Here is a 288,358-nt window from a genome sequence, read left to right as displayed (position 1 = left end):
GATTGAAATTATTCAAAGCACATTCTCTGACCACAATGGAATACAATTAGAAGTCAATAACCATCAGAGACTTAGAAAATTCACAAATACCTGGAGGTTAAACAACACACTCCTAAACAATCAGTGGGTTAAAGAAGAAATAGCAAGAGAAATTGCTAAATATATAGAGACGAATGAAAATGAGAACACAACATACCAAAACCTATGGGATGCAGCAAAAGCAGTGCTAAGGGGGAAATTGATAGCACTAAACGCATATATTAAAAAGGAAGAAAGAGCCAAAATCAAAGAACTAATGGATCAACTGAAGAAGCTAGAAAATGAACAGCAAACCAATCCTAAACCAAGTACAAGAAAAGAAATAACAAGGATTAAAGCAGAAATAAATGACATAGAGAACAAAAAAACAATAGAAAGGATAAATATCACCAAAAGTTGGTTCTTTGAGAAGATCAACAAGATTGACAAGCCCCTAGCTAGACTGACAAAATCAAAAAGAGAGAAGACCCATATAAACAAAATAATGAATGAAAAAGGTGACATAACTGCAGATCCTGAAGAAATTAAAAAAATTATAAGAGGATATTATGAACAACTGTATGGCAACAAACTGGATAATGTAGAAGAAATGGACAATTTCCTGGAAACATATGAACAACCTAGACTGACCAGAGAAGAAATAGAAGACCTCAACCAACCCATCACAAGCAAAGAGATCCAATCAGTCATCAAAAATCTTCCCACAAATAAATGCCCAGGGCCAGATGGCTTCACAGGGGAATTCTACCAAACTTTCCAGAAAGAACTGACACCAATCTTACTCAAACTCTTTCAAAACATTGAAAAAAATGGAACACTACCTAACTCATTTTATGAAGCTAACATCAATCTAATACCAAAACCAGGCAAAGATGCTACAAAAAAGGAAAACTACCGGCCAATCTCCCTAATGAATATAGATGCAAAAATCCTCAACAAAATACTTGCAAATCGAATCCAAAGACACATTAAAAAAATCATACACCATGACCAAGTGGGGTTCATTCCAGGCATGCAAGGATGGTTCAACATAAGAAAAACAATCAATGTATTACAACACATTAAAAACTCGAAAGGGAAAAATCAATCGATCATCTCAATAGATGCTGAAAAAGCATTTGACAAAATCCAACATCCCTTTTTGATAAAAACACTTCAAAAGGTAGGAATTGAAGGAAACTTCCTCAACATGATAAAGAGCATATATGAAAAACCCACAGCCAGCATAGTACTCAATGGTGAGAGACTGAAAGCCTTCCCTCTAAGATCAGGAACAAGACAAGGATGCCCGCTGTCACCACTGTTATTCAACATTGTGCTGGAAGTGCTAGCCAGGGCAATCCGGCAAGACAAAGAAATAAAAGGCATCCAAATTGGAAAAGAAGAAGTAAAACTGTCATTGTTTGCAGATGATATGATCTTATATCTAGAAAACCCTGAGAAATCAACGATACACCTACTAGAGCTAATAAACAAATTTAGCAAAGTAGCGGGATACAAGATTAATGCACATAAGTCAGTAATGTTTCTATATGCTAGAAATGAACAAACTGAAGAGACACTCAAGAAAAAGATACCATTTTCAATAGCAACTAAAAAAATCAAGTACCTAGGAATAAACTTAACCAAAGATGTAAAAGACCTATACAAAGAAAACTACATAACTCTACTAAAAGAAATAGAAGGGGACCTTAAAAGATGGAAAAATATTCCATGTTCATGGATAGGAAGGCTAAATGTCATTAAGATGTCAATTCTACCCAAACTCATCTACAGATTCAATGCAATCCCAATCAAAATTCCAACAACCTACTTTGCAGACTTGGAAAGCTAGTTATCAAATTTATTTGGAAAGGGAAGATGCCTCGAATTGCTAAAGACACTCTAAAAAAGAAAAACGAAGTGGGAGGACTTACACTCCCTGACTTTGAAGCTTATTATAAAGCCACAGTTGCCAAAACAGCATGGTACTGGCACAAAGATAGACATATAGATCAATGGAATCGAATTGAGAATTCAGAGATAGACCCTCAGATCTATGGCCGACTGATCTTTGATAAGGCCCCCAAAGTCACCGAACTGAGCCATAATGGTCTTTTCAACAAATGGGGCTGGGAGAGTTGGATATCCATATCCAAAAGAATGAAAGAGGACCCCTACCTCACCCCCTACACAAAAATTAACTCAAAATGGACCAAAGATCTCAATATAAAAGAAAGTACCATAAAACTCCTAGAAGATAATGTAGGAAAACATCTTCAAGACCTTGTATTAGGAGGCCACTTCCTAGACTTTACACCCAAAGCACAAGCAACAAAAGAGAAAATAGATAAATGGGAACTCCTCAAGCTTAGAAGTTTCTGCACCTCAAAGGAATTTCTCAAAAAGGTAAAGAGGCAGCCAACTCAATGGGAAAAAATTTTTGGAAACCATGTATCTGACAAAAGACTGATATCTTGCGTATACAAAGAAATCCTACAACTCAATGACAATAGTACAGACAGCCCAATTATAAAATGGGCAAAAGATATGAAAAGACAGTTCTCTGAAGAGGAAATACAAATGGCCAAGAAACACATGAAAAAATGTTCAGCTTCACTAGCTATTAGAGAGATGCAAATTAAGACCACAATGAGATACCATCTAACACCGGTTAGAATGGCTGCCATTAAACAAACAGGAAACTACAAATGCTGGAGGGGATGTGGAGAAATTGGAACTCTTATTCATTGTTGGTGGGACTGTATAATGGTTCAGCCACTCTGGAAGTCAGTCTGGCAGTTCCTTAGAAAACTAGAGATAGAGCTACCATTCGATCCAGCGATTGCACTTCTCGGTATATACCCGGAAGATCGGAAAGCAGTGACACGAACAGATATCTGCACGCCAATGTTCATAGCAGCATTATTCACAATTGCCAAGAGATGGAAACAACCCAAATGTCCTTCAACAGATGAGTGGATAAATAAAATGTGGTATATACACACGATGGAATACTACGCGGCAGTAAGAAGGAACGATCTGGTGAAACATATGACAACATGGATGAACCTTGAAGACATAATGCTGAGCGAAATAAGCCAGGCACAAAAAGAGAAATATTATATGCTACCACTAATGTGAACTTTGAAAAATGTAAAACAAATGGTTTATAATGTAGAATGTAGGGGAACTAGCAGTAGAGAGCAATTAAGGAAGGGGGAACAATAATCCAAGAAGAACAGATAAGCTATTTATCGTTCTGGGGATGCCCAGAAATGACTATGGTCTGTTAATTTCTGATGGATGTTGTAGGAACAAGTTCACTGAAATGTTGCTATATTATGTAACTTTCTTGGGGTAAAGTAGGAACATGTTGGAAGTTAAGCAGTTATCTTAGGTTAGTTGTCTTTTTCTTACTCCCTTGCTATGGTCTCCTTGAAATGTTCTTTTATTGTATGTTTGTTTTCTTTTTAACTTTTTTTTTCATACAGTTGATTTGAAAAAAGAAGGGAAAGTTAAAAAAAGAAAAAAGAAAAAAGACAAACAAGGAAAAAAAAAAAAAAAAGATGTATTGCCCCCTTGAGGAGCCTGTGGAGAATGCAGGGGTATTCGCCTACCCCACCTCCATGGTTGCTAACATGACCACAGACATAGGGGACTGGTGGTTTGATGGGTTGAGCCCTCTACCATAAGTTTTACCCTTGGGAAGACGGTTGCTGCAAAGGAGAGGCTAGGCCTCCCTGTATTTGTGCCTAAGAGTCTCCTCCTGAATGCCTCTTTGTTGCTCAGATGTGGCCCTCTCTCTCTGGCTAAGCCAACTTGAAAGGTGAAATCACTGCCCTCCCCCCTACGTGGGATCAGACACCCAGGGAAGTGAATCTCCCTGGCAACGTGGAATATGACTCCCGGGGAGGAATGTAGACCCGGCATCGTGGGATGGAGAACATCTTCTTGACCAAAAGGGGGATGTGAAAGGAAATGAAATAAGCTTCAGTGGCAGAGAGATTCCAAAACGAGCCGAGAGATCACTCTGGTGGGCACTCTTACGCACACTTTAGACAACCTTTTTTAGGTTCTAAAGAATTGGGGTAGCTGGTGGTGGATACCTGAAACTATTAAACTACAACCCAGAACCCATGAATCTCGAAAACAGTTGTATAAAAATGTAGCTTATGAGGGGTGACAGTGGGATTGGGAATGCCATAAGGACCAAACTCCACTTTGTCTAGTTTATGGATGGATGTGTAGAAAAGTAGGGGAAGCAAACAAACAGACAAAGGTACCTAGTGTTCTTTTTTACTTCAATTGCTCTTTTTCACTCTAATTATTATTCTTGTTATTTTTGTGTGTGTGCTAATGAAGGTGTCAGGGATTGATTTAGGTGATGAATGTACAACTATGTAATGGTACTGTAAACAATCGAAAGTACAATTTGTTTTGTATGACTGCGTGGTATGTGACTATATCTCAATAAAATGATGATTAAAAAAAAAAAAAAAAAAAACCAACATAAAATAACCTTCTGTGGAATTTACTTATAATGTTTCCTTTTTTAGTTTGTTGTTATGATCTGTTTGTGCACCTCACTTTTAACAACACAATCTTTTCACAGGAATATTAATCAGTTTGTCCCCTTTGCCCACGGAGAATTCAAAGGCCCCACGATTGATGAATGGGTGTCTGCTCAGCTTGAATATTCAGTTAATTTAGAGACAGATCCTAACTTTGCTTCCTCAGATTAGGCAAACTTGGGGAGTCTGAAAAAGTCTAACGTCTTTGGCAAATGGCACTGCAACCCACAGCTGGAAAAGGAAAATTTCTTTATCAGTCCCCCAATTATTAATTCATATTGAGAAGAATCTGTTCTTGTCTTCCCTTTCTGATTCAGGTTTTAGATGCCAAATAAAGATTATCTTGGTTTGAGACATACCACTCCCTTTAAATGGTTAATATTATCTGAGGATCTCTGAGCATCTCTAGGTTTGGATGAGCACAACTTGTTACTCTGCTGATCCCTTCCTTCTGCTGAACAGCTAACACCACGCATGAAAGCAGACATTCAGTAGCTAAAGGCTAAGTATAAAGACTGGGTGCCAAAACCTGAAAAATACAGTCCATCAGTTAGGAAATGTCTAAATATATTTTATATAAACTTGAATATTGTGCAGCCATTAAGATGATTTGGTTCACCTAATACCCAGATTATGGTCTCTAAATACCATTTCCCATTAAACATGGACAAGGGCTCCTAATTCCATACCTGGAGCAGGAAATGGACTAGGTGAATCTGGAAGCTTTTGTATCAGAGAGCAAAAAAAGCACCCAAAGATCAACAGGCTTATTTCAAAAAGACACAGAAGCCAGCTTGAAGGATATCCCTCTGCCCAAAGCAGGGAAACAAAAGGGAAGAAGCAAGCATTTATCCAGCGTTCCTGTATGAACAATACCTCAAGGAAATCCAATGGTTGATGAGGGAAAGTATCTTTTTACGTAGGTATGCAAGCTACAAAAAAAAAAAAAAAAGAAGAAAAGAAAAAGTGAAAGTATGAGAAGAACATCATTTCTCAATCCATGATGAACAGATCTAGGCAACAATCATTGGCAGGCTGCTAAACTCACAAAAAAGAGAAACAATCAAATATTATATGGCCCCTAACAAAGTATATGATAAAACCAATAAAATATTTTTGAAAAAAAAGAATATGAATCAGATAAAGCTTCTAGAATTATGAGTCTACAGAAAATTTGGGTACAGCAGAACACTTTAAATGATACTAGAAGAGTGTAATCAATAAAATCCAGACTTAGCAAATTCTACAGCAATGCTACTCAAAGTGTGATCCATTGACCAATGTCAGTACACAAATTGTTTATTACTGGCTCACAATGAGGTAAGTATAGAAATCGAGGTTAAGTATTTAGAAATGCTTACAGGAATTTAACATTGTGGAGACATTCAAGCCCAGATATTGGACTCATCTCATTGAACAGATTATAGACCACTTAGGTCATCTGAACTCATGTCAGGCTCATGTGTGCTGTGAACTATGCAATAGTCAAGAGCAATAGGATCATGTTATAACATATGTTAGTTAAATGCAATTTGTCAACTATGACTCAACGTCTATAAAGTTGAGAATCCATTTCTCTCATCAAAAGACAACTGAGGGACAGCAAACATGTCAGTGGTTGCCAGAGTATAGGGGTTGAGGTTGGGATAAGGAGATGTAACTTGGAAAGAGGCAAGAGGAAAATCTGGGAGTGATGGATATGGTCATTATCTCAATTACGGTGATGGTTACACAACTGTATACATATGTCAAAATTCATCAAATTGTATACTTCAAATATGTACCGTTTATTGCACCTAAATTACATTTCAAAAAAGCTGTAGAATAAAAACAAAAAAATTAGGGATTTCCACTTCTGCTTAGAATGTAGAAATCTGCAAAGAACATCACTTCCCCTTTAACAAGAATAAAAGAAGTTGAACAATCTACAGAAGTATAACTTGCTTGAGCCCATCAGAAATCTGTGGTTAATAGGCAACCAGGTAAACCAGGCTTCCATGAGGAACAATTTCCTCCAAGGAGATATAAGACACATGAACTGCTCACTTTTGGCACAGCCTTGGAGAAAGAGGTGGACACCATACATATATGTAAGAGGAAATCAGATAAATTTTAACAAATTCTTAAAGGCCAGTGTAGGATAGATATCAGTGGGGGGGGGGGGGGGCTCCACATATAAGGGAAGTTTGCACTTGCTTAAAGCTCTTCTACCAAGGCCTCTACCAGTCTCATGTGAAGACTCGGGCAGGGCAGGAGACTGGAGAAAGGCCCCCTTGGTGGCACAGGTGTGCAGACATCCAAGGCTTCTTGATCAATGAAAGCAGAAGGGCAGACACAAAGCCTTGTCTGTGTTCCCACATACTTCTCTCATACAAATAAAAAGCCTTAAGCCACTGGGGGAAGGACAGTAAGCACTTCCACTTACATGGGAACAGACAAAGAACCACTGTTTCTTGGAAAGAACAGAAGCATCTCTTGCGTACCTTTGGGGAAGGGGTAGAAAACCCTTTTCCAGGACACAAGGGAAATAGCCCTTGTTACTGGAGGAAGAATAGAATAACAAGTCTGTTCCCCTGGGGAGGGACAGGAAACAGTATTGTGCTCAAGATCTGACACCAATACAAAGCAGAGGCTGTTACCACTGAAGGAGCATTATTAAACTCTCCCACCCAAGAGAAACAATAAGTACAAATATTGGTATGCTGGTAAATGATAAACCACCAATTCTTCAGTGGGAAAAACCCTGATTTGTAGTTTCTTCTGATTTCCATGGTGTAAATATCCTCACTACGGTCTATTTCAAACTACCAACATGGATCACTAAACATGGAGTTGGAAAGATGCATACAACTGGTTCTCATGAGCCTTATGAGCCAGCTCCGGCATTTCATTGAATACAAAGCAGAGTTTGGTAGGCCACCCTTCACTCCCCTCTATGGTTCAGGTGTGCAGAGGTAGCTGAAAGCTAAGGCAGATGCAAGGAAGTCTGAAAAAAACCCTTCAGCACCCCAGCTCCCCTTAAAATCTGAGTTAAAACATTCAGAATTAACCTACTGCTAGATTAATTTTCAGACTTAAATGCACTAATTTAACAACAGTAATGATAAAACCCCAACTCAGCTCAACTTCTAACTAGATTGGCTCAACTCCTCACACTAACAGCCTGGTAGAATAGGTATATCCATTTCCAGGCATAAATACTATTACCTCAGAATCTACTGCTCTATACACAATGTCCAGCATCCAATCAAAAATTACACGACATACAAAAAAGAAAGAAAACACAAACATTGCCAAGAGCTAAGGCAATCAGTAGAACCAGAAGTCAAAACTATTAGACAGAGACTTTAAAATAACTATGGATTAATATGCTAATTAAGCTATTGAAAAAGGTGGACAACATTCATAAATTCATGTGAAATTTCAGCAGAGAAATAGAGTCTATAGGAAAGAGCCTCATGGAAATGCTAGAAATAAAAACATGATATCAGAACTAGAGAATTTCTTTGATAGTTTTATCAAAAGACTGGATGCAGCCAAATAAAGACTTTGTGACCTTGAAGGTAGATCAGAAGTTTCCAAAAATGAAACACAAAGAGGAAAAAAAGACTGAAAAACAAAACCAGAATATCCAAAAGCTGTTGGACAATATTAAGAAGTCTAAGATTTTACTCCCAGAGAGAGAAAAGAAAGGGAATAAAGCAGAAGAAATATTTAAAATGATAATGGCCAAATATTTTCCAACAATAACATAAGAGAACAAACCACAGATCCAAGACATTAAAAGATACACAAGACGGATAAAAACAAAACAAAACACACACACACACAGACACACATACACACACACACACACATGTTGTTAGATATTTATGCTATATAAAAAGTAGCATAATATTATTTAGGTAGACTATGATAAGTTGAAAATGTATATTGTAAACCTTAGAGGAACAACTTAAAAAAGTAAAAACAGGTATAACCAATAAGCCAATAGTGGAGATAAAATGGAATCATAGAAAATACTCAACTATTCCAAGAGAAGTCAGAAAAAGAGGAAAATAAAAATACAGATACAGAATAAAGAACAGATCAGACAAACAGAAAACAAACAGCAAAATGGTAGCTTTAAAGTCAGTCATAAACAATAATTATAATAAAAGTAAATGGTCTAAATATCCCAATTAAAAGCAGAGATTGTCAGATTGGATAAAAGATGACATAAATCTAATTTTAAGGATTAAATGTTGGAACTGGCTACAGATAAAGCACTAAAAATGAATTTTGAAAATACAGCTTCACATTCCTCATTTCTGCCTCTCATGTATGTTTGAAATTTTTCTTAACGAAAAATTTAAAGAAATTATATTTACAATAACTGACTTAGAGGGATTCCATATTGTATTGCAGTGGGTGATGAACAAAGAAGAATTTTCCAGGCAAGAAACACTCATCAGGCCTTAAGAAATAGCATTTACTAGAGCAATTCACAGAGAGAAGAGGAGTAGCAGGAGTGCAGAAGGAGTGCTCTGGGACAGCACACAAGGTCAGCAAGCAAGCATCAGACTGAGAGAGCAATCTCTCAGGCTTTGGAGACATGATTAGGAGAATCATCAGCCCCTATGATGAGAGGCTGGGATTTCTCATCACCAGAAAAACACGAAGGAAACTTGGGCTGCAACCCTGTCCTGCTGCCTCAGCAGGCATCAGTTGGGAGAGCACCTGCTCTCCCTTGGTATTAAAAATAAAACCTGAGACTGGTGAGCTGTATGTTTTAGTTACTCCTCCAGGAAAGTAGGTAAAAAGCCAGGAACTGCGTGGACTGGACACCACAGAGCAATCTGTCTTTGAGCATACTTCATACAACACTCATGAAAACGTGGAACTGCTGAGATCACCGAAATCTGTAAGTTTTTGCGGCCAGGGGACCCGCGCCCCTCCCTGCCAGGCTCAGTCCCGGGGGAGGAGGGACTGTCAGCTCCAGGAAGGAGAAGGGAGAATTGCAGTGGCTGCTCTCATCGGAAACTCATTCTACTGATTCAAACTCCAACCATAGATAGACTGAGGCCAGACACCAGAGACTCTGAGAGCAGCCAGCCCAGCAGAGAGGAGACGGGCATAGAAGGAAAACAACACGAGAAGCTCCAAAGTAAAAGCAGAGGATTTTTGGAGTTCTGGTGAACACAGAAAGGGGAAGGGCGGAGATCAGGCCTTGAGGCGCATATGCAAATCCCGAAGCAAGGCTGATCTCTCTGCCCAGGGCACCTTTCCTTAATGGCCCTGGTTGCTTTGTCTATTAGCATTTCAATAACCCATTAGATCTCTGAGGAGGGCCGTTTTTTTTTTTTTTGTTTGTTTTGTTTTTGTTTTTTTTTTTTTTTTTTTTAAATCCTTTTTGCTTTTTCTAAAACAATTACTCTAAGAAGCTCAATACAGAAAGCTTCAAAGAATTGAAATTTGGGCACGTCAAGTCAAGAGCAGAAATAAGAGAGCTCTGAGACAAAAGGCAATAATCCAGTGGCTGAGAAAATTCACTAAACAACACAACTTCCCAAGAAAAGGGGGGTGTCCGCTCACAGCCACTATCCTGGTGGACAGGAAACACTCCTGCCCATCGCCAGCCCCATAGCCCAGAGCTGCCCCAGACAACCCAGTGTGACGGAAGTGCTTCAAATAACAGGCACACACCACAAAACTGGGCATGGACATTAGCCTTCCCTGCAACCTCAGCTGAATGTCCCAGAGCTGGGAAGGGGGAGCAGTGTGAATTAACAGAGCCCCATTCAGCCATCATTTGAGCAGACTGGGAGCCTCCCAACACAGCCCAGCAGCCCAGAACTGCCCTGGGGGGACGGCACTCACCTGTGACATAGCACAGTCATCCCTCAACAGAGGACCCGGGGTGCACAGCCTGGAAGAGGGGCCCACTTGCAAGTCTCAGGAGCCATACGCCAATACCAAAGACTTGTGGGTCAGTGGCAGAGACAAACTGTGGCAGGACTGAACTGAAGGATTAGACTATTGCAGTAGCTTTAAAACTCTAGGATCATCAGGGAGATTTGATTGTTAGGGCCACCCCCCCTCCCCGACTGCCCAGAAACACGCCCCACATACAGGGCAGGCAACACCAACTACACACGCAAGCTTGGGACACCAATTGGGCCCCACAAGACTCACTCCCCCACTCACCAAAAAGGCTAAGCAGGGGAGATCTGGCTTGTGGAGAACAGGTGGCTCGTGGACGCCACCTGCTGGTTAGTTAGAGAAAGTGTACTCCACGAAGCTGTAGATCTGATAAATTAGAGATAAGGACTTCAACTGGTCTACAAACCCTAAAAGAACCCTATCAAGGACAGCAAATGCCACGAGGCCAAAAACAACAGAAAATTATAAAGCATATGAAAAAACCAGACGATATGGATAACCCAAGCCCAAGCACCCAAATCAAAAGACCAGAAGAGACACACCTAGAGCAGCTACTCAAAGAACTAAAGATGAACAATGAGACCCTAGTACGGGATATGAAGGAAATCAAGAAGACCCTAGAAGAGCATAAAGAAGACATTGCAAGACTAAATAAAAAAATGGATGATCTTATGGAAATTAAAGAAACTGTTGACCAAATTAAAAAGATTCTGGACACTCATAGTACAAGACTAGAGGAAGTTGAACAACGAATCAGTGACCTGGAAGATGACAGAATGGAAAATGAAAGCATAAAAGAAAGAATGGGGAAAAAAATTGAAAAACTCGAAATGGACCTCAGGGATATGATAGATAATATGAAGCGTCCGAATATAAGACTCATTGGTGTCCCAGAAGGGGAAGAAAAGGGTAAAGGTCTAGGAAGAGTATTCAAAGAAATTGTTGGGTAAAACTTCCCAAATCTTCTAAACAACATAAATACACAAATCATAAATGCTCAGTGAACTCCAAATAGAATAAATCCAAAAAAACCCACTCCGAGACATATACTGATCACACTGTCAAACATAGAAGAGAAGGAGCAAGTTCTGAAAGCAGCAAGAGAAAAGCAATTCACCACATACAAAGGAAACAGCATAAGACTAAGTAGTGACTACTCAGCAGCCACCATGGAGGCGAGAAGGCAATGGCACGATATATTTAAAATTCTGAGAGAGAGGAATTTCCAGCCAAGAATACTTTATCCAGCAAAGCTCTCCTTCAAATTTGAGGGAGAGCTTAAATTTTTCACAGACAAAGAAATGCTGAGAGAATTTGCTAACAAGAGACCTGCCCTACTGGAGATACTAACGGGAGCCCTACAGACAGAGAAACAAAGACAGGACAGAGAGACTTGGAGAAAGGTTCAGTACTAAAGAGATTCGGTATGGGTACAATAAAGGATATTAATAGAGAGAGGGAAAAATATGGCAAACATAATCCAAAGGATAAGATGGCCGATTCAAGAAATGCCTTCACGGTTTTAACGTTGAATGTAAATGGATTAAACTCCCCAATTAAAAGATATAGATTCGCAGAATGGATCAAAAAAAATGAACCATCAATATGTTGCATACAAGAGACTCATCTTAGACACAGGGACACAAAGAAATTGAAAGTGAAAGGATGGAAAAAAATATTTCATGCAAGCTACAGCCAAAAGAAAGCAGGTGTAGCAATATTAATCTCAGATAAAATAGACTTCAAATGCAGGGATGTTTTGAGAGACAAAGAAGGCCACTACATACTAATAAAAGGGGCAATTCAGCAAGAAGAAATAACAATCGTAAATGTCTATGCACCCAATCAAGGTGCCACAAAATACATGAGAGAAACATTGGCAAAACTAAAGGAAGCAATTGATGTTTCCACAATAATTGTGGGAGACTTCAACACATCACTCTCTCCTATAGATAGATCAACCAGACAGAAGACCAATAAGGAAATTGAAAACCTAAACAATCTGATAAATGAATTAGATTTAACAGACATCTACAGGACATTACATCCCAAATCACCAGGATACACATACTTTTCTAGTGCCCACGGAACTTTCTCCAGAATAGATCATATGCTGGGACATAAAACAAGCCTCAATAAATTTAAAAAGATTGAAATTATTCAAAGCACATTCTCTGACCACAATGGAATACAATTAGAAGTCAATAACCATCAGAGACTTAGAAAATTCACAAATACCTGGAGGTTAAACAACACACTCCTAAACAATCAGTGGGTTAAAGAAGAAATAGCAAGAGAAATTGCTAAATATTTAGAGACGAATGAAAATGAGAACACAACATACCAAAACCTATGGGATGCAGCAAAAGCAGTGCTAAGGGGGAAATTGATAGCACTAAACGCATATATTAAAAAGGAAGAAAGAGCCAAAATCAAAGAACTAATGGATCAACTGAAGAAGCTAGAAAATGAACAGCAAACCAATCCTAAACCAAGTAGAAGAAAAGAAATAACAAGGATTAAAGCAGAAATAAATGACATAGAGAACAAAAAAACAATAGAAAGGATAAATATCACCAAAAGTTGGTTCTTTGAGAAGATCAACAAGATTGACAAGCCCCTAGCTAGACTGACAAAATCAAAAAGAGAGAAGACCCATATAAACAAAATAATGAATGAAAAAGGTGACATAACTGCAGATCCTGAAGAAATTAAAAAAATTATAAGAGGATATTATGAACAACTGTATGGCAACAAACTGGATAATGTAGAAGAAATGGACAATTTCCTGGAAACATATGAACAACCTAGACTGACCAGAGAAGAAATAGAAGACCTCAACCAACCCATCACAAGCAAAGAGATCCAATCAGTCATCAAAAATCTTCCCACAAATAAATGCCCAGGGCCAGATGGCTTCACAGGGGAATTCTACCAAACTTTCCAGAAAGAACTGACACCAATCTTACTCAAACTCTTTCAAAACATTGAAAAAAATGGAACACTACCTAACTCATTTTATGAAGCTAACATCAATCTAATACCAAAACCAGGCAAAGATGCTACAAAAAACTAAAACTACCGGCCAATCTCCCTAATGAATATAGATGCAAAAATCCTCAACAAAATACTTGCAAATCGAATCCAAAGACACATTAAAAAAATCATACACCATGACCAAGTGGGGTTCATTCCAGGCATGCAAGGATGGTTCAACATCAGAAAAACAATCAATGTATTACAACACATTAAAAACTCGAAAGGGAAAAATCAATTGATCATCTCAATAGATGCTGAAAAAGCATTTGACAAAATCCAACATCCCTTTTTGATAAAAACACTTCAAAAGGTAGGAATTGAAGGAAACTTCCTCAACATGATAAAGAGCATATATGAAAAACCCACAGCCAGCATAGTACTCAATGGTGAGAGACTGAAAGCCTTCCCTCTAAGATCAGGAACAAGACAAGGATGCCCGCTGTCACCACTGTTATTCAACATTGTGCTGGAAGTGCTAGCCAGGGCAATCCGGCAAGACAAAGAAATAAAAGGCATCCAAATTGGAAAAGAAGAAGTAAAACTGTCATTGTTTGCAGATGATATGATCTTATATCTAGAAAACCCTGAGAAATCAACGATACACCTACTAGAGCTAATAAACAAATTTAGCAAAGTAGCGGGATACAAGATTAATGCACATAAGTCAGTAATGTTTCTATATGCTAGAAATGAACAAACTGAAGAGACACTCAAGAAAAAGATACCATTTTCATTAGCAACTAAAAAAATCAAGTACCTAGGAATAAACTTAACCAAAGATGTAAAAGACCTATACAAAGAAAACTACATAACTCTACTAAAAGAAATAGAAGGGGACCTTAAAAGATGGAAAAATATTCCATGTTCATGGATAGGAAGGCTAAATGTCATTAAGATGTCAATTCTACCCAAACTCATCTACAGATTCAATGCAATCCCAATCAAAATTCCAACAACCTACTTTGCAGACTTGGAAAAGCTAGTTATCAAATTTATTTGGAAAGGGAAGATGCCTCGAATTGCTAAAGACACTCTAAAAAAGAAAAACGAAGTGGGAGGACTTACACTCCCTGACTTTGAAGCTTATTATAAAGCCACAGTTGCCAAGACAGCATGGTACTGGCACAAAGATAGACATATAGATCAATGGAATCGAATTGAGAATTCAGAGATAGACCCTCAGATCTATGGCCGACTGATCTTTGATAAGGCCCCCAAAGTCACCGAACTGAGCCATAATGGTCTTTTCAACAAATGGGGCTGGGAGAGTTGGATATCCATATCCAAAAGAATGAAGGAGGACCCCTACCTCACCCCCTACACAAAAATTAACTCAAAATGGACCAAAGATCTCAATATAAAAGAAAGTACCATAAAACTCCTAGAAGATAATGTAGGAAAACATCTTCAAGACCTTGTATTAGGAGGCCACTTCCTAGACTTTACACCCAAAGCACAAGCAACAAAAGAGAAAATAGATAAATGGGAACTCCTCAAGCTTAGAAGTTTCTGCACCTCAAAGGAATTTCTCAAAAAGGTAAAGAGGCAGCCAACTCAATGGGAAAAAATTTTTGGAAACCATGTATCTGACAAAAGACTGATATCTTGCATATACAAAGAAATCCTACAACTCAATGACAATAGTACAGACAGCCCAATTATAAAATGGGCAAAAGATATGAAAAGACAGTTCTCTGAAGAGGAAATACAAATGACCAAGAAACACATGAAAAAATGTTCAGCTTCACTAGCTATTAGAGAGATGCAAATTAAGACCACAATGAGATACCATCTAACACCGGTTAGATTGGCTTCCATTAAACAAACAGGAAACTACAAATGCTGGAGGGGATGTGGAGAAATTGGAACTCTTATTCATTGTTGGTGGGACTGTATAATGGTTCAGCCACTCTGGAAGTCAGTCTGGCAGTTCCTTAGAAAACTAGATATAGAGCTACCATTCGATCCAGCGATTGCACTCCTCGGTATATACCCGGAAGATCGGAAAGCAGTGACACGAACAGATATCTGCACACCAATGTTCATAGCAGCATTATTCACAATTGCCAAGAGATGGAAACAACCCAAATGTCCTTCAACAGATGAGTGGATAAATAAAATGTGGTATATACACACGATGGAATACTACGCGGCAGTAAGAAGGAACGATCTGGTGAAACATATGACAACATGGATGAACCTTGAAGACATAATGCTGAGCGAAATAAGCCAGGCACAAAAAGAGAAATATTATATGCTACCACTAATGTGAACTTTGAAAAATGTAAAACAAATGGTTTATAATGTAGAATGTAGGGGAACTAGCAGTAGAGAGCAATTAAGGAAGGGGGAACAATAATCCAGGAAGAACAGATAAGCTATTTAACGTTCTGGGGATGCCCAGAAATGACTATGGTCTGTTAATTTCTGATGGTTGTAGTAGGAACAAGTTCACTGAAATGTTGCTATATTATGTAACTTTCTTGGGGTAAAGTAGGAACATGTTGGAAGTTAAGCAGTTATCTTAGGTTAGTTGTCTTTTTCTTACTCCCTTGCTATGGTCTCTTTGAAATGCTCTTTTATTGTATGTTTGTTTTCTTTTTAACTTTTTTTTCATACAGGTGATTTGAAAAAAGAAGGGAAAGTTAAAAAAAAAAAAAAAAAAAAAAAAAAAAAAAAAAAGGGGAAAAAAAAAAAAAAAAAAAAAAAAAGATGTAGTGCCCCCTTGAGGAGCCTGTGGAGAATGCAGGGGTATTCGCCTACCCCACCTCCATGGTTGCTAACATGACCACAGACATAGGGGACTGGTGGTTTGATGGGTTGAGCCCTCTACCATAAGTTTTACCCTTGGGAAGACGGTTGCGGCAAAGGAGAGGCTAGGCCTCCCTGTATTTGTGCCTAAGAGTCTCCTCCTGAATGCCTCTTTGTTGCTCAGATGTGGCCCTCTCTCTCTGGCTAAGCCAACTTGAAAGGTGAAATCACTGCCCTCCCCCCAACGTGGGATCAGACACCCAGGGAAGTGAATCTCCCTGGCAACGTGGAATATGACTCCCAGGGAGGAATGTAGACCTGGCACCGTGGGACGGAGAACATCTTCTTGACCAAAAGGGGGATGTGAAAGGAAATGAAATGGGCTTCAGTGGCAGAGAGATTCCAAAAGGAGCCGAGAGGTCACTCTGGTGGGCACTCTTATGCACACTTTAGACAACCCTTTTTAGGTTCTAAAGAATTGGGGTAGCTGGTGGTGGATACCTGAAACTATCAAACTACAACCCAGAACCCATGAATCTCGAAGACAGTTGTATAAAAATGTAGCTTATGAGGGGTGACAATGGGATTGGGAAAGCCATAAGGACCAAACACCACTTTGTCTAGTTTATGGATGGATGTGTAGAAAAGTAGGGGAGGGAAACAGACAGACAAAGGTACCCAGTGTTCTTTTTTACTTCAATTGCTCTTTTTCACTCTAATTATTATTCTTGTTATTTTTGTGTGTGTGCTAATGAAGGTGTCAGGGATTGATTTAGGTGATGAATGTACAACTATGTAATGGTACTGTAAACAATCGAAAGTACAATTTGTTTTGTATGACTGCGTGGTATGTGAATATATCTCAATAAAATGATGATTTAAAAAAAAAAAAAAAAAAAAAAAATAAAACCTAATTCATTAATCTTTTTCACTATAGAAAAGAAAAAGACTCTTTACCATTGTAGTAAAGTATAACGAGAGTCAGAGAGGCTTGGAATCAGGTCTGCCATCAACCTTGTAACCTTGAGCAAGTTATTTAACCTCCAGGACCCTCATTCTTCTTATTTGTCAATTGTATATAATTTGGAGAATTATCATAAGGACAAAACGAAATGATATATATAAAGTCTTTAGCTCATATTAAATGCAAAAAGGAAAATACTCAGTAAATGTAGTTGATAATGTTTTCAATAGCAATTATAGGATTATGAGCTCATTAAAAGATGGAATTGGTATGACTAGATGGAATTAGTGCTGTAGTTAAGAAGAAAATTAATATCATATATTCAACTGAAAATACTGCTCTGTGGTCAATGCATTGGGTAGAACAATGCAGTTTGGGGCAGAGTGAGAATGGGCTTTGATGTCTGAGAGACCTTAGGGTGAAGCCGGGTCCATACACCTACCAAAGGTATGGCCTGGAAACTCTCCAAGGTTCCACAGCCTCTGGGTCCCACAGGGTTGCCATGGGAACCCAACATGGTCACTGACAGGAAGCAGGCTCAGTGACTCAGGTAAGGAATGTCAGCTTCTCCCCTTTTCCCCCACCCATCTATCTTACCCATCTTGACTGAGCAGAGCGCTCTCTCTCGGTGACAAGTGAGGTCACCCTTACCCTTATCCCCACTCCCGCCCTGGGAGTGAAGTCCCTTCTTCTACGGAGTTTATCAGAGAAGGACGAGATGAAAAAAAGGAATCCGGTCATCTGGAAAACTGAGATGAAAAAACACCTTGATAACTCTGTTTTCTTATTAAAAATCAAAAGTTTTGTTTTTGAAGTTTGATGAAATAACCAGGTTTATCCCTTAAAATATTTGTGTTTACCCAAATGTTTCCTTATCTAGAGAAAATGTGAAAAAAGGCAATAACCTAAATGCTTTGATGACTTTATTCCAAAGACTGAAATATTTTCCAACACTTCCATTTTGAAATGAACAACATTAATGGGCAGGATAAGAAGGACAAGAAACAATTTGATCATCTCCAGAGACTGCCATAATGAATGAATGAACGAACGAACAGACAAAAGGAAGGGTGGGAGGGAGGGAGTGGGGGACGGAGGGAGATGTTCAGCATGGTAGAAAAACATCCTCTTAGTAATGTAATGATCTTTGCATTTTTAATAAGACTATTTTATAATTACTACCATTCTAGAGCATTCTAATTTAAATTATCAGTAATAGTAATATTATTATAACCAGAAATTGGAAGGAAAGGGGGAAAACACACATAGAGATGCAAAGGCTGTGAACGGTTTTATTGCCTGTATCTTTTTGCTGCCTGCAAAACATTAATAAGCTTTTAGACTAGATGGAAAAGTTCTAGAAAATGTTCTTAAACATTTGGCACATGCTGTTTGTTTGCTAACAAGGGCAGACAATAACAGAAAAGAATAAGTAGCCAATTAATTAAACAGGAAAAATTCAGAAATATTAATTCTTAAAATGTGCTGGGAGTTGTAGGGTCTATGCATGCACTTCTGGAAGAGACTTACTTTCTCTTGGTACCACTATTTCTAGTTGGAAAGACTTAAATATGTGAATATTAAATTGCTTTCAGTCTCCATGGCCTCAAGAAGTTGAAAATCATTGGACAGTGAGCTCGCTTATGCAGAAGGCATCTCAACCTGAAAACTCCCTCCCCACTTGTGGCCCCTTTGTAGCCAGGCCAAGGGAGCTTAAGTGGTGCTGGGAAGGAGAATCTCTGTCTCCCCTTCTCTGAGTTAGTTCCTGACCCATGGCCAGCGGGAGCCTCTCATGGAGGCACACAACCAGCCCTAATATATAATCACATCTTAGTTTTAGTTCAGCTCTGATGGAACCTTCTACTCTCAACTTTATGCCAATGTCCTGTAAAATTTAATTCATAACCTACAACAATAGAAATCAATTGCTAAATGTGAACTATTACCCCTCTAAACTATTCTAGTCTATTTAACTTAATGAGCAACATATTTTCACAAGAAAAACCAGACAATCTATTAAAGTGACCTTAGAGCTTTAAAGGGCGCTAAAATGTAAGTACGGCATCGGATTTTTTTTTTAATTTTCCAGGTGGAATTTGCACTGGAGGAAGGAGCTAATCTTGTTGTTGCTGTTGTTGTAATATGCGGGATTTTCAAATTTATGAGAATTTTAAAGATCTAACAGCAATGTGATCTACAGCTACAAGTGAAAAAAGAACCAAGAAAAACCCACAGTTGTGGCACAGCCCTACAACCTCCTGATTCAGGGCTAGTCATGTCCCTTCTCAGTATCCTCATTTCTAAAACAAGCAGAGGTGGTTTTGTGCAAGACAGGGAAAAATGCCCCTGCTTTGGAGTGGACATACTTCTAGGTGCCAGGTACCTGCTCCAACAATCACTTGCTGTGCAACCTTGGACAAGGCTGGAACTTCTCTGAGCCTGTTTTTTAATCTATAATACTGGGGAAATAGTCCAACACTGTGATGTTGGAAGGACTAAACAAAATATCAGAATGCGAAGCAGGTAACACAGTCCCTGGCCTCCTGCAGAAATTCAATACATGGTTGCTAATGCCCCTTCCCTAGGTTAAATAGAAAAGGTGAGAGCAGACCTCTTTGTTTGATCCAATCTTAAGGGGAAAGCATCCAGTCTTAGGTAAGTATGATGTCAGCTGTAGGATTTTCAGAACTTGCTAGATTCTTGTTTGACATTGTGGGAGCTAACATCTCCCATCTTACAAGATTGTTCTGAGAACCAAATGAAATAATATGTGTGAGAGCACTCTAGGAGCTATAGCTTATTCTACTTTAGTTATTGACATTGATTAAATCCCAAAAATCAAAGGGAATGAAACAAAGAAGAAAAGTATACCACAATCTGTGAAAATACAATTGCCAAAATGATGTAGCTAAAAAATACAACCTGAAACCAATTTGGTAATTAATGGTCCATTCAGAGCCAAATTCTTTTACGCAGAGAACTTGTTTATTTATCAAAGGATGTCGTGATTGTTTTGTGAGTCCCATTTCATCAATCCTCCACTAAAGAATAAGTTTTGAGGCAAGCACAGAGTTAATCATTCTTGGAATCCCACATCCCTTTTCTTTATTCGACAGTTGATTAGAAATCAGCATCTGAGCAAGCAAGCACTCTGCTCAGAAAAAATGACCCAATATTTAAGATCAGGCACACTCTCCCCTTTAACCAGTCTCCTTCTTAACGTCACATGTTATCTCCCAGAGCAACATTCAAACTTGTCAACTTGTCTACACACAGGAATCTGGTGTTTTCCACTCTCTGGAGAAAGCTTACCTTCAAATCGACATATTTATTCTCTTCTTACATAGCTGGGAAGAAAAAGCTTTCTTCCCTTAGAAGAAAGACTCTTTGATGTTCCACTTTTCATTTGTGATTCAGAAACCTCCCTGCCCCCAAGAGTAATTTCAAATTCAAAGAGAACTTGTCTGATAGGGTTTTGTCTGTGTGTGTGTGTGTGTGTGTGTGTGTGTGTGTGTGTGTGTGTGTGCGCGCGCATGGGGGGGGTAATAATGATCAAACACAGATATAAAATCACCATAATTAGCTAAATCAACATCATGCCATCCAAGTGGGGCTCACTTTTAATTTTCAACCTTCGCCAGGCTATGTCTTCAAGCCTTTATAAAATTAGCCAATTTCAGTCAACGATGCAGCCTTAACTATTTCTGTGTGATCAGTTGAGTTCATTGTTCATCGTCATGGTTGTGAACAGTGAATGCTAGCTGGCTGTTGCAATCCAGAAATGTGTAGCTCACTTAAAAGAGGCACAAAAGGGTGAAAGAGCCATCGTCCACTGCAACCAGACAATGTTTGAAGAGGCAGTGGAGAAGGCAAACAGTGGCCACAATCCCCCCACAATGGCAGAGGCGTCTGCTGTGCCCACCATGTGGGGGCTGTGCATGTCCTGTGAGGGGGTCAGCACCCACCCTGCACAAAGGCTCTCTCTGCCCAGTGCCTAGCTCCAAGGGCAGGCTCTCCAAGCTAAGCAGAGAGGAAGGCAGGAGGCATTTGCAGAAAGCAATCACTGGAGGAAAGCAAGTCACACTATGTTTCCAGAATGTTCAATCAGGACAATTGCAGACAGATGAAGAAATTCCCCTCAGGGGCACAGAAACCACCAGAAAAACAGTGTTCATTCAAACTCCAAGCTGCCTGGGAGGAGAAAAACCTGAAAGACTGAAGGAGACCCAGCAGACACATCTAAGGGGCTGGCAAAAGATGGCATTTTGAAGGGGACCAAGACAGACTGGACTGCAGGGGAGCAAGCGGCAGTGAGTAACTGAACAAGCCCTCACAGTTTCAGTGCTTTAGGGGCCATCATTGGTTGGCTCAACCTTGTGGAGTGGGATTTAGTCTATTTTCTGTAGTAATAATTATGAAGCTGCAAATTGTTTAGGTGCTGACAGAAATAAGCATTTAGACTACCTGACAACTGAGTCAGTATTTTAATGCCTCCAAAGAGCTTCCAAGTTAAGGCCCAGACCACACGGGACGTTTCATCATGTTTGCAGGCTTCCCAATAAAACCTTTCTCACATGCCTGACACTATGGCAATTCACTCTCGGCCAAGAGTCAGACAGGAAATTATGACAAATAACCCTTTCTCATGAGCTCCTCAGAAAAAGGGCTGTGCAGGGGTTCTTAGTAGTCACAGTGTGGGGCAGGGGCCAGCCACTAGGAAGGAGCCCAGCACACAGCCCGGCCATGCTCAGGGGTGGTTACATATGATAGATCAATGACTCTAGTTCAGCTGGAAGACAGGTTGTAGTGGAGGGCAACAGGGCTTGACCCTGCGCAAAACCCTCATCAACCTGGAATAGGCCAGAGGAGTCAAACTCAGTGAAACTGAGCAAAGCTGGGAGGCAGAATAAAAATATCCCAGAATAGAATCTAATTCCAAAAGTAAATGTCTTTACAAGACTACCATAATTGCATGTGATGGCGTGTAATGTGTTGATGCAGATAAACAAAATGCTTCTCACGTGAATATGAAAAGCCAGTGGCACGTTCATAGGAAGGACGTTGGGGAAGGAATGAGATTTCCCAGCTGGGCACATGCAAAGGACTCCAGAATTTCTGATGTGAGTAAGCTCAAAATCTAATCACACCACGTCTCTGCTTAACACAGCCTCCCACTGGCCTTAGCAGACTTCAAAGACCAGGCTGGCTCCAGCTCTCCAGCCTCATCCTAGCTTCCTCCAGTCTCTCTCTCTGGTCCTGTCACACGGGACTTCCTGTGGTTCATTAGGCAGGCCACACCCTTCCTGCCTCAGGGCCTTTGCACATGCTGCTCCCTCTTCCAGGAGCACTCACCAGGCCTAAACTTCCCACCAGGTGAGTGTCTACACAGCCTGCAGGTCTCAATTTGAATGATTTTTGCCTCAGGGAGGCTTCAACCACCCAATAAGCCAGATTCAGCTCCAAGATCCATGGCCCCATAACTCCCCTCCTTTCCTCATGCTCACCACTGAGATTACTCCATCTGTGTGGGTCTCCCTCACCTGACAGGAAACTCCACACAGGCAGAGACCAGGTCTGCCCTGCTGGTCACCCTATTCCTAATGCCCAGCCCATGCCAGGACTCAACACATTAACAGACATTGATTAGGGGGTATTAGTGCGGTGCAGCTGCTAAGGAAAGCAAGAGGTCTTGGGATGCATTAAAAGAGGGACATCTTCTATGACAAAGGAGGTGAAAGGCATGCCCCTTCTGTGCAACTCAGACCACACACTGTGGGTTCATGCTGGGTGCCACGCCAAGATGGTGCTATGGTGGGGAAGAAGCTAGAAATCATGTCCTACCAGGCAAGGTAAAAGGGACCCAGCAAATTTCACCTGGAGGCAACTTACGGGAATTATGGCTGCCAGATGTAAGTACCTGAAGGGCTCTGCTACGGCAAGGGAGATTTCAACTCAGCAGAGGGCAGCTGTGGGGTGTGAGGACAAACGGACAACCTGCCGCGGCTCCCTGTCGCTGAAAACATTCACTGTTGGTCTTCACCGCCACTTGGCAAGGGTTTCATTGTGGGTTGGGCTGGAAGGTATTTTCTCTGTCTTCCAACCTGAGGGGTCCGAGCCTCTCAGTTCACCACTCATGGACCACAAGGTCTCATCGGCTGGACAAGACCATCAGACAAAGTCCCCTTAGCTCCAAGGTTCTCTGAGTAATGAGTCTGGTAGGCAATGATTGAGAGCTTATCAATTAAGCTGAAATGGAAACTGTCCACTCAAAACAATTCTCAACCCTCAGACAAACATTTCTTAGAATGGCCCATTTTCATCTGGTTTCAGGAAATTAACATTTCAGAAAGGAAACGATCCTTTGGAATCCAAATCTCTAACAAAAAATAGACCCACATTCCACAGTCATGCACAAGGCACAACACTCCTGGAAAGATGGTCCATCTCTGTCACCTTTTGGGGGCACAGCTTTGAGGAGGCTCAAAGAAGTCCAAGTGACAGTAAAGAGGACAGTGGGAGAAGCAGAAAAACCTGTCTGTTTTCAAATCATGGGGTATCACCTGCAGCTTCTCTCCCTGCTTTTGCTCAGAAAATTGGGAATACCACAAATTGCATTTGAATTTTAAAGCCAAATTCCCTACCAGAAATCCAGCGTATCCCTCTTTCCAAAACTCTGGCCTCCGTTTTAAACAATGACGATCTGCTGGTCAGTTCCCTAATAGCTATGTCTCTCAGTCTGCATGCTCAGCTCCCCTTCCTAAAAGCCCACACACCTGAACCGGTGTATTTTCTTTATATCTCCTTTCTCTTCCTGAAGTGTTAAAAGGGAACACTCTCCTAAGATCCATTTCTCTCTTTCCCCTCCAAATGCTTCATCCCCATTTGTAACAACCCCAAGATGCACCTCCTTTCGATTTTCCTTACCCAGCTTGAAACATTCTCATTCTAATTACGTTTTCAGTTTTCTTATATTTCTCCCTCGAGATGTCTCAATTAGCGTACTTTTTCATGCCGCCTGTCACCCCTGAGCTGCAAGGTGGGTCTAACTCCAACCGAAACCTTGTGGAAAATAAATGAGGAGCCGTTCTGGGCGGCCAGGCCGAAGGTGGGGTTACTTTACAAACTAGTGCACCTTTAATTGATGATAAATGGACAGGAAAGTAGCCTTATTAATACGGCAGCCTGGATTCGGCTGGCATGCAGTGTCCTTTCATTACTCAAAGAAACAGAAAAGGCAAGCCATGCTCAGTCCTGGGTGAGGAACTTCCGTTCAGAGAGAAGAAGAGAGAGAGGGAAGAGGCTAATTAACAAAGTTCTGGTCGAAATCGGAAATTAACTCACCTCTTTTAAGACCACAGTTAAATATGCCATTTGTCTTCTCTGTAATTAAACTTACAGGTAATTATGCCCGCAGAATGCAGCAAGTTAAACGAATGTAGGGTTTTCTCTCCCTATCAAATCACTCTTTTCATTCTAACCCTGTCAAAAGACTAAACAAAAATAAAGGTGACTGCCACAGTATATTTCTTTCATTAATGAGTGCTTTGTTGTCTTAAGGCTTCTCTAGAAAGCTGCAATTGTGTGGGGTTTATTCCTTCCCTCTCCTGGGAATCCAGAGTCCTTATCTGAACATTACAGAATTTCAAAACACACAGAAGGCAAGTGGTACTCAAAAGCATTTCCCAACCACAGATGCTTGGAGGTATCAAGGAAGTTTAAAGGACAAGAACCAGAGAAGGCACCCCTGTTCATTCCCTTTTCTCCCTGGTTATGGAGTGTGCCGGTTTGAGTGTATTGTGTCCCCCAAATGCCATTATCTTTGTGGTCTTGTGTGGGGCAAACGTTTTTGGTGCTGGCTGGATTTGCTTGGAATGTGCCCCACCCAGCTGTGGGTAATGATTTTGATAAGATGTTCCCATGGAGGTGTGGCCCCGCCCATTCAGGGTGGGCCCTGATCAGTGGAGCGATATAAATGAGCTGACTCAAAGAGAGGAAAAGGAGTGCAGCTGGGAGTGAAGTTTTGAAGAGGAGCAAGCTTGCTGGAGAGGAACGTCCTGGGAGAAAGCCATTTTGAGGCCGGAGCTTTGGAGCAGACGCCGGCTGCCTTCCTAGCTAGTAGAAGTTTTCCGGACACCATTGGCCATCCTCCGGTGAAGGTACCTGATTGCTTGGACGTTTTGTGGCCTTAAGACTGTAACTGTGTAGCGAAATAAACCCCCATTTTATAAAAGCCTATCCATCTCTGGTGTTTTGCATTCTGCAGCATTAGCAAACTAGGACATGGAGTGTTTAGGTATTGCTGCCACATCGTGTCTGACTGTGACCAGTATACAGCCCCTTCCCACCACTTCTTTTACTATCTTCTATTGCTATCATCTCTCTAAGTAGCTTTGGGGGGCCAAAGAAATCAAGACGTGCAGAGAGGGGTGGCATTTAGCATCACTCTAGCTGGCAATATACATATGTCCCTTGGATCCACTAGCCTGGGACCCATTAGCAGTGGCCTGGCTCTCAGCCCTCGTGGGAGCCTGGCTGGAGCTGGATGGGGTCCCAGATCTCCGCATGCCACTGGGCAGAGTATGTGCGAGCCCCCTTAGAAATCCACAGCTCCCTGGAGGATGTGCTGGGATGCTCAACTAGTCTGATAAATTAGTCCCTAAAGAATTCAAAAGGATGTTCGGCAAGAACAATCTCCAGTGGTAAATTCTCCGAAGAGATTAAGAACGGGCCAAAAGTGACGTTTGGGGCTCCCATGTGTGTCCATTTTCTGTCCCTGTTTCACCCTGTCTTGACTTTCCATTGGTTTAATGCCATCGGGATTTCCTCCTGCTGCCCATTTCCCCATTTTACCCTGGTCCTTTCAGCCTCTCTCATCCCTTTGCAAATTCTGTCAATTGACAGCGATGTTTCAACTGAAAGATCAACCAGGGCTTGTCTGAATTCCCACCTGTCTGAAGGTGTAAAGCTCTGAAGCCACATTGCAGTCCAGAGGTGGCAGTCGCCTTGCCTCTACTTCCATCGTATTAAGCTGGGCGATTCCATTGGAGGAATCCAGAATTAAAAAGTAAACATCTCTAGTCACACATTTGCTGGATAATTACTCATACAGCCCTTTTGTGAAGCAATTTGGCAATATGTATGAAGAGCAATAAAAATATTGACTGTGAAATTTTCATGAGGAAATAATCTTATATGCAGAGAAATGTTCAATACAGTGTAATAATTTTGTACAAAACGGCAGCAACGAAAAAGGAAATAACCTAAGTGTTCAAGTTGGAGAATGTTCAAATCGATAAGTGGTACATTCACTTGATGGATCAGTATGTGACCATTCAAAAGGACGGTTATATGTTCTAGAGAGTTTTGTGTGGTCTATCTATGTCCTACCACTCCCGTCCTCTATCTTCCATCCCTGGAGCATTTTAAAAATTTTTGTCACATCATTTATGTCTATCACAAATATTCATATTTTTTCATCTTCCATTTACTTTTAATCCCTGCCTTTCTACAGGGAATTCCAGCTCTTCAGTTGCTACAGATTCAGGCTATAGAATCCTAGTGTGTCTGATTCTCTGCTGTATTTCCAGAACCTAGAAATTCTGAAAAACAATGCATTCCAAAATATTAATTGAACAAATAAATGAATGAATAAGGTACTCTTCCTTAAAAAAAAAAAAAAAAAAAAAAAAGATGGTTATAGAGACTGTGCAAAACCTGAATACTCGGTTATTATATTATGTCAAAAAAAATCACAATATAAATGTGAAAACATCAACATGATCACAAAGTCACACTAAAACGTACCAGTCACTGAATTAAAAAGGGGGAGGGAAAATCAGGGTTAATTTTTTTTTCCTTTCCTCTATTTTTCAAATTTTCTGAGATACATTTGTATCCATTCTAAGGGGAAAAAATATATTACTCTGGTATGGGGGGAAAAAGAAAACATAATTCTTGTGAATGTGAATCTCTTGAGCCTGTCAAATGAATCCAAACCTAGAGACCTGTCTAAAGCACCATCCCTGACTGGAGTTGCTAAGACTTGTCACATGCCAGCCCTGCCTCTGACAAGCTGATGACCCTGTGGGAATCATTTAACTCTCTGACCTTCAGTTTCTTCAAGAAAAGGAAACAAACTCTCCTCATGGTGGCCGTCACGATTTTTCATGGCTGTCCATGACTCAGCTCTCTCTGGTTCTCCATCTACCTCTCGAGCTTACCCTTCCCAATCTCCTTCCCGGAACTCTTCTCTGCCCACCCATTACATGTTAGGATCTGCCAGGATTCCATCCTCTGCCTCCTCTCGCCCTTCCCCTTATCCAGGGAACCCACCTACTCTGTGGGCTCATCTACTCTGTCAAAGGCCTCTTGAGCCTCTAAACTGCATCTCCAGCTGCTGCCTGGAAGTCTGCACTCAGCGTCTTCAGAATGGAACTCATGATCTTTCCCCTACGCAGGCCTGACCCCACTACCCACTTTCTAGTCCCATAATGGAAACAGGATTCCTTGTGGTTGTGGCCCTCGTCACCTCCGGCATTGCCTGCTCACCCAGTATCCTATGCCTCATCCCTCCCATTGTCCTCTGAACCATCTCCAGACAGAACCTTTCTAAGGTGCAAATCAGCCAGGTCATTCACCCCCAAAATCAATGGGTGTTTTCTGATCACCCCTGGTGAGGAAAACCCAAGATCTATGCTGTGACTTCTCAGCATGCTCTACCTTGCTTTCTGGCCTCTTGCTTCTCCCCCACACCCACCGTGGGTGACAGCCCAACTGGACCTGCGGAGCTCTGATCCTGTCACCCACAGCTCACTCAGCTCTCACCAGCCAGGTCCACCCGGTGCCTCCACTAGTGACAGGACAACCCCAGATCCTGCAGACGGTGTTGGAATGACCTTGAGGACCCTGCCTCCCAACAAACCCCAATCATAGCCCGTGGTATGGGCACACAGCCCCTTCCCCGCCCCACCTCCAGGACTCTTCCCCATGAAATCCCAGCCCCACCCCTTGGGAACTATCTGGTCCAGTGCCAGTGTGACTCTGTGCCTTCTTAACAATGTTGTATTTTCCATATCTCTGGGAACGCACCATACCACCCCCCACCCCCAGTGGTGGAACATCTTCTTAGTAGTTCCTTAATCAAAGAAGCATCCAGAGACTTGTGGGATACTCAGAAAGTTCCACCTTCAGGAAGGTGCAGCAAGAACTTATCCAGGAGATGATTTAATAAACCATCCTTAGAAGATGGCAGCATAGAGAGGCATGGAAGACTTAGTCCCCCCCGGAACAATTCATAAATGACCAAAAAACTTGTAAATAACCTGGAATAACAGCGGGGAGACAAACGTGACTGCCCACTCATCATCCACCAACCTGAATTGAGAGGAATGCCCGAGATCGCAGCATAAAATCTGTAAGTAAAACTGCGGACCCTCACTGAGAGCCGAGAGCTGAGAGCCCCTCCCTCACGGAAGCCGCGCAGTGCTAGAGAGCAGCACTCTCTCAGCCTGGCTCCAAGTGAGGTTTCAATATTAACTGCTCAACACAGCGAATCCTCAACAAGCAGACAGAGGCTTTTGGTGACAACTGACCTTGGGAGAGTCGGGGGACATATCTGTCTCAGGACGGGGAGCCCAGAGGATCGGGTGCTATCTCTGGCTGACGGGTGAACCTGAGAGTTTTTCTGTCACTTTCTCCCTCTGTGGAGAAAACCTCAGCTGTTCTCAGCCCGTAATGCTTTGCAGTAAAGACAGCCTCAGACATTTTAAAACCAAAACACTTCAGTCAGCAGAGTCACAGAAGCAAAGAACTTATTGATATGCAAATGACATCTCTGGAGGGGGCATAGCTTCCCAAGAGGAAAGGGAGGGGCCCAGCTCTGCTGTCCATCTTTCAGTCTTTCCAGAACCAGACCCCAAAGCCTGGGGGAGGAGAGCCACAGGCCACACCCTCTTACACAGGCAGTGACAGGCTGACAGGTGCACCTGCCGGGCAGAAAAGCACAGGTGTCTCAATCCTCTAAGAAAAGCCATCAGGGAAACCAGATACTGAATATTACCTCCTTCTGTGACCTGAGCCTGTTCTCTTCTGGGAAAACCTGACTGGGGTGGCCTAGGAGGCCAGATGCCTAGACAACAGAAAACTACAACCTACACTAAGAAAAATGAAGCTATGGCCCAGTCAAAGGAACAAACGTCAACTTCAACTGAGATACAGGAATTTAAACAACTAATGTTAAATCAATTCAAAGAGTTTAGAGAATATTTCACAAAAGAGATAGAGGCTGTAAAGAAAACACTGGGCATATATAAGGCAGAAATTGAAAGTTCAAAAAAACAACCAGTAGAATCTACAGAAATGAAAGGCACAACACAAGAGATGAAAGACACAATGGAAACATACAACAGCAGATCTCAAGAGGCAGAAGAAAACACTCAAGAACTGGAGTACAAAACACCTGAAAGCCTACACGCAAAGGAGCAGATGGAGAAAAGAATGAAAAAAAATGAGCAACATCTCCGGGAACTTAAAGATGAAACAAAGTACAAGAATTTACGTATCATTGGTGTCCCAGAAGGAGAAGAGAAGGGAAAAGGAGTAGAGGCAATAATAGAGGAAATAATCAATGAAAATTTCCCATCTCTTATGAAAGACATAAAATTACAGATCCAAGAAGCGCAATGTACTCCAAACAGAATAGATCTGAATAGGCCTACGCCAAGACACTTAATAATCAGATTATCAAATGTCAAAGACAAAGAGAGAATCCTGAAAGCAGCAAGAGAAAAGCAATCCATCACATACAAAGGAAGCTTAATAAGACTATGTGCAGATCTCTCAGCAGAAACCATGGAGGCAAGAAGGAAGTGGTGTGATATATTTAAGATACTGAAAGAGAAAAATCACCAACCAAGAATCCTATATCCAGCAAAGCTGTCCTTCAAATATGAGGGAGAGCTCAAAATATTTTCTGACAAACAGACAATGAGAGACTTTGTGAACAAGACACCCGCCCTACAGGAAATACTAAAGGGAACACTGCAGAGTGATAGAAGACAGGAGTGTGTGGTTTGGAACACAATTTTGGGAGATGGTAGCACAGCAATGTAAGTACACTGAACAAAGATAACTATGAATACGGTTGAGAGAGGAAGGTTGGGAGCATGTGAGACACCAGAAGAAAGAAGGAAAGATAAAGACTGGGACTGTGTAGCTTAGTGAAATCTAGAGTGTTCAGCAATTGTGATAAAATGTACAAATACGTTCTTTTACCAGGGAGAACAAGCAAATGTCAGCCTTGCAAGGTGTTAAAAATGGGGAGGCATTGGGGGAGGGATGCAATCAATGTAAACTAGAGACTGTAACTAACAGAATCATTGTATTATGCTTCCTTTAATGTAACAAAGGCGATATACCAAGGTAAATGCAGATAAGAGGGGGGGATAGGGGAGGCATGTTAGACACTTGACATTGGTGGTGTTGTCTGACTCTTTACCCTACTTTGACTTGGGGTTGCTTTTCCCTTTGCTACTTCCTTTGCTGTCATTTTTTTCCTCTTTCTTTTCCCTCTCTACCTTCTTTGATGCTCCCTCCTGCCTTGTGGAAGAAATGTAGATGCCCTTATATAGATAGTGGTGAAGGTGGTGAACACATAAATATGTGACCATACAGAGAACCATCGATTGTTTACTTAGGATGGAATGTACGGGGTGTGAACAAAACCATCTTAAAAAAAAAAAGGGGGGGGTTGATGTCAAGACCTCAAGGGCAACATACTGAGTGAAATAAGCCAGACACGTAAGGACAAATATTGCAGGGTCTCACTGATAAGAACTAACTATAACATGTAAACTCATAGACATGAAATATAAGGTACCAAGATATAGGACAAGGCTTAAGAATGGGGAGCAGTTGCTTAGTATGAGCAGAATGTTCAACTAGGATGAACTTAAATGTTTGGAAATGAACAGAGGTGTCGGTAGCAAGATGTAAGAATAACTAACAGTGCCGAATGGTGCGTGAATGAGGTGGAAAGGGGAAGCTCAGAGTCATATATGTCACCAGAAGGAAAGTTGGAGGTCAAAAGATGGGAATGTATAAAACTGAATCCTATGGTGGGCAATGTCCATGATCAACTGTACAAATATTAGAAAACTCTTCCATGAACCAGAACAAATGTATAACAATACAACTAGAAGTTAATAATAGAGGGGCATATAGGGAAGAAATATATACCTATTGCAAACTATATACTGCAGTTTGTAGCATTTCAACATTCTTTCATAAACAGTAACAAATGTACCATACCAACACTATGAGTCAACAATTGAGGGGGGTTGGTTAGGGATATGGGAGGATTTTTTTTTTCCATCTTTCACTTTATTTCTTGTCTGGAGTAATGAAAAGTTTCTAAAAATTGAACAAAAATTAAGTGCGGTGATAGATGCACAGCTGTATGAGGGTACCAGGGGCAACTGATTGTACACTTTGGATCTCTGGATAATTGTATGGTATCTGAACAATCCAAATAAAAAAAATAAAAAATAAAAAATAAAAACAAATTAAAAAAAAAAAAAAAAAAAAAACTTATCCAGGGGTTGATCTATATATCCTAGGTTAAAATCCTCCCTCCTAAATGACCCGCACAGAAAAAGGAGGAGCAGGGGCCTAGATCTTTCCCTGTGACCCTCTCCTGTGTCCTGAGCACATTGACCCAGGAGCCTTTACGATGAAATGGGTGCTTCATGGCCTCAAATACATTTGGACTGGGGCCTTAGACAGGAGACGGGGAGAACCTAAACCTGGAATGCTCGGGTCCCATAACCAGCTCACTCTAGCCACTTAGGTTCTTGGCAAAGGCCTTTGCCCCTATTGCTTCCCATGCCTGATGAGCCCTTAATTACCCTGTCCACTTGAGAAACTTCTACTCATCCTTCAAAACCCAAATCACTCATTATTCCTCAGAGACACCGTAATATTTTCCTAGGACTGCCATAACAAAGCACCACAAACTGGGTGGCTTAAAACAAGAGAAGTGTATTCTCTCACAGTTCTGGAGGCTTGAAATCTGAAGTCAAGGTGTTGGCAAGGCCGTGTTCCCTCTGAAGGCTCTAAGGAAGGATCCCTGCTTGCCTCTTTCCAGCTTCCGATGGTGTCCAGCAACCATCGGCAATTCCTTGACTTGTTGATGCCTCACTCCAGTCTCCACCTCCATCACCACGTGGCTTTCTCCCTGTGTGCGCCTTATGTCTAAATTTCCCTCCAATAGGGCCCACCCTAATCCAATATGACTTCATTTTAACTTGGTTGCATCTGCAAAGACCTTATTTCCAAAAAATGTCACACTCACAGGTACCTGAGATTAGGACTTGAACATACCTTTTGGGGGGGACACAAATCAACCCACAGGAGACACCTTTTCCCTGTTCTTCTTCCCTAAGCAGAATTCCGCATTGTCCCCTCTGCAGTCTCCTATTGCTTTATCCACCGCTCAGCAGTGACGGTTCTCGTAGGGTGTCGTAACTCTTCATTCTAGCTTAAACAGACAAGGAACTTTTCCAGTTTGATGTATCTTATTTATTGGGGTATCTCCAGCACCAGGGGCAGTATTAGGCACAAAGCAGGTGCTCAGTCAACATGTATTGAAGGCATTTATGGCTGACCCAGATGGAGAGGTGACCTCTTGCTGGATATAGATGCTAAGGCTGTTCTTAACTTTCCAGTTCACACAACTAAGTAACAGTGAAGCAGTTATGACTTGCGATCTTGCAATACTTATGCCAACAATTATCACTTCAAATTTTTCAGTTCTTTTAAGGGGTTAACAAGACCTGCCCTTCAGATTTGCAGGTATTTTCTTTATAAATAATACAAAAGGAAACTTCCATATCAGCCTGGTCAAATTTTTAGATTACTAGTGAGTAGAGCCCAAATTAATTAGATCTTAAAATGCAAAAAGTAAATGACATTCTTCCTGAAGACATTCCCCTCATCTAATATTCTTCCTTAAGATGTGATCAACATCCTACCACTGGCAAGAAGCAACGTGTCTATTGGAAATGGCCTGACTGGTGTTCAAATTTGCTACCTGCATGACTTTGGGCAAGTCACTTAACCTCTCTGAGCCTCAATTTCTCATCTGTAAAATGGGGATAATTAAGTCCACACGAAAGGTTCATTGTGAAGACTGAATATGACCTGCACTGATACATGAAGCATCTAATGCAGATCCAGGTGCCTGGGTGATCAATAAAAGTGAGTTCTCTTGCTTGCTTTTCCTTTATTAACACCTCATTCCCCACCCTGGAAAGGGAAGAGAGGGCCTAGGGCAGGTTTCCCCATCCCATCACTTTGGACATCTTTGAGCCAGATAATTCTTTGGTGCTGGGGACTGCAGGGTGTAGAGCAGCATCTCTAGAGTCCACCCCTAGATGCTAGGAGCATCTGCCCTCCCCCACCCCAAGTTGTGGCAACCAAAACAGTCTCTAGACATTGCCAAATGCCTGTTGGAGGCAAAATCACCCCCAGTTGTGAACACTGGCCTCAAACATCACCTACTAAGAAAACATACTCAATTTCCCCTTAGGATCTGTTTTGAACAGTGCTGGAGCCACACGTGATGAGGTTCTGCCAGTCAGGAGATCAGGGTGAGAGAGGGTGCATTGTAGACCGCTGCTGCCAATGGCAATCCCACTCTTTCAGAACTGAAGATCAAATCGCTCTGTCTCATAGCAATCTACATTCCCAACACATGTCTGTTTGGTCAACAACTATTAATTGAGCATCTACTAAGTGGTAGGCAGCTGTGCCAGGTGTGGGGGTATTACAGCAAGTAAGTGGCAGCCTGCATGGAGTGTATACTCTATGGGGACCACAGAGAGCAGTAAAAGGAGAGGTAGCGAAACGTCAGGTGGAGATACATGATATGAAGACTGCTAAAGCAGAGCCAGGCAGGCGCGTCCGAGGTACAGCACCTGTCTTCTCCTTGCCGTGAGCCGGGGCAGCAGCAGAGTTGGATGCAACCCAGAGGTGGCTGCATTTGGATCATGGACTGAAGGTTACCCCTACTCACAGTAGGGTAACTTGAGAGAGAATCAGCAGGGTCCTTCATAGAAGCAAAAAGTCCTTATAGACCCCACACCCAGCCTACAGTATGTTAGTGGCACCAAGATTTCCTTAGGGAAAAAAAACAAAAAACACACAAGAGAACATGGACTCGGGTCCATCTGTCTCAATTAATGGAAGGAATATTCTAACCAGAGTGACACTCTTAAATCTTTTAAAAAGAGAAAGAATTACTAGTTGGGCTGCTTTGGAATGGTGGGATTATAGGGGATTGTTACAAATTCATTATACCTTTATTGTTAAAAAATGTCTACAAGCAGCATTATTTCTTATTATTTAAAGTCTCATAAACTTTTTTTTAAGTGGGGCCTACCACTGTGTCTGGATTACTCCTGATTTATAACCAAGGTTTCTCCTCCGATGGAGTAGTGGCCACAGAAGAGAGGTGATTAGTGGCAGAGCTTCCTAATGTTTAAACACACAACGTAGACACGGGAATTTCTAAAGCTTGAATTAGTGCGTCCCACCTGGTGGAGCCATTAAAGCGTGAAGTAGGAAAATGGACGGCCCTTTAAAAAGTCTTTTGATCTGAAAGACTCCAGCGTCCCCTTTTGAAACTATCACAGTTACACGTTATCGTGTCACCCCTTTCTCACTTGCAAACTGCTGACCCCAGAGCCCGGGACCGAGCGCAACTATCACGGAAGTGCACCGCGCAGGCGCAGGGCCCAGAGCCCCTCGGCGGGTGCAGCACAGTAGACATTAGACTCGGGAGAACAGCGCTGTCAAGCCATGCCCTTCTCCTGAGCTGCACCGTAACTTGCTCTCTCACAGTGCAGATTCAGGGGCAAAAATGCACTCCTTGAAAGAAGGCAGAGTGGGGAGAGTACAGCCCCCTGAAAATTTGTCATCCTGCCACTTTTTCTGCGCCAGGGGGCGGGGCCCTGGGGCTCCTGGGAGTGGGCCTTTGGGTCAAGGCTGGGCTGCCTTCAGGGGCTTTTCCTCCTCTCCCCACCAAACAGAGCCCCTCAAGAAAGGCTTCTGTGGTCGGCGGCCTCTGCCCTCTTCTCCAGGGCTCGCCACCCTCTCTGGACCCCAGCGCGGAAGCCATTGCCCCTCTCTGCCCGAGCAAGGCACCTGTGGGTCCTTTGAAGAAAAGTTGGAATTCAGAGGCTCCGAGTCTCTGTTCTCTGATGCCCGAGCAGCGTCCCAGCTTCCAGGCCACATGGGGCTGTTAAGAGCATAATTATTGTAAGAAGTGTTATCCTGATGCATTTCGCTGGAAAATACCAGTACAAATTACCTCGAGTTTTGCAAGTGCTGCTGGCATGAGAGAGAGAAAATTCTTTGCCTCTTTTTTTTCTCTTTTTAGCTAACGGCCAAAAAGAAAGCAATATGCGCCCACTTTTTAAAGTTGCTCATTTGTGATGTAAATTTCTTGCCATACATGGCTTTTTTTTTTTTCCTGATGACTCTTTTGCTTGCTCTATAGTAATACATTTTTGTTTAAAACTTTCTAACCTTTCTAACTTCTAGGTGCCTTTCTCATAGTCATTCTGCATCTGGGAGAAATAATTTCTCTTAGGGTCAAGTGTCCTTTCATCTCTTGCCTATAGTGTTTTCCTCATAGCCCCATGGCCCTGTTCTACTCTGTGCAGTAGCCTGTTATTTTCAAGGGGTCTCCCCCACCAACCTGCGAGGCCCTTGGGGAAGGAGCTTTCTCCCAGTCTCTTCTGGGTTCTCAGCACAGAGAACAAGGCCTGACACCTAGAAAGGGCTCAAGAGCAGCCAAATGAACAAATGAGCAAGCGAGGGGGGCTTGGGTTCCCTTGTTTGAACCTGACAATGCAGTCAAAGCAGTGTTGCTAAAAAGCAGTTCCAACCATAAAAGTCGCTTTTCACATTCAAAGAAGCAAGGTGAGAGTATTGCCCCAGGGACAATGGGGCCGGTGGGGGTGGGGGGGGAGTGCTACCCAGAGGGTATAAATCCAAGCCCATCACAGCCTTGTAGCTGCTACAAGCCCAGGGTTCCCTCCTCTCTCCTCTGAATCCATCACCTGAACCCCCGATGCCAGGCCGTAATCTCTGCATGGCCAGGGCAGAGCCATGCAGACTCTGGGGGAGTCAGGACAAGTGCTGAGCCCCAAGCTACAGTCTAAAAGCCACAGGGTGGAGGGGAAATATAACCGGGACCTGGGAATTCAGCAGATGAAGGTTCAAATCCCAAGCCTGCCGCTTACTGGAAGTGAGGGCTCAGGACAAGTTACTGAACTTCTCTGTACTTTGCCTTCCTCGTCTATAAAATGGATTAATGATGCAGGACCTACCTTTCAAAATTTTTCTAAGGGCTGAGTATACTGTCACACTGGACCAGCATGTCTCCTTTTCCATCTCAGGAGAGGCTCCTGGGATGAGCTTTTTTTTTCTTTAATGCAATTTTATTGAAATATATTCACAAACCATACAATCATCCAAGGTGTAAAAAAATTATTCACAGGATCATAATATAGTTATGCATTCATCACCACAATCAATTTTTGAACAATATCATTACTCCAAAAAATAAAAATAAAAGTAAAAAAAGAACACGCAAAACATCCCATACCCCACCTCCCCCCTATTATTCATTTACTTTTCGACCCCGATTTTCTACTCATTTTTCCATACACTGGGTAAAGGGAGTATGAGCCATAAGGTTTTCACAATCACCTGGTCACACCATATAAGCTACATAGTTATATGATTGTCTTCATGAATCAAGGATACTGGATTGTAGTTCAACAGTTTCAGTATTTCCTTCAAGCTATTCTAATAAACTAAAAACTAAAAAGGGATATCTATATAATATATGAGTTACCTCCAGAATGACCTCTCAACTCCATTTGAAATCTCTCAGCCACTGAAATTTTATTTTGCTCCATTTCTCTTCCCCCTTTTGGTCCAGAAATCTTTCTCGATCCCACAATGCCAGGGCCAGGCTCATCCCTGGGATGAGCTTTGAAGGAAGAGTGTAAGGACATGAGGTGAACTTGGAAAGAACGTTCGTTCGAGGGCCTCAAGAACATTCAGTTCTACCCTAGTGCTGAATACAGTGAACGTGGGTCAGTGGGTGACCCTCCTCCCAGCTCACAGTCCAGAGGGGAAGACAGCACAGGGGGCATGGACACAGTACAGCGAGGGAGCAAAGGATGACAAGCCATCGCAGGGCTCATGGGGTTCACTGGAATCACCCAAGTGAATGATTGTCCAACTAGTCACACAGCCAACAGTCGAGTTATATCCCCCCTACAGCTGTGAAGCCAGTCTATTCATTTTGGTCATCATCATGATCAACACTAAACACTCAACTAAATCTGTGTAAGAATCTGGGTAAGCAGTGAGAAACCACTCACAGCCACTAGGATGGCTGTTATTTAAAGAGAAAATAACAAGTGTGGAAGAGGATGTGGAGATATGCAGACCCTCATCCATTAGTGGTGGGAATGTAAAATGGTGCAGCTGTGGAAAGCAGTCTTGTGGTTCCTCAGAAAAGGTAAGCATAGAATTACCATTGACTCAGCGATTCCACTCTTAAGTATATAGCCCTCAAAATTGACAGCAGGGACTCTAACAGATATTTGTACACCAATGTTTATAGCAGTATTATTCGCAATAGTCAAAAGATGAATGGATAAGCAAAATATGGTATATATAGGCGGTGGAATATTATTGAGCCCTAAAAAGGAATGGAGTTCTGATACATACCACAGTGTGGATGAACCATGAAAACATCATGCTAAATGAAATAGGCCAGACAAAAAAGGACAGATACAATGGTATTTCACATAAATGAAATACCTAGAATAAGCAAATTCATAGAGAAAGAAAGTAGGTTACAGAATCTGCTGGGAGAGAATGGGGAGTTATTGCTTAATGGGTACAGAGTTTCTGTTTGGGGTGATGAAAGAGTTTTAGTAACTTAAGGGGGTAATGGTAGCACACCACTGTAGAAGTAATTAAAGTCACTGAATGGCACACTTAAACATGGTTAAAATGGCAATTTTTCGGTTATATAAATTCACAATCAATCTAAATTGGAAAAAGGAAAAAAAAAAAAAAAAAAGAATCTGTGTAAGGATCAAGATCCTTAAAACTGCCCATAGTTTTTATCCCCTAATTTTACTTCTATGGGTTTACATCTTGAGAAAATAATCACGAATTTACTCAGAGATGTATGTACGAAACTGCTGTTCCTCTCAGTTTGTTTATAAAATGAACCAACAATGCCTGGAAACAGCATAAATATTTGAGGTTAAGAGACTGATGTTAAAAAGATTCTGGTATACATCCACTATGCAGTCATCAAAATTTTACTCATAATAATTGTATATATATAGTTACATGAAAAAAAAGACTACAAAGCAGCATATAGAATATGTCCCAGACTGGTGTATGTGAGATACACACACACACACACACACACACACACATACACACATTTTTGGAGAAAAACTAATAGCCATGTTTTCTCTCAGAGACAGTAGAGCTTCATGGTTAAAAATGCATGAGGCAAATGGCCAGGACTGAATTTTGGCTCCACCACTTCTGAGGATGTGACACTGGAGAAGTGGTTTGTTCCCTGTGCCTCAGTTTCCCCATATTAAGCAAGGGGCTGTTAGTTGTTCCTTCTTCATAGGGTGTTTGGTTAATGCGCTAACCATGCAAGGGTTCTAGACTGAACATGGCACCTCATAAGCACTTGTTTACAATGGACATTAATTATTAGTAGTGGGGCTGGGGTCACTGGTCATTTTAATTTTCTATTTTATTCTTCCTGATATTTTCCACATGAAAGCGTACGACTTTTATAATCACAGAGAGGAAATCACTTTTAATCCATTTCAGTCAACAAGATGAATTCAATGAAGATATTAGTTGGAACTACTTTGCAATAATTGACACAACATCTGCTCTATCTAAAACTCAATCAAATAAAATACAGTCAACTCTCGATTCTCCACAAGGTATGTTCCTTTATCTGCGGCTAATCTTGCTTTCCTGTTTTTACTGGCCTCATTAAGCACTGGATATAACATCATATGTTACAGCTCTATCTAGTGTCTGTTTACTTTCTCTCCCACAGCCAACAGCTCAGCAAGAGCCTTGTAAACCAATTCTCTTAATGATTTATCCAGCCAGGGAAGGTGTGAACCCATGATAGTCAGAGAGGGGATGCTGAATGTGATGCTGTGTGCCTAGTGTGGGCACCCCTGGACACCCCAACCCTCTCTGTCGGAGCCACCCAGGACCCACCTGGCCATACACAGCAGTGATCACAGGACCATTCTTTTACTCAGAGCTGTACAAAGTAAATACATTATTTCTGGGGACCGACTAACCCCACAATCTGTAATGAAAGACCATGCTTTTTATAATATATGAACGTAAGCATGACAATGCACAATATTCAGTGAGTTTCTGACACCAGCTCTCCATCCCTTTCTAGTAAATACACAGAGTACCTCCTCTGCGTGCAGACCTGGATTTGGAGGTTGCTTTCCCTTTCAGAGCCCATGTGACTGGATTTCCGGTGTCTGTATCATCCAAAGTCAACATTCACCTCACCTCAAGGAGACTTTTGCCAGAGGCTCTGCTCCCCTCCCTCCCCAGATGTAAGAGGCCAGTCCTGTGTCTTGATTGGCTGAGTTCTCTCGGGCAACCAGCATGGCATTGTCCCATGTGCTGTCGGGGTGACAGAAGCAGCTTAAGCGTCTGAATTTTGGAAGCACCACATTCTCCTCGGAGCCCCTGGGTAGCGCAGTGGCTTTCCCCATACACCTCCCTCTACCTGCAGCAATCTAGCTGGATTCACTACCCTCCCAGACTTCTGGGCTACAGCAGCTACTCCTGGTAAGCAACAGGAAGCAGAAAAAAAAAAATCCTAAGAAAAGCTATGGACTCTGGAGACAGATAAAAGTCATTGGAAATTTGATTCTTGGGTTTGATAATTGGCCCTTTGCATTAAAGTGGTTGTTTTAACCAGGGAAAATTACTCAATGCCAGTTTTCTCAATTGAGTACGGTAATGATTCCAGTGACTTTGGTACTGCTTGAAATAACACACGTGAAAGCTCAGTGCCTGGCCCAACACAGACATTCCATAGAAATGCGGTTTGCTTCTCATTTGCTTTTAGTCAGCGCTCCACCATGATGTTTCATTGTTCCATTTGAAAGTCTATTTTTAGGAATTATTTGGCTGCAAGTAACAGACAATCTAACAGTGACTTAAATAAGGGTTTATGTTTCCTCCATAATAAAATGTGTGTAGATACGTGGCTGCTGGGGTTGGCTTATCACGTTTGTGTCAGTATCTTTTCTTCTCTCCCTCATGGTTGTAAGATAGCTGCCTGAAATCCAGACATCACATCTGCATTCCAGGCAAGAAGAGGGAAATGGGTGATGATCTTCCATATCTATCTCTTTTAGTAGGGGAAAAAAAAAAGTTTTCCAAGAAACACCTATCAGTGGACTTCTGATTATATTATATTAACTAGCTCTGTGTCACATGGTCACCCATTGCATTAAGAGAGACCAGGGTTTTACACTTTGGATGATTGTATGTTATGTGAATATATTTCAATTTTTTTAATTTACCAAAAAAAGAGATACTGGGAAATCACATACTTATTTCATGTCTTCACTCTCTGTTGTAGAAGATGGTCAAGGAGAAGACAGCTAGGAACAGCTGCCATACCAGGCAACCTACAAGATCTGCCCAAAGGGTTGGAAATTTTCAGATTATAAATACCCACAGGTAAATGCCAAGTCAAACAAAAATAAACACATAAATAATAAATATACGTCAAAGCCAAACATGTATGGATTACCTTCTACCATGTGGGGCTCTGTCTTCCCTTGATTTATACCCAAAGTCTTGCAGCCTGCCTGCACTTTAGAATCACCTGGAGAGCTTACAGGTCCCAGAGCCCAGGACCCCACCTCAGACCAATAAAGCCCTCTGGGGGTTGGGACCAGAGAGCTCCTCTGGCAACTGTGACACACAGAGAAGATTCAGGACCACTAATTCCATGAACCAGGTTAGGTGTCCATGGAGAGTGCAAGTGTGAACAACTAGAGGCTGCAAGAGGTAACTTGGGCCACAAGGAATCCTCCTGGGAGAGGAGCCTGTAAATGAACAGTCCAAAGGGCATAACAGGCATTCTAACCTACATAAGGTCACCCATCTCCCAGAACCTCATACTGACTCTTGGTATGTACAATACACTGCATTGCTATTTTGTACTTTTGGTAATCTGGTAAACTAAGCCCAGAAAGGTGCAGAAACCTCCCCAAAATGAGCTGGAGCACCAACAGGGGCTCCAAATGGCAGGTGCCCTCCACCTTCCTACCTGGCCCCTTTGTCACACATACTGCAGCCTGTCCCCTGGGCCGAGAGCTGGGCTGGAGCCCCAGGCAGCATGCACCACCTGCAGCTTCAGGCGCCCACTCTGCACCCTGGCAGGAGGATTGGGGGACTTTCCTGCAGAAACCGCCTACATTCCCAGCTTTCTCATCCTCCTTCAGAGGCAGCTCGAGTTTCCCTACTGCCAGGAAGCTCTCCTCCCAGTTTCTAGCTGGGGTTTCGGTGAACAGAGGGAGGCTCTGCTGGCAGAGAGCACAGCACTAATTCTGACATTCAGGCAGCTCCAAACACTTACGGTTTATGTAAAGCCACAAAGCCAGCATGACACGATCTAATTACCAGGCGAATGAGTTAAAAAACAGATGCAAGGTTTACAGAAATGTCTGGGAGTGCCTAGCGAACGGCCACAATTGATGGAGATTGTGCAAAGACGAGCTGCGGGCAAGGGCTGGCTTGGGCACAGTTCCCAACCAAAAAGTATCGTCACAGTTGCTCACATCCCCCCACCCCAGCTGTCTTAAGTGAAAGGAGTTGGGAAATAGTCTACAGGCAGTTATTTAATAGTCTTGTACACGTGAACCGCAATTATTAACAGAAGCACCACCCACAGTCTCCACAAGAATGTGTTCATGGTTAATCAATTCGACTGATCACTGTTTACAAAGTAAAAAAAAAAAAAAAAAACTTAAAAGCCCTGCTTTCCAAATAGCTCCTCCCTAAATGATGTTTGTGCAGGCTGCTACAAAGCAGGAGACCAATTAGGGCTTTTAATTTAAATCCAAGCTGGGGAATGCAAGCGTGCATGTTATTGCAAACACTGGGGGAGAGAAGGGACAAGACGGGATCCCCCAAGGGATGGGGCTAAAGCTGACTCCTGCCTCCCAACGCAGACCTTCATTTCTCCAACCGGGAAGGTACTGCGCCCAGGTCAGACGAGGACATCCAGAAGGAAACCGGCTGACCATATAGATTATGGGAATGTTTGTGCGCGTCAGTGCTGTTAAATTGATCGGCTCCATTCAGCACCTTGCGCACCGAGATTGGAAATCGATGGGTGGCAGACGGGCTTAGGTGCCGAGATAAGTGACCATAGCTATTTTTGTTATCTCCTTACACGGAATAATGATCTCAACGGCCTTGAGTGCTCTAAATCTAACAAAACACACATCGCAAATCCAACACATGCCTGAGTAGGACGGAGGGATCAGCCCGATTATGCGGCTACGCCACTGGGGGGCCTCCGAGCTCAATCCGCAGACGGTTCCGGCTTGCCCACTGCAAAGGTCTTTCTAAACGTGGCCCACACCGGGATGGGAGAAAGCAGATCCAGAAGGAGCACATCAGCGCCACTTGGTCTGCTCCAGCTCTCGGTCTGCAAAACCTGGGGACTTAGCTGAGAAACAGGGAAATGGCCCCTCCTTTACAGGTGAGATGGCCGATATCAAGGCACCTAAAATGTGTGATGGCACTGAGCCTGCCCCACCAGGAAAGAACGCCATTGCATTTCTATGCATTGCGTGTCCCTTCTGCAAAATTCTCACCTGCGTCCCAGGAAGCTACGGTAGAAAGTCACAAGCTCCCACTATACTATAAGTCTTTCATGCCTGTCCTGCTTGGAAACCAACTCCACTATGGCTGAACGAGGAGACCTCCAAGGCCCGGACCTCAAAGACAAGTCAATAAAATGAAGCACAGAATCTTTACCTGCAATTTTATATGAAATTTCTGCAAGGACAGATATCTAAAGCCTCAGGAATCCAAATCAGAAATAACATCATTTCCTCTGAAAGGGCTCAAATTGAAGGAAAATGCAATCTTCGGGGGAGGCCTATGGAAGGATTTTAATTTCTGATTAATTTTGAGGTTCAGATCACCAACCAACCTTGATCACATCAGATACAAATAATACTAGTCCATAGGACAGCTGTCCTTGACACTGCTCCCTAAGGACTAAAACATAAAGCTTTCCTTTATTCTGTGGTCTCTCTCACGGCTTGTGATGGTGTTTTTTTTTGTTTTTGGTTGGTTTTTTGTTTGTTTATTTTGCTACTTAATGCCTTCTGAAGCATCTCCAAAAAAACAGGAAAGAGACACTCTGAAAACATTTGCCAATCATCTCCACATGGTTTGCCTATGGTCTTTCCCATCTATATCCAGTGTTGTATGAAATCTGTCTCTACCTCAGTCTCATATTAAGAATTACAAACCAAGTTATGGCCATTTTGATACCCAAGTGGCAGGTGGTTTTCTCCACCTGGAAAATGAACATCCAAAAAAGCTGGAGAGGGAGAATATGAGCATTCTTGGTTGCTGAACCTGAAATGCAACCGCATCAGCTGTGAGGTTTGGGGGCTCAGGTCAAAATATACAAATCACAACATCCACCTTTCGGCAGGAAGGAGGGAAACTTTTACTAGGAGCGGGGCTACATCAAAGCCACCGTAATTAGGTACAAATTCGGCTCATGGTTCAGCAATTTATACAGATTAGCTGCGCTGACCCTCTGGAGCCCCAGGGTGCTTGCCACCCATATGCAGTCCTAGGGTGCCCTCTAGTGTTCAAAGGGAAGCATTACTGTTTTCTTTCAGGTTAACTTTTCTGCACTTAATACTGACAGTACTGACAGAGCTATCCATATCCTATATTTGTGTTGAAGGCTTACGATGTGTTGTGCTAGCTGGGTTTAAGAAGTGCAATATTAAAACAAAAGCCATGAGTCTTTTAGGCCCAGTATGTAAAGATACACTCTGAGGTACAACTCAAAGACACAACTGGAAAAAATAAATGAACATCTTTCATCTAACCTTACTACGCAATGTGTGAGCCGTGGCTCGCCTTTGGGGGTGGGGGGAGTAAATTAAAAAGTCCCTAGCAAATCTGCGTAATGTAATAAGGTGTAGGCATGACCTGTTTGTTCAGTATTTAAATCACCTCTAGTTAGAGAATGTTCTAAACCTTCTGTCATGGAAATTCTCAAAGGGTTTGCAGAGTTAAGAGGTCTAATTTGTGGTTTTTTTTCTTTTCATTATGTGTTGAGGCTGTGTGAAATTGTTTTTTTAAATTATGTGGGCCTTATGGTACTCTCTGGTCTACAGGCAATTACAGACCTTACTATTCCACGTTTAAAGAGAGTCAGCACAGCTTTGACCCAAACTGAGCCTAAAGATGTTGGGTTGTTTTCTAAATGCTTCTCAATCATTGAAAATAAAAATTAAATATTTGGAAACCACAGTAGAAACTCCTTGGGACCAAAGCCAGGTCGGTGGTGGTTACTCATTCTTGGTGTTTGGGGCTCAGCTTTTACAGGACTTGTTGTTGAGAGAGCAGGGGACAAGAGTGTTTTCCACCACCAGTCGTGCTGGCTAGGGCAGGCTACATAATTTGCAAGGCCCAGGTCAAAATGAAAAGGCACGGGGCAGGGAGGGTGCTTTCTTTCTGCATTTGAAGAAAGTTCTGGTTGGAACAGAAGTGCATGTAACAAATTACTGTCAGTGGTAAATGGAGGAACCATGTCTCAAAACCCTTCATCCCAGTCCCTAAAGCTGCTCCTAGGGGCTGAAACATAAAGCTTCCCTTTCTTCTGTGCGCTCTGGTGTGGCTTCTCATAGTGGTTTGGAGGTTTGGGGGATTTTTGCCTTCTAAGTAAAGAAAAATTAAAATGTTAAATTATTAGCATGGATTTTACCACTCATCTTTACAGTGGGCAATGTTGCCTTAAAATGCAAATATAAGAACATTTGGCCGAAAGGTGGAGTCACTGAAATTATAGAATTCATATTTCGTAGTACCTACATACATATGCATTTTCTTTTTCCTATCAGAACTGAGGGCTGAATGCAGAGACTCTAAAATCATATAATTGCCCTGATCCCTCCGGTGTCATATCCAGGCATCCATTTGTGATGTAAGACTTAAAATTAAGGGTCAATGTGACATGCTGCCTTGACATCTGGTAAATCAGGGAGGGTGTCAAATGCCTAAAAGCAGGTTCCCTCCCTCTCAGTTCCCATGGGTGAGGTCCCCACATCAAACAACCCTCCTTAGCAAACAGGCCAGGGGCCTGCAGCTCCCCACCAGCCTGCAGAATTATTCAAATGAGCCAGTCACACCCTCCCATGGAAACCAGGAGCACCCCATCCTCTAGATACTTCAGAGCCCACCTCCCACAGCCCCTGGTTGTTCACTGTCCCCAAGTGCACTCCCTGGGGGACACTGCATTGCACGCAGTATCTTCCTCTGCCTGGGTTGTGGATGCAGGTGATTAATATAAACTGCTGTTGATCTCAGCTGCCCATACAGGATGTCTGTGTCCAACCAGCCCATAACCCGGGGGCAGCAATCCCTCCCTCACCAACTATGAGAACAGTTGGCGATCAAAACCCTCCTGGAAATGCTGCCCAAAACTAACTCAGCTGTTTGCATTCCACTTCTGATGTGCACGCGTTTCCTCTTACACGCTCTACTTTTGCTACTTGATGAGTAAGGAAGGACTGAAAGGAAAAACGCGTTCCCTTTCCTTCTGGGTCATAATTTTCAACCTAAGAGTTGATTAAGGGTCTGACTCCAACGTTATAAAATCATATGAAAGGGCAGGTTCCTTGGCCATTGGTTGTTCCTAGAATGCTTTAGCCTTCTTCTGCATTTGAAGCACGTTCTGGATGGAACACCAAGTGTGGCCTCCCGGGGCTGGCAGCACCCCCACGTAGACATGGAAGTAACAGGCTTACCAGCACCCAGGGACCTCCTCCGTGTCGTGGTTCTGCCAGAATGCTGTGCCCAGGGGCAGCGAGGAATGGCAGCAGGCGGACACATCCTGTGCATGTGCGTCCTCTGGAGGATCCACTGTTTCATTGGACTTCACCTACAAAGCACAAGTTCACAGATGAAATTATTAAGAATTTCAAGATGGCAAGAGCAGAGCGTTAGACCAAGCACACCATGACGGGGGGCAGAGGAAGCCAGTGCCTTGGCGGCCATCGCCACAGGGGCACCCAATCCCAGTGGGCAGTGCGGCTGGGGAGGTTCCACCGAGGCCAGCTTGTCTGGGAGGAATAGCTTGCCTGATACTGGTTTCACAGGGCCCCTCCCAGCCCTTCCCCCCCCCCCCATCAAAAGCCTTTCCTCGGTGGATCTTCCCAACATCTGTGAGGCAGGACGAGGCTGGCAAGCAGGATGGGTGAGCAGGGCTCTGTGCCCTCTGACCTCAGCTCCCTCACTCAATCCATTGCTGTCGTTCTGGCCAATTTTCCATTCCTTGCACTGGGCATGCTCCTACTACAGGGCTTCGCAATGGCTGTTCCCTCCCCTGAGATGCTTTTCCCTCCACACGGCTCACTCCTTCAAGCCTGGCTCAAATGCCACCCTCTCAGTGAGATGGGCCTCAGGTCAAACTGTTTAAAATGTCAGCTCCTTGCCCCTCACCCCCACCCACTCTCTATCCCTTTCCTCTTTTTCTTTTCTTGCCATAGTGCTCATCACCTCCTAACACACTGTATGATTTACTTAGTATGTGTTTCTTTAACACCTGGCTCCATCCACCAGCCTGTAGGCTCCCTAAGGGCAGGGCCATTGCCTGTTATGTCAACTGCCTGGAACAAATCCTGGCCCATAGGAGGCACTCAGGAAGCGTTTGTTGAGTGAATAAGCAAATAAATGAAATGCATGTAACAAACGACTTGTCAGTGGTAAATAGAGGAACCACATCTCCTAACTCTTCATCCCCGCCCCTGGCACTGCTCTTTGGCCTGCCAGAATATTCTGAACTAGAACAGAAAAGGTGGGAGCTCAGCCCCAGGGAACAACGACCCTTCCTTCCGGAGCCATTTTGCTTCACGGATTCATATCAGCATGGATGGTGTTCCAGTTTGCTAATGCTGCCATTATGCAAAATACCAGAAATGGAATGGCTTTTATAAAGGGGGTTTATTTGGTTACAAAGTTATAGTCCTAAGGCCATAAAGTGTCCAAACAAAGGCATCAACTATAGGGTAATGTGCCGGTTTGAATGTATTGTGTCCCCCAAATGCCATTATCTTTGTAGTTTTGTGGGGCAGAAGTTTCGGTGCTGGTTAGATTTGCTTGGACTGTGCCCCACCCAGCTGTGGGAGATGATTCTGATGAGATGTTCCCATGGAGGCGTGGCCCCCGCCCATTCAGGGTGGGCCTTGATCAGTGGAGCTATATAAATGAGCTGACTCAGAGAGAGGGACTCAATGAGTGCAGTTGTGAGTGGCGTTTTGCGGAGGAGCAAGCTTGCTGGAGAGGAACGTCCTGGGAGAAAGCTGTTTTGAGGCCAGAGCTTTGGAGTGGATGCTGGCTGCCTTCCTAGCTAGCAGAGGTTTTCCGGAGGCCATTGGCCATCCTCCGGTGAAGGTACCTGATTGCTGGGGTGTTACCTTGGACGCTTTGTGGCCTTAAGACTGTAACTGTGTAGCTAAATAAACCCCCGTTTTATAAAAGCCTATCCATCTCTGGTGTTTTGCATTCTGCAGCATTAGCAAACTAGGACAGGTACCTTCACTGAAGAATACTGGTGGCATCCAGAAAACCTGTTAGCTGGGAAGGCACGTGGCTGGTGTCTGCTCCAGAGTTCTGGTTTCAAAATGGCTTTCTCCCAGGACATTTCTCTCTAGGCATCTGGGGGTTTTCTCTTAGTTTCTCCCAGGCAAACTCTGGAGTAGCAAAAATCTACTTTCAGTGGCCATCTCCAAAATGTCTCTCTCAGCTGCTCTCCAAAATGTCACTCTTGGCTGCTCTGAGCTCCTTCTGTCTGTGAACACTTTTATAGGACTCCAGTGACTTAATGAGACCCACCCTGAGTGGGCAGGGCCATACCTCCATGGAAATTATCCAGTCAAAGGTCTCACCCACAGTTGATTAAGTCACAACTCCATGGAAACAACAGGTTCCAACTTAGTCAACACTAATATGTCTGCCCCACAAGATTGCATTAAAGAACATGGCATTTTGGGGGACATAATACATCCAAACTGGCACCTATGGTAACACCCGCTCTATCCAAGCCATTCTCTGCTGTCCAAAAGCCACCTAGTGATGAGAAGTTAGTCTTGGGTATCAGAAAGCATTGTTGTGAAGCCTGCTACTTGCTGCCAACAACTTCCCTCACTGAACTTCCCATTTTCCTGCTTATAAAATGGGAATGCTGCATCGCAAAAGGGAGGTGTTAATTCTGAGACCAAGTGCAGAATATATGCTCACCCTCCATGCTCCATTGGTGATAACACCCTGTCTCCCAGCCTTCGGAGGTCCATCATAATGGAGAAGGGACACCTCACCCACAGCACGTCAGCCTGGGCCAAGTGCAGTCAGGTTCTCTACCATAGAGGAAATTAAAAGGTCCGTGTGGCCCAGAAGGTGAGCTCCATTTGACTTATATAGTATGGTTCTATTTGAAATCAATCAACTACATTTTAAAAAGAAAAGGTTTTGCATAAAAATGCAACTTTCCAGGGTGTCCTGGAAAACCAGCCCCTATGGTAACACGGGTCTGTGTTTGTCCACACAGCAATAGTGGGAGCTGGGTGCAGGCTGCCCCCTGAGAAGGATCTGCACATTGAGCTTCACCTTCCCCTCCTCCTGGGGCATGTACACACAGCCCTGTGGGCTCCCTGGGATCCTTGCATTTGCCGATCCCCACTCTATACCTTTCCAACGCAGCAGCCGTCCTGTCTCAGCATGAATCCCTCCTGCTCCAGAGCCTGCACCCCACCCCAACCCCAGAGGTCGCCAGACTGCTAGAAAGCAATTAGAGTCACACACACACACACACACACACACACACACACACACACACACACACACCCGCCTGCCCCCCTACCTCACCCCATCCCACATCTGTTCCTAAATCAGTCAACCTGGGCCATAATAACGTCACAGTTGATTCCAATTGAAGAGAAGGGGCAGGGAGCCCCAAAGTGCTGGGTGCCTCCAGGAATACCAGAGAACTTGAGAGAGGGAAAAACAAAGAGATGTGGGGGCTCTGAAGCTGCCCACTTCACCTGCACAGGCCCTGCTTACTTTCGGGGTACCACTGACTGTCAGGGGCTCTGAAGAGGGAGGGTGAGGGCCCTTTCTGAATTTGCAGATCCCATCCCTCTCCTCCATGCACTCCCCCTTTGCTGACTTCAGACCCTGCCACGGCACCAATGGCTCCCGGTGGACCCCCTGCATCTGCTCTCCCTGCTCACCGTGCACAGGGAGAAGAGAGACCCCTGTACAATGGGGCACCCCCAGGGCCCGCTGACCCTCCCCAGGAGTGACCCCACCCCTGCTGGCTCCACTCCACAGATAACTGCCTTCCCTGGGCCTCTCTCAGCAGTGTTTACTCGGAACATGGTTCTCCCACTCCCAACCAGGTAGCCCTGGCTCCCCCACAAGAATTAAGGAAGGTGCAGTTCTATCCGAACGTCTATCCAAGGAATTTCCCTCATTCTCCCCAGGCTTCTGTTGTCTGTTCACAGTTTCCTGCTGTTCCCTCTGTGAGCCATCTGTCTGTATCCTTCCTCCATCTAGGCTACCCCATCCCACTCCACCTAATCCCAACTCACTCCCCCAAGCTTTGTCTGGGTCAGAGAGAGCGAGCAAGAGAGCGAGCGAGAGAGCGAGGGGGAGAGAGAGAGAGAGAGTGTGTGTGTGTTTACAGGAAGGATTTCAGAAGGAAACTTCTATTCAAACACAGTTTCTCTCAGCTCTCCCTGCCACTGGCACCTTCTCTCTTTAAAAAAAAAAAAACCCAAACAGTCCCACTCTGAGATATGAGATTTTTCAGCCATACTTTCCTGGGCAGGCAGCAGGAGCTGGAAATCAGCTTCCCATAGGTCCAGAGGCAAACACCGAAGAGAGGTGAGTCGGGACTATACCTCTTCACCTAAATAAGTCCTGATTTCAGATATTCTGACCTGTTTCCCACGTAAGGTCTCTAAGACCCCAAAGACCATATGTCCATCTTATGGGATCAGGAAATAAAGCTCACTTTAGATTTTAGTGAATCGTTTCCTCTCCCCGTGCTTCTTACTTGAAGAGTGAAGTTGCAAACACAGAGTCAAATCACAAAGATTTGCGTACTGTGAAAATGTTTAAAATGTTACAAAAATAAAAGACATTAACCAGCTCTCTGCTTCATGTTAAAATATTTAAAAATAAGGAGGGGGTGGGGAACAACCCGTCTCCGTCCTGTAAGTTAACGATGCTGGTGAAGGCACCACCGTTATTCTCTCTATGAATACATTTGCATAAATATTATTGCTTGGGCCTTGTTAATCACAACAGCAGAAACCTGCCCTCGCCCCACCTAAAAAAAACAGAAAGGTACAAAAAAAGAAAAAATATGCCCTAGCCAGTTCCATTGGGGCATTCCCATTAATTCTATCTAGAGAGCAGAATTGTATCAAATTATACTTGCTGTTTTGTCTACTGCTTTTTTACCCTCAGCATTTGACTCCAAAGATTTTCCCACATAAACAAATAACCTTCCCAACGTGATTATTAACGAGTCCTCTGGTTTACCATAGTTTTCTTAAGCAATCCCCTTTAGTTGGACATTTGAATGGTTTCTCTTTATTTTTGCCTCTCCCTGTATCACAGTATTACAACATGAAAAAGAATATCCTTAAAAATATCAATTTTTCAAACTCTGATTCACTCCTAACTACTTACTAGATTTCCAGAAATTGCATTAATGGTTCAAAAGTTATTAAAATTTTGGAAACACCTTCTGTTTTTTTCCCTAGGTCATCTAGGAAGCGCAGGCCTGCCCTTAAAATCTGGGTGAGAAAACAGAGCCCAGGTGGGCTTTACCAAGTGGACCCCTCATTACTGACCCTGAAGGACCCAGCCAAGTTCTTCTGGTACTGCCAGGGCCAGGGGCCAAACCACTGCTGAGATCATTTCCTGCACGGAGCTGCACCACTGACTCGGAAATTTTCAAAACAAAACTGCAGGCACAAGTGTGTGTAGGTGCAAGGTATGGAGCTAATACCGGGGGTTCAATGCTGAAATTGCTGGCAAGAGGATGGTAAATTGGGTTTGATTTTGGAACGTGGTGGAAGCATTTACAAAATTAGTAAAGAAGACAAAGCCAAGTCCAGTGTACAGAAAAGTCTACCAACTCCTGAAGAGCTTACCTGTCACCTAGGAACCTGGAAGGAGGCCAGTGAAGACCAATTACACAAGATGCTGCGTGTAATCCATTTTATCCCAAGATCCATTTGAGTGATCGTCTGTCACTTGGCTTCTGCTGGAGTTTTCGATGCCCCTGGCGCTGGGAGGTCAAGGGACTCACGGAGCAATAAAAGAACAATGGAAATGAGAAAATGGTCCCAGGAGCTGCCGGCCACTCTGCGCTCTGATGAGCAGGGACGGACCCCATCCTGAGAGCTCTAAGGGGAAGGATGGCAGAGAGAATGCAGAGCTGCCTCAGCCTTGAACTTGGACTGGAAGATGCTTCCTGGTACCCAGGGCTCATCATCACTTCACATCATCTCTTCTCCCTAGTGGGGAAATCTGTTCTCAGCTCAGACCTCGTCCAATCAAAAGACATTAAAGAACCATCCTTTCCTGAATCAGGATGGGAGCAAGAAGTTAGCCACAGGATGTTCATCCCACTACTGTTTATAATACATCAAAACTTTGGGAAAAAGCTGTTATTCAACAGAAGTCAGATACATATAGAATCTCCAAACTTACTGTTTAAAAAATAATAAATTGACAATGACATGAAACTCTGCTCAAGATATCTTGTTGGGTGGGAAAAGATGAACAGATGGCAGAGTCAACAGGGTCCTGTATGACGTAGACCAAAATGATGTTTCTTTATCTGTGATGAGACCATGGGAGAGCTCTCTCTCTTCTTTCCCCTCATCTGTATTTCCTAAATTATATGCTATGTTTTAATAAGGAAAGAAGTAACGGCTGGCTCGGTTTGTTCCGTGCTGCGTTAATCCCCGCTTCACCCCAGCGCAGCAGAGAATTTCAGAGGCTGAAACACTGATCTGGCAGACGGCTCGGGTCGGAGCGCAGGGCTGCAGCGTGGCACAGTTGTTAATAAATAATTAGTGAGGGGCCTTTCTCTAAGCACTTTGGAGGGAAGAAACGCCTCCTCGTAAGCCCGGTGAAAAAGACTTCGGACTCGGAACTTTGAGCAAGTTCAGGCACAGACTTGCAGAGACTTACCCAGGAAGCAACACAACCCCTGGGTAGGCCTGCTTCCTTCAGAACAGCAAGAGACCCGTGGAGAAGGAAGAAAGACCCAGCAGGGCACGGAGGGGGATTACTGCATCGTGGTGCAGGGTTTCTGTGTGGGGTGGTGGAAAAGTTCCAGTGAATGAGATGAATCCACTGAAAATGGTATGCCTGGAAGTGGATGCGATGGGAAATTTCAACACGTTTCTGCAATTTTAAAGAGAGGAAATAAAGATGCAATACATGATCCTGGACTTGAACTAGTAATGGAGGAGAAAACACCCAAAAGGATATTATTAAGACAATGAAAAAAAATGGACTATAGCTTGATATCAATGTTAAATTTCTTGAACTTGATAACTGCACTTAAGGTGGTCACATAAGTGAATATCCTTGTTCTTAGGAAATGTACATGAGAGTATTATGTGTTCAAGGAGCATCATGTATACAACCTATACTGAAATGTTTAGAAAATAGATTTGATAGTCTGATAGAGATAGATAGATAGATAAATGATTGCTAGATAGATAGAGATAGAGATAGATAAATAATTAATAGAGATAGAAGATAGAAAGATGGATGTAGAGAGGTAGGAAGGAAGGAAGGAAGGAAGATGATGGATGATAGACAGATAGATGATAGATTGAATGATATAACAAATGTGGGGAAATGGTACAAGTTAGTAAATCTAGGTACCTGGATGGGGGATTTATTAGAGTTTCTGTATTGGTTTTATATTATTTTTGCAACTGTCCTGTAAGTTTGAAATTATTTCCAAATAAAAAGTTAAAAAAAAATTTTAAAAATGATTCAGCAGAACCTGGAGGGGAAAACAGTGGGACCAGAACAAGTCCCCTGCTTTGAGAAGGATGGTCGCCAGTGTCTTAGAGAGGAGATGTCTCCATTGGTTACAGTCTTTGGTACCTGGACACCCAGTGTATTATATTGCTGCAGATGGACAGCCAGTCTAGGAACACAGAAAAAGTAAGTAAAGCAGGCACGAAGGACCCCTTTCAGTCTGTGGTTTCAGTAAGAAACATTTCTCCTTGGATATTCTATGCTTACAAATTTTTTTTTTTTTTTAAACAGTGCAGATTCTACATGAAGGCCTGTTTTATTTCACTTTCAGTTCCTATTTCTGGAAAGGCTTGGATTTGGCCATTGATTCTGAATTCATTTGAATGGCAGTGCGGGAAGAAAGGGGTGTCCAGGCACGGGTGTAGCCTGGGACGCGGAATCTGAAGCATCAGGCTGACCCTGCCAGGTGCTGGGACACTAGCTGGCCAGAAGCCCCCACCCCACTGCCTCAGAAGGTGACAGAGCCTCAACCCAGAGCCCAGCCCCACCCCTGCGGAGCCTCCTTCCAGCTACCTCCCCCTCCCAGAGTTGATCTACCCCCTAAAGTGGCCATGACAAAATAAAATAAATTAAATTAAATTAACAGAAAAAGAAGGGATGGGGTAAGACAGAGCACCCATCATTCTGATGAAAAGTCTTCCTAATTATGTTTTTTTCAAAAATAAAATTAAAACAGTGGAGGGAGAAAGGGTTTGGGTTTTTTTTTAGCTATGGCTTAGACCTCCACACAATTCCCGGGGAAACTGATGTTTGTAAAGCCCCGCCTGGTGAAAGCCACAAGGGCTGCTGGGCTCTTGCTGGGAGGGGCTGGAAGCTTTACTGTTACTGTTTTCCCAACAAAGATCTGGAGCCTGGAGGGGTGAGGGAGCTGGCTCCCAGCCCAAGTGTCCTGGGCCCCAGGGCCTAGCTACCCCCAGGAACTACAGGCACGGAGCAGGGGGCTGCAGAAAAAGCACCAGGGTCCCCGCCCCATGCGATGAACTTTGGACTGAAAGCAGGATCACGATTTGTTTTTAAGCGATTTGTTTTTACGAGTTGCAAATAGTGAGCACTTGACCTGAAGCGTCACAGAGTCTCACGGATTCATATCACTTTGTCATTTGACTCCTTGGGTTCTGTGTTACAAGGGTCCATTTACTGGGTCTGTGACTTTTAGCTGGCCACTTAACCTCTTCCTCTGAGTTTCTTCATACATAATAAAATCCCCTTCCATCCAATAACCAAGAAACCATGTGGCCCAGACTCACAGTTGCTCTCAGATCTTGGCTGGTCATAAACCAGCTTAGGTGCTTGCAAAAAAATGAAGATTCTAGCTCCAGAATATCCGATTCTGTGGGTCCAGGAGAGGCTTGGTGAACTGCATTTTTATAATAAGCATCCCTGGGAAGGTGGGTGCAAGCAGCCGGAGAGCCTCATAAAAACAAACAAACAAACAAAAAAAAAAAAAAAAGAGTCTGCCTTTTTCTTGTCCAACATTCTGTGGATGAATTAATTTGTAAATGACTGAAAGGAGAAAGTAACAGCAAATCCTAATGAATGGACGTGTGTGTGCATAAAACTGTGCTTTCGTAGAAATGATGAAAATGAATTTCAATGGTAAGTCATGAGCCTTGCACACAGTAAGAGTTCAGTAAATGCTGAATAAATGAATTTTCCTTTAAAAAAAAATCTTTTGTTTTATAAACTTCCACATTCCCCTGCTCTAAAATACTAAATTGTTTTTCATCGGCAAAAGCAAGTTGAAGATGGCGCTGACAGTAGCACAACATTGTGAACGTAATCAGCATCACTAAATTGTATGCTTGAAAGTGGTTAAAATGGGAAATTTTTACTTGTATATATGTTAGCCTAAAAAGTTAAAAAACAAATCAAATTTCAAGAAACATTACTGGGATCTGAGCAAGTCGGACCAAGGTTTTACTCAATAGTTCTCCAGAGATTTCTGACCCAACTCTTCTGACCTAATCGAAAGCTGCAATTTTCCAGCTCAGAGGTGGCAACACTGACTTAAAACATATATCAAAAAACACTGAGAGAAGTGAGAACGAGGTTAGAGTTCCATGGGTTTTTATATTTAATGGAAAACTTCTTTCTGTCATTATAGGTAACAATAGGGCCAACTACAAGGGAAATCCAGGGGGAAAGGGAGTCCTTTGCACTCGGGAGCCCCAGGTCAAGGGGGTCTGACCCCATGACTCAGACTCTGATTCTCGTGGCCACAAGGAAGGTCAGGGGTCACGGCCATGAGGAAGGTCAGGGGTCACAGCCACAAGGAAGGTCAGGGGAAGCTGGGGTCCAGCAGTCAGGTTTGCATCCTTGGTATTGCTTCTGTACAGAACAACCCAGTCTGAGCAAAGACCCCTGAATAAAGTCCACGGACAGGGCACCCCCAGATCCTGCTCTGCAAACCACCCTGGTGACCCCAGGCAGGAAATGAGAATAGGGAGACCCTTGAGCTGGGGTGGACTCTTAGGGGTCAGCTCTCACTGCCTCTTGTCATAAATGAGGTTCCTGTCCGCTCAGCTGGGAAAGACCATGCAGGACAGGAACCCCAACCTCCTGACTCCCAGCTCAGTGGCTGTGCCCTTGATTTTGATGATAGATGCCATTATCTATTATGATAATGAGTGAGTTATCTTTGAGTTCACAGTGGCCCTTTCTCAGAACTCCAAATTGGTCACATTCTGAAGGGCAAGCTGGAGAGCGCAGCATTACAAATCACTGCACCACTCTGAACCCCCACTTCCTCATCTGGAAAATTACAGGGCTGCATGATTCGACTTCTAAAGAGCTTTCAAGACTAATGCACTGTGACTCTATGATCTAAATGTTACCTATTGTGAGTGTTTCAGAAGAGAGTCCTTCTATCAGGAGCAACTAAAGGAGGAGCTGATGGAACTAAAATCTATTCTGATTGCCTCCACCCATCCACAGAGATGCCCACGTCCCAACGAGGCTATAGAAATGCAATCCCCTGGCCCTGGGCCATGAAACAACTTCCAGAAAGCAGAGCAATTCAATGTGCCCATCCTAACAGGCCATGCCCATGGGCATGCAAAGCCGAGAGCTTTCCCAAAATAACCAAACACGGCATATTGAAAAAAACATTAAGAAAAAAATTTTAAGTTAAGGGCATCTCCAAATATCCCATAACTCTTTGACTTTGTCTCTTCATCTATTTACTTCTCAAAATGAGTAAATCTGACCAAGCATCTGGATCTGTCAGTCCAGATAATCCAGGAAAAATAGGATTTAAGTTCGGGAAAATATCTCTACTATTTTATCCAATTCTGTTTTCCACTTCCAGGGCCATGGGTTTTTCCAACAGATGCTTGCTCTGTACACCTCTAAAAGCTGTTGCAATCAGAGCAAGGGGTAGAATTTTCAAAATCTCTTTGTTCACAAGTTTATAACTTGGTGTCCAGAAATGCCACTTGTATATTTGAGATGGCAAAAGGGAATAAACCCCATTTATTGCTTTAGGCAAATTCTCTGTTGTCTTGGAACTTTATATCTTTTTTTTTTCTTCAGGGTCTTTTTTCCTTTTCCCTTTCAGTGTTTACCACACCCCTATTTTTATCCCATCATCATCCTATCCTTTCATCTTTTCCTTCTTTTATCCTTGAATACTGTTTCCAAAAAAGATTACTAGATGATAGTAAACAAACATTAAAATCTAAAGCCCCCAAAAAAGCATTAGCAAAATTTTTAAAACAAATGATAAATCTGAAAATATTTTAACACATAATTAAAAGTTTAATAGCTTCATATATAAAGAGCTCTTGAAACTCAATAAAGAGAACAAACACCCCAATAAACATGAATATGTAATTCGCATGCAAAAATGAGCACAAATGTCCAGTAAACATGTGAAACATACCCAAGCTCAATAATAATTTTAAACACATATAAATTAGATAGAATTTTTCAAATAGCAAATTGACAAAAATTTAATAAACACAATATCCAGAAATCAAGAGGGACATTTCATAATAATAAAAATGTAAATTCATCAAGAAGACCTAACAGTCTTAACTCTTTATACATCTAATAACAGAGCTTCAAGATACGTGAAGCAACAATTGACAGAATCAAAGAGAGAAATGGACAAATTCACAATTATATTTGAAGATATTTGAATACTCCTTTCTCAGTAAATGACAGAACACATACATAAAATATTCAGAGATAAAGGACAGACTAGAAACCAATGGGCAGTAATAAGATCCTGGGTGGGGAGCAGCAGACAAATTTAAAACAAACAAACAAAAAAAATGCAACTTTTAAACTTGAAAAAATACATAATCATTGAAATAAAAAACTCAATAGATGGATTAAACAGTAGATTTGATGCAACTGAAGAAAAAGAAATAGTGAATTGGAAGTCAGATCAAAGAAAACCATTCATTATGCAGCATAAGGAGAAAGTTATATGTATATAAAAGTTAAGGGACATGAAAGGAAGGACATTAGAGGGCAGAAGACAATAGAATTTTATCTTTTAAATGTTAAGAAGAAATAACTCTGATATGTAGAATTCTAAAAGCAATTAAACTCTCCTTCAAGAGTGAGCATGGATATATTGGATATATTATGCACCCCACAAAGCCATGTTTTAATCCAATCTTGTGGGATATTTGGATTAGGTTGTTTCCGTGGAGATGTGACTCACCTAACTGTAGGTGAAGCATTTTGATTAGATATTTCCATGAAGGTGTGGCCCCACCCATTCAGGGTAGGTCTTAATTAGATCACTGGAGTCCTTTAAAAGGAGCAGGAGCCAACAGGGACATTAAGAGATTTTCGGAGATGCCGACAGGAGGATGTTTGGAAATGCTAAGCTAAGAGATGAAGCCCAGAGTTTGCCTCTGGAGAAGCTAAGAGAGGACCCCCAGATGCTTAAGAGAGAAAGCCACTGGAATCAGAAGCTGAAAGCAATGCAACCCAGGAGCAAAGGACCAGCAGATGCCAGCCACATGACTTCCCAGCTGACAGAGATGTTCCAGATGACATTGGCCTCTCTTCAGTGAAGGTATCCTCTTGTTGATGCCATAGTCTGGACACTTTTATGGCCTTAGAGCTGTAAATTTGTAACCAGATAAACCCCCTGTATAAAAGTCAATCCATTTCTGGTATTTTGCATAATGTCAGCATTAGCAAACCAGAACAGGCCCTTACTGAAAGAAATACTAGTTTTTCTTCAGTGAGAAAAATCGGAATCACAAAAAAACAGTGAGACCCAAGCAAAAAGAAAAAAAAACAAAAAGCTAATAAGTGGGCTTCTGGGTAAATCTAAACAAGCATGCATTGATATTTAATGATATTTAATTGTGATGATGATGGTGATAATGGTAATATGGGGGATCTAAATCAAGAAGGAACTAAAATCCTAGAAAATACAGCATAGAAGATGGGAGAAATGTGTAAGTAATTTAATAATCTAAGACCTTTGTACTCTTCAGGAGAAGAGAAGCAATAATAATTACCTTTAGACTTGCTAAGTCAAATAAGCATAGTAAAAATTTAAGGGTAGAATAGAAATAGTATAAACAGTACTAAATAAATAAATAGCAGGTGATAAAGAATTTTTCAAAACTCAATCTTTAAAAGAAAACAAAAAGATGTTTACAACAAAGCATAAAAACAGAAAACAAAAAGAATTTAGTACTTCTAGATATATTCACAATAAATATAAATGGACTAAACTCTCCAGTTAAAAGAGCAATATTTCCAGATTGGATTTTAAAAATTCAGCTATATGTAAAAATGAATCTACTGGATCTACAAATATAAACATTAATGAATCTCATAAATATAATGCTGAGGGAGAAAAAATCAAGTTAAAGAACAGAGTATTTCCCAATTGCAAACCATTTAAGATGCATTAAACGATATCATATATTGTTTATGGATATATACATATAAAGTAAAAGTATAAAAACATATAAAAGTGACAAATATCTATTTTAAGATAATGGTTACTTTGGGAGAGGTATGGTGGGGAATTGGGTGGTGAAGAGGGGACAGCAGTAAATTTCACCTGTACCTGTAACATTTAATTTCCTTAAAAAAAAAATTCTAAAGCAAACATGTAACAAAATGTTACAATGGGTTAAATCTGTATGACAGGTTCATCAGTATTTTTTATTATGTTTAAAATATTTCATAATAAAAAAACAAAAATTCATTCAATAACTGTATAAAACAAAACAATATGTACAATACAATCCAAATTTTTCTTTTACAAAATGTTTTCATGTTAGGAAAAGAGATAAAATATAATACTTTCTATGTTTTCCAATTTTTCTATGATGTTTCCACAATGTTTTTATAATAACATTTTTAATTTTTAATTAGAATATTCTATAGGCATAAGAGAAATCAGTAAAAACAGATTTTCTCAGGAAAAAAAACTCCTGTACCCAAAAAATAGTCACAAGACACTCTTCAGTCATTCTATCTCAAGACAAGACCCTTCACTCTGATGGCACTTTAACCTAATACCTTTTCTGGCCAGCAGGTGGTGTTGGCACAATAGTCACTGTAAACAAAAAATGAAAACACGGACATCATTCCTAAAGGGATATACTCTTTAGATCACCTCTGATGTTTCTATCCAAAGTTCTAACTGGCTTGTGTGTGTTCTCCTACATACATTTTTTTCTCTCCACTCCCTAAGAATTTGTATTCCAAAACTCTGACTCTTCCCACTCCATTAGAAGAAACAATCCCTAATGAAGCAAGAAAGATGCGAAGTCAGAGATAATGAGTCATGGAGCTTGATCCACCTGGCTCCTTTAGTCCAGTAATATATTTGATTGCTGCTCTATGTAAACCTAGCCCAAAATAATGCTCACTTCCAGGATCCATTGGTTCCTCTCTTTCTAACAGTCCTCCCTGGACTTTTCCTTACAGTAGTTTCCCGTATGTGGAATGAGGATAACAGAAGAGAACCTTGGTGTGCAACCATTCAAGCTGTCTTTGAGCATGGTTGGACACAGGAAAGCAGGTTATCTAAACAGTTCATGGCTGAAGACCCACATGACTGGGAAAGGGGGCTCCTGGTCTCAGAGGCCCTATCCTCCAGACGAATGTCAATGTACATACCCCATACAGCCTCTCCGCACACACCCTATACAGCCCTCTTCCCACACAACTTCTTGCCCTTGGATTCTATATTCACCCCTGTAATATATAAGGTGCTAAAGGAACACAACCCAAAGCCAGAATTAGCAGGTGTCTCTTTGCATTGGAATTGCTAAAAGAAGTGGTGGTTCACACCATCCAACAAGAAATCCAAAACACTAGACGTGTGTGTTTTTTTGCGTTCACTCTCTCTGACTTTCTCCCTCTCCCTCTCTCACTCTCTCTGAATAGTTTGAGGAGCTAACCCACGTGGCTCAAAACGTTAAATACTGATACATTAGACCTATGAGGAGAAGGCTTCCTATGGTGTTATATGTTATGGTATATGTTGGCATATATTCAACTTATTCAACAGTATTTTTGTTGAGGGCCCACAGCACCTGAGGTAGTAGTAAGTATGCAATCACCCAAACCAGAATGAGCGAAGGGAAAGGCCCAGTTTAAAACATTCTATCACGCTATCCATAAGTCTGCTCCTACCTGTCAGACCATAGTTTGGCAAATAAGATCTCCATGTGCTTAAGACATGGCACATTCTCCAAGGAACCTACAATGTTGGCAGCTTCTCCAGCCATTCACTCATTAACTGGCACTCTTCCTGTGCTTCGGTGTTGGCAATGCAAAGAAAACTAAGGCAAGATTCTTGTGCACAGTTATTCCACAGTCAATACAAACACTAGTGCACCAATTTTTCATTCGTGTTAGACTATCACTACCAAAGATACAGATTCTTGAATTTGAGTAAGGGAGGGGAAGGACTGATGTCTCCTCACAAAATTGAGACCAGAATTATCGTATAAACACAATGCAGTTATAAAACACAATAATAAAAACAACCGTCAATGGATACAAATAACTAAGAAAAAAAAATTCATTTCCAGGTAACCTAATGAGCAAAGACAACTGCAAGAGGGAAATATGATGAAGAATAATGAAACAATGGTGATGTCATCAAATCAGAGAAAGGCTTTTGGAATCTGTACGTCAAGTCACAGTAATAATATCAAACTTGCCACCCTCCTGGCACTGCCGAAACACCGAAACAGTTGATCATTCAACAGCCCTAGCAGGAAGGTACTATAAGTAGGCCTTATCTGATGCTCACTATTAGAATATCTGTGATAAAACTTTGCAAAAATGTTTACCCAAAACTCTCTATTTAAATAAAAAACCCACTAGAAAATGTTTAAGTCGCTCCTGCATCAGGATGAGAGAATATATGTAGCTGCTCTGCAGTCACAGAATTGAGTCTTGCACTCACTCACTGATTTAATCCAGACATTGTTAAATATGATGTGCATGATTGCTATCATCTTCCCTACATTGTTATTGTTGAATGAACATGTCTTCTAAGACAGTGGAAAATCCTGTGAAGACAGTAGGTGATACTAGGAGGTATAGACATTCAAAGAAAACATGCAAGTATGTATGTATGTATGTATGTCTCTTTAGTCATGTCCCAATCCACGTTGGGTATTCATGTAAGGTTATTATTTTTCCCTGTGTTCCAGTTTGCTAAAGTTGCCGTTATGCAAAATACCAGAAATGTTTGTCTTTTATAAAGGGAGTTTATTAGGTTACAAATTTACAGTTCTGGGGCCATAAAGTGTCCAAACTAAGGCATCAACAAGAGGATACCTTCACTGAAGAAAGGCCAATGGCGTCTGGAACACCTCTGTCAGCTGGGAAGGCAAGTGGCCGGCATCTGCTGGTCCTTTGCTCCCAGATTCTGGTTTCAAAATGACTTTCTCCAAAATGTCTCTGGGCTTCTGTCTCCCTTAGCTTTCTCTCAGCTCTCTGCTTGGTTCTCCTGGGGTGTTCCTCTCTAAGCATCTGGGAACCCTCTCTTAGCTTCTCCAGAGCAAACTCTGGGCTTCGTGTCTTAGCTTAGCATCTGCAAACATCCTTCCTTCTGCATTTTGCAGAGTCTCCAAGCATCTGGGTCTGTACTGGCTCTTAGCTTCTCCCAGGGGCAACCTCTGGATTATATATCTTAGCTTCTCTCCAAAATGTCTCTCTCAGCTTCTCTGAGCTCCTTTTCTCCGTGAGCTCTCTCAAAGGACTCCAGTGAACTAATTAAGACCCACCTGGAATGGGCAGGGTCACACCTCGATGGAAATGATCTAATCAAAAGGTCCACCTACAGTTGGGTGGGTCACATCTCTATGGAAATAATTTAATCAAAAGTCCCACCCATAATAAGTCTGCCCCCACAAGATTGCATTAAAGAACATGGCTTCTGTGGAGGACATAATAGATTCAAACCAGCATACCACACATAAGAAAATAAAGAAAAAGAAACTTTAATTAAAAGTGGGATTGGTTGTGAAAAACTTCAGTGTTACTCAAGAGGAGCACACTATTTTTGAAATACTAGAGAAGCACCCCATGTGGGTTTGAAGGCCATCATGGGATGCCCCCAAGTGCCACACTCATACAACAGAAGGCACTGAACATTCTCAAAGGCCTGGAGATGGAGGAAATGAAGGAGAGAGATAATTCAGTGGAGAAACAGAATTTAAACCAAGGCCTGGATGACTCAAGAGATTTAAGATATGAAATTGGATAATTTCACAAGCATAGGAGCAGCAGCTGCTGATGGTATTGAGGCTGCATCAGTCTCCCCAGGAGATCGCAGAAAACTGAAGGAAGGTGGCTTATGCAGAGCAAACTTTTAATGATGATGAAGCTGGGTTTTTTTTTTTAACAGCTTCCATTTTTATATGTCTCTTTCTAAAGACGAGAAAAATGTGCCAAGACATAAAGCTTCTAAAGAGAAACCAGCAAATTTTGGGGGATTATGAAGAAGATACTAGGCTAAAACTCTTGTTGATGTTTCACTGCAACAACTTCAGTGCCCTTTAGAGCCAAGCTGAAGTGAGTGTTTTGTCTGTCATTTGACATTTGAATCATAAGGCCTATATCAATAATTATGTTAGGAGCTTTCCATCATCAAAGGAGATATGAAGAATGCAAATTTTGCAGTCCAGTTTTTTGTTGTCGTAGATAGAGGACACTCCTGGTGTGCTGATGGATGATGAAGGTAAGGCCCAGGCCACTTTTATAGCCTGTGGACCCCATCAAAACTCATCACACATAGACAACAGGGACCACCAAATCCCACTCAGCCAGCCCTTCAATCTGCAAGGAATCTTTTCTTTCAATTTGCCTTGTTCGCTTATTTTATTTCACTGTGTTTTTGTATTTGTTATGCATTTTTAACATATAACTTCACTGTTCATTTATATGTTTGATGTATACATTTGAGTGTATGTTTGATGAAGTGTAGAAGGTAAACAATCCCTATAGATAGTGTGCACACAAACAGTCCCACCAAGGAGTGAATTGGGTTATGTAACAAGAGAAACAATGTTTTAAATGCTTTGTGTTATGCAGAAATTTTCAGTGGATTGTTATGAAGGTGTTTAAGTGTTTTAGTGGTATTTGGGGAAGTGAGTTGGAGTATTTGGATGGGCTTGGAAAGCATCGTTATTTTCCCATTTAAAATAATGGAATATAGGCTCCTTCTCTACAAGTACTCACTACCTAACATGGTTTCAGGGAACAAATTTGTCTTGGATAGTGAGCACTACTTGCATTATCATTCTCTTTTTGTAGCTGAGGACACTGAGCACAGAGTGTTTCAGTAACTTGTCCAAGATCACACAGCAGTAGAGCTGGAATTTGGACCACACTCAGCCCCCTCTGTAGTCCATGCCATTACCCCTATACCATACTTGCTGCCAGGTTAAAAAAGGAAACATTTGTCTGGGTAGCAAAAAAAAAGAAAAAGAAAAAAAATCAGAGCAATAGCCCAATCTCTCAGGACTCGTCAGTTAAGAAAGAAGAAGGGTGCATCCATTTTTAAATTTCCAACAGCTGAAAAACCTAAGTGACAAGCAAATAAATTTGAAGTTGTCATTGCTTTTCAAGGGCTTCTTGGTGTGTTTGTGTGGGCGGAGAGAAGGGTGTGGGTATTTTGCAAGAGGATTTATTATAAAGTCCCTTTCTTCCCAAGTTTTCCTGATTTGTTTAAATAGTATGTTAGTTGCTAAACAGCACCATAATTTACCACAACCTAACTACACAGAACTTGGAAAGACAGGTGAAAGTCATACCTAGGAGAAAAGTAATTAATACCACTGAGTTGTCAAAAACTACAAACTTCAGAGCATGCTTTGGAGTCAATACACGATACCTCATCTGACCTTACAAATCTATAGGATGGGGCATTCAAAAATAGACAACAAAATGCATCAAAGAAAACAATAAGATATGTCTCTTATGCCTTACTAATTATATCATTGGGAAAAAATAATATTTTACATTTTCTGCTTGACACTAAACTATCACTGGCACCTCTTCTTCCCCAAGGCCAGCTGACATATAAGGCAGAGCAAGCACAGTGCCTAGGACCCTGTGATTGATTCCGTGTGTCAGCTTGGCTACGTTATGGTGTCCACTGCTTGGGCAAACGCTGGCCTGGATGTTGCCGTGGAAGTATTTTGTAGAGGGGATTCACAACTATGAGCTGTTGATCTGATGTAAAGGCAATTACCTTCCATGTTGTGGGTGGGCCTCATCCAATCAGTTGGAGGCCTTAAGAGCAAACAGCTAAGGATTCCAGAATAAGAAGAAATTCTGCCTCAAGATTATACCATCTCCTCCTCTTTGAGCTTGCAGTCTCCTGGCCTCCGCCTCCAAATTTGGACTCAAGACTTCAACATCATGCAACGGAATTTCCAGCCTGCCAGCTTGCCCAGCAGATTTCCAACTTGCGGTGCCAACCCACACAATCACATGAACCAGTTCCTTAAAATACATCTCCTTACATACATGTAATATTTGTATATTAATATGTTCACCTATTGACTCTGTTTTCCTGAAGAATTCTGATGATATATGTCTATCATATTTTCAAGAGTCCATGGAAATGTTTTAATTTTTTTTAAATCATAAGAAAAAAAGAACTTTGAGGTAGAAGAAAAAGTTGTAATACACAATATCAATATATTTATCTTTCTACCAGCACAGTAGTAAGATATAATAATTTTTAATATTTTTTATTTTGGAGGAAGGGGCCAACGGAAATCACACTGTAGTCCTGTTCTTCTCCCCACATGGATTTCTCCACGTTGCAAGCATTTTTGATCAGTCTCAGTGTCACTGTTCTGGGCAGGAAGTGAGAGGAGGGAATTAGGCACGAAGGAAGGAAACAAATGTTTCCCAAATACCACCCAGCCCTGTGGTTGGTGTTTCATGGTAATTATCTCATGCGGGAAGGTAGGTGGTCCTCCAAGATGATGCATCTCAAGGTCCAAACTACAATATGAGACCCAACCTAAAGGAACATGAGCCCTGGAATCATCATGCCAATCAGTGGGAAGCAGTTATGTTGATAGATACCTTGATCTGTGAGTAAACAGAGATGCACCCAAATGCCCGAGCAAGTTGTCAGGGACCTCTAAACCATGACTGGCCACTCCACAGGTCAAACCCAGTGACACAGAAGAAATCCAGAGCATTATCAACAACAATATGAGTCGTGCCAACTGTCTCCTCTTCTCACACACAGTTTTACTTTCAACTTAGAAAAGTCCTGAGCTCATTTCTGTCTCCACTTGACGTTACCCACCCTGGCTCGAAGACTCCACTTTTGCAGTGTCACACTCAGCCAATTCGACACCCAAGCCTGGGTCCCCATAACAGCATCGGCTGCACATAAAGCTTCATCCTGTCATTGACCACCCAGCCATCGTGCTGTCCGCTGTGTGTGTCACCAGCCACATCAGTCCCGGGCTGCTTGGCACGGTTAGAAACCAAGGCTAATAAATCATTTACAAGCTCTCAGCTCACAGACGGTAAATGTGGTTCAATGGAGGTAATTATAAAAAAATGACTTGGGGAGCAAAAAATCAAAACATGGGAGTATGTGTCTAATAGAAAAGGCCTGCAAAGAGAGCTGGGCATTCTATTGACTCCAAGGAGCAGGTTAAAGGTTCCGGGAGCCTGACAGTAGCTGGGCAGCCTGATTGACGGAATCGATCCCGGCGTGCCCCCCATGTCACCCTGCCTTGTATCTGCTCCCCTGCAGGACCCCGGTGACTGGCCTCGGGGAGGCAGGGGTGGGAGGGTGGGAGTACTGTCCCTGCTTTAATGTGTTTGTGGAAAAGATTTCTCCCCTGCCCCTCCATCAATTACCAAGACTGTCAGCTCCGGAGAAGGTGTTGGGACAGTGACAGGGTTACGTAAAAGCCTCAGGGGCTAAGTTGAAAGGTTCCAACTAGACATATTAAACCACTTTTTATGTGCCCACCTCCCACCCTCTATCACTCCCCTTCAAAGAGCACGTTTTTCTTTTCCCTTTAACTTTCATGAGGATGTCATCATTTCTGCAAAATGCAGCATGGATGGCATCTTTATTATTTCAGCTGCCATTCATTGGGTGATTGGTCCCTCCACAAGCAACTCTGCATGGCCAAGTGGGTTGATGGTTCGGTCCTGACACCACCTCATCAACAGACTTTAAAGCATCCTCCTACTCTAGGTGGCAAACAAAAGGCAAACCCTCCTCTTAGAATCCTTCAGAACATATTGTTCGTTTGTCTGTTTGTTTGCTATAAAGGGGAGTTTCTGGATGTCATTTAGAGCTGAACTTTCTATATCGGCTTTCTAAAAGCCTGCTATGGGTTGAATTATGTCCCCCCACAAAAGATATGCTGCAGTCCTAACCCCCAGTTACCTGTGTGACCTTATTTGGAAATGCAGTCCCTGAAGCTGTGTTCAAGTTAAGATGAGGTCGTAGCAAATTAGTGCAGGCCCTGATCCGATATGACTGGTCCTTATGAGAGGAGGATAGATGCACAAGAAGAAGGCCATGTGAAGTGCTGCATCTACAAGCCAAGGAACGCCAAGGGCTGCTGCAAACGCAGAACTAGGAAGTGGCAAGGAAGGACTGTCCCCTGCAGGTCTGAGAGGGAGCCTGGCCCTGGCGACACCTTGATTTCAGACTTCTAGGCAATAAATGACTGGTTTTAAGCCTCCCAGTCTGTAGTGCTTTGCCACAGCAGCCCTGGGAAGCTAAGACCAAGCCCTCGTCAGGTGTCTGCTGAGACATGGTCTGATTCCCAAGCAGAACTCAGCCACGGGTTCTTTGTTCCCCTTGCCATCTAAAGTTACCATGCCTCAAATAACATTGCTAACCAAGGTGATTTCACCAGTGACTTCGCCGGAAATCAATACAAATCCCTTGGTGCCTAAAACAGCCTACAAGGAGGTTAATTCCATTATCTTGCGAATTACTTAGTTGTCTTAGTTGGCCGGGGATGCTGTAACAAAGTGCCACAGACGAATCAGCTTACACAACAGAAATTTATTACCTTACAGTTGTAGAAGCTAGATGTCCCAAACTGAGGTGTCTGCAGGTCTGTGTTTCCTTGTAAATGGGGAGAATCTGTTCCATGCCTCTGGCTTCCGGTAGGTGGCCGGCCATCCAGGATGTCCCTTGGCTGTTGGCATAACTCAATATCTGCATCCATTGCATGGTCTTTCCCTCTCTCTCTCTCTCTCTCTCTCTCTCTCTGCCTCTGTCTTACTGTGTCCAAATTTCCTCTCCATTTAAGGTCAACAGTCATACTTCATTAGGCCCACCCTAATCCAGTTTGGCCTCGTCTTAACTAATACCGTCTTCAAAGATCCTATTGCCACAACCAAGGGTTGGGACTTGAACATGTCTTTTGGGGAACACAGTTCAATCCGTCACGGAAGGTAACAATAATTAAACTGACTGACAAAATTGATCCGTAATGTCATCATTCAATACCCGACTCTTTAGTGTCCACTCTGTGCTGGGCGCTGTCCCAGGCATTCAGGATACAGAGATTAAAACGTGCTGGTCCCAACTAACTTCGAGGAAAACATAATCAATTGTTTCACGCCTACGTAGACAGCCTCAGTAGGGGTTTTCCCCCACAGAAAGAAAATGGAATTCATGTAAACAGATGAAAGGTATCCCAGAAAAAGAGTACTAGAAAAAGGGAAAAAAATCCCACAGATTCATGACGCAGAATTTACCCTGACCTGTGAGCTATTAAGGGGTATACTTTAGAAATCTGCTGAATTCTATAAATTATATTAAAAGAGCTAGAAGCAGAGCTAAGTACTTAGCCCCAGAAGAAATGCAGTCAGTGCTTTGGAACAAATTCCCAGGAGAACACCACTGATATCAGAATCCTGTGGGGAGGCAACAAGTCCAGCCAGTGGCGTGAATTCATCTCACATTTTAGATACTGATGCAACAGCACTTTCTACGACTCCTAAATTTGTTCCTCGCCATTCCTAATATCTACAGGGCAAGGTGAGGCAGGAAGATAACAACTGTTCTTAGAGTGCATTTATTTCTCCTCAGATGCAGAAAATATTCAAACCCAGCATACATAGAGTTACGCCGACCACAAAGTGCCCAGCTTCTAGTTAAATTGCCAAACCACCTTGATATTGCCTTTGAGTCAACCCCATAAGTAGTTTTAAGAATTTGTTGTGCTTATGAGCTCTAAAACAATTGTCACTGGTAACAAGTCTTCATGCAACTGAAAACCGAACACACACACACACACTCACACACACATATGCACACCAAGGCTAACCCTGGTCTTTTGCTTCCTAGAGCCCACAGAAGCTCCAGGGCCAACAGCTTCAGCTTAATTAGCACCTTTTCATGCCAAAACCTCTCAAGGCGAGGTGCAAAAGACTCACTAATCATTTAATCACCCAGTCGGCAGTGCCAAGGTAACTGATGAAAAAGAACAATGGGAGAAAGACAAAGACTCAATTTTAGATGTGCCAAAGGAAGACAGCGGCAAGCAACCAAATAACCTTGAGTGTCTGTCAGGTTTACATTACAAAAATGGCAAGACAGAGAGGAAGAAATCAAATTAAAAAGGAGCAACCACAAAACAACATCATGTACAGACCAATTACAATACTCTTATGAAATGGCCGTCTGAGAACTTTCTAACACGCCTCCTCGGCCACCATCTGAATTCACGTGGGACAGCCCCAACAGTTGAGAATACAGCTGGGATTCAGTGCAAATAATTAAGAGCCCTCATAATTGCCCATATTGAACATCTCACCTCTGGGGTGGGAGGTTGCACCGTGCAAGACCCCGAGTGGGACATAAGATCACACCCCGTCCTGACACTCCAGGGTGCAGGCATTCTCTGTTGCAGGCAAGCACTGACCTGCACACGGAATAATCAGCTGAGGGTCATTCTCTCACCTCCCTGACTCTCCAGGTGGAAATTACAGATCTCAGGATACTTTCCAGAATAGCACAGGGGATCACCCAGCCGTCCGAGCCAACAGTTCCTACTTCAATAAAATCCAGCTTAATGTTCCCGGCTGGGAATGAGCCCTTCTCGAATATAGAGGAGAGTCTGTGTGCATGTATACAGTTATTAAACTGTCCTTCCAACACTGTAATTACTTTATAATCCACAAAGGACTTTAAGATACTTGGAGAGCAAGGGATGCCATGAAAAAGTCACTTCTATTGTAATTTATAATTGAACTTATCCACAGAGAAACAATTGGTCACTAAATGAAACTGTCTTCTAGGGAGCACATTTACAGGTGCAGGCTTTACAACAACTAGTGGACCTGATGCCAAGAAAATTCAAATCCAAAATAATAACTTGCAAAAAACCCATAACCTTAGGGGTGAGTGTTCATATTTAAAAAGAAAAAAAAAAAAAAGATTCTCCACAAGTAAACTTTTTAATGGCTCAGTCCCCCATTAATTTGATATATACTCAATTTGGGGAAAAGACATTTAACGTGTAATGAAGATAAACCTAAACAGCGCTTCCAATAATGTCTTCTAGCTGCTCTTTAAATAACAATGGATGTGTTTTGTTTAAAAAACAAAATTAAGAAAGTTAAAGCCTAAAAACTGTATTTTTCTTATACTAACATGTTGGAAAGCAAATAATAACAGGAAAGTATATAAGAATGTCTTAAAGGGGAACATCATCATTTTATGCATCAAAGCTCATATGAATTCCTTAATAGCATAAAGGACATGTCTACATTTAAATACAGCATCCATAATCCATCTTTCAGCCCATGATCTGAAAGGTATTTCTGCAACATTATTTAGTGAGTGGATTTCTAAAAGAAAAGAGAAAATGATAGAGTAGTATATTAGTTATCTGTTACTGCATAAAAAATTATCCCAGAATGTAGTGACTTGAAACATTGAGCTTTAATCTCAGTTTCTGTGGGTACTGTAATTATTTTATAATCCACAAAGGACTTTAAGATAAAAAATTTATATCTTATATCTCATACCAGGCATGGCTCAGCTGAGTGCCTCAAGCCCAGGGCCTCTCGTGGGCTGCACTCAAGGGGTGAGCAGGGTCTGTGTTCTCATCTCAAGGCTCGACTGGGGATGGACCCACTTCTGATGTGTTGGACTCAGAGCCTCAGTTCCTTGCTGGCTGTTGGTTATAGACCTCCCTCCCTTAGATCTCCCTCCCTTCATTCTCCCACGGTCTGCCCCATTGGGCAGCTCACAGCCCAGCCCCAGTCTTCAAGCCAGTTGGCTTCATCAGTGTAAGCAAGAAGGTGAACAAGACAGAGCCAGCGAGTTTCTGTAACCTGATCTGGAAATGATGTCCCATCACATTTGCAGTGTTCTATTCTCTAGAAACATGTCTCTAGATCCAGCCCCCTCTCATGGGAGGCAGGAATCACTGGGAGCCACCTCACAGGCTGCCTGCCACAGGGAGGAACCTAGGAGACTTTTGTCATTCCATTTTATCCAAAGGGAATTTTTCTTTACTTTTCTGTTTTTCTGTTAGTTTCCTTGTTTGGGTTTTGATTTTGTTTCTGTTTCCTCAAGGGCTATTCTAGAGAGGGAGGTGGGGAAACCATTGCCTTGTTTTAGAAGACCCCAAGCTCATCGAGTGACCACCCTGATCCTAAGCAGTGTGGTGAGTCTGGGGTCCTGACCCCTCAGACCAGTGCAGGAGAACTGGGAAATAAACACCATTGTTGGGGATGCAACCTCGAAAGGCATGCTCAGGTCCCAGCCCCTGGTCCCAGGTGGGAACCCATTTGTACGTAGGACCTTTGAAGATGTGATTAGTTAACGGGTGCCCAAACTGAGTGAGGGTGAGCCTTAATCCAATATGACTGATGACCTTATAAGCAAAGAAAATTGGACAGGGAAGGAGAAGCCATGGGGAGCGACCAGAAGCTGGAAGTGAACCCAGAAGAAAAGGGGAAGATACCGCCATGTGCATTGCCATTTGATGGGAAAGCCAAGGAACCCCAAAGATTGCCTGTCAGCCAGAAGATACTGAACCCAGGAGGAAGCAAGCCTTCTAGCTTCTGAAACCACGAACCAATAAATTCCTGTTGTTTAACCAACCTGTTGTATATTACTTGTTTCAGCAGCCAGGAAACTAAAACAACACAATGACATGAACTTCATCAATCCCACCAAATACAAAGGCAGTTACATTACTTACAAATGTTGCCAATTAAATACCACAGTTAGTACTTTGAGATTTCTAGCTCCAAAGGATGCTACAGAAAATTCGAAGTTTAGGTTTTCTGCTCATCATCATCTCCCATCATAATAATATTTGTTGAGAACGTTCTCTCTGCCAGGCACAGAAGTAATCACTTCCTAACATGAGTTTATTTAATCCACAAAATTACCACTAGGAGGTAGTTAGTTTACTGCATTAACCCTATTTTACAGATGAGGAAAATGAGGGCAGAAGTTGGCAAGGAAAGCAACATTTTGAATTACACTGAAAGGCAAGTTAGCAGATACTATACCAATTCTTGGTAGGGTCACTTGGAATGCAAAATTGACTGAGAAGCGTTAGACTTTGATTTTTCATTGCTGTGGATTTATCAATGTAAATTTAGCTCCTCTTTAAGAGTAACAAATTATGTGTAAAAGACAAAAGCTCTTTTCTTAGAACAGGGGTTGCAAGACAGACGATGTGAATAAATGAGTGAGGCAGCTGGGGGCAGCCTGAGAACCAAGAGTCCCAGCCCCTTCTAGAGCAGTACCTACGTGGATACTACTACTGCCTGTGGAAATGGGGGCTAGCATTGCCTGCCTACTGTTTTTTCAAGAAAAACCCAGAAACCTGGAATTTTCTGTGAAAACTTCTGAGTTTAAAATGTTGCCAACAAATCCATTTTTTACATGACCCTTCCCATCACTCTAGCCATCTCTGGAATCATGTAAGACAGTTTTCCAGAGCACATCTTCTCTAGCTCTAAATTGTTCAAAACGTAGTATTTTTAGAACATTTTGCCCAAGGACAACAGGTATGCAGAAAACCACACAAAGCATTTGGGTTTGGCTCGTTGGCTTTGAACAAGGTGAGTAGCCCCTGCCACCCAACTCTTTGCCAATGCCCCAAAAATCCCCTTCTCCCCTCCCAGAGGTTTGCCACCATCCTGACTTGGAACACACATTAGAACTGTCTGCTTTTTAATTTTATTTGAGTGCTTTTTTGTGTCTGGCTCCTTTGGCTTAGTATTATCTTTGTGAGATTTGTCTATTTTGTTTGTCATTGTAGTTCAAGGAAGACAGCTAAATTTGTAGGGGGAGGCAGGAGCTTTTACTGAAAAATTTCTCCCAAGTCTCAGTGCTTGTTTGCATAACATTAGGCAGATAAGTTTTTAAAATCCATCTCATAGGTTTATATTTGTGATTTCCACAATATAACCCCTTCCTGGTTGGCTCTGTCAAGTCATCTCTACAAAACCTTTAAAGACTCGTTTAAATCAGCATTCAGCATTTGAGATTGTGATGTCATTCCCCCAGGAATGGTCACTAAGTTGATATTAAATTTCTCTGCGTCATTATTTTAAGGATTCTATCAAGGAACATCTATAAGCATCAAAACTAGCATTGACTCAGGTATTTTCAGGCTAATACATCTTCCTGAAACATTTTATTGTCTCTTATAATATGAATGACTTTGTAAGAACTTGAATATAAGGCAGCTTTCTCTTTTCAGAGACATAATTTGGGGAGAAAAAAACTCACCACATTGTCAGACATAAACTGGGTTTCACATTAATCTCTCTAGCAATTGTAATGCCTCACTGTCTCTTATTCAGTTTGTGATCAGCTAAAATACCCATATATTTTGCACATGATTCCTATCAAATTATTTATCCCCAAAAGTATACTTAGACTTAGACTTAGACTTACATTTCTAACTAAACATAAAATTTTACATTGAAGGATATAAGATCACCTTGCTTGGATATAAGGCTTAAAATTTTTCAAAGCACTTTCAAATATATTATCCCAATGATTCACTGCAATAGCCCAGAGGATGAATTAATATGCACATTTTATAGATATGAACATAATCATCACTATTAGGGTTCACTTTATTTAAAGGGATAATGCCTATGTTTTATAAAGGGCTCATTCAAATGGAAAAGAACACTATACAGTAAAATCAGCAAAAGTTACAATATTTGAATATTCACAAAAAATACAAAAAGCAAGCATATGGGAAAACATCATTGCTATAAATTAAAGAAAAGCATATTGAAATAACAATAAGTACCATCTTAGACCTATTAAATGAACAAAAGAATGAGGCAAATCCAACAGTGATAAAATTGCAGTGAAATGTAAATTCCTTATTTGTTGGTGATAATATAAATTAGCATGGTTCTTCTAAGAAAATAATGCAACAATATCTATTTTACAAATGAAGAAATAACCCATATCTTTTGAGCAAATTTAACTCATACATAAAAGTAATTCCTTAAGTGTCTTATATTGTAGAATGTAAGAGACCTAGAGATAGACAGCAACTAGTGAAGGGGGAACAATAATCTAATAAGAACAGATAAGATGTTGAGGGTGATCTTAATGATATGGGAATGTTCAGGAATGACTATGGTTTGTAAATTTTCTTGGAGTTTGGTAGGAACATGTTGGAAGCAACGAAGTTGAAGTTCCTTGTTTTGTTTTTTTCGAAATGTTGTGTTTTTTTTAATTTTTTGATGAATGAAGTTTAAAAAAAAACTATTTAAAAAAGTAAATGGACAGTGGGGGGAGGAGGGGAATGGGATGTTTTGGATGTTCTTTTTTATTTTAATTTTTATTTTATTTTTTGGAGTAACAATTGATTATGGTGATGAATGCACAACTATATGATGATGCTGTGAACAACTGATTGTACACTTTGAATGACTGTATGTTATGTGAATATACCTCAACAAAATTGCATTACAAAAACTTTAAAAGGTAATTCTTGAGGAAATAATTCAGAGGAAGAAAATACATCATTAATAGGAAGATGTTCACTGAAGCATCCTTCACAATAAAAAAGGGAACAACAAAGTTTTGTTTCAAATAAGTGTAACAAATAGCACTTTGTTCAAATGACTATGTCACCCAATCTCTCCTCTCTCTTTCAGACATGCACTCTATACTGTACAAAGATGAGAGAGAAAAGTATGGTTACTCATTCCTACCATGCCTTGTTCACGCCCACTATTCCCAAAGAGGATGCATTCCGTTTTAAACAACGCTTAGTTTCTGTCCTGAATTTTCTCATCTAACCTTGCAGTTAGGTTTGTATTTGCCCGGAAGAGCCCGTAGGTAGACTCCACCTGCGGAGAAGGCTAACAGGGACCTGCTTCTCAAACTCCAGAACCAAGATGGGGGCTGTGGTCCTCAAAACCGAGAGGCGGCAGCCACTTCTATGCATGGGCAAACAGATGGTGAGATGAAAACACATTCGCATGAATCTCTGGATGACCCTGAGCAAGTGCTTATCCAACAACTCCGGCTCTCAACATGTGGGAGGTGGACCAGGCGATGGGGTCCCCAGCGGCTCTCTCCACAGTACTGTAAGTCACACAGTGATCCTCCATGTCTTGCTAAAGGGGCAGGGGCTGCCAGACCTATGCCATCAACAAACGTAACCCGAGCTGTTGCCGGGATACTTAGCAGACGTCATTTAGAATTTTAGAAATTTGATTTTCTCCTAGAAGGGTAAATGTTCGTTTGGTTCGTGTACCTGCTGGGATGGGGGAATACTGGGGGCAGAAAGCAGAGAATTAAAGAGGGTTTTGCACCTTAACCAATGTAGGGCCCGGTCTGCCCCTCACAGGGAGTTCAGCTCAATGTCATCGGCTCTTGCCTTCCCAGCTTCACACGTTTCCAGTCACTTCATGACATGTTTATTGGTCTTGACAGGAAAGGAGTAGAACAGGAAGCTGCGGTCTTGCATCTATCTGACTTGTCCGTGGGGCAGGCCAGCCTCAGCTCTGCTGCGTCCAGCTCGGTATGGTAGCTAGAGCCCCTCTGACTCTTAACCAACCCCCCACATCCGATCCTCTGTAAACTGTGTACCAGCGAGTCTAGGGTAGTTAAACATACACCATGGGTAATTAAACAGGTTACAGATGAGCATTATTTGGTCTGCAAACAATTCTGTAAAGGGCTCCGGAGAGTTGTGTCTTGTGGAGTGTGGCTTATTTGTGGCATTTGGGCAGGAAGTGGCTAATTATGACACCTGGACAGGTTCCCCTGGAATCAGGCCCTGGAGATTTGCCACCTTGTGTAGAGAAGTCGGCCTGGCTGTTCAGAGGGAGAGCCACGATGGGCGTCACCCATCAAACACAGCCACCAAACAGGGCCTTGTTAGCAGGGCCTCCAGACAAAACACTCAGCTCACCATGGTGTGCAGAGCTAGCACTTTACAACTATATATTTATCAGGCAACTAATCCTAGGATGTTGGCATTTAAATTAGTCCCTGACATTCTCCCCACACACCTCCCTCTGAAGGTGCAATAGTTCATGAAAATGCCACTTTGTAGACTGGAGTGTTGGAGAACAGGGCCTCTGTCCCTGTAGATCAGGAATTCCATGAATGGCATCTGTGCACCCTCCCCCAACCCAAAACCTGCAGCAGAACTGGGACACAGGTTTAAGCATGGGAAGAGGTCCCATAGCTTTTTCTCTCAAAGAAGACCTTGACTTTGCTCAGCCTGGTGCAAATCGTACCATTCTGGATCAAGTCAGGCAAACAGAAGCCACACACAGGGCTGGGCTCTGTCCTCCCTGGGAGGTACTCAGACATTAGGCTTTCTGCTTGCATGGACATTGGTGATCAGCCTTCAGTGAGGACTCTGCTGTAGGCCACACCAGGCACTCACCATGAGATGCCACCCAGAAATGCCCTCCAATCTCAGGGAGGCCAGGGAAATCTGCTGAAGGGCTTTTCAGGACGGGGAGTGTGGCAGGACTACAGAGACATTCTCTCTTCTTCTTTTGGGGCATCCAGCTGACCCCCTTCTACAGCCTCCCTTGCTGGCACATGAAGCCACGTGACTGCATTCCAGCCAATGGAGTGGGCAAAGTAAGGAGGGCACCATTTTCTGGAGAAGCTTTTCGAAAGTGGCTGTCCCTCCTACTTGTCCTTTCCCTCTCCACCATGCTCATGCAGAGAGCGACAAAGGGAGGCCACAAGGCAAAGAAGCTTGGGCTCCTGAATCACCATGTGGAAAAAAGCTTCCAGTTACCCAAGAGCAGTTGCCTCAGAAGAAGATGTGGATAATTAACCTCTATTGTGTCGAACCATTATACGTTTTTGTACAGAACTGCCTTGTCCACTCTAACAGAGAGTGAGTGACATGATCAGATTTGCATCAGGTGCCAAAAATTATTTTGTTTTGTTCTATTTTTTGATGGGGAGAAATATCAGGTATTCATTTTACTGCAATGCTTTGTGTGTCATCACTTTTCAAAGTGCCTGACACATCTCAGCATTCCCAAAGCGCCCCCAGTCATAGACAACAGGAAAAGCATTTTATTTGTACATCGGATGCTGGTTCACCTCCTTCAGGCTTGTACACAAGGCCACAAAGCCTTCCTATACTATTTCCCTAAGTAGTACATCCAATTGTCCCTTGACTATCTCTAGTTCTAGTGTCTTGACAGCTTCCAGAGTGAAATTATTCCACTGCCTGATTGACCTTCCTGGTTCAGAATTTCTTTTCCTCCAAGTCAGACTTCAGTGCCTCAAACTCTTCTAGCTTCCACAGATAGCTGGCCAGAGACTCTGGTGAATAAAATAGCCCCAGAGCAAAAACCAGAAACACGGACTCAAATCAGCCTTTATTAGGTACTCCCCAGATGTGATCTAATTGAATCTCCATAATAAGGATAGGAAATATGAGATTTCAAATAATGAACCCAAGGTCACAGCACAAGGGATGGAGCCATGATTCAGACTCAGGTCATGAGGAGCCCAACGTCCAGCCCCTTCCCGCTCTATTTGGCTGTCTAGGATTCAGTGACAGAAGCAATTTAGCCATGGACTCATTCTCAAGTTCTTCAACAGTTTGGGGAAATAAAACTTTGAGCGCCTAAGTATTTTAGCTTTGATGGAGTCCACGTCCATGACTGGAACAGTCTTGTGTTTCCAAGTATTGTAAATCCCTTGAAAATGACCCAGAAGAACCTTCTGCAGGCAGGAGGTATACAGAGATGGTGGAGTCAAGAAAATTACTTTCTCGTAGCTCAAAATGAGCTTCCAGAACTGATAAGAAAATATTCACCCTGCAAAGGGGTGGAGAATTTTATATGGATCCTGATCAGATGCCTTCCATGGTCTCCAGCCCCTCCGTCCATTCTGGACCTTGCTGTAATCCTTGGTCAGTGACACGCAGCCAGCCTTTGCTGGGGGAGGGGAGGAATCGGGCTTTCCTGAGCCAAGGGAGAAAGGCGTCCTTGCCTTGGCAGAGGCTTACAGTCAGCGGGGGCAGAGCGGCCACGGGCCTGTGGTAGCCACAGCATTTCCATGCCAAGCTCATCACCAGGGCCGGGTAAGGCAGGCAATGTGAAAACAACTGGAAGACACGTTCCCCAGGAAACCCAGACGGAGTAGAAATGGCCTGACCTTATGTTGTAGAATCCAAACCCATTGAGTCAATTGTCAGGAAACATGACACGACCTTTCAGATGCACAAGGCAGTAGCTCAGAGAGCAGGCTGCCCCCAAGGGCTGCAAGTCACTGGAAATAATAGTCCAGGCTCCCAATCTGTGCTCCTTTAATGAAACACACACACACACAGCACCGAGTTTGACACTGGGGCAGATTTTATACAAGCACACAATACACACACACACATACTGTACACATACTTATGTACACACACTACATACATACTCATACGTAGGCATGTGTATATACAGATGCACACAAGCATACATGTATATACATGTACTGTGTGTATATATACATATTATTTTGATCCCTTTCAACTTAAAGTTTTATGTTCTATATTAGAATCCTCATTTTAGCTTATATTTTGACTAGAAATCTTTGGGATCCAGTGCATATTTTTGAATGAGAAAATAACCTTTACAGCCTCATTCTAAAAGCAGCCAGTAATTCCCACCTTGAGATAACAAAGCCACTCTCCAGCTCAACAGTGACCCAGCCCTGAAGAGTGGTGATTAAATTCTGCATTTCTGTTTTCTATTCTTTTTTATCCCCCCATCTTTTTCATACTTTATTAACTTCTGCACCAAGAGCATTGTGTGTGTGTGTGTGTGTGTGTGTGTGTGTGTGTGTGTGTGATGAGCAGTGGTGTGCTAAAGGCTGGGACACCCCGCTGTTTCTTCAGGAAAACTATTAACTCTTGCCATTGGGGTTCAAACCCAAGTCTAGCACTGCTTGCCCCAGAAGCCCCAGCCAGGTTCGATGGGCAAGTAAGGAAAAGAACTAGATAGTCTATGATTAGAAAACTCCTTTAAAAGTAGTGTTAGGCATGGGCCCACTGTACATCATCACCAACCTCTCTAAAGACTTGGCAAAGGATCGATCTATCTAAAATTTTTAACAGAAAAAGCTAGCACTTCACGCGGAATGTGAAAAATATGATCCTATTTTTAAAAAAAGAAACTTGAGATGGGGGGGCGTTCCAATTTGTAATCCAAGTTTCATCTTTGTTGCTCAGGGGAAAAAAAAAAAAAAAACAGCATCATCATGAGCAGTCTAGCTAAACACAGGTTTATTGGATGAATATTGCATATCTAGAGTTCCCCAAAGGATAATGTATGTCACGGTTGTTCTCCTCATATTCTGTGCTCTGCTTAAAGCTTGAAATGACAAATGGGAGAGCTGGGGGGAGAAGGGGCTTGTGGGAGCTATGAAATATTCTTTCTATAGACTACAAAATACTTTCAACAATCCTTAACAAAATGTAATCACTTTATCACAGAAAACTGTGTCTCACTGTTGGAGGTTGATTTTTATAGGTTTACTATAGCTCGAGGTCATGCTTTCTAGATTGTCCTGCAGAAACACTCTCCTGGAAATTTTCATCTAGGTTAGCTTAACAACCAGGAGGTCAGGGGCCTGGGCAGGGGTGTGGCCTTCCTTCCCACTGAACCAGAAGAAGATATAATTCTTGAGCCCCCTGAGAGGACTGCTTTGCAGAGGCTCCCAGTGGAGAAGTCCTACAGGTCCTGCTTTCTGTAGGTAAACCCCAGGAAATTCACAGAGAAAGTGGCAGCCCTTGCTTTCGGTAATGGAAAACCAAATGGCACCAAAGTTACCCTTGAAAATCCCTGAAGTTACTCATTAAGTATGCTGGTAATAGTCATAATACCTAATCCTTAGGGAAAGCTTACTATGTGCCAGCACTATTCTAACCTTAAGAGATAGATGTCATCATCAGTCCCATTTTACAGATTTGGGAAACCGAGGCACAGAGGGATTAAGTTACATTTGCTAAGAGCGCAGAGCCAATAAGTGGTGAAGCCAGAATTTGAACACTGAAGTCTACTTCCAGAGCCCTCACTCCACCCCTTGCTTTACTGTTTCTCAACGTATGTGGTTCGGTGTACACCACCCAGTACATTATTGAGTGTGCATAAAAATAGAAAATTCCAGATCAACTGTGGGAAACAGAGATGAATCCTGTGTATCTTCTCATGGTGTCTTTCTCTTCCAAGATAATACCACTGAAATTATCATTTTCCTCTTGTAAGGAGCTCAGGGGTTGAGCTTGAGTAAGTTAAGGTTCATCTGATGTGATTCCATTGTGTGTGATGTGATTTTATTCAATCAGGGCCGAATAAAATTGGAGACTGCCTGAGAGAGCGCTACATCCTCCCCAACACGGAGGCTACAACAACCAAGGGCACAGGGTGGCAGAGAAGGGTCCAAGAATGTGTGACAGCTACAGTGCAGGCTCTTATTCATCCTCTAAACAACTGCAAGACCTAATGCCTAACTCACCACAGGCATACTTCTGCTCAGGGTAGGACAGCCACACTCTCTTGACTTCTTTCATTCATTATGCATTGGACACCAGCAATGTGATTAATAAGTACTTTTTTGAGCCTCCCAAAACTAGCGACACCAGCCAGGCCACAAACCCTCCTAGGAGGTCTGAGTCCCAGCTCCATGGCACCCTTCCTACAAGCTCCTAAACAGTTAACAATGTTGAGCCCCATCTAACCAAGAAGGGGCACTGGATACCCAGTTCACAGGGCATTAAAGAATTGTCCCTATCCTTAAGACACCAGGCATGAGCAAAACCAAAAACTTGGGTTAGAGACTTAAAAAATGTTAGGCCTGCTATGGCCACCAAAGAAATATTTCAGAACCTCTTCTTCCTTCATAGACTTAGGTAATTAATTAAATCTACAAAAACTTCATTGGTTAATGGGAAAGATGCATCATGAGTAGGGAGCATTGCCAGGAGAGATGGGGTAGCATATTCCTCGGGGAATTCACCAGAGTAGTATCCTACCCTACAACCTTAAAGGCACAGAATCCTGATTTTGTCAGCCTGCGGAGAGATTTTCTCCCAAGGGCAGACTTACGATAACCAAATTAACAGAAACTGAGGTATAAACCCAATGCCTATGGCTTAACGGCCTTGACATAACTGGACAATTTGCTTGGGCCTGGCCAGCAGGTTCTCTTCCTGTGGAAGAGAATAGAAAGTCAAAGTACAATCAGAAAGGGACTTGGAAAATGTGCAATCAGAATGAAGATACATACTAGATCTAAGGAATATAGCTCAGCCTTGAGGCACTCTTCTCTCCTGCTGCTGGTCCTACAGACTCGCCATGCTGAGAACTGATTCCCTCCCTGCTGCATACAATGTCCTTCAGCTACCTTCTTACCTTTCAGGAAATCCTTCTTTTTTGTTCAAGTAGGTTTCTGTCACTTTGCATCCAAAGTTATGATGAAATCAAATAGGACCAGCCAACCTCTGCCTCTATAACCATCCCCTTTCTCTAAGCCTCCAGTACTGAATGCCCTCCCCTTCAGTTAAGAAAGTACATTAAAGTCAACTTCCAGTCCAGTCTGACCACGCTTGGAGATATTCGCTTTCAGGTGGACTTCCTGGGCCTCTGAACTCATCTGCTATGTATTGGATTAAGTTTTAACTCTCTGAAAGTAACTTATGTTGGTTATTAAGCTATTGCCTCTTGGCTCCAAACCCACCCATCTATAACTCCACTCAGTGATACTGGGGCTGCGTCTGTGCAAACCCCTTTCCTCCTCTGCCAGCTGCCCCTTTTGGGCTCTGACAGTAGAGGTGATGGGGGGATTGCAGAGCTGGAGGTGAAGGAATGGACTTCTTCCTTCACTGTTCCCATCAACAATGTCCCAGACATGGCAGCTCACCATGGTCACAGCAATTGGTCCCAGCTTTTTTGAGCTTCCCAGAACTAGTGGCACCAGCCAGGACACAAACCCTCCTAGGAGGTCTAAGTTCCAGCTCCATGGCACCCTTCCTACAAGCTCCTAAAATTACATAAGCAGCCAGACATGCCCCGTCCTCCAAGGTCTGAGTTCCAGCTCTGCAGGGTCCCTACTCAGAACTCCTAAATTATGACAACCCTGGGTCCTGGAAGCTGCTTTTTAAAGTTGCTATCTCTGCCTTCCTTCAGAGTTCATGTTTTGCTTTTTCAGCCCTCCAACACTTGTTTAACCAAGTCTCCATATCAAAACATCCCTACTGATATAGCTAGTATATCCTGTTTTCTTGACTGGATCCTGACTACTACACAACTACTTTATTTCCTTTATAAGTTCTGTAAGATGTCTCACTGGTTCGCCAAAGTTGTTCTCAACCCAGTTTGCTGCTTGTAGAAAGGTGTGGGGATGCGGGTACTGAACAGGGGAAAGAAGCCAAAACAGTTTCCTATTTCTACATGAGACATGCTGGGTTTATACCCATCATCCGGGTCCTATACAATATGTCTATCAGAAGAGCCTTGGGAGCTTTTGAAACCCACTGATATGTCAAATCCACTGACTCAGAGCCTTCAGAGGTAGGGTCAGGAAGCTATAGATTTTAAAAGATCTGTAAGTGATTCAGATGAGTAATACAGATTGCAAACACTGAATGAATGGAGACTAGTTGCGAGCGTCACCTACATATTATTCTAAATAACTCATTGATGGGCCCAGGCCCTGGACTCCAGCAGCTCACAATTTAAGACAGGGTAGACTCACAGACTTCTGGCTTCAGCTCTGACATGTAAACAGCTTGGAAGTCATCTCTCCAGTGCTTACAACAACAACAAAAAAGCTATACAAAGTAAAAATCAGTGACTTCTCCTGGACCCATCATAGAACTGAAGTTTCAGGGCAAACCACCAGCCTGCACTCTGCAGGGACAGGCACAGCCAGAGAGTCACAGATTAGCCTTGCTTACCTGGAGGAACCATAAACTGCAGGAACATTAAAATGGTCATTATGATGAATTAGTTGTTCTGTCCCACTGAACCAGCAGCAGGACTCATCCCAAAGGAAAAAATAGGGGATGACTCAGCTGGGACTGCCCAAATCTACCCTACAATGGAGCTGTTTGTGATTCTGAGAAAGAGGCATTAAATGCTGGAATGAGCTTTCCAAAGCATTTATTAGGGGAACTCACTAAGAGAGCTGCAGCTACCTCACAATGGATAGCTGGGTGGCAAGAAATTAATTTGAGTATGCCTGTGCTTATAACCATAACTCGACAGATTTTATATGGTTAAGGAACAAAAGTAGCTAAATGCGTACAAGCTTTGGGAAAACATTTTGCTTTTTGTTCTTTTCTCAAAACAAGATGTGCTTAGGGCGGGCAGCATTCAAGGTTATAGCAGCCAAAGCTCAGCATCCTTCCAGGGTTTTACAGGAAGGGATTCTGAGGAGGAGGAAGGCAGGGGCAAAGTCAATCCTTGGTCAGGTAGGAGATGCTATATGTAGCACACAATGCTGGAAAGTGAGCATGAACTACTGTGAGAGCAAGAAGCTCCTGGGGCTCCAGTCTTAGGGTCCTCCACACTTTCATGGGTTTTCTCACCAGGTTCTCACATTAAAGATCCAACAAAGATCCCCTCGTGGCTCTGACAAGGGGAGGGGGTGGGTAACCATTGTGAAATACATACAGAGCCTTCTCCATCACAAAGGCTCACTCTGCAAGAAAAAGACTTTGCCAGGGTCTTATCCAAGCTGGGAGAAGGGCATTCCTCCCACTCCAGCCCCCTGTAGCCCTCCTGTCTCATATATGGGGTTGCAAATAAGCTATACCACAGGAGAGACACTTATGAAGATCACAGGCCCAATCAAAGACTAAGACTAAACCACGGGATTATGGAGCACTTCCCCTCCCCCACATCTGACCGCTACACCAACTGGGCTTCAGTATAATAACAGGGGCTTACAGCTGAAAGAGCTGCAAGGTACAGATTCACTCTGAGGAGGAGTATTTAGGGAAGCCCAAACAAGGAAAACAAGGACACTAGAGAAATTTAAAGCCTCTGGCACTTTATAGCTATAGCAAATATTAAATGCAGCCCAACTCCTAGCCAGAAAAGCATAAAATCTGACAGCAAAGGCCTGTTTACCCCAGTTCCTATTCCCCCAAACAGCAAGCTTGGTTTCTAACAAAGAATTACTACACATGCGAAAAGGCAAGGAAAAAAAGTCTGAAGAAACAAGGGAAGCATAAGACCCAGACTCAAACATGACACACATGTTGGAATTATCAGGTAGAGAATTTAAAATAACTACAATCAATATGTTAAGGGCACTAATGGAAAAAGTAGGCAGCCTGCGAAACCATAGATAGATAATGAAAGCGAATAAATGGAAATGCCAATCCAGAAGTCAAAAACACTGTAAGAGAAATGAAGACTGCCTTTGGACTTGACATGGCCAAGGAACGAATTAGAAAGCTTGAAGATGGGTCAATGGAAACTTCCCAAACTGAAAAGCAAAGAGAAACAAGAATGAAAAAAAAAAAAAAGTACAGAATATCAAAGAGCTGTGGTATAATAAACACATAATTGGAACCAGAATGAGAAGAAAGAGAAAACAGAACAGAAGAAACATTTGAAGTAATAGTGTTCGAGAATGTTCCAAAAAACTGACTGACACCAAGTCACACATCCAGGAAGCTCGGAGAACACCAACCAGGATAAATGACAAGAAAACTAAAAACCAAGGCATTTCACATTCAAACTGCAGAAAACCGAAAACAAAGTGAAAATCTTGAAAGATTCATAGTCAGTCTTTTGACATTTTGATGCAAACATTTTTAGAAATCACATCACCGTATGTTGTAAACCAAAGAGAATCTCAAAATTCCAGTGAAGTGAGCTCAATGTAACATAGATCTTAAAGTTAAAGTAATGTTTTATATACCAAGTTTTAATAGATAATGAAAATGGGGTTACATTAAGTATACTCACACTATACTTAAATGTACAGAGAAAATGCACTTAATATATTGTCACCCTGGTAGCGGGGAAATTTTTACATGTGCTAATCAACCTTCTCCTGGGTCTCCAGGTTGGAATAATCTCCTTTTGGTTTAAACAAGTTCAACTTCCAGGTGAGGACCTTTTGTCCTTGACTCTGCTTTGTCAGGTAAATGCTCCTCCTCTTCCCTAAGGAGAGGCCTGTAGAAGTGAGAGGAGTTCACTGTGTCTTCATGGCCATGAGGCAGGAGAGGAGGGAAGGTCCTTGGATCTACAATGTCCTCTGGATCCTCTGTGATCTCTGCTACTGACTGGCTGGATGAAGGATCACCAAATTTTCAGTGGTCCCATGTGGCTTTTTGTCCTCAACATGATGAATTTCACCACTAGACTCCACAGGTAGGGCCTGTTACCACCAGCCAGAAAGACCCATCCACCGCCCCTATGACACCTGCACATCCCACCAGCAGAGCACAGGGGAAAACCTGCATGACACGCTCTGCCATGTTCCGGCGGACCTCAAGCTCACTGATCTAGCCCTCTCCTGCCATACTGCTGTACTCTTAGCCTGTGGTCATGTTGGAAGAGACAGAGAACAGCCATCTCCTTAGAGGGTAAGCTAGGAAAGCATGCCATTAGCCCTACTTCTTTGAACCTCCTCCCCCATTCCTACTCGGGTATTTCTAAAGCAGTCTCCCTGCCTCCACCAAAATGCAAGTCTTCATTCTATGACTGTCCCTTCCTCACCCCATGCTCCACTGAGCCAGGAGAGGCAGGACTGGGCATTTCCACATCTAAGTGCACACCCTCCTTCTTCCTAAGGCAATGAGCCTTGTGGTCTAGCCACGAAGTAAAGAAGTACCTTCTCCACATTGTAGAAAAACAACGTTATCTGGGGACTCCACGCTTTGTTCTGGATCCATTAAAGAATTTGCAAATCCTTCTTCCTTTAACAATGCTAATACCATCAAACCAAAATCTAATTTGAAGGCTGAAGCTGAGCAATGACTTATTCTAGAGGGTACCCACCCTTCCCCTGTATATCTGAACCCATTACTCAGTGGGTATGAAGCCCAGAAGTACAGTAAAAGAAATTACGGACTAATAAAACTATTCCACATAAAGCAATGGTATGCTTAGGTAGTGTCTTCAGCTTAAAACTTTTAGAAGTTTAGCATGATTACAAACTGTAAAGTCAGGTGAGAAAATTAACATTTTATTGAGCACTTGCTGTAAACCAAACACTAAACAAAGCACTTTGTATCAACTCATTTAATTTACCAACCCTAAAAAGTAGATATTATCACCTATTTTATGGATAAAGTAACTGAGAGCTCGCCCAAAATCTTACCTATTAGGAGGTGGCAGAACTGAGATTCAATTCAAGCCCAGGTCTGTTGAACTCATGCACTTGCCCCTCCCACTGCCTGAAGTTGTATTTTCAATCCTATCATCCCTTTCTCCCTTTGAGTTTGCAATAACTCAACAAATAATAAATGAAACAAGGCTGACTGTGTTTGAACCTCTGACTACTTCCAACAAATCTGGAAGAGAGACTGATTCAAACATAATACTCTCTGGGCAAATTTTTCAGCTCAGAACAGGTAATGGGTTGCTTTTGTTTCTTGCACATCTGTCTTGACTGCTGTGCCAATGAATTGAGAATGCCTGGTGGGGCTGGCTTCCATCCACAGGACATGGAGGCCCAGTTGGCTTGTTAGAAGGAGAAGAATGCATCAAGTTATTTTTGTGTCATACTCTCCTTGCCTAGCAGTACACAGAAGCACATTTTATGGAGACCCATAATTAACACATTCATTCTGACAGAATAAATTCTATATCAACACTGAACACGGAGCTCCCTCAACACATAAAGATAATCCCAGAGACGTGGAAACCTCCCCATAAGAAATGAGGTAAATGAGTTGGCATTTTCAGCTGTCTAAAATGAGAATGGCTCCACATATGGCAAGTATATTTTATCACTGATCATAACTAGTCTACAAGCCAGACCAAATACATCTTTTTGGATCTAAAAAGATGTGCACTGGAGCATTTGGTAGCATGAGATACATTTTAGAGGAAAATTGAAGGGAAATGGGTCAATATAAATGAAGGAAAATGGTCACCCTGTGATTTTCCTTGTTATGTGACTTGACATTTCAATTGTTCCTTTCTCTCTTCACCCACTGAGAATGTGATCATCAAACGATGCTAAACATGCAGACTGAGAGTAAAAGAGCTAGGTTGGAGATTTCTGACTGACATGCAGGCTCCTCAGATCAGAGCACATGATGTGAAAGAGACAAGGTGAGGCCAACAAATGCCCCCAGAGCCAAGACACGGGGACCCAGGGGACCCAGAGTACGGCGAGCAGTGGGGAACAAAACACCTGTGTTGGCGACTGTATCAATCAGAATCAAAGTGCTGGCTCTCCCTGTCAGTCATTGGGGAGAATACAGAGAAGCTCATCATGCCCTAGCCTGGGTCTCTCCCACTGTCCAGAACCAGGCCCTGCAACAGGGGTCCACACTCACCCAACAAAGGGGCCTGAAAACTGGGCCCAGGTATCCACCAGAGGACACCTTGGAGTTATGTTTCCTGGAAGACAGCTCCAGAACATCCTTTCTGATGCAGGAGGCTGAGAACAGAGAACAAGGACATAGCACAAAGTGAATAGCAGCAGCTCTGTATGAGCTTCCTATAGCTGCTGAAGCAAATTACCACAAACAGAATTGTTTAAAACAGTGCACATTTACTCTCTTACAGTTCTGGAGGTAAGAAGTCTAAAATGAGTCATGGGGCAGGACTGGTTCCTCCTGGAGGCCACAGAGAAGAAGCTGTCTCCTTGCCTTTTGCAGCTTCTTGAGGCTGCCTACATTCCTTGGCTCCTGTCCCCTTCGTCTATCTTCAAAGCAAGCAGAATATCATCTTCTCTCCTCTCTGACTTCCAGCCCCCTTTCAGAAGGACCCTTGTGATTACATTGGGCCCATCCCAATAATCCAGGATAATCTTCTCGACTCAAAATTTTTAACTGAATCACATCTGCAAAGTCCCTTTTGCCACCTAAGGTAACATATTCACAGGTTCTGGGGATTAGCACCTGGACATCTTTATGAGGTGGCACATTATTCTGCCTACCACAAACTCTCACATTTTCTTATGAGTTATTTTGTTAACTTTTTATCAGTGCAACAGACTTTTATGTTGTAGAAATCTTTATTGCAAAGCTCTATCTCAGGTCAAGTTTCCCTGTGGGAAACAGACTCTGAGACAGAGATTTGCCTACTAGTAGTTGATGAGGCTGTGTCTGCCAGATTGACAACTGGGGCAGGACCAGCTTCGTGGATGTGAGCTGGGTCTAAGGTTCTTCTGCTGCCAGTCTTGCCTGTGGGTGATGAAGGAAGTGGCATCAGGCAGAGCAAGGAGCTGGGCTGCCAAGCAGTCTCCACAAAGGCTTCAGCTGGTCCTCCAGGAGCTCCAGAACCAGGCTGGCCCTTCAGAGCTATCTGACTTGGGATGGGGATGGGTCTTTATCCCCACTAACTAGTCATTGGATACTGACCACACCCAGGAAGGCACATAATGTTGGGCAAGGATGTTCTCTAGAGCCAAGGGCAAGTCTTGGAGATGGGCTCAGCTGGGAGCTGTCTAAAGCCAACATTCCCACAGCTGGAGGACTGGAGGCCTGGGGCCTGGAGGGGGGCAGATGGCGTAGCACACCCCAGCATCTACTACAAACTCAACACCCACGTCTGTAATCACCACCATGACAAAGTACAGAATATTTCCAGCACCCCAGCAGGCTCCCTGTGCCACCTCCTGCTCAGTAACCATCCTCACAGAGATATGAGGCTGAAGCTAATATGGTTTCCATCACCGTACCGCAGCTTTGCAGTTTCTGAACGTCACATGAATGGAATTGTACTGTAAGGATCCTTTCGGATCTTGCTTCTTTCACTCGCCATTACATTTGTGAGATCCATCCATGCTCTTGTGTGCTTGGGAGTTCTTGTTGCTGTTGTTTTATGCCATGTAATGTATTCATCCTGAGGATGGCCTTTGAGTTATTTCCAATTTGGGATGCTTATAAGAAGAGCAGCTGTTGACACACTAGTACTTGCCTGTTAGTCATCTCGGGTATATATCTAGGGATGGAATTGCTGCATTATTGCTGCATTGTAGGGTAGGTGTTTGATTATCTTGAGTGCATACTGCCAAACTGTTTTCCAATTTACCCTCCGACTCTATATTCTATTTTAAGTACATTTTGGCTGCAGAGAAAAGCAGCTTGGAAAAATCATCGTTGATTAATACAGAGGGATACATGTGATGTATCCGTCACATACATAACCACAGCAGATGCAAGGTTAGCAGTGCCTTATAAATTCTTTGGGGAAGGGGCTGGTTGGCACAAAGGGGAGACTGGGATAATGTCTCCCCAAATGCTCTCCCAATAGAGCAGGCCTTGGACACTTTGTTGACTGCTAGATAGGAGCTGGAGGCCCAAGAAAATCCCTGGCGAGACCAAAGAGTTGGATTCACGGTGTGCCCTTAATAAAAAGTGCTAGGATTGAACTGACCCCTACCATAAGACCTGTCTTAGCAAACCAGAAGGAGGGGAGCCGACCTCCCTATTCTCTGCAGACAACACAGTGATTGCAAGCGAGGGTCAGACAGCTTGGCCTGGAGTCCTGAAAATCCACACTCCACGAGACATGAATGGAACCTCACGGAGCCTAGTATGCTTTTCTGTAAATTCGGAACAGGAAACGCCCTTCGCAAGATTTTTCCGAATAGTTGGTGAGATATTGTCTTTGAAAGGGCTTACAGATTATAGAGTGCAATACAATCACAAGTTATTATTGGCTCTTTTTGAGTCACTTTTCCTAATGCCTACATTTTCATTATCCTCTTTTTTTACCAAACTTATTCTCTTCCTCACAGATCAAGGCTTTGTAGTTGGTGGGTTTTTCTTTCTAGAATTCCTATGTCCTACCCAACACAACACTAGGTTGGTCCTGAGAAACACAGGTGGTTGCCAAACTCCAAGAGACAAAACACTGCACACAAGCTCTCCCCCTGCCCCTTGCAATAATAGTTCTTACCATGGAAATGCATTCTTTTTATTGAAATCGTCTTCTAAATCAAGTTTGGGCACCCAGGGGAGCTCACAAAAGACAACACAGCCATCAGAGCAGGTGGTCAGAGAGTCTGTCTCCACTCCTTGTTGCTTCACCCTCCCTCCTTCTCACAGGGGCAGGAGAGCCATGGTGGACTTAAACAGAAAACTGAGGCAATGCTAGGCAGAGGCAGCAGGGAGCTGAGAGGTTGGATCGTGTACTCTATTGCCTAATTTTGCAAGTGAAAGGGGAAGCGCCAATCATTGCACCGAGGAGACAGGTATGAATGAGACATCTGAGCACCCTAAGCTGGGGGTAGAAAGCCCTCCATGCACACAGCCACCGAGGACCTCCCTTTGTGGGTGTACAAAAACCTCCAGCCCAGTCTTGAGACAAAGTCAGTGTGGATATAACACACTGCCTTCCCACTCTGCCCCTCACACGTGGGCTGCCACTGCCCACCATCAGCTTTAATCTGGTCACTGGGTCAGGTTGTACAGAGCACTTGCTAACATCAAGTCAAGTCCCGTCCACACTTGAGGCATCCCCCAAGCGAGAGCACCCCAATGCAGACAGGGAAGGGTGTATGTTAGAGGAGACACAAAAAGGGTACTTACAGAGGGCAGAAGAACGGAAAACAAATGCCAAGGGCCTGGCCCTGGGAAGGAAGTCAGGAAGGAGAAGAAAGAAAGGAGTCTCACTTCCGGAAATGAAAGTCCAGAAATTAAGTACTGAAACATGAAGAATGCAGTGCTCCAAGGGAAGCCATAAACCCTCTTTACAGATGTAAACAAATTTCAGGATTGGCCCAAGTCAATCACAACCAGAAGGTCAACAGACACCAAGAAGACACCTGGTGACTGGGCTAGTGCTGCCCTGATCTGAGGGGCACGTCACCCTGGACATAGAGTAAAAACACAGAGTGAAAAAAAAAATAGCCTCCAAGAGGTCAGCATAGCTGTCATAAAGTGCAAACGGCAAGGGCTTCCTCTGATAGACTCATAAACGTTAAGACTGAAGGGCCTGTAGCCAAAGTCCATCATTCTACAGCAGGGGAAACTGAGTTCCTGAGAGATTATTGTTCAAAGTCACACCAGGAACTAATTAAAGAGCTGAGACCAGAACCTAACTGGCACAGAAATACCTTAACTCCTGAAGACACTGCAACACTCTACAATTTAGGTTCTTAACAACCTTGAGTCATGAAGAAAAGGTTAAATTACATTCATTTTATGAAATGGTAAGAAATGTGCTATCCTTATTGAAATCTCTTCCATCCAAAATACTTTGTATAAGGTGTAGAGCAAAAAAATCTCCCTGCCCCAATCACCCCAAAATGGAGATGCTCTAAGAGGTCTAAATGCAATATCTTTACTAAATATGGTGTAACTTGAAAAGTCTTTTCTGTGGCGTAAACATCTCATCACCCAAATACAGCCACACTAAATAAAAACAGTTCTGGGAATGCAGCCCAGATTACATAGGCCTCCAATCACATTTTATATTATATCCCAAAGTTACAAAGAAGAAACCGTTCAAAAATTTTGAAGTGAGAAAAATACAGACAAAATGAGTCTAATTACATGCAGAGCTTCATCTACTTCTGTATTATTTACTGAGGCATAAATTTATTATGCACCGTATGTTGCTATCTGAACTCCTGAAATTTAGAAAGACAAAGAATTTGAAGCTTGGGAACATGAAGAAGACAGAAAGACAGATGCAGTGATAACCATAAATCCCGAAGCATGAGTATAAATGGAATGCTGATGCATTTGAAATAAAAAGCTACAATAATGTAGTGTTAAAACAGAAATGCCCTCCTACATAATGGGAGAGAGGTCTCAAGGTTCCATTTGTGCAAAAGGATCTGAAGATTTCTGCTCCATGATAATAACAGTTATTATTATTTATTAAGCACCTATCACATAATGGATGCCTGAGGCATCTTCCATAAATGAAAGAGAAAAGACTTAAAAAAAAAAAATCAGTGCCAAAGGCCTTATGAAATAACAGGATTCTATACCCAATTTAGCAAAGACAGTAGTAGGAGCAATGTGCTTTTCCCATGTGCTCTATTTTATGGTTCCAATCAACACTAAAGGAAGCTTCTTGTCCTACTGGCCTTTAGCAAAAGAATCAATTGTGAGTGCCCACAGGAATACAGGACTGCTCTGGAATTATCAAATACCCATTTGTGCTTCAGATATACATGTGCATTCTATCTTCATTAATGATGATGTTAAGAATAAATCACATATCAAAAATGGAATGGAACACAAAGACAGATACTCCTGGAAAATGCTTTTAATTAAGACAGTGCATTAATATTCTAGCTGGGTCTATATAACTAAAACACTAATACGATTGATGGATTTGGTCAATTCCATCTAATAACCAATTACAGTAAAAAATAAATCAACTTTAACTTGCTTTGCAGGTGAAAAACATCATATAGCAAGCAAAAACATATGGATGGATGGATGGATGGACGGATGGATGGATGGAAAGAAGGAAGGAAGGAAAGAAGGATGGATGCATCGAGAACAAGAGAGAGAAAAGAATTCCCTGCTGCTAAGATTTGCTTTAAACCCTGTTTTAGTTTCCTGGCTGCTAAAACAAATACCATACAATGGATTGACTTAAACAATGAGAATTGATTGGCTTATACTTTTGAGGCTAGAAGAATTCTCAAATCAGATATTAGCAAGGCAATACTTTCTCCCCAAAGAGTGTGGCATTCTGGGGCTGGCTACCAGAGATCCTTGGTCCTTGGCTTTTCCATCACATGGCAGTGTACATGGCCCTCTCTTCTCCTTTTTATTCCAGGTTCTGTTGACTTCCACCTTCTGGCTGCTCCCTGTGGCTTCTCTTCTCCTGTCTGAATTTCATACTTCCTTTAAAAGGACTCCAGTAATCTGGATTAAAGCCCAACCTGGTTCAGTTGAGCCACACCTTAATTTAACTAATTTCTTCAAAAGATGCTATTTACAATGGATCCATATGTGCTGGTGTGGATGTATTATGTCCCCCAAAACGCCATGTTCTTTGATGCAATCTTGTGGGAGCAGATGTAATAGTGTTGATTAGGTTGGAACCTTTGGATTAGGTTGTTTCCATGGAGATGTGACTCACCCAACTGTAGGTGATAATTTTGATTAGATTATTTCCATGGAGGTATGGCCCTGCCCATTCAGCATGGGCCTTGATTAGTTTACCAGAGTTGTATAAAAGAGCTGACAAACAGAAGGAACTGAGTGCCGCAGCTGAGAGACACATTTTGAAGACAGCCGTTGAAAGCTGACACTGAATGCCATTTTGAAACACTACCTGGGAGCAAGCAGACACCAGCCATGTGCCTTCCCAGCTAACAGAGGTTTTCTGGATGCCAACAGACTTTCTCCAGTGAAAGTACCCTATTGTTTATACCTTACCTTGGACACTTCATGGCCTTAAAACTGTAACCAAATAAAAACCCTTTATAAAAGCCAATTCACTTCTGGTGTTTTGCAAAATGACAGCATTAGCAAACTGGAACACATACCCACCAGAATGGCAACCAAGACTAAGAATATATCCAAACTGGGGTACACAATTCATTCCACCACAAACCCTTTCCTAACCCCAGTTTCCAGATCTGAGCCATCTTTGATAGAACTCATGCCACCCCAACTGAGCCCCAATCCTGCAATATGTCATCTTTCTGGCTCCACTTCTCCCCTGGGCCAAAAGTCACATAGAAAGTTCTGCAATTATCTGCCTGGCTAGAGCCTTCTTTAGAAGAAAATGATTTTGTTCAATTTTATTGATCTGGGTACATGGACTTTAACAACTATTTGGAAGTGAAAAACAAGATAGAGAGGAGACAGTAAGATACTCTGGATTTAATTAAATTGGTATATACTGGATGAGTTCATCCAGTATCCCCATCTAAGGGATAAATCATAAGTTGGTCTCTGATGAGTGTTTGAGGAATTCCAGAGCTCCAAACAAAAGATCAGCGTATCTCTGTTTGCCCTAGGCTGGCTGTGGAATCATATCGAATCTGTGACATAAAATATGTGCATATTCACTGAGTATTTTTTCTGCGTACAAACCAATTCATAATCTCAAAACACTGTGTTATTATTCTTCCCATTTCACAAATGAGGAAACTGAGGCAAAAGATGTTAATTTACTTGCCCAAGAACACACAAGTCTAATAAGAGATGGAGCCAGGATTCAAACCAAAGCTGTCTGTCTACACGTCATCTCACTAGGAAGGCAGTACCACCAGGACACACGTGGGCGGGCAGTGTGACATACAGCACCAAGGGCAGCAGAGAGGGATGTGGTCTCCAGGGGAGAGGTCTCCTGGACAGCAAGCTACCCCGTTTCCCCAGGGTCACTGCAGAAACCTCCAGTCTCACTCCCCATTCTGCCTACCCCCACCCAATCCATCCTGGATACGGCTGCCTCACAAATCATTCCAAAACAGCATGCTTATCAAGTCACTACTTGTTTAGGAACCTAGAATGGATCTTGGTGCCTTAAAAGAATCAAATTCTCAGTCCTCCTCCTAAAGCATAATGACCTGCATGATCTGGTCACCCCATAATGCAGCCTCCTCTGCTTCTATGCCCCTGGAGCCCCATTTCCATACTTAACCCTGTTCTTCTACCCAAAATTTCCTTTCCCCTCCCACTTAGCACACCTAATATTCCCAACGTTTCTGGCCCACCCCAATTCCACTTCTTGCTTGATGATCTGCCCCTTCCCAACCACTCCTGACATATACTTTGGTGTTTGAATATGTGGCTTTTACTTTCCATTTGTTTCCTTTGTGTGTTTTCTCCCCTCACTGGATTCTGAGCTCCCTGAGGACAGAAGCGCATCTTATGATCCCCTTGTTAGAATTTAGGCATGTGATAGCACTCTACAAATATTTACTCAATTGCCATCTTGTTCTGGTTTGCTAAGGCTACTGGAATGCAAAACACCAGAAATGGATTGGCTTTTATAAAGGGGGTTTATTTGGTTACACAGTTACAGTTTTAAGGCCATAAAGTGTCCAAGGTAAGTCATTAACAATCGGGTACCTTCACTGGAGGATGGCCAATGGTGTCCAGAAAACCCCTGTTAGCTGGGAAGGCACGTGCTGGCGTCTGCTCCAGAGTTCAGGTTTCAAAATGGCTTTCTCCCAGGACGTTCCTCTCTAGGCCACAGCTCCTCTTCAAAATCTCATTCTCAGTTGCTCTTGGGGTGTTTGTCCTCTCTTAGCTTCTCCGGAGCAAGAGTCTGCTTTCAACGGCCGTCTCCAAACTGTCTCTCACCTGCAGCTACTCTCTCCGCTTCTGTGCATTCTTCAAAGTGTCCCTCTTGGCTGTAGCAAGCTCGCTCCTTCTGTCTGAGCTTATATAGTGCTCCACTAAACTATTCAAGGCCCAAGCCAGATGGGCAGGGCCACATCTCCATGGAAATTATCCAGTGAAAGATCTCACCCACAGTTGAGGGATCACATCTCCACAGAAACATCCAATCAAACGTCTCCAACCCAATCAGCACCAATATGTTTCCTGCCCACACAGGAACGCATCAAAGATAATGGCATTTGGGGGGACATAATACATCCAAACCAGCATACATCTCTTCACTAATTCAGTTCAACTCCACCAACATTCACCAAGCATCCAATGTGAACAGCACTGTGGGAGGAGGCAAAGGTGCAGAAAGCATTTTCCCTCCCTAAAAGAGGTCACTTCTGGGAAAGACAGACTTGTCACTCCATTCCCATTTACTGCACTCTGATTGGAAATCCTCTGGGTCAGGGACCAAAGTGGATAATCCAGCTATTATTACTGAGTATCAAACTGCCCAAAAAATCTTCTTAACTTACAACCACAGCAATTATTTATTTTGCTCATAAATCTACAATGTGGGAAGGATGCTGCTGAGTCATCTCCTCTCTGTTCCACGTGGTGATAGCAGAAGCAGCTTGACTTGGAGGGTGGCTTCCAGGATGGCTCACCCATTCACATGGCTGAGGAGTCAGTGCGGCTATCAGCTGGGAACACCCAGGGCTGGGGGCCAGGGGTCTCGCTTCCTTTCACAGGGGCCACCCAGGAGCTACCTGGACTTCCTCACAGCATTGTGACCAGAGCCAGAGGAGAACCAGGTGTAAGCTACAACTCCATTTTCATTCCAGCCTCAGAAGCAACACAGCATCACTTCCAACCTAGTCACCACCCCACCTAGATCCAAAGGGAAGGAACACATACCCCACCTGACTTTGAAAAGTGTCAAAGTCCCATTTCAGGGAGAGCACGTGTGCCAGGGGATGTTGTCACAGCCATGTTTGGAGAGCACAACCTGCCACAGTGAGGCCCCACATTCAACACAAAAACCAGGACCTATTTCTGTCTTCAGGGTATTCACAGACTTGGGGAGGAAACATCTAAATAAATAAAGCCAGTATGAATTGAGATGAAATCTATCATTTTTGAGCCCTCGTTTTGCACCAAGCATTGTGCTGAGCTTTTTGGGTGCTTTTCTCATTTAGACTGGAAAACAAACCTATGAAGAAGATACTATTATCAGTTCTATTATAGACCAGAAAACGGAGCCATAGAGCAGCAAATCAACTTGCCTAAAGTTTCACAGCCAATGATCAGAGCTGGGATATGCCGTGAGAGAAAACTGGAGATCTGGGAAAGTTTTCTGGGAAAAGCAATACTTCAGCTGAGCTTTGGAGAACAGGTGGGAATTGGCCCAGAGACAGAAGAGGGTTTTTTTTTTCCCAGAGGAGGGAACAGTTCCTGGAAAGTAAGGATGAGAGGTCAAGAGACACTCTGGGAATGACTGTGGCTTCTAAGAGCTGGGATTCCAGGGACAGAGCAGGAGGTGAAAGGAGTAAATCCAGAGAAGTATAGGCAGGCCCAGGTCATGGGTGATGCCACATCATGGGACAGAGAACATAAAACTGAAGCACAGGCTGAGAAGGAAAAGCAACTTGTGCTCCAAAGTTATGGAGGAGGAGGTGGGTTCCCACAGAATTAAGCTGGGGACGCTTCTTAGAAGGTGAGGTAGGACTCTAAACGAGCCATAAACTGCTCATTTTTAGAGCAAACAAAAAAAGGTAACCAAGGATCCTGTATTAGTCAGGATTCTCTAGGGAAACACAACCGACAAGAGATATCTGTAAATATGAGATTTTATGAAAGTGTCTCACACAGCTGTGGGGATGCACAAGTCCAAACTCCGCAGGGCAGGCTGGAACTGGCAACTCCATGGAAGTTCCTCGATGAACTCCCCAGGAGAGTCTGGCTGGCTGAAGAAGTGAAAGTTCTCTTCTCCCTTAAAAGTCTTCAACTGATTGGATTAAATCCAACTGATTGGAGTCTCTCATTATAGAAGATAATCCCTTAGTTGTTCGCAGATGTATTCAGCCACAGATGCAATCAGTTGACTGACGATTTAATAAACCAGCCTTCTGGTTTATTAACCAGCCACAAATGTGTTTGCAGTGAAGATGAGGCCAGTGCTTGCTTGACCAGACACCTGGACACCATCACCTGGCCAAGCTGACACATGAACCTAACCATCACAGATCCCTTTCAAGGAATAATCAGCCTATCACTCAAGGGATGGCCCAAGACCCAAGGAAGGGCCCTTCTCATCTCTGAGCACTCAGTACTGAGAGTAGCGGAAGGAAATAACATCCTACAGACCCCAGCTCTCTTACTCTCCTGAGCAGACTAAACACACATCTCCCAAGGCAGGGCTATTATATGAAAACAGGGTCTGGGATCCCCCAAAGGCTGTCCCAGTCCTTTCCCCAGAACTTAGTAAAGACACAGAGAGTGTCCAGAAGGTTGGGATAATAAAAAGTCCTAACGTGGATTGGTGACAAGAGGCAACATTATCCACAGGAAGGTTCTGTGGTAAGAGGAGAAGACAATTGCCAAGCAGGGTTCCCGCCTCTGCAGGCTGGCTCTGTTCAGCCCCAGAAATAGTCAGCCATCATCTGCTGGCCCCTCCAGTCACATGACAGCATCCTCCAAAGAACAAATGCAGGAACAAAAGCAGATCAGTTCAGAGGATGTTGAAAACCCTTAGTTCTTAACTAAAAATTCCTATGGCTTTTTAAATTTCCTCTCAGAGGAAAGCCTGCAGATTCTCTGGGTCACAGAGAAAAGTGGTCCAGCCTCTTGGAGTCTTCCTCAGGTGAAAAAGATTGCAATCTTACCTGCTCAACTCTCTATCTACACATGCAAAACAAATGGTTTCTTCCTTTCCTTCCTGACCACTCCTGGATGCTCGTTATCTGGTCTGTTCTTCCACACTTATCTGGCTATAAAGCTCAGGAGAGAAAATGTCGGTGTAGACTGGGACACACTGGGACTTGGTGTCCCAGCTCAGCTCTGAAGTATCCGTGATGCAGGCCAAGATATTTAACTTCTTGGAGCCCCAGCTGCCCCATCTAGAAAATGGAGGCAATGACACCTGCCTTTAGCGTCCGTGTGAGATGCATGCAATGTGCTGTATCAGTTATCTATTGCTGCGTAACAAATTACCCCAAACTTAGCAGCTTAATGCAGCACACATTTATTATCTCCCAGTTTCCCTGGATCAGGGTCCTCTGCTCTGCATCTCACAGGCTGCAATCAAGGTGTGGGCTGGGGTCTCATCTGAAGCTGGGGATCCTCTTCCAGGCTCACATGGTTGTTGGCAGAATTCAGCATCTTGCAGGTGTGGCACTAAAGCTCTCAGCTCTTAGAGGGGCCCACAGTTCCCTGCCACGTGGTCCTCTCCATGGGCAGTTCATATCCATCCCAGCAGATTGCTTCTTCAAAGCCTGCAGGAGAGTCTCACACCAGGCTTTGAGGGTGGAGTCCCATCACCTTGGCCGTATTCTATTGATTGGATGCACATCTCAGGATGTTCCCACACTCAAGGAGAGGGGATTACACAAAGGAATGGACACCAAGAGTCAGGAATCATCAGGGGTCACCCCAGAGTATGATCGCCACTGTGCCTGGAATCTGAAGTGTGTCCAAAAGTAGGTTTTATTTTTATATGGTTATTTTTCTTATTGTTGCTGCTGCTATTATTGTTTTATACAAATCCAATCAATGAGTAAAGATGTATTCATTGTCATACAAAATTAGATACACATTATACATGGATATATATGTATATAAATCACATTCACATATATTTATACATGTACATGCACACACATAGTATTAAGCATCTACTATGTGCCAGGCATGGTGCTAGAAACTCAAATACAGCAGTAAAAATTATTATGTAAAGGTCACACAAATAAAAGTAAAATTGCAAATGGTATAAGCACTGTGAAGGAAAAGTATTGGTGTGAGAGAAAATGTAACAGGGTCATTCCAGGTGGTGGCAACCTGCAAGACAGAAGGGAGTCAGGGAACTTTCTTCTAAGAGGAATCAAGAGGATGAGCAGTTTCTCCAGCATTGATCACTACGCAATTGCCAATTAATGAACATCAATTGCCAATGAGACCAGGCTTCCTACCAGCCCAGCATAAATAAAAGAATAATTCCTAAAAATCAAATGGGAAGAAATGTGACAACATTGTGATAAAGACCTGAGTCTAAAAGACCATCCCTTCTAACCATTCAGTGGCTACTTACATCTTCTCCACTCCTGGCCAGGACACCCCAGGCCATGCTTGAGCCCAATCCATCTGTGCTGGTTTGGACGTATTATGTCCCCCAAAACGCCATTATCTTTGATGCAGTCTTGTGTGGGCAGGAAACGTATTGGTGTTGATTGGGTTGAAGACTTTTGATTGGCTCTTTCCATGGAGATGCAATCACTCAACGGTGGGTGAGATCTTTCACTGGACAATTTCCATGGAGGCGTGGCCCCACCCACTCAGCATGGGCCTTGATTAGTTCACTGGAGCACTATATAAGCTCAGACAGAAGGAGCGAGCTTGCTACAGCCAAGAGGGACACTTTGAAGAACGCACACAGAAGCTGAGAGAGGAGCTGCAGATGAGAGACAGTTTGAAGATGGTCGTTGAAAGCAGACTCTTGCTCCGGAGAAGTTAAGAGAGGACAAACACTCCAAGAGCAACTGAGAGTGACATTTTGAAGAGGGGCTGTGGCCTAGAGAGGAATGTCCTGAGAGAAAGCCATTTTGAAACCATAACTTGGAGCAGGTGCCAGCCATGTGCCTCTCCAGCTAACAGAGGTTTTCCAGATGCCATTGGCCATCCTCCAGCGAAGGTACCCTATTGTTGATGCGTTACTTGGACACTTTATGGCCTTAGGACTGTATCTGTGTAACCAAATAAACCCCCTTTATAAAAGCCAATCCATTTCAGGTTTTTGCATTCTGGCAGCATTACCAAACTAGAACACCATCTTTGTCATTTCTCCCCCTTGGAAAGCTTTTCCTTCATTGAGGTGAGCTCTGTCTTCCAGCAGCAGCCATTCCACTCATCATTCTTGGAACAAATATTTGGAGTTATATGGAGACTGTGTCTCCTTTGCTAACAGTGCCTGGGACATGGTGGGGACTCAATTAGAATGTGACAAATGTACAAGTGAAGGCTAGAGAGAATAAATAAATCAAGACTGACATCAAAAGAGGGTTTTCTGGAAAAAAATGAATTTAGAAACTAGACTAATAAAAGAAATGGAGGGGAAGTTCTCTGAATATTTTCTATCTAAATTGGTTAAGGAGTTCACTTATCTGAGGCAAGGAGATAAGCTAAAGGACTTCTAAAGTCTTTCCAGCTTCATAATTCTATTCACACTAATGATGTAACCATTTTCTTGACGATCCTTACGTTTCCTCAATACAGAGCCATGTGCAGCATGGAGCTGGACCTACACCAAAGGTCAGTAGAACAAATATTCATAGGTAATGTGAGAGGTAAGATCCAAAGTCAGGAATCCATATGAGCATTTAACCTACCCTGTGTCTTGTGTAAATCAGGTTTCCAAATGAACCCTCCTCCTTCAGGTGTTTTGCTTGGCTAACAAACATTGCCACCCCTTATCTGCTGAGTAGAAACTATATTTACAAGTGAAACATGATTCACAATTCTTCAGTCTATGTGCACTGCCCATCTTTCCACCAACTTTGGCTAAATGAGTCATTGCTATAGATACTGTGAGGTAGCCAGTTGCCAAATGTACTATATTATCTGAATAGGAAGGAGAAGAAAAGCAACAGACAGGAAAGAGATTGATGGGGGTTGGAAAGAGAGAGAAGTCAAGTGAATAAATGATTTTTTAAGTACTGCCAGAAATCAATCAATAACTCTTTAAGAAATTATAGTGTCTCAATTGAAGCACTAAGAAAATGGTTTGATGGCAGAGCTGCCCCTGTCTGAGCCCATCCAGGGAAACAGACCACAGCAGTTATATTTAACAGAGAGAATCTGACAAAGGGAATTGATTGAACAGGAAGTGTATAGAGTAAAGATACCAGTTTCCAAGAGGATCTGATATGGACCCCACAGAACCAAAGTAGTCTAGGATCCTCCAAAAAGGTATCTTGCCCAAGGGGATGATCTGGAGAATCCTGAGAGCCCAGAAAAGTCCAGGAATTGAGGAAGATCAAAAGCAGCTGGGGATGCTGTCTATCTCTACCCCAATGAAGATGGTAGAGTGAGATGCTCCAGGGCTCTGTCCCCTCACAGCAGTTTTGCACGACCAGCAAGAACTGGCAGAAACATCTTTCTCAAAGCTCCAGAAAACATTTAAAAGACTACAGTTAAAAAGGTGAGTAACAAATGAAAAAAAGGCTATTTTTAAAAAGGCACTCTGGCCCCTCCCCCACTGCTCACTGGCTTGGCGAGGAGCCATCCCACACTCCCAGTGTGGATCCCTGGTCCCAGTTCCAAAGGGAGCAGAGTAATCCTCATGCACATACTGGGAGCATGCATGCCTGGCCCAATCTGTCTGATGGTGGCCTGAGGGACTCACCATCCCAGAACCTACCCTGAGTGGAGAAGGCGGCTCATAGAGGTCTCCTACGGAACTCTATGGGAAAGCCTTAGGCAAGGGATCGCTGGCTGTAGGACATAGAGTGAAATGCCCGAGATGGTGAGGAAACTGTTTCCTAGGGAAGAGGGGACATGGTATCCATGTAAATGGGGGAATTCCCAGGGCCACATGTGCATGCCCAAGACAAGATGCATGCACAGAAAGGATCAGGGCATCCCTACACTTTGGCCTGTAGCTATTCTCTAAACTCATTGTATGGATATGTTCTGAAGGAGAACACTGGCACAGGTCAATCTGCAAGGACTGGGAAAGGTGTTTTCTTATTTGCCTTCTTTGGTTTGATTGGTTTTTATTTGTTAGCTCCTGGCATACAAAGAAAGCTCTGTTACAACATTACCTTGATACAAGGTTAAGGAACAGATGTCTAAATTCCAGTGACAACACATTAAATATCAAAATGTCAAGGTTTCAACAAAAGATTACAAAACATACAAAGAAACAGGAAATGATGGCCCAGGCAAGGGAGAATATTGGCACATTAAAAACCATCAATGAGGAGGATCAGACTTGGGACATACCAACAGACTTTAAAGAAGTGAACTTAAATTTGCTCAGAGAGCTAAAGGAAAACATGAACAAAGAACTAAAGGAAGTCAGGAAAACAAAAGATGAACACAAAGAGAGTTATCAATTGAGAGATGGAAATTATGAAAAGGAACCAAACAGAACTGAAGACAACAGTAACAGAAATTTAAAATTCCCTAGAGGGATGTGACAGCAGAAGTAACAGTGAACTTGAAAATAAGACAACCGAAATAAGCCAATCCAAGGGGCAAAAAGAAGAAAGAAGAAAGAAAAGTGAACAGAGCCAGAGGAACCTGTGGGACACCATCAAGCATACCAAAATATGGATTGTGGGAGTCCCAGAAGGAGAAGAAAGAGTGAAAGGGTCAGAGAGCATAGTCAAAGAAAAAATGGCATATTCAAAGAAATAATGGCTGAAAACTTCCCAAATTTAACGAAAGACATGACTATATAGTTTAAGATAAGAAACTCCAAACAGGATAAATCCAAATAGACCCATGTCACACATATTATAATCAAACTGTTGAATGCCAAAGATAAAGAGAATTCTGAAAGTCTCAAGCAATATGCCATGTACAGGGGAGGCACAATACGATTAAGTGCCCGATTTCTGATTGGAAACCATGGAGGCAGGAAAGCAATGGAAGGACATATTTAAAGTGCTGAGTGCAATAAAACTGCCAACCAAGAATTCTATATCCTCTATATCCAGCAAAAAGAAAATGTCTTTCAAAAGTGAGGGAGAGATTAAGACATTCCAAGATCATCAAAAGTGTCATCACCACTCCACTAGACCAGCCCACAAGAGATGCTGGAGTTCTGCATGTTGAAAGGGAAGGAAAACAGACAACAGATCAAACCAGCTTCAACAAATAAAGATCTCCAGTAAGGGTAATGACATAGGTAAATAGAAATGCCAGTATTTTCTAGTTTTGGTTTGTAATTCCACTTTTTACTTCCTACTGGATCTAAAAAAAAAAAAAAAGAAAAGAAAAAAAGGGCAAATGCATAAAATTTAATGATGAATCAGTGGTTTGGGATTCATAATGTATAAATATAAATATGTAATTTGTGAAAAGATATACATAAAAGTGGGGGGACAGAAGAGTATAGGAACATAGTTTGTGTATAGTATTGAAAGTAAGCTGGTATCAAACCAAAGAATATTCTTACAGATTGAGGTTGCCAAATTTAAGTCCCAAGATAACTACAAAGAAAATATCAGAGAATATTAAAGCTCATAGAGACAGAAATTAGAGTACAGGTTACCAAGGTTGGGGGGGATGCAGGGACAAAGGGGAGTTAATGCAAAATGGGTGTAACCTTTCTGTTGGAGAGAGAGAAAAGTTTGAGCAATGGAAGGTGTGCCAGTTTGAATATATTGTGTCCCCCAAAGGCCATTATCTTTGATGTAATCTTGTGTGGGCAGATGTTATCAGTGTTGATTAGACTGTAATTTTTTGAGTGTTTCTTTGGAATGTGCCCCACCCAGCTGTGGCTGATGACTCTGATTGGATAATTTCCATGGAGCTGTTGCTCCGCCCATTCAGGATGGGTCTAAGTTGATCAGTGGAGCCATATAAATAAGCTGACATAACAGAAGGAGCTCAGTGCAGCTGAGAGTGAACTTTTGAAGAGGAGCTACAGCCAAGAGAGACACTTTGAAGAATGTGTCTGGAACTGAGAGAGGATCTTCAGCTTACAGAGACATTTTGGAGATAGCCTTTGAAAGCAGACTTTTGCTCCGGAGAAGCTAAGAGAGGACAAACAACCCAAGAGCAACCGAGAGTGACATTTTGGAGAGAAGCTGAAGCCTAGAGAGGAACGTCCTGGGAGAAAGCCATTTTGAAACCAAAACTCTGGAGCAGACGCCAGCCACATGCCTTCCCAGCTAACAGAGGTTTTCCGGACACAACTGGCCATCCTCCAGTGAAGGTACTCGATTGTTGATGCATTACCTTGGACACTTTATGGCCTTAAGACTGTAACCGTGTAACCAGATAAACCCCCTTTTATAAAAGCCAAAACATTTCTGGTGTTTTGCATTCTGGAAGCATTAGCAAACCAGAACAGAAGGTGGTGAATGATCCCACTGTAGGGTGTGCTGAGGTGTGCTTGAGATTAGACAGTTAATGTTGTCTATATATTCCCACAATAAAAAAAGAGCAAAGAAAGAAACAATGACAATTATAGGCAATATATGATCCTGGACAGGATCTAACAAAGGAGGAGAGAAAGCTCAAAAGGACATTATCGGGACATATGAAAAAATTGGAATATAGACTGTAAGCTTTCTACCAATGATAAATTTCTTGAATGGATAACTACGGTGGATACACAAGTGAATAACTTTGTTCTTAGGAAATGTACATGGCAGTATTAACTGTTCAAAAAGCGTGATGTATACAACCTACATTCAAGTGTTTAGAAAATGGATTGATAAATAAACAGATGGATGGATGGACAGGCAGGCAGGTAGATAGATACATAAAAAGATAATCATATAGAAATGTGGTAAATGTTAAAATTGGTGGATCTGGATATCTGGTGGGATAGGGATTTGTTGGATTTCTCCGTAGGGGAGGGGGCTGCATTAGTTTTGTAATTGTCAGTAAGTTTGAAAGTAATTTAAAATGAAATATTTAGCTCTTAGCAGAAAAAAAAAAAGCAGCAGCTGAACTACAGGGTCAGCTCAACCCAGACAGCACCAACATCAGTCAGTGTCCAACTTCCCAGTGGCATTAGGCTATGCCCTGTCCCTTAGTCCCCACCCCTGACCTGGAGGAGCTTAAAGCAGCAGGTGGCCACTGGGGGCAGGTGCAGCAAGGAGAGGGATGACAAGCCAGCTGACAAGTCTCACCACCCCACTGCAGGCTGGTGGCCTGGGAGAAGGGGCAAAGTGACCTGATTGTTAGACTAAGGTAAACTTCTTTTCTAAGATGCACCAGAAATGTTTTGCATCCAGTCCAATATTCATCCAGAGACAAAAGAATGAGCCCAGGAAAGGAGTTTAATGGTGAACAGGAATGAATGCATAAAGCTGCTTTAGGAGTTTCCCCTTCCAAGTCCAGTTCATTCAATAAGCTAGTTTCTCAAGAAACCACAACACAAGCTCAGTGACAGGAACCAACACCAGGATTCATGGTGAGCAGTAATAGGGAGTGGTGGGGACAGTGGCAAATTGGTAAGCAGACACCCAGGCTGTTCTAAAGTATCTGTGGAGTTTGGCTGTACCTACATTCTATACCATCATACTTCCCAGGAGCCAGATGCTTAAATGTGGATTATTTCTGAGCCATGAGGATGGCTACAAGACACATCCCTGCCCATATAAAGGTGTAACTGCCACCCAGCATGAAGGAACTGATGCCATGCTGGAATTGTGGACCCAACGTTACATTGGAATTGTGGACCCAAAGTTGTCAGGTGTGCAGATTTTTTGAGAGACATTGGAATTCTGAATGATTATGTAAACCCTCTTGAGTTTTCCAACATTTCCAATTAATTCAAAATATTTTAACAACACCGTGTGAGCCTCCATTGCATGAGCCAAGTGAAACACACCTGCAGCAAAACCTGGCCCAGGGGCTGCTGGTGGTGACTTCTGGCCTAAAACCCACCTCATATCTTGGTAGAAGCAGAGACTGAGGAGGCCTGGGTTCAAATCCTGGTTCTCAATTTCTTAATTTCCTGAACTTCAGTTTCTTCCTCTGTAAAGCGGGGATCATGAGCCTTATCTCTCATGTTCTGAAAATCGAATGCGATTATGCTTGTCATGTGTCTGGCATGGGGCATGACATGGGATATACACACAGAAAAGTTAGCTCTCATCCCCTCTGCCTTTGGAGACACCAGGGCTTTGAGGCTGGTGCTCATGGATAAAACTAAAGAAATGTCATAGCCTCACAGCCTTACGCAGACATCATGGGTTGTCTGTTCCTGGGGCATAACTTAAAGGCTTTCTCGAGGACTTCAGATTCAACCAGTTCTTGTACAGCAGGAACCTCTGTCCCTGGCCATTTAGGGCTAGTCCTGGCCTTGCCCCTCAGCTCCCCAGGCCCCTCAGAGTTTCCAGAGTGTGGTGGAGCCAGAGGCCGGGAAGCTGGACTATTTGTTCCTGAGATGCCCATGGGGCTCTACTGTGACCTCTTTCTCCCCAGGAACCAGGCACTTACAGAAGCGACATCCCCCATGCTCTCCCTCATAAGCTCTGTCTCCAGTGGTCTGTACCTAAGTACTGTTGGAGTACTGTGATTTTTCACACTGATAAGACACACTGAGGGAGGTGACTCGTGAACTTGAGTTAATTCTGAAGTGAAAGTGACTCTTCTGCTGGTAGAAGTTTTTTACCTTTTCAACACTCTTCGTTCGAGTTTTTAAAGATCAAAGGACGGTAGATTGAGTAAATGTTTGTCTACATTCTTCCTAAAATCCTACTGAAATTACAGCACAGGTTAACCCACAAAGCAAGGGGAAGGGAAGAAAGTGTATCAGTGAACAAGAGATTTTGACATGTTTTTAGAAAACAGAGGCAGATGGAATAGTAACTGATTTAGCAAACTGGAAGGAGCAGTAGCCCAGAGGGTCTGCAGAGAGGCATATGCACAAGAAGAGAGTTCAGCTGTTGCCAAAAATGCCAAAAAGGAGCTGGACTCAGAGGCCTGGGGTTGAACATAGTGGTCAAAAGTCAGCATACCGAAATGCCTTCCCCTACCCTCTCCCAGCTCCACTTCCACACAGAACGACAGCAGCAGGTTGCATCCCAATGCAGGAAAATGGCAGTGCCTGCTCTGGAGAAAGCAAACAGGAATGACACAGGGCTCAGACACCCCTAGTTCTGGACTTGTGGTGGGGAACGGTAATTAAAGGACCAAATGTGGAGTGATCTTGACTCCTAGCTCCACTTCTACACCCTATATACAGAGTGTTTCCCAGACCACTTATGACAAATATCACACAATGGGTTGGCTTCAACAACAAAAACTTACTGGCTTAAAAGAATGTGAAAACTAACATCACTTTGCATATAAAGTCTCAACTACATTTCAGTTTAATTGCTCATGAAGCTCAGACAGTTTTGTAGTTGAAGCAATTTGTGCACGAAGCCTACATCTAAACACTTGAGTAAATAATCGTTAACTGCTCGGTACCACACATGGCAAATATCAAGTGACAGTGGATTATCAACTTATCAGCTCATTCTCTCTTAACATACCTTCATGGGGTCCCAGTCAAGGTCAGCAGTAAGCTCAGTAAGCACCTGTGTAGTGACCTCATCCATCCTCTTGTCTCACGTGGAAACAGTTTTCAGTTTATTTACTATGCAATAGACATTCATTGTTTTGTATTTTCCTAGCTTTGGTTTAATGTGCCACTGCTTTGTCTTTCTGTTACACATACAGTTGTTTTGGTTTATTTACAATATATGCCGTGCCATTTTGATTTTTATTTTGTTTGGTTGGTTGAATAAATTTGTGACACTCAAACATTTGAGGTGATAGTTGTTAAAAACAATACCAGTATTTGATCTAGTTTCATCTCAACTATGTTATACCTGGACATTTTAGATGTTTATCAAAGGTATTTTATTGGGAAGAAAGTAAATATATGAAATAAACATACAGCATTTATGGGTCATGTTGGCTCTGAACAAACTTTTGAAAACTTAAGTTGACAAAATTTTGGATCAACTGAAAAAAAAATCATGACTTTTGAAATCTCTGAATGCCTTGGTTCTCAGTATTATCATTCTTTATTGAATTTATTTCTTATTAAAATACGTAGTTTTTAAGAATTTTTTCTGACAGTATTATGTAATTTTTTTTAGAGTGGGTAGATGGGAGAGTCACCTATATGTTACCGTACAGCTGACATGTATTTTTGTCTATTCTTTATTATCTTAGTAGTTTCTTGCTGTATATGTACCATAACCAACCTATTGCCTATGAGAAACATGTAAGATAATGTATTTACAGCCATTGTTACAAGTTTATAATGTATTTTTCTATCTTGTTTATATGTATGTTTTACAACATTCAAAAAGAATTTTTTTCTTGCTTGAGAAAAGGATACAAAATGCAAAACCCACACTTTTGATAACTGAAAATTGCCAATTGTTTTGCAGTACTTTATTATATCGGGTGTCTTGTCTTTCTTGGGCTTTTAGTTAGCTAATGAATGAATACATTATACACTTTTGGGTTCTAGTTGGGCTTGCATAGCTTGCATTTTAATTCTTTGGTTCTTTACTGTTTCTTTTAACCCATAGCATTATTTTAATAAATGTTATAATACCAACCTACCAAAAAAAAAAAAACTCACTGGCTTGTGGTTTTAGAGGCCAGAAATCCCAAATCGAGGTATCAGCAAGGCCATGCTTTCACCCAAGGTCCGTCCTTGCTGGTGAGGCCACTCCATCACATGGCAATGTCCTTGGTCTCCTGCTGACTTTCTCTGACTCCTGCTTCTCTTTATTAGTCAGCCTGTAATACAGAAGAAGGCCCCCCTGATTCAGTTTGGCCATGGGGAAGACTCAATCCTCCACTTGCCCAACCTTCTAGGGGGCCCTGTGTTAGGTGTTGAATCACGTCCCCCACAAAATATATGTACAACTCCTAGCCACCAGACCTGTGGATGCGAACCCATTTGTCAACAGGACCTTTGAAATTGTTATGAATTGGGATGTGGCCAAACTGAATGAGGGCAGGCATTAATCCAATATGGATGAAGTCCTTACAAGCAGAGGAAATTTGGACATAGTCAGTGAGGAGAAGCCAGAGGAGAGAGAGAGGTCACCATGTGATGGAGGCGGAGATGCATCTATAATCCAAGGATTGCCAAGGGTTGCCAGCAAGCCATCACCAGACTGGTACAGATGCTCGGAGAAAGCATGGCCCGAAGATACCTTGATGTTGGACTTCTAATCTCCAAAACTGGGTGAAACCCTAAATTCCTGGTGATTAAGCCAACCAGTCTGTGATATTTGTCATAGCAGCCCTGGCAAATTAAGACATCCAGTGTGGTGGTTAATTTCATGTGTCAACTCGGCTTATGGTGTCCAGGTGTTTGATCAAGCAAGCACTAGCCTCATTATTACTGTGAGGATATTTCAGACATGGATTTAAGTCATTAGGTCAGTTAACTACATTTACAGCTGATTACATCTACAATCAACAAAGGAGATCGCTTTAAGCAATGAGAAGAGTCTCCTAATTCAATACTTAAGTTGGAGATCTTAAAAGGAGAACTGGGATTTCAGCAGTAAGAAAGAATTTCTAACTATTTCAGCCAGCAGGCTTCTCCTGGGGAACTCAACATCATCATCACCAGACTTTCCAACTTGTAGCCTTGCCCTACAGAATTTGGACTTGCCAAAACCCATGGTTGCATGAGCCAACACCTATAACAAATCTCTAAATATTTACATATATATATACATATTCTGGCAGTTCCATTTCTCTGGACAACCCTGACTAATGGAGCAAGTAACCACAGACTCCCATTTGGGCGTCAGAGAGAGGCAGGCCTTCTCCCCTGCAGCCAATCCCTCTTGTCCCACCTCCTGGCCTGGAGAATTCTGCCCTCTCCCGTCTTCCTCAGAGAGCTCAGATGAGCTTGTGGCCATGCCTGTCTATATGGTTGGGTTACTCCAAAGAGGAAAATGCCCTCAAAACACACACATTCAGGCTCTATCATCCCAGAATTCCTAAACACTCCTGGGAGTAGCTACAGAAAGTAAACAAGGAGAGTTCCAGGTGCCTAAACAGGCCACTGGGAAAGAGCGTCAGGGTTACCAGGGACAAATGTGACCCACTACCCAAAGGTTGCCCAAGAGGTGTCTTTCTGGAAAGACCTGGACTGCCCTTCATGCCAAAAGTACAACAGGGAACCTGCTCTATGAAGAGAAATCTCACTGACCTGAATCTACTATGCCCTAGTCATGACAGATCAAAGGGAAACATATTTGGGTCCATTTTTCAAAAGAGATTGGTGAGAGAGATACTAAGACTGCATGTGTTACCTCTTAGCTGCATGAGCCATGTCAAAAAGTGCTCTTTATGGGTGTTCACGTTCCCAAAACTGCTACAAGAGAATCCAACCTACACAGGATTTCCAGGCTGGCTTCCACTCTTCCAGAACTTCTGACTCATTCAAATTAGCATCTGTCAGTGAGTCTTGTCAGATAATGAAAAAAAGAGAAAAGGGAATAAAGAAATAAAAGAAAAGGCCCAACTACACTATTATATTCTTCCTATTCAGTATTGATCATATGCCATTAACTGTTGGATGTTTTTTCTACCTTCTTACTTCAAAATGATTCCAGGAAGAAATGAATATTTTTCAACAGCTGACAGAGATTGTCAAATGTACTTCTGAACTCTTCTAATGAAAGACAATTATTTTATGTTGCCTTAGGCTCCTTCCAACCAAGACAATGTCGATGTCAAATTCTCCAATTAAAAGGGACATTTTGGGGAAAAAAAAAAAAAAAAAAAAACAATAAAAAAATTGAAAGAACAAAGTTGGTTTAGCAGCCATGCTAGCAATCAGAACTTTCAGTTAGCATGGCAGCTCCTGCTGTCTTGTAGAAAACACACTGAGAAGTCCTGAGGCCCTGGGTTTGATCCCAAATCTGCCACATAATAGCTGGATGACTTTGAGCAAACCATTTACCCCACTGCCTTACTTCCTTACCTTTCAGATGATGGAGCTTCAAAATGGTTAGCAGGGAACTGCTTTTTCCAACAAGTCTTATCCAGAATTGCAATATGTGAAAAGCATCAATGAGCAGTTTAAATCTTCCATTGTTTATGGAGTCCCACAGTGTATGACTCCAAATCCCCTCAATTAAATGATGGCTAAGAGCCCTCATCCATGATAGTCCATGATGTCTAGTGTTCTTGCATGACCCTGAGGCTAGAGAACTTCTGAGTCTTCATCAACAGAAGGGCACCCAGTTCTGTGAAATTTGCTTGTGTGCTCAGGTAGTCGATGTCACTAAAAATTAATAAAAGTGCATATGGTTCATTCACCATCTTAATTGTAAAATTCAATTGACCTGAATCTACAATGCCCTAATCATGACAGATCAAAAGGAAACACATTTGGGTCCATTTTTCAAAAGAGATTGGTGAGAGAGAGAGAGAGAGAGAGAGAGACACTAAGATTGCATGTGTTACCTCTTAGCTGCAAGAGCCATGTCAAGAAGTGCTCAAAGGTACAATCCATTGCCAGAAAGAAGTCATACCATTAGATGAACATGGTCACACACACACAAATTCCAATTCTTTACCTTTCCCATCCCCATACAAAAGCAAGTGTTGGAGGCCCTGTGGGCTTTTTTCTTCCATCCTTTTCCCTCCTGGCTGAGCCCAGCTCCCAGCGCAGCAGATTGGAGGGGCCCTGAGAGCTTATTTAGGGCATTTTCTAGGTTCTTCAGTGTGAAATACTTTCAGAATAAGCACTTGTTTCTCCTGACAACTGTATTAGTTATGGTTCTCTAGGGAAACAGAACCAATGAGAGATATCTATGAATATAAGATTTATAAAAGTGTCTCACACCCCCTACATGGGATATGACACCTAGGGGAGTGAATCTCCCTGGTAACGTGAATACGACTCCCAGGGAGGAGTCTAGACCCAGCATCGTGGGATGGAGAACATCTTCTTGACCAAAAGGGGGATGTGAAAGGAAATGAAATAAGCTACAGTGGCAGAGAGATTCCAAAAGGAGCCGAGAGGTCACTCTGGTGGGCACTCTTACGCACAATATAGACAACCCTTTTTAGGTTCTAATAATTGGAACAGCTAGCAGTAAATACCTGAAACTAACAAACTACAACACAGAACCCATGAATCTTGAAGACGATTGTATAAAAATGTAGCTTATGAGGGGTGACAATGTGATTGGGAAAGCCATATGGACCACACTCCCCTTTGTCTAGTTTATGGATGGATGAGTAGAAAAATGGGGGAAGAAAAAAAAAGGCACTCAGTGTTCTTTTTTACTTTAATTGTTCTTTTTCACTTTAATTTTTATTCTTATTATTTTTGTGTGTGTGGTAATGAAAATGTCAAAAATTAATTTTGGTGATGAATGCACGACTATATAATGGTACTATAAACAACTGAATTCACGCTTTGTTTTGTATGACTGCATGGTATGTGAATATATCTCAATAAATAATAATTTTTTTTAAAAAGTGTCTCACGCAACTGTGGGAATGCACAAGTCCAAATTCTGTAGGGCAGACAGCAAACTAGCAACTCCAATGAAGATGTTCAATGAACTCCTCAGGAAACGAACAGGCAACTTCGACGAACTCCTCAGGAAACGCTTCGCTGGTCAGCCGAAGAAGAAGTGAAGGTCCTCTATCTGTCTTGCTTAAAAGTCTTCAACTGATTGATTGGATTAAATCCAGCCAACTGCTTCTCTCGTTGGGAAAGACACTCACTTCGTTGACGTCAGTTGACTGATGACTTAATAAACCAGCCTTCCAGTTTATTAACCAGCCACAAACATCCTTGCAGCAATGGTTAGGCCAGTGCTTGCTTGACCAGACACCTGGGCACCATCACCTGGCCAAGTTAACACAGGAACCTAACCATCACAACCACCTTGGTTGCTTCTCATAGCACAACTTAGATAAACTCATCAGTCAGTCTCATTTTTCTTCTCATAAAAAGGTCTTTTAGGAAGGGGTGCAAAGCAGAAAAAAGAAGATGATAGAAGGTGGTGAGGGTAGGAAACCCATCCTGCCATCTATTTTATTTGTTGTAGCTATATGAACTTAAGTCTAAATAAATATTTCACATGTTTACACTCATATCAGTACAAAGATAGGATGTAAACTCACAAGGGAAAAAAGTTGTTGAATCTAAAATGTGGTGAATGACTAAAAGAAGGACTATTTCGACTGACAATACCACAAAGTTATAGTTTCAAGATATACCTAGTAATACTAAATCAGAGAATTTAGACATTATCACAAAGATGCTGTTTTGCTCCCAAATGCCCTCTCTTGAAGAGGTCAACAGCTTCTCCTGTGACATGGAGCCTGAGATGCTGCACATCCTTGGCTCAGATAAAGAGAGTCAGTGACTGAATGAAAGTAAAACACTACTGCTGTTATTTTTTTAAGTTGCTGTTTATTGGGCTCTTTGCACTCATTGTTGCATTTAATCCCACAGCACGCATTTGGCAGGCTAGCCATTTATCCTCCTTTCAGGTCAGGATGGAAACTGAGGCCCAGAATGGCCAAGCAAATTTCTCAAGTTATACCTATCTCCAGTCCTTGAGAGCCTCAGAGTGGCAACAAAAAATCACAGCCACCCTCCTCCTTCCCACAGGAAGTAAAGCAACCTTTCATGTAGTCTTCTGTGTTCTCCAAGTCTATGCTTTGGAGCCTTCCTCAGACCCTGAGCCACTGTCCTTAGGGTCTCCAAGCCCCTCTCCAAGAGGTGGTCAAGAAGCAACAGGACCTGGACAAAGTCAGGCAGGCCTGGTAGGAATCCTGCTCAATCCTACTCTCTGGGAAATGCTGGAAAATGTTCTCACCCTTTCTGAGCCTCAGTTTCCTCCTCTAGGGTACAGATAAATAATGCCCACTGCGTGGCATGCTGGAAACACTAAATGTGTTAACACAACAAAGGACACAACAAACAGAGGGTCAATAACACCTGAGAAGACAGCAACAGCACCTCATTTTCCTTTATTTGATGGAGATCTTCATCCAAGAGAAAGATCTGCATCTCCACAGGCTCCATTTCACAGGAGAACTTCTCCAGGCAGAGACTCGTAAGGAAGCCTGGGATGTTCTCTGGGATGGTTGTCAATCCAAAACTTCCAAGTCCCTCCAAGCAAGCACTGACACCCTGACTTTGTGTATTATCAGCGGAAACAAGAGTCCTTCTCATTTCATCCCTTACCAAATTCAAATCCCTTGACTTCTCTTTTGGAATTTTCTGAATCTAACTTTGTATTGGCATATCCTCCTCAGTATTCTTTCTCTATAACAAAATAATTTTCCCATTTGGTATACAGGCATACATACCTCGGAGATACTGCAGGTTCAGCTCCAGACCACCACAATAAAGCGAATATCGCAATAAAGCAAGTCACATGAATTTTTTCTTTTCTCAGTGCATATAAAAGTTATGTTTAGAGGGTGAATTTAAAGGTATGGGAATGAATAGGGGTGATGACTGTTTTTAATGGGATTATAAGTATCAGAGCTGCATTGAAAGGGGTTGTTTAAGGGCATATACCCACAGATCAGCACTACAAATATAGATAGGTGCTTGTATGACATACTTCTAAGGTAGGACACTGGTACAGAGAGTTCACAACAGAGTGGTATATGGGAAAAATCTATTGCATACTAGGGACTATAATTAATAGGAATACTTTACTGGTACCACACAAATACTAGGGACAAATAATTAAGGGCTGAAAAGAGTGATGGGGTGTTTTGGGTCATGAGAATTGTTTAAAACGGAGAGTGATGAGGACTGTACAACTAAGTAGTGATAATGGGAGGTATGGATGGTTTATTGTGGACATAACATATGCTTTGTGAACCTAGGAATCCTCTACTTCACAGGTCAAGCCCTTGATCTTGAGGCTTGCTCTTGTGAAACTTTATGGTTATAAAGAGGAGGCTAAGCCCACCTATAATTATGCCTGGGAGTCACCTCCAGAGAACTTTTTTGGTGCTCAAATGTGGACTTTCTCTCTCTAAGCCCAACTCTACAAATAAATTCATAACCCTCCCCCTGACATGAGACAGGACCTCCCAGGTAAGTGAATCTCCCTGGCAACATGGGTCATGGATTCTGGAAATGAGCCTGACCCTGGCATTGAGGGGTTGAGAATGCCTTTTTTACTGAAAAGGGGGAAAGAAGGGCAACAAAATAAGGTTTCAGTGGCTAAGAGAATTCAAATAGAGCTGAGAGGCTGTCCTGGAGGTTACTCCTATACAAGCTTCACCTAGATATGCCAAATGGCCACAGTATGATAAACCCAAGTCAACAGTAGTCCCCCAAACCCTAAAGAATAACCAGGTCCCTATCTGAGACTCTATAAAAATTTCACTCACTAAGTTTATTCTTCAGAAACTTAAATCCTCCAGAGAACACCTATGCCAGCTATCTCCCCAAACCCAGAGTAACAGCCTCTTCAAGAGCATCAACCAGTTGTGTCCCCTTTTCCCATAATGTCGACACCTCTTTTCAACATGAACAAATTAGGGTGGTCACTGCCTAGACATCCCTGAAGATCAGGAAAGTGACTAAATTAGAGGAAGTGTTAGCAACAGACAAGATAGAATTTTACAAAGGATTATAAATACTGAATCTCTAAATAATTTTCTTTTTCTTAGTTGCTAGGGTGTTAGAACAGCTAGAAGGAAAGAATTGAAATAGTGGTACTGTAACCCACAACTTCCTTTGAAATTTACCATATAGTTACTTGTTAAATCATAATTTGAACATCCCAAAGTAATTTGGGCAGAGAATAAAAATGTATTTGCAGGCCCCTGTGATGAACTGGGGGAAATGTTGGACTTCCCCACCTGGGTTATTACTGATATTCTCACAAACACTGAGGACTAACAATTTAGTAGGCTGAGCCCTCGATCTTCGGGCTTGACCTTACGAAGCTTCTTACTGCAAAGGAGAGGCTAAGTCTACTTATAACTGTGCCTAACAGTCTCACCCAGAAAACCTCTTTGTTGCTCAGATGTGGCCTCTCTCTCTTTAAGCCCACTTGGGAGGTGAACTCACTGCCCTCTCCCCTACATGGCCGTCTCCTCCTGGCTCACATCTCCCTCTGTCTTTCACTCATAAGGACACTTACTTGTCAATGGATTTAGGGCCACTCAGCTATCCAGGATGATCTCATCTCAAGATCCCTAATTTAATTGCATCTGCAAAGACTCTATTTTCCAATAAGGTCTCACTCACAGGTTCTGGGGTTGGCACACAGACATATCTTTTCCAGCCCACTACACTCCTAGCACTCCCCTCACTACTGCCCCCCATACTCCCTTCATGAAGGGGTGTAATGGAGATGGAGGTACGTGTTTCACATAAGAAATCCAATTCCACGTAAGTATCTCCTGAGCCTTTGGATTCCTTCCTGTCCATTATGCATGGAATTGAGTCCAAATTTTAGTTGCCCAACCAAATGACCTGCTAGATCCACCTCCAGCTGCACATCGATCCAGGATCTCTGGTAAATGTATCCATAGTGACAGATTTAGTCCCATCCAATAGTACATCCTGCCTTCTTTGTTTAACACTCTTAAAATACATCACAACACATATTCCCCCAGGTTTCCGGCAATACAAATTAGCAAATTCTGACAATTCTTTTGAAATATAAGCTATTTCCTCCTGTGTCTGGCTTTGTACTTGTTCCCTGCAGCATGCTGAGCAAGAAGACATGGTTGTATCTGTGTGCAACCTGAGACTCAGAGCTAGAGTTCTGAAGCTAAGAATGTCAGCATTACCCCATACAGCAACTGCTTAAAAACGCTGAAAAAGAGATCAGACTTCTGTTAGAGATATGAATGAAGCTGATCTGGTTAGGACTAAGCCTAATCAGACTAAAGCATAAAAGATGATATTGACTGTGTTTTAAAATTTCAATTTCTGTGTGAGACCAAAGGAAGAGATGTTTATTTGATGCAAAATTTATATCTTCTGTAGCACACTATCTAATTTAACATGTATGGTCAGTTTATTTGAACACCATAACTGCATGGAACCTTGAATAGGAAATGAGATCTTGTTGGTCTGTACAGGTTAGTGTGATGCCGCAATACATCCCAGAGTAATTTGGGCAGAGAAAATTTGCAAAGCCCCCTTGAGGGACTGTGAGAAAATGTGGAAATATTAAACTTCCCCACCTAGGGAATTCTTGATATTCTCACAGCATTGGGGACTACCAATTTAATGGGCCGAGCCCTCAATCTTGGGGCTGGCCCTTACAAAACTTATTCCTGCAAAGAAGACAAGCCTATGCCTAAGAGTCACCCCCAGAGAACCTCTTTTGTTGCTCAGATATGACCGCTCTCTCTAAGCCCACTCGGCAGGTGAACACACTGCCCTCCCCACTATGTGGGACGTGACTCCCAGGGGTGTAAATCTCCCTGGAAACATGGGACATGACTCCCAGGGATGAGCCTGGACCTGGCATCATAGGATTGAGAAAATCTTCTTGGGCAAAAAGGGGAAAGAGAAATGAAACAAAATAAAGTTTCAGTGGCTGAGAGTTTTCACTCGGAGTCCAGAGGTCGTTCTGGAGGTTATTCTTATGCATTATATAGATATCCCTTTTTAGTTATTAGTGTTCTAGGATAGCTAGAAAGAAATACCTGAAACTACTGAACTATAAATCAGTAGCCTTGATTCTTGAAGATGACTGTATAACTATATAGCTTTTACAGTGTGATTGTGTAATTCTGAAAACCTTGTGACTGACACTGCCTGTATCCAGTGTATGGACAGATAAGTAAGAAAATAAAAACAAAAAATAATTTTAAAAAAAAATAGACATGGTTGGACACGGTCTCGAGGAGAAAAGCCATCCTTTGCAAGGCAACTTCCCTGGGTGAGAGTATGACAGCTTTCTCAAGCCAGGAGAGCCTTGTCTCCCGAGACACAAGATGACAAACTGCTTCCCCTGGCAAGGAAGCTGCAAAGCAACTCAGGGGTTCAAAATTATCAGCTTCATCCAAATCCCCCAAGTATCTCCATGCCAAGTATCAGGCTCCCACACTTTCCCAAACAATGCCCTACATTTCACGTGAGAGAGCTGCCATAGCTTCAAATTCACCTTAACTTGTAATTCTGCTTCCAAAACAATTAAATATTTTGTCTGGTTTCAGCAAGGTCAGCCCTGTGGCCACAAGAAAAAAGAAATTTGGGGGAGGAGGGATAGACACTCTCTGGTTCTCTGACTGATACTTGCGCTGAGAGTTTAAAGAGCCGAGCCTGTCAATTTTTTTCTCTGTAAGTACTCCAGTGCACTCAGAAATTGCCATCCCACTCCACAGTCTTTGCAATCATCATTACAGCCTTACCAATCAAGTGCAGCAGCCCCTCGATCTTCACAGGATTTGCTTCAGTACGTGGCTCATTCCAAGCACCCATAGGTGATACTCATGACACCAGGACATCGCATGAGTGACCAGCATCCCATTTCCTCCAGCAAGGAGCACAGCAGAGCCTTCGAGTCCAAACACACAATCAATCACCCCCTGCCCCCAAATCCCATCTTTGAGGATCACTCCTGGAATTATTTTCTGTATCATTAAGAGTTCAGTCAAGAGGCAGAAACCACACTAATTATTTTAGCAGAGAGAATTTCATTTAAAGAATTGTTAACTAAATTTTTAGATGAAAAGGGAGAAGGCAAACATGCAGTTATCACTAAGGTAGCACCTGCCGGAAGCAGCTACTATTCTTAAGGCTGCAGAGACAAAGGGAAGAGGCCGGCCTTATTAAAATTTAGGAGCTTGAAGGAGGGATCCTGCAGAGCTGGAAATCAGCCACTGGGTGCAGAGGTGGCCCCGCAACTCAGAGGAGGGTTGCTGGCTAGTGCTGACACCTCCCAGGAGGTGCAATGAGGCTGGTTCAAGGAGTGGAAGAAAACTGCAAACTGGAAACACCGACTGCTCCTGGAATCAACTGGCCCTGCCAGGGCAAGAGGCATTGCTGCAGTGACACTGAAAAGCAGAAAGCCAACAGAAAAGATTCAGTCCCTTCTTCCTCCTCTTGGAGGCCCCTATAGGCAGAGCAAAACTGCACCGTCTGGTAAAGAAGAACTGTGGTTTGCACAGTCCCAGACCCAGCACTGAAAAGGGGTATGTAAAAGGATGGGTTTATAGGAGAGAGAAAACAGGCTAATAACCAGCAGATCCACATAAAGAGAAACACATAAAGCTTCAATGGCTCCAAGAAGCTATACCTTAGCCTTCCTAATCACAGCCCTCACCCCACCCCACAAAGGCCGTCACCATCCTTTGCAGGTAATCACCTCCTTGCTATTCTTTATAGTTTTACCATCTATGTATGCTGTCCTAAATGCTATAGCTATTTCTACAGTTTTTGAGCCAATACCATGTATTCTTTTGCACTTGGGTTCTTTCACTCAACACATAATTACATGTAGTTGTAGTTTATTCATTTCTATTGCTTTATGGTATTCCACTGTATGAAGAAATCATCATTCATTGTCCTTTCTACAGCTGATGGACATTTAGGGTTCTTCCAAACAACCATCCCTTTCAAGGCATAAAAATATCTGTTGATGCCCTGGAAGAGATAATCTAGGAGAGTTATTCTCAAACTTTTTGTTCTCAAGACTCCTTTATACACTTAAAACTTACTGAGGACCCCAAAGAGTTTCTGTTTAATGGGGTTGGTTATATCTATCAATATTTACTACATTCAAAATGAAAACTGGGGAATGTTAAAATATTTATTCATTCATTTTTAAATAACAATAAGTTTGCTGAAGATAACATAAACAATACATTTTTATGAAAATAAATGTATCTTCCAAAACACAAAAAAAACATGAAAAGGGGATGGTTTTACATTGCAAATCTCTTTAACATCTGGTTTAATAGAGCACAGCTGGCATCACACATCTGCTTCTGCATTCAATCTTTTGCAATATACATGTAGAAAACCCAGCCCAGCTGGGAAAGGAGGGATCTTGCAGAACCTCTGTAAGAGACTTGGGAATGCCCCGAGAACGTACTTTGCAAACTGCTGATTTGGAAGATGGTCTAGAAAACAAATGCAACTCCAAAGCAGAAGTCCATGGAGGGAAAGCCTTGTGGGCTTTGACAGTTCTTTGATTAAAATGCTCTGGTTTAAGGTGTCCCATCTCCCATTTACAGCCTCATTCCCTGTTCCTTGTAATAAGAAAAATAATTTTAAAAATTCATACATATAGATTGGCACAGTGGAGTAGGATGGAAGGAGCGCAGCATCCTACCATTTGATCAGTGTTCTGGTTTGCTAAAGCTGCCACTATGCAAAATACCAGAAATGGATTGGCTTTTATAAAGGGGATTTATTAGATTACAAATTTACAGTTCTGAAGCCATATAAGTGTCCAAACTAAGGCATCAACAAGAGGATACCTTCACTGAAGAAAGGCCGATGGCGTCTGGGACACCTCTGTCAGCTGGGAAGGCATGTGGCTGGTGTCTGCTGGTACTTTGCTCCTGGGCTGCATTTCAAAATGGCTTTCTCCAAAATGTCTCTGGGTTTCTCTTAGCTCCTCTCTCTCAGCTCCTCTGCATCCCTGCTTCTTTCTCCCAGGACATTTCTCTTTAAGCATCTGGGGGTCCTCTCTTAACTTCTCCAGGGCAAACTCTGGGCTTCATCACTTAGCTTAGCATCTCCAAACGTCCTTCCGTCTGCATCTCCCAGAATCTCCAAAAGTCTCCAAGAGTCAGCAAGCCTCAACATTCAGCTCTGGAGCTCTCTTAAGTAGTCCAGTGAACTAATCAAGAATGGGTGAGGTCCACACCTCCATGGAAATAATTCAGAGGTTCCACCCTAACCAACAGACTTATCAGTCTGCCAACACAAGATTGCATTAAAGAATATGGCTTTTCCAGGGGACATAACATATCCAAACTGGCACAGTCAGGAACTGTCATATCTGAATCCCAGTTTAAACTCATCTGGGCCATCTTCTCCATATTTATTTTGTACAATTTCTACAGGAAAAGAGAGAATAAAAGATATTTCCTAGAAAAGGGGAGGGGAGGCAGAATAAAAGGAGGAGGAGGAATAAAAGGAGAAGAGACAGATATCCAGAACAATTTTTCCCGATTTTCTGGATTGTCAATGGGGGTTTCAAGGGCAGAGACCAAGATGGCAGGCTGGAAGGGGAGAGCAAGATGAAAAAAGAATGAGAGAACAGCTAAGAAGCCCAAGACTCAGCTCACAGACACAGAAGTTCACAAGTGTGAGCATGTGATTTCCCATTCCAAAAGGAAGAGAAGGGAATTTTTTCTGAGTTCACATTTCTCCATCGAAGGGATCGGAAGGCAAACCTTGGGAGTCAGGAAGAGAAATGACGTGAAAGAAGAAAACATCAAGATCCTTCAACAAAGACCCTTCGTTCTGCCTCCCTTTTACACTTCATTCAGTGTCTCTGAGTTCCTCCTTGAGTGAGTGGAGTAATAACCCCAAGCACCCACAGCCATCCACTAACTCAAATACAGAAACCGACTGCAAAGCAGAACTGCTTCCAAGCACAAAAGGTGGGTCCTTGCTAATGAACAGGAGCCTAGGCTGCTCACCAAGCTCATTTATTTCCAGGCCTTCCGTTTGCCAACTGAAGTGGTTGAGAATTAACAGGTACCCCCAAAATATTTCTTTGCATACATAATGTAAAACTGCCAACTCCAGCCACTTTCAATGATATTAGAAGAAGCAAAGTTAAAATGTAATGAAAAGAACCAAGGTCCTATAATGCACACTGAAATGGAAACCATCACAGAGGAATAGTAGGTAAAACTGCATTCACAGTGAGGAATATTTATTTTATATTCAGTTTCTGATCTCAAGTGTCAGCATGCTACTGCCGAGAGCAGGAGAAGGGAAGGCTTCTTCTACTATCATAATTAATAGAAAGTGTTTAAAAATAATGAGACTTTTCATTTAAAACAAGCCAGATAGTTCTGTTGATTTTCATTATTTGAGTTAGTTTTGTTCCTTAAAGTCACTACCAACACTCAATTAGTGAATACTGAACAATTGCTCCTCGGAGAAATACAAGGGTAGGTGCTGGCAAGCCTCTGGCCACAACATTTTCATTGGTGGATAACTATATAACTTTTTAGATGTGTGTTTCTGTTTAAAGACACCCTGTTTAACATATAATATTGATTCATTAACATTGAACTCAGGGCCCACAGCACCATCACTGAGGCCTGAATAAAGCTTATGTAATACACGCATTTTCTCAAAGGCACATCACAGCCTTCTTGCACTTAGGAACTCTAGACAGCACTTCAGCACTACAGTGAAATCACCAAGAAAAAGCAGAAAAGCAGAAAAGATGAAAAGATGAAAAGAAAAAAATGTGTCACTCAATATACCTTGAAAAGGACCCTGTGAGAGCAGAGCCCAGTCGCTTTGTTTGGCCTCAGCTGGTGTGCCGGTTTGGATATATTATGTTCCCCAAGACAAAGCTGTGATCTTTTAATCCAATCTTGTGGGATATTTGGATTAGGTTGTTTCCATGACAGAGGTTTTCCAAACACCATCAGTGTTCTTCAGTGAAGGTGCCCTATTGTTGATGACTTACCTTGGACACTTTTATGGCCTTAGGACTATAACTTTGTAACCAAATAAACCCCCTTTGTAAAAGCCAATCCATTTCTGGTATTTTGCATAATGGCACTATTAGCAAACCGGAACAGCTGGGAACATGCACATTGGACAATTCAAACTTTTCACCACTTTGTGCAGGTCCACGAATGACTGCCAAAGCACCATGAGTATTAATTTGGGAGGTTACAAATTAATTTCAGCAAGTTAGCAAATTAGCAAATAAACAGTAACCTGCCTGTGGGGGGAAATGTTAGAAAGTACATTTTAGCTGAAACAGAGAATAAAGGGTGAAGCATACTGGGAGAAAAATCCTGGAATCCTGATAAAATGTTAATTCTTTTTAAAAAAAATTTTAACCTCTTTTTTAAAATACACTAACTTGCAGACCTTGGAGTACAGTTCCTCTCAGATTATGTATTTTCTCATAGCATGCTTAATCACCATTAAGCAAATTAAGAATCTCTGGGATTGCCAACTTCTGGTTAAAAGCTGGAGACAAGTACCTTTAGTTAATAATCAACATATCTCCTATTTATGGAGCTCACTGGGCTCCCAGCTCTGTGTCAGCACTTTTACATACATTATCACATTCTGTTCTCATAATAATTCAGAGAGGTGGGTATTTTTATCCCCATTTTCCACATGAAGAAACTGAATTTCACAAGTGAACTACCTTGCCCTCACAAACACACCACCATTAGGGAGCAAAACAAAACAATATGCAACTTACACTCCATGAGCGTGTATGCGTGAGGGGTCTGTGTTTGGGAATGGGTAAGTGTGGTAGAAGGTGATCAAGGTGGGCTTCCACAAGTTGAGCTATAAGCTAGGTTCAGGAAGCTGCAAGAAACTCAGTTGTGTGTTTACAGAAAACCCCAAGAAGGAATTCAATTTGGGGTATAAAGGCATTATTAGTGAAAAATTCTAAGAGACTAAAGACCCTCAAAGAGAGCTGATAACTGGGTGCTACAGCTATGTGTACAACTCTATGGCTCCATCCTAAAAGCACAGCACATGTCAACTGTTTTAGTTTTCTGGCTACTAAAACAAATACCATCCAATGGGTTGGCTTAACAACAGGAATTTATTGGTTCATGGTTTCAGAGGCTAGAAGGCTGGCTTCCTCCCTGGGTTGGTATCTTCTGACTGGCTGGTGATCTGTGGAGTTCCTTGGGTTTTCCATCACATGGCAATGCATATGGCAGCATCTTTTCCTTTCTCTTCTGGGTTTTGTTGACTTCCAGCTTCCGGCTGCTTCCTGTGGCTTCTCTGTGGACTTCTCTATAAGCTTCTGGGAATAGGATTAATGTCCATCCTGATTCAGTAGGGCCATAAGTTAACCGAAGTAACCTCATCAAAGGTCCTGTTTACAATGGGTTCACACCCACAGGAATGGGTTACGATAAGGACATGTTTTCCTGGGTTACATAACTCTAAGCCACCACATCAACCATTTCAAAGAGATGCAGTCATAGGAATCTCAAGTTGGAAAAGTGTGTCTCCACAAAGAAATTTATAGCCCATCTTGGAGTATCTGGAACATGGTTTATCACCACTGGCTATTCATGACCTTTACAAGGTCCAGTACAGACATTTGTGTGTCTGCAACCCAAGCAGCCAATATTAGTCAGGGTTATTAACAGCAGGTGCTATAACAAACAGACCCCAAATTTCTCACTGGCATTGCAGACCAATGTCAGTTGGGCAGCTCTATTCTAAGCACATCTTTGACCCCTTCCATCTTGTAGCTCTGCCACTGGGTTTTCTTAAGGTCCTGCTGGATCTTCCACTGTCAAAGAGTCAACATCACACAGGATGTTTCAGGGGCCAGGATATGAAGTAGCAAAACCACTTGTTCCCACATCATTGGCCAGAAGCCATGTTTCCATCCAACGCAAGGGAGGCCTAGGAAAAAGTAGTTTTGCTGTGTGCCCAGGAAGGGGTAGAAAACCGGATCTGTGAATGCAAGCAGCTCTATCACTAGTCTCTGTGAGTCCCAGGGTTCCACCAAAGGAGGGGATGTCTGGAGAGGAGGTAGAAGCAGATGTGGAGGCAGTGGCAGGAGAAGGAAGGAAGTCATACCGAATTTAGTCCTACTGCTGCCCCAGACTAGCTTTGTGGTCTTCAGCTGACCTGGGCTGACCCTGAATCTTCTGTAGGCTCAATTTTCTCATATGTGAAATGAGGCCAAAAGCAGTTAACTCAAGAGTTGTCTTGAAGACTGACTATAGCAATCCATGAAGTATGGACTTTAAATGAGTAAAGATCAAATGTCCAGACCCTTCAGCCAGGGAAGAACTTCATAGTGTGGCCCAGGAAGTGTGATAGGACTTATGATTTCTGCTGATGGGAGAGATGTTTTTCAAAGGTACCCAGCCCCAAGGCTGTTCCCTGCCCAAATGAAAAGAGACAAGTAAATCTAGTACTCTCTGTCAGGATAATGGCCTTTGGATAATGCAGGTAGAGGGACTAAAGTTATATGTATATATATTTGTATCAGTCCTTGTGCCAGTTTGAATGTATTATGTCCCCCAGAAAAAGCCATATTCTTTGATGCAGTCTTGTGGGGCAGACGTTTTGGTGCTGATTAGATCTGCATGGAAATGCGCCCGACCCAACTGTAGGTGATAACACTGATGAGATATTTCCATGGAGGCATGGCCCCACCCATTGAGGGTGGGCCTTGATCAGTGGAGCCATATAAATGAGCTGACGGGCAGAGGGAACTCAGTGCAGCTGTGAGTGATGTTCTGAAGAGGAGCTACAGCCAAGAGGGACACTCTGAAGAAAGCACAGGAGCTGCAGATGAGAGACAGTTTGAAGATGGCCGTTGAAAGCAGACTCTTGCTCTGGAGAAGCTGAGAGAAGACAAATATCCCGAGTGCAACTAAGAGTGACATTTTTGAGGAACTGCAGCCTAGAGAGGAACGTCCTGGGAGAAAGCCATTTTGAAACCAGAACTCTGGAGCAGACGCCAGTCACGTGCCTTCCCAGCTAACAGAGGTTTTCCAGACACCGTTGGCCATCCTCCAGTGAAGGTACCCGATTGTTGATATGTTACCTTGGACATTTTATGGCCTTAAGACTGTAACTGTGTAACCAAATAAACCCCCTTTTATAAAAGCCAATCCATTTCTGGTGTTTTGCATTCCAGCAGCATTAGCAAACTAGAACAGTCCTAAAGGCAACTATGTGTCCTATTCAACTGGGAAGGAAGAGAGCATCAAGTAATATACTGAAGATGATCAAGGAGACCCAGAAAAGGCTGAAATAGCTAAGTCCCTCAGCCACAAGCCAGGGGACGCCACTGACACTTCTTTTGCCACCTTCCCATGCCCAGAGAATGTACCACTCCCAGCCTAGCCCATCCTCTCAGCAGCCACACAGCAGAGACAAGTCTTCCATTCAAGGGAGGCTACAGAACCTTCACATTGAACCTTCCCAAATGCCATTGTCAAGCTACACATGACTGGGGTTTCTTTTGGCTTTGTGCTTGAAATCGGGAAAGGCATTTCATTCTAAATCTAAAGTTCATGAGTTGAAATCTGTTCCGGTTTGCTAATGCTGCCATTATGGAAAATACCAGAAATGGGTTGGCTTTTGTAAAGGGGATCTATTAAGTTACAAATAAGTTCTGAGGCCATAAAATGTACAAACTAAGGCATCAACAATACGGTACCTTCACTGAAGAACGGCCAATGGTGTACAGAACACCTCTGTCGTCTGGGAAGGCACATGGCTGGTGTCTTCTTCCTTTGCTCCCAGGTTGTGTTTCAAAATGGCTTTCTCCAAAATGTTGCTCTTGGGGTGTTTTGTCCTCTCTTAGCTTCCCCAGAGCAAACTCTGGGCTAGCATCTCCAAAGTGTCAGCAGAAGTCTGCTTTCAACAGCCATCTCCAAAATGTCTCTCTCAGCTGCAGCAGTCTGGGCCTGTGATGGCTCTTTTTAAAGGACTCAAGTAAACTAATCAAGACCCACACTGAATGGGCAGGACCACAACTCCATGGAAATAATCTAATCAAAATTATCACCTACAGTTGGGTGAGTCACATCTCCATGGAAACAACCTAATCCAAATATCCCACAAGATTGGATTAAAACATGTCTTTTGGAGGGACATAATATATCCAAACCAGCACACTTGGGTTTTGATCAATTAAGATACCTGATGACAGGTCCTTTTCCTTCTCATTTGCCCAAGGAAATCATGAAAGATCCAGGCTCCACCATCCCTAGGACAGAAACTTCCCCACAGTTACAAAATGGCTGCTCAACTCCAAGCCTTTCATTGCTGTTCCAGGGAAAAGTGTGGAGGGGGAGAGTGGAGGGCAAAGGGCAAAGGGCACCCACCAGCTGACACTGTGCTTTTTTATCGGGAAAAAAATAACTTTCCTAGAAACCCCATCCAGTAGACTTTCATGCCACACAGCCACCTGCAATGCAAGAACTGCCTAGGAAATTACAGTGTCCTCCTGAAAAAAAAAAATCTTGAGTTCTGTTAATGAAGAAGAAAAAATGGATATTAGTATGCAGCTAGTAGTGCTGGCCATGGAATGCATCCACAAGGCTGACACAGTTGTAATTTGGGAAAAAAACATAAATCTAGAGTCAGGGCTCAGGCAGGTCCAATGTCCTCCTTAGCATTCTGTTCTGACATTTCTTCTCCACCAAGACCCAAATGTCTGGAATGCAAAAAGCAGACAGCCAGGCTATCCACACAGCATTAACCTGACTCACTCAAATAGCTCGAAATTTGTGCATTTCCGCATAATTACTGATTTCCTCACAGATTTAATATCTAAGTTTATCTTCACTTTAATCCAATTTCATGCCTGGAGCAGAGGGATTCCAGCAGAAGGTCTTTCTTAACCTTCTGATATCATTAATTATTGCTACATTGGGAGTTACTGTGTGGAACAGGCGAGTTTTTAAATAGAAATAATTTGTCTCTCAGCAGGGAGACTCGACGGCTTGATTTCCGAATACTCAAATTGCTGCACTTGAGAAGGTGACCTCCCTGTGATTGCCTCCGTGTGGGACAAATCCTTCCTCTTTGGGTAGAGATTGGTCCAATTTGCCACCTGTTGAGGGAGGTGTCCATTCCTTCCTTTAATTGTTGGACAGAATTTTCTAGAAGGAAAGGCCAGCCGTTCCCTGAGCTCTGGGCATTTGGTCAGGCTTCCTGGTGTTTTCTGCTACAGGAAATCCCCTAACTCATTAAAAAAAAAAAAAAAAAAAAGATTAATTGACCAGTTCAGTAACAAGTTGCTCCAGGACCCAATAAACTTGACAAAGAATACATTCCAGTTCCAGCTGTGCTCTGCAGGAACCCAGTGGGGAAGCCAGCATCGTCACAGCATGCAGGAATCTTTTCCATTCGCATCCCTCTTTTGCCTCAGCATGGACCTTGGGTGCCCATCCTGTCCCTGCACCTGCCACTGTGACCCAGAGTTTGGGGGATGACTCCCTGAAACCAACAGGGCCCCAGAAAGGGCCGCTCTAGGCTCGGGCTGACAGGAGCCCTTGCAGTGAGGGATTTGGGTCAAGGAGGACCATCGTCCCTGGAGCACAAACATCTGGGAAGCTGTCAGAGCAGCTGGCTGGCAAGTGCAGCTGCAGCTCGCCCTTTGCAGCGAGAAAAGGTCAGCAGGAAGCAGGAGCTCTGCTAACTAGCGTGACTGCAATAACAGGCCAAGGGATCTGGGCCAAGCCTGAGATAATAAGCCTGCTGGGACGTGTCCCCGGAGGTTGCTTCTCGATGGTGCTGCTCCCTCAAGGACATGCGACATCATCATCTGGAAACCTTGGGCACCATAAAAAATTTTCCCCTGAAAGGGGACCAAGGAGAGAGCGTGTGAGAGATTCCATGCAAAAACAGATTCCAAATCAACTCAACAAATGTTTATTAAGCATCCGCTACACGTCATCTCTGACCTAGACCTCCTTCCTGAGTTGTAAAAACACTAAGCAAGGTCCTTGGGTTCCTTGAACCTCCATTGTACTGTCTCTACAAATAAAAAATATTTGGAAACCAACTTAAAATACAGATACAGGCTTCTAAATGCAAACTCTTCTTGCTTGGCTCTTTGCCTCTCATGAAATTGTCTTCCCATTCCAGCTTCCCCTCATTAGTGCCACCTTTTATGGCAGCCAAAAAGAAGAGCTGGCCCCCATGTTGAAGGAGGGACGTTGCTTGTTTTTCATACAAGAAAAGGCAAAACGCACCTACTGGTCCTAGGGGGCCCGAGCACAGTGGGTCCATCCGTGGGCCTGCAGGAAGGTGCTTCTGCTTCCACAAACCCAGAGCCCCGAGTCCTTTAGTGACCTCCAGTTATGTGTCTTCAAGCCTATCACTTGGATCCGAAGCTTCGCAAGGTCATGAGTCAAGTGGAATTCATCTCAGTATTCAAAGGGCCTGGCACCAGGTCTAGAAGCTACGAGGTACTAAATCAGGGTTTCTCACCCTCGGCAATATTGACATTTTGGAATCTGAGAAGTCTTTGTCGTGGGCTCTTCCCTGGGCATTGTAGGATGTTTAGCGGCATCCCTGGCTTCTACCCATGTGGCAACTCCAACCACAGCCCCAACCATCAAAAATATCTCCAGGCATTTCCGAACAGCTCCTGTGGGAGCCACTGTACAGAATAAATGCTTGTTAAATGAAAGAAGTGAATGGCCACTGAAGTATCCAACACTTTAGCTGCAGCAATATTGCCTTTGAATGTGAATTTCCAAAATTGTTCCCCAGATCTGTTCCAACTCACCATCTATGGAGAAGTAAGGCCTCCGGGTGGTGTGGAGGGTGACTGACTGCTTCTGGCCAAAGGATCAAAATGTATGAAACAGGCTCTTGGGCGGAGTTCATGAAATTTCCCCAGAGTGTCCATGCTACAACCCGGCAGTTGCTCATCACAGAGTCTGGTTCAATAGTCTTCAGGGCACATCAGCAAATGCCAAAAATCCCTCAGTCCACAGTCCTTACTGCAACATCCAAGGACTTCCGTGGTCTTGTCCTTGTTTCCTAACCAGCCTTACTCCCCACCGCCCACCAAACCAACATCTCAGGGTTCCCCGAGCCTGCTCCTTCCTTCTGCATCCTGCCCTGGCATGTGGTTGTGCCTTCTCCCTGGCTTCTCTGCAGGACCATCTGACAGTCCGCCCCTGGGTACTGAGCTCACCCACTCCTCTGGCAGGGTGCATTATGCTCTCTGCCAAGCCACATGGGCCATGCCAGTGTCACAGATCTCACCTGCCCCATGGCTGCAAACACTGGCAGGCAGGGAGCACATTGCTGCGCTCCTCTTAACCCCGAGTCTGCAACGCCCAGGCACTTTGTTAGCATTTGATGAAGGACTTCATTCCTGGGATAAAGCCTGAATAGTTGCTATTGGGCCCTCATGGGTTGCAAAAAACCAAGTCAAGGGTGCTGCCTTCAGTGGCCTGATCTTGCCACACTCTGAGGAAATAACCCAGATCAGTAAACTCGGGAACTGTGTCTGTCAAACCAGGTTTCTGACATCCATTAGAAAAAAAATAGCCAGTTGATGAACTGAATTTCAGTGTTTGGGCTTTTTTTCTGCTGGGTATTTGGGTGTTATGAATGCACAATTAGAACTCTCAATTCTCGGGACCTTACAATAGTATTCTAGGCATGCTACAAATATTCAAAAAAAACACCACTGTGGGAGGTGTTTAAAAAAAACACATCAGTGAAATTGAATCTACAGAACCCAGCATTAGCTACGGTTTAAAATATTAATGCATGTTGGATGCCAAGTTATTTAGAAGGCTCAACCAGACTTCTATTTGGCAGGAACAATTTTGCATAGGCAATTAGATACACGTGCAAATATTTAACTATAAATTGATGCTTATACCACTGAAATACAGTGGTTCATCAACCCTCCACCTGGTCGGCAGATCCAGTTGAGGGTTTGCCCCTTTGACAACTAAATCCTCCCCATCTTTTAAAATCCTTCTCATCTTTACAGCATTTTGGAAATACAAACAGTGGGGGAGCCGTGAGGGGAGGGTAAGAAAGGTTGAAAGATACCTTTGGATTCTAAATTCTCAATAGAGTCCAAAGTGCTGGAAATGTCAGCTGTATACAATTATCTGTATGTCACAATTTATGTCTCCTAAGAGATCATGAATCACTGAGTTGGCTAAACACCCTCAAACTCAGTCCTCAGTTTGGGTGGGTTTTCAACAATTGCACATTTCATGTAGGAAATAAACATTTTCAAAAATTAATTAACACATCCAAGATTTATTGTTTTATGCCATATATTTTAAATAGTAAGTGCAAATGTGTGTGTGTGTGTGTTTGTGTGTACGCACACCAAAAATGTGGAAGATATATTCATGGAAATTTGTAATGAAGCCAGAATTTTCCAGTCTCTGACTTTGTCATTTGTCCTGACAAACCAAATGACTTAGAAAGTTCAGCACTGCATGCAGGAACGAGACCTGAACTCAGAGTCGGAACCTGGGACCAAGCCTGGCTATTTCAGTAACTCAGTGGCAAGATGTAGAAAACAATATCTATCTTACAAAGTGTGGTGAGAATTAAAACAGAAGAAGCCTGAGGCTCACTTTTTGCCAGCTCTCCAATCTGCCCTCCTCGAGGCTCTCCTGGGCGTTGTTGACCAAGAGCTTTTTCAAGAAAGCTATAGCACCTTTTAGCAGCCATATCCAGATTTCATGCTTATAGCTTTTTGGTATGTCAGGTCCTTCAAAATGCCTACCCCATTTCTAACTAAGCCACCTTGGCGGGTGATTTCACTACCCTCCCCGCTACGTAGGACCTGACTCCCAGGGGTGTTAATCTCCCTGGCAACGCAGGATATGACTCCCAGGGATGAATCTGGACCTGGCATCGCGGGACTGAGACCATCTTCTTAACCAAAAGGGGGATGCGAAATGAAACGAAATAAAGCTTCAGTGGCTGAGAGATTTCAAATGGAGTCAAGAGGTCACTCTGGTGGACATTCTTACACACTAGATAGATAACACTTTTTAGGTTTTAATGTATTGGAATAGCCAGAAGTAAAGACCTGAAACTATCAAACTCCAACCCAGTAGTGTTGACTCTTGAAGACAATTGTATAGCAATGTAGATTACAAGGGGTGACAGTGTGACTGTGAAAACCCTGTGGGTCGCACTCCCTTTATCCAGTGTATGGATGGATGAGTAGAAAAATGGGGACAAAAACTAAATGAAAAATAGGGTGGGATGTAGGGGGTGATTTGAGTGTTCTTTTTTACTTTTATTTTTTATTCTGATTTTTATTTTTATTTCTGGTATAAGGAAAATGTCCAAAAATAGACTGGGGTGAAGAATGCACAACTATATGATGGTTCTGTGAACAGCTGATTGTACACCATGGATGATTGTATGATATGTGAATATATCTCAATAAAACTGAATTTTTAAAAAAATGCCTACCCCAAGTTCATCTTAAAAGCTTTCAGATAAGTATATTCTTTCCCAGGAAACCCCCAAATAGCAAACTTCGCACAGCACTGTCTCTTATTTAAGTGCCTATGTGCCTTGCAAAATTTTATCCTAACACCTTGTCTTCTTTATAGGTTGTCCAGCCATTTTACAAATAACAACTTGATCTCCCAAAATCTCAACCTAGACACTTGTTAGAATCTGAAAACCGAGGACCCAGGAAGTCACATCATTTTATTTCATATCCAATGACAGACCCAGCTAGCACCTCTCCCATTCACATCCCCTGCTCCTTACAGCTTGTTTCACTCAGAAAGCAGATCAATAGAGGTGAAAGTACAACTCTGCCATCAGCTAAATGAGTCCAAACCAGCTGATTTACTAACTGGGTGACACTGGACACAGCACTTCTTTTCTAAGTCTTAATTTCCTTATTAATAAAATCAATAATAAATAATACCTATGACACTGGGATCACTATGCCCATAATACTGCAAAACATGTGCTTCTTTCCTAGGCTTCTTCTATTAGAAACAAACTGCACAATACCAGCTCCCTCCCAAATGACTGTTAGGTCATAAGCCAGCAAGCACCACGGTTCACTCAGCAAACATCCTTGAGAGTTAACTACTAAAGCTAAATGCAAAATGTGCTCCCCAGGGCCCACAACTTTTCTTTGGGGAGACACTGCCTTTGTTTGGGAAAAGCCTTAGATGAACCTTCTGGAGCAGGAGGTTACACCCTGAGGGCACTTGTGTGGGAGGAGCCAAGGTTGTAAAAGAAGGCTAAAGCACTCAGTGAAATAAGGGGGGGGGGGGGGCGTGAAGGAAAAATACAGAGGGTCAGGGAAGTGAGCTGGGAGCCGGAGGACCCTGTGGGTGGGTGGAGCTGGGAATCCCCTGGGTAAGGCAGCCTCAGAGCCCATGGGATGGTTTGCATGGCTTCCAGGTCAACTCTCTCCAACTCCCCACCTTTCCCACCCCCTCCTGTGAGCATATTGAAGCCCACGGTGGGTTTTGCACCTGGTCCTGGAGACCAGCAGACCAGCAGGCTCAGAATCAGGGAGGCCACTGTGACAGTTTCCAAAGCCACATTTCGGAAGGCTGGAGGGAATGCTCAGAAATTCCGGGGAGGGCTTTGAGCTCCCAAGGGCTGCTCAATTAGGATGCAGATGGCACCAGCGGACAGCTGCTCTACTGTCTGGAGTACAGCACTATCCATCCAGAGGTGGACAAGATGGTTCTGCCCCCGGGGAGATCCAGGCCTGGTGAGGGGGACAGACACACAGACAGAAAGATAACGAAGACTCAAAGTGCCAGATGAAGACCCACCCTGGGTGGGATGGTGACTAGAGGAGGGGTGTCCACCCAATCGTCATTGCTACATGTTTTAGTTTCCTGGGGCTGCTGTAACAAAGTGCCACATACTGGGTGGCTTAAAACACAGAAATGGGTCGTCTCACAGTTTCAAGGGCTTGAAAGCCAAAATCAAGGGGTCGGGGGTGCCAGTCTTCCTCAGAAACCAGGAGGGACACTTCTGGTCTTGTTAGGTCTGGGCCCTAGGCCCCTACCCCATTTCCCTCTTTTGTCAAGCCAGGCTGCAGATCAGACCATGCCTCAAGTCACTGTTCCCTCCCCTCCCCCTACTCCCTGCCACTTTTCCTGTTCATGCCACATTGTTGCCCCCTCCCTCCCCACTTCTCCTGTTTAAATGCACAAACCAGGCATTGCCAAAGTTACAAGATAAACTATGTGTGTGGCAACTCGTGGCCTGAGCAAAACAGGCCTGCAGATCTTTGGTGCACAGCAGTCTGCATGACCTAGGCAGCTAATGTTTAACCTATTATCTTTGTAAGCCAGTAAAGAGAAAAAGAGTAAATTGACCTTAAAATGTAACTTTATGGGCAGCAGGCAGGAATTGAGAGGCTCTTAGCCTCACAAAAAGAGCAAAATGTAATTGTTCCAGTGTTATTCTAGTCCTTCCTGCACCACCCCCCAGGTCAGAGTGACCTGTTCCTGCAGCTATGTTCCCCCCACCCTTAGGAAGGCCTTTGTCTTAAACCCTTTAAAAGGCTTGCTGTCAGTTTTGCATCACTCGGCATCTTCCCTGCAAATGTGATGCCTGCCCTGCCTGAGAGAGCCGTTATGATCTCTCCACGACTTCTCACCCTGTAAGTAAGCCCTGGATAAAAGTTCATGTATCAGAAAATGCTCGTTGTCTTCTTTGGCCTCTGGACTGGCATGGCCCTCTTGGACTGCGACAACGTGCAATCCCCTTTTGGCCAAAGCTCGTGTATCTTACATTTCCAAGACCCCATGTAAACCCCTGATTAGCAGAAGGCTCTATAAAAATGAAATCCCACCTGACTGTGCAGTTTTCCCTCCAAGCAGTCCCATTCTGCTGGTTGGGGCCGCCTTGCGACTTCTCTCAATGAACATTTTATTGTTGCCTGCCATTTGGCTTCATTGCCCGTCTTTGGAACCTAACTACTTTGCAGGTGTCTGCCTCTGAAGCCACATGGTCTTGTCCCCTGTGTGCCCGTGTCCCCTCTTATAGGACCCCAGTCCCACTGGATTAAGGGCTCACCCTCCTCCAGCATGACCTCATCTTACCCAATTCCATCTGCAATGACCCTACTTCCAAATAAGGTCACCTTCTAAGGTATCTGGGGGGTTAGGACTTCAACATATCTTGGGGGTCGGGGATCCAATTCAGCCCATCGCAAAAGGGGACAAAAATGGGGAAGGAGTTGTAAAGGGTGATGTGGAACAAACCAAGTCCTGGTACTTTCCCTGTTTTGCAGAGCCTGCTCTTTAGCAGACCGTGGAGCCAAGTTCACTGTCACGACTCCCCAGCTTTGCAGTACTGAGTCAACCACCATGGTGGGATGGCCCACGGGCTCTCGGGTCTCCCCCCACCGTCCCCTCACTTCTCCCTACACTGCTGGAGGCATGTGGGCGGGGTTCAGTGCAAACCAAAGTTTATTTAGCACCTACTGTGTACTGAGCACAGCAAACACGGAGGCCCAGGACACCTAGCACCTCCAAAGAAACCAAGCACTAAATCCTTCCGTTGCACAACACTGCAAAATCCTAACCAGTGTGCCAACCTCACCCCCTCGCTGCCATTACTAAATCCGCAACATTTTTTGGTGAACAACAAAACACATTGTTTGGAACTTTCTCCTAAAACAGTAATGAGTGTCTTTGATAACTGAGGAAGGCTTGGGAAGTTTGCTGGGAACACCCTCCCCCATCCCTAACAATATGACACCCCTTTGATGGCTGACCTGATGCAGCATAATCAATTCCTTTGTTTTTTAATGAGCATGTAGTTTTTTAACTTTTCATTTTGGACTAATTCTATACTCACAGAAAGTTGCAAACATGGTGCAGAGTCCTGGGAATGTTTCTTCTGGCTGCCACAAATGGTGATCTCGTGTCTAACAGGAGCAAAATATCAAAACCAGGAAATCAGCGTTGGTGCCACTGCTGACCAGAGACAGCTGTTTCACTTTTCAGCAGTTTTTACATGCACCCCGTGTGTGTGTGTGTGTGTGTGTGTGTGTGTGTGTGTGTGCGCGCGCGTGAGTCTGTGGCTCTGTGTAGTTTGAGGCCCTCAGTAGACTTGGGTCAGCCACCGCCACCATCGGGAAACAGATTATCTCGCCACCACCCAGGAACCCCTTCATGCAACCCCTTTATAGTCGTGCTTTGTTAGACATTCCTGGCTGTGTGGCCCACAGACACTTCAGATGAACTTTGGTGCCATGGTGAGGAGGGGACAGTATGGCACAGGGGTTAAATTCACCCGCCTAGGATCAGGAAGGCCTGGGTTCAAATCCCAGCCTGGGATGCTCACTACCTGTGCAACTTTCACAAGTCACCCTCCCATTTGTGCCTCCATTTCCCCAACTGTAGATGGCAACAATTATGGAGTATACCTCCTAGAGTTCTCATGAAGATTAAATAAGGTGATGCTTTTTAAAAGGGCTCGGCCTGTATTTCAGGCTCAGTGAATGAAAGCCTGTGGCCTTTAAGGCCACCACCCTTCTCCTGGGTATCCCTCACTTCTCCTCCAAGATGGGGCTTGGGGGTTCTGGAAGGGGCTGAGATGAGAAGCAGACGGCTCACTGAGCAGAGCAAGGCCCCTTTTCCCAGGCCAGCGCCCTCCCTCTGAATGACCTGTGAACCCCAAATCACCCCAAGGGTGCTCCAACCACTTACCCACCCCGCTGCAGTTTTATCACATTTATACTAATTTCAAGTCTAAACAGTTTTGCAGTGTGTGTGTGTGTGTGTCTGTGTTTTATTTCAGCCCCAAATCCCACTTGCCCCGCATTTGGTAGCTTAAAAAATGTGAGAGGTCAAAGAAAATATAGGCCAATGAAAATAACATTGCAACAAGAAATTAATTGCAAAGCTTGCTTAATATGACAGGGGACTCCCTAAAACCCTATTATTTTGTTCTCTGCTTCCCTTCGTCGTGGGCTCTGGTACTAGCACAAAGGCCAGGCCAGGCTCCCCGGTGCATTGCTGCATTAATTTGACATTTCTGGCTCCAATTAACCTTACATTTCAGCTATTTTCCAAAGATTGTTCTTTTAATTTGTGATAAGGTTATTTTTCTATGATGCTTTACTTGCTTATGCACAAAGAAAGGCCCGCTGTCGGAAATCCAGCCCAGTGTCTACATGTTTCAAGGTAATGTGCCATTGTCTCTACTTTGCCTACCTGTAAGCGGAAGACTTGGGTAAGAAAGAGTTTACTGCAAGTTACGCTAGAGTGGGACTGGTTCCAATTCCAGTACAGCCAGGTACAGCAACCCAACACTGACAGATGGAGCTTTGCGAGCTAGTAACCCATACTTGTGCGCTAGTGACCCATGCTAGGCAAGATCAAGGAAATCATAGCATAAAAAGAACACTGGATTCTGGCTCAGTAGATCTGGACTCAAATCCAGTCTGCATCTCTAACCAGCTGTGTGACCAGGGGCTACTTGGCTGTGCTATAAGGCCTCAGTGTTCTCATCTACTAAATGGGGCAAGAACACCTTCCTCCATGGATTACTAGATGACAGAACAGTAGGGAAGTGCCCTTCTCAGAAGGAACCCTCAGGACTCTGTCCCTTGTTTCCTCTCCTATTATCACCAACAGTTCTAGAGCAAACTATGGTCTGTCGGCCAAATCTACCCACCACCTGGTTCTGCAAATAAAGCTTTAAAGCCTCCTCCTTGATGGAAACACTGGAATTTACAATTTTTAGTTTCAACAATTTATTTTCTGCGCAATCCTAACTCTAATAAATCCCTTTAGAATTGAAGCCCATAATGGGACCAGATTCGACTTCTGCAAATACAGAATTTATGTTCTGTGAGATTTTTCTGGGCTGGGGAGCCACCCCTTAACTTCCTTCTATAAACTGCCACCCTTAAGCTCCTTCCATGGGAGCGCTGCTATGCTTGAAGGATGCTTGAGAGAAAGCAAAATGAATCAGAACCGAATCCTTTTCCCATTGATGCTTATATTCTGGTCGGAAGTATACGTATAAAATAAACCACGTGACACAAAGCACCACGCAAGCATCAAACGAGCATCTCGCTCCTCAAAGTGTGAAGCTACTGGAAATAGAGATTCTCGGGCCCTACTCAGACCTACTGGAACAAAATCTGCATTTTAACACAGTCCTCAGGTGGTTTATATGCACATGCTTCAGTCAGGTCCTTTGGCATACAGATGCCAAACTAGAGTCAGAAGGGCAAGAGATTTACTGGGGGTGGCGCCCGTGAAGGATAAAGGGAGAAGGGAACTGGAAGGCGTGGGGAGAGCCTGCAGAGTGCAATGCAGGTCTGACAACTGGGAAAGGAGAAGGGGCCGGAAAAAGAACTGGGAAGGAAGAGCCTCAACTTGGGGTGCAGCTATGAAAAAGCCTCGGGCAGTCCAGCAGAGCGTCCCAATGGCTCAGACGATGCCAGCATCATTTGGGTGAGATAACCTATCTCTGTCTTTATAGTTGTGCTGCCCTGACTTCCTTGGGCCCTGATTTCCTCAACTGTCCCTTGTATTCTTTGGTTTTGTAAGCCTCAAAAGCTATGTATGTAAATACTTAAATTTTAACCATGAAAATAAATCCATTTTTATTTACTGGATTTGAGTAATCTTTTCTCAAAAGATTATCCCTGTCGTTGAACACTTAGATCGTTTTCCTACCAAACCAATATTTAAATGAAAGTGTTTTAGGGCTGAAATGTCAGGGACCATTTCTAAGTGCTCCCTACAACGTCGGATAGACTCACCTTCAGAACACAAAGTCTCCTGTCTATGCTTTACAGTAAATTAAGAAAATCTCTCCCAGCATTTGGTACACAGAGAACGAATTAAAAGGATGTGTTGTTTTTTTTTTTTTTTTCACACTCCAGGCATCAGCTGCTGGGTTTTAAAATACCCTGCATGGTGTGAACTTCACTTTCAACATCAAATGCAGCTTTTCCAATTCTGAACCCAAGTGGCGGAGAAATTAAGATGTTGAGTGGCAAACTGCACATGTGCATAACATTATGCCGTTAAATCAACAGAAGTCTGGGCAAGTGTGGCCGTTCACACCCCCATGCACATCTGGAGGCCCTTGCAGGATTTTGAACCCCTCACCCCACCATGGGCATGTATGCACACACACATGTGCACACACTCCTACACTCACACACGTCATATCAGTTTCTAGACAGGCCAACTGTGTGTCTTTTACATTAATGTGTGATTCCATATGTGCATCATCTGCATCGGGAAGAAAGTGTTACAGAAAAACCTGCCAAAACCATGTTGCTCTTCTTTTTAAAAAAGAAACAGTCCTGTACACCTTGGAATGCACTACAATTTGGTAACGCTCTGATTTGTTACTGAAAAAACAAGAGTATCTGTATCTGTTTCCTGTGACGATGGTAACAAAGTACCACAACCTTTGTGGCTCAAAACAACAAAAAATTTCATCTCCCACAGTTCAAGGAGCTGGGAAGCATGAAATCAAGGTGTCAGCGTGGCCATGCTCCTTCGGAAGTCTCTAGAGGAGACACCTTCCGCTCCTCCTCCAGCTTCAGCAGCTACCTCACTCCCATCTCCATCTTCGCATGGCCTTCTCCGCTACTCTCTGGGCCTTCTCTTCTTTTTCTAATAACGACACCTGTCATTGGCTTTAGGGCCCACCCGGATAATCCAGGATGCTCATGTCTTGAGCGCCTTAATTTAGTCACATCTGCAAATACCCTTGTTCCAAAAAAGGTCACATCTCCAGATTCTGAAGGTTCAGATGTAAATATAATGAGGCACTGTTCAATGCAGTGTCTAAGAATGATATCAATAAAAAATATCGCCCTAGCCCCTGGGTGACTCTGGGCCTGCTCAGCTGCCTCAGGGGGTGCTGTGCCGGTTTGAAAATGTTGTGTACCCCAGGCAAGACTACATTCTTTAGCACAATCTTGTAGGGGCAGAGTTATTATGGGTGGGACATTTTGATTAGGTTGTTTCCATGGAGATGGAACCCACCCAACAGTGGGTGAGACCTTTTGATTAGATTATTTCCATGGAGGTGTGACCCTACCCATTGAGGGTGGGCCTTGGTTAGATCACTGGAGTCCTTTAAGAGAGCTCATGGAGAGAAGGAGCTCAGAGAAGCTGAGAGAGACATTTGGGAAAGAAGCTAAGATACGCAAAATCGAAGAGTTTGCCCCTGGGAGAAGCTAAGAGCCGACACAACCCAGATGCTCGGAGATGCAGACAGAAAGATGTTTGGAGATGCTAAGCTGAGATGAAGTCCAGAGTTTGTCCCAGAGAAGTTAAAAGAGGACCCCCCCCCCCCAGACACTTAGAGAGAAACGCCCTGGGAAAACAGGCAAGGATGCACAGGAGCTGAGAGAGAGGAGCTGAGAGACCGGAGCCCAGAGACATTTTGGAGAAAGCCATTTTGAAACCAGAACTCAGGAGCAAAGGACCAGCAGACGCTAGCCACGTGCCTTCCCAGCGGACAGAGGTGTTCCAGATGCCTTCTGTGATGGTTGGGTTCATGTGTCAACTTGGCTAGGTGGCCGAGCTGTCTGGTCAAGAGGGCACTGGCCTGACTATTGCTGTGAGGATATTTGAGGCTGGTTAATAAACCAGCGGGCTGGTTTGTCGGATCATCAGTCAATTGACTGCAGCTGACTGATGACTCACCAAGGGGCATGCTTCCACAGTGAGAGAATGCAATTGGCTGGATTTGGTCCGGGTGATCAGTTGGAGACTTATAAGCCAGACGGTTAGAGAACCTTCACTTCTTCTTCGGCTGCTCAGTGAAGCATTTCCTGGGGAGCTCATAGAAGTTGCCGGTTCGTTTCCTGAGGAGTTCATCAAAGTTGTCGGTTCGTTTCCCGAGGAGTTCGTCGGACATCTTCCTTGGAGTTGACAGCTTGTTGACGGCTCTGCAGAATTTGGACTCGTGCGTGCCCGCAGTTGCGTGAGTCACTTTTACAATTTGATAATCAGAGACATCTCTCATTGATTCTGTTTCCAAGGAGAACCCTAACTAATACATACCTGAAGCCAGGTTCCCAACAGCTCAACTAGCTTTAGTTGCTTTCTATGCTTACCTGGGCCCTGCTCTACTATTCTCACACTATTCCTTTTCTATAAAGGGCAGGTTATTTTCTGTGATTTCGATTACCTTTTTTTTTTTTTTAACCTGTGTTGGAATGAAACAAAAGAAAAAAATAAGATACATAAACACTTAAGAAAAAAAAAAAAAAGAACAAAAAAAAAACAAAGAATCTCAGCTGTTTCTTTTTTTCAGAAGGCTGTAAAATGCTTTTTCCAAAAAACAACTCTTCCCTTATTTTTAGTATTTCTGTAATTTATTTTCATTTTTAAATCAATCAAAATAACAATCCTTAAGTCTTTCAAATCCCAGAATTGAATTAGAGGAATTCCAGTTTCAGCTCAGACCTGTGAAGAACTATCCCTACAGAAGAAAAAATTGTACAAACTGAAAACCAATGACTTTTTGTTTTCGGAAGTGCAAACTGCTAACCCAGAATCTGGAGAGAGACAAATCCAGAGAGATGCAGCAGTCAGAGCAGAAGCTGCTGGATGTCATCAGCGGTAGGACCACTCACTAATCTAAAAATCTTAACAAATTGCTGGAGGCTGAGTGCAGAAATGAGAAACTCCTGAGACTGCAAATCATAAAGGGCCCCCACATCTCCCTGGGCTTTCTTTCCAGCAACTCCAACAAGTTCTCATGGTGAGAATCCAAGCAAGATCCCCAAGTGGCCCTGGTCAGAAGAGGGGAAGTAAAGGCTTTTATCAGTAAGGATTCTGCAACCTTCCGGACTCTGCTCCCTACCAAAGGACTTTGCCAGAGGGCAGTCATGAAATCTTATCCCAGTTGGAGGAAGGAAATTCCACCTCACTGCAGCCCGCTGAAACCTTCCTGTCTCACCCATCAGGGGTTTAAAAAACACCAAAAAATAAAAAATAAAAACAGAGTCAACAGGGGACAGGACTGCAAAGAAATTGATTGGGAATGCTGCAGCCATGAAAGGGAATAAGGGACATAGTGAATAAAAGGCTACACTCTTTGATGAGGGACAGAAACGATGAACGTGTTGCTGTGAACTGGAAGAAAGGTGATCCTTGTTTTAAAGTGGCAGAGAATTTGGCAAAATTGAGTCCTGGTGTCAGATGGAAGGAAGAATTTGAAAGCGACAACCTGGACTACTTAGCTGAGGAGATCTCCAGACTACTGTGGAGGACGTACCCTGGCTTCTCCTTGCAGCTTATAGTAAAATGCGAGCAGAAAGAGATAAACTTAGAACTGAACTCTTGGGTTCAAAGAAACCAGAAGCTGATGGCTTGGAAAATTATGAGCTTCCAGGGGGTGGAATCCCAGAAGCTACAGCCCAGTGTGAGGATATAACCAAACACAGAACCCCGCCACCATTTCAGTACAAGCCAAGATTGAAAAAGGAGTTAAGCAGAAAGGATTTGTGGAAAGTCCTATTGTCTAATGGCTTTGACCCCTGTGTGCTTCACGCAAAGCCAACAGAATTTTTGCAAGATCTTTATAGACAGAGCCATTGCCGGTCTGGACTGGAGAAGACTGACAAGGAAAAAATTAAAGGAAAAATCTCTTCAAAGACAGAGCCATGGAGGTTGAGGTCTGGAGTCAAGAGGTCTCGGGCTGGGAGAGCGGAGCAGCCCACATGCATGGAAAGGGTGAGTTTGCCCTGGAGATTGAGGGCAGGCCTTCCACCTCAATGCTCGGAAAATGTCCTGCCACCCCAAGCCCCAAAGAGGGTGGAGCACATTCCCAGGGAATTGGGGAGAGCCTGGCTGCCACCACACTGTTCTGAAGGGGTTGAGCGTGTGCCCCGGAGATGGAAGGGAATCCGGGAGCTGCCCCGATGTTTGAGGAGGGTGGGGCCAAGAAGGCGGTCTCCCCAATGTGTAGATATGTTGGAGCACTCACCTAAGCATTTGGAAAGGAAAGGGCTGCCGAAAAGGCCCTTAAGAAGGATTAGGCTCCCGCTCTCTCAAGCCCCAAAGATGCAACATCGTTCTGTTAATAACTCTCAGACTTTGAAATCTAATGGAGTTTGTCCTGCGGGTTTTAGGAACTGTTTTGCTCCTGTTAGCTCTGTTTTCCTTACTGTTTCTCCTTATGGCAATGGAAATGTTTATTCTATGAATATCCCTCCTTTGTATGTTGGAAGCATATAACTTCTTCTAACTCCACAGATCCAAAGCTAGAGGGGAATTGTGCCTTAGGACTGACCATGCCTAAATTGATTTTGATGGGATTTTGTACTTGACTATTGTTACTGAGATGATGCAAGTTTCTGTGATGTTGTTGTGGGATGGATGTATTTTGTATTCGGAAAGATAATGTTATTTTGGGGTCCAGGGAGTGGAATGTGCCGGTTTGAATGTATTGTGTCCCCCAAATGCCATTGTCTTTGTGGTTTTGTGGGGCAGACGTTTTGGTGATGGTTGGATTTGCTTGGAATGTGCCCCACCCAGCTGTGGGAGATGATTCTGATGAGATGTTCCCATGGAGGCATGGCCCCGCCCATTTGGGGTGGGCCTTGATCGGTGGAGCTATATAAATGAGCTGACTCAAAGAGAGGGAACGGAATGCAGCTGTGAGTGATGTTTTGAAGCGGAGCAAGCTTTCTGGAGAGGAACGTCCTGGGAGAAAGCCGTTTTGAGGCCAGAGCTTTGGAGCAGACGCCAGCTGCCTTCCTAGCTAGCAGAGGTTTTCCGGACACCATTGGCCATCCTCCGGTGAAGGTACCTGATTGCTGAGGTGTTACCTTGGACGCTTTGTGGCCTTACGACTGTAACTGTGAAGTGAAATAAACTCCCGTTTTATAAAAGCCTATCCGTCTCTGGTGTTTTGCATTCTGCAGCATTAGCAAACTAGGACACTTTCGGCCATTCTTCAGTGAAGGTGTCCTCTTGTTGATGTCTTGATTTGGACACTTCTACGGCCTTAGAACTGTAAATTTGTAACCTAATAAATCCCCTTTTTAAAAGCCAACCCATTTCTGGTATTTTGCATAAGGGCAGCTCTAGCAAACCAGAACAGGTGCCCGTGGGTCAGGCCTCAGTGACAGATGTCCCTGGTCCGTTGCTCACTCCAAGTCTCCAAGCCTGATCATTGTTCTGCCCTGGCTCCCTGTGTGTCCTGAGCGAGTCTCACCATCCTCGTGGGGAAAACAGGGGCAGCTCCTCAAGTGGCTGGTCTGGGGATTCAGGGAGGTGGGAGAGCAGGCTTCGTCACCATACAGGGACAGGCACACTCAGGTACCATTACCGAGGCTCTGAGAGTGCATGGCTGTCACCAAGGAAGGGAAACCAGGCCAGGCCAGATCTGAGAAGGCTCAGCAAGCCAAGCGCTTCTCTGGGGCTCTCCCTGGCCTCTCCTGGACTTGCCCTCTGGAGCACTCTTTCCAAGGAAAGCAGCTTTAACATTTAATAAAGTACAACAGGATCTTTTCAACTCTAGTAGTTCCTTCCAACCACAAATTTCAGTTCTTGGGGAAGTCAGATTCATGGTTCTTTGTTTGCTTTTTAAGCTGATTAAATTCATCATTTAAAATTTTTTGCTTAAACTATGGCTAGTTGAGCACACCGTGAGTGCTACAATTACTGAGCACTCACCATACGCTGCAGAGCACTAACAAGTGCGTTGTGGTGTTCTTTAACCCTCACAACAATGCCTAACTTATGGGTGTAGTGGTTTGAAGCTGTATGTACCCTAAAAAAACATGTTCTTAAAGTTAATCCTGTGGGTGGGAACCCATTGTAACTAGGACTTTTTGATGAAGCTACTTCAGTTACGGTGTGATCCACCTCAGTCACGATGGATCTTGATCTTATTACAGGAGTCCTTTATGAGAGAATGAAATTCAGATAGAGAAAGCAAACCACTCAGGGAGCAGCCAGAAGCTGAACATCAACAGAACCAGGAAGAGAAGGAGAGGCCAGGAGAGGCTGCCACAAGCATTGCCATGTGACAGAGGAGCCCAGGACCAAGGATCACCAGCAGACAGCCCCAGAAGGCGCAGTCTTCGGGAAGAAAGCATCGCCTTGATGATGACTTGATTTGGACGACTCCTATTCTCCCAACTGTGAGCCAATAAATTCCCATTGCTTAAGCTGACCCATTGCATGGTAACTGCTGGAGTAGCCAAGTAAACTAAAACAGTAGATGAGGAACATTGAGACACATAAGATTAAATAATTTGTTTTAGGTGACAGAGCTAATCAGGTGTGGCGCTAAGATTCAAAGTCAGGACTGCACAACTCTAACGTACATCCCCGAATGACTGAGGTCTCCTGCCTCCCTAGTGCTTCCTCGGAACATCCCCTCCTTAGACATGCTGCTTTCCATATTTTACACCAATACAAATATTTCAGAGCACCGGAAGCAAACATCGAGCCAAAGAAAGAGGAGATAATGATTACAGTGGCATCTAGCTTGAAGGGTGAGAGACTGAACATACAAATGGACAAAGGCCACGCAGTACATAAACTCAGGAAACCAAACCACTATCACAGTGACCAGTCCAGGAAGCTAACCCACATTCCCTGTAACAATCGGCCCCAGATAGCCAGGACATGATCAATACTGACAGCTTCCCTAATCTTTGTCCTCACCTCCATCTCACGACCAACCAGAGAAAGCCACATCTGCTCCCCTAACTGATCACATACGATGCCCCACTTCTAGTTAGCCCACCTCCAGCTTCCCCAGGCCAACAGCCTCCAAGCAGGGCACACCTGAAGTCTCCCCTTTTCCCACTATAAAGCTTTCCCACTCCTCAGCCTCTCTTTGAGTCTGCCGAAAGCGAGTGATGGTGGCTGACTCCCTTGTTACAGCAAGCTCTGAAGAAAGAGCTTTGCTTGTTCTCCTTTGGGTGGTCTTCATTTATTCCCTTAAGGGAAACCACCTCAGACAGTCCGGTTTGACCCATTGTCCCAGCTTAATGACTCATAGCTCTCCCTTTCACAAACGTGGCCAGACGTGGACAGCAAACTACATGGTCACTCGAGGCGTAAAGCTTGTGCAATGATAGGCATACATAAAATACATAAGAAAAGGAATTGCAGGTAACAGTCTTACACAGCCATTTAGAGTTTAGAGTGTTGAGTCCTTGTTACCAAAACCCTTGGCAGATTTTATCTCATGCTTTAAAACTGTTACAAACTCAGCCTTGAAATCTACTCTGGATAGTGAATTCAACTATTTCTCTATAGCTCAAATGCCCAGTAACTTAGTATGCGACGCAATACCTACAAATTCAGGTTCTCTGGAGAGTGGAGACTCATTCCAGAATTACCTCTTAAAACCTTGTCATTTCCTGTTCAAAACTAGTACAAGTCTCTCTGTGTGGTCTTGCTTTGCTTTGTTTTTAACTTATGTTCTGATTATGTTTTACCTATTTCTTTCTAATTTACCCCATGAATATAGCTCAATAAAGGAGACAATTATTTAAATCATATTCTAATTGTACAGCTTATTTTAAGACTGTGTTTACACTAGACTGGTTAATGTTTATGTTTAATGGAGTGAACAGAGTTCGCAATTCATGGAACTGTTTCCAGTGAGTCTTGTAAATGACGGCTAGTCAATAATGAAAGCTGAGCATAAAGTATAATTTCTTAAGTCTTACCTATTTAAATGCCGCATTTGGGGGAATAATAATTAAGGCATATTGGCTCACCAGGGTGATGCAGATTCCTCCCTGTGTTCAAAGCCATAATTGTCATGGGAAGCCCTGCTGCCTGTTTCTGGCAAACCACCCTTTGGGACCCCAAGTTGAACAAGCACAGTGCCAAGAAAATTGCTGGCAAGGGATCAGGGAGGAAATAAGGAATCTTCTGGGAGCAAACCCCACAAAGCAAACTGCTGCAGCCCCCGGAGGTCAGAATTCTCTCCAGGGACCTATCTGTCTGTTCCCGGAGACCCGGAAGCCAACCCATGCCCACCCATTCCTGGCAATCAGGCCCGGACACCTGGCTTTGGCAGGGCTCTCCTTGGATAAGTTGCCATGCACGGCCCTTCGCTGGAATGCTGGCTGGTCTTGGTTGGGGAAATTGCAGACAGACATCATTTTTTGGTGAGCGAGTTCCAACTTAAATCGATCTTAAAGAAGGAATTTTTTTTTAACTTTTTATTTTGAATTTTTCAAACTTACAGGAAAGTTAAAAAAAAAAATAATACAAACCCCATTCAGAGAACCCCAACACCCCCCAATACCCAGATCCACCCGTTTTAACATTTTGCCACATTTGCAGAATCATCCTTTCTATCTATCCATTTGTCTGTCTATCTATTTACTAATCCATTTTCTTAGCACTTGAGGGTGGCAAGAAGGAGGGTTTTCTAAATCTGCCTTTCATATAATGAAATTACCCACATTTCATATTCTTTTCTCAGAGTCCCAGAACAGGAACACTGGTTTCCTGTAAAATTGGGACTTCTGACCCCTTCGTTATTGAAGCATATCCCAGGTTAGGTCTACTGATCATCTCCTTTTAATTTTAGCTAGTTTCACTCACTGGACAAAACGTAGCGGGCTTCAGCCCTTGGCCCTCCTGGCAAATACTTAACATCTGAATTAAAGCAGATGGGCCTTGCCAGAAGTGCTCTCCGTATTTTATATCCAAGGCTATTTTCCCCAGCATTTAATCACTAAAACATAAGTAGATAAAGACAACTCTGATAAATTGTGTTCCTGAACTAAATGCCATCAAGGAAATGTTTTATTTTCCCTTTTCTGCGGCAAGTGTTATAAAGTGTTCTATACCCTTTATGTCTCCGCTGTATTCAATTATTCCAGAAGAAAACATTATGGCTCAAAATGAAGATCCAGGGGCTATTAGTGTGCTCCAACAGCCACATCGGGGTGAGCCGGGGAGCAGTGAGGCAGAGAGGAGAACGGAGGCAAGGAAGCCAGTGCAGACGGAGGATCAGAGACGATAAAATTATACAGCCATCTTTGTTTACTGCCCTTTCGGGAGTGACGCCAAAAGGCCCATTTCAAGACAACTGACTGCAAAAAGGAATAATGGAGCTTATTGGACATTTCCAGAAGGCATGTGCAGATCACCTTTTTCCCAGCGAATCAGTCAACAATATTTATTAAGCACCCCCCTTATATAAAACATGCTGTGAGGTGCTGGGGGGATACAGGCAAGAAAGCAAGCACAGGGCTTTCTTAAGAAGATAAGCATTCTTCTCCCTGGTGAACTGGGTACTTATTTCACATAAAAGCATGGGCTGGGCACCAGGGGCTATCAGGAAAACTAAAATCTAGCCCCAGGCAAGTACTGGAGCCCTGCCCAGCTCATGTCCAGCCTGTGGCTTTGGCGGCCACGTTGGGACAGGGAGGTCAGTCTTGTGGCCCTGGCCACAGCCGGACTGGAAAAGAGCAAAAACCTGATCCCGGCTATAAAACGAGTCATTCTGCAGTCTGGCAGAAAGCAGTCGTTGTCTTCCTTGAGAAGCTGAAGCAGAAGGCACAGAGCAGATACAAGCAGTCAAACAGGAGCAGGACTCAAGGTGGCTGCAGAGGCCAAGTACAAATAGAAGAAACTGCAGAAAAAAAAAAGGGCGTGGAAATGGGCAAGCTCAAGTGCAGCCTGCATGGTCAGGACCCTGAGAAACCAAACAGCAACCTGGGAGCTGAGGTCACTGAGGCAGTTTACTTGGCTCTTCTGCAAAGTGGGGCTCCAGGCAGACCACTCGGAGAGCCCGATGAGTGCTCCGGAGTCAGGGACCCCATGAACTGTGTACGACCCTCTTCTAGTTAGCCCACCTCCAGCCTTCCTGTACCAACACCTCCAATTAGAGAATGCCTGAAATCCTCCCTTTTTTCCACTCTAAAGCTTTCCCACTCCTCTGCCTGACTTTGAGTCTCCTCCAAGCACAAGTGACAGTGGCTGACTCCCTTGTTACAGCAAGCTTGTTCTCTTTTGGGTGGTCCGAGGGCTCTAAAGGCAAGAGGCTGCAGTCCAGGCCAATGGAGCTGAGGCAGGGGGCAGAGGGAGCTGCTGCTTTAGGAAGTAGCTGGTCTCCCCTCCACCAGTAAGGGTGGACCCAAAGGTGGGAGCGTATCCCGGGGATGTTTTAAAAGGAGACTGTAGCATGAAGAGGTCCAGGTGGCTGCAGATGCTGGGCCTGAGGAGCAGGCGAAAGCTGCCAGCTGGAGGCTAACAGGCCCTCGTCATGGGGCCACAGTAAGAGGGGCCAGGGTAGGGGTGTCTCCAAAGGACCTACAAACACATCTGCACAATAAAGCTGGAGTGTCATGAAATGCAGAAATGCCAAAGGTCTCAGCCACTGCCAAGGGCTGAATTGTGTCTCCCCAAGAAGACACGTCCAAGTGCTAAACCCCCAGTCCCGTGAACGTGATTCTATTTGGAAATCGGATCATTGAAAGTGCTATTAGTTAAGATGAGGCCAAACTGGACTGGGGGGAGAGGAGGCTAAGATAATCACCAAGGGCCGGGTACAAGTCTCCTTGAAGGGGACTGTGCCGATGCCAACAGAAACAACTCTGTCACCCCCAAGGTCAGGCCCTGGGGCACACACATCCTTTAGCTGGAGGCTTGACACCTTCTGGGGCATCCATGAGCCAACCATGGACTTCATTATAAAATGTAAGAGGGAAGTTTCCAGAAGTCACTCATACATTCGATATGGTTAAAGAGGAAGATGAATTTAGAAGGTAAAAGTTGTGCAGAAAAAAGGGACTTTTCTGAAGAAGGAACAATGTCTTACCTGGCAAATATGAAGTCTATTCCAGGACCCCAAGTTATCTAGATTCTGCTAAACAGTCTGTAAGGTTCACTTATTGGGTGATCTAAAGAGTTCATGGTTATTAACATATCTTGCATAGGTTCGATGTTTTACAACAGGCAAAATGTTTTTATGTTTTTATCCTTAAAATGGCCGAAAGAGTTGGGTTCATTCTTCCCCCTCTTTAGAAATTAGAAACCGAGGCTGGTGCTTAATAAATAAGAGCAAGTCATGGCCACTGGCTCCAGCTCAGCGCTCCTTCCTAGTGTGCAGAACTTCTCCCGGAGGGGAGGCTAGTGAGCACTCAAACTGTGGGGCACTCAGGGCCAACCACAGCAAAAACCATTATTTATTGTGATGCAGTAACCATTGGAAGAAGGTGTGATGTAATTAATCAGGGGGCAATGCGGTCGTAGTTGATTCGTCTGGGGGGGGGGTGGCGGCCGGTTGCTAAATCCTAGGCTCCCAGGCTTGCTCTGAGGGTACCGGCGGCGGGGGCTCTTTCCCGGAGGCGAGGGCGAGGCGGGGGACTTGGCCAGGTCCCCGGCGGGGGGCGTGCAAGGTGTGGAGGGCGGCGAAAAGGAACAGGCAGGACACGGTTCTTTTAGGGTAATAGAAGAAAACTAAGAGAGAGAGCTTTATTAGGCGAGAGCACAAGCTTATATTGGGCGATTAGAGGGCGGGGTAGCTGTAGAGGTCGAAGGCTTAGATTGGTTCGGAGAGGGCGCGGAGGTTGATAGACAAGGGGCGGGAGTTGTTCTGGTAACTGCGCATGCGCACTGACGGTGGGGGAGTTGCTCTGGCAATGGGGAGTGTCAGGGGCAAGATAAGGGGGTGGGGAAAAGGCGGTTCCCTCCAGCAAGCCTCCCCTAACGGTGGTATTTTGGGTGAGGAAATGGGGCCTGCCTCCGGCTCCACTTTCCCAGGCCTGGGGGGCTGTGGAGGGCGCTGTCACCCGTGCCCACCACCCTCCCCAGGGGCGGATCCGGTCCCCTGGCCCAGGCCCACCAAGTTGAAGCACGTAATCAGTGTCCCGCATTTCCCCCTTCTTTTCAAATTGAAGGAAGAAGCTTACCGGAGAGGTCCGCTAAGGGATGAGGGAAGGGGGAGGCCGGGGAGGGGAAAAGGGGTTGACGGTGGCTCAGCGAGGCTGGAGCTCGGCGTTGGTGTGGCGCCCGGGCGCTCGACAGGGGCCTTGCTGCTTGCGGGATGGACGAGGGTGGCGACGCTGAGGAGGGTCAGCTTTTTCAGTGGAGGCAAGTTGTTGATACTGGACTTGCACAAATGATGAGAGGACAGCATTGGTATTGGCCTGGCTTTTAGCAAGTTGGCGAAGTCTGCGGATAACCCAGGGTCCTAGGGTGAGAGCTAGAATAATTATTAGTAGGGGGCCTATGAGGGGGAGGAGGTAAGGGAGGAGGGAGGTAAAGATGTGGGACCAATAGTTGGCAGCTTCACGGTCCCTTTTGCGCTGTTCTAGTCCTTCTCGGACTTTCTTTAGGCTGTCTTCGGCGAGACCTGTGGAATTGGCATAAACACAGCATTCTTCTCCTAGGGCGGCGCAAAGGCCTCCTTCTTTGAGGAGAAGAAGATCGAGACCTCGACGGTTTTGGAGCACGACCTCAGAGAGGGAGTTAACAGAATTTTTAAGATGGGAAATAGCGTTTTGTAGGTGAGTAATATCTTCGTCCACGGCTGCCCTGAGGTGAGTTAGGGCAGAGTTTTGTCGGGCTAGCACGGCAATTCCAGTGCCAGTGCCTACAAGACCTAGGAGGGTGGCGATCGTGAGGACGGTGATGGGCTCTCGCTTTTGCAGAGGGGCAGGAGCTGCAGTTTTTTCCAGGCGGAGGAAGAAGTCTTCCTTGCTGTGGTACAGGACCCTAGGGATAAGGACAATTAGGAGGCAAGTTTCTTTAGTTATATTGATGGTTTGCACGTTAAGGCAGGGGGTAAGTCCTGTAGAGGAGCAGAGCCATTGGGAGGAGTTGTGAGGAATAAGAAATTTGGCAGGGCTGCTGGGAGATGAGTAGTTGGCACAAGCTGTGAGGTTGGGAGAGTTACTTGAGCGAGGGCAGATGCACTTTCCTGTAAAGGAGACTGAATGAAAGGTTAGGGGGACGGCAGAGGTATTCCAATTGCATTTCGAGGGGCTGTCCTCTGTGTTTTCTGAAAAGGAGAGGTTGGAGGCAACTGGCTCATACAGGGGGAAGGAGGTGGAGAGGCAAAGCCAACAAGAGGAGGTAAGATTGGGGTTGGAGGAATTCACTGAGGTGAAGGCCGCTTGGATAAGGCCGAGGAGGGGAGAGGAGTAACGAGAGGGGGGTAGGAAAGGTTGGGGTGGTGGGGTTGGCGATGCGTTGTTTGCAGCTGAGGTGCGGCTGGTTGGAGCTGAGGTGCGGCTGGAGGGCTGTGGAAAAAGGGGGTTCACTCGGACTGGGGTCCAGGCCCAGGTGTACTGTTGTCATCTGGTGCACCAGGTTGCGAAGACGACGGCGTTCTCGTCTCGTTAGATGCGTGGTTGCTGGTGGCGGGCCGGATTGCCCTTCCTGGGATCCAGATTGGTTGTGCTGCATCATCTGGGAAAACACAAGCAAACCCGCGCCCCTGGGCGAGGAGTGGGGAGGGACCCTTCCAGGCATTATTCTCTGGGTCCTTCCAGTAAACCATCGGGGCCTGGGTGGGCCTATACGAGGGCCCCCAATGTTTATGTAGGGGCGAAAGCCCTTCCTTATTGAATGTGAGTAGATTAAGGTGAATAAGGGCTGCTATGATAAGGTCCTCTGGAGTTGCCTGGGGGAGCATTGCCCTTTCTTTTTCAATTTGTGTTTTTAAGCGGCGATGGACTGCTTCCACAATGGCTTGCCCCTGTGGATTATAGGGGATGCCGAAATGATGGGTGATGTTATATAACTGAAGAAAGGCCGCAAAGGAGGCACTGCGATAGGCAGGCCCATTGTCCGTTTTTAGGTCCCAGGGGACTCCCATGAAGAGAATTTTTTGTCTTAGGGCCTTGATACAGTGTTTGGCCGTTTCCCCGGCGAGGGGGACTGCATAACACATGGCCGAGAAGGTGTTAATTATTACATGCACATATTTGAGGCGTCTAAAGGACGGAACGTGAGTTACGTCCATTTGCCATCTAGAATTGGGTTTTAGGCCTCGTGGGTTGACTCCCTGAGGTTGCAGGGGGCCAAGCGGCGCAAAGGGCATACAAGTTGCGCAATTGCGGACACGATGTTTACAGGTGTCTAGGGGGAGGCCACATAAATGATGTAACGACGTAGCCGAAAAGTGAAACCTGGAATGCAATAACTTGGCCTGGTTAACAGCATCCCCCGGAGGGGCCGCTGTGTGGGTCAGCATAGCTTGGGTATTTTGAGCTGAGACCGCTTGGTCTACTATACTGTTGCCATTAGCCAAGGGCCCCGGAAGGCCTGAGTGACTACGAATGTGGCTAACGAACCAAGGATCCTGTCTATGCTCTAAGATGCTTCTGAGGTCAGAAAGTGCTTTATTAATGGCCGAGTTCCCGGGGAAAAAGGTGGAAAACGCGAGGACTCGGCAGACCTGATACGTGTAGAGGCTATCTGTGAAAAGGTTTACTGGGTGGTTGCAGTGGGCTTTTATTGCATATGATACCGCCAGAATTTCCCCCACTTGGACTGAATGAAGGTTAACATAACTGAATAGGCGGGGTTCCGGGTGGTCTTGGGAATAAGAGAGGAAGGCGAAACGGGTTTTGGAGGCGTCAGTGAAGACGGTAGTGGCACCCGGGATGGGTACAGAGGAAGGGAAAGGATGGAAGGGGCTGCGGAAGGGAAGCTTGGCGAGCCCCTGTAACAGTCGATGGCTAGGATAGTGCTACTAATTTATGCGTGGGAAGGGGCCACTGCTCCACCCATATAGGTTCCTCAGTATCCCACTGCAGAGGAACGGGCGCTGGAGGTGTTAAACGAGCAGTGGCGCACATTATTGGGGGGGCTGCGCGGTAAGCACTGCCCCAAAAGCGGCAAGGATATCACGGCCCCATAAAATTTGGTCTATGGTGTGCAGAAATAACGGGCGGAAGGTGCCTGAGTGGCCCTCTTCATCTTCCCACTTAATGGGTCTCATGGCCTGAAGAGAAGTAGAGGTACCGGTGGCTCCCACTACCGAGGGACCATCGAGAACCATGCACATGGTGGCATACTGAGCGGGCATGCAAGAGACTTCTGCCCCTGAATCGAGCGTGCCCGTGTACCATTGCCCCTCTATTCTTAACTTACGAATAGGCTTTTCTGGAGTGATAGGGACTGTCCAGAGAAGCGTTTTACTGCCGGTGAAATGATTAATTTTATTAGAACCGGCCGGCACGCTGCCTCTTAGGGGCGGGGCTGAGGCTTGCCCCGCTTGGAGTTTAAAGCGTGTTCAGTGCCCTGGCGCTGATTGCCGTCAAGGCACCCTGGATAGTAGAGATTTTTTAAGCTATCCTGGCTAAGATCTCTGAGCTTGCTCTTGCAATCGCGCGCCCAGTGATAGCCACGCTGGCAGCATGGGCAGGGAGTGGGAGGAGGGCGCCCATTGCGCTGCATGTAAGGCGGGCGTTTGACCTTCGCATTGGGGCACTCCCGGGCAAAATGACCGCTCTGCCCGCACTTAAAGCAACCGGTGGTGGCGGCTAAGGCGGCAGTGACAGCGCCAGAGACAGCCTGGGCTAAGGACGCGGCAGCTGGGTCAAAGGCGCTGCAGGCGAGAACCCAATCATTAAGTGTTTTTTCCCGCAAGGGGAGAATGGCTTGCTTACAGGGGGGATTAGCCCCTTTTAGAATAAGTTCCCGGGTGAGAGCTAGCTGGGCTTGGGGGTTGGTAACTTTTCTAGCACAGGCTTCTTCAACCCTGGAAACGAAAGTGGCGAAAGGTTCGTTTGGCTCCTGGAGGAGCCTGGTAAAGTTGTCAGGTCGACGGGCAGAGCAGTTGGCAAACGCGCGTAAGGCGATGCCTCTGAGGACAGTCCAGAAGGCAGCAGGGGCATTAATATAAGCAGACGCATTTAGAAACGCTCCAGTGCCCAAATAGGCTTCGGGGGGATGATAGACTCCAATGGCTGCGTCTTGCTCACTTTGCTTAGCTGCTTCTGCCTGGAAGTGAGCACGCCAGTCAACAAACTGACCGGGGTTAAAAATTGAACGGGCAAGCGAGGCCCAGTCTTGGGGGAGGCAATAGTTCATGGCGAGATCCTGCAGTATTTGGGAAGCATATGGGCTACCTAACCCATCCTCCTTGACGGCCTTGCGAAGCTGCTTGATAGTATCTGAGTCAATGGGATACCAGTCGTACGGTTTCTGTGGGGTGGGGATAGGGTTAAGAGGAAAGCAGCGAAAAGCACGAGAGAAAGGAGGACGTGCTTGCAGAGGGCTTGGCGCGGGAGTGGGGGTAGGGGGAGCGTTGCCCCAAGGGTTGCCTTGAGGTGTAGAAGGCAGCCAGGGGTTGTTAGTCGGCAGGGTGGGAGGAGTGGCGGCAGCTGCCGGCAGCGGCTCCGAGGGGGAGCCTGTCGAAGGGGGAGGTGAAAGTGGGAGGCCCCAAGCGTCGCAAGATGGCGGCGTGGTAGGCGTGGCCAAGACACAAGATGGCGGACCAGCCCCGCCCTGTGGAAGGGCGGGGTCCAAGGCACAAGATGGCAGACCAGCCCCGCCCTGTGGAAGGGCGGGGTCCAAGGCACAAGATGGCGGACTAGCTCCGCCCTGTGAAAGGGCGGGGTCTAAGGCATAAGATGGCGGACTAACTCCGCCCTGCGGAAGGGCGGGGTAAAGCGCATGCGGCTTCTGACCCAGCTTAAGGCTGACGTCATCGCCGGAGCATTTCCTCCCTTCGATAGAAGAAGAAGGAGGAAGTTCGCCATCTTGGCATGGCGCAGTGTTATTTTGTTTTTTGGGAGTCACGTCGAGCGCGTTGTTAAGCTGCTCGACCAGGGACTCCGTGTCCGAATCATGAGTTGAATTATTATCGCTATCTGAATCTGTTGTTTGGGTTGATAGGGCCTTCTTAGCTTTAATGGGGCCTCGATCAGGGGGGAAGGAGCCTTGAAGGCAGGAGCGGATGGTTATTAAGGTGGGGAGCAAACCGGGAGGGAAGCGCTTGCCCTCATGTTCCATGGCGTTGGTGACCCGATCAATAAGGTGATCATAAGTAACAGGGTCCCAAAGATGGCAAGTGGTGAGCCATGGGTTAAAAGGCAGCAGGAGGTCCCAGTATACTTGCAACTGCCGGACAGACACTTTACAGCGGTGTGTGTCTAGGAGACCCGCCAAAGCACGAACCTGGGGTGCTTGTCGTGCTGATAGACGATTACCCATAGCGAAGAAAGAAAAGAGGAAAAAAGAAAAGAAAAAAAAAGAGGTTAATTAGTGAGTGAAGAAAATGAGATAAATCGTGGCCGCAAGGCCGAAGGAGACGGCGAGAGCAGAAAGCAGGACCCTGTGGCAGCGTGAGCAATCTGGGGGGGCGGTTGCAAAGAGGCAGAGGGCGCCAAACAAGGAGACAAAGGCACAAAGGACTACAGCAAAGTAATGGAGGGGAAGAGGGAGAACGTTAGGAGGAATGGGGGTCATAGAAGAAAAGGACGAGAGGCAGACGGAAGAATGGGTAGTGGGGAAGGGAGGAGCGGCTCCGGAGCGGCGAGGGAGAGGCGGCCCCTGACGCGGAGCGGCGAGGGAGAAGCGGCTCCGGGAGCGGCGAGGGAGAGGCGGCCCTTACCTTGCAGGCGAGGAAAAGGAGAGCTGGAGAGGCGTCTGGGCGAGCGAATGGCTTCACGGGACCGCTGCGTGGAGAGGACGTCGAATTGCAGGTGCCCCACGTTGGGCGCCAGGCAAGAGGCTGGGATTGAAAAATGGAGAGCGTCCTGGGGAATCTCTTCTAGGAGGTCAGCAGAAGGCACAGGGAAATGACCAGAGAAAACAACAACTTCTTCATGCCACTGCAGCCCCTATATGCAGAGGCCAAGTTTACAGGCAAGCAAGCCAGAGGACTGCCACCAAGATGAGCTTCCCAAATACAGTGGGACTGACACACATGTAATGATAAAAACTGCAGTGGCAGCCAGGAATTCTACAATATCCCCCAAGCTTCCCTTCCCCTAGTGTATACATACTTTCTCCAGAGATTCAATCAAACACTAATCTAGGTGCTACAACAAAGGGATTTTGCCAGTGTAATTAAGATTCCAATCAGATGACCTTAAAATAAGGAGATTAACCTTGGTGGGCCTGACCTAATCAGGAGAGCCCTTAGGAGGGACTGTGCTTTTCTTGGCCAAAGAGATTTGAAGGATGGGAGGGATTCACTGCAAGAGGGATTCTCTGTGCCTGGCTTTGAAGATGGAAGGGGCCACATGGCAAGAACGCAAGCAAACTTTAATTGCTAAGTGGCCCCCGACCGACAGTTAGCAAGAAAATGGGGATCTCCTTCCTACAGCCACAAAGAACTGAATCTGACCACAAGCTGAAGGGGTTTGGAGGCAGATTCTTGCCTAGAGCCTCCAGAAAAAGGCATGCAGCCTGGCTGACTCCCTGATCACAGCCTGTGGGACCCCCGAGCAGAGAGCCCAGCCATGGCATGCCCAGACTTCCAACCTGCAGAAGTCTGAGCTAATAAACGGGTGTCATTTCAAGCTGCTGAGTTTATAGTAATTGGTTACACAGCAATAGAAAACATCCAATTAATCCCCACAACCCTAAGAGGTGGATACTCGTATCATCCCATTTTACAGATGAGGACATCAGGACACAGAGCATAAAGACAGTTCTCACGCATTTCTTCTAACGTTGAGTCACCACTGAAAATCCAAGTGGCCGCTGGCCTCCCTCCCTCTGGGTCCTATTTGCTTTCCCAACCTTTCATCCTACTCATGGCAACTCAGCAGGGCTCCTCCTCCAGTGAAGTGTCTTACTGGCCCCCAAAATGGTGCTGGGTAGGAGAACAGGTGGCCCAAGTCACGTGGAGAGCAAAAGGCATCAAGTTCAAAGTCAAAGGTTTGAACAAACTCATCAGAGCACAAGAAAAGGCTCCTCAGGGTTCCGAGGCAGCAATAAATGGACTGGTGCTCTGCGGAGCTGCAGCACCCCCAGTCCCACCTCCACTGTCTCCCCAAACCTCCATCCTCACTTGCACCTCTGCCCCAAGATCAGGCGCCCTGATCTGCAGCAGCAGCCAAGGCTTCCTGGCCCTGAGCTCAGAGACACGGGCTTTACCCTGCAAAGCACCAGATACTAATCAGCTCTGCTCATCAGAATTTCAAAGGTGAGCAATAGCTATCGGTTCAAGCAGGGCCAAGGGCTGACATTAAGCAAATTTCAAGGGTTATTTGAAGTTAATTGAGTTTAATCATATAATGATTTTATAATTAGTCATAGTGTTCTTGTTTCTATACAAGTGGACCCAAGCTCTAAAGAAAATGACGATCAGTCAGGGTAGGAGTTCTATTGGCAGTGGGAGCAGGCCAGGGAGAAAGAAGAAGGCGTTCCCGAACCCCCAGAAATGCACTGAACCCCAAACCACACAAGCTGTGAGCTGGGCTGCCAGCTGGGGACAAGTGCTCCCTGCTGCCTCGGCTGGTGGTTTCTGCATTTTCTTCATGCCTCCTTGGGGGTAGTTCCCATCTGGGTTGAGATGGAGCTCTGTCGCCAGGGGATCAGCACAGGCAATCTGACTGCCTCAATTAAATCCCTTTGGGTCTTTCAGGTGGGTGCAGTGCAGGTCCCTGGTCCTCTTGCCCCACCAGAACTCAGCGTCCTAAGTTTTGTTTCTGATGCCACACCACTTACACCTGTGTAAGGGAGTCACCAATGCTTGGTAAGACAGAAAGCCCAACTCCTGGCAGGAACGGGGAAAAGCAAGACCAACAGATATGACAGCATCCAACAGGTTCTCTGTGATTCCCAAAAGCAGTTGGGCAACTTTTTCTCTTAATTTCGTGACCACAAAATGGGAGAGTAGATGGAGAAGGAAGGACTCCAGCACCTGGGGCCATCCACCATGCACACTGACAGTGGGCGTAAGGAAAGTGCAGTGCAGAAACCTGGATGGATTAGCACAGAAGTGCCAACACCTGAGATGCCGTGGACAGCTGGGGTGGGGTGGGGGCTCCCCAAGGGAAGTCTGGGATTCCAGTCGGTGCAGAGTATGTGAGGGTTATATCAGAGACACACTGATGCTTTACTTTCCCTCTCAAACCTTTTCCTCAGTGCAAAGTCCAATGAACCATATGAACAGGATTCCAGGGAAATGATTAAATGAGTCAAAATTGTAGCTACGGGGGTGTGGATCCCAATCTCATAATTTAAATTATTTGGTGATGGAAACACTTTGAAAAGCAAGTCAGGGCTTGCGCTATTTCCTGGAGCTCTAGACGCTCTCCCAAAGCCAGTCTCCCCCAAACGGTGACAATCAAGTTGAGGTTGCAGAGTCTGAGGCCAGCGCTGGTGGTGGCCTGTGTGACCCCTGTCCTCACTTACAGAAGCTTGTCCCTAATGAATGCAGATCCCCCAACCCAGGCTTCCCTGGGACAGCTCAGGGCAGCTCCCCCGCTAGTGGTACTGTTGGTGTGGGGGCTGCACTTTGCTGCCCCTTGCTGGGCACTCTCCTCCCCACTGTTGCCGCCGGAAGTGCAAACTGCTGGTGGTACGTTGCAGATGTGGATGGTGCTGCAGGTACACATCTGCAGAACAGGGTGTGGGATACTACATGCCGTCTCTCCTCCTCTTACACACACAAATACTATACAGGTTCTCAAGAGCCCAACATAGAACACTGAGACGAGGAAATCTCTATTTGGCTTCCAGACTCCAGCCGGCAATTCGTTCGCTCGGTCTATATGTAGTAAGGGTCAGGCATAAAGATGACTAGGACATGGCTCTGTCCTCGAGGGCCATGAAATAGAAGAAGTGACAGGGTGAGGGCGAAGGTAGAGGGAGGCGCCGAACGGCCCCTGAGCATAGAGAAGGAGCTCCCTGGCCTCGGGGAAGGGCTGGAAGGGGTTTCTAGAGGCAGCCACTTACTCGACAGAGAAATTCAGGTCAAAAGGCAGGAATTGAGCCCAGGATGGAGCCACAGCTGCTTGGAGAAGGGCAGCTGCAAAACACCCTCCTTGCTGTGCGGACTCCCCCTTCTCAACCCTCTTTACTCACAAGCCAAGGGGTCTCGTGCACTAAACTTCCAGAAGCTCCCATTTCCTTGTCCACCGGAGGGGAAGGATAATCTCTCTCCTGCAAGGGGAACTGTCAGGAGTCAGTGAGAGAGCAGGAGGAGCTGGTAGACCCCTTCCCCGTGAGAGGGTCTTCTACCCACCATCTCCCACTCCCACCCCCTTCCACTGAACATGTTGCTCCACTTCTCAGCAGACAATGTTGCCCTTGTTGCCTCCTCAAATCTCTGGGCTGCTGTTGGTTTCCTTTCAGCCCTGGTTTCCTTTCAGCCCTTCTTGTCTCCAATCACTTCACATAGACATACACACACACCTCTACACACTCACATGCACACATCCTTACACACATATACACCTACACACATGCACACACACCTACTGTGATAGCTTAAAGCTGTTATGTACCCCAGAAAAGGCCATGTGCTTTCAGTCCATTCCTCCAGGTGGGACTTTTGGTTAGGTTATTTCAATTGAGATGTGACCCAGCCCATTCAAGGTGGGTCTTAATCCTCTGACTAGAGTCCTTATGAGAGGATAAAATATACACAGATATCATATTAGAAAAAATCTAGGGAAATTGATAAGAACCATAAAGAAGAGTTGAACTAGCAATGCCATAGTCCAATAAAAGTACCTTCAATCACCTGGGAAAAAAAAAAAAAAAAAAACATACAGAAGTTAAAAGACGAAATTAAGAGAAGCTTATAGAGAAAAGCCCCGGAGAAGCTAGGAGAGGACCCACAGATGCTGAGAGAGGAAGCCACTGAAGCCAGAAGCTGAAAGCAATGAAACCCTGGAGCAACGGACCAGCAGACACCAGCCATGTGCCTTCCTGTGGGACAGAGGTGTCCCAGATGCCAGCAGACTGTCTTCAGAGTCCAGGTATCCTCCTGTTGCATTCCCACACCTTTACCAAACCAAAACCATTACACACACTCTCTCTTATACACACGGTCAAGCCCTCAGTCAATCCAATACTCCCTTCCTTCCAGGCAGGAGCCCGTCATGTCATCTTCAGTTCTCGGCTGCTCTGGCCATTGCTCAGTCCTCAAAGCAATTGTCCAAAGAATTTAGCTACAAGAAAAAACAATCAAAAGTCTTCCGGGAGCACTTCTCAAAAATATTGAATCCTGAGCCCCATCCGGGGCCATTCTGGTTCTTTCAGGTCTAGAGCCAGAAGCCTGAGATTTGAACAACTGATGTTTGAAGTGGGCAGCACAGCGATCACTCCCGGGGGTCACTGCCCAGTGGTCCTCTCTGCATCCCTTAAGGGACTTTTTCTTCACTCTCAGCTGCCAAGTTTGCAGCTATTCTTGACTACTTGAAGGTGCCAGAAGGTTGGTCTCTAACAAGCGGAGGTAGTTCCTGCTGTTCTTTAGAGAAGAAACCATTGTAAAGCACAGGTTGGGCATAATTGCCATTGTGCATGTGCACATTACAGATCATTAAAACATGTCATCCGAGTGGAACGGGCATCTGTTGATCACATTTTATTCTCTTGGTGACTGTCCCACCCAGGTATGTGGCATCCAAAGCCCACACCGTTCTCTACTAGAAGCTGCTCTCCAAGACCCTCCATTGACTTCCCTGCAGGCAACAACATGGGATTTCTTTCCAGACATTCTGCAATTCAAACACCCTTCCCACACCCAATGGTCCAAATAGTGGGGTTTGTATAATGCTAGTCAGCATTATTTTGGTCCCACTTTAGGATCACAGCTATACCCACAGTATCTGCCACTGCCCAGTTTGCATATTTTCAAGTACTAGTAACAGACAACTCTGACTCACACTGATTTTATAAATATGGAAATTTATTACTTCTTATAACAGGGCATCCAGATAGGGCAGGTTTCGAGTTGGTTGATTGGCTAGGTCAACCGTGTCTTTTGGGGTTTTTGCTCTGCCGTCCACAGTCTTAACGTCACCTTAACACTCATCCCCTGGAGGTACTAAGATGACTGCCAGCAGCCCTGGGACCACAGCCTTCCGTGGTCATATCCTATGAGAGAGAGAACCTCTCGCCCATCAGTGGACTCCAGTACTTTCCTGATTGAGCCAAGGTAGGTCCTACGTCCACACCCCAACCAGCTCTGCCACCAGTGACTGCCACCCACTGATTCCCCGGGAATCCTAGAGCTGTACCAGGGAGAGGTGGAAACCATCTCAAAATCAGAGCCCTTAGGAAGAAGGAAGGAGGAATGGATGCGAGAAAGGTGCCTCCAAGGGCCATTGCCGCTCCTAGATATCAGTGCTTCTCAGCACGAACCCTGGACTGGATCCTCTGCATGGATGTACAGTAAGAAAGCCAGAACTTACCATGTGGCCCCTCCTCTAGGAAGAATGTCTGCATGAGGGAGCATCGTAAGCTGACCCAGGGAAAACCAGCCTTCTCCGTCAGGGGACCTTTGCCAGTCATATGGATTTTCAGTATTTTTGTAAGTGTTTTGCTCTAAGCACCTGATTAAACATTAATAAAAGATCAAGGTGATGGTCCTAGGAACCTCCTGACAGAATCACTATTCATCTCTCTTCTTCCAGAACCCTCCAAATCCTCCAGTTGTCTCTTCCCACCTCCCTGCTGGCCCCATGGTTGTTTACGGGCTGAGAGACCAAACAAACAGCGTGCCTTTGGTTACTTAGAAGGTGGCATTTCCAAAGCCTTTGCTCGTAGGATGGTTGGCAGGATTTGGGGGGGTTGTGGCTTCCCCACAAAGCACTTATAGACGAGAAGAAACGGCTGGTCAAGGCAATGGGGTTTCTGCATATGAGGCCACCTTTCCTGTAGGTTAGTGTTATTGATTACCTACACCTCAGGACCTGACAGGTAATCAATAGACCCTCTGACCCAGATATGTGACTTGGCCTGTGGGGGCTTTAAAAACAAGAAGTGAACATGGCAACTCTGGTTCATACACAAGAATTACATTTTTTTTTTTCCTTTTGCAGGACTGCAAAGCTGTTTCTGCTCAAATTACCCCAGCCGTCTTAGGAACGCAGAAGCAGAGGGTTCTGTTCATTTTTCCCACTTGAGAGTTCTGCAACTAACCCCAAGCCATTAATAACAAGTGACAGGCCAAAGTTTGAGGAAATCTATTTATGCTCCCCAAAGAGCTAGGATCGATACTGCCATTCTGTGGTGCAGGCCACCTAACCTTTTCAGTAAGAGCTTTGGGAAAGGATGACTCTGAGATGGCGGCAGGAGAACAGAAAGCAGCTGAGCCCCTGCCAGGGAAAGAAGAGGAAACAGAGAAGCCATTGATGCTGCGACCTTCTGAAACAATGAGGATGGCCTGTGATAATGACCTTGACCCTTAGGTTGTAGATTTAGTGGAATGGGGAGTGGAGGTGGAAACAGTGAGTCTCAAAATCTCTGGTATCACCTCCTCCAGGAAGTCACCCCTTATACAACCCCACATCCTGCCCAGACCAGAAGCCCCTCCTCAGTATACCCATATTTCCCTGGGAATACCTGTAAAATTCTCTCTACATAAAATTCACGTTCATTGAAAACAGGGATCATGTCCAGTTCACATCCGAATCCCAACCCAAACAAGTACCTGGTGTAGTCTCAATAATGCCTACTGAAACGTATGAATGAATGAATGAATGAATGCATGAGAATATATCATCTAGTAGACCACAGAATATCAGGGTGCTAATATCCCAAGTATTTAATACATTTCCTAGAAATTTGCAAGGGAGAATCAGCCAGGAGCAGTAAATAGAACATGGACTTTGGCATCCAAGCAAACTCGGGTGCAAATCTTGGCTCCACTAGCAAAGTGACTTCAACAAGCTCTTTAACCTCTTGGTCCCTCAGTTTCATCATCTGAGAAATGGGAATAACATAAGGACTACCTTTTAGAGTTGCAACAAAAATTAAAGATAAGGTATACTCAGTGCCTGGCACATAATTGGCACTCGGTACACTGTCTTGTAGCTGTTATCAGTGTTAACCAACCCCCACCCCTCAAAGCTGAGGTATTATCAAGCCAGGACTGGATAACTTCACAAGGTATCCCAAGCTCATTCTAAGATATCAGACCACTGAGAAGGTAACCCTAACCACAACTTCCCTCTTCCCATCCTTCAAAGCATAATAAATTCAATAGGCCATCAGTGAAAATCCCCTCAAGGAATGTGAACTGATAAGCCAGGAAAGACAAGGACACTGCTTCTATGTAAGCAGAATTACAGAAAACATGAAGTTGCCCAAAATCCCAACACTATGAATCAGTCGGGATAAGCTAGCTTGTGCTGCAATAACAAGCAACTCCAAAATCTCAATGGATGAAAAAATCATAGTATATATTCTTGGCAAGACAGCAGGGGACTCTACTCAGAGATCCAGGCTTAGTGAACAATTATCATCTCAAACATTGCTGATCACCAGGGCCGGAGGGAAGAGAGCTCTAGAGAGTCTCGCGTTGGCAATTAAATGTCCAGTCTGTGGGTGACATGGTCCCTGCAGAAATCACTGACCTGAATCAATCATTTGGCACCACCCAACCACAAAGGGGTCAGGAAGTGCAACCCTGCCATGTGCCCAGAGTGGGAGGAAAGGGAAATATTGGTGAACTGCACTAGCGAGCCCTGCACACCACAAGAAAAGGAGATATCCAGCAAGCTCCATCTAAACCAGCTCTGGAGAGCGGTGCCCAAGATTACCAGAAGGCAAAGGAATCAAACCCCTAACAGCTGGATGGAAGGGGCCATGACAAAAGATAGCTTTGGTTTGCATTTAGCAAAGGGTGAGAGAGAGCTCAGAATTCCTCCCCAGCCCCTGCCCCTGCATCCTTCTCTTTAAAACACTAACTGTATTTGTACTGAGCATTCACATCATACCACAATACCCCCCATGTTCAGAAAAAGCAAGACTGAACCCCTCAGAAAATAAGGATTCCAGCATGGGGGTGAGAAAGTGCTTATCTGCCTTGTTTGGGAGTGAGTTTAAAAATGCGCAAAAAATGCAGAAATTCCTCTGGGCACATTTCTCTGCCAGGTATGGCTGAGAGTTGTTAACCACAGCAAATCCCACCGGCTCTGCCAGGCTTACAAGGGAACGCAGGAAAGGACCTGGGTTTCTGGGTCAAGATCATTAGGGAGTTTAATTAGCACCTTGGTTTCAGAATCTGTGTGTAATCCTGTCCCCTGAGGCCTACATAAAATAGTTGAGGGACCCCCATTCCTGGCCAAATGGGGAGTCCACTGCTCCCACGATCTCTTCCAGCTCTTGGAGCTTACATTCACATGGGCCCTGATTGAGCTGCTTCCTTTCTGACCGGTGTTCTTTGCCCCCACTTGCTAATGGGAAACACAAGCAAGGCACAAAAGGAAGGAACTGCTTGGCATGACCGTAACAGCAAGAGCGAGACTTGTGAGTCTTGAGAGGAGCCCGGAGAAGCCGGCTGGGGCCTGGCCTCAGAGGGTTTTGGGTTCCACAGCAGGAAGCTGGACTTCACCCAGCCCTTGGTGGAAAGCCAGGGGAGGGTTTTAAACAAGGAGAAGACATGGTCATATGTGCACTTTAGATGCATCACGGTGCAACTGTACCTCCAGAAGCTGGCAAAGGAGACAAAATGGAGAGAGAAAACCCACAGAAGGTCCTGCAGGGATCGTGGTGAAGTACCATGTCTCCTGACCTGGGGTCAGGAGGAGAGAGGGAGTGCTCGGGACCAATTTCTGAAATAAACTGAGAATGTAAAGTCAGCAGGACTTGATTACTGAAAAGTGGTAAGGGAGAGGCCAAGAGTTGAGAGCATGATTGGCATGAGTAGAGACACAAGGATGGGGGTGCACAGGATGTGCCTAGAAAATGGCAAGTCATCCAGGTTGACCAGAAGGTAGACTGTCCTAGAGAGAAGTGGTAGAAACAGCGAGAAAGGTGAGAGGCCTTGAGGGTTAGGGGGCAGAGTTGGTACTGAATCCTATAGGCAAGGATTAGTCCTGAAAGATTTCCAAGAAGGGACTGGCAAGATTGGGCAACTTATCAGTTTGTGTGTCTAGACTGGGCTAAACCCACATGGCAGAGCCTCATGGGCTAAAGCTCCTGGGGACACAGATGGCAACATTTGCGTAGGGGATGTGGTGATTTTAAAACATGTCCACAAAGTCTTCAACCCTTCTCCCTTCAAAAGGTGGAAACCAATTCCCCTCTCCTTGAGTGTGGGTTGGCTTCTAGAAAATAGAATATGAGGAAAGAAATGGTGTCTGACATCCAAGATTAAGTCTTAAAATGTTCGGAGCCTGAGTGTCTGCAAAGGACCTAACTGCCTTTGGAAATGGAAATTATGTGGCTCTGTCATTGTCATCACAACCATCATCGTCACCACTGTCGGTCTGGGTATTCAGAACATTTTTCCTTTTAAAGAATATATTCTCCAAAATGGCTTCGTATAAAACGATTTCCTTTAGGGGGTTTCCAATGTGTCACTTCAATCATCGTAATGTCCAAAGCACATCCAGTAACACTAAAAAATTTCCATCTTGATGTTTTGTTTTCTAAGATGGTTGTAATTACCCCTGAGTATTTGAGGAATTTGGTGCATGTGTGACTTTTTTCAGCAGTGAAATGAGCAAGATAAAGTCCCTTCCAGCAGCATCTTGCAGCACTTTAAAAGAGTATATGTTGACCAAGGAGCTAGCGTGCATGCAGCGGGCACACAGCCATCCCAGCAGAATTCCCAGCTGAGACACAATTTCAAGAACCACATTTCCTGACCAGTCAACACTCTGGAGCTGAGCAAAGAGAAAGGAACTCAGCTGGACAAGGAGAGAAATACGCAGGGGGTGTTGACAGCGTCTTCTGTAAAAGATTCTTGAATCAGGTGGGATCCTTCTGTTGGCCATGAGAGGCAGCAGATGTGTATGTCTCTGCCAAGGGCCAGATACCACCAGACATTTGATGAACTGTGAGCCTGGCCACTTGGATTGAATGCAAAGAAACCCATTTGCACACTCCCTTTTCCCTCCTCTTGAGGGAGCCATCAACACACTAAGGGAATATGATATTTATGCAAAAAGAACATAAACTTCAGATTCTAGACCCGAGGAGACCTGAACTCATTCTGGTGGGTTTAAACAACAGACATTTAATGCCTCACAGTTCTGGAAGCAAAGGGTCCAAAATTGAGGTGTCAGCAGGGCCACTCTCTCTGAAGTCTATAGGGTTCTGGCGGTGGACGACCGTCCATGATGTCCCTTGGCCTACAGCATACCTCAATCTCTGCCTCCTCATATGGCCATTCTCTCTGTGTGTCCAAATTCCCCTCCTTGTAAGGATACCAGTCATATTGGATAGGGCCCACCCTAATCCCAGTTTGACCTCATCTTAACTAATAGCATCTTCAAAGATTCTAATGACAAATAAGTTCACCTTCACAGGACCAGGGCTTAGAACTTGAACAGGTCTTTGGGGAACACAATTTAATCCCTATTGGGGGAAGGCATTTTTATTCTTTATTTTAATTCACCAATACCTCCATCTACTTTCTTGGGGTGGTGCCATTTAAGAGCATGCATGACAATCTCATCCATTCTTGGCTGCAGTTTTCTCTGGGGGCCTGCAGTCAACCACTTGCCCAGCAGGAATGCACTGAGCACCTAGTGCGTGTCCCACTGCCCAAGACGCAGTCAGCCAGGAGGAGGCTCCTGCCTGGACTCCGTATGGGCACGTACTGTGCTGTGTATGCCATATGGCAGAGGCGTACTTACTTGTGTGTCTCCCACTAGATCAGTGGTTCTTTACTAGGGATGATTCCATCCTCCCCCACCCCCAACCCCAGGGGGTCACTGGGCAATCAATGTCTGGTGACACTGATTGTCATAGCTCGGGTAGGAGAGTTGTGGCAGGGATATTAGGGAGAGGCCAGGGATGCTGCTCAGCATCCTGCAAGGAACAGGATATTCCCTACAACAAAGAATTATCCAGCCCAAAATAATAGTGCCACACACACACATCCCTGCACATGCATTCCCACATGCATACACACATGGAAGCAAACCTGTAGAGCCACTTTCACACTCAGCACCAGAGCAGGTGGCCTGGGATGTTCTCCTTCTTGGTTCCAAACTCTGGTGAATTCTGAACTCTTACAGTCCAGAGGGGTCTGTGCAATTTTTCACTTCCCTTTCCAAATTGTCACCTGAGAGAACCAAAACCCAGGGAAATGCCATATCAGGCAAAGCCGCCTGCAGCCCTCTTCCAGAAGGGTCATTCCTTTCCCTGGGTATCTCCAGTCTGCCCTGCCTGACCCATTGAGTAAGTGACGGATGGAAGAGAAGCTGCTGCTAAGGCATCCCCCAGCACTTCCCTCTGGGCGAAAGTTTCATCCAATGCTAACAAAACATCCGGCCTTTCTCCAGCCCTGGGAAGTCTGCAGTTGCAGCAGTAGTGCATGCTTTCCCTGAGACTAGATGAAGCTCAGGAGCCCTTAAGGCCACGTGTTAATTGGAGGTAGAGTCAGCATTTGAACACAAGACTTAAACAGAGGTTCCCTCTCCCCCTCCCCAGGCTGCCTTCCCAATGGACCCTTTAAAACATTAAAAAAAAAAAAAAAAAGAAGAAGAAGAAGATGTGTTTTCTTCTTTTCTAGGAGCAGCGAGGACCCTGCAGCCAAGGACGCCTGCAAGGGTGTCACTGGCGCCACCAATCCCTGGGTTGCACATGCCCCTTCTGACCCACTTCTCCCTGTTATTTTGTGTCACCTTTTCTTGGGACATTAGCATTTTAGGAGTGCAGAGAAACTGCCCCGAAAGGCAAGAGAGCCTCCAAACCCCTGCCGGGGCATAACACACACAGGAGGGTTTTAAAAACTATGCAGCAAAATCCCCAGGGAGGTAAGGAGTGGCTGGTTCCCAACCCGATCAGCTGCTGGGGTGGATTTGATAGCTGCGGTCCCGGCGCAGAGTTGCTCAGTGTTTAGAAGGCGTGGGAACTGCCAGCAATCGCTCATGCCTAAAATCTGCCTTCCTGCTAGAAGCCAGGAGACTTATAAAGGTCTTTCAACCACGGCTGAAAAGAAAGGAAATTTTTTCCAGGGCCCACACTGAAAGAGAGCCCCCTCCTGACGCTACAGCATTTGCACAGCTCCCGTGGAACCAGAGAGGAGCAGAAATAGCTGGAGCCAGAGGAAGGCACTTCAAGAAGGTTCTGACTTTAAAATCTGCCTCCAGATATGACACCCTGAGAAGGAACAATATCACCTGAGTCCCAGCATAATTATAAGGAAACATCAGGCAAGCACATTATAAAGACTGTTCCATTAAAAAAAAAAAAAAAAGTAGAGGTACTATATTCTTTAAAAATGTCTAGGTCATAAAAGACAAAGAAATTATTGGACTCTAGAGAGACATGACAATTAAATGCAATACCTGCCCCTACAGTTGATCTGTACTAGAGGAGAGCATACTTCAAAGCACATTAATAGCTCAAGTGACAAAACTGGAATATGGGCAGGAGATTAGAAGAAATTATTGTATCGATGCAAATTTATGAAGTTGACAACTATACTGTTATAGGAAGTGCACATTGAAGAATTTAGGGGTAAAGGTCATGACATATGTAACTTTACCTCAAATGGTTCAGAAAAAATATTATATGCGTGTGCACACATGTGTGACAAGTCTGGGTAAAGGGCTTGCAGATGTCCCTCATACTTTTTTTTTTTTTGCAACTTCTGTAAATTCGAAATTAATTCCAAGTAATTTTTTTTTTTAATCTGATCTTTGAGCAACTGCCAAGCAGAGGCAGAGAATTCTCTGCTACCAGAACATTAGCTGGAAGCAAAGTGGGATCAAACAAGGGCGGGACCAGCACGGGAGGACCCATGCAAGTTTTCCCAAATGCAAGCTATGTTCCAGAAGCTTCCGTAGACCCTAGCACAGGGGTGAGCAAAACCAACTACCTCATCGAGCTTACAGACTGGAGGAGGAAGCAACCAACCAAAAATCACACGTGTGAATTTATCATCACAAACCATTAAAAAGCTGGAGGGAAAATATTCAAAAAGATACAAGAAAGTAAAAAGGGGCACCTATAAGGAAGCAAGACCAGAAACCTGAATTAGATTGTGTTTCAGGAAAGCCTAACCCAAGAGCTGTAGGAAGCGTGAGGCATTCTGGACAGGTTTCCCTGGTGCGTTAACTATGGAGAAGGAAGCAAGGGAGGGACCAGGGACATATCTCCAAGTGAGCAGGTAGGTGGACAGTAGTGCCAGTTTCTGAGGTGGGAAGGCCTCAATGAGATCCCCCAGAGAGAATCCACACACAGATCTGGGGGCACCCTTCACACGGGTGTTTCCCGCACTTGAGCTTTGGGCTCCGACCAAGTTTGTCTCCCCCTCTGGTCTTTGTCCATGTGTCTGGCTCAGGCTGGTGGCTCACCCACACCTGGTCTCACAGCCCCGAACCTGTGGTATGGTTTTCTTTCTTAAGAAAAACTCTAATCCTAGAGATGTAGCCCTCACTAATGCCTGTGAACCATCTTCAGGGCCCAAGCACTTTCTTTTAAACATCGTTGGTGGAATCAAAGCTTTGCTCCTTGGGAGCAGATGTGAGCTTTCCAGGCAGCTACCAGGCAGGGGCAGTGAGCTGTGAGGGAGAAGGTGGGGCCTCGTGACTTCTCAGGGCCCTGAGGCCAGTGAGAAGAGATGAACCCCAAGAAGGCCCCAAGCAAGGGCAGGTTCCAGTGGGAACACCACAGCTCCCAGGGCACCACTCCAAGAGGCGGCTCTGGTGTGGGCCTTTCACTCACATAGCTTCTGGAATCAAACGCTTGATTCCCTTCCTAGGTGTGTGGCCTGGCTCAGCTTCCCTGTAAACCGGGGGCAACAACAGTCCCCTCTCACAAGGTGGCCTGAGGACTGAATGGGTTAATTCTTCTAGAACAGTGACTGGCCCAGGTTAGCTGTTATCTCATTGCTATCTCCTGCCTAGACTATTAGACCCTCACCCTACAAAGAGACTGCCACTTCCTGGGGATCCTGGATTTGGCCCCAAGTGGACCAGCAACACCCCAGCACCTGCACGCACGGGTGCCCAGGGAGTATTCTCTGATGCTGACCCGAGTGGACCCTTACTTAGCCCAGTGCTCCCCACAAGTGCCCAGCTTTCCCTCCGCCTGCACATCCCTGACGTCCTCAAACTGAGCAGACCGTTCTGACTTTATCCGGGGCCTTGCCCAGGCCCTTTGCCAAGGGAGGCATTTTTCTTGTTACTCCCTGTCATGGTTGAGTCGGTGCTCAGACACACAAAATAACAAGGGGGGGGGGGGGGGGTGCAATCAAATCGGAGTCTTTCCATAAGAATAAAATAGCCTCTTATGAGCCCTCTGCCACCCGACTGGTACTGGGTCCTGTGATGGAACTCTGCCACCCCGAGAGGTTTGGGGGTGGGGGGTGGGCATGCAGGCAGCAAAGTCCTGAAGGGCTTTCCAATCAGTGTTTCCTCTCTTAAATCCTCCAGGCTGCTTATGGTTTCCCGGACATCTTAAGTGAACCGAGCCTCCGCTCACAATGGCACGTTGTTATATCGTTTTTCTATCACTTCGGGGACTTTGGGGGGACCCGGGGAAGCGCGCGGCGCGCCCCGCCGAGCCTTCAGGAAAGTGCAACAGCGCCATCTAGCGGCCGTGCGGGGTGGCCGGGGAGACCCGCCTGCCGCCACCGGGCACGTCCCGCGCTAGGTACGACCTCGCCTTCCGAGCGTCTTTAAGAACACAGATGGTTATCGCTGCCACCTCATTAAGAGAAGTAAAGGTCAACACGCTGACGGAGCTGTGATCTATTCAGCTTGGGTGTCGACGAGGGGGCCTAAAGAGGGCGCTGGAGGACCGGGATCCCGGGGTGCACCCCCGGGTCTCAGGACCTGTCTGCTCCCGCGGGAGCTGGTCGGCCCGGGCCCCTCGTGGACCGAGTGGACACATCGCGTTTCAAAAGCCGTCGTGGAAAGGCCTCCTCCAGCGGGAGCACAGCACAGGACCGGTTCCAGGCCAAGAGGCGGAAGCAGCGCAGGTCGTCGCCCCCCCCGCCCGCGCATCAAGCCCAGAGGTCCTCAGACTCGGGCACCCATCCCCAACCCCCGTGAGCTTGGTAACACGGGGATCCCCGGGCTGCCCCCAGGTCTTCTGGTACCCAGGACTGGAGGGAGCCTGAGCATGTGCATTTGCACCAGGTTCCCGCGGGGCGCGGACGCTGCTGGGCCAGGGCGCACGCTGAGAACCACCGTGCAGCTGGCCGGCTTCTCCCTAAGCTTCTGGAATGCTCAGTGGTCTGCGCTTACCTTGTTCGGCCTTCACTGACAGAACTCCGGGTCTCCATCTGGCATCTCTTCCGGGGAAAGACGGGGAGGGGTGGGGGGCCGTGGGAGGGGGATCAGATGCGGCTGGACCCTGGCCTCCGTCAGTTTTCCTTCCACGCCCCAGCTCCTGCTGGCGGGATGCACCAGGGGAGTCGACCTGGCCCAGGGCTCCCAGATGCGCAAAGGCCCAGATCTAACGTGGCGTTCGGACTGTGGCGTTCCTGGAGACCCACATCCACCTAAGTGCCCGCTTAGGTCAGCTCCACAGTATACATGTTCGTGGGTTTTAGGGAAAGGCTTGTATTGGGGACATTTTATGCCAGACAATTACTTAACATGAGTAGAAAGCAAGCTGGGCTGAGTGCAAGTACCAAAGGGCACTGTCCTCAGCTGGGGTCAGAAGCTACTGCGGCTGTGACTGATATTCACCATGGCCATTCGGACCGCATGTATTCAGCCAATCAGAAGTGAGCAATGCTATGAGACTCTTCCCCCCCCCCCACCATCAGGCTACAAATGCATTCAGCCAATCAGAAGTGAGCATGCTCTGAACCCCACCCCCAATGAAGCTACAAATGCATCTGGCCAATCAGAAGCAAGCAGGGCCCTGCATGGCATCATATTGAGGCCAATCAGACCACACATGTATTCAATCAGCGGTGAGCCGTGCTCTGAGTTTCTCGGCTCCTGCCCGTAATCTACCACATTGATTATGGACCTGCTCTGCTAACTCAAAACGGGGTCTCAGGTGATGTGGTTCTTAATATGCAATAGAGGTCAAGTCTAAAGGAGATTCGCCTATAACTAGTTACTAACACACGTAAGTTACAAAAGTATGCTGCGGTAAAATGTATACAAGCAGAAACAAAACTAAACCCCTAGGACTAATTATCCTTTAGGAACAATAGGCTCTCTGCCCAGGGGCCCAGGAAAATTTCATTTCTTTGTAAGGAAAAAAAAAAAAAGAATATGATCCACCTGGATTATCTTTGTCTTTTTACTAACGCAATAGCCACAAATTAATGTTTTGATGTCTTTTATGGAGAAGGGGGCCTGCAGAGGCCAAAGTGCCTAGGGCCCAGCAAAGTCATGCATCAAGCAAATGAGCAGAATGAAACCATCTCAGGCCTGTATTCTGACCATCTGTGGTTCTGTGTAGCCTTTCTCTTATCCCTGCATTATTACAGACAAAAGAGTCATTTGGAGAAAAGGAATGTATCAGTCTGGACACTTGGTTTCAAGGGACAAAAAGCAACTCCATCTGGCTTAAGCAAAACAGGGAGAATTTTAACTCTTCAACTGAAAACTCACAGCTCCAGTTCTGGTTTCTGGCCCTCCCCTCCTAGTGACAAGATGGCAGCAGTGTCTCCATATTCACGGCTCAGCAAATTCAGGTCCCACTGGACAGAGAGAGCCTCTTCCAGGCAGCTGAAAAGGAAGATGAAGCAGATCCCAAGCGGCAGAAGACAGAAAACAGGGTGTCAGCATGAGCCCCCCGCCAATGGGCTGTGGGGTGGGAGGCCCCTCGGGGCCTGGAGGTGGGGGTGGGACAGACAAGCCCAGCCACTCTTCACCTGGCTCCTGCTCTGTGTCCCGCACCTGAGCCATCACCTTCCTCTGTCCCCCCAGCCTGTCATTTCTGCCTCCCCAGATACCACCCCAGCCATCCTCACTCTCCATTGTCCCACCTCGTAACCTGCTCATCTGCGCTCCTCAGCTGGTCCCCAGTTGCCCCTCTCCTTTTCCTTTACCTCTGCTCAGTGAATTCCACCCCTTCTCCAGTAGTCTCTCCTACCCACCTCTAAAAAAAAAAACAAACCAAGGAAATGCATGTCTAAGACTGGTGGCTTAGGCCTACATCACTTGCTCCATTCAAACCATATGAGGTTAGGCGCCAACAGGGGGATCCCCAGCAAAAATCCAGGGGCTACTGCTGGAAGAAGAGGGGGCTTGGATACTGGGGAAGTGGACAGCCGGTCCACCAGCAGAGCTCCACATGGGACAGACCATGTGGCAAACCAGCTGCACATGCTTCCCGGATGAGAAACTTCCACATACATGAACTTCCCAACTACTCTGTAGACCAGGATATTGTCATTCCCACTGCACAGATGAGAAGAGCCAGGCTCAGCGAGGCTAAAAGTCTAGCCCAAGAGCACCTACCTTGAAAGTGGCAGAACCAGAAGGCAAAGCCAAATCTCCAGACTCCAAGTGTGTGTTTTTGCACTTTATCAACCTCTCAGTTTGCTGCTGTCTCTTTGCAAGAAGTGAGAAAGGAGATGAGCACAAGTCCAGGAGAGGAGGAGGGGGGAAAACAGAAAGCATGAAAAATCCCTAACAGTTTTCCTGGGGCCCTGCACTGGTCAGTTCATTGCTGAATCTGGGAGACTTCCTCACACATTAGATCTTTTTAGGTGTTTTCCAAATGTTATTTACAAAGAAAAATTAACTTCAGAATAAACTCGGAATTACCTCCTAATGTAAACTACGGACTAGTTAATAGTATAATTATGATAATATTGTTTCATTAGTTGTAACAAAAGTACCACACTAATGCAAAGTATTAATAAAGAAAACTCTGTATGAGGGGTGGGGGGTTATATGGGAACTCTGGACTTTCTGCATGATTTTTCCGGAAACCTACTGTTTTAGTTTCCTTAGCTGCTCAAGCAAATACCTTGCAATGGGTCAGCTTAAACAATGGGAATTTATTCAGTTCTGGCTTTGATGCTAAAAGTCCAAATCAAGGTGTCATCAACGTGATGCTTTCTTCCCAAAGACTGGCACTGTGGGGCTGGCTGCTGACGATCCTTGGTCCTGGGCTCCTCTGTCACATGACAATGCACATGGCGGCCTCTCCTGGCCTCTCCCTTCCCTTCCATGTCCCACTGATGTTCAGCTTCTGGCTGCTCCATCTGTGGCTTTCTCTCTCTGTGTGTCTGAAATTCATTCCCTTATAAAGGACTCCCGTAATAGGATTAAGACCCATCCTGATTGAGGTGGGCCACACCTTAACCAAAGTAACCTCATTAAAACATCCTACTTACAATGGGCTCACACCCACAAAAATGGATTAAGTTTAAGAAAATGTTTTTCTAGGGTACATACAGCTCCAAACCACCACACCTACAATGTTATAATAATAATAATAAGAGTCATCCATGCACCACTTAAAATCATCTCACCTTCCAGGCAAGGTCCACATACTCACTTTGGGGAATCAGAAATACCTGGCACACTCAAACCTCTCATGCTGGAACCCAGACGATCACTGGGTTTTATGGCAGGGTTCTCTCAGGCCTGCCTGCTGCATCCCAAGAGCGCTGAGATTCACAGAAGAGAAGGTAGAGCCTCTCTGGAGCACAGGCAGGGAGACCTAGCCCAAATGGAGTTGGCATGGTGCCAAGCTTAAAACTCAGTCCACATCCTGAATGGGTATTCTAGCATCTTCTTGCTTGGCCATTTAGTCATCTCAGAATCCCTAATTTACTTCTTCCTTGACCATTTCTAAGTTCAATGGTCTGGGAAAAGGAGGCCAAAATGGGGCGTGAGGCCCCGGGCAGCCCCATGCCAAGCCGCAGCCACACCTGTGGCTTTCACCCACTGACACACGGGCCGGATGCTTCTCAGATGCATGCTGGTGGGCAGCGCCATTTTCAAGAGCAGGAGGGGCCTTAAAGCCCCCCACGGGAGCCCCTCATGTATGAAGAAGGAAGGGTCCACCTCACACGCCAGCTTGAGGGGCAGAAACAGACTAGAGCATGGTCTCTGACTCCCGTACAATGATCTCTCATCTTCCACCGAGATTTTTCCCACCCCAATTTAAGCCGAGTCAATTGAGGTTCCTGGCTCCAAGGACAGCATGCAACCCCTCACACTGGAACAATCTAGAGTCTCGTGTCCTCACCTGGGAGATAACACGTGTGACCTGCTGGACCAGACTGTGTCATCCCGGAGAAACGAGCCCCAGGGGGGGCTGAGTTACCAGTGCATCCCTGAGCAACCCCCACCCTCACCCCAGAACTCCAGGATTTCCATCTTGTGGATCTATGGGTGGTCAGAACAACATGTGTGCATGCATGTGTGTATGTGTGTGTGTGTGTGCCTCACTTTATGGCTTTTATTCCTTTGGATAAGCTCTCTCTACTTTTTTTCAGAATGTGCTTTATAATAGCTAATGACAGGAAGCAGCCTAAATGTTCAACAGAATGAAAGTATTTATGCAAACCATTTATATCCAACAAAAGGAAAGTATTTATGCTGCATCTATTCGATGAACTTAAATATGGTGGTTAAAGAGATTGGGGTAAAATAACCCAGATAGCACTCAAATACCAAAAAAAAAAAAAAAAAAAAAAAAGAGCCAGAAGCAAAATTGCATGTACAGAAGCAGATGAAACAATAAAAAAAAAAAAATTTACATGTACAATATGATTACAACTACGGTGGATGGCACTTTACTTTAAGAAAAAAAAAAGGTCAAGGGGAATGTACACCAAAATACAGTAGTGTACATCTGCGGCTGTGCACAGAAATACAGCAAGACATGAGTCCAGGAAAGGAAAGGGTGGGCTTTCCACCTCGGACCTTCTGAGCTGTCACATGGAGCTCAGGCTTCCCGACCTGGCTTTGGGCCCACCCCATCCCTACTTGCAGTTTCTCCATGAGGATGTTGCACCAGCACAAATGCCACCAGGCTTGACAGTGTCCAGGTTCTCCTGAGAGCCCTTCTTATTTATTGGAGCTTTCAACTGATACTGACTGTGTCAGCGTTGGGGCTGGATGTGAGGTATGAAAGCCCCAGACCCAGACTTCAGGGTGTTTACAATCCACAGGTCAAACCACTCCACCAGTTACTTCAATAGATACCCACCCCCTTCTTTCTCTTTCCTCCTCCACCTCAGTACCATTTCCCCCTTCTCGGAAATTCCCTCCCCACTCAACTCTCTGGCTGTCCCAACTGTTTGGTCTTTGGAAGCCTATGGGCTGTGTCCAGATGGTTCTCTCTTCATGAACAATGAGTTGGCTCCCTCTGAGCTCCTTTGCCCAACGTGGTTCCTTTATCAGCAACGTTTAAGGTAATAGGTTGACGTGCTGATTGTTAAGACTAGGAGGAAAGACATCAAGGAAGCAACTGGAAGCAGAACAAGGAGAAATGCAGAGAGAGCAGACAAAGGCCTCCCCTTTTACAGTCTTGTTTCTCCATCAGCTGTGGTGCAGAATCCAGGCCCAGCCCCCCCCTCCTCCCCGGGGACCCCTGAACCGGATGCTCTTGACTACCAGCCTCTGCACCAACGGGCTGTGTTGCTGGAACTGCCCCTTCTCCCTCCTGCCCCAATGCACTTGGCCTTGATAACTTCTGTGAGGCTCTACGTCTCACCCAGCCATCACCTCCTCCAGGAAGCCTCCCCACCCCCACCCCGGCCAGTTCAGGCACCTGTGCTGGGTGCTCTGAAGCCCCAAGCACCCCCAGTTCAGCCCCCATCTCCATTCCTGCTATTAGTTATTTTCGGGGCTGCTACTTTTGCTAGCCAGAAAGTTCCAGAGGGCTTGGTTTCATAATCGTAATTAGAACCTAAATGAGCTAACAGCCTGATGTGCCTGGGAGGGTCCGGTGTGCCTCTGTTGACAGTCCCAGTTTAGTTTAACCAGGAGAGGGGCACATGGGCTAGGAGTGCCTCTCCCACCCCTCCTACCCTGACCAGGCCATCAACATTGGCTGGCCGGGGACCAGTCTGCACCTGATCTCAGCTCATCCTCCCTGGTGGCAGAGGGCACCTGTCACCCACCACACCATTTGCTGTTCTGCAGCCTTGTTCCTGTTTCCCTCTTCCCAACCCCGACTCTATGATCCTCATTCTTCCCCAGTATCACTTCTCCCTAGGATGCTGGGCGTTTATCTTCAGCTTTTGGGAGAATCCTGCTGGGGAAGGGGGGAGCGGGCATTGTTTCCATTTTACAAATGAGCAAAACATGCCAAAAATATTTTGGTGGCTGCCGCAATGAAAAGGCAAAGTAGCATATCCGGAAAGCTAAAGGTGAAAACGGGACCACGTTTATGACATGGAATAGAAGAGGATGGAATGTCCTAGCCCCGTGGTCCCTGCGGGGTTGGTGGGTTGGGGGGCGTGAGTTCTGAGAATGCCGAGGAGTAGCGTCTTGAGGGAGGGAAGGAGGGGCCGGGACGCAAAGGGTTGATTCCCAGCCCCTCCGCATTGCAGCGCCGTGGGAAGGTGGCCATCGCCATCACCGTCTACCTGTGCGCTCCGGCTGCGGTGAGGGCTGGGTTCACTCCACGGTTCTCATCCGTCACTCCTTCCCTTTTTCACTGCAGCAGCGGCCGCCTGTGAAGGGTCCAGTGGGGCAGGCCCGTCCGAGGGAGGACTCCCACTTTCACCAGGGGAAAGGGAGGCAGGTGCATTTAGTGGCTTTCTGACTCCCCCCTGGCTTTGCTGATTGGCGAGCCTATGGGAACTTTTGGAATCTGTCGGCGTGCACCCCTGGATTCGCATGGAAACTAAGCATTTTTCCTTTAAAAAAAAAAAAGAGAGAGAGAAAAAAAAAGACACTTGGGTCCTCGCTAAGAATGGGCTTTAGTTGTATCACCTGTCTGGCCGCATCTCTGAAATTTGGCAGAGGTGAGCTGTGAACGCAGAACGCGGTTCCCCATTGAAAGGGATGGCCGGCTGTTTACATCAAGGCAAACAGGCAGGGCGATAGGGAGGGCATGAGCAGGCTGTACCGTTCTGCTTCCCATCTGTGAAGCGCAGAACCTAAAGCAGCGTTTAAGGACGCCCGCCCGGCCCAGGCCCTCGGCCGCGGTGGCAGGAAGGAGGCCCGGGTCAATGGCGCGCGGACCCCGACTTGGCGCCTGCAGAGCACGGAGCGCGCCCACGCTGGGCTTTGGTTTGTGCAAGGCTGCCATCGTGCGGCTGCTACGGGTATTGCCTTTGGGAAACAGCCCAGGTGCGCGCACCTTTGCTTTAAAGCAGACCGCTCTGCCTGCCATTAAGGTGGCCGTCTCCTGCCATCAGCCAGAATGTGGGTCCGATATACAGATGACGCTCAGTTTGAGGGAAATCAAAGTTCTAATTTTTCCATCCAGGGCATCTCCTGGTTGGCGCCACGAACCTCAGCTACAGGCTGGTTGCGATTGTTCCTTTAGACGAGGATTTTCTTACCAGTCCGGACCGTCCTCAAGTCCAAGGTGCTGAGCGTTCCCAAGCCTGGCCCTGGTCTCCTCTGGGTCATCTTGCAAGGCTGGGCCACGGTAGACCTGCCTGAGCCTGCCCTCGCCCCCCACACCTGGGCACCGCCCTCAGAGGTCCTGGAACCCTCTCTGTGCAGGAATCACGCCTGCACCAGACCACGCGCTCAATTAGCAGCCGTGTGGAAGGCAACCGCGGCATGAAAGCCTTGTGGCCGCTTCCTAGGGGTGCACTCAGCTTGCTCTGGAACCACCAATTTAAACAAGGCTGAGACTGGCTCAACCTGCAGACAGAATTTGAGCACTAAAGGGAGCTAACTGTTGGTCTAAGGCAGGTTTCACAGCCTGGGCACTACATTTCAGGCCAGGTGAGTCTTTTGTTGTTGGGGCTATCTTGCACATTTCAGATGTTTAGCAGCGTCCCTGGCCTCTATGCACTAGAAGCCAGTGGCACAACCTCCAAAGAATGTCTCCATAGTGGGGCAAAGTTGTCCCCAGTTGCAAATCACTGGTCTAGGGATGTACTAGTTTCCTAGGGCTGTTATAACCAATTACTACAAATTTAGCGGCTTAAAATGACACACATTTATTATCTTACACTCGTGGAAGTCAGAAGTCGGAAATGGGTGTCACTGGGCTCCAATCAAGGCATCGGAAGGCCTTCGTTCTTTCCCGATGCTCTAGGGGAGAAGCTGTTTCCTCGCCTTTCCCAGCCTCTACCAGTATTCCTTGGCTTCTGGCATGTTCCTCCACCTTCAAAGCCAGCAATGGCTGGGTGAGGCTTTTTCAAACTTCTTACATTGATGATTCTCTTCCGTAGCTGAATCCCCCTCTGCCTCCTTCTCATGCAGACGCTTGTGATTGCTCTGAGCCCAGATAATCCAGGACCATCTCCCCATCTCCACTTCTGTACCTTAATCACATCTGCAATGTCTCCTGTACCAAGTAAGGGACCAATTTACGGGGCCCAGGGATTCAGACATAGGCATCTTTGTCTGAATTCAGCTAATCACACTGAATAGATGCTCCAGGGTCAGGACGACAACAGTTGAGTGACACACCCTCGCTGAAAGGAGCAGTAGCTCTGGGTGATATAACATCCTGGGCAGCCCAAATAAATCTCTGTAGACAGATTTGGGCCCTTGAGCTGCCAGTTTGCCAACCCTGACACACCCCTTCAATGCACTGATGAGGGCACCGAGGTGCCCAGGAGGGAAGTGGCTGCCCCAGACCCCACCTGATTTAGGGGTTGGGCTGGAACCAGACCCCTGCCCTTCCCGGTCCTGGGACACACGTTCCCAGCACCCACCCAGCCCCTCAGGAAAACATTTATAACAGTGGACCTTCAGGCTGAGCATCAGAGAGAGATGCAGATGTCCACACTGCTTTCTACATCCCAATCCATACCCAGGAGAATCTGCCAAGCCCATGAGAATCTGCCAAGGAGCTGACTCAAGCGGCCATGAGGTGTGGGAAGCATAGCACTCACAGGGAGGACAGGATGCACGCAGGGGTCTGTCCCTCACTTGGGGGCAAGACCTGAGACTGGTTCTACACTAAGTGCGAGGATTCAGGTGTCAGCGAAGGAAGCAGAGCAGAGATGTCCAGTTGTTGGCTTTTAAATTAAACGGCCCAGCTCATTTGGTCAGGAGTGGGAGGGGAACGAAAGATACTCCCAAACTGATTTGGGGTCTCCAGAGTAGAAGGGATGTGTGCCCCACTTCTGGTCTGGAATTTTAGAGAGCAGCCTGAGCTCCCAAAAAAGTGGAATCAATCCAAATGTCCGTCAACAAAATGTGGCACACCCATCCAATGGAGTATTATGTGGCAAGAAAGAGGGATGAGACATTGATACATAGCACAACGTGGATGAAACTTAAAAACATTGTACTATATGAAAGAATTCAGGTGCAAAAGACCATGTACTGTCTGATTCTATAGGCAAAGCTATCAAGACAGGGATTAGTGGTTGCCCAGGGCTGGGATGTATGTGAAAAGAGAGAACTGCTAATGAGTATGGGGTTTCTTTTGGGGATATTGACTGGATGATGGTTGCACAACTTAGTAAAAACATGAAAAAAAAATGAATTATATACTTCAAATGGGTAAACTTTATGGTTTATAAATTATATCTCTATAGAGCTATTTAAAAATAATAGGCAAGAACAGAGGAACTGAATAATAAATTAAACAAAATTGACTTAATGAAAACAAAACACACACAATCATTAACTGCTCACTCCCTGTACACAGGGCATAAAAAGGAATACTGAGCACAACCTCAGACCCAACCCCAAGTGTGCTACTGATGGGTGGGGCGGGGATCCGAGCTCCAGAGGATTTCCTTCTAACTCTGAGCTGTTGGCTTATATGTCTTTAAATGAACTTCCACTGGCATATCAGCTTTTCTTTCATGGGAGGAGTCTTTTATTGAACAGTAACTACATCAAAGTTGAGATGCTTTTCACCACTTGATTTTCATCTAAACACAAACACGAGCCATCCATATCAAATGGTACAGTGTTCACAGATGCATGCTGAAAGTTATGGCTGACATCACACACAGGGCACCCTTCAGCTGCAGACTGAGTCCACTTTGATGGCCTGTGCCTCCTTCACAGAGAGCCCATGTGCACAGCGGGCTTCGTGATTTCTCCATAAGGAGTTCTAGAACTCTGTTTCTATTCAACTGGACTCTTTCCTCTCTGAAATGGCTGGAAAAGAGACAAAAATACCAGTGGAATACTCCAGAAGAAACTTCTCCAGAGAGAACAGTTTTCTCTGTTTGAACCTAGCAACTAAGCCCCACTTATCCGTGTATCACCAATGCCCAGCACAGAGCTTGATCCTAAGCAAGCACACAGAGTGCTGGATGGATAGACAGACGGACGGATGGATGGATGGATGGATGGATAGACGGATGGTGGGATGGATAGGTGGATGGATGGATGGATGAAAGGATGGTGGGATGCATGGATGAAGAGAGGGATTGGAAGGAGTGAAGGAGGGGAAATGGATGGACCAACAGACAGCTGGACAGATGAATGGATGGATGGATCCCCAGCAGTGACAGAGCACATGCCACAGAGCTGGGCTCTGCAGGTATTTGAGAAGGGGAAGACTGGCTGTCACACTTAAGTCAGGCTGTTATTTTTACACTTACCCTCAAGGCCACCAATATGCTAAAAGAGCTATCATTCCAAATTCCCATCCAGTGACTTCTCATTAAATTAGGTGATGACTGACCCCAGGTGGGATATGGGCAAGAGGCACACAGCATGCACCAGCCAGCCAGCCCGGCTCTTGGGATGCTCTTGCCCATCTGATGCTGGCTGTAACTTCCCCAGAAAGGCATGTGTCTCCATAGTGATCTCTCTGGTGTCTGTCTCCCACAATTACAACGGGGCTGGCATGCATGACCCCGTAAAGGATTTCTTCAGCACCAAACAAAATGGGCGTGGCCCTCTCTCTGAGCTTACTGACTAAGGAAAGAGATATGTTTAGGAAAACATTCATGTGGTTCCAGTGCAGCCATTACAAATTTATCCTACGTAATAGAAACCATAGCAGGTTTAATGAATGAGCTTCTGAAATCTCTTGGAACTGCCAAAAATTAGCTTGTGAAGATAACTGCTTGCACCCGCATAGCAATCCATGCTATTTTCTCAGACGTTCTATTACCCGAGCCCCTGCAGCAGGCCTGTGAGAAGGGCAGGGCCTGGGTGGTCACTGTCTCCCCAAAGATTACAACAAGGCACAGCAGCTGGATCCCCCCCAGGACAGGCCCCGCAGCCCAGGCCTGCCACACAGGAGCTAGGAACTTGGCTGCACATGCTTCCACCATGCCTCCCTGGCCAGCCCCTGCCCACCGCTGTCCTCTTGGCCTCTTTCCCAGACCCAGCTCTGCCCAACAGATCCCCTGCCAGTGCTCCTGGGTCTCACAGGCAGCTCTTCCTTTTGCCACAATCTTCATCATTCCTTGTGTTTTCCGATTCTCCTCCACTGATCCTCTCCTGCAATCATAAAAGAATGGAGAAAGCATTCCAGTTAAATGCTTAAATGGGGTGGTGCCAACAGTCTGGGGTTCTGCTACGTGAGCCTATGGATGCCCTGGCTTGTTTTTGTGCTGTGAACTCACATTCCGCACAGAGGAACCACGTTGGAAGAGCCCAGACAGCCACAGAAAAACCACGGTGTGTGCAGAGGATGTTCTCAGCACATGTTTAGAGAATAGCCACACCCAGGGCGATCCAAGAAAGAGCCAGGCAAAGGAAGCACAACTTCAAAGACTGGTGCTCTTATGCTCGAATGCATAGATTTCCCCACATTTATATGGGGGACTTTACATTACATTGAACACCTCCTGCCTCCGCAAACAACCCTCAAGGTTTCAAAGCAAAGTCAGTGGTCAGTGGAAGAGGGAAAGTTCACAGCTCAATGTTCAGGGGTTCAGGAGGGTCTTAAGTGAGCCCACCTGTCCACTAGGAAGCAAAGAAAATGAAAGCTCCCCCTCTGCCAAGTGGCTAAGTCTGATGCCCGACACTGAGCAGCTTTTCTAAAAGGATCCATAACTTTCTGGTAAATTCCATGCCTTCGATGTTGAATCTTTTATCCCAGAAAGGTCTACGTTCCAAAACAAGCAATGTCCCCGAAGATGTATAATTCTAAGTTTAGGGGCTTGAGATAATTATTGATTCTTTGGGAATTCAAGTGCAAAGACCCTTCTGTGCACAGAAATTGATTTATCACAATTATCCTGGGCTGGAAAGTATCTGGTTCAGCTTCAGAAAAATCCTAATGGAATCACATCATGTCAAAATCTTATAAGACTGACCGACACCAAACCACTAAGAAATAGTCAGTAACCTTCTTCCCCACGATTCTTCTGTGTAATCAGTCTGGATTATATGATAAGCTGATGCCATATTCCAATTTCTAGCAATCTAGACTTGAGGGGCGATGGAGGAAAGAAGGGCAAATTTGCCTTTTATTCTGCTTGAAAGACTCAAGCCCATTACAAAATTTGAAATTCAGAGTTCTCAAAGTTTCCTTAACAACACAAGGCTACTGCTGATTTCCATGTGTTTCTCTGTTTCCTCTTGGCTTCGTTAGAGCTTGTCTAGCTTAGTGAAGAGGACCATGAAAAGTCTAATTACATTGGCCTGTCCTTACACCCCCTCCCTATGGAAGACTGATGTGGGGCACAAATCAATGGCCCATAGGCGAGCTGGTTAATGGAGCTGCCTCGTGGACTTAGGCCACAGACAAGGACTTCCCTAAGCAGGGACAACGCGATTATGAAGGAAAGGAGCTTACGAAACAACAAATGAGCCACCACACCGAGTTCCCTTCTCCACGATTGGACCGTCTGAGTCCAGCATCTTGAGAGCTCTGCCCACGACTGCACACGTCCCCGTCTGAATTTTCTGAGTGAGCATGACACCCACGCCCCAACAGTGAGAGAGCAAGATAAGCAATTGTGGACTGAGGGGTGGAAAATTAAATTGAATTGTGAATAATACACTGGGGACCATCCCAAGAGCATGTGCCACAGTGATCCAATTCCCTGCTCTTGTTCTTTAGACACTTGCTACTATGCTCTCCAGAGGACGGGAGAACCTGCCAGGGTTGGGAGAGATGAAAGTGGTGGCTCTGCTCAAACTTTTCTGAGCTGGGATTCTGACCTGCTCTCCTAATTATTCTGGCATTAAATGGAGCTGGGTTTCCAGTTCTGTTCCTGGGCTCACTGATTTTTTTTTTAATTAAATTCAGTTTTATTGAGATATATTCACATACTATACAGTTATCCAAAGTGTACAATCAATTGTTCACAGTACCATCATATAGTTGTGCTTTCATCACCCCCAATCTATTTTTTGAACATTTTCCTTATACCAGAAAAAGTAAAACTAAGAATAAAAAATAAAAGTAAAAACAAACACCCAAATCATCCCTTCCTCCCACCCTATTTTTCATTTAGTTTTTTGTCCCCATTCTTCTACTCATCCATCCATACACCACATAAAGGGAGTGTGATCCACAAGGTTTTCACAATCACACTGTCACCCTTTGTAAGCTACATTGTTACACAATCATCTTGAAGAGTCAAGGCTACTGGGTCGGAGTTTGATAGTTTCAGCTATTTACTTCTAGCTATCCCAATACATTAAAACCTAAAAAGTGTTATCTATATAGTGCACAATAATGCCCACCAGAGTAACCTCTCGACTCCATTTGAAACCTCTCAGCCACTGAAACTTTATTTTGTTTCATTTTGCATCCCCCTTTTGGTCAAGAAGATATTCTCAATCCCACAATGTTGGGTCCAGATTCATCCCTGGGAGTCATATTCTGCATTGCCAGGGAGATTGACACCCCTGGGAGTCAGGTCCCACGTAGTGGGGAGGGCAGAGATCACCTGCCGTGTTGGCTTAGTTAGAGAGAGAGAGAGAAGGTCACATCTGAGCAACAAAGAGGTACTCAGGGGGAGACTCTTAGGCACAATTATAAGCAGGTTTAGCCTCTCCTTTGCAGTGACAACCTTCATAAGGGCAAGCCCCAAGACAGAGGGCTTAGCACATCAAACCGTCAGTCCTCAATGTTTTGGGCTCACTGCTTTTTGCTCTCTGTTGTTCATACTCACAAGAGAGGCCAAAATCATACTCTCTCCCCTCTACCAAATTAGTACCAACTTAGAAAGGGTTACCTTTCCTGCCCCACTGTTCCCCTGACCCCAGACCCCCAAAATCCATGTGTGCAGAGGTGTGTGGAGGAGATAGGGATGGTGTGTTCAAGTGTCTGGGGAAAAATATGCAGAGTTTTCCATTTGTACTGAAAACACTTTTTTTTGAAGTTTTAACAAAGAATAAATGTAAGACTAGATTGTTTCCTATATAAGTAATTTCCATTTTAAAATTTACAGAACTGTATAAATTAGCTAGACCCTTGGATGGGCAAAATGAAATCATAAGCACGTAAAAGTAGCAGCACGCTTAAGTTTTCTCTGATGTGTAGAATTTTTAGATGCTAAAAGGTACATATTGCCCATGTACTTTTCTTCACAAGAATATAGGCTTGTAAATGAGTTTAGAAACTCAGTCAACCTTATTCACTAGAAAAGTGCCTCACATGCAGTATATGATCCATTAACAGTTATCAAATGAATGAAGGGACAAATGAATAAATGAATTAATGAGTGAGTGCAGTAGATAATCCATCATCAATTTTCCCTCTTTCCTTCATGTGTGAAACTTGTTATGTGGTATGGACTCAAGCATGCTAACAGCTATCAAATGTTTATTTGCATTTTACTCCTAACCAATCAAAGTTCAAGAAGTTTACAAAGTAAAAATGCTCCAATTTGGAAACCCAAGTCCAAATTGAGAACCAATCACACAAGCAGGTGGAAGGTAAAGAAATACCCACTAGTTAACCATTGAGGGCTGCAGTAAACACAATGGCCACGAGAGGGAGCCCCAGAACCACCTCAGCCAGGAAAAAGTGCTTCCACTATGGTGACTCTCCTCTCAGCACTTCCCAGCAGACCAAACGATAGAATTTGTATTGCTCCTGCACTATAGCAATGTACAACTGCAACAAGACAAGAGCTGCTGCTAGCCAGGCATCAGATTCTTAGAAAAATGGCCCTACCTCTCCATCTCAAAATTTTCATATCTCTTTATGAACAATTCCTCTGGCCTTACAAATCAAATGTCAGTGGAAGAAAAGCATTTTCCTTGGGGATGCAAACTGAATTTATTAAAAAGTCACCTGTACAGGAAGCACAACTGTGACCTAGAGAAGGAAAAAACAACGTTTTAGAAGCCATGTGCATTTATTTACTGCTCCCCAGCAACATTCTTGTAAAAGAATGTTACACTGTTGGTGTATTAATTTCATCTCCTCCAGCAAAGAAACTTAAGGCATGTGCAAACTGACTGGGAAATCACATCGGATGGGATTATGATCCTATATTGGTCAAGTTTCAAAGGCTTCCTATGTAACTGAGTGTAGGAAGGGAGAAATTTCCCACAAACTCCTTCTCTCAAATGGTTTTGAATAACCCTGCAAACATTTCCAGGGTCTTTATAAGCCACAGATGTTAGCAGCAGCCAGATCATGCCAACTTTAAAAGATGCTGTCCACAAGTGATGCAGCTTTAAAAACAGATTTTTGCAACATTTGAAAGAAGAGGTTAATTTCCCTGTGAAATGTTGTGAAACATCCATGCCTCAACAACTTGTGTACTTAAAATAAACAAAGTGATCTGCTCCAAGGGGCTTCTTGTTGACAGTTCTATTTCTATGGCAGACCTAAAAAAGAACAGTCAGAAATTAAGGGACAGACACCAAACTTGAAAAGCAGAACAATTCAAGAAAGCAACTGAAAGAATAACTGATTAACGAAAGAGTAAAATTAAGGAGTCTAGAGAGATTTCCAGGGAAGAGAAGGTTCCAGAATCTGCATCGTTTGGTGACCTATGGGAAGGTCTAATCAGCTAAAACATGCTGATTTCCATGGAAGGAGAAACCTAGACAAGAAACTGAGAAACTGCAGATTCCAGCCAATCAGTGATTATATCTGCAGCCCCTACTCACCAACTTGGGAAAAAAAAAAAAAACCTGAAATTTCAGAACTCACATAATCCTTAAAAGATGAAAACCGTTGGCTGAAAACCTTCCTGAGCAAATTAAAATCCTGACTGCGGGCCCTGGGGAAGACAGAAAGTGTGGGTGAAACAGGGAACAAGCCAAGACATAAAGGGAGTGAAAAGACCACAACTTAGAATTTAAAACATATTTATATATAGTTTTAGTAATATAGTTATATTCTAATTATAAGAATGGCCCTTCTTCCTTCAAGAGATTCAAGGATGCTTCTGGAACATTTTCTGTGTGAAACTCCCCTCACTTTGCTGTTGTCAGAGGAGAGATGGGAAAGCTCAGAGCAAGTTAAAGCGGCAGTTCTGGCAGTTCTGGTTTCCAGCTTGGTTGCCTCCAACCAGACCACACCAGCTCCCAGTTCTTGGAGTAACCCCCAGTGGAATTCTCTGTGGAGGAAACCATCTCCCCAGTTATGTGAAAATGTCCTCCCCCTGCTCCCTCCCTAAGGCTTGTGCCATCTCCACATTCTGATATGCAGTGCATTTTCTGTTTCCATCCTTGGCCAAGAAACTGCTGCATCCGAGGCACAAAGGCAGCGCATGGGAGCTGCAGGCTCATTTGCGGAGCTCATCAGCAAACCTGGGCGAGAAGGGACCGCCACTGGCTCCCCTTTATTTCCAACTCTGATGCCTCATTAGGATCACGGTCGCAGCCCCACCATGGCTGCCTGCCCAGATGCCCAGTCACCCTGTTAATATCTGTAAAGGTCCATTAAAGCCTTCCAGCTGACAGGCACCATCAAAGCAAAATCTCTCACTACCATCCTCAGTGACCTTGGAGTTCCTCTTCGCCTGTCACCACCGAGGGTAAATCAGCACCTGCCCTGCCGATCAGCCCCTAATGAGGCACCTGCAGCAGCCACAGAAGCATTCAACACTGACGAGAACTCACTTCCCGTCGGGAAAAGAGCCAGCGCTTTAATTCTGGACAGTTCATTTAAATAGTAAGAACCTCCCACGTGCGTCTCCCTCCCCGCACATGTGGCAGCTGCCGCCTGGGAGGTCTCTGTGCTGAGCCGGCCCTGCCCCTGGACGCCCCAGCCCGTAAGTCCAAGCTGGGAGGAAGGACTGGGAGGGGCAGACCCTCTTGCATTTGGGAGAATTGGGAAGAAAACTGCCAGAAGCAATGGGAAAATCCAAAGTCAAGGGTGCCTGGGGCTCTGCGCTCCCCTCAGGCTGTTCAAAGGCCTTCCCACCGCCCCCCACCTGCCCGTGGGACACCCCACCAAGGCCCAGATCCCCTCCCTCAGCAAAACCCTCCTCCAGACCCCACTGGCCAATTCGCCTGGGCGCTGTGTGCAACAAAAACAGAAGACAGCTTGCATGTCTGCCAACAGGGGGCTGCCCAAATAAACACCCCGTCCCTAAACCATCCTGCTGTACTGATGTTAAAAAGAACACAGCGGTTTTAATATACTGTAATAGCTAGAAATAAATACCTGAAACTACCAAACTCCAACCGAGTAGCCTTGATTCTTAAAGACGATTGTATAACAACGTAGCTTACAATGGGTGAAAGTGTGATTGTGAAAACCTTGTGGATTGCACTCCCTTTATCCAGTGTATGGATGGATGAGTAGCAAAATGGGGACAAAACCTAAATGAGAAATAGGGTGGGATGGGGGGGGCACGGTGATCTGGGTGTTTTTTGTTTTGTTTTGTTTTGTTTTATTCTGATTCTTTCTGGTGTAAAGCAGATGTTCAAAAATAGATTGGGGTGATGAATGCATAACTATAAGATGGTACTGTGAACAGTTGATTGTACACCATGGATGATTATATGGTATGTAGATATTTCTCAATAAACTGAATTAAAAAAAAAAAAAAGGACACAGCAGCCAGAGGTACAGCAGTGTCCCAGCTCCGCTGCCCTTGAGACATGCAAGAAGGGGGAGGGAGGCTTGCTTGTAACATTCAACCCAGTGGGTCTTGAATTTTCAACCAAGTGCATACATTACTGATTCAAAATAGTGCTTTCAGCTGATCTTCAGCTCTACAAAGGAAATTCATCTTATTATATGTTTCCATGTTTCACTGGAATTTTTTTTTATTAAATTCAGTTTTATTGAAATACATTCACACACCATACAATCATCCATGATATACAATCCACTGTTCACAGTATGATAACATAGTTATGCGTTCATCACCACAATCCATCTCTGAATCACTGTAATTTTAACAGGGAATTCTTAGCCCCAAAGAGCTTCTAATTGCTAAATCAGGGACAGTGGGGAGTGGAGGATCTTTTTGAGCAAGAGGGTCTGGAAGGAGTGGTTCATTCAGGAAGTGCATGGAGGAGGACATAACCCACCGCCTCCAACAACGGAAGTAACATCCACCTGGGTCTGATTTGATCACTATCAATTCCTCTGTACTTCAGTTATAGATGATAGAAATAACTAGAGGCCAAAGTGCACCATTTTCAATGCTACTCACAGTTGGGAAGGCTTGCGTGTTGAAGTTGAATCTTGAGCCAGATGCTGACTCGCTGGCCCCAGGCTCCCGGGGGCTCCACCTCCCACAGGCGCCCCCGTTCCTCCGGATGGGACATCAGGAACTTCCTACAGACTGAGAGGAACGAGTGTAGACTGAGCAGGCAGACCCTGCGTGGCTGTGGTCTACGTGAGGCCACTGTTATTTCCTGCCTTAGGACACTGGCCCATTCTGGGCACTTCCTGCGACTACCCTCTGGCTGGGGCCCCTGCTGCACCAGCTCCCCTTCTGTGTACCCCTTCCTTCCAGGGGCACCTCAGTGCCTAGGGACTGCTTCTGCTCCCATTCTTGGGGTGAGCCACTTCCTGAGGCATAACCACAAGTCCAGGGGAAGGGGACGCTTCCTGGCAGCAGGGGCCTGTCCCTATTTGCCCACGTGGCCATGGGCCAGCAGGTACCCACAGGGACAACTCAGGTCGCCTCTGAACACAGGTGGTGCTCAGGGTGAAAGCACAGATAAAAACCTACCCCACACAGCCTAATTCTAAGTATTTAAAAGATATGAACTGAGCTGGCAATGTGTTCAAAAGACTGTTCTGCCTTCCCATCTCAACAAATATAACTGCGTAACAAACAACAGGGAAAGCCAGTTTCAAATTTAGAATTCTTGGACTCCTTGGAGTTTTGCATCAGAATAGGGCAGGAGAAAGCTGGCCCCCATCCCACAATCCACCCCTTCCTCCTCCACATCCTGCTCCTCCCCATACCTCAAGGGTCCTTGTGTGCACAAACCTGTATATACACACACACACACACACACACACACATGCCCCACTCCATGCACACCCCACCAACAATCACTCTTGGGCTAAGGAGGAGCAAACTGGTGGCATGGTCCACGCTTGGGAGAACGGATCCAGGCAGGAACCCCGTCCTGGCTCTAGGCAGCCATGGGTGGGAAATTCTCGGGCCCTGGGTGGGCATATCCTCCGGGCCCATAGATTCCTCACCCTGTGGAGAGGGGTGCAGTGGAAAGAGGGTGCTAATGCATGGGGCCCCAGGCTGGAGTCCCTCCTGTCCAGGTGGAGGAGCAGGACTGGACACCGCCAATGTCTGCCAGTGGGGGAAGAGTCGGACACACTGGGGCATGGTCTGAGTGTCCGCTGTTTTTCTCTCCACGCACTGCCTGCTCCCCCACCACACCCAACACAGTTAGGGTTGATGCAAAAATTCAAAGCCCCTGAACTCTTGCCAGGTGGCTGAAACCCCACAGAGAAGCCATGCAATCCAGAATTGGCAACTCTCTGTCGGGAGAAACCAGAGGAGGGCGGGAAGGGACCTGTGGGGACCCTGCAGGGCTCTCCGGGTGGCCCTACCCTTGGAGATGGCAACTTCCTGGCAAACGGGTTCTCTGCAGCTACCCTGACAAGACAACCTGAAAACCTGAGGGGACCTGCAATGGGGGCCAGCTCACTAGAGCAAGGGTCTCAGGACAGTGTGAGGCAGGGCCTAGTGGCATGTGGGAGGACACAGAGGACCAGCTGACTGTTCCAGAACTCCCCATCAGCTCAAAGTGAGCGGCACAAGGCAGGAAGCCTTGAATAGTCTTGGCCGTAAGTCGAGGCATCTCAGAGTTTGAAAGTTCTAAGCACACTTGAGGGGAAATATGTTTTCACCTGCTTTTCTCTATGACGTCAGGGCAACAGAAGTTTCCTTCCCTTGCCTAACTTTTCTCCCCTTTCTATTCTTCACCCTGTACCATAAAGACCCTGGAAACTCAAAACTAAGGGTCCTAAAACCTCTGTACTACAAGAAGTGAGGCCAATTCAACATGGGGTGGGCATGTTTCTTGGGGACTGGGGGTCCTGGAGAGATGTTCTCAAGAACCTCCTACCCTTGTTGACAGGAATGGTGACATTTGACATCAGAGCTTTTGGATCTTCTTCTGGCAAATATATGAAAAGATTTTCCTTTCCAGGACTTGGAACTCCAGGTTGGGCAGGGAGAACAAAGAGGAAGATGGGGCTGTCTGTGAAAACCAAAGGTAAATTTCTCATGTTTCTTGCTGTCTGCTATTGCAGCATTTGAGGGAGGATAGAATCTTTTATGCATTTACAATAGATGAAAACAAACCCTATTGCAAATCCTTATTTTTTTTAATTAAGCCATGTATCAAGTTTTGGGTTCAAATTGTGTAGCATAAATTAAATTTAAATTGCATTCTATTAACCGATATGAGCATATTTCTGTAAGTATAGTTATGATGAGGATAAACTTATAAAAAAAATAATAAAGACAGCCAGAGCTCAGGGAGCTGCTTGCACCCCCTTGGCTCATGGTTTCTAGTCAGAGGACAAAGCACAGAACTCTTGGCTTCGAATGACAGATCAAAGGCACACTGAGGGCCCCAGCAGTCGTCTGCTGCTCGGCCGCCATTCTCTGGATTTCCCTTTTCTTCTGATGTTGTTTATTTGTTTATTATTTCCAAATCCAATTATTTCTCAGATTGGGAAAGGTTCGCCTCTGTGAGCAAACATCAAGTCTCAGTTTGTGCTGAAACAACGTGCGATTCCTCACATCACAGGACTGAGGCCTGCCCCGGCCCAGAGGCCCTATGGTGGAATCCTCCAGAATCACCTAGAAGGTGCACATGTTACCCGTCACCGTTACCCAATCGCTTCCACGCGGCAGGTGTACCTCGGTACATGGCCGGAGAAATTGGGGAGCTGACGCCCAGGGCCTCGTCCCCCTTGAAGGTCTCGCAGAAGTCCCTCAGCATGGCCAGCCCCAGGCCCTGGCGGCGGTGTCTTCTCCTCACGAACACGGTGTCGAAGACAGGCAGCGCATAGCATGCACCGGTACCATCGCCACACAGGCCACCTGCAGGGACGGGCAGCAGGCACTCACCCAGGGCCACTGGTGACACCTGGGGGTAGGGTCACCTTCCCGGGCCACACAACCAACAGCTGATCATTCCAACCCCCCACACTGCAGCTGACGGGTCAGATTTCTTAAAAAGACTCCGTGTTCTTCAGGGCTGTGAGTGCAGATAAATAGATAAATGACCAGCATCCCCTGGGCGAGGGAGCACAGCATTATTCAAACCAGTCAGAAACTGGAAAAAATCCCCCAGCTGGTAAATGGAGAAACAAAAGGAATCAATCACTGCGGTGGAATACTACTCAGCGAGAAAAAGGAGTGAAGTACTGATACATGCTGCCGTGTGGATGAACCTCAGAAACAGCAGGCTGAGTGGAAAAAGCCAGATGCAAAAGACATCCCGCTGTGAATATGACTCCTGAGGGTGAATCTGGACCCAGAGCTGTGGGATTGAGAACATCTTCTTGACCAAAAGGAGGATGCAAAATGAAAAGAAATAAAGCTTCAGTGGCTGAGAGATTTCAAATGGAGTCGAGAGGTCAGTCTGGTGGACATTCTTATGCACTATATAGATAACCCTTTTTAGGTTTTAATGTATTGGAATAGCTAGAAGCAAATACCTGAAACTATCAAACTGCAACCCAGTAGCCTTGACTCTTGAAGACGATTGTATAACAATGTAGTTTACAAGGGGTGACAGTGTGACTGTGAAAACCTTGTGGATCACAGTCCCTTTGTCCAGTGTACGGATGGATGAGTAGAAAAATGGGGACAAAAACTAAATGAAAAATGGGGGGGGGGGTGATTTGGGGGTCCTTTTTACTTTTATTTCTTATTCTTATTTTTACTTTTTCTGGTATAAAGAAAATGTTCAAAAAAATAGATTGGGGTGATGAATGCACAACTATATGAAGGTACTATGAACAGCTGATTGTACACCACAGATGATTGTACAATATGTGAATATATCTCAATAAAACTGAATTAAATAAAAAAAATGTAAAAGCCTGAAAACTCTTCAAATTACAGCGTTATCTGAAACCCAAGGGTTCCCACTGAAAAGACTGGAATATTCCCCTGTCTTAAAATAACGACTCCCAGAATAAAGTGCTAAATAAATCTACCAAAAAAGAGCAGAACCCAAATTCACCAAACACAACTACACATAAACCCCAGGTGATTCCCCACCCCCTACTCTCAAGTAAAATAAAATCCCAGTAATACCCAGTCCTCAAACTTAAGCTCTAAGAGAAGATAAACTAATTTCAGAAACAATGGGATGACAATCAGCTATGATTCACCTATTCACTATCTGGGAATATAAATCGTATTAAATAGGAGAAAGACAAAAATGAATGGCAGAGGAATTAGGCAAAAAAAAAAAAAAAAAAGGCAATCTGCTGTATGTTTCCATTTCTTTGAAATGCCCAGGAAAGCAAGTTGACAGAGACAGGGACAAGCAGATCAGCGCTTGACTGGAGCCGAGCAAGAAACAGACTGACAGAAAATGAGAAGGAGAGAACTTTCTGGGGGAGGTGGAAATGTCCTAAGATGGGATTTGGATGACAGAGGTACAACTCTAAATTTGCTCAGAGCCAATGAATTGTATATTTACAAATGGCAAATTTTATAAAGTTGATCTTGAAAGATACATCAAATTAATATTTTAAAAATACTCTAACAAACTAAGTATGGAAAGGGAGAAAAAGTAACTTTTCAGTGGAGAACTTGGCAGACACCCCTTAGCTAAGTGGCCAGGGCTGGGCTAACACCCCTCATAGCAAAGCCGACATCATGTAACCCTGGTACAGAGGGATGAGGAGGGCACATCACCTGCCCCCAAACCCGTAACCCCAGTCTAATCATGAGAAAATATCAGAAAAACTAGATGAAGGGCATTCTATAAAATACTTGACTAATATTTCCCAGAAGCATCAAGACCCTGAAGGTCAAAGGAAAGATAAAGAAACTGTCACAGATTGGAGGAGACTAAGGACTCATAATGACTAAATGCAACATAGGATGCAGGGTGGCATCCTGGAGGAGAAACAGGATATGGGTAGAATGTAAAAGGATGTTAATTTCTTGGTTTTAATAAATGGACCAAGGTTACATAAGATGTTAACATTGGGGGAAAGTAGGTACAGGGTATATGGGAATTCTTTGTACTATCTTTAGAATTCTTGTATAAATTGAAAATTATTTCAAAACAAAAAGCTAAGGAAAAAAAAGAAATAAAAATTGTCCACCGGCCTATTCTAAAGGCTAATCACACCTTCAGGTTGGTCAAACAAAATTCATCTTGCAACCTCCATTCCCAAAGCTTATTCTCATGACAACCCAGCTGTGAACAGGGGCCGAGCTGGGAACATCTAGGTAAGATGGCTGTACTTAAATTGACTCTCCACTCCTGAACAGAAAGTAAATTCCAAGGAAATCATGCCACATTGCAGGGTATACTTGGTAGAAATTCTGGCAACACTCTCATCCAATCTACCCATTTTACAGACATGGCAACCGACAGGGTCAAGAAAGGGTAAAAAAGTGAAGCAAGCCAGTTGATTTAAAAAAGAAGGGAAAGTTAAAAAAAAAAAAAAAAGAAAAACAAGGAAAAAAAAAAAGATGTAGTGCCCCCTTGAGGAGCCTGTGGAGAATGCAGGGGTATTCGCCTACCCCACCTCCATGGTTGCTAACATGACCACAGACATAGGGGACTGGTGGTTGGATGGGTTGAGCCCTCTACCATAAGTTTTACCCTTGGGAAGACGGTTGCTGCAAAGGAGAGGCTAGGCCTCCCTATATTTGTGCCTAAGAGTCTCCTCCTGAATGCCTCTTTGTTGCTCAGATGTGGCCCTCTCTCTCTGGCTAAGCCAACTTGAAAGGTGAAATCACTGCCCTCCCCCCTACGTGGGATCAGACACCCAGGGGAGTGAATCTCCCTGGCAACGTGGAATATGACTCCCGGGGAGGAATGTAGACCCGGCATCGTGGGACGGAGAACATCTTCTTGACCAAAAGGGGGATGTGAAAGGAAATGAAATAAGCTCCAGTGGCAGAGAGAATCCAAAAGGAGCTGAGAGATCACTCTGGTGGGCACTCTTACGCACACTTTAGACAACCCTTTTTAGGTTCTAAAGAATTGGGGTAGCTGGTGGTGGATACCTGAAACTATCAAACTACAACCCAGAACCCATGAATCTCGAAGACAGTTGTATAAAAATGTAGCTTATGAGGGGTGACAATGGGATTGGGAATGCCATAAGGACCAAACTCCACTTTGTCTAGTTTATGGATGAATGTGTAGAAAAGTAGGGGAAGGAAACAAACAGACAAAGGTATCCAGTGTTCTTTTTTACTTCAATTGCTCTTTTTCACTCTAATTATTATTCTTGTTATTCTTGTGTGTGTGCTAATGAAGGTGTCAGGGATTGATTTGGGTGATGAATGTACAACTATGTAATGGTACTGTAAACAATCGAAAGTACGATTTGTTTTGTATGACTGCGTGGTATGTGAATATATCTCAATAAAATGATGATTAAAAAAAAAAAAAAAAAAAGTGAAGCAAGCATGGGACCCAGCTCCCCTCTGTGAGTAACAACTATCCATAGCTGCTTTTTATCAGTTTATGGAGAGTCTGCTGACCCACAGAAAATCTAGATCAACTCACGCCACCAAAACAGCTCGGGGCAGAGCTAGGTCAAAAGCCAAGAGCCTCTGATGCCCCTTCTTCTTCTTTCTGTCTGCTTCGTGTCCTAAACCACCTTTACCAACTACACAGGTTGTCTCTATCCAACCACACTTGGGGGATTAAAGTATATTCCAGTATGGCACTAACCAAAATCAGAATAAAGCTGCTGTTCTTAAGGCAGATTTAAATACTCACAGAGGCCTTGTTATGTGAGGACAATTATTCCTGGAAAAAAATAAAGGCCATGGAGACATCCACAGGGACCACAATTCATAGTAAACAGCAAAGAAAAAAAAAAAGTTATGGCACAGCCAGGGTGAATTGGCTGAAATGGGAGTAAAGGTGAGAGAACTTTAACCATAAATGTTGATATTAGAAAACAAAAAAGGCGTAAATTTAACAAGCTGAGCATCTGACTTTAAAAGTCAGAGAATGTGAAAGGAAATGAAATAAGCTTAAGTGGCAGAGAGATTCCAAAAGGAGCCGAGAGATCCCTCTGGTGGGCACTCTTACACACAGTATAGACAACCCTTTTTAGGTTCTAATGAATTGGAATAGCTAGTAGTAAATACCTGAAACTATCAAACTGTAACCCAGAACCCATGAATCTTGAAGACAATTGTATAAAAATGTAGCTTATGAGGGGTGACAATGTGATTGGGAAAGCCATATGGACCATGCTCCCCTTTGTCCAGCGTATGGATGGATGAGTAGAAAAATGGGGGCAAAAAAGAAAAAAAAAGGCACCCAGTGTTCTTTTGTACTTTAATTGTTCTTTTTCACTTTAAATTTTATTCTTATTGTTTTTGTGTGTGTGGTAAGGAAAATGTTCAAAAATTAATTTTGGGGATGAATGCACAACTATATAATGGTACTGTGAACAATTGAATGTATGCTTTGTATGACTGTATGGTATGTGAATATATCTCAATAAAAATGAATTAAAAAAAAAAATTCAGAGCAAGAACAGAAGAAACCCAGAGAAAATAAAAAGGAAACAACCAAGATAGAAATTAATGAAATAGAAAACAAAGATACAACAGAAAGAATTTTTTAAAACTCAACAGTTGCTAAACTAAAAAAGAAGGCAGATACAATATAGAGAGAATATTAGGAATTAAAACAGGTATCTCTATAGACACAGTAGAAAATTACAGGTAAAGAGAATGTTATAAGCAACTCTATGCCAATAAATGTGAAAAGAGACGAAAAGGACAAATTCCTAGAAGAACAGCATCCATCAAAAATGACACAAAGTAAAACAGAAAACGTAAACTGTCCTATAAGCATTATTTTGTCTTTTTTTATTTTTTTGTATTTTTTATTTTAACTTTTTGTCTTATAAGCATTAAAATATTAAAAGAGTAGTTTAAAAACTTCCCACAATGAACCTACCAGGCCCAAATGGCTTTAGAGGCAAGTTCTACCAAACTTCCAAGGAAAGCCTTCCAAAGAACAGAAAAAGAGAGAACATTGCCTAACTCATTCCATGAGTATAATGTAATCTTGCAATTAAAAAAAAAAAAAAAAAGAATCAAGGATATGAAAAGACTCCTCTCATCCCTGAACATAAAGACAAAAAAAAGCTTAAATATTAATAAGCCATATGCAAGAGAGCATAAAAAGTTAATTCAGGTCACCAGGAGAGGACAGGTCAGTTCACCAACTTGGCTGTTCTAGAGAAGATACGCATGACTGATAAGGTACCTAGGATGAAACCGCAGTGAACTAACACCACACGTAATAACAGGACTTGACTTTCAATGGTCTGGGAGCATCTGAAGAGAACAAAGCAAAACCTGCAGAAGGGAAAACAACATGAAGCCAATGGGCCATCCCTTGGCAACAAGTCGTCTCCAAAAAACAAAGAACAACAAAAAAAAAAACAAGAGTAACTTAAATGAAGATGTGAATGAATGAATGCTTACGAATACCTACGACAGAGTTCACAGATGATCCACAACGGAGAAATGAGAACAGCCAGAAAGTAATGGAAAACATGTTCTCTGCTTCAGAAAAAGAAATAGCATGCTTCTACTGCCCAGCTGTTTTTGAGAATCAAGATCTGGGCACTGGGAAAGTTGTAGTGTGGGTCATTCAGAGCACAAAATAACTAAGTGTATAGCTGAAGTTGTCTTGGTGGATTTCATCTGTGGGGTTATGGAGCATCCCTCCAAGATCTTGTCCTGATAATCCCAAAAGACAATGATCAGATCATTGCGGGGCATTTTAAGAATGTTAAGAGTAACGTCTCTAAAACTCATAATTCAGTTGCCAGTAAAAGAGAATAAGTGCAGACAATGAGGGTCTTTGGGATATTCCTAAAAGACAGAAATCCAAAACAGAAAGAGCTAAGTCTATTAACTTTTGCTAACTGTTATGCTACATCTGTCCTGGGTACACTTCACAAGGATGGAGCCAGACTCCTGTGGAAACTGTTAATGTTCCTGAAGTCCGCCCACCAAGAAGCACTGCTACCACCAATTTGAATAAAATAATCTCAAAAAATATGAGATTTTAAAATTATATCCTCTGGAACAGGAGTCAGCAAAATTTTTCTATACAAGTCACATAGTAAATATTTTAGGCTTTGAACGTCATACAAGCTCGGTTGCAAATACTCACCTCTGCAGGTGTGGCTCAAAAACAGTCATGGACAATTCAAATGGGAGTGGCTATGTTCCAATAAAACTTCATTTATAAAACAGGTGACCAGCAGTATTTGCCAACCTCTCCTCCAAAAGAACACATCACTTTTTAAAGGGAGAAGTGTTTATAATATATCTTTGTAGCAATCATCTTTTTTCAAAAGCAAATGAAAATAATGCATTAATCTGAACCAGCCCCAAACAAGATATATTTAGAGATGAGCTCCAATTAGATTGTTTTCTCTTTTAAAAGTTTCATTTCATTTATTTTAAAATTGTAACAGGAATTTAATTACAAAGTACCATAAAATTTTATTTATTTTAAAAATGTTAAAGGAAAATTCATTTACTTAAAGGAAAGAAACAAAGTCCACCTTGACCAAGCTGGCTCTATCCCAGTGGTTTATCACCAGAAAATTCTATATCAGGAAATCACTTCATTAAGGAATTACAGGAGAAAGAACTGCTTCAGTTCAACCTCATGCTGGAACCAGACCAGCACAACGGGTCGAGGGAAAAAAAAAACAAAGAAACTGCCGTTATACAGTCTATAAGCACAGAACATGGAAACACAGAAAAATCAAAAGAAAGTGCCAGCAAATTACCAAATTAATGGGCGAGTTGAGCAAGATTGAAAGACATGAGAGCAACACAGAAAAAGTCAGCAGCATTTCTACATACCAGCAACAATTAAAAAACAGACTTTAAAAGGAAATCATACATTTCAGAGCCACCAGATGAGTGGTCACAAAAAAGTTGGACACTACCAAAAAGGTGGAGCTCTAACCGATGAGAGTATAAATTATTAGAACCTCTTTAGGAAAAGTCGAGCACTACCAAGCAAAGCTGAGCTGTTGCCTCCTCTATAGCCAGCAATTCCACTTCTACAGAGATACATTCTAAAAATCAGTGTTTCTCAAATGTTTTTTCATCACTACCAACATAAGGAGCTTTTTTAGATATGTTTTCCTAATAATCATCCTCCCCAAATTAAATACTGGAAATAAGATTTTGTTGGGTAGGGTTGAGCTTTAAAAGACCACAAACCATGGTAATACCTAAGAATTTTTGTTCCTCAAGAACAAATTTTTGCCCTCTTAGGGAACATTGCCCTCATTGAGAAGGTATGCCTCAGGTCAGTGGTTCTCAAACTGTAGCATCCATGAGAATCACCTGGAGAGCTTGTGGGAACTCAGATTGCTGGGTCCCACCTCATCTCCAGAGTTTCTGATGTAGTAGGTCTAGTCTGGGATAGGGACAAATAATTCCTGGGGCCCTCGAGACATGAGCAGCACAGAACGGTGCCTGCTGGGTGCGCAAACATTTAAAGGTGTCTAGCAACAAAGGGGCTGCATGGCAGTCTTGATCAGAAGTATTCCAGCCCTAGCAGAGGCTTTATAAATAGCATACCTCCACAGATTATTAGAGGGCATGTGCCCAGCCCATGCCCCTTCTTTAAAATTACCCCCACCACAACCTTGATAAACAGATTAGACAGCCGGATCTGAACCCCCTGGACCGAAGGAGCCAGCTGCCCTCGAGCCCTTGGCTCTCCTGAACATCCCCATAGTCTTCCAATACCTCTCTTTCTTGCAAATGCATGAGTGGATCTCTAGTCGTTGCAACAACAATCTCTCTCTCACAGGGTGGCGGAGTTGGTACGGAGGCGCCTAGAGCACTGGGTGCCCGGGAGGAAGCTGGCAGGCGGCCCTGGAGATGGGCAGGGCTGGGCTGACTTCAGGGCGTCACTGCCACCTCACCAGTCACACGCTTGCTTGGATCTCAGATCACCTCACTTAATGTTTTTAAGTGCTGCTCTTGTTTTTATGATTTTTCAATAGCGTTGGGCTTTCATGAATATGAAATGTAATACTGCTCTCTTTTAGATTTGATACAAAACCAAAATACTTAACTCTGCCTGAAATTGGCAGATCCTGTCCCTCACCAATCCAGTTTTTTCTACCTTAGAATGCTCACAGTCTTGTGGACTGGCAGCTTGGAGCTAAAGTTAAAGAAAAACTTCACTAATTTTGATGATCTAGGGAGAACTTCAGTAGGAAATAGTGAAATAATTAAATCATCAATGTTTTATGAGAAAGACAATTATATTATTGATAAACAAAGGGGGAAACTCAAACCAGTCTATTAACAAACTGTTTCCAACAAGAGGTCTACCTGAGGAAATTTGACCCATTCTACTGTTCGAAAAATTGAATGTGCAGCTCAGCAATAAAAAGACATAAATAACTGATAAGTATATGGATTTGGATAAATCTGAAAGGCATTGTACACAGGGAGAGAAGCCAGTCTCAAAAGGCTACAAACTGATGATTACATTTACTTGACTTTCTAGAAAAGACAAAACAATAGTGAAGGTAAGGGGAAAATTTAGGTTGTATATATTTTACCAAATAAAAAGTTTTAAAAATTCATAGAACTTTACAACACAGTGAACCCTAATGTAAAATACAGTTAATAATGTAATTATAATAATATTGTTTCGTCAATTGTAACAAGGTACCACACTAAGGAAAAAAAAATGTGTCAATAATAGGGAAATTTGGGGGGGGGTATGGAAATTCTGTACTTTCTGCATGATTTTTCTGTATGATTTTTCTGTAAACCTACAATTTCTCCAATTAAAAAGAACAGAGATTTTAAAAACTTACTACATTAGAGGGGCAAGATGATGGCATAGAGAGGAGTGGAATTTAGTTAGTCCCCTGGAGCAACTAAAAAACAACCAGGAACAACTAGTAAATAATCTGGAACAACTGTTGGGGGACAACCATGACTGTCCACACATCGTACACCAACCTGGATTGGGTGAAATGCCTGAAATCGCAGCATAAACTCTTTAAGTAAAAACTGCAGAACCGTGCTGGGGGCCCCCTCCCCCCATGGCAGGCTGAGCTGCAGGACCTCACTGCAGGAGAAAGCAACATTCCTGGAACAAGCGAATATAGTGCAATCTAGCTCCAACTGGGGTTTTAATTAACACATGTGGACTGCTGTATACAAGCTACAAAGATAGACAAACCCCCAACAAGCAGCAAAGTACCCTGAGGTTGCTCCCAGTGGAGGGGAGGTGGGGCTGATGGAAAAAAAAATTTTTTTTAAAATAGAGGCTTTTAGAGATAGCTGACCTTAGAGAGCCAGAAATCGCCTGTGCCTGGGAAAGGGAACCCAGAAGACCAAGTGCTCTATCTGACTGACAGGCAAAACTGGGGGGCCATGGACTGGTTCTGAAAAGGGGCTTTCTTTCCCTTTTTCTCTCTCTCAACCTGAGTGGCTCAGTGGAGAAAGCCCCAGCCATTTTCAGTTCACAGCACTCTGACCTAGACAGGGGTGGAGTTAACAGAGTCAAAGAGATAAAGGAGTAATTCAAGTGCAGAAGACAACTCCCTAGGGAGTGTATCTTCTCTAAGAGGAAGGAGGTGGGGCCCAGCTCTAGTGCCTGCCCTCCCTTCAGAACTCAGACCCCAGGGCCTGGAGGAAAACAGTCAAAACAGAAACAATCTAAGCTGAGAACTAAAGGGGCCACACCTCTTTACACCAATCACCAGTGGGGAGTGACAGGCTGACAGGTGCCACCTTCTGGGCAGGTTAGGAAAAGCATAGTGGCTAGAGGACTCACAGGAAAGTCTGTCAATCTTCTAAGACACACCTTGAGGGAAACTTGACACTGAATATAGCTACATTCTGAGACCTGAATCCATTCTGGTACGGGAAAATCTGATTGGGGTAACCAAGGAAACCAAATGCCTAGACAACAGAAAACTACAAATTACTCGAGGAAAAATGAAGACATGGCCCCATCAAACTTACACCTCAATTGACATACAGTTGAGATATTGTTTCACTTTACTGAAACAATCAAAGATTTCCAAATAAATATGCTAAATCAATTCAAAAACCAAGTCAACAAGTTCAGGGACAATATGGCAAAAGAGATAAAGGATATAAAGAAAACACTGGGCAAACATAAGGTAGAAATCGAAAGTTTGAAAAAACAACTGGCAGAATCTATGGAAATGAAAGGCGCAATACAAGAGATGAAAAACCCAATGGAGACATACAACAGATTTCAAGAGGCAGAAGAAAACATTCAGGAATGGGAGAAAAAGACACCTAAAATCCTACACATAAAAGAACAGATAGGGAAGAGAATGGAAAAATATGAGCAACGTCTCAGGGAAATGAATGACAAAATGACATGCATGAATGTACATGTCATGGGTGTCCCAGAAGGAGAAGAGGAGGGAAAAGGGGCAGAAGCAATAATAGAGGAAATAATGAAAATTTCCCATCTCTTATGAAAGGCATAAAATTACAGATCCAAGAAGCACAGTGTATCTGAAACAGAATAGATCTGAATATACCTATGCCAAGACACTAAGTAATCAGATTATCAAACATCAAAGACAAAGAGAGAATCCTGAAAGCAGCAAGAGAAAAATGAGCCATCAAAACCAAAGGAAGCCTGATAAGACTATGTGCAGATTTCTCAGTAGAAACCATGAAGGCAAGAAGGAAGTGGTGTGATATATTAAAGATACTGTTCCAGAGGTGAGATCTAAGATGGTGGCATAGAGAGGAGTGGAAGTCAAGTAGTCCCCCTGGAACAACTAAAAAAAAACCAGACACAACTAGTAAATAAGCCGGAATAATTGCGAGGGGACAAACGTGACCGTCCACTCATCATACACCAACCTGAACTGGGAAGAATGCTGGAGATCACAGCATAAAATTTGTAAGTAAAAACTGTGAATCCAGACCTCCAGAAGATGGCAGTTAGGAGAGACAGGCCAAAAAAACACCTCTGTGAAAAATACTAGATAAAAGCCAGAAAGTCACTCAGAACACTGGTTCCAGCGATGCACCAGCTGGACAGGATCTGCTGAATCCACAGGGACCGTGTACTTGGTGAAACTGGGAGTCTGCGTTCTGAAGCAAGTGAGTAAGCTGCTGAATATCCGGCAGCCACACTGAGGTGTGGGGAAACCGAGGGTAGGCGTTTGTGTCAGACTAGTTCTTTTTAAAAACCCAGGAGTGGCAGTCAGGGCTGCACAGGGAAGTGTGGCAGGAATGGCATCTCCACAACCTGTGAGTACGCCTCGGTATCTGGCATGGACAATAGACTTTCACACACCTGCTACTAATTGTCTTGGAGCAAGGCAGGCAGAAGTGAGTGAAAAGGGGTAAAAAACCATACCCCTTGCAGCCGTCTTCCTGGCAGGCTTGGAATGCTCCTGCCCGGTGCAGGCACCACAGCCCAGAGCCGCGCCAAAAAACCCAGTGCAATGGGAAGTGTTTCCAGCAATGCATGCACATGCTATAGTGTCTGGCATGGACAATAGCCTTTTGTGCACCTGCAGCTAATTGTCCTGGAGCTAGGAAGGCAGAGAGGTGCGAAAAGGGGGAAATTAACACGTCCCATTCAGGCATCCTTTCAGCAGGCTGGGAACGCCCCTACAGGGCCCTGCAGCCCAGAACTTCCCTTGATGGTTGGTACACACTTGTGACGTAGCACAACCTTCCCTCAGCAGAGGCCCTAGAGGGGCACGGCTTGGAAGAGGGACCCACTGGGAAATCCCAGGGACCATACACCAATACCAAGGACTTGTGGGTCAGCGGCAGGGACAATCTGTGGCGAGACTGAACTGAAGGTTTAGACTCTTTGGAACAGCCTTAAATCTCCAGGAACACCTGGGAGGTTTGATTGTTGAAGCCAGCCTCGCTCCCGAACCACTCAGACACACACCCCACATTCAGAGCGGACAGCACCACCTACACATGCAAAACTGGTACACCAATTGGACCCCACAAGAATCAGACCCCCACACACCACAAAGACAAAGTTGGGGAGAACTGACTTGAGAGGAATAGGTGGCTTGCAGAAGGCACCTGCTGGTTAGTTACAGAAAGTGTACGCCACCAAGCTGTAGATCTGACAAATTAGAGAGATGTATTTGAATTAGCACACATATCCTAAAAGAACCCTATCAAGTTAAGCAAATGCCAAGAGGCCAAAAACAACAGAAAATTTTAAAGCATATGAAAAAAACAGACAATATGGATGACCCAAACCCAAACACCCAAATCAAAAGATCAGAGGAGACACAGTACTTGGAGCAATTAATCAAAGAACTAAAGACAAACAATGAGACCATGGCACAGGATATAAAGGACATGAAGAAGAGCATGGCACAGGATATAAAAGATATGAAGAAGAGTTTAGAAGAGCATAAAGAAGAAATTGCAAGAGTAAATTAAAAAAAAATAGATGTTCTTATGGAAATAAAAGAAACTGTTGACCAAATTAAAAAGATTCTGGATACTCATAGTACAAGACTAGAGGAAGCTGAACAACAAATCAGTGATCTAGAGTACGACAAAATGGAAAATGAAAGAACAAAAGAAAGAATGGAGAAAAAAAATCAAAAAAAATTGAAATGGACCTCAGGGATATGATAGATAAAATAAAACATCCAAATACAAGACTCATTGGTGTCCCAGAAGGGGAAGAGAAGGGTAAAGGTCTAGAAAGAGCTTTCAAAGAAATTGTTGGGGAAAACTTCCCAAACCTTCTACATAATATAAATACACAAAGCATAAATGCCCAGTGAACTCCAAATAGAATAAATCCAAATAAACCCACTCCAAGACATATTCTGATCAGACTGTCAAATACTGAAGAGAAGGAGCAAGTTCTGAAAGCAGCAAGAGAAAAGCAATTCACCACATACAAAGGAAAAAACATAAGACTAAGTAGTGACTACTCGGCAGCCACCATGGAGGCAAGAAGGCAGTGGCATAACATACTTAAAATTCTGAGAGAGAAAAATTACAAACCAAGAATTCTTTATCCAGCAAAGCTCTCCTTCAAATTTGAGGGAGAGCTTAAATTTTTCACAAACAAATGCTGAGATATTTTGCTAATAAAAGACCTGCCCTACTTGAGATACTAAAGGGAGCCCTACTGACAGAGAAACAAAGAAAGGAGAGAGATATATGGAGAAAGATTCCATAATATTAGATGAAGATGCGTTTTTTAAGCCATATAGTGACCACTGAATATAAGTTTGGCTTTATTATCATCATAGTCATCATAAGACACAACTCTATATTAAATTATTTTTAATTCCGTATTTCAGAGAGGAATAAACAGACATTGCAGAATAGTGACATTATAAAGGAGAAAACACACTTGGTATCACATCCTACTCCATGCTGCATTTATTTCACTCTATTTCAAATGGATAACTCAGATTTATGGTATGGCATTCTTTCTGAAACAATAGAAGTCAGAAGATGAAGATACTTGCCTCACTTTTCTGACTTGTTGATTGTAAATGTGGTCATCTCACTTAACTTGTAAGATGACTCTTAGTTTCCTAATTGATAAAACAGGAATTAGTCTAAGAATAATTAAAAATTATTAAATTTAAGTCTGAAAATATAGACTTCTTTTGAACATCCAAAGAAATACTCTTATACTTTTTGAGACCATTGAAAAATGTATATGCTCAGTTATGTTCTATTGGTTGGTGTAGATTAGATGCCATTGTCTGGAGATAGGCATGGGATATATAGAGTAAAGGCATATAGGGAGCAGTGTTGGTGAAAATGTTTATTTATATATGGAGAGACATCTGTTATTGTAGTCATTGAATCACTAAATTTAAGGGGCAATTATTAATTTCTATTTCATACACTGAAACAAAAGAACATTAATTGTGGACCCAAGATTTGCTACTTCTTCCATAGTTAATGGAAAATACTGAACCATTTTAGCTTCTGAGTTCAGATAGAGGGTTTGGCAAAAAAAAAAAAAAAAATCTATTTACTCTCTGATCCCTAAGCTTGTATAGTTTACAGTGAGAATGCCTATAAATAAAACAAAATTATCTCAATTCATTTAGTTTCTTGGTTCAGATAAAAATAATTTGAATAGCAAGGGTTATCTGTAGGCATGTTTGTAAATATACAAAGGAGGAAGAAGGCAAAGTATTGATAGGTATTCAGATTTATTCTGCAACCTAGGTATGGTGAGAATAGTGCAAAAATATCCTCATCTGTAAAATTTATAACACAACCACTATTTTGTGAAATCAAATAAGATGACTATAAATATCTGAAAATTAAATACTATTCTGAAACTTTAAAAAAAATAATAGAGGGGCATATAGGGAAGAAAATATACCTATTGCAAACTAGTTAGTTAGTAGTACTTTAACGTTCTTTCATCAACAGTAACAAATGTACTATACCAATACTATGAGTCAACAAAGGAGGGGGAGTAATTAGGACTATGGGAGGATTTGACTTTCCTTTTTTTTTGTCTGTATTTCTTTTCTGGAGTAATGAAAATGTTCTAAAAATTGAAAAAAAATTAATTGTGGTGATGGATGCACAGCTATATGATGGTACCAGGGGCAATTGATTGATTGTTTGATTGTACACTTTGGATCTTTGGATAATTGTATGGTATGTGAACAATCTCACTAAATAAAAAATTTTTTAAAATAAAAATTTAAAATTTAAAAAATTCAAAAAAGCAAAAAACAAAAAAAAAAAGCATGGGAGTTGAGAAAAAAAAAAAAGATACTGTTCCGGTTCGCTAATGCTGTCATTAAGCAAAATACCAGAAATGGACTGGCTTTTATAAAGGGGGTTTATTTGGTTACAAAGTTACAAAGCCATAAAGTGTCCAAGGTAAAGCATCAACAACCGAGTACCTTCACTGGAGGATGGCCAATGGCATCTGGAAAATCTCTGTTAGCTGGGAAGGCACATGGCTGGCATCTGCTCCAAGTTCTGGTTTCAAAATGGCTTTCTCCCAGCACGTTCCTCTCTAGGCTTCAGCTTCTCTCCAAAATGTCACTCTCAGTTGCTCTTGGGGCATTTGTCCTGTCTTAGCTTCTCTGGAGCAAAAGTCTGCTTTCAAAGGCCTTCTCCAAAATGTCTCTGTAGGCTGAAGCTCCCCTCTCAGCTCCTGTGCATTCTTCAACATGTCTCTCTTGCCTGTAGCAAGCTCGCTCCTTCTGTATGAGCTTATACAGTGCTCTAGTAAACTAATCAAGGCTCATGCTGAATGGGTGGGGCCACACCTCCATGGAAACGATTCCAATTAGAGTCATCACCCACAGTGGGTGGAGCGCATCTCCATGGAAACACTCAAAGAATTACAATCTAATCAACACTGATAAGTCTGCCCACACAAGATTACATCAAAGATAATGGCATTTGGGGGGACATAATATATTCAAACCAGCAGAGGTATCTTCACTGAAGGATGGCCATTGGTGCCTGGAAAACCTCTGTTGGCTCAGAAGGCATGTGGCTGGTGTCTGTTGGCTCCCGGGTGGCGTTTCAAAATGGCATTCTCCAAAATGTCCGTGTCAGCTTCCAACGGCCGTCTTCAAAATGTGTCTCTCAGCTGCAGCTACTCTCTCAGCTCCTGTGCGTTCTTCAAAGTATCCCTCTTGGCTGTAGCAAGCTTGTTCCTTCTGTCTAAGCCTATATAGTGCCCTAGTAAACTAATCAAGGCCCACGCTGAATGGGTAGGGCCATGCCTCCATGGAAATTATCTAATAAGAGTTATCACCTACAAACTGGATGGGTCACATCTCCATGGAAACATTCAAAGGATTCCAGTCTAATCAACATTAATACATCTGCCCCTACAAGATTGCATCAAAGAATATGGCATTTTCAGGGAGACATAATAGATTCAAACTGGCACAGATACTGAAACAGAAAACCCGTCAACCAAGAATCCTATATCTGGCAAAACTGTCCTTCAAATATGAGGGAGAGTTTAAAATATTCTCTGACAGACAATGAGAGAGTTTGTGAAGAAGATACCTGCTCTACAGTAAATACTGGGAGCACTGCTGACAGACAGGAAAAGACAGGAGTGAGAGGTTTGGAACACAATTTTGGATGATGGTTGCACAACAATGTAAGTACACTGAACAAAGATGACTGTGAGTATGGTTGAAAGAGGAAGGTTAGGAGCATGTAGGACACCAGAATGAAAGAGGAAAGATAAAAACTGGGACTGTATAACTCAGTGAAACCTAGAGGGCTCAACAATTGTGATAAAATGTACAATTATGTTTTTACATGAGGGAGAACAAATGAATGTCAACATTGCAAGGTGTTAAAAATGGGGTGGTATTGGGGAAAAAAAAACAATCAATGCACACTAGAGACTACAGTTAACAGAAACACTGTATTATGCTTCCTTTAATATAACAAAGGCAATATACCAAAGCAAAATGCCTATAAGAGGGGGATATAAGGGAGGGGAATGGGACTCTTGGCATGGGTGATGTTGTCTGACTCTTTTATTATACTTTAGTTTAATTCTATCTTTCCTTTTGTTGCTTTTTACCTGTCATTTTTTTTGTCTTTCTTTTTCTTTTGTCTCTCTACCTTCTTTGACTCTTCCTGCTTCTCTGTGGAAGAAATGGAGATGTCTTTATATAGATAGTGGTGATGGCAGTGAATATATAAATACAAGATTATACAGGGAACCATTGATTGTTTACTTAGGATGGAATGTATGGTGTGTGAACAAATCATCTTTTTAAAAAAACGGGTTGATGAAGAAACCTTGAGGGTGCTATATTGAGTGAAATAAGTCAGACACAAAAGGACAAATATTGTATGGTCTCACTAATAGGAACTAATTATAATTTAAACTCATAGGCACAAAATATAGGTTACCAAGATATAGAACAAGGCTAAATAATGGGGAGCGGTTGCTTATTATGAACAGAATGTTTAATTAGGTTGAACTTCAGTGTCTGGAAGTGGACAGAGGTGACGGTAGCACATTATTGTGACAATAACTAACAGTGCTGAATGGTGTGTGAATGTGGTGGAAAGGGGAAGCTTAGAGTCATGTATGTCACCAGAAGGAAAGCTGGAGGTTAAAATATGGGAATATATAACACAGTGAACCTTGCGGTGGACAATGTCCATGATGAACTGTACCAATATTAGAAATATCTTTCATGAACTGAAACAAATGTATGACACTTTAACTAGAAGCTGATAATAAAAGGGTATATAGGGAAAAAAATATACCTATTGAAAACTATGTACTACAGTTAGTAGTATTTTAACATTCTTTCATCAACAGTAACAAATGTACTATACCAATACTATGAGTCAATAATGGGTGGGGAGAGATATGGGAAGATTTGAGTTTTCTTTTTTGTTTTTATTTCTTTTCTGGTGTAATGAAAATGTACTAAAAATTGAAAAAAAAAATGTGGTGATGGATGCACAGCTGTGTGATGGTACCGTGGGCAACTGATTGTGCACTTTGGGTGATTGTATGGTATGTGAACAATCTCAATAAAATTGAATTTAAAAAAAAACTTACTACAAAGCCACAGTGATCAAGACAGTGTGCTACTGCAAAAGGACAGACATATAGATAAATAGAATTGAGAGTCTAGAAAAAAAGCCCTCACATTTATGGTCCATTGAGTTTTGACAAGAGGACCAAGACAATTCAGTGAGGAAAAAATAGCCTTCTAAACAAATAATGAAATAGCCTTTTCAACAAATGGCCATAACCAATGGATATTCACTTGTAAAAGAATGAAGTTGGATCTCTGTCTCACACCATCAACAAAAACTAACTCAAAATGGATTGAAGACATAAATATAAAAACTAATACTGTAAAACTTTCAGAAGAAAAACAAACCACTCCATGAATAGGCATAAATAACCATGACTTGGCATTATGCAATGGTTTCTTAGGTATTGTGCCAGTTTGAATGTATTATGTCCCCCCCAAACGCTATTATCTTTGATGTAATCTTGTGTGGGCAGACCTATCAGTGTTAATTAGATTGTAATTCTTTGAGTGTTTCCATGGAGATGTGCCCCACCCAACTGTGGGTGATGACTCTGATTGGATAATTTCCATGGAGGTATGGCCCCGCCCATTCATTGTGGGCCTTGATTAAATTACTGGAGCACTATACAAGCTCAGACAGAAAGAGCAAGCTAGCCACAACCAAAAGGGACACTTTGAAGAATGCACTGGAACCGGGAGAGGAGCTTCAGCCTACAGAGACATTTTGGAGAAGGCCTTTGAAAGCAGATTTTTGCCCCAGAGAGGCTAAGAGAGGACAAACGCCCCAAGAGCAACTAAGAGTGACATTTTTGAGGAGCTGAAGCCTAGAGAGGAACATCCTGGGAGAAAGCCATTTTGAAACCAGAACTTGGAGCAGACGTTGGCCACTTGCCTTCCCAGCTAACAGAGGTTTTCCGGACGCCATTGGCCATCCTCCAGTGAAAGTACCCGATTGTTGATGCATTACCTTGGACACTTTATGGCCTTAAGACTGTACCTGTGTAACCAAAATAACCCCCCTTTTATAAAAGCCAATCCATCTCTGGTGTTTTGCATTCTGGCAGCATTAGCAAACTAGAACAGGTATGAAACCAAAAGTACAAACAACAACAAAAATAGATTAAAAAGGACCTCATCAAAAATAAAAACCATTTGTTATTCAAAGAATTATCAATAAAGTAAAAAGACAATCCACAGAATGGGAGAAAATAATTTATCTGACAAGGGATTAAGAAATATAGAAAGAACTCTTACAACACAACAATAAAAAGGCAAGCAATCCAATAAAAATGGAAAGGACCTGAATATACCTTTCTCCATAGAAGATATACAAACAGCTAATAAGCACATGAAAAGATGCTCAACATCATTAGCCATCAGGATGATCAAAATTGTAATGAGATACCAATTCACATCCACTAAGATGGCTATAACCAAAAAGACAGATAATAACAATTACTGGCAAGAATGTGGAGATATTGGACTGCTGGTGGAAATATAAAATGGTGCAGTTACTTTAGAAAAGTCTGGCAGTTCTTTGAAAACATTAAGTTACTACCAATCCATTCCCAGGTGTATAACCAAGAGAAGTGAAAATATTCCCCAAAAAACCTGTACATGAATCTTGATAGCAACAGTATGTATAATGGCTAAAAGGTGGAAAAAAAACCAAATGTCCATCAACTGGTGAAGGAACAAACAAAATATGGTTTGTCTATACGAGGGAATGTTATTCAGCCATAAAAAGGAATGAAGCACTGATACATGCTACAACACAGATGAACTTCATAAACATTATGCTAAGTGAAAGAAGCCAGTCACAAAGGACCATATAATGCATGATTCCAATAATATGAAATGCCCAGACTAGGCAAATACACAGAGATAGAATGTAGATTAGTGGTTGCCTGGGTGGGTAGGGGAATTGGGGAAAAATGGAAGTGACTTCTAATGAGTTTGCTGGTTTGGATATATGTTATGTCCCCCAAGAAAAAGCCATGATCTTTTAGTCCAATCTTGTGGGATATTTGGCTTAGGTTGTTTCCATGAAGATGTGACCCAACTGTAGGTGATAATTTTGATCAGATCATTTCCATGGAGGTGTGGCCCCGCCCATTCAGCGTGGATCTTAATTAGTTTACTGGAGTACTTTATAAAGAGCCACACAGGCTCAGATGCTTGCTGCAGCTTAGAGAGACATTTTGAAGATGGCCGTTGAAAACTGACACTGACATTTTGGAGAATGCCATTTTGAAACACAACCTGGGAGCAAGCAAACACCTGCCACGTGCCTTCCCAGCCAACAGAGGTTTTCCGGATTCCAATGGCCTTTCTCCAGTGAAGGTACTCTATTGTTGACACTTTACCTTGGACAATTTATGGCCTTAAGAATGTAACTTTGCAACCAAATAAACCTCCTTTATAAAAGCCAATCCATTGCTGGTATTTTGCACAAAGGCAGCATTAGCAACCCGGAACAAGGGTGTTTGGCTTTCTGGGGAGGGATGGTCATGAAAATGTTGTAAAAGTTATTGTGGTAATGGTTGCACAACTCTGAATATAATAAAAACCAATGAATTGTATACTTACAATGCGTGGACTCTATGGTATGTGAATTATGTCTCAATAAAGTTGTTATTAAAAAATAGAGACAATTGTCCCCAAATGGAAAATGGCACTTCAAAAATACAAAACAAAACAAAGCAGGTCAGCAGTTACCAGGGTTATTGGGAGGGGAAGTTGAAGGACGTTTGGGGGGTGGCAGAACCGCTCTGTATCTTGACTGTGGTGGTGCTGATGTGGGTCTATACATGGGTCAAAATTTTTAGAACTGTGCATCTCCAAAAAAGTCAGTTTTACTGTATTACAATTTTTTAAAATAATATTTAAAGTGACACAAACCAGAATGAATGTGCTAAGAATGTGCTTAGAAACAGTGTGTACTTTTCAGTAAGTAAAACCTGGCCCCTGTGATTCTATTTATGCCATGAATTTGCACATTTTCTTTTCCTCGCAGAATGAAATGATAAACTTCAGCCTAGCCCAAGAGAAATTAACATATATTCAGAATCATTTGGATCTAAACTAATGAAGAGGAATTGCACTGCTGAAAAGTCGAGGAGTGCACCATGTGCTTTGACCATATTCTAAGCATCAACAAAGCAACACTACATGACACTGTGACAAGCACCACAGTCAGAGCCAAGACTGAAGAAACATTATTAACTATTCTGAACTTTCAAATTATAAACTCCTCCTGTAGTCAATTAGACCACAGGTATTCACTAGTGATGTTTCATAAATTACAGATTTAAAGTAATAAGGAATAAAAGGTAAGTAGTCACCATCTGTGCCAGTTTGAATGTATTATGTCCCCCAAAATGCCATTATCTTTGATGCAATCTTGTGTGGGCAGACATATTAGTGTTGATTAGATTGTAATTCTTTGATTGAGTGTTTCCATGGAGATGGGACCCACCCAACACGTATTAGTGTTGATTAACTGTAATTCTTTGAGTGTTTCCATGGAGATGTGACCCACCCAACTGTGGGTGATAACTCTGATTAGATAATTTCCATGGTGGTGTGGCCCCGCCCATTCAGCGTGGGCCTTGATTAGTTCACTGGAGCCCTATAAAAGCTCAGACAGAAGGAGGGAGATTGCTATAGCCAAGAGGGACACTTTGAAGAACGGACAGGAGCTGAGAGAGAAGCTGCAGCTTACAGAGACATTTTAGAGATGGCCTTTGAAAGCAGAGTTTTGCTCCGGAGAAGCTAAGAGAGGACAAACTCCCCAAGAGCAACTGAGAGTGACATTTGGAAGAGAAGCTGCAGTCTAGAGAGGAATGTCCTGGGAGAAAGCCATTTTGAAACACAACCTGGGAGAAAGCAGATGCTAGCCACATGCCTTCCCAGCTAAGAGAAGTTTTCTGGACGCCATTCGCCATCCTCCAGTGAAGGTACCTTGGACACTTTATGGCCTTGAGACTGTAACTGTGTACCCAAATAAAACCCCTTTTATAAAAGCCAGTTCCTCTCTGGTGTTTTGCATTCCAGCAGCGTTAGCAAACGAGAACACCATCTAAGTTATTTTTTATTCAATTTGCCTACACACAGATAATCTTAACCATTTTAACTTCATCTAAAACCATCCCACTCTCAACTTACAGGAAGAGATAGGTCAGCCAGAAATAACATTCTATGCTCCATACCTAAACAGAGTCCCTCTCTGATAACGATGGTGGAATGAAGTGGATATGCAAATCCCCACAGATAACACCTATTAAAAAATAGAATTTTTGAAACCATTTAAAGACACTGTAAAGCATCCAAAAGCAAATGGAAAACAGAGGAAAATTTAATTTCAGAAAACTGCAACTGGAATGAGTAAAAACTAAGAATGTGCAGCTTACTGGCTATAGGCTGTGCCTCAACCCCCAAGGCTACATGAAACAAGTGGTAGACAAAGCCACAGCCTTATAAGCTAAAGGAATCAGAGATCAGAATGCAGAACATGGAAAGAAGTTGGAAATTTAAAGTGGAAATTCTGGAAGCATGAAGTCCTCAGAAAAAGTGAAGCCCAAATTCAGGGCAGAACCTCCCCAAATTTGTGGCTTACAGCTAATCTACACACGGGCAAGGGAGACCTGGAAAACCCAGCAAAAGAGAAGTAGAAGTCAGAGAGATATTCCCTCTTGAAAGATGGAACCCTACAGAATCAAACCTGTGAATTTCATGTTTTTCTCAACTCAGGGTATTTCTTAACCTTGTGCACATCAAGTGGCAGAACAAAGACGCTGGACAGGCTTGAAGGATCAGAAAGCTCCAAACCAGAAGAAACATGGAAACCACAGGGAGGGGGAGCCCAATTCATGCCCAAATTTTGTCTGACCACCAATTTTACAGGTATAGAGAAGACCCCCCCACAAAGCTGAACTCAAGAAGCAGCTGTGGGAAATCATAAGAACAGATGTCAGTGGTTGCACATCACAAGGGAGACAAAGTTTGCATTTTGAACCAGGCAAGTTAGATGCCTACTGGAACAAAGACACAAAAATTCTCAGAAAACACAAAAGAATTCAGAGTTACTACAAGGTATTCTCAATGTCTACTTTCAACCAAAAGCTACTAGACACTCAAAGAATCAGAAAAATGTAGCCCAAATTCAGGAAATAAGACAGTCAATGGAAGCTGACTATGAGGGGCCCAGGTGTTGGATTTAGCAGGGAAGGATTTCAAAAACAGCTTTAAAAATGTGTTCAAAGAATTAAAAGAAAATAATTCAAAGAATTGAAGGAAAATATGTGATCAATGAATAAATGGATAGGGAATATCAACAGAGGTATGTAAGCCACAAAAAATAAAAGAAATTCCAGAGCCGAAAAGTAGAATAACTGAAAATTTTTAATGGGCTCAACAACAAATTGGAAATGGGAAATGAACTTGAATATAGATCAATGGAAATTCCCCAACCAAACAAGAGAAAAAAAATTCTGAAGAAAAATAAACAAAACCTCAGAGTCCAGTAGGACAATATGAAGCACTCTGACATACACAGAATTGGAATCCCAGAAAGAAAAGAAGAAAAGTGGCTTAAAAAATATTTGAAGAATTAATAACTAAAAATTTCCAAACCTAGTAAAAAGCATTCATTTACAGATTCAGAAAGCTCACCAAACTCCAAGCAAAATAAACAGAAAGAAAGTCACTGCTACATACATCATAGTCAAACTCAAAAAGGAAAAGAGAGAATCTTGAAAGCAGTCAGAGAAAAATGACAAATTATGTCTGAGGGAACAATGATAAGATCATGGATGACTTCTCATCACAAACAGTGAAAGTCTAAAGAAAATAGAATGGTATATTCAAAATTGTCAAAGAGAGAAACTATCACTAAGAATTCTATATAGAGTTAAGCCATCCTTCAAATATGAAAGTGAAATAAAATACTGTTTCAGTAAACAAATTTGAGAGAATTTGTTGCCAGAAGAACTGCACTATTAGAAATGCTGAATAAACTACTTTAGTATGAAGGGAAATGACACTAGAAGGCAACTGGAACCTATCTGAAAAAATTAAAAGCACTAAAAATGATTAAATATGTGAGTAAATATTTTAAAACTATATATATTTTTCTTCTCTTAATATCTTTAAAAGACATGACTGTTTAAAGGAGAAATCATAACACATAAACAGATGTAATATATAACAACAATAGCACTATGGATGAGGGTTAAATAAAAATACACCATGGCAAAGTTCTTATATTTTACCTGAAGTAATTCATTATTAACTGTAAGTAAATTAGGATAAGTTTAAGTTCCAGATAAAGATCCCTAGAGCAACAACTACAATAAAATGATGTAAAAAGAGAGCTAGAAAGTCAACAGAGAAATTAAAATGGACTATTAAAAATATCTGATAAAAACAAAAGAAGACAGGAAAAGGGGAACAGAGAAACAAAAAACAATTGAGACCAATAAAACAAATTGCAAATGGCAGACCTAAGTACAACCAAATCAATAATTCAATACAAACAGACCAATGTGTTCTGATGAAAAGACAAAAACTGTCTTTGATTAAAATCCCAATCCCAATTATACACAATCTTTGAGATACACACTTTAAATATGATGACCCAAATAGATTGAAAGTAAAGCTGAAAAACTAAATCACATGCAAACAGTAAGAAAAGCGAAGTGGCTTATACTAATAACAGACAAAACAGACAGCATGAAAAGAAGTATTACAAGAGACAGTGAGGGACGGGACACTTCATAATGATAAAATGGCCAAAACATCAGGTGGATGCAACCATTATAAACATAGGCGTAACCAATAACAAAGCTTCAAAATACAAAAGTAAAACCTGATCACACTAAAGGGAGAAAACACAAATCCACAAACATAGATAAAGATTTTAATAGACTTCCTTCAATAATTGATAGAATTAAACAAAAAAGTCAGCAAGAATGTAGAAGATCTGAATAACATCATCAATCACCTTATCCTAACTGATCTTTATAGAACATCACACCCAACAGCTACAGAATATACATTATTTTCAAGTCCACATGGGAGTGTTCACCAAGATAGATCATATGCTGAGTCATAAAACAAGTCTCAATAATTTTCAAAATATTTATAATTTAACAGATTATAATCTGACTGCAATAGAACTAAATTTAAAAATCAATTTAAAAAATCAGGAATTACCCTAAATATCTGTAAATGAAACAATTCTCTTTTAAAGAACCCATAGAACTCACAAAAGAAATTAGAAGATATTTTGAACTGAAAAATAATAAAAATTGTTAAATTAGACTTCATCAAAACTAAAATCTTCCGCTCTTTGAAAAACAGTTAATAAGGCAAAATCTTTTCAAAACATATATCTGATATAGAATTAATCTCCATAATATATAGAGAACTATAAAAATTCAGCCACAAGAAAACATGTAACCCAATAAAAAATGAACAAAATGATTTGGACAGACACTTCACCAAAGAAGATATATGATTATCTACTGGCAAACAAAAAAATGCTCAACACCATTTGTTGTTAGGGAAATGCATATTAAAACCACAATGAGATGCCACAACGAACCTTCTGGAATGTTTAAAATTAAAAAGACTGGCAATACCAAGTATTGGCAAGGATGTAGAGCAACTGGAACTTCCCTACATTGCCTGTAGCAATGTAAAATGGTACATAACTCGGGAAAAACGTTTACAGATTCTTGTAAAGTTAAATATACACTTACCATATGCCCCAAAATCCCACTCAAAGCTATTGACTCAAGAAAAAAATGAAAATGTATGTCTACAAAAAGATTTGTACACAAATATTCTGAATAGCTTTATTCATAACACAAAAATCTGGAAATAACCAAAATGTCCATCAATAGGTGAGTGGATAAATAAACTGTGGTGCATCCAAACAAGGGTCTACTACTCAGCAATAAAAAGGAATAAACCACTGATACATGCTTTAACTTGGGTGATCTTCAAAAACATTATGCTAGGAGAAAAAAGCCAGACCCAAAGAAAAGACCACACACTGTATTATTCCATTCATGTTAAATGCCCAGAAAAGGCAAATCAGTAGAAATGGAAAGTAGAAAATTGGCTGCCTGGGGCTAGGGTGGGGAGCAGGGACTTGCTGCAAACAGGCATAAAGGAACTTTGGGGATGATGAAGTGTTCTAAACTGGATTGTGGTGATGGCTGCACAACTCTATAAATTTTCTAAACATTGTTGAATTATACACTTACAGTGAGTGAATTTTATGTCTGTAAATACCTCAACAAAGCTGTTTCTTTAAAATGGAAATACATTGTTTAAAAAATATTCTACTGGGATAATTCTATCAGTACAGGAACAAATTTGGAAAGAAAAAATACATAGACATAAACTTACACATATGTATAAAAATAAGTATTTATATATAATATATACAATAATGAATCTGTGCAAATATTTTTTATTTTGTCTCTCCAAAAATACATAGTAAACAAATTTTTAAATTGGCAATGTATGCCTGGAGAATATATTTGCTTTCTTTATTTTTCTACGGGTTTAATACTTTTTAAACCTACTAGTCTGATGTGCCTCAGCTCAATATCTGGAAGTCCTCCTTCTACCCCGAAGTTCTGGACCTGCTTTGGAAGGAAGGGGCAGCCACAAACAGAACCAAACGCCCTTGGTATCACCTCCTCCAGGAGCAGGTCTGGGTAAGACCAAGGTCAAGCTCTTTATGCCCCATCAAGGTGGAATCCTTTAACAGTTGTTGTTACTATTAGGAGGATGCCATCTATGGCACAAATGATTTTGTTACAGATTTAAGACCAGCTATTTGGGAGAAAATGACACAACTGATGAGTATCCCAGGAAAGAAGAATTACAAAGGGGTTCCTTTCCTTTTAACCCATTCTCCAAGTGCTTTGCTCTGTCTAAAATTAATGACTAAAGAACACGACCACTCAAAAATAGTGAAATGGCACATCAAAATCAAAGAGCAAATGGCTACCATGACGAAAAAAACAGCAAGTTGCCAGAAGACTCAAGAAACGTAGCCTCTGTCACTAACCTTGCAAATAATGAACTAAAGGAGCTGTCTGGGTGGGAAACAGATGCCATCTCATTGAGAAAAAGAAAAAAAGAAAGTGAAGAATCCAGACTCACTCCATCTTGGACAGGTGGGGCATAAACACAAGGTGAACAAGGTTCAAAACCATAATCAGCCCTTCATCCCTGAGCAAAATAGGGAACGGTATTTCCGTTTATTTGGAAATTTTATTTTTGCTAAAATTTATAAGAACCAAATGGCAAAGCTGAGACCAGTTGGGTCCGAGTCATTGACAGCCTTTAAAACTTCAAGAAACCATTAAAGAAAGCAACTTTAAAGAAGAGACCGACCCCTTCGGCAAAACGGTACCATTCTACACTTAGTTCTCGTCACAGCCCCTAAAAATAAGTCACAGACGTTTAACCTAACCTTGCTATCATGGCCGAACTCCCTCTCTTCTGAGGTAATGTCTATAAATCTTGGCATCGGTGTGCTTTTGCACCATGTGTCAGCTATTAGCAATGGTATTTTCCCCAACAGCTAATTGGTAACATTAAAGAAAAGAAATGAAAGGCATTGTGCTTGTCGAGTCCTTTTACACCATTAACTGCAACAAGTGTTTTCACGGGGACATGGATGGCAATGCCTGGGAATCAAAGGGGCCTGGTTTTCACCGTGTGCCAGTGAGACGAGAAATGTGGTGAAAATGAAATCCATACCTTGAGCTGATTTACATGGCAGCTTAATTAGTCATACTTCACTGTGCCAGAACATTCTCTCCAAACAACACTTGAGCTAAGGGAGCCCCCCAAGGAGGCAGACATCTAGAAAGTCTCCCTGCCACAGATCCTGAGATGGAGGTGGTCCCGAGCTGCCACCTGTCCATTACCTTTCATTTTGGTTGTGTAAAATCCAACAGCCGCTCCGTTTCTCCACAGAATTTTAGCTTGCTCCTTCACAGAGTGAGGTAGAAAAAACATGTCATCATCATCCAAATTTCTCTCCAATCTTCCAAAAATAATGACATTTAGAATGAAAAGCACAATCCTTTCCCCGAATGACTGAACCTTTGAAGAGAAAAAAAAAGGAACAAACCAGTGAGACCAGGGAGAAAAATGAGACGCAATCAATTTTGTGTTTGGAATCAACCCACACTCCGGGGCCAGCAGTGTGTGCTCCCCCATCATAGGATTGTTTTCATACTCAAAGCCAAACTGTGAATTATGCTTCTAACGGGTCTTCACGCCACTGACCTTTTGCACCCACACGGCCTCCAGGAAGGGAGGGTGGGCAGTGCCAGAAAGGCTCCTAGGTCCCACAGGCCACAGACATGAAATGCTAAGACTCCAGAGCACAACAAATCACACACACTAGCAAAGCAGGGGCCCATCTTGAGGGAAACCAGGACAGGTCATTTCAGCAGATCCACTGGATCTGCATCTTTATTGACAGTCAAGGACCTGGCACCTGAATTCTGGCACCCAGAAGGAGGGTTAATTATTGGGGAGATCAATTACTACACAGAAAAGCAACCTTTTTATTTATTTATTTATTTATTTATTTGGCTCGGTGGGTTAGAGTGTTTGTAAATAAAAATTAATTTTTAAAAAAGTATATTTAAAAAAAAAAGCAACTGATTTTAAATGGCTCATGGCAGATTTTGAACACACACTGGAGTTCCATCCTAGAAAATTACTGGGACTCAAAGCCCCTTCTTCTCTAAGGCTGTAAAATGGAACAGCCTCTTCCCCATAGCAAAGTCATCACAAATGAAGAAATCGTAGTAGACAAGTTAAATGACTTCCTGCTCCTGCCTGTTATAACTCTCTGTATTTGTACAGCCCATGGAAGCAAATGCGTGGCATTAATCGAAGCCTCCCACTCCCGTACCCACAGCAGATATTGCTAATCAATCCACACTCTAAGATCTGACTGAGCCTGGACATGATCTCAGAACCCTCCAAATGCAGTGTGCCAGATGGCCACAAGTAACAGCCAAAACAAGGTACGTGCAGTGAGACCAGCCAGATATTTAGAAAGTGACTCTATTGCTGTATGGGTTTTGCTCTGGCAACACTGCTAATGATGCCTAAGTGTGTGGGTGTTTGTCATCTCATCCTACGCATCACAGGTTCAAAAACACCTTTACCTGGGCTAGGACTCTCTCCTGCAGGCTATTGTTAGATCTCATCACTCCCCAGGGAGTCTGCAGGTCCCAGATAACTAGGCCCTGGTTTGTAGGTGAGGACACTGAAGCTCAAGGAGGATAAGGGATCACATTTATTGATTTCTCTGCCTCATTCCAAAGAGGACTGGTGGCAGCGATACCAGGGTCTAACAGAGGCCAGCTCGAAATGACAGCCCAGGGTTTCTGAGGCCCAGACCAGGACACCTGCTCGAGTCAGCCAGAGGTTCCCTTCTGCATCTTTATCCATTAGAACTGAGTCTCTGGAAAAGAGGAAGTTTAATATGTATATGAACACCTGGTTTTGTATTTAAAGGAATAGTAATAATTATTGTTGTTATTTTAATTTGTGATTATGGGTTCTTGGTCCAGGTTTGCTGGGAGATCCTCCAGCAACTGATAAGCTTTTTGGGCTTCCGATTCCTCCTCTGGACAAGTGAGAGGATCATCTAACTGGCCTCTAAAACACTTGTATGTCTCCTGAAGGCTCTGAAAATAAAAATAAGGTAGATTGCTACACCCCAGCAAATGGCACAAAGTATTCAGTGCCAACAAACTTATTAATTGGCTCAGAATATAAAATATTTCACCTCCATCTGGAGCCAAAACTTAGATGAGAAAAGGATTTGTGAAAACCACATCAGCTCAATTTTGAGAAGTGCCACCCTTCTTGTATCTCAGACAGTGACTGCCAAATCAAGTTCAGACTTTCAGAATAACTAGTTAGTCACAAAACCTGATCAGAATGCCGTGGGAGGTTACAGTTTTCAACATCTAAAACCAAAAAGTTCAGAGGAGAGCCAGAAAACAAAAACAGATTGCATCTGGCAGAAAGGAAATATCCAATCAAAAACCAGCGGAGGAAAAAGAGAAAAAACAAAATGCATTTAATTTGCCCAATTTCACTAAGGGGAGAAATAAAACCCAAACATGATTTTGAGTTAGAAAAGTTTCTGAAAACACAAAACTAAGATCCAGTTCTAATTCCCTGAATGAGGACCACTAATCATGTTAACAAACAAACAAGGAAAAACACCATTAAGAAAACTTTCTTAGGTAATTGCTAAAGAATTGGCTAAAAATCAAAATGTAATTAAAAGGAAAAAAAGGTCAAGTACCAAAATTCTAGAAACGGATGGATGAAGTATCCCACATACAGCTGTAGTAAGACAGCTCTTTAAATGTGGTTCATTAAGTGAAAATAGCAGCCGAGTTTCTTTCTGCTAACATAGGCCATCTTTTCAGAAAACATGAGGCTTTTCCTCATCTAAATTTAGAAAAGAAGGCCATGAAGGATGTGACCACTCTCCTTCTGAAAAGAATATTTAGAGTAAGTCAGATTATTCCCAGCACGCACTTAAATCCAGCTGTGGCAAAGGAGCCAGGACAGGACTACAGCTGGGCACAGCACATTCACCTGCTGAGTCTTAACCTCTAGTTAGATTTCTGGACGAAAAACCTTTTCAGAATAATACTGACGGGTCAATTAAAATCCGATCTGCAGTGAAACAGTCCTCTGTGATACCGTACTGGCGGATACACGGCATCACACAATTGTCAAAACTCACAGGACTGTATACACAAAGAGGGAACCCTGATGTAAACCATGGACTACAGTTACTAATAATGTGATAATATTGGTTCATCAATTGTAACATATGGACCACTAGAAACTACATCATTGGAGGTGGGGAAGAGGTTACAAAGGGACTATGAACTTTCTGTGCAATTTTTCTGTAAACCTAAAACTGCTCTGAAAATGAAGTTTATGTTTATTATTTAATATATATATATATATGAAAAAGACAACCCACAGAATGGGAGAAATATTTGCAAATCATATATCGGATAAGGGACTGGTATCCAGAATATATGAGAAACTCTTAGACCTCAACAATGACAAATGACCCAATTTAAAAAGGGGCAAAGAATCTAAATGGATGTTTCTCAAAAAAAAAAAAAAAGATACGGTCAATAAGCATATGAAAGATGCTCAATCATTAGCCATCAGGAAAAGGCAAATCAAAACCACGAGATACCATTTCACACCCACTAGAATGACTAGAATTAAAAAGAAAGATAGTAACAAGTGTTGGCAAGGAATGCAGAGAAACTGGAACTCTCTTACGTTGCCAGTAGAAACATAAAATATTGCAACCACTGTAGAAAATAGTTTGGCAATTTCCAATATGCTAAACAGAGAGTTACCATATGACTCAACAATTCCACTCCTAGGTATATATCCAAAAGAAATGAAAATATATGTCCTCACAAAAACTTGTACACAAATGTTCATCAGAGCTGCTTTATTCACAATAGCTGAAAAGTAGAAACAACACAAATGTCCATCCACAGATGAGTGGATATACAAATGTGGTGTATCCATATAATAGAATATTATTTGGCCATAAAAAGAATGAAGTACTGATACATACTACAACATGGATGAACACTAAAACATTACGCTAAGTGAAAGAAGTCAGACACAAAAGGTCACATATTATACGATTCCATTTACACAAAATGTTCAGAAAGGAAAACCCACAGACACAGAAAGACTAGTGGTTGCCAGCTGCTGAGGGAGGGAGAAATAATGAACGATTTCTAATGGATATAGGATTTCTTTTGGGGGTGATTAAAATGTTCTGGAATCACTTGGCGGGTGACCTCACTGCCCTCCACCCTACGTGGGACCCGACTCCCAGGGATGTAAATCTCCCTGGCAACAAGGACATGACTCCTGGGGATGAATCTGGATCCAGCATAGTGGGATTGAGAATATCTTCTTGACCAAAAGGGGGATGCAAAATGAAACAAAATAAAATTTTAGTGGCTGAGAGATTTCAAATGGAATCAAGAGGTCACTCTGGTGGACATTCTTACACACTATATAGATAACCCTTTTTAGCTTTTAAGGTATTGGAATAGCTAGAAGCAAATACCCGAAACTATCAAACTCCAACCCAGTAGCCTTGACTCTTGAAGAAGATTGTATAAAAATGTAGCTTAGAAGGGGTGACAGTGTAATTGTGAAAGCCTTGTGAATCACACTCCCTTCACCCAGTGTATGGATGGATGAGTTAAAAAATGGGGACAAAAAACAAATAGAAAACAGGGTGGGAGAGAGGGGATGGTTTGGGTGTTCTTTTTTACTTTTATTTTTTATTCTTAATTTTACTTTCTCTGGTATAAGGAAAATGCTCAAAATATAGATTGGGGTGATGAATGCACAACTATATGATGGTACTGTGAACAGTTGATTGTACACCATGGATGACTGTATGATATGTGAATATATCTCAATAAAACAGAATTTTTAAAAAATGTTCTGGAATCAGATGGTGACAGATAAACAACTTCGCAAATATACTAAAAATCACTGAGTTGTACACTTTAAAAGGGTGAACTTTATGGTATGAGAAGTACATCTCAATAAAACTGTTGCTGAGGGAAAAAAAAAACAGACCTGAATCTGTGAGATTAAATTGTGCAACAGAACCAAAACCGGACTATCAATTTATTCCTCAAACTGAACCTGAAAGAGTACTGATATTTCACTCAATATTTACAGGTCCCCAAGCAGTACTCAGACTGCAGTGGACAGACCCACCATTTCGACACTGCAAAGAAGCACCATCTTTCTTCTCATCTGTGGTACAGAACAGGCAGATGTGCATACAGGTCCAAGCTCTCAGCTGTTTTCTCCTTTCCTCCTTGGCCTCCGCTTCAGCCAATGTTCAGCCTAGAGGACCCTGCCTGGGCTCCCAGGAAGCTGCTGCTGCACCTGCCTTCACCCTCACCATCCCAGGCCTCTACTTGACAACTGCTCTAAAGTCACAGCACTTTAAAGATGGCTAGGCTGGACATCACAGCAACCAGAGTTTAAATCCCATAATTCACTCACTAGCTGAGTGACAATTTCTTCATCTGCAAATCCTTAAAGATTCTGAAATGATATAATCCCTGTAAAGATTCTGAAGTGACATTACAGGACAGGATCCAGCACAATGTCTGACACATATTCAGTGTCAGTAAACGTTATTTGAACATACTAAGTAGAATATCCCTAACATATCAGAGCTATGATGCAGATTGAAGTTTTAAAACTAAGACATGAGAGGCCAATCAGGAAGGTAAAAAAGATTTACCAATAGACAGCTATGTGTTGACTACAACCATTTATTACCTTTTTTTCCTTCTTGGCAGGAGTAGACTGCTTTAAGTTATTAAAATGATAATAAGGACGGTGACATTTCAAGTCTATTTTGCAATGTTCATTTAAGAGTACATCGCCTCACCTTCATCAGACCTTCTCTCGCAGGATCAGAGGTTCGTAACACATCTTCGGTAGACCACCAGCATCCCTTTATGTAAACAGCCACAACTAAAGGGGAAGCCAACAGAGAATGATGTGAACACAGCAAACCAGCCACTAGAGAGGCAGTTTTAACAGCAGGGAGTACTGACAAAGAGCCAAGGAAAGATTATGTGTAAGTAAAGCAGGAGATTATTTATTTAGAGCTGGAGTTTCAATTTTGGGGGGCCAAAAAAGCTCCATACCAATATAGACAAACTCAGAGTGTAAGAATAACATTTTAAAAGACGTTCCTTTGGTTGTTTTCTGGAAGCGTGTATGGCCCTTTTATGGCCCTTTTTATACCTGCTTCTCCAGTCTGGTGCTGTGTCTGAGCCCAAGGCTTCCAAAAGTCATAGAATAAAATGATGCATCTTCCAAGTCAAACTCTTTTACTTGAAGGTTTGGAGGAAAATGTTAATATGGAGTAGGAAACCGGAGTCCCTTGAATATTTAATATAAGGCTCAAGACTTTAAACCAAATGGTATGAGCCTGTCTGGTTAAGCTGCCATCTCTTCTTTATTCTTCTCTGCCATTTGAGGAACTTTAGCAGAAAACTTTGTGAAGACCAGATTACAAGGACATTAGCCAGTTATTAAACACTAACTCTGCGTAGCCCCTCCTCTGCAAAGACTAACAGCATCGAATCCACTGTCAGTTTCGTACCAGTGGTGAATTACATCCTCTCAGATAATACTTCCAAAATTGATGGTGCATGCTGAGATACAAGGGCCAATTAAATGCTTGACATCTGCCTTCATTTATTCAACTTGTTCGTTTTCAAAGTGGCACCGGAGTAGAGCTCAGAGAAGGTTGATAAAGCCATAAGGATTATTTTTCTGCCTAACAAGGTGAATCAATAATGTTTGATTTACTAAAACAGTGTATTCCTTCAAACAAGAAACACATTATGATTTGGTGTTTATTGGGTGCCTTGCAAGTGTCACGGAGCACTGAGAAGCATTAACTAGTCACACAAGTTGTCACAAAATAGATGGAATTGTTTTGCGTTTTTCTTCCCCCATAGCTAATTGTAAACTGCTAAGTATAGATAACAATGAAAATGAAGTCCAGTCAAATTTAACAAGCCTAAAATAAACTGTCCTGGAAACAGCCTTCTGGAGAGCAGCAGCTTTTGATCAGTAAAGCAGGATACCTAGTTAAGAGGAAACAGGAAGGAGATATGGTAGCAAAGCCCTTGGAGAGAGGCTGTCCCCAGCTCATGAGGACACATGACAGATCCTGGGGGACTGACAGGTGCTGGAGAGCCGCAGGGCACTGCTTCTTAGAACCTAGCGCTAGCAACCACGACACCCAGATTTGTCAAAAGAAGCGACGATCCTGACCGGTACCCTCTGACTCTCCACCATCAATGCCTGAGAAGAGGCTGAGCACATGCAGTGGTCGTGGCCATCAACAGGGACTTGACGAGTGCCAACCTCGCTGCACCAATTTAATTTCCTCCTCCCACCGACTGACAGCTGACGCGGACCACAAGGATGATATCAGCAATAGATTTTATTCCGTGACAGTCCATGGTTTCTCAAACAAGTGAAGACAGCCAGGTCCCACAGGCCTGGATTCCTCCGAGCTCAGCACCATCAAATGAATCAGACTACATGGATGGCACTGTCCTAGGTCCCCAGAGGCTGACGAATGAGCTACCGTCATTGCCCCTGGGATTTTGCAAGCTGCAGAGGAAAAAGTAGCTAAGCCAGATGATTTTATACAGGGCAGGGTAGGAAAGGTGCTGGAATCAAACTTAGGCTACAGTGTCAGGAATGCAGAGGAGGAGGTCAGCTCTGCCGTGGGGTTTTGGGAAAACAATTCGGGGGAGCCCTTGGGGGAGACAGGCCATGCAGTCAGGGGGAACCCATGAGCCGAGGTACCAAGTGCCTCCGGCCAAAGAAGGCTACATTCAGGGCACGCGAGCAGCGAGGGGAGCTGGGCAAGCACTGGAAGAGGGAGAGACGAGGCTGCAAACACGGCCTCAACAACTCATCAGCTCCATCATTCAAAGTCTCCAGTAAACACCTTTAACAGACCTCTGGCCAATGGAGAGCAAGATGAAATCAAGCATTCTGATACAGTCCTGGATGCCTGGTGTGGGGGAGAGAATAGGGACTTCAGAGCCACGTGGGCTCATGTTCTGGCTCCTCGGATTACCCACCCTCTCCCCTAGACTTGACTTGCCCACCTGTGAAATGGAGACCACGGCGTCCTCTCACCTGGTCATTATGCTGACTAGGTGAGCACTTCCACCTCACCTAGTACTCGCCAAGACTTGAGCCAGTGCTTTTCCTGAGGTGTTTGAAGCATTTCAGTGGTTTCTAGAAACTTCTTCCACCTGCTTCAAGCATTGCTCTGGGATTTCAAAGAAGTATGAAAAAACCCTTTATTTGTTGGCTTTTGTCAGGGACACCATGGAATCTGCCCAGCACTCCCATTTCTCTATCTCCAAAGGCCTCTTCTGCTCTGTCTTGCAAGGAAATGTCTGGCTTTTTTCCACAGCTTGATTACTCCCACCCTGCCTGTTCCTTCAAATGGACGTATGTTTCCAGACACATTTTCTCATGGCCACTCATTTTTCTCTCAGGGAATGTGCAGCTGACTACCATGGGCCTTTGCTCTGTCTTCCCAGGCTCAGCACAGCATGAGTGCCTGATTAAGGCAGCACTTGCACAGCCCAGGACTCGAACGAAAGTTTTCAACCTGTGTCTTGCCTAAGATTTCTTAAAAGAGCTAAACCCTTCTATATCTGAAGATGCAAAAACGTTTTTGGCTCCTTATAAATAAATACTAGCATACCACACGTTCACAGCAACATTACTCACAATTGCCAAAAGGGGGAAACAACCACATGCCCCTCAACAGGTGAATAAACAAAGTGGTCTAGCCATGCAATGGAATATTATTCTGTCATCAAAAGGAATGACATTCTGATGCATGGGACAGCATGATGAACCTTGAGTACAGCAGGCTGAGTGAAAGAAGTCAGACATAAAAGGACAAATATTGTATGATTCCACTTGCAAAATAAATACAATGAGGAAATTTATAGAGACAGAAAACAGAATACAGGTTACCAGTGGCTGGGATGGAAGGAAGGGGGGAGTTATTGCCTAATGGGTACAGAGTTTCTGTTTGGGGTGATGAAAACTTTTGGTAATGGATGGTGGCAATGGTAGCAGAACATTGTGAATGTAATTAACAGCAGAGAACCATGCATGAAAATGGTTAAATATTTTGAGTGGTATATATACATAAATATGCCACTGCCATAAAAATTTTAATGATAAAACAGTCTTTTGGGGAAAGTTAGGTGGGATTTTCCTCACGGGACAGGTAGGGAAGAGTTGGTCACCATGTGACCCCAGCAATGGGCTGAGACAGCCGGGAGCTCGGCTTTGAGGTGGCTGCAGCTGGACTTAGCAGGGAGGAGGTGTCAGGAGGAGCTCTCAGCACCCAGGCAGGGGATGGCAGCTCGTGCACTTGTCCTTGCCAGCCCTGGTGGGTCCCTCTCCAGCCCTAGCACACGGGGCAGCAGCAGGCACCAGGTGTGCAATGGCGTTTTAAGGTCACACTTCTGCAGCAAGTGGTGCTCATTCTGACCCACGTGCGGCATCACCGTTGTGTGCGTGGCACATCGTGTATCATAAATAAATGAAATTTAGACTGGCGGAAGGGACTCACAACTTAGAGGAAGAGAGATCACCAGTGACATGAAGCAGAGAGAATCAAATCTGACCCAGCTTGCAGGAAGCAAGGAGGAGGCAAGTCACTCCAGCTGGGGGATCGGGAGATCTTCCGTGGAAGGTGCCCCAACTGCACCTGAAGAACGTGTCAGATCACACCAAGGGGAAAAGGGCACCCCTGGCTGGGGAGACGGGAGGGGGTAGGGCATGCCTGGGTGAGGGTGGGAAAGGCAGCATGGCCCAGCCAAAGGCACAGAAGGAGCAGGAGGCTACTGGCGAGGCCTCGGGGGCCTCCCTGTAGACACAGGCAGCCACCAAATGTTTCCAAGGAGGAGAGCGCCGTGATCCAATTGCTGTGAGCAACCAGTTAGCAGTCATGGGGGCCAGTGCCCAGCACTCCCTGCCCGTCAGTGCATTGCCAAGGGCAGCATCTCATTTAATGGGTGCCCCGCTGCATATGTTTTTCAGGTCAAGGTTTTGTGCTTCCAAACAGCAGCGCTGGTATTTGGTGGGCACCCAGGCCTCCCTGATTCCAAAACCCCTGCTCTGGGAGAAGAATGGGCAGACAAGAGAGGGCAGAGCCAGGCGCAGACCTAGGTGGAGGCCAGAAGGGTGGGAAAGAGGGAGATGAAACAAGAGGTGTGAGGGGACAGAAGGACCAAGGAACTGTGATGTGAGGAGAGGTTGGCAAGGGTGAGTGTGAACAGAGTTGACACCTCCGGACTTTTTCACACTGCAGGGAAGTGGGGGGAGGTTGCCATTTACTCAGCAAACATTGACTGAGTCTCAGTTGCTGTACTTGGCACCAGGAACGCCAGGACAGAAAACACAGTCCATCGCGACAACGGCTAGCCACATTCCATGATGTGTCCCAACACACAGGAGCAATCAGGAACCCACCGAGGGCTGGCTGGGATGGCTGGGGGCAGAGTGCCAAGGCCCGGCTGGGCCAGAAAGCTGGTGGCCAGCCCGGTGAACTGGGTAGAGGCTTCCGAGGCCAGGTCAAGAGATCCAGGCTCCGAAAGAAGTCACCAGAAGAATCTAAGCGAGTGAGTGACCTGATCAAAGTCGGGTTTTAGAAAGAGATCAGTTGGTTATCTTTGGGTGGGAGGACTTACACTTTTTGAATTTTTTAAAGTGGGGTGAGGGCCAGGGGTGGGGGTGTTATGTTAAAAGAAGGACCGCAGGGACACATCCCAAAGTAATTTGGGCAGAGAATAAAAATATATATGCAGAGTCCCCCTGAGGAGCTGGGGGAAAATGCGGAGGAGTTGGGTTTCCTCACCTGGATTGTTGCTGATGTTCTCACAAACACCGAGGACTGTGGCTTGGTGTGCTGAGCTCTTATGAGGCTCAGTACTGCAAAGGAGAGGCTAAACCTGCTTATAATTGTGCCTAAGAGTCTCCCCCTGAGTTCCTCTTTGTTGCTCAGATGTGGCCTCTCTCTCTAGCTAAGCCAACTCGGCAGGTGAACTCACTGCCCTCCCCCCTATCTGGGACCTGAGTCCTGGGAGTGTTAATCTCCCTGGCAACACAGGATATGACTCCCGGGGATGAATCTGGACCCGGCATCATGGGATTGAGAATATCTTCTTGACCAAAAGGGGGATGCGAAATGAAACAAAATTAAGTTTCAGTGGCTGAGAGATTTCAAATGGAGTCAAGAGGTCACTCAAGTGGGCATTCTTATGCACTATATAGATAACACTTTTTAGGTTTTAATGCATTGGAATAGCTAGAAGTAGGTACCTGAAACTGTTGAACCGCAACCCAGTAGCCTTGACTCTTGAAGACGATCGTATAGCAATGTAGCTTATAAGGAGTGAAATGTGATTGCAAAAGCCTTGTGGATCATACTCTCTTTGTCCAGTGTATGGATGGATGAGTAGAAAAATGGGGACAGGAACTAAATGAAGATTGGGGGGGGGGGATGATTTGGGTGTTCTTTACTTTTATTTTTTATTCTTATTTTTACTTTTTCTGGTATAACGAAAATGTTCAAAAAATAGATTGGGGTGATGAATGCACAACTATATGATGGTACTGTGAACAGTTGATTGCACAACACAGATAATTGTATGGTATGTGAATATATCTCAATAAAACTGAATTTAAAAAACAAAAAGAAGGACCGCAGGGACTAAGGGTGGAGAATGGATTAGGATGGGGGTGAGGCCAGAGGCAGGGAGGATGATGGAGACTGGGATGATCCAGCTGAGAAGCCGGGAGGAGTGGAACTTCAGGAGTTATGAGGGTGGGGAGGCAGATTCTCAGGAGGCCAAAAAGACCAGCTGGGAATTGGCCTGTTTCTAAGGCAGGGGGACAGGGGAAGCAGGGATGACCACCATCTCTCAAGCCGGAGCAGACGGCCAGGCAGAGATGCCTTTACCAGGAGGAGGCGAGGAAGAAGAGGAAGCTTGAGAGTTTGGATTGTGACATGCCTGCTCTAGAGACAGCATGATGAAGGTGAAGATAGCCAACAGGAAGCTGGGTCCACACAGAGAGAAAAGGCCCAGGCCCCCAACCATCAAGGAGACCAGGGAAGGAAAGAGTTTCCCACATGTCTCGCCTCCCCAAACAAACTGCAAGGTTTTCATGTACTGGCCTGTGGCAGAGGCTTCTACAATCAGAGTTGAAGGGGCTGCAAGTCCCTTCACCACCCCTGGCCTTGCACCCCATGTATCGCTTCTCTGGAAACCACGCTGCCAGTGCCGTTACAAATCTAAGAAATATGTACCTCCACACAAAAAAAGAGCACAGTTAAACCAAAGTGCCAGGCCATCTTTCCCAAAACAAAATACATGTAGGGGGAAACAAACAAACAAACAAACAAAACAGCTGAAAAATTCTGGCAGAGGATGGCACATAAACACATTCCAAGGAATTGCATGACTTTTATGCAACATTGAGCTGGTCAATAATTTAAGGGGAGGGAAAAATACACGAATTGACATAGCAACTGTCACATTGCATTAAGTGGGCCACCATTTCCATACAGATGTTTTCCTTAAAGGAAAACACTTTCCCAGATGCCCATGAACTTGGGTGCCTCTCTGCCATGGAGCGGGACACATCTGGCTTGCAGGTGATCTTCATCATTCCCCTGGTGCATCTCAGGCCTTTTCTGCCTTAAGCAATTTTGTTTTCATGAATCTAGGTTTTAACTCAAGGAAGAGAAGGGTGAGCTAAGGTGCCTGGATCCTGGGGTATGGCTGGGCTGCAAGGTGTTGGAGGCAAAAAAAAGCCCACACCCTGGTGATTAACAAAAAAATTTTAGTAATGGACGGTGGTGATGGTAGCACAACACTGTGAACTGTATACTTAAAAATGGTTAAAATGGCAAAATTTTGTTACGTATTATCAGAATCAAATTTTTTAAAGTACCCCAAAATTGTTTACCTAGGAAAGGCACCTCAATATCCTTGGTGGTGGGGCCATCACGTCTTGAGAAGCATCCTTCACCCTTAAGACAATGGCTCCACCCTGCACGCTTGGAATATTTTACTTGGAGCATCCCCATTTTCCAAATACCACTACTCCCTTGGTCAGAATAACATTTCTTTGTTCATGGGAGGCAGTTTTCCCTATGTTTAAATCCAATTCACAATCAGTGCCATAAATCAACAGGAAATGGAAAAGGAAATACCCAACGAAAGCCAACACGTGTTCCCAAAACACATGCCTGTCACTGCAAAATAGCTCTTCAATCTGCACCCCTCATGGCCCAAGGAAAACAAAACTCTCTCTTTTTCTAGCATGTAGCTCCTTTAGGCATCCACCAGCCCACATGGCTTGGGATCTGCTCAGAGAAGCGAGTATTTAAAGGGAGCCTGAGTTTCTGGCCACAGCTTTTAACCCCCTAACTGTCAAAGCTACTTAAGTGGGGTTCCACCAAGGCTGAATGTGGGAGGATTTGACCTGCCCTGGGCTGAGAGTTACCTATGCATGGTCCAGAAAGAGAGCACAGGCGTGAGCATGAAGATAATCTGTTGGCAGGATCACGGGAGACATGTTTACAAGCAAGTGGACTGACTGCTAACCACATCTTTCCCAGAGTGGGCTCAGGGAACCCCCGCCTGGCCCCCTTGAGTCTGTGTTTGTGTCACAGCACTTCTGCTCATGCTAAAACCCAGACTTCACTAGGTCAGCAAGCCTGCCCTCCACCCCACTGTACCGGTTTGTCTTAACTAGATATGCATCCACTACCCATTTCATTGAGTCAGGTTAACACGTCCAACCTGCTAATCACAGATGGGGCAACTAGATCTCTCCCTCCAACAGCCCACTTTGGGGATTCAGGAGCTGGGTCCCTTCTGAGAGTCAGAAATGCTCAGCTCCCTGCTCCTTCTGTCCTTCCACCGCACCCCTCCTCAAAATCCAGGGGGCCTGCACAGGGGTGAGGAGAGCCCCCGCTGGTGACAAAGAAGTTCTCTGAGCCCCTCTGGGGGCACCTCACTCTCTGCCCTCCCAGCCCTCCTAGCCCTCCTACCCACCCACCTGTCCCAACCCAGCTGAGAGAAGGTTCCAGTCCGCGTGGTAATTCCCGGCTGGGCTAGGCTCCAGGTTTCGTCTGAGTGTTTGCCTTGGCGCTCGTTGTCATCTCGGGTCTATCACGGGCATGTTTTTCCAGGAAAAAAAAATCCTCATTTTGCGATCCCCAGCTTGTTTTCCACAGGGTGCACATGACATGCAATCACCAAAACTATAAATAAATTAGCAGTGATTCGAAGGTTGACTGTTATGTTTGGTCAGAAAATGTTCTTGGAGCCGGCTCAGGGGGTAAATGTTCTAATCAGGGCAGTCAACAACTGGCAACAATGGCAACAACTATTTCTCCAGGCTTCGTTCTCCAAGAGGATCCTGCTCTTTCTCTCCTAAGTCTCCCTGGCTCCCCCTCCCATGTTCTGTCTCCCCCGTGCAGAGAGCTGGCCCCTCTGGGTCCTGGGCACATCGGAGTGGCATGACGCCTATCACAGGAAATGGCAGGAGAGATCACCAGCGACAGACAAACCACGAGAACAGTATACCCCACACTGAAGACCCACCTAGAACCCAAGCCGCCACTCAGCCTGAAGGTCACAGTCCAGAACCTTCTTCCAACCAACCAGTCTTATTCCCCCTGCCTTTGCTGTCCCTTTATAACTGCCCTTCAGCAGAGCCTCCCCTGCAGACGAGGGCCCATAGCTCCATGGGGAGACTTTGTGAAAGGAAACTTCAGAACATTCCAAGGAGGGACTGCCGCGACTCACCGCCAGACCCCACAAGGTGGGAGTGCCTATGGAGAGAGGGAGACCCTGCTTTCTGGTAACCCCTGTGCCTCTGGGAGAATGAGGCACAGGCACCACTGGTGAGCCTGGATGCCCGGGGCCAGGCGTCCCAGGGAAGCGGGCAGAGGAAAACTTCTCAGGTCTCCTCATGCCATATTTTGGCCAGACTGCTACCTTCCTGCCAAGAACCAGGGATGGGTGCCCTCCATCCCCTGCAATGCCCAAGAGGCTCCTTGTTCTGGAAAATTCCAAAGCACTGTGGCATTGGACTTTAGTACAATTTTTAATCAGCCTGGGACTCTGGGGAAGACTTTGCCCAGCCCTGTGATCATCTGACCACTGGGTTTTTTATGAACAAAATATTAATTAATATGAAAGAGAGTTACCAAGTTTCCTGATAAGGACAACAGAAAGAGACAGTCTAGAAAAACTGCACACACTTCCCCAGGGGCTTGCAGAAAGGGCTTCCATTCTCAGAAAGGATGTTAAAAGGACAAGTGCAAACGATGGAAGGAGCCCCCCTGCTTGCAAGAACCAAGGACAGATCCAAAGACAGGCACAATCCTCCAGGAAAAAGGCTGGGAAGTCCACAGGGCTGAGTAAACCCAGCAGGCTGGGAAAATCTCAAGAAAACAGGGAGAGCTGTGGGAAGGCTGGCGAGAGACGGAGGGGGAACTCTAAGGAAGAAATGTACCTTGGCCAGGTGCTCTAAAGGTCACAGGTGAGCATCTTCACTGGGAAGGCAGACGATCTTCAAATTAGGCACACAGCTCAAAGTCAAAAGACAACAGGAGTACATTTAATATTTCTAAAGAAGCTTGGGCCTCTAGACCCAATGAATTTATATCCCAGAGTCCAGAAAGTCCTGTGAACGTGATCCTGAAGCTGTAACCCTTAATCTCTGAGAGCATGCAATGTGAGGAACGGGCCAAGAAGAATGAATGTGAAACCTTGCTGTTCCAGTTTGCAAGGGGAAAATTGTAGATTTTGGAACCAATGCCTGCTTCACTTAACATCCCTTCCTATCAAAGGTCTAGGGTGAATTATGAGTTTGCAAATCATAAATCTGATAAGGAACTGGTATCTAGAATATATAAAGAATGATTACACTCAATAATAAAAGGACAAACAGCCAGTTCTCCAAAGAAGATATACAAATGGCCAATAAGCACATGAAAAGATGCTTAACCTCTTTAGTTATCAAGGAAATGCAAATCCAAGCCACAAAGAGATACCACTTCACACCCATTAGGATGGCAATAATCAGAAAGACAGACAATAACAAGGGTTGATGAGGATGTGGAGAAATTGGAACTCTCATGCAGTGCTGTGGGAATGTAAAATTGTACAGCCACTGTGGAAAACAGTCTGACAATTTTGCAAATAGATAAACAAAGAGTTACCATCTGACCCAGTAATTCCAATTCTAGGAAGGTACACAAGAGAACTGGAAACACATTCACAACAAAATTTATACACAAATGTTCATAACAGCATTACTTCAATAGCCAGAAAGTGGAAATAACCCAACTGGCAATCAACAGATAAACAAAATGTGGTATGTCCACAGAATGGGATATTATTTGGCCATAAAAAGGATCAAAGACCTCATACATGTTATGTCATGGATGAACCTTGAAAACACTATGGTAAGTGAAAGAAGCCAGACTTAAAAAACCACATATTTTATTCCATTTGTATGAAATGTCTAGAACAGGCAAATCCTTAAAAACAGAAAGTAGATTAATAATTGTCTAGGGCTGGGGAAGATGGGGAAAGAGGTAGGAGGGTGATGGAAGGGGGTGTGGGAGTGTTCTTTTAGGGTAATGAAAATGTCCTAAAATTGATTGTGGCAATGGATGCACAACTCCATGAGTATATTAAAAAACATTAACCTGTATAATATAACTGGATGAATTGTATGGTTATGTGAATTATAGCTCAATAAATAAAAGTAAAGTCCTTCCCTTAGGTGTAAAACAACAACTACACAAATTTAGGAAGATAGAGCCATGTCTTAATAAGTCGGTGTGAAAAGCCTGGGGGCTGAGCATGCACGGTGGGAGCTAACTGTCCCCCAGAGGTGAGTGGACTTTGGATTGGTTCTATTGAAATGCCAAGGTAAACTGAGGCTAACTCTGTGGAAGCAAAATGTCCATCCAGGAAGGTTGACGAACAGTCTCACCATCCACCCCTTAGAAGTCTCACCACTCTCTAGATAAACACTTCTCAGACTGTACGTGCAAGCCAATCACCTGGGAATCCTGCATTTCTAACAAGCTCCTTGGTGGTGCCAGGCTGCTGGGCCATAGGCCAGATCTGAGTAGCAAGGCAGGAAAATGAATCAGAGAGGCTAACTCACTAACCCAGGCCACCCACTCAAAAGGGACAGAGTCAGGATTTGAATTCAGGTCTGACTGACTCCGAATCCAAGTTCTTTCCATTTATCACTCACAACACCAGTTTCAGACACCATATTGTAGGTCTGAAAGAAGGACGCAGGATGAATCCCATGTCACGGAAGTGGCTGGAGTAGGACATATGTGTGATCTCAAAAAATGATGTAGGAAAAGGAAAGGCTAGGCCTACCTATAATTGTGCATAAGAGCCTCCTCCGGAATGCCTCTTTGTTGCTCAGATGTGGCCCTCTCTCTCTAGCTAAGCCACCTGGGCAGGTGAAATCACTGCCCTCCCCCATACGTGGGATCTGACACCCAGGAGAGTAAATCTCCCTGGCAACGTGGAATATGACTCCTGGGGAGGAATGCAGACCTGGCATCATGGGATGGAGAACACCTTCTTGACCAAAAGGCGGATGTGAAAGGAAATGAAATATGCTTCAGTGGCAGAGAGATTCCAAAAGGAGCCGAGAGGTCACTCTGGTGGGCACTCTGACACACAATATAGACAACCCTTTTTAGGTTCTAATGAATTGGAATAGCTAGCAGTAAATACCTAAAACATTCAAACTACAACCCAGAACCCCTGAATCTTGAAGACAATTGTGTAAAAATGTAGTTTATGAGGGGTGACAATGTGATTGGGAAAGCCATAAGGACCACACTCCCCTTTGTCCAGTGTATGGATGTATGAGTAGAAAAATGGGGGTTAAAAAAAAAAAGAACCTAGTGTTCTTTTGTACTTTAATTGTTCTTTTTCACTTTAATTTTTATTCTTATTATTTTTGTGTGTAGTAATGAAAATGTTCAAAAATTAATTTTGGTGATGAATGCACAACTACATAATGGTACTGTGAACAACTGACTGTACACTTTGTATGACTGCATGGTATGTGAATATATCTCAATAAAAATGAATTGTTAAAAAAATGATGCAGGAGATGTAGCAGCTGCCCCCAAACCTGTGAAAAGCTATTCTGCAGAAGAGCCAAGCCCTCCTACCTGGACAACCCAGTGGGGGGCTCTGGGCCAGTGAAAAGACCTAGGAGCACCTCAGTATAGGCTCCTTACATGGAAAGTTCTAACAGTCAGAGCCATCCCAGAATAGAAGGGGCTGTCCCAGAACGTAAAGGCACCAAACATGGGCCGCTAAGTCCCCAACCATCTTCATGGTTTCAACACACTATGCACCACCTGTAGTCTTTCATCTTACTAACCTTACCACAAATGAGCCATCTTTTGTTATGCTTATAAAAATAAATCTTACAAAGACAAAATATCATGAAATTCTAGCCAACAGCATCAGCTGTGGGGGGGCGGTCTACTCTCTTCTTGTAAAAAAGGGAGATTAACAGGTGTTAAAGACATTAACAGAAAACTGAAACTCCTCCTTTGATATATTTAGGATTGAAATAAAATTCAAAAGATCATCCTTTTCTCCTTCTGAAATTCAGGCACACTATCTAAAATCATCCTGGAAAACACTGGACCTCATGACTGAAACACCCTTTGAACTAGAAACTTCTGGACCCTACATCCCTCCTCTGAAGTACAACAGCCCTAGTTTCCTCTAGCATTGACCAAATGGTTTCAAGTTCCTCTCATCATCCCCGTTACCCTCCATGGAAAAGCTCCAGTTTGCTTCAGATATGGCCTGAGCAGTACACCAAAGACAGCTGAGCTAGAATTGAGCTGGAAGGTTATCCTTCCATTAATGCAGCCCCAGGTCACCTCTCCTCACTGGTGCTCACCGAGCTTACTGCTGAGAGCCGCTGTCTTTTTATTCACACTGCTGTAAAGTCACATCCTCCCCCAGCCCAGTCTTGATCAGTTAGTGCTTTTGGATCGACTACATGACATCTACACCAACAAGGCAGCTTCTGGATCAGTATAAGGAACGACTTTCGAACAATTAGGGTAGTTTAAAAACAGACTACATATGACCCAGCATTCCATTCCTAGGTATATACCCAATTCCTCTTGGATATACATACTCAATATAGATCCAAAAGAATTGAAAGCAGGGACATGAACTGATTCTTGTACACCCATATTCATAGCAGCATTATTCACAATAGCCACCAGGTGGACACAAACCCAATGTCCATCGACAGATGAACGGATAAACACAATGTGGTAGATCCATTCACACCAGAGAATATTATTCAGCTATAAAAAGGAATGAAGTTCTGATACACACTGTAACATGAATGAATGAACCTTAAAAGCATTATGTTTGGTGAAATAAGCCAGACACAAAAGGACAAATGTTGTATGATTCTATCTGTACGAAATATCTAGAATAAACAAATTCATAGAGACAGGGAGTAAATTAGAAGTCTCCAGAAGTTGAGGGGAGGGACTAAGAGGAAGTTACTGCTTAATGGGTACAGAGTTTCTGTTTTCGAGTAATGAAATAGTTTTGGCAATGGAAGGTGGTGATGGTAGCACAATCTTGTAAATGTAATTAATGCCATTGAATTGTATGATTAAAAATGGTTAAAATGGCAAATTTTACATTATATACAAATACATGTTATATATATGTTTTATATGTATGTGTATATATATATATATATATATATATATATGTTATCACAGTAAAACAATTTTTAGAAAGTCTAGCTTGTCTTCTGTGATGCTGTATTCCTGTCCCTGAAGTATGCAAGCAGAATCTGTCGGGGAGGTTATTCTGACTTCCAAAGTTCAACCAGATGTTAACAAAAGATGCCAAAATCCTTTGCTGCTCTAACCCACGCAAAGGCACAGAGGAAGAACAAAGGTTTGCCACGATGGGACGAGCAGAGGAAGTCCTGCCGATTTCACACCTTCTGTCTGCCCTGGACGGGCCAAAGCCTCCTTCCTGCCTCAACTCATTTCATTCTCTCAACTCTCCGGCGAAGCAGGTGAGATCTCCCCAATTTGCAAGGAGGCTAAATAACTCTTCTGCATCACCCAGTAAGAGTTGGCAGGATCAGGATTCAAAGTCAATGCTATCTGACACCAAAGTCTAGGTTCATACCTTACACCATGCAGAGTGCAGGAAGAAATGCAAAGAGAAAACTAAAAAACTAAAACTAAAATCTCAGCTGATGGAGATCTTGAATGTGCAATGATAAGCAGCTTTGATTTAATATGGGGGAGCAGAAAAACCACAACCTTTTTGATGAGGGGAGTTATTTTTTAATCTTTATAAATACATGAGATCCATTAATAATTAGCAATAATAATTTGTTATTAGAATAACAAAATAAGGGGAAAGAATAACTGTGCCACTTTGAAACTATTATGGACCCCAGAAGAGCCATGATCTTTCAATCCAATCTTGTTGGATGGAGCCTTTTGATTGAGTGTTTCCATGGAGATGTGGCTCACCCAACTGTGGATGAGACCTTTGATTAAATTATGTCCACGGAGATATCACCCTGCCCATTCCGCGTGGGTCTTAATTACATCACTGGAGTCCTTAAAGAGAGCTCATGGACAGAAGGAGCTCAGAGAAGCTGAGAGAGACATTTTGGAGAGAAGCTAATAGCTGACACAGACCCAGATGCTTGGAGATGCTGGAAGATGCAGACAGAAGGACATTTGGAGATGCTAAGCTAAGAGAGGAAGCCCAGAGTTTGCCCCAGAGAAGCTAAGAGAGGACCCCCAGATGCTTAGAAAGAAATGCCCTGGGAGAACAAGCAAGGATGCACAGGAGCTGAGAGAGAGAAGCTAAGAGAGACAGGAGCCCAGAAACATTTTGGAGAAAGCCATTTTGAAATCAGAACCCAGGAGCAAAGGACCAGCTAGCCACATGCCTTCCCAGCTGACAGAGGTGTTCCAGATGCCATTGGCTTTTCCTCAGTGAAGGTATCCTCTTGATGCCGTAGTTTGGACACTTTTATGGCCTTAGAACTATAAATTTGTAATCTACTACAACCCCTTTATAAAAGCCAATCCATCTCTGGTATTTTGCAAACAGCAGCTCTAGCAAACTGGAACAATAACTAAGGGGAAATACACAAAAGATGAGGTCATTGGGAAGTGGAGACAACCACGGGAACAAAGGTTCTTGGCACCTTCAGACATGTCCCCTAAGGAGACTTCAACCAGCCTTTGCCCAGGGAAATAGTCAGAACGAGCCCTTGGAAGGAGTGACAGAATCAAGGGCACATGCTTTCCCAAACACCTTTTGGAAAGCACATTCACTGTTTCTGAGAAGGGAAAGTTGATAAGCTTCATCACTTACATGATACCAGTAGACTGCAGCTAATGCTAACTGCTTGCCACTAGGGAACTCATGACTCCAGAGTGGTTTTCATTTGCTCACAGGGATATCAGAAGTTACCATGACAGATTCAACCAGCTTATCAATAATGAACATGTACACACAGCTTACCAAATGGCTACTGATTCTTTTAGCTTCCTTTTTTGTATATAAGAAATTTTATTTTGAGATAAATTCAAACTTACAGGAACAGTTGCAAAAACTGTACAAACCCCATACATAGATCTCCAGCATACCCTGACCCCCCTCCCCCGATACCCCAATCCACCACCTTTAACATCCTGTCATACCAGCATTTCTTTCTTTCTTTCCCTCCCTGTCTATCATCCATCATCCATTGCTCTGTCTTCTGAACATGAGAACAAGCTGCACACATCCTTGAAAAAACACTATAATTCACATATACATTTCCCATGAACAAGAACATTCTTTTATGCAATCCCATTAAACGCAGCTAAGAAGTTCAAGAAATTCAACCTTGATACAAAGCTCACTTCTACATTTCCTTTTTTTTTTTCCTTATGTCCCATCTGTGTCCCTTTGAGCCTCATCTCATCCATCCAGGATCATCCTTGGCATTTAATTGTCATCTACTTAGACTGCCTTTTTTTTTTTTTTAAATTGTGGAAACATATATACAGCCTAAATCTTCCCATTCCACCCCCTCCCTAGCATTCCATTAGTGGGATTAATCACATTTAGAATGTTGCAATGCTATCACCTTCCCACCATCCCTTTCTAGAAGTTTCCCTTCACCCCAAACAGAAACCCTACACTCATTGCTTAACTCCCCATTGCCCCTTCCCCCACTTCTCAGAACCCCTACTCTACTTTTCATCTCTATGGTCATATCCTCTGACACTTTCTTTGTTTACCGTGGGGCTTAAATTTAACATCTTAATTCTATAACAATCTTGTTTTTCTTTGATACCAACTTAACTTCAATATGACACATAAACTATGTTCCTTTACTCCCTCATTCCCTCACTTTTATGTAGTTCTTGTCAAAAATTACACATTTTACATTGAGTCCAAAACCACTGATTTATCGTTACAGTTTATGTATTTTAGATCCTGTAGGAAGTAAATAGTGGAGTTACAAATCAACAATACAGTAGTATTGGTCTTCATATTTACCATGTGATCTTTAGTAGTACCCTTTATTTCTTCATGTAGTTTTAGTCAATTGTTTAGTGTCCCTTCCTTTCAGCCTGCTCAACTCCTTTTATCATTTCTTACAGGACTGGTCTACTGGTGGTGAAGTCCCTCAGCTGTTTTCTCTGTCGTTAGGGCTCCCTTTAGTATCTGAAGTAGGGCAGGTCTTTTATTAGCAAAATCTCTCAGCATTGGTTTGTCTGTGAAAAATTTAAGCTCTCCCTCAAATTTGAAGGAGAGTTTTGCTGGATAAAGTATTCTTGGTTGGAAATTATTCTCTCAGAGTTTTAAATATGTAATGCCACTGCCTTTTCGCCTCCATGGTGGCCGCTGAGTAGTCACTACTTAGTCTTATGTTGTTTTCTTTGTCTGTAGTGAATTGCTTTTCTCTTGCTGCTTTCAGAACTTGCTCCTTCTCTTTAGTATTTGTCAGTCTGAACAGAATATGTCTTGGAGTGGGTTTATTTGGATTTATTCTATTCGGAGTTCGCTGGGCATTTATGCTTTGTGTATTTATATTGTGTAGAAAGTTTGGGAAGTTTTCCCCAACAATTTCTTTGAATACTCTTTCTAGACCTTTACCCTTCTCTTCCCCTTCTGGGACACCAATGAGTCTTAAATTTGGACATTTTATTTTATCTATTATATTCCTGAGATCCATTTCGATTTTTTAGATTTTTTTTCCCCATTCTTCATTTTGTTCTTTCATTTTCTGTTCTGTGGTCCTCAAGGAGGCTGAGTTGTTGTTCAACTTCCTCTAATCTTGTATTTTGAGTATCCAGAGTCTTTTTAACTTAGCCAACAGTTTCTTTTATTTCCATAAGATCTTCTATTTTTTTATTTACTCTTGCAATTTCTTCTTTATGCTCTTCTAGGGTCTTCTCTATGTCCTTTATATCCGGTGCCATGCTCTTCTTCATGTTCTTTATATCCTGAGCCATGTTCTTGTTGCCTGTCTATAATTCTTTGATTAATTGTGCCAAGTACTGTGTGTCTTCTGATCTTGTGATTTGGGTGTTTTGGTTTGGGTTCTCCATATCATCTGGTTTTATCATATGCTTTAAGATTTTCTGTTGTTTTTGGCCTCCTGGCATTTGCTTTACTTGATCCCTAATTTGACAGAACTACAGCTTGGTGGCATACAGTTTCACTAACTAACCAGCAGATGGCATCCGTGAGTCACCTATTCCCCTCAAGTCAGTTCTCCCCCACTTTGTCTTTGTGGTGTGTATGGGGTCTGATTCTTGTGGGGTCCATTGGTGCACCAAGTTTGGGTGTGTTGCTGGTGCTGTCCGCCCTGAATCTGAGGCATGTGTCTGGGTGGTTAGGCAAGCAGGGCAGCTTTAATAATCAAACCTCCCAGGTGTTCTTGGAGATTTAAGGCTGTTTCAGGAGCCTAAGACTTCATTTCAGTCTTTCCACCGATTGTCTCTGCCGCTGACCCACAAGTCCTTGGTATTCGCGTCTTTTAGCTTCCTTTTAAACACACACACACACACACACACACACACACACACACCCCACATACAAATATATACAGACTTCACAAATATAACTTTTAGTAGAAAATGACAAAAGAAACCAGCAAGAAAGTTCTGTAAGGTCGCAGGTAAGCCCAGGGATGCCGAAGCTGTGAAGAGTGTCCGTTATTCCATCGAGGACTGAGGAGTCCACGTGACATGCTCTGCAAACATGCAATGCGTTTGGGAAAGTGCTCATGAATGCTGTTAAATATTGAATTACGAACCACAAGGCACTCTTAACACCAGAATGCTTTTGGGAAATCACGGCAACCACAATAGAGCCTGTAGCAATAGGAAAACATTTGGAAACTTTATTTAAAGCGCTATTATGTAAAAGGAAAGGTCTGGAGTGAGATCTCTTGGAGCTTATGAATATTTATTACAGTACATTCTTGAAAACAACAAAATATTAAGTCCAATATAAATAGGAAACAGATCTATAAGAGTCAGTCATATGTTTACATTATGCAAATTGTCGTTAAAGAGCTATAACCAGAGTTTTCTCTAAAAGGGAAGGAAGGGGGAGGCTGTTGATATTTGGATGTTTTCTTAAAATTGGCACATGAGCAACCTCCTCACCAATGTTCAGAAAAGAGATAAATAAAGGAGGGAAAGAAAGAAGGAGGGAAGAAGGAAGGGAAGATGGAAGGAAGGAAAGAAAGAAGGCAGGAGAGAGAGAAGGAGGGAGGAGAATGGAAAGAAGGTTGGACAAAGGTGGAAAAACATCAAAATTGATCGATCTGGGTATCTGAGGTGTGAGGATAGGTTGTAGTTCTCTGTATGGGATTTGTATTATTTTTGCAACTGTCCTTTAAGTTTGAAAGTATTTTGAAAAAAAAAATTTTTATTAAGCACATCATTTTCAACAATCTGTTCACCAAGGAGTCCCTGTGGGCACATCTCATTTCACTCACACGGTGGCGGTGGTGCCACAAATAAGGCAAAGTCAAAGGACTGGGGTCACCACAGCCCCTGGGAGATGGGTCAAAGTCAAGATCTAGTTGAGGCTTATCCGGACGGAGTCAGGGAACCTACCGAACCTTGACCTGACAGCTCTCACACAATGCTCAGCCACCCCCAACCTCAGAGCAGTGAGAAGGCTTTGCCAACACGCCAAGAACTCCCAGACAGCTAGCTGAGCAAACTCGGGCTTCATGTTCTGCAAAGAAGAGAAGCATTCACAAAACAGTCTCAAGTGTGCAAAACTTTCCACAGTCAATGACGTCCTCCTCACACTTTGCTATGCAAACCAAGCAGGGCCTCCTCTGAGTACAAACTCCAGCCAGACATGGCGGGTAAGAGGGAAAAGTTGATTTCCAGGGAAGGGGAGAGCTGAATGAGGACCCCATCTGCAAGCTGTAGGTAAAAACTCATAACACCCAACGTCACCATTTGGGCAGACATTATTATAATTAGGAAAGCAGCACATGGTCATTGAAGGAAATCTGGGAAACACTGAAAAGTATAATAAAGGAGAAAATTTCTAAATGGACTAAAATTTAATTGAGATCTCCAGGAGGTGAGAGACGAGGTGCTGTGCTTGCAGTTCACCAGAGGGTGCCGTGGAGCCTGGGCTCAGGATCTCTGCCACTGCCAACAGCTGCCAGATCCCCGGCTGCATGTGCGACTGAGTGCGGGCTATGCCTCTTCTCCAAAGACCTCACTCCAAGTAGCTGAAGGCCCGTCACGATGGCCTCCTCATGATGTAGAGGAAGGATAAATGTGTTGCAAACTGCACAACTTTCAGTACCAAAAAGAAAACATCCACCCAACCGTCACCGAGCAAAACTCTGCTACCAGGCACCAACTGTGTGACCTTCTTGGGTTAGTTATTTGGCCATTCTGGGGCCTCATTTCATCATCTGTACTTTAGGGATAAGAATGTCTCTGCTTTGCAGGGCTGTTGGGATGCTCCGGAGAAAGTGCTCCACCCTGAGCAGGATTCTGTGCATGTTGCTAATAAGAACAGCAAGAGCCACTTTAAAAGCACCTCTGACCACTGCCACTGTGGATAAGATGGTGTCCACTGTCTTCAACATAAAAATCAATACATAGCTGACGCTCATTATTCATGGATTCCGTATTTGCAAATTTGCCCACTTGCTAATATTTATTTGTAACCCCAAAATCAATACTCATGGCATGTTTGTGGTCAGTTGGGGACATGCAAGAGAGGTGAAAAATTTGACTCACCTGATGGGCACATCCCCAGCTGAGGCTGAACAAGGCAACACTCTGTATTATTGATTCAGCTCACATACGGTAAACAAGCGTCCTTTTCATAGTATATTTACTACCACTGCTTTTTTGCATTTTTGTGCCTTTTGTTAGTGATTTCACTGTTTAAACTGACCCCAAGTGTAGCGCTGAAGTGCTGTCTAGTGTCCCTATCACAAGAAGGCTCTCACAGAGAAAATGCATGCATTAGAAAGCTTCATTTAGGCATGAGTTATAGTGCTGCTGTTAGTCATATGTTTTAAATCAAGTGTTTTTAAATAGAAACACATATAAAACAAGGTTATATATTGATCAGTTGATGAAAACGTTTTGGCCAGAGGCTCACAGGAACCAAACCCTGTACTTCCCCTAGGAGTAATGGTTCAGTATTTGCTAATTCCATGTTCCAGCAAATTTACAGAACTTAATTCCCATAAATAATGGGAATGTGTGTCAATAAACAGAAACTGTAATGCACTATTGGATCCCTAAAAGATGAAAAAGAAAAAAAATCTGTTCCACCTTGATGTTCTTCTCAGTTCAACCTGATAGTATAATCATCATGTCTTAGGTATTTGATTCTATTCATTCTACAGAATTAAAACAGGATCCCTGTTTTAAAATCCATTAAAAAGTACCAACCTGTCTTTGTGTCCTGGGGATTAACCAAAACCAATATCTTATGTTGAGGTTCATCCCGATGCACAGTACAAAAGCAAACAGACGAATCTTCAAGTTTAACCTAAAAAATAATAAAATAACCATTTTGTTCTTTCATCAAGAATGGTATGGTAGTTTGAAGTTGTATGTACCCAGAAAAGGCCGTGTTCTTTAAATCCATTCCTGTGGGTGCAGACCTATTATGGTTGGGACCTTTTGATTATGTTATTCCAATTGAGATGGGACCACCCCATTCAAGCTGGGTCTTAATACTCTTACTGGAGTCCTTTATAAGAGGATAAAGAACATACAGAAAACCCAAAAAAGCTCATGGAAAAAGCCCCAGAGATGCTGAGAGACAAAGACACACCCAAAGAAGCTGAGAGAGACAGAAGCTAAAAGCGAGAAACATGCAGAAGCTCAGAGAGGAAGTCACCAAAGCCAGAAGCTGGAAGCAATGAAATCCAGGAGAGAAGGACCAGCAGATGCTGCCATGTGTCTTCCCATGTGGCAGAGGTATCCTGGATGCCAGCAGCCTGTCTTCAGAGTCCAGATGTCTTGAGTTGGGCAATTTCACAGCCTAAGAACTGGTATATTGCATTCCAGCAGCTTTAGCAAACCAAAACAAATGGGCATATGAAATTACTTAGCAATTAATTAGCACGGAATTCACTGAAAGAATACTTACACAGAGGAAGTTTGATAGGACGTAAGCAACACATTTTTGAAAAATGGAAGCCTTACCCACTCTGAGCTAAACAAGAGGGAAATTTGACAAAGGCCCTTTCCCCCACCTCTCACCCATCAAACTTTCTCTTTCCATCGCTGACCTGCCCATCCAGCCACAGACAAACTAACCTTCAGCTCTGCAGACCATCCTGTGGCTTGCTCCCTTCTAGACAGTTCCCACCCCAAGAGCCTTCTCAATTCTCATCCTCCTTGGATCTCACAGTCTGCAAAAGCAGAGGGCTGCAAACCCACCTCAGATCCCATGCCTGCCATGCCAGCCCTGGTCCCGGGACCCCCGTTGGTGCTCTGTTGAAACAGCCAGGGATGTGTCTGCCTCTGCCTGGAATGCTACAAAGCCCAGGCTCTGCTCCTGCCCAGCTCATGACCCTCTGGGCAGTCCTAAGAAATCCAGCTCCTCTCTGTGCCCTGCAGCTCAGCTCTGGCCCCGCATCAGCTCCAGGGCAGGAAGCCTCATTGCTGGGAGTTGACTTCTTGACTGTTACTGTGAGAGGAGCACAGAGCAGCATGTGCTGGGACCACCCCAGAGCCTGCTCCCAAGGGCCCACATCCATCCCCATGACCCTAAAAACCCACCTCTCCTGGCTCCTAAAGTAAAAGGTCAACATGTTCTGTTACAAAGTCTGTTTTGAAAACTGAAGTGAATATAAGAAAATGAAACAAGAATGTGTCAGCTAAGCTAGGCAGGCAGGTGGTTTGTACAATTGCACAGCAGGCCTCCATGGTTTCAGAGGACTGTTCAACAAACCCCGAGAGCTGTGTGCTCACCCTAGTGCCTCCACATCTTTCAGCATCACATTAATGAAATGGCTGAGGCAGTGGCCCTGCCTCGGTGGTAACGCAAAGCATGGTTCATCCACACGATGGCCATTATGAGGCCACTAAAATTAACATTTACAAAGGATTGAATTGACATGGATAGGGGCTTATTGTTGAGAACACTGCATTCAGCGTGTGAGCTCATCTATGTTAAAAATATGCACAGGGAAAGGATTGTGGGAAGACAGTGAAGTAGGAAGCTCCAGGAATTGTTCCTTTGACCAAAACAACTATTGAACTGCCAGGAACTGTCTGAATCAACTATTTTGGAACTCTGGAGTCTAGTGGACCCCTTGCAGCATCAAGGGAAGAGCTAGACTAAGAAGCTGGTAAACGTTGGAAAATTTCAGTGAATTATGCCTTCTCCATAAGGCTACCAACCCCACTCCCTCACCATGAGGCAGGCAGCTATGGGGCCAGCAGACCACATTCCTAGTAATGCTTGCTGGTCCCAAGGTGGGCAATAAGGGCCTTACCTTCCAAAAGTCAGGGCTCTGTACTGATTGATTTCTGAAGGACCTGCATGGAGATTAGCCATTGTTTCAACTCCCACAGGCTAAAGCAGCAGGCTAGGGAAAATGTTTAAAGAGATAGTACATTTTTGTTTTTCCCTTTCCCCACTGGGAGCAAAAATACTTTGGTAAGTCATTGATGGCTCCAGCCCTCACAACCAAAAATGAGCAATCTCTAAGGGGAGGGAGAATTAGATTTCCAAAGTTACCACAACATACTACTCAAATGGCCCAGTTGTCAACAAAATTGCAAAGTATACAAAGAAACAGAAGAGTATGGCCCATTCACAGGAAAAAAAAAAAAAACAAATCTGACAGAATTTGACAGAAACCATCCCTGAGAAAGCTCATACATTGGAATAATTAGTCAGAGACATTAAATCAACTGTCTTAAAGGAAACCATGGACAAAGAACAAAGGAAATTAGGAAAACTATGTTTGGACAAAATGAGAGCATGAATAAAGTGACAGAAATTATAAAAAGGAACAAAACAGAAATTCTGGAGCTAAAAAGTACAATAATTGAAATTAAAAACTCACTAGAGGGTTCAACAGCAGATGCGAATAGGCAGGATCAGTGAACTTGAAATAAAGCTATTGAAATCATTCAGTCTGTAAGCAGATTGGAAACAAAGAATGAAGAAATAAAAGAACAGCGCCTAAGGGACCTGTGAGACAACATCAAGCATACCAATATACACATTATGGGAATCCCAGAAGGAGAATAAAGATAGAAAGGGGAAGAGAGAATACTTAAAGAAATAATGGCTGGAAAGTTTCCCAATTAAAACAAAGACATGAAGATATGTGTCAAAGATGCTCAAAGAACTCCAAACAGGATAAGCCCAAATGGACCCACACCATGTCATGTTATACTCAAAGAGTTGAATGCCAAAGATAAATAATTCTGAAGGCTGTAAGAGAGAAGCAACTTTGTCATAAACAAAGGAGCCTCAATAAGATTAAGTGCTGATTTCTCATCAGAGCCACGGAGGCAAGAAGGCAGTGGGAATATATATTTAAAATGCAGAAAGAAAAAATAAAAAACTGCAACTGAGAATTCGATATGTGGCAAAATTATCCTTCAAGAATAAAGGAGAAATTAAGACATTTCCAGATAAATGAAAACTGGATGAGTTAATTACCTGTATCCCTACCCTAAGAGAAATGTGAAAGGGAGTCCTTCAGTCCGAAATGAAGGGATACTAGACAGTAAATCAAATTCATAAAAGAAAATAAAGAACAATAGTAATATAACTATAGGTAAGCTTCAAAATCTATATTACTACTTTTGATTTGGTTTGAAACTTCTTTTTCCTATATGATTTGAAAAGAAAATCATAAAATATTAGTTTTAAATCTATGTTCATGACCATAAAATATATAAAGATGTAATCTATAACAATAACAATATAAAGAGGGCAGGATGGAGATGTATAGGAGTAGAGGGTTTGTATACTATGGAAACTAGTATGCTGGTATTAAAACCAGATCATTATAAATTTAAGATGTTATTTTTAATCTCCATGGTAACCACTAAGAACAAATATCTATATTATACATATATATAAAAGGAAAGAAAAAGAATAAAATGGTACAACAAAAGAAATCAACAATACAAAAATAGACGGTAATGGAGGAACTGAGGAAGAAAAAGATGTAAGATATACAGAAAACAAATAGCTAAATGAGCAATAAACCCTTCCTTATTAAAAATCACATTAATACAAATGGATTAAACTCTTCTATAAAAAAGCAGAGATTATACACTATAATCAATGGGATTTACATCAGGAATACAAGAGTATTTCAACATACAAAGATCAATCAATGTAGTAGTATACCATATAAATAGAACAAAGGAAGAAAAAACCACATGATTATTTCAACAGACATAGAAAAACTATTTCACAAAATCCAGCACCTTTTCTTGATAAAAACACTCAGTCAACTAGGAAAAGAAGAAAATTCCTCGAGACGATAAAGGGCATGTATGAAAACACCACAGCTAACATTACGCTCAATGAAAAAAGACTTACAGCTTTTCCCCTAAGACCAGGAACAAAACAAGGATGCCCACTTTCACCACTGTTAATGAATATTGTACTAGAAGTTTAGCCAGAGCAATTAGGAAAGAAAAAGAAATAAAATAGAATGGAAAAAGTAAACCTACCTCTATTTTAAACAACTTGATCTCATATATAGAAAAGCCAAAGGAAGCCACAAGAAAACTATTAGCACTAATAAATGAGTTCAGCAAAGTGGTAGGTTACAAGATCAACACACAAAAATTAATTGTGTTCCTATACACTAGCAGTGAATAATCCAAAAAGAAATTAAGAAAACAATTTCATTCACAATAGCATCTAAAAGAATAAAATATCTAGGAATAAATTTAACCAAGGAGGTGAAAGACTTTTACATTGAAAACTACAAAACACTGCATAAAGAAGTTGTGAAAGATCTAAATAAATGGCAAGTGGCCCTTGTTTATGAAACCATGTGGTACCATCAAAACATAGGCAAATAGACCAATGGAATAGAACTGAAAGTCCAAAAACAGACTCACACATTTACGGCCCACTGATTTTTGACAAAGGTGCTGATAACATGCAATGAGGAAAGAACAGTCTATTCAACAAATGATGCTAGGAAAAATGAGTATCTACCTGCAAAAGAATGAAGTGAAACCCCTAATTCAAACCATACACAAAATCAACCTAAAATGGACCAAGTACCTAAATATAAGAGCTAAAACTACAAAACTCTTAGACTATAACATCAGAGCAAATCATCAACTGGGATTTGACAACGGATTCTTAGATATGACACCAAAAGCATTAGCAATATAAGAAAGAATACGTAATTTGGACTTCATCAAAATTAAAAACTTTTGTGCATCAATGGAAATCATCAAGAAAGTGAAAAGATAGCCTACAAATTTGGAGAAAATAGTTACAAACCATATATCGGAGAAAGACTTAATATCCAGAATATATGAAGAACTTTTACAATGCAACAACAAAAAGGCAAACAACCCAATTTAAAAATGGGCAAGGGACTTGAATAGACATTTCACCAAAGAAGATATACAAATGGCCAATAAGCATATGAAAAGCTGCTTAACATCATTAACCTTTAGAGAAATGCAAATCAAAATGCCAATGAGGTAGCACTTCATACCTACAAATGGCTATAAGGGAAGGGAAGGGAAGGGGAGAGGAGGGGAAGGGAGGGGAGGGGAGGGGAGGGAAGGGGTAATGGAGAGAATGAAGAAAATGAACTCTAGGGCACTGCTGGTGGGAATGTAAAATGGTACAGCCTCTGTGGAAAGCAATATAGCAGCTTCTAAGTTAAATACAGAATTCCCATAAGACCTGGCAATTCTATTTCTAGGTATATACCCAAAGTAAGTGAAAACAGGGTCTCAGACAGTATACCAATGTTTTTAGCAATGTTATTCATAATTGCCAAAAGGTGGAAACAATGTAAATATCCATCAATAAATGGATAAGCAAAATGTGGTACATACACACAATAGAATATTATTCAGCCATAAGAAAGAAAAGTTATAGGCAAGCTGTAATATGGATGAACCCTGAAAACATTATACTCAGCAAAATAAGCAAGGCACACACAATTGTTGTGTGATATCACTTATAAAAGACAACAAATTTGCAGACATAGAAAGTAGATTAGATATTACCAGGGGATTGGGGGGAGGCAATGCTTGGAAAAGTTAAAACCGTAACATTTTTTTAAAGAAATACAAAAAAAAGTATACTTTAAGGTATGTGTCAAGTACATTAAATATGCTATTATTCATAAAAAGTTATGTTTTTCCCTGGGAAAATGGAATACTATGTAAATGTGAAAGGAATTAGGAAGAGCTCTATGAACTGAAATGGAGTGATATCTGAGATACATTGTTAAGGAGAAAAAGAAAGTTGCAAAAGAATGTATATAGTATGCTACATTTTGAAAAGGAAAAGGATGTACAAGAACATGTGTGTGTGCATGTGTGTTTGTTTTTACAAAAAGAAAGCAGAAACTAATAAAAATGCTTATTCAAATGGGATGGGTGGGAACAGGGATAGAAAAAAAAAAAGCAGAGATTGGTAAATTGAATAAAAATAACAGGATCCATCTGTATGCTGTCTACAGGGCACTCACCTTAGATGTAAGGACACAAAGAGGCTAAAAGTGAAAAGGATGGAAAAAAAGATAATCCATGCAAACAGAGTGAGGGTGACTATATTATTATCAGAAAAACAGTCTTCAAATCAAACAGTTACAAGAAACAAAAAAAAAGGCATTATATATTGATAAAAGTACAATACATAAACAAAAGTTTTCAAAACATAAAGAAACAGAAAGTGAGGGCCCAGACAGAGGAGAAGATTAAAGCCTTAATAACTGTGCTGGTATGGATCTGTTATATACCCCAGAAAAGCCATGTTCTTTTAGTCCAGTCTTGTGGGGGCAGACCGATCGTGGGCAGCACCTTTTGATTAGGTTATTTCCATGGACACATGAACCCACCCATTCAAGGTGGGTCTTAATCCCCTTGCTGGAGTCCTAAATGGCAGAGACATTTTGGAGAGAGTAGAGAGAAGCTAAGAAAGAAAACACCCCGGGAGAAGCAAGAAGAACCCACAGAAACTGCAAGAGCCATTTTGAAACCAGAACCCAGTAGAAGGGTCAGCAGATATCACCATGTGCCTTCCCATGTGACAGAGGCACCCAGAGTGCCCCATCAGCCTTCCTCAGAGAAGGTATCTACCTCTTGATTCCTTAATTTGGGCATGTTCATGGCTATAGAACTTAAATTTGCAAACTAATAAATCCCCATTGAAAAAGCCAACCCATTTCTGGTATATTGTATTCCAGCAGCTTTAGCAAACCAAAACACTAACCCTCAATGAGAAGAACCAGATCTGAAAAGACTTTTTAAAAAAAGGTTCTAGCGGACTATTTCCACATTGTGCTCTGAACACACAACCATTCAGAGCAGCTCCTGAATCCATTCAGAGAAGCTCCTGGTTACAGGGCAATGTGACTCGACTTCCCCACCTTGTAGGTAAGCCCTATAATAAAGGCTTGTGTCTCAAAAAAAAAAAAAAAAAAAGGTTCTAAATGTACTCAAAGAGCTAAAGGAAAATATGGTTAAAGGACTAAAGGAAATGAGAAAAAAAAAAGATAAACTCAAAAAGAATATCCATGAACTCTGAATAGGAAGTGAGATACAGTAGGTTAGTATAGGTTAGAGTGAAATAGTGACACATGCCAGAGTAATTTGGGCAGAGAATAAAAAATATATTTACAACCCCCACCCCCCCCCCCGCCCCGAGGAGCTGGGGGAAGGTGCAGAAGTGTTGGACTTCCTCACTTGGACTGGTGTTGATGTTGTCACAAACTGGGACTGGCGGTTTGATGTGCCGAGCCCTATATCATGGGACTTGCCCTTATGAAACTTGTTACTGCAAAGGAGAGGCTAAACTTGCCTATAATTGTGCCTAAGAGTCTCCCCCTGAGTACCTCTTTGTTGCTCAGATGTGGCCCTCTCTCTCTCTAACTGAGCCACCTTGGCAAATGAACTCACTGCCCTCCCCCCTACGTGGGACCTGACTCCCAGGGGTGTAAATCTCCCTGGCAACGCAGGACATGACTCCCGGGGATGAATCTGAACCCGGCATCGTGGGACTGAGAACATCTTCTTGACCAAAAGGGGGATGCAAAATGAGACAAAATAGTTTCAGTGGCTGAAAGATTTCAAATAGAGTTGAGAGGTCACTCTGGTAGACATTCTTATGCACTGTATAGATAACACCTCTTAGGTTTTAATGTATTGGAATAGCTAGAAGTAAATACCTGAAATTGTCAAACTCCAACCCAGTAGTCTGGACTCCTGAAGACAATTGTACAATAATGTAGATTACAAGGGGTGACAGTGTGATTGTGAAAACCTTGTGGCTTGCACTCCCTTTATCTAGTGTATGGATGGACGAGTAGAAAAATGGGGATAAAAACTAAATGAAAAATAGAGTGGGATGGAGGGGGATGGTTTGCATGTTCTTTTTTACTTTTATTTTTTATTCTTATTCTGATTCTTTCTGATGTAAGGAAAATGTTCAGAAATAGACTGGGGTGATGAATGCATAACTATATGATTGTACTGTGAACAGTTGACTGTATACCATGGATGATTGCATGGTATGTGAATATATTTCAATAAAACTGAATTTAATTCGAAAAAAAAAAGAATATCCATGGAGAGATGGAAATTATAAAAAGGAGCCAACAGAACTGAAGATCTCAGTAACATAAATTAAAAATTTCCCAAGAGGAATTCAACATCAGATTGGAGATGGGAGAAGAGAGAATCAGAGAACCTGAAGATAAGACAATTGAAATCATTCAGAGGAACAGAAAGACTAACGGAGAAAAGTGAACAGAGCCTGAGTAACCCGTAGGACACCATCAAAACGCACCAATATATGCATTGTGGGAGTCCCAGAAGAGAAAGGGGCAAAGAGAATATTTAAAGAAATAATGTCTGAAAACTTCCCAAATTTAGTGAAACACATAAATATATATATCCAAGATGCTAAATGAACTCCCAACAGGATAAAACCCAAATAAACCCCCCTGCGACATGTTATAATCAAACTGTCAAAATGCGAAAGATGAAGATAGAATTCTGAAAGCCACAAGAGAGAAACAGTGTGTCATATAGTCATATACAATGTGGCCTCAAAAAGATTAGTGCCAAATTCTCATTGGAAACCATGGAGGCGAGACAGCAATGGAATGGCATACTTAAAATGCTGAAAGAAAGAAAAATGCTAACCAAGCATTCTATATCTGGCAAAACTGTCTTTTAAAAATAATGGAAAGATTAAGGCATTCCCAGATAAACAAAAGCTGAAGAGTTCATCACCACTAGACTGACCCTAAAGAGAATTCTGGTTGCAAGTTTCGACACTAGATAATAGATTGAAGCCACATGAAGAAATAAAGATCTCCAGTGAGGGTAATGACATGGATAGATGTAAATGCTAGTATTATTACATTTTTTATATGTAACTCTACTCTTTTACTCCTACAGGATCTAAAAGGCAAATGCATATGATGTAATTATAAATCACTGGTTTTGGATTCTTGATATCTAGACATGTAATTTGTGATAAGAATGACATAAAAGTGAGTGGACAGAGGGATACAGGAACATTGTTTGTGTATACTACTGAAGTTAAGTTGGTATCAAAGCAAAAGAGAGTGTTAAAGATTTAGGAGTTCAATTTAAGCCCCATGGTAACTGCAAAGAAAATACCAGAGAATATGCAAGCTCACTGAGACAGAAATTAAAGTACAGGCTATCAAGGGCAGGGTCAGGGGGAATGGGGAGTTAATGCATAATGGGTCTAGGGTTTCTCTTTGGGGAGATGGGAGAGATGGGAAAGCTTCAGTAATAAAAAGTGGCGAGGGTACCACAATATTTTGAATGTGATTAATCCCATTGAATGGTATGCTTGGGAGTGGTTGAGATGGGAAAGTTTATTTGTATATATGTTCCCTCAATTAAAACAAAACCAAAAAGAGCAACTAAAAAGGCAATGACAATTAAATGCCGTGCATGATCCTGGATGGGATCTAGCAAGGGAGGAGAAAGGACTCAAAAGAACATTATTGGGACATACGAAAAAATTGGAATACAACTGTAAACTTTATGTCAATATTAAATTCTTGAGCTTGATAAGCACTTAAGGTGGTTATATAAGTGAATATCCTTGTTCTTAGGAAATGTACATGGCAACACTAAGTATTCAAGGAGCATGATGTATACAAGCTAAATTCAAGTGTTCAGAGAATGGATTGATAAGTAGAAAGATACATAGATGGACAGACAGATAAATAGAATGATACTGCTTATGTGGCAAAATGTTCAAATTGGTAGATCTGGGCATGGGGGGGAGTGGTAGGGATACACTGGAATTTTCTGTATGAGGTTAATATTACTTCTGTAACTGCCCTATAAGTTTAAAAAAAATTCAAAATATTTTTTAAGTACAACACAGCCAGAAGATACAACAATTATAAACATATATGCACCTAATAATAGACTCCCAAAAGTGTATGACGCAAACACTGACAGAATTGAAGGAAGAAAGAAAGAGCTCTAAAATAGCATTTGGAGACTTGAATGAACCACTTTAAATAGCAGATAGATCTACTGAACAAAAGGTCAATTGGGAAATAGAGGACATGAACCACACAATAACCAATTAGACCTAATAGATATAGATACAGAACACTCCACCCCAAAACAGCAGAATACAGTCTTCTCAAGCATATATGGAATCATTCTCTAGGACAGACCATATGTTAGGCTTCAAATCAAGTTTAAAAGGATTGAATCATACCAAGTATCCTCTTCAACAATGGAAATGAAGCTAGAAATGAATAACATAAGGAAACCTGGAAAATTCACAAATATGGAAACCAAGCACACTCTTAACCAATGGGTAAGGAAGAAATCACAAGGGAAATTAGAAAATATTTATAGACAAATTAAAATGAATACACAACATTCCAAAGCTTATGAGATGCAGAAAGGGCAGCACTCAGGGAAATGTATAGCTATAAATGCCTACAGTATTAAAAATAGATCTAAAACCAATAAACTAACTTTGCATTTTGAGGAACTAGAAAAAGAAGAGCAAACAAAACCCAAAGTTCACAGATGGAAGGAAATAATCAAGATTAGAGTGGTGATAAGTGAAATAGAGAATAGAAAGCCAATAGAGAGAATCAATGAAACCAAACGTTGGTTCTCTGAAAAGAGCAATAAAAATGACAAACTTTTAGCTAGACTGATAAAAAGAAGATGCAAATACCTAAAATCAGAAATCAAAGTGGAGACATTATGACTAAACTTACAGATATAAAAAAGATTAAGAGAATACTATGAACAATTGTACGCCAAAAAATTAGATAACCTAAATGAAATGGACAAATTCCTAGATAAATTCCCTAAACTGACTCAAGAAGAAAAAGAAAATCTCAACAGACCTGTAACAGTAAAGTAATTGAATCAGTAACCAAAAACCTTTCATTAAAGAAAAGTCTAGGACCAGAGGACTTCAATGCTGAATTCTCCCAAATATTTAAAGAAGACTTAACACCAATCCTTGTCAAACTCTTCCAAAATGTTGAACAGGAGAGAACACTTCCTAATTCATGTTATAAATCCAGCATTATCCTGATACCAAGAACAGAAAAAGACATCACAAGAACAAAAAATTATAGACCAATATCCCCTATGAATATAGATGCAAAAATCCTCAACCAAAAACCAAATCCAACAGTTTATTAAAGGGATTATTCACCACGATCAAGTGGGATTTATCCCAGAAATGCAAGGGTGGTCCAACATAAGAAAATAAATCAATATAATATACCAAATTAATTTAGCAAAGGAAAAAAACACAAATGATCCTCTCAATTGATGCAGAAAAAACATTTGAGAATACAATTCATGATTAAAATACTGATTTCTCAGTATTTAAAAGGAAACTTCCTCAACTTGATAGAGCCATTTACGAAAACCACACAATTAACATCATATTCAATGGTGACAGACTAAAATCCACCTAAAATAAGGAACAAGACAAGGATGCCTGCTTTTGTCACTATTATTCAAGATTGTACTGGAAATTCTAGCTGAGCAGTTAGGCTAGAAAAAGAAATAGAAGATATCCAACTGGAAAAGAAGACATAAAACTACCTCTATTTGCAGACAACATGATCCTATATATAGAAAATCCTAAAGAACCCACAAAAAAGCTACTAGAGCCAATAAACCAATTCAGCAAAACTACAGAGTACAAGATCAACACGAAAAATCAATTGTGTTTCTATACACCAATAATGAAGTATCTGAAAAGCAAATTAAGAAAACTATTCAATTTACAAAAGCATCTAAAAAAATAAAACATCTAGGAATAAATTTAATCAAGAAGCTGAGAGACCTGTGTACTGAAAACTACAAAACACTACTGATAGAAATTAAAGAAGATCTAAATAAATGGAAAGACAACCATATTCATGGATTGCAAGACAATATTGTTAAGAAGTCAATACTACCCAAAGCAATCTGCTTTGGGTATTCAATGCAATCCCTAATTTCCTGCAGCCTTTTTTGCAGAAATAGAAAATCTAATCCTCAAAATCATATGGATTTGCAAAGGGCTCCAGACAGCTAAAACCATCTTGAGAAAGAAAAACAAAGTTGGAGGAATCATACTCCCCTATTTCAAAACTTACTCCAAAACTACAACAATGAAAACAGTGTGCTACTGGCATAAAGATAGATACCTAGACCAATTCATGCATCTAGACCAAGGATGAAAACATGTATAGACCAATTCATACATCTGAATTGGAGAGAGAGATGGCCAATTCGATTTCTCATGTAGGAATAGAGTTGAGAGGCCAGAAATAAACCTATATATCTATGGCCTGTTAATTTCTGACAAGGGTGTCAAGTCCACTCAATAGAGAAAAATGGTCTATTCAAAAAATGGTACTGGAAAAATTGGAAATACACATGCAAATGAATGAGGTTGGACCCCTACCTCCCATCATTTACAAAAATGTACTCAAAATGGATCAACAACCTGAATATAAGAGAGAAAACTAAAATTCTTAAAATACAACATAGGGGTAAATCTTCAAGAACTTGTATTTGTCACTGGATCTTAGCTATGATACCAAAGGCTTAAGCAAAAAAAAAAAAAAAAAATTGATAAATTGGACTTTGGCAAAATTTAAAACTTTTGTGCATCAGAGTTATTATCAAGAAAGTGTAAAGACAACCTAAAAGTGGGAAAGAATATTTGGAAATCAAATATCCAGTAAGAGTTTCATATCCAGAATACATAAAGAGCTCCTACAACTCATTGACAAAAAGATAACTCAATTTTAAAATGTGCAAAGGGCTTGCATACACATTTCTCCAAGGACAGTATACAAATGGCCAAAAAGCACATGAAAAGATGCTCAACATCATTAGCTATTAGGGAAATGCAAATCAAAACCATGAGATACCACTTCATGCCCACTAGGATGGCTATTATTTAAAAAAAAAAAAAACAGAAAAGAGCAAGTTTTGGCAAGAATGTGGAGGAATCAGACTTCTCCTGCATTGTTGGTGGAAAACAGTTAGGCAGTTTTTCAAAAAGTTAAACAGAATTATCATTTGACCTGGCAATTCCACTCCTTGGTATATATACCCAAAAGAATTGAAAGTAGGATGTCAAACAGATACTTGTACACCAATGTTCATAGCAGTAATTCTCAAAACAGGCAAAAGGTAAAAACAACCCAAGTGTCCATCAGCAGATGAATGGATAAACGAAATGTGGTATATTCATACAGTGGAACAGTATTTGGCCATAAAACAGAATGAAGTTTTGATATATACAACAACACAGATGAACCTGGAAAACATTAAGCTAAGTGAAAGAAACCAGACATGAAAGACTACATATTACACAATGCCATTTATATGAAATTCCAGAATAGGCAAATCTATAGAGACAAAAGGGAGATTAGATGTTACCAGGGACTGGGAGGAGGAAGAAATGGGGAGTTATTACTTAATGGGTACAGAGTTTCCTGTTTGGGATGATAAAAATATTCTGGAAATAGACAGCAATGATGATTACACAACTTTGTGAAAATATTTAATGCCACTGAATTGCAAACTTAAAAATGGTTACAGTGATAAATTTTATATTATGTATATTTTACCACAATAAAAAGATGGTTTTCAAAAGTGTGTGCGTAAATAAAAGTCAAGAGGAAACACATCAAAATATTTACAGTGATTAACCATGGGTAATTTAATTTTTTCTGTCCTTTGCTATGATTCTCAAGGATTATGTAATCAGCATGTATTATTTTAAAACCAGAAAAATCCATAAGTATTATTGTCTTTTAAATGTGTCAGGACAGTTTCAAGACTGGAAAAAGAGTTTATTGTAAAAAAAAAAAAAAAAACAAAAAACAAAAAAAGACTTTAGGCAGACCAGAGTGATGAGAAGTGATGTATCTTCAAACCACTTCCTCATCTTTCTTTTGGTTGAAAAAACAATTTTCTCTAGATTCAAAAAGAAAACCTAAACCTGCAAAAAGCAACAAGAAGGTCCAATACCATTGCAAATTGGACTATTTCAAGCTTCAGGTTATATTAACTGGCTACAGCGGTAAGAAACCAAATGATGGTTTTCGCAAAACTTTCTTTTTCAGAAGGGGGAAAAGAGGATAGTATAAAAGTATTTCAACATTTCTATCACACTGAAACAACTTAATTCTAGTAACTGTCTTATTTGGTTAATAACACGAAAACTACTCACTTACTGAGGATACTACACACTTGTTTTAAAAAAAGTAATCCATAAATGGGCGTGAAATAGAAGCCGACCACTGAGAGTTCATGCTAATGTACTTGAGGGCTAACTCTTGTATTTCACCACACTTCTCAAATTCCCTGGTATTCCCAACACCCCAAATTACACTGCGGCTCCCAGCCCTGCAGCTCACTAAGGGCAAGTCTAGTGACGGGCGCCCCACGGCTGTGAGCACGACAGAGCGCTGCTTTCTTTTCAGGTTTAACTACCACTAGGGGGCGCCGAAAGCGCGTGTGGAGCGCGACCTTCGGAAGCAGCTCAGCCACGGGGAAGTCACCCAGAGAAACTGGATTCTTCTGGGAATGACTCTGAACTCGTTTCTCCAAAATCACAAGGAAGCCACACGATAAACTTCACAAGCCATTGTTGCAATTAACTCTGGAGCAACTTCAATACAGTGAAATAAAACCCTATCTTCCTCGGCCAACTTGGCTAGCCAGATAGCAATCATTTCCTGTATGGGTGAAATTTTATACGTATAAAACAAGAAAATCTTGTCTCTTTCAGTAGATCAGCCTGAAGTATGAAAGGAAGTACAGTCCAAGATTCACATATGCTTTTTCCTTATAGCCAAAAAAAAAAAAAATCTTAAAAATAACACAATTTTTAAATCTCACCCAAGATCCCACCTCCCTAACAAATAAATGGTTTTAATTTGTTTCCTTTCAATCTCTATTCAAAAATGCATAGAATTTGATCGCTGCTAAAAGTCACAATTGCTATAACTTTATTCCAAATCACAAAATTTTAGAACTAAATCAAAACTGAGAGAACAAATATCAATCCCCTCATTTTACAAATGGGGAAACCAAAGCCTAGCCAAGTGTTACTTACATGTGGTATCTCAGTTACTCCTCTTAACCCTGTGAGGTAAATGTTGTTATTTTAGAAATAAGACCCAATTTTAGAAATAAGACAGAGACCCAGAGAGGTTAAGACACTTGCTCAAGGTCACACAGGAAGTAAATGGTGGATGTGGGGTTCACACCCAGGCTGCCTGGCTCACTCCTTGCTCAGGCTCACACAAGTGTCAGTGGCAGAGCTGGGCTCACATTCAGGACTCAGGATTCCCAATTCAGGATTACTTTTGCTTCTGAAGGTGGAATTATTCTAGCAGTCACTCCAGAAGGGGTTGTTTGTTTGTTTTTTAATCTATAGTGCTTTTCAATAACATTCTCTCTAGTAAAGAAAGTTAGACTTCATGCAGCTCTCTACCAACAATGAAGATCAAGCATACCTGCTCTCCCGTGGGAAGAGAGAAAACTTCTGACGAGGAACGAACTCTTTCCCTGAGTGTGGCATAGTAAGCAAGCCCTGCTTCCCACAGCCTTTCAGGATCATCTTCCAAAATATCTACTGGGTAGATGCCTGCGAGGGAAAAAAATACAGGCAAGCAATGACATTCGTTTTATTCTTTCTTTTGTTAAAGAGAAAGTCACTTCCTCCTTGAACATTACAAAAAAAAACAAAAAACAAAAAAACCTCGAATTGAGCAGTTACTTTAAACATGATGTTTACCTATTTGAAAAAAAGAAAAAGGCAGTGCAGACACCAAAAGAAAATATAAGACATCCCCAGTGGTAGGTTGGCGCCAAGCCTGAGAGATAGGAGGTTCAATGTGAGCCCTGTGGAACTTCCTTCCACAGACTCAAACCACCAAATGATTTCCCGAGTATTTTCCTGTAGTCAGCTGAGAAGAGCTGGTGAGACCTTTGATAACTCTCAAGCTCCAGATTGGGTTATCGTTATTATTATTTAGTCACTTTCTACTCACCATGCAGGTTGCTAAGATTCTGCTGCTTCTTCTTTAATTGGGCTACTCTTTTTGTAAGTGCCTTGCCGTGTAATACCATGATCATGCCAACGATTAGTATGAGTTATAAAACCACATGTGCAAAACAACACGTCCAAATGCAGACTACTATATATACTAATTTACACGTTATCCCCCGACTCTTCCTTTAGCATCTCTTTCCTATATCCACACATTCAGAGGAAAATTATATCCCTGAATAATCAAACCAATTGATGGTGCCCAGTTCAGCTTGGAAGCAGCAGTCGGTTTCACCCACTGCACATGCCCGGAGACTCTGGGTGGCCTTCGACTGGCATGTCCCCGCATGGGGAGCAGGCTCGGTCCCCCTTTTGCAGACCCCACCTGTGGTTCACCTCTGGGCCCCCTGCAAGGGGAGGAGGCTGCCTCAGCAGTGGTCTTCCCTCCTCTACCTCCTCCTCAGGGAAAAATCAGCCTGCACATAAACTCCCTCTTTCAGTCCCCTGTAGAGCACCCATTTGCCACCTTTCTCTCAGAATCACCGTTCCTCTGGCCAGTCACTTTTCAGAAAACAGAGACTGCCGCTGGCAGCATAAGGTTCAGGGCTCCAGTCCACTAAGTTTATCCAGCATGACTCTCCCTGCTCTCAGAGAAAATGGAGGCTACCCAGAACTAGCAGGGACTCGGGCTCAGGATTTTGCATCATCCCATTCCCTTGCCTCTCACTTTCCATGGCAAACAGGCCACGGGCACATACAGAGTGATGAGGAGCTGAGCAATACATTATCAGTCCACTTTTCAATTTTGTCAAGTATTTGAGTATAAAATTCACACACAAAAAGTGTACTATTATAAAGGCACTGATACAAATATTTCAAATAAAGACACCAAGAATTAATGGCCCATGGCCCATTCACTAGCAAGGTGTAGAATGAGGAACTTTAGAATCTCTCTCTGCAAAGGGTTGTGAGCCTCTATACAGCCAAGACATTCTGCTGGGGAAGGCAACCACTCAGTGATTGTCTGTCTCTCTCTCTCTCTCTCTCACACACACACACACACACACAACTAATCAGACTTGGAGATGCGGCTCCCAGGCTGAACTTAAAGGCTTTCCCTGCTTCTCTCTGAGCCCTTGAGGTATACATAGCTGTGAAGCTGGATGAATCCAGCACCAGTTCAAATCTGTCACTAAGACCAAACTCCACCTGCATCACCTCTCCCCAGCTGTCTCAAGGCTCCCCTGTTTAATTCAGGGCCTCAGCATCTCAGAACGGCCTCCCATCTCTCCCCTTCCCATCTACCTAACACAAATAACAGCAGCAACAAACCAGGCCCCAAACGCCAGCAGGAAGCTGGGGGCTCCATAGCACCATCTATCGCACTGAACTCATCTCAACTCCATTCTACAAATAAGGAGGAAGTAGCAGCTCCAGGACACAGATATAGGTCTGTCTGACCTCAGTATCTGTGTAAACCACTCAGATTATCTGAACTGGATTAAGTCAGCCTCCTCTGCCAAGCCTTGAAGGCCCTTTGCCCCTTAACGATTCCGAGTTCTCTTCCCCTGCGGCGTGTCTTCTACAGGGCTCCTGCTCACACTGCCTCACAAGCCTCAAGGCTCATGGCAAACATCGACAATCCTGCAGAGCCTTCCTGGAGCCCCCAAGGGTAGGGACTCTGGAGGTCAGAGTCCCAGGTTCAAATCCCAGCTCCACTCAGGAGCTAAACACACATCCACAGATTTAGCCTCCTCTGCCCTGCAGCACCTCTCAGAGACGGGAGTGGGAAGGGATGAAGCCAGCTGCCCAGTCCTCCCCTACCCCAACACACACACACACACACACACACACACACACACACACACACACACGAGAGCTCCTCAGGGAATATTTAGTACACTTAAGCCCTCTCTCCTCTCCCCATCCCCATTGCAAAGACCCCCTTCCTAGGCCTTCTCCATACTAAGCACTTTGTAAATGTGAGAGGTCCTTCAACTGAGTTCTCTGCTGAAACTGCTATTTCTTAGTTGGTCAAGTGGCTTCTCACCGGTATGAAAAAAAAGAAAAGGTTTGGTGCATGTTCACATATATTAAGAAAAATAAACTGGAAAGAGAGGTCTGCTTCACCTCCCGGCATGCCTGCTGCCCTCTGGGTGGAAACCAACTTCAATAGCTACCTTTCTCAAAACATCCCCAGGAAGGCCTTCTGAAGGGCTAAGACAAGAGAACCCGCCTCGATTGACTGGCCCTGTTTTTCCCACACATCTTGGAGAAAGATGTTTGCCAGACCTGAGCCATCTGTGACTCCCGGGACATCCCCAGGCTGACAGAGGAGTATTATCAACAAGCCCCACGGTGAAGCTGAACTTGGCCCCTTGTGAATTCGTGCCGGGTGGGGGAACGGGAAGACACTGTGTGGGGCGCGCTTGGGGGTGGGGGCGCCTCACCAAGGCCACCAGCCCCGGGCCAGGCAGGTTCCTGGCTGCTCCCCCACGGACTGCCAAGGGTTGCTGGCACCGTTTCTGGTCGCGTGTGGTCAAGAGAAATAAGATGAATGTGTGTTGCTCCTTCGACACCATGAAATCATTTTCCTCGCAGGTTTAAGCTCCTGGGCGGGCAGACCCCTTCAGAGACAGAGAATTCCGCGGACAGAATCCCCCTCGGGCACCTGCGCCCCCTCAGCTGCCCCCTAGTGCACGGCGGCCCCAAAGGGTCTCCTCGCCCTGCAGCCCGGAGTCGGAGGAAGGCCGAGCGCTGCGATCCTGGGTGCAGGCTGTGAGTGCCCGCGCCCGGGGTGGGGCCGACAAGCCGGGGTGCCCGAATAAATTCATCCCCAGCGACCACTGCAAACGCAGGGGCAGAGCAGGGCGGCGGCGAGGGCCGTCAAAGTCACAAAACACTGTGACACACACGCCCGGTGCCCGCTCTACGGAATTCCCGGGGCCCGGCGGCCGGCGACCCCGCCGGGGCGTGCGGGGAACCGGGTCTCGCGCCTCCTCCAGGGAGTGTTCCCTCCAGGGAGGGTCGCCGGGCCGGATCCGAACAGGGACTCACGAGACCCAGGTGAGGCCTACGGCTCAGCCTTTTGCTTTAATTTATCTTCCCACCGATTAAATTCCCCCCACTGGAAAAGTTCGGCAGCTTTTCTTCTTACACAGAAAAAGTTGGGGTGGGAGTGAAAATAGGAAGCAGGCGGGGAGGAAGACCCCGGCCCCAACCCACGAGGAGGAAGGCCCTGTCCCCAAAGTCAATGGGGAAGGAAGACCCCTTTGCCCCTCCCCAGCCCCCGGACCGCCCCCCCTCCCCCCTCCTCCCCTCCCCCTCTCTCCTTCCCCCCTCCCTCCCCCGCTCCGATCCCGAGGCGGCGCCGGGCGGTGCAGAGGGACCTTTGCGAAGTAAACAAGTCTGGGCCGTTTCACGCACGCGCCGGAGGCCGCGCGGGGCAGCCACACTGGCTGAGCCGGTGGGGGAAGGCAGGCGCGGGCACGGGTTTCCACATGTGCAATGCGGACGGGCTTTAATGGCTTGAATTGAACAGGAAATATTTTTCTCCAGCCAAAAGAATGTAATCTTTTCAGTACAATGCAAAATGCTTTTAGGAAGACGGCACGCAGTTGAAATTATAACGCGTTGCAGACTGTAAAGAAATTGGAATTCCCAAGCATACCCCAAATTTAAGAATTCGGTTTAAGCGTATGTTTGCGTAGTCACTCCAAAAAACAGAAATAGTGGTATATTTTAAAGCATTCATCTGGAGAAAATTCTTAAGTTATCCGGGATCTTAGTGCCAAAGCTCCAGTTTCCAGGGCTGTATGCAGCCACGTCCACATGCCCAAGCCACTGCAGGTCAGCCGTGAGGGTCAATCCAGCAAGACTTAATGCTAGAGGGTTTCCCCACCAGTTTCCAGTCCTTCCGACGTAAACAGCAATGCCAACCAATGAAGGCTCTGAAGGAGGTCAATGCTCTCCACTTAAAATTGATTCAGTATCACTTTCAGAATATCTTCTCCAAACACCTTCGTGCAGTAAAGATTAGGCCATTTCTTTCATTTTGGCAAAGTACAATTTTTTCTCATAAGGGTGTTTCTGGTTTGCTAAAGCTGCTGTTATGCAAAATGCAGAAATGGATTGGCTTTTATAAAGGGGATTTATTAGTTTATAAATTTACAGTTCTAAAGGCATAAAAGTGTCCAAACTAAGGCATCAAGAAGAGGATACCTTCACTGAAGAAAGGCCAATGGCATCCAGAACACCTCTGTCAGCTGGGAAGGCACGCGGCTGGCATCTCCTGGTCCTTTGTTCCTGGGTTCTGGTTTCAAAATGGCTTTCTCCAAAATGTCTCTGGGCTTCTGTCTCTCTTAGCTTCTCTCTCTCAGCTCCTACACATTCTTGCTTGTTCTCCCAGGACATTTCTCTCTAATCATCTGGGGATCCTCTCTCAGCTTCTCCAGGGCAAACTCTGGGCTTCATCTCTCAGCTTAGCATTTCCAAATGTCTTTCTGTCTGCATCTCCAAGTGGCTGGGTCTGTGTCAGCCCTTAGCTTCTCCTAGAGGCAAATTCTGGATTACATATCTTAACTTCCCTCCAAAATGTCTCTCTCAGCTTCTCTGTGCTTCTTCTCTTTATGAGCTGTCTTAAAGGACTCCAGTGATCTAATTAAGACACACTCAGAATGGACAGGGTCACACCTCCATGGAAATGATCTAATCAAAAGGACTCCTCTACAGATGGGTGGGTCACATCTCCATGGAAACAACCTAATCAAAAAGTTTCCACCCTAATCAGAAGACTAATAAGTCTGCCCCAACAAGCTTGCATTAAAGAACATGGGTTTTGTGGGAGACATAATAGATTCAAACCAGCACAGGGTATATTATTATGAGAAACATTAATGAAAATATTTTAAATTTTACTAGCCCTGCTCTTAAAAACTGACTTTTCGAAAAGCCTCTACCTGGAAGTAATGACACAATATTATGCCATTGGAAAGACTGGCTGTAATCATTTAATTTTTTATTAATGTGGGTCAGTCTTCAATTACAGTAAGAACAATTCCTGCTCAGGATATTATATGAAAAAAAATTTAAGAATACAAAATTATAAAGCAGTATTCAACTTTTCTTTTTAAAAATGGTTAAAATTTGTATCTTACAGAATATTATTTTTTATTTTTGCTTTTATGTTTCACATATGTGGCTTATTTTATTCTTCATAAATCAATTTTCTTCTAAGAGGAAGATTTTAATAGCAGTCATCCTTATTGTTGAAGAAATCCAGAATGGGGTTCAGAAAACACTTTCTAATCAGAGAGACAAGTCTCCCTCATCCCTTTTCTGACACTGAGGCAGTGAGCTCCATGTTTCTGTTGGGATTTGAGCCCAGCTATTCTACACACCCAAGGGGAGGGAGAGGGGTAAGTGCCTAAAGGAAGATTTCCAAATGCCAGCTCGAATGTTCAAAATTCAGGAACTGGAGTAAACCAAGCACGCGCGCGCACACACACACACACACGCCAGTGAGATGCATCCAGTCCCCAGAGCTGTGCATCTTTAAGCTTTAAAAAAACTCAGTATTCACAAATGCAAACTTATCCTGACTCTCCAAAGTATTCAACACAGTATACCTTAAAATTGGCAGCCACTTTAACTTCATGTATGAGTGTTTTAAAGAGAGAGACAGTGGGAGTTGTTGCATATAGGGAGGCACACCCGTGGTTGTGCATTTATTTAATATCTAAGAATCTAAGGTTTGTGCTCATATCACTGCAACTTTCCTCATGTCATGTCAGCATTTTTCCCAAGTGCGTCCTGTGGAATGCCAGATTTCATGCTGTCAAAGGGGATTTTGGATGCCGGCAAGTTTTGGAAAGGGTGGCATCTTAGGGCACTCAGAGCTCAGTAGTTCTCCACGCCTGTCAGCAACTCGAGACAGTTAGAAATCCTGCAGCAGTGGAGTCTGCTTAACCCAGCATTTATTTCCCTCACTTATTTAACTACAGAGCCCTTGTCCCGAAACACTGACTGACAGCTGATCAAACACACTTGAGGAGAAAGCACTTTGAAATCATGTCAGGCAAGGAGGATCCAACAGGTTCAGACATACCAAAAACAGGCAAGTGCCTGGGGCTCAGTGTCAGAGCCCAGAACCCCCCACAAGGAAAGGCAGCCACGGCCATGGTCACGGCCATGGCATCAGCAGACCAACCCTCCCCTCTACACAGAGGAGGAGATAACAGAAGGTGAAGCAAATAAACACTGGGATATTTTTGTTTTTGTAATTTTTTTTAATTGAAGAGAATCTTATTGCCAAAATATTCTTAGCAAAGAATTTGAAGGAAGAAAAAAAGTTGGAAGGCAGAATGTGGAATATGTTCGAATGTTTTGAGCAGATGAGCAAAACTGCCGGAGAATGAGGGAGGTGCTGCGGAAGGTCGGCAGGTGTTGACGGTGGAGCTTTTATTACCCGGGAATTGACAGGGAGCCTGTTGCTCTGTTATCACATATTTAGTATTGGCCACCTTGCAACTTGTCATTGCCTGGCTGAGAATAAATCATTTGTCCCGCATCTAAGATGGTGAAATATGCAGATTGTTTTCTGTGCCACCCACACAAAGGTTTATGTAATCCCGATTGCTTTTAATATGAAGGTCTTGTTGTCCAAGCATTGGTGCCTCTTACTTTTAGACTAAATACTAAAGGATAAAACTATTTTTCCCTCTAAATCATTGAAAAGGACATGAGGTGGGACTAAGACATACTGTACCTTTTGCATTCTGAGAGGTGTCCCACTTGGGGCCGACAGGGGGAAGTAACATCTCAAACATCTGATATCTGCTTCCATATAAGGTAAGCAGTGGGCCCTCGCCTGCACACAAGTGCAGAAAGCTCCGGCGATCCTCGGCCCTGAACTTGAGCTGCTCTATCCATATGGACATCATCAGGGTGCCCTATTTGTCTGACCTTAAACAGGTAGGCAAGAGGGCTTTGGCACACATGCAGGAGAACACACCAAGGGACCAACTCTTCGTTTCTTGAACTTAATTGACTGCAAACTTGTAAAAATACCAAGCCCCACCATCAAAAACCCCGTTAACAAATGCGGTGGTACTGAGGCTTCTGGGAAAATGCCGTGGTGAGCCAACTGCCCAGTGTGGGACAGGCGCCCCAAACCACACAGCATCCAACGAGGAGAGAAAAATAACGCCTCATCGCCATCATGCTGCCACCCATTAGTCGCAGAATAACATTTCTCAGAACTTCCCCCCAAACTGTAGCTGTTAGTGAACTTTATGAACTTTCATCCAAAAATCACATCCTTACTGGTTTGTCCACTACATTTCATATTCTCTTGATATTTTCTTTGTGGCTACCATGGAGCTTAAATTAAACATCCTAAATCTGTAACAATCTTGTTTGCTTTGATACCAATTTAACAACTTCAGTAGCATATAGAAACTATGTACCCCTCTGTCCTCCCACCTTTATGTAGTTCTGATCACAAATTACATATCTATGATACATTAGGAGTCCAAGGTCATTAATATATCATTACATCTTATGCTTTTGCCTCTTAGATCCTATAAGAAGTAAAAAGTGGAGTTGGAAATAAAAAATATAATAGTACTGATATTTATGTTTACCCATGACATTATCTTTACCAGAGATCTTTATTTCTTCATGTGGCTTCAGTCAGTTGTCCAGTGTCCTTTCCTTTTTTCCTTTCAACCAGAGAACTCTCTTTAACATTTATGAAGGGCTGATCTAGTGTGGCAAACTCCTTCAGCTTTTATTTCTCTGGGAATGTCTTAATTTCTCCCTCATTTTTTTATCTTTTTTTTTTTTTTTTAGACTATAACATATATACATAAAAGTGAAAACTTTTCAAGTGCAATTTAACAAGTAGTTAGAGAGCAAATTTCAAAGAATATTATAGGTTACAATTCCACAGTTTCTGTTATTTCCTTATTATGAAACATAACATATATTAAAAAAAAAGATACTATTTTCCAAAGCATGATTTAACTAGTAGTCTCCCTCATTTCTGAAAGACAGTTTTGCTGGATACAGAATTCTTGGTTGGCCATTTTTTTTTTTTCAGCACTTTAAATATGTCTTCCCCCTGCCTTCTCACCTCCACGGTTTCCAATGAGAAGTTGGCACTTACTCTTATTGAGGCTCCGTTGTATGTGACATGTTGCTTCCCTCTTGTGACTTTCAAAATTCTCTAGATCTTTAGCATTGGACAGTTTGATTATAACATGGTGCAGTGTGGGTCTATTTGGACTTATCTTGTTTGGAGTTTGTTGAGCATCTTGGATGTACATACTCATGTCTTTCATTAAATTGGGGACATTTTCAGCCATCATTTCTTTGACTATTCTCTCTGCCCCTTTCTGTCTTTCTTCTCCTTCTAGAACTCCCATAATGTGCATATTGGTGCACTTGATGGTGTCCCACAGGTTCCTCAGGCCCTGTTCACATTTCTTCATTCGTTCTTCTGCCCCTCAGACTGAATGAGTTCAATTGTCTCACCATGCAGTTCTCTGATTCTTTCTTCTGCCATCTCCAATCTGCTCTAGGGAATATGGAATTTTTGTTACTGTTCTTCAGCTCTGTTTGATTCCTTTCCTTAATTTCCACCTCTTTATTGATATTCTCTCTGTGAAAAAGAAGTTGTTCCTGCTGGTGGGCCAACAGAAGAGGGGCAAGAGTCAAGGGAAGGAGGCCGGGAGGGGGCTGGGCTAGCAGGACCTCAAAGGCCATGTCCCAGGCTTAGGTCCCAAGAAAATGCAACAGGAGGGACTGAGAGCTTGATGTGGCATGTTAGGTGCTCGATAAATGTGAGGATTCCCTTGTGAAGCTGAGGTCAGCATTACATACAACACTTCTTAGAAGGAAGAGGGGGGCCATGCCCAGGACAAGTCCAGTCACAGTTTCCTGGCTGTCCCAGGGCCTGGAGCCTGTGGGTGCTTATGAGTTTTTATTGAATCAATTGAGAAGGTTGTATTAATTAAATTAGCTATGATATTCCATTAATATTAATTAATGTTATATATTAATAGAGCTATGCAACAAAAATTCCTTCCTGGAAACTATAACCTTCCAAACTCATCTGGTCATTAGGCAGCTAATTCACTGGTCACAGTAATCTGTCTGAGAGGAGGTAAGGTGAATCAGGAAGTTTGCTTCCAATACGACATTCAATTCCACCACCAAAAGAGCACTGATTGAGTGTCCACAGTGAGCAAGGCTTGCTTCAAGGCTTCGAGAACACTGCTTCTGCCCTTCAGAGTTTTTAGTCCCTAGAAAATCAGACATGGCTATAAGTAACTGAACTCCAAGACAGTACGTCTAAAATGGCATAAAATGTATAACTAAAGGGCTGAGAAAAAGAGGACAATTCCAGCTGACCAGAGGCACCCCCAGCCTTAATGGAAAAGGAGAATGTGAGGTGGGCTTGGATAAGTGGAGCTGAGGAAACAGTATCCCAGGCAAAGAGGTGGCAAAAGCAAGGCAGAGCACAGAGAAGCACACATACCCACACACATTGACACATGCTGAACACACAGGTTCAGGCCCTGCAGCGTGAACGGGCACTGCACAAATGTGCCTGGGAACAGGCAGCAAGATCATCGAGGATGAGGCTGGCTGTGGCGGAGAGGCCTCAGTACAGGCCACGGGGTCGGACAGTGATCTGAACCAACTGGGAGTCATGGAGGACACCAAGCCTAGAAGATCACGGCAACACCTGCGCTTCAGGGAGGAAAGCCAGGAAGGTAGAGGGTGGGGTCTGGAGGCTGGGACCCAGGCCTGATGCCACGGAGGTAAGAGAGAGCCCAGCCCAGGGCAAGGGCAGTTAGAATGGAGAAGAGGGAGATGGGACAGGATATCCCAGTGCCTTACATAAAACCCAAACTCCATCCCACACTGGCCCACACTTCCTTCTGTGGCCTTCTTCCTCCTCAACTTTCCAAGCCTGCTCTCCTCTCAGAGCTGTTGCACTCACTGTTCCCCTTGTTTGTAACTCTCTTCCCCTGGATCTTCGAAGTCTGGCTTCTTCCTCATCCTTTGATTCTCCTCTCCAATGTCACCTCCTCAAAATTGCCCATACTCTCCCATCAGTCCCCTTGCACTATACCCTATTTGAGTTGAAATTATCTTGTTTCTTTTCTTACTCATTGCTTGTTCATTTCTCCCACCAGAGTGCCAGCTGCTTCAGGGCACGGACCTTGTCTGACCTGTCTCCAGTTCTTGGTACACAACAGGAAAGGAAGGAAATGAAACTGTGAGCTGATGTGGCAGAGAGCACACAGATTTCAGAGCCAGTAGCATGACCCGGCACAAGGTGAGGGTGCCAAGAAAGTAAGCAATCTCTTGCTGCAAAATGGCAGACTGATGTTCACAGAAACTTCTCCAGGTTCAGCACAGCCAACACTGCAAAAATACTGTATCTCAAAATAAAATAAAAATAAAAATAAAATTTAACACATAGCTGAGCTGATGGGAAAAGTAAGAAGCCAGGGTAGCCAAAAAGCATATAGCAGGAAGTGTGTGCCCAACTGTGGTGGCCTAGAATCTGTGTTTGAATAGGATATGGAGATAAGAAACAAAGCTTAGATAGGAACACAGTCTGGTAGAAGGTCAGACCAGAGAACCCCCCACCTAAAGCTGAACCCAGAGGCTACATCCTTGTTGGGAGAATTTGGAAACCACATCCCCTCAGGAAAGACAGGCAGTGAGATACAGGCCTGTCTTAGATTTGGCTCAGGGCAGAGAGGTGAGAAGTGGGGGGAATAGAAACAAGACTCCCCAGAAAATGTGGAACCATGATCCCATAAGCACATAGGTCTGAGTCCAGAATCCACAACAGCTTAAAAACCCAAGATGAAATTTCGGTTTAAAGTGGTCCTGGGATGGTAGAGCGCTATGCTTAGCAGGTATACATTGCAGCTGAGGCCTCAGAATCCCCAGAGATCAAGCACCAAGGAACCAAAGAGCACAACTGAAAACAAGAAAAAAAAAATCTCTGAACATATGATGAAACCAACTGCCATGAAAAAGTCATCACAAACCGCAGAATCTGGCCCACAAAGACCACAGATATTGAAATTACCTAATAAAGAAAATAAGGATATTAAGGTATGTTTAAAGAAATTTAAAAGGGAAATTTAAAGGGATAAGATACTTTTACAAACCAATAACAGTCTACGGAGAAAACAAGTAGAATTTCTAGAAATAAGCATCTTAAATTAGCCAATGGACTGGCAAATATACCTGAAAGAAATTATTCAGAATGCAGCATGAAAGACACATAGATGGAAAACATGAAAGGCAGGCTGAGATGGAGAATAGAATGATGAGGTCCAGTAACAATCTAAGTGAAGTTCCAGAAGGAGAAAACAGAATGGGGAAGAGTCTAAAATTTGACATTTTTTCGGAGTTAATCAAAAACACCTATCAGATTCTGGAATCCCAACCAATCCCCAAATCAATGAAAATAAAAAGAAATCCCCACTTAAACACACCTTGGTCAAACTGCAAAACAACAAGCACAAAAAGGTGACTATAAAAAAGCAGCCAGAAAAAAAAAAAAACAACAGACACTTCCAAGGGAATGGCAATTAGATTGACAGCTGCCTTCTCTACAGCAATTATGAAAGACAGAAGACAATGGTATAACATTTTTTAAGTGCTAAGAGAAATAATGTGCCAGCAAAAGTAACTTCAAAGAATGTGGGTGACCTAAAAAATTTTTTAGAAAAACAAAGCCTGAGAGAGTTCATATCCAGCAGATCCTCAATAAAGGTCATTCTAAAGGATGCACTTCAGGAGGAAGGAAAAAGATCCCAGGAGGAAAAGTTGATAAGGGAAGAAATGGGAGCAAAGAAAATGATAAACCTCCAAAAAGTCTAAGCCAACAATGACTGTGAAAAACAAAAAAAAAAAAAAAAAAAACTGAGCTAAAAAAAAAATCAGAAGACTGTAAGGTCAAAAGATGGAAAAAGGCATCTCCAAGAAAACACTAAACACTTGCTGTAGCTAGATTAGCATCAGACAAAATAAGACTCTGAGAGTCTAGTAACCACACATTGCTAGAAGATTCAATTCACCAAGAGGGTACAATAATTTTAAACTTATAGGTACTTAAGTAACACCTTCAAAATATATAAAGCAAAACAATACAGAAAACAAGAAGAAATTAATGAATCCACCATTAGCATGGGCTATTAACACACCTGGAAGTAATGGATAAATCTAGTAGGCAAATTATCAGTAAATATACAGCAGATTTGAACAACATCATAAACAAGGTACGTACCCTGTACCCAAATGCTGGTACAGTACGCAATCTTCTCAAGCAGACGTGAAACAGAATAAGCACTAGATCACAAAGCAAATAGTTGATATCAGATCTTTATATTCTCTGACAACAGTACTATTAACTTAGAAAACAATAACCAAAAAATAAAATTAAAAAATATTTTTATATAATATATATTAGAATTTAATAAAGCCCATGGATTTAAGGAAAAAATTAAAATGGCAATTTCAAAATACTTAGAACTGAGTGATTGATGAACATCATACAGAGGTTCTGCGTGGAGTGATGGAAAAGTTTTAGTATGGATGGTGGTGATGGTAGCACAACATTGTGAATGCAGTTGGCACCACTGAATTGTTTACTTTCAAGTCATTAAAATAGGAGATTTTATGTCATATAATGGTACCACAATAAAATTTTAAAAAAAATTTTTTTTAAAAAGACTCACAGCCACAAAGGGATCCTTTTTGTGGTAGAACACTTCTTTGTCTTGATTCATGATTATACAAATCTATACGTGCTAAAATTGCATAGAACTATAGAAACACACACACAAACAAATGAATGTATGTTAAACTGGTGGGATCTGAATAAGGTCTGTGGATTGTATAAATGTCAATTCCTGATTTTTTTTTTAATTTTTATACTATAGTCATGTAAGATGTTACCATTGGGGGAGCCTAGGGGAAGGGAACAGAGATACCTCTCTGAACTATTATTGTAAGACTCTAATTATTTCAAAATATAAAAATTTTTAAATCTTTAAAATCTTCAAAATCTTGCAATAAAAAAGAAAAGCTGGAAAAAGAAAATAGTTAAGAAACTTAAGACTTTTTTTTTAAGGGAAGGAGATAAAACAAAGCCAAATGTTGATCCTATAAAAAACTAAAAATATGACACACCTATAGCAAAATTAATCAAGAAAGTAAAGGTATAGAAAAAATATATTACAAATAAAGAGGGAACATGACTATCGATACAGCAGAAATTAAAAAAGATGTTTTGAGCAATTTTGCACCAATAAATTAGCAAATATATTAAATGAAACAAAATCATATAAAATTATAAATTCAAGAAGAAAGTACATCGTTTAAAGAAAAACACCAAAGGAAAAAACCCTACCAACTAAACTGACACAATGTCTTATCACTTACAAACACTTATTGAAATAGCTCTTCTAAACTGACATAGATTTTTACCATATATCCTTCTTTTGCCTACATAAAAAAGGAATCAAACCTGAATGATCCTATAACCACTAGGGAAGTAAAGTCTGTAGTTTTAAATCTTCCCGCAAAGAAAATACCCTAGTTTTACAGGTAAGTTCAAACATTCCAATCAGATAGAACAGATCCTTTCAATCCAGTCATTCCAAATTCTTTCAAGAGGAGACAACAATGGCCAAATTATTTCATGAAGCAAATTTAGCACCAAAATTTAACTAAAGCAGAAAGATTATAGTCCGATCTCACCCCTGAACATAGATGAAAAAATCTGAAAAAGAAATACATTTGCATTTCTATATTCCAGCCACAAACTGTTAAAAACACAATTTAAAATAAACAAAAAAAGGAGATATCACTAATGATAGCACTCAAATATACAAAGTACCTAGGAATAAATCTAACAAAAGCTTTTGGTTGAAGGACATTACAAAAGACCTACATAAATGGACATACTTGTTCATGATTAGGAAAACTTAGATGTCAATGCTCCCCAAACTGATCTATACATTTTTAAATTAAATTCATTTTATTGAGATGTATTCACATACCATACAATCATCCATGGTGTACAATCAACTGTTCACAGTACCATCACATAGCTATGCATTCACCCCAATCTATTTTTGAACATTTTCCTTACACCAGAAAGAATAAGAGTAAGAATAAAAAATAAAAGCAAAAAAGAACACCCAAATCATTCCCCCCATCCCACCCTATTTTTCATTTAGTTTTTGTCTCTATTTTTCTACTCCTCCATCTACGCACTGGATAAAGGGAGTACGATCCACAAGGTTTTCACAATCACACTGTCACCCCTTGTAAGCTACATTGTTATACAAATGTCTTCAAGAGTCAAGGCTACTGGTTTGGAGTTTGATAGTTTCAGGTCTTTACTTCTAGCTATTCCAATACATTAAAACCTAAGAAGGCTTATCTGTATAGTGGGTAAGAGTGCCCATTTGACAAAAGATCTCAAATAAATAACCTAACTTCACACCTTGAGGAACTAGAAATGAAGAGCAAACTAAACCCAAAGTTAGTAGGAGGAAGGAAACAAAGACTAGAGTGGAGAGAAATGAAATAGACAATAGGAAAACAATAGAAACAATCAAACCAAAAGTTGGTTCTCTAAAAAGATGATTAAAATCAACAAAATTTTAGCTAGAAAAAAAGAGAGAAAACACTAACTAAAATCAGAAATGAAAATGAAGACAATACTAAAATCAGAAATGAAAATGAAGACAATACTACCGACCTCACAGAAATAAAAATAATTATAAGAGGATACTAGGAAAAATTGTATGCCAGCAAATTAGATAACCTAGATGAAACAGACAAATTCCTAAAAGCACACAAATTCCCTAAACTGATGCAAGAAGAAACAGAAAATCTCAGCAGACTTATAACAAGTAAGGAGATTGAGGAAGTAATCAAAAACCTCCTAACAATGAAAAGTCCAGGATCAGATGGCTTCACTGCTGAATTCTACCAAACATTCAAAAAAAGCATTAACAACAATACTTCTCATAGTCTTCAAAAAAACTGAAGAGAGAATGCTTCCTAACTCATTCAATGACGCCAGCATTACCCTGATAACCAAAGCTGAACAAAAACATCACAAGAAAAGAAAATTATATGCCTAGTTTTCTGAGTGTTTTTATCATGAAAAGGTGCTAGATTTTGTCAAATTCACGTTTGCATATTTTTAAAGCAACTTTAGTAAGAACAATAAACTGGAGTGATACAACAACATCCATCCCACAAGAGGGTCAGAATTACATGAGACAGGGTTCAAACAGTCCTTGGCCCAAGACCTGGCATCCAGGAAACCCTGGACCTGGACAAATGGTAGCTCTTGTGAGTGGCGGTGTCTCCAGCAGGTGCTGGAGAAGTCAAAGCAGGTATCTGGAGAGAGGGCAGGGCTAGAGATTTGAGGAAGAGAAGGATGAGAGCGATGGAGAGGGCCTGAGAAGGGAGTTCTGGAGAGGCCTCCATGGAGTGCATGGGAGAGAAGAGAAGCCAGGGAAGACATGGTCAGGAAAGTCCACAGGGTGGGGATGAACAGAAGCCCAGGGAGAAAGGAGTTGAGAAAGGAAGGAGGAGCAGACAACCACAGCCTGCATGTCAAAGCCACCCATGAAGACAAAGGCTGGGAAAATTGGCCCACCGACACGGTGGGTGTCTTGGTGAGGGAGCAGTTTCCACACACGGCACACTTTCTGCAAAACAATATCAACCTACACACCAAGGTGAGAAAGAATCAAAGGTTAGGTTGTGTAGACCATCTAGCAATACCAAACATGAGAAATAATAACTGCCACTGCTATCATGCTACCATTGTTGATACACTGCCCAAAAAGAGCCCTTTGAAAGGAAGAGATGGAGCTGATGATCGGTCAGTGATCATATTTAATAATTAGAATTAAGAAACAAATATTCATTAGCAAGTAACTAGGCTATGTATTTGCAGAAACACATTTTGTTTAATTGAGTTTGTACCCAAGGGTGTATTTTTTATAGCCACGTATTTTACCTGGTGGGGTAGGGACCACAAATAAAGAAATATCTTGCCCTCTGTAAAACTTCCAAAAAAATTTTTTTTCTAGATGTTCTAATAGCCCAAATGTGGGCAGCACACAAAGCACTTGTTGGAAAACAAAGTTCTACACAAAAAACCAACTGTAATTCAAAAATAGTCTGCTAAACATCAATCCAATAGAGTACAACTTATGGGGTGGGGGATAATGTGAGAGGAAGGTTTCTGCAATGGTGAAATCCCTGCAACATCGACTTCTCAGGCACTAACCACTGAATGACATATTCAGGGACTTTGATTAGGGCTTCTATTTAGCCAAACGCAATGAAGAAATGAGAATGGCGGAATTTGTGAGTCGTGGTTAGAGACTCGGTTTCCAATAAAAACACATTTATCTCAATTTCAGCAAGTCACAGAAACCAAGCAGTCTAGGAGTGTTTGGGCCTTGAGACGCCCCTGTCCCTGAATGGATGAAGCCCCCACCCACCCTGCAGAGGCAAGAGCTCAGCCCCAAAGTGCCCTCCCAGGGGCTCCCAAGCCCCATGGGGGGGGGGGGGGCTGTGGCTGCCTGCTTTGGGGGAGCAAAGAAGCAGGGAAATGATTTCTGTGCCTTGAGGGTCAACAGGCATTGGTTTAAGTGGGTCCTCCTAGGAAGGAAATGAAGTTACTCCCTGGGGACAGGAAGGCAAGGGGTTTGATTGGAAAAGTCTCCCGGTGGGCCAAAGAAGGAGACAGGAAAGACAAAGAGAACAGACCAGAATAGGGGTGAGGGGAGCATGTGACTGGATTTCAACAGACAGTGGCCTTTGGATTCACACACACTGCGTGCCCCTCCCACCCCACCCCTAGCCCTCAAGCTTGCTGATCACTCATCCTTGGGGAAAAAAACCCACAACAGACGATTGGCCCTCTAAAAGGCAGGGCATTTCTAAACCACAGCTGTCACGTCCTTATAAGCCTTATTCAAGGCCCCAGACCTTCAGATGCTCAGGGCAGTCACTTAGCTTCAACAGCCTCTGTGCAACCTTGACTTTAAAAGTCATGTGACATCCGGGGGCATCTGACTAACACATTTTAATAAGTTTCTTTCAATGCAGCAAAATGTAGCAGAAAACCCAGCAATTTCCTGCAATCCTTGGAGCTGTCTGGCTCTTTCCCAGGGCTGAGCTACAAATAAGAATGTCAGCAGAGGGTCAGAGCCAGCTGCTGTCAGGGACCAAGCACAGGCCACTCAGCCAGGGTTTCAAAGGTCAAAAAGACAACAGCTCCCTGCCTGCTGCCCTCCCCTGCACCCAGCCCGAGTGCAGGCTGCCCAGTCATTCACCCCTTCCTGCCAGGCCTCACAACTCCCGCTTGCTCAAAGGATCGGGACACCCAAGGTCTCTAGGACCAGCCTCACACAGTGGGGACCCCACTTAATATAGACAGCTGTAGACGTCTGGAAATGGGAATGAACAAGAACCACCCATAGTAGAGATGGTATTGATTCTATTCCATCATATACAGGGGAATCACAGCCAAAAAAAAAAGACACATGTATGAAATACCCAGGACAGATGGACTCACTTGGGACCCAGCCCTCCCAGAAGAGTGGGACCCCCTGGAAAGACATTCTGGGGGGGGGGGTGGGCCCACCAGAGGCACTTTCCCTGGGGGTGGCAGGCTGGCCAGCACCCCCCACATCCTGATAAACCCAGTCTGCAGTCATTCTCCCTCTGAGCTTTCTTTTTTTTTTAATTCAATTTTATTGAGATATATTCACATCCCATACAATCATCCAAAGTGTACAATCTTTGTTCACAGTACTATCATATAATCGAGCATTCATCACCCCAATTTTTGAACAATTTCCTTACTCCAAAAAAAAAAAAAAAATAAAAATAAAAATAAAAGTAAAAAAGAACACCCAAAACATCCCATACTCCCATCCTCCCCCTATTATTCATTTAATTTTTGTCCCCATTTTTCTACTCATCTGTCCACACACTGGATAAAGGGAGTATGAGCCAGAAGGTTTTCACAATCCCTTACACCATGTAAGCTACATAGTTATACAACTGTCTTCAAGAGTCAAGGCTACTGGGTTGCAGTTCGACAGTTTCAGGTATTTCCTTCTAGCTATTCCAATACACTAAAACCTAAAAAGGGATATCTATATAGTGCGTAAGAATGCCCTCCAGAGTGAACTCTCGACTCCTTTTGAAATTTCTCAGCCACTGAAACTTTATTTCGTTTCATTTCGCATCCCTCTTTGGGTCAAGAAGACTTTCTTAATCCCACGATGCCGGGAAGCCATGCCCCACATTGCCAGGGAGATGTACACCCCTGGGAGTCAGGTCCCATGTAGTAGGGAGAGCAGCGAGTTCACCTGCCAAGTGGGCTTAGAGCCTCTCTGGGTTTCTGTCCTCAGCACCTCGCCTCCTTCAAGCTTCCATTTTCTCTGTTCTCTTCACTCAGTATCAGGGATACCCAAGGGAACTCGGGCATAGGCACTAGCCTTTCTAGATTTCTCGGCTTGAATTCCCTCCTTTGCTCTGAAGCTAGTTCTAACACCCGAGTATCTCCTGTGGGAGGGATGTGCTGAAAGAGTATGAAATCACTCTGTCTAGATCACATCATGCTTACTCCCTCTTGAGAGTCAATTCCTTCACTGGTGTTACCACTGGCCCCGTCCCCCAAACCCAAGCTTCTGAGTCTTCCTTGACTTTTCAGCTTGCTTGCTAGCTTTCTGGTCCAGACTGTTTTATTACCAGTACAAAGTGTCCAATACCTAACCTTCCAAATTAAAACTGACTGACTAAACTGAGTTTCTAAATGAAGATCACAAAATAGACAATTCTGGAAAATGCTCCAGTTTTGTGTGTAAATAGAATGGAGTTGGGGCAAAACAAATGGCCTTCTCCATGTCTGCCACAAATTCAACTGCAGGAGGAGACGAGAAGGAAGAGCAGACATCTGCTAGCCTGGTGGACCCAGAAATCGGCTCTCACGTACAGGCTCTCATTTAACCCTTACAAAGCAGGACAAATACTATTGTACAGATGAGGGAAGTCCACGGTAAGGAATGCAGGAAGTAACAGAACTGGGACCCAAACCAGCCACATCTGCCTTTCTTTCCACTTTACTCGATGCTGAAATGACAGCAGCTGATGTTGTGAACATAAGGTCTTCAGCATCAGGGAAATTAAAAACACACAGGCAGAAAAAATTTAAGTAGGTAATCTGAAATAGTACAATTAACAAATCTCTACTTTATGCACAATATTTGAAATAATCATTTTAAAAGAAACACACATAGGTGACGGAAGCAACCCAAGTGTCCATCAACAGATGAACAGATAAGTAAAATGTGGTATATCCATACAATGGAATAGTATTCAGCTATGAAAAGGAATGAAGTTCTGATACACACTTACAACGTGGATGAACCTCAAAGACATCCGGTTAAGTGAAATATGTCTGACACAAAATAATAAATGAAAAAGCTAGAATAAGTCAATTAATAGACACAGAAAGTAGAGTACTGGATTCCAGGGGCTGGGGTAGAAGAGGGGGAGGGATTAGGAGGTTATTGCTTAACGGGTACAGTTTCTGTTCAGGGTGATGAAAAAGTTTTAGTGATTGATGGTGGTAACAGTAGCACAATATTGTGAATATAATTAATATCACTGGATTTTACACTTAAAATGGTTTAAAATGGGAAAATTTGCATTATACATATTAGCACACACAGTCACATGCATGCAAATCCACATAGAAACTTACTGAAATCTGGATGGGGGGATTTCCCTAGGGAACATCAAGAAGGGTCTAGAAGACTTGAATTACTGGGGGGATACCCTCAAAGCCCCATTGGGTAGCAATCCCTCCCCAATCAAACACACCAACACTGAGCAGTCTCATCTCCTGGCCCTATGTTTCAGCACTGCAGCTCACAGGATACAGCCTTCCTGAAAAGTGCAATTCATTGTCAAATGTTTCCTTGCTTAAGGGAAAAGGATTCCCAGGTAGTTGTGACTTGCTCAAGCCCTTTTTGGAAATTGGGCTATTAAAGCTTGGGTAGGGGTTCAGCTGTGTGAAAATCCACTTCATTACCATCTAGCACATGTGGTAATAATTTATATGCAACTGCTGTGTGTCATATGGGCCATCAGTGACCATCAAAGCCACAGCAAATGTTAAGACAAACACAGGAAAGTCCTTAAGCCATTTTGAGTGAACTATACACTTTTCCTGAAAATGAAATTACCATTCCTTTTTCCATTAAAATGGAATGAGGCTGGGTGGAATAAGCCCAGTTCTAAGGCGATAGCTCAGAGGAACTCTCTGACTCATAGTATGACTCCCAGTGGGGGATGTGGAGGGGTCAGCAAGCAGCATAGTTTGAGCACCTCAGAGTACCCACACTAGGCGATTAAATATATATGAGATATTTCTGTACAGTAAACCCAGAAGTGGGCAAAATCTTTTACAGAGAAGGAAAATATTATCAAAAGACCAAGTCAGTTTTTTTCTTTGCCGCAGTTCTGCAATGTGTAAACTGGAAACAGTGCTCACTATCCACACGCACGAAGGCTAACTTTCTATGAAGGGCCAAAGCAAAAAATTAAAAATCAATAGTATCTCCCCCTCTAAAAGTAAAAACAAAATCCTCCCTCAATCTCTCGAGCAGTTAAAACTTTCACAACGAATCTAACTAATGCATACGATTCAGCTATCTTGGCTGCTTAACTCTGCTAAAGTTAGAAGAAAAAGGACACCTTAGTCACAGCTTTTATGTCACACTGGTCATAAAAGTAAGTAGTTTGCCACTGTGGCTTCCAATAAACGGCAAAGGAGCTTCTAAAGGATTTGCTTTTCCCTTGCAGAGACGGGAGGCCCCAGCACTTGGCCATTCTGAGGTGTGGCTGCTTGTGTGGGCAGGGCCGGCCACCAGGGGCCAGGGTGCCTCCAGGGCCGGGACTGGACGAGTGGGGCAGGATGCCTCGGCCACTGTGCCCGTCCCCGCGGGAGGAAGAGGAGGATGGAGGGAGATAGGCACGTTCTCACCATCAAAAGCTCCTGTCCCTTCTGCTATCCGGACGTTCCCTCCTTTGCGGGGCTGGCAGAAACCTTTTGGGATTTTGTCCCACGTGCTTTCATGTTCACAGGTCGCACCCGCTTTGCCTGGTTCTCCCAGGAGGATGGCACCGCCTGGGGCCGGGGCCCGCGCGCACAAATCCAGATTCCCCGATGCCTCGCTCCAGCGACCCTCCCCACCGCGGCCGCCCCGGAGAGGCAGCGGAAGAGGCGCCCGGCCGTCGCCTCGCCCCCTTCCCCTACTCCGGTGCGCTTCCCCTTCACAGACGAGGTCACAGGGCTCTGGGAAGGCACGGAGGGCGCCCAGGCTGCCGAGTCTGGGAGCTAGCCCAGGTCGGCGACCCGGACGCCCGGGGGCTCCGGGGACGACCGGGGGATGCCGTGAACATGGCCAGGGTCAGGCCAGGTGCCCGGGCAGGGGCGCGCGTGGAATTCAAGTCCTGCAGTTCTGCAGCTCCCCCTCCGGCTCCCTCGGTCATTTCTTTCCCTTTTCCTTTTGCCGGGGGGCTGCCCCGCCGGCCTGGAGCCCCCCAGGTCCCCGCCCGCCCAGCGCTTCCCCAGGCGGGGAAAGTTCCCCTTCCTGATCGCCACGAACAGTTAACTGCCCGGTTCTGCAGCGCTGGCGCCCGACGCTCTCGGGCGGGAAGAGCCATTGAAACCCGAGAAGCGGGGCGGAGCGGGGCGGGGCGCGGCGGGCGGCAGACGGCGGGCGGCGGCCCCGCTTACCTGCGGCGCGGCGGGCGGCTTCGGCCTCCATGCCCTGGGTTCCCGCGGCGCCGCGCCCCGCTCCCGCCCTCTCCGGAGCTGCTGCGCGTCCGCTCCCTCGGAGATGCTCTCGCCCCTCCCCCGGGGCTGTCCCCTCCCGCGTTCCCTCCCCCGGGGTTTCTCCTCTCCCTCCCCCTCCCCGGGACTGTCCCCGTCCTCCACCCCCTCCCTCTGCGGTCACTGCCGCGCGGTCTAACCCGTGGGCGAACCCCGGCTCCTCAGTTTGCAAAGCGCGTTCGCCCCACCTTGGCTCAGCCTCGCCAGCCCTGCGGAATATTTATCATTCATTCCCCTTCACTTAACGCAGGAGGAAACTGTGCGCCCCCCACCCCACCCTCCTGCCACTGGACTCGGTGCCCCTTCCCTCCTCCTTCCTTTGGCGAGGGAGAGGGTAGGGGGTCAAACCACAGCGGACATTTACCCGTGGGCGGTGCCAGAGCTCACTAGAAAACTTTTTTGAAGAACTGTGTTCAGGATGACTTTTTTCGTTGTTGAAAAATACAAAAATAAATGACCGTATGTCAAAGATTTTATTTCACTCATTAATTAATGAGAGAACCTGTAAAATATTACCACCGGGTCAAAGGGGAATTCAAACCACACACGCCTAGAGGCTATCAGTCAGGAATGATTAAAGAAATTTACAAATAGATGCACAACTGGTCAATATTCAGCAATACCCAATTGCAACTCCACCTGACAGAATTTATTTGTATTTCTCTGCCACAGGAATCGTTTGTATTTTCCTTTGTTTACAATTAACATAGTTGCAAAACAGCCCCAAGACAATGACAAGCACACATAACCCAGGACATCCAGCAATTTTCGTTGCCCAATTCAGTCTTCCACATTTTTTACTGACTACAGTAATGTGCTCGCTTTTCCTGATACCTAACACTTTTATTAATTAAATGTTCAAGCTGGTACTCAAAAATAGTAAGAAAATATCAAGGAGATACAATTGTTCCTCCAGTATTTCTTCTTCCTGGCCTCTTTCAAGGTGTTGTTTGTTTATAGGGGAGGCAGGAAACAGAGGTGGTTTAAAATGCCAGCAGCCTTCAAACCCAAGGGCTTGAGGTCAGCTGGCCCTCGCCTCCTCTCTCTGGTTGGCGGCCCTGAAGTTCATCCTTCTGGACTTGACCCTTTATTGCATCCTCAGCCCGTGAGCCTCTGCCCCATGGCAATGCTTCATACTCATTCTTCCTGCATTGTCCTCCACTGCCCCAACCCGACCCCAGCAAACAGAACTTCCCAGTCTCTCCCCACTCTGCAACCCAATCTTCTGAGCAACTGATCTGCAGAAAACCCTGCAGAGAATGAAAAATGGCCACATTCTACTTCCATCACACAGT

General features: G+C 43.5%; 1 protein-coding gene, 1 long non-coding RNA gene and 1 other non-coding gene across 4 annotated transcripts; 2 read left to right on the top strand and 1 right to left on the bottom strand.

Annotated features, from left to right (window-relative positions):
* The first annotated feature begins 44,331 nt into the window (after positions 1–44,331).
* LOC119533725 lies at positions 44,332–44,506 on the top strand. The gene has a single exon (XR_005216834.1).
* Positions 44,507–141,661: 97,155 nt separating this feature from the next.
* On the top strand, positions 141,662–166,459 carry LOC119531573. Its single transcript, XR_005216342.1, has 2 exons — positions 141,662–141,720; positions 163,697–166,459. It is a non-coding gene; the product is annotated as an uncharacterized LOC119531573 (long non-coding RNA).
* A 16,019-nt stretch (positions 166,460–182,478) lies between these two features.
* Positions 182,479–287,039, bottom strand: FAM169B (family with sequence similarity 169 member B). Of its 2 annotated transcripts, XR_005216341.1 has the most exons (9): positions 286,968–287,039; positions 264,540–264,670; positions 248,734–248,833; positions 227,506–227,591; positions 221,912–222,089; positions 194,050–194,232; positions 191,356–191,487; positions 184,197–184,267; positions 182,479–182,968 (listed from the first exon to the last, which is right to left on the bottom strand). XR_005216341.1 is itself a non-coding variant. In XM_037832935.1 (8 exons), coding segments are annotated over exons 1-8 (843 nt in total). In that variant the 5' UTR covers positions 286,999–287,039; the 3' UTR covers positions 182,479–184,265. The 2 variants fall into 2 exon arrangements, 1 of the variants encoding a protein (XP_037688863.1); XM_037832935.1 differs by having other exon boundaries at positions 182,479–184,267.
* Positions 287,040–288,358: the final 1,319 nt, after the last annotated feature.

This window comes from Choloepus didactylus, chromosome 4, assembly GCF_015220235.1.
Source record: "Choloepus didactylus isolate mChoDid1 chromosome 4, mChoDid1.pri, whole genome shotgun sequence".
Classification (NCBI taxonomy): Eukaryota; Metazoa; Chordata; class Mammalia; order Pilosa; family Megalonychidae; genus Choloepus; species Choloepus didactylus.
This window is presented reverse-complemented; position numbering and strand designations above follow the sequence as displayed.

Coding starts and splice junctions, on each gene's coding strand:
- FAM169B (XM_037832935.1), bottom strand. CDS start 286,998: ATGGAGGCCGAAGCCGCCCGCCGCGCCGCAG. Junction 264,671..286,967: donor AGCCGCCCGCCGCGCCGCAG/GTAAGCGGGGCC, acceptor TTTCCCTCGCAG/GCATCTACCCAGTAGATATT. Junction 248,834..264,539: donor CTCTTCCCACGGGAGAGCAG/GTATGCTTGATC, acceptor ATTATTTTTTAG/GTTAAACTTGAAGATTCGTC.